Source organism: Vombatus ursinus, unplaced genomic scaffold (assembly GCF_900497805.2).
Source record: "Vombatus ursinus unplaced genomic scaffold, bare-nosed wombat genome assembly UNPS02014786.1, whole genome shotgun sequence".
NCBI lineage: Eukaryota > Metazoa > Chordata > Mammalia > Diprotodontia > Vombatidae > Vombatus > Vombatus ursinus.
Genome location: NW_020954564.1, coordinates 54,249,587 through 54,495,953, shown reverse-complemented (window position 1 = coordinate 54,495,953; position 246,367 = coordinate 54,249,587). Strand labels below are relative to the sequence as shown.

The 246,367-nt window shown below is 36.6% G+C and overlaps 3 protein-coding genes across 7 annotated transcripts; 1 reads left to right on the top strand and 2 right to left on the bottom strand.

Annotated features, from left to right (window-relative positions):
- Positions 1–12,281: 12,281 nt before the first annotated feature.
- Positions 12,282–173,172, bottom strand: LOC114046894 (centrosomal protein of 89 kDa-like). 3 transcript variants are annotated; one of them, XM_027867502.1, is made up of 19 exons: positions 172,995–173,172; positions 168,178–168,284; positions 163,582–163,743; positions 162,332–162,533; positions 155,365–155,467; positions 152,021–152,073; positions 150,680–150,734; positions 131,395–131,613; positions 128,209–128,351; positions 108,254–108,304; positions 107,964–108,047; positions 101,507–101,610; positions 87,231–87,346; positions 83,028–83,208; positions 75,621–75,788; positions 74,468–74,609; positions 65,318–65,407; positions 30,934–31,103; positions 12,282–12,706 (listed from the first exon to the last, which is right to left on the bottom strand). In XM_027867502.1, exons 1-19 carry the CDS (start codon positions 173,031–173,033, stop codon positions 12,385–12,387), a joined length of 2,511 nt encoding a protein of 836 aa, XP_027723303.1. In that variant the 5' UTR covers positions 173,034–173,172; the 3' UTR covers positions 12,282–12,384. The 3 variants fall into 3 exon arrangements, with proteins under 3 accessions (XP_027723303.1, XP_027723304.1, XP_027723305.1); XM_027867503.1 differs by having other exon boundaries at positions 152,021–152,046; XM_027867504.1 differs by lacking the exons at positions 12,282–12,706; positions 30,934–31,103 and adding an exon at positions 64,127–64,463.
- Positions 173,173–173,410: 238 nt separating this feature from the next.
- On the top strand, positions 173,411–182,922 carry LOC114047311 (Fanconi anemia core complex-associated protein 24-like). Of its 3 annotated transcripts, none has more exons than XM_027868081.1 (5): positions 173,411–173,547; positions 178,642–178,783; positions 178,974–179,023; positions 179,629–179,781; positions 182,165–182,922. In XM_027868081.1, the coding sequence occupies exons 2-5, from the start codon at positions 178,675–178,677 to the stop codon at positions 182,411–182,413; spliced, it is 561 nt and encodes a 186-aa protein (XP_027723882.1). In that variant the 5' UTR covers positions 173,411–173,547; positions 178,642–178,674; the 3' UTR covers positions 182,414–182,922. The 3 variants fall into 3 exon arrangements, with proteins under 3 accessions (XP_027723882.1, XP_027723880.1, XP_027723879.1); XM_027868079.1 differs by having other exon boundaries at positions 178,971–179,023; XM_027868078.1 differs by having other exon boundaries at positions 178,884–179,023.
- A 71-nt stretch (positions 182,923–182,993) lies between these two features.
- On the bottom strand, positions 182,994–244,971 carry LOC114047310 (rhophilin-2-like). The gene is made up of 15 exons (XM_027868077.1): positions 244,805–244,971; positions 219,610–219,725; positions 206,779–206,907; positions 202,467–202,542; positions 199,771–199,848; positions 199,023–199,147; positions 197,080–197,246; positions 192,269–192,456; positions 191,669–191,825; positions 190,524–190,643; positions 189,346–189,540; positions 187,282–187,358; positions 185,523–185,669; positions 185,044–185,199; positions 182,994–184,285 (listed from the first exon to the last, which is right to left on the bottom strand). The coding sequence occupies exons 1-15, from the start codon at positions 244,868–244,870 to the stop codon at positions 184,028–184,030; spliced, it is 2,055 nt and encodes a 684-aa protein (XP_027723878.1). The 5' UTR covers positions 244,871–244,971; the 3' UTR covers positions 182,994–184,027.
- Positions 244,972–246,367: the final 1,396 nt, after the last annotated feature.

Below are 246,367 nucleotides of genomic sequence, written 5' to 3'. Positions count from 1 at the left end.
AAAGATACGTTCAATGTAATAATATGGATTATTCTCATAAAAATCTTATACAGATGGGAAAGTACACGTGGAAGTTGGTAGCAATTGTTGCTACTCTCTTGGTCATCTTTTTGGGGTAGTAATCCAAGATTTTTTTCCATATCTTTTCCATATCCATATTTCCACCTTCATAGATCTTGAGAACTAACACCTCAATAGCTCATAATTGTGTCTCCTACTATATAGATTTCCTCTATCTTTGGTCTAGTTCAGATGTGTTTTCCAACAAAACTTGTGTTTGTTCTCTTCAGCATCATTTCTGTCTCCTTTATAACCATATGTAGAAGTGTGATATTAGAATCTATGTGTGGTGGTTCCACTGTTCTTGATGGTAAAAAGAGTTTTTCTAAAAAATGTTTATAGATTTCTTTTTAAAGAGCTTTCCAGTTTATTTTAAAAAGAATTTAATTTTCAAATTCCATGAAAAAAATTTTTATATTTGTTTTTAAAAATTTTGATTTTCAAATTCTTTCCCTCCCTCTTCACCCCTCTCATTGAGAAGGCAAGCACTTTAATATATAGGTTATACATGTATAGTCGTGTTGTGAAAGAAAACACAGAGCAAAAAAAAAAACCTAAGAAAAACAAAGTAAAAATAAAGTACACTTTGATCTGCATTCAGAGTTCATCAGATCTTTCTCTGGAGGTGGACAGCATTTTTCATCATAAATCCTTTGGACTTATCTTAGATCATTGTATAGAGTCATTCACAGTTGATCATTGTACAATAATTACTGTTAGTGTGTACACTGTTCTCCTGGTTTTGCTCACTTCACTATGTATTGGTTAATGTAAGTCTTTCTAGGTCTTTCTGAAAGCATCCTGCTCATCATTTCTTATAGCACAATAGTATTCCATCACAATTACCTACCACAACTTGTTCAGCCATTACCCACTTGATGAGCATCCCCTCAATTTCCAGTTCTTTGCCACCACAAAAAGAGCTGCTATAAATAATTTTTGTACATATAAGTCCTTTTCCTTTTTTTTTTTTTTAAAGAATCTCGTTGGGATATACACCTAGCAGTGGTATTGCTGGATCAAAATATAGTTACAGTTTTACAGCCCTTTGGATGTAGTTCCAAATTGCTCTTCAGAATAGTTGGATCAGTTTACAACTTCACCAACAGTGCATTAGTGTCCCAATTTTCCCACATCCCCTCTAACATTTGTCAATTTCTTTTTCTGTCACATTAGCCAATCTGATACATGTGAGATGATACCTCAGAGTTGTTTTAATTTGCATTTTTCTAATCAATGGTGATCTAGAGCATTTTTTCATATGGCTATAGCTTTGATTTCTTTGGAAACTATCTGTTTATATCCTTTGACCATTTATCACTTGGGGAATAACTCATATTCCTATAAATTTGACTCAGTTCTCTATATATTTGAAAAACGAGGCCTTTATCAGAGAAATTTACTGTGGATCCCTCCTCCCTCCAGTTTTCTGCTTTCTTTCTAATCTTGGTTGCATTATATATGCAAAACCTTTTATATGTAATCAAAAGTGTCCATTTTATATACTATAATGTTCTTTATCTCTTGCTTGGTCATAAACTCTTTTCTTATCCATAGATATGATAAGCAAATTATCCCATGCTCTACTAATTTGTTTATTGTATCTCTCTTTATATCTATATCACATAATCTACTCTGTGACCTGCTTCCATTTTATGGGCGAGTTCAACCCATTCACATGCACAGTTATGATTACTGTGTATTTCCCTGTATCCTGCCTTCTTCCCATTTATCCTTCTGTCTCTCCTTTCATCCTTTCTTTCCTCAAAAGCATTTTGCTTCTGACCACTGCCTCCAACTTACCCTTCCTTCTATCAGCCCCACCCCCACTCCTCTTATCACTTCACTTTGCATCAGTTTATGTAAGTCTTTCCAGGCTTTTCTGAAACCACTCTGCTTGTCATTTCTTATGGTACAATAGTATTCCAGCACAATTATCTACCACAACCTGCTTAGCCATTCCTCAATTGATGGGTATTCCCTAAATTTCCACTTCTTTGCCACCACAAAAAGAGATGCTATAAATATTTTTGAATATAGGTCCTTTTCTTTTTTCCTTCCTTTCTTTTTTTAAATCTCTTTGGGATATAGACCTAGTAGTGGAATTGCTGCATCAAGGCACATTAACATTTTTATAGCCCTTTGGACGTAATTCCCAATTGCTCTCCAGAAGAGTATTTTATCCCCTTCCTCTCCTGCTTCCCCATTGGGTAAGACAGATTTCTATATTCAACTAAGTGTGTATATTATTCCCTCTTTGAGCTAATTCTGATGAGAGTAATGCTCAAGCATTATCCACCACTCCCATGCCCCCATTTTCCTCTCCATCATAAAAGCTTTTTCATGCCTCTTTTATGTGAGATAATTTATCTCATTTTACCTCTCCCTTTCCCCTTCTCCTAGTGCATACCTCTTTCTGACCCTTGATTTTGATTTTTTGGATATCATCCCATCATAGTCAACTCATACCCATGTCCTCTGTCTGTGTATACTTTCTAACTGCCTAATAATGATAAAGTTCTTGGGAGTTACAATATCACCTTCCCATATAGGAATATAATCAGCTTGACCTTATTGAATCCTTTATGATTTCTCTTTCCTATTTATCTTTTTATGCTGCTCTTGAGTCTTGTATTTGAAAGCCAAATTTTCTATTCAGCTCTGGTCTTTTCATCAGGAATGCTTGAACATCCTCTATTTCATTAAATATACATTTTCCCCCTGAAGTATTATACCTTCTTTGTTGTAATCCTACTTCCTTTGCCCTTTGGAATATCATATTCTAAGCTCTTCTGACCCTTTAATGTAGAAGCTGCAAATCTTGTATTATCCTGACCATAACTGTATGATATTTTAATTGTTTCCTTCTGACTACTTGCAGTATTTTTTCCCTTGGCCCAGGAGTTCTGGAATTTGGCTATAATATTCCTGGGAGATTTTATTTTGGGATCTCTTTGAAGAGATGATCAGCAGATTCTTTCAATTTCTTTTTTTATCATCTGGTTCTAGGACATCAGGGCAGTTTTTCTCCATAATTTCTTGAAAGATGATGTCCAGGCTCTTTTTCTGATCATGGCTTTCATAGTCCAATAATTCTTAAATTGCTTCTCCTTGATCTATTTCTCAGGTCAGTTGTTTTTCCAATGAGATATTTCATATTTTCTTTTATTTTTTCATTCTTTTGATTTTGTTTGTTTCTTGATGTTTCATGGGGTCATTAGCTTCCACTTGCCCAATTCTATTTTTTAAAGAATTATTTTCTTCAGTGAGCTTTTGTACCTCCTTTTCCATTTGGCCAATTCTACTTTTGTTGTTGTTGAGGCTATGGAGCTTAAGTGACTTGCTCAGGGTCATACAGCTAGTGAGTATCAAATATCTGAGGCCAGATTTGAACTCAGGTCCTCGTGACCCCAGGGCCAGTCCTCTATCCACTGCCAGTCCTCTATCTAGCTGCTGCCTCCCAGTCCTCAATTCTATTTTTAAGGAGTTTTTTTCTTCAGTGAATTTTTGTACCTCTTCGCACATTTGGCCAATTTTGCTTTTTAATGAATTCTTCTCTCCACTGAATTTTTGTACTCTTTTTCTATTTGTCAATTCTGCTTTTTAAGGAGTTCTATTCTTCTGTGGACTTTTCTGTCTCTTTCACATTTGGCCTATTTTGTATTTTAAGGTGTTATTTTCTTCAGTATTTTTGTGTGTGTGTGTGCCTCCTCTACCAAGACATTGACTCTTTTTATTTCCTAGCATCATTCCCATTTATTTTCCCAATTTTTCCTCTATCTCACTTATTTGATTTTTAAAATCCCTTTTGAGCTCTTCCAGGAATTCTTTTGGGGGGGGGGCTGAGACCAATTCACATTTTTCTTTGAGGTTTTGCACGTAGCTATTTTGACATTGTTGTCTTCTTTTGAGTTTGTGTTTTGATCTTCCCTTTCACCATAGTAACTTTCTATGGTCAGGTTCTTTTTTTGTTTGCTCATTTTTGCAGCTTATTTTGACTTTTAACTTCGTTAAAGTTGGGCTCTGCTCCTGGGATGGAAGAGGCACAGTCCCAAGCTTCAGATTTTTTGTGCTGCTGTTTTCAGAGCTAGTTCTGGGGGGTCTGTTAAGTTTTCAGTTCTTCCCAGGTGGTATGATCTAAGGAGAGGTGTGGTCACTGCTCTCCTGGCCTATGCACTGGTCTGTGAATGGCCACAAGCACTCTTTTTCACCCTGGAACTGTGACCAGGGTCCCTATTCTTGCTAATGCTTCTTCTCACGTGGGATTGCAACCTGGATCCACATATGGACAATGCAGGAGAGTCATGCACCCAGTGCCAGCTACCTGTAATCTCTGGGCCAGTGGTCAGACCCCCTTACTGTCTGTGGGCTGAGAACTCTGGAAGCTGCTGCTGTCAACTTAGTTACCCCCAAGGCCTGCTGCTGGATTGCTTCGGTGCCACCTGTGCTGGATTGCTCTGCACTCTCACCCCAGTGAGACAGATCCTTCCTGTCCTCCTTCTAAGTTGTCTTGGGCTGGAAAATTGTTTCACTCTGTCCTTTTGTTGGTTCTGCTGCTTCAGAATTCATTTTGAGGCATGATTTTAATGTTGTTTGGAGAGGAATTTGGGAGAGCTCAAGCAAGTCCACACATTTGCCCTGCCATCTTGGCTCTGCCCCATAGATCTTCTCTGGCTTTTATCTGCTGTCCTTCTAGTTTCATCTATAAATGCCCACAAGAAGATCTTGCTTTCTTGAGCATCTTACTAAGCTTTCTTTAAGCTGATTTTATCCCTCCACTGCTTCTCTATCTCTATAAGGTTTTACAAATGGTTTTATATTCTAAATCATTATCTTTGGCATACTTCTTTTTGGCAAAAAAGCCAGGTGTTTGCTGATAAGGTCCTTTTTAGGCACTTTTGATCTCGTTATAGAAATTAATTTACACTTATTAAACTTCAGTATGAAACTATTATATTCCTTTCTCTGTTCATGTCATTTTTTGGCATCAGTAATTTATTTAAATAGATGAGATTAGAAGCAGGTTTATAATATTTTCTTACGTGACACTTTAAGTTACAAAGTGCAGTAGCCTCCAAAATCTCATTTGACCCACTGTGCAACTCAATGAGGACAGGAATTATCATCCTTATTTTGGAGATGATGAAACTGAGGTTAGTTTGAGGAAGAAACTTTACAAGATTGTAAAGCTAGTCAACTAAGGCCTTTAGCTACATCTTTTAAGCCTTTTTATTTTTAATGATGCCTTTTGTTTTTACATCACTTATTTATAAACATATCCTTTCCTTTCCCAGTGTGTCATCTTTTGCAGCAAAGACTTTTAAAGAGGAAAAAAAATAAGCGGTTCAGTAAAACCAAACAAAATATTGACTAGTTTGACAGTATATGCAATATTGCACATCCATAGTCCCCTACATCTATACTGAAGTAAGGGAAGATGTTTTTCTCAGATCTTCTCTGGGATCAATGTAAGTGATTAATTACATAGAATTCAGGTTTATTTTTATTCTTCCCATTTACATTGTTGTATAGTGTATACTGAGCATCTGGGTGGCACAGTGGATATAGCCTAGAGTCAGGAAGACTCATTTTCTTGAGTTCAAATCTGGCTTCAGACACTTACTAGTTGTGTGACCCTCCGCAAATCACTTAACTATGTTTGCCCAAGTTACTCATCTGTAAAAGTGAGCTGGAGAAAAAAATGGCAAACCACTTCAGTATCCTTGCCAAGAAAACGTCAAATGGGGTCATGAAGAGTCAGACACAACTGAAATGACCAAACAACAATAAACAGTGTATATTGTTTTCCCGTGAATCCATTTTCTCACTCCAAGTTCACTGCTTCTTCCACTATGCTTAAATGTTTCCAAACTTTCTTATTATCCTACGTGATATTTGGGTGTTTATAGGAAATTCTTCATTATCACCAGTAAATGAGTATACACAATGGCCTATTGTCCCAGCTAAAATCCTACCTTCTACATGAAGCCTTTCCCAATCTCTCCTAATTTTATTGTCTTCTTTCTGTTAATTATTTCCGATTTATCCTGTATATAGCTTGTGTATACTTGTTTGTTTTTGTTTCCCCCATTAGACTGTGAGCTAGAGAACAGAGATTGTCATTCGCCTTTCTTTGTATCTTTGTATTTGTAAGGTCTTAGCCCCGTGCCTGGCATATATTAGGGGCCTAATAAATGACTGTCTATTGTTACTCAGGGTGTAACTATGTGGGAATGGGAGATAATAGATTAAGAACCTTGCCTGAGGTCCTGGAGTTAATTAGTGGCAAAATTCTACCAGGGGTTTGTTTTTTTTGCCTTTTCATTTTATCTCTTAATTTTTATCCAAGTTAATTTTTTTCCTTTCAGAAAGATTATAGACTATGCTCATCTCAGACTATCTTTATTATCTTGAAGATTTCTTTCTGCTTAAGAATTCCCTTATCCTAAGGAGAAGCTACAAATGGAAGTCTACTAGTATTTATCTTCCTAATCTTATGTAGCCAAGCATTCAAAGTCACCCGGTTAAAGCACTGTAAGTAATCCCTAGACATAAATTGCATCTTTCGTTTTTTGTTTTTTTTTTGCTAGAAGTACTGGTCAAATGAAGCCTGTGTGAAGTAAGTAGAAAAGAAAAGTTGACTACCTTTGTCCCAAGCCCCTTCCTTGATCATACCACACAAGCTACTCTAAGCTTCTCTCGATCAGATATCAGTAAACTTTCAGACAGAGGAGTGTCTCCACTGAAGAGACCGCAAACTATCTTACTTAAGCTGATTTTATCCTTCCACTGCTTCTGTGTCCATTTTACAAATGGTTTTATATTCTAAATCATTGTTGCCTTTGTCTGGCATACTCCTTTTGGCAAAAAAGCCAGGTGTTTGCTAATAAGGTCCTTCTTAGGCAGGTATGGGGAGGTATAGGAGAAAGTTATTCTCTAATATCACTTCATTTCATAGCCACTTTTGCACCTTCATTCATTAATTCATCTCACATCTACTGACATACTCCCAGCATGGTCCTACGCTAGAGGCTGCTGCTAAGAGATGAAAAGTAATTCATGAAAAATTAAATGGAATTTGCATTGCCTTCAACATTCAAGGATTTGTAATGAAACCATGTTACCCTATTAAAAATAATCACAACACCACCACTCACCTGAGAAACAAGAGACATCATATCAATTTCCTTCTTCTAAAATGAAGGGATTGAACAGGTTGACCTTTAAAGACCCTCAGAGATCTATGTCCTCTACAATCTATTGTTACAGGTTACTTAATTCAGTTGTTTAAACAAAATAAAACAAAAAACCTTCTTCTTCAAGGTTCTGCCTCAGAATTGCCTACTGTTCTCACTGATTTCAAACAGTGGGTGTTTTATGATTTCCTTCCTTAGGGAAACCATTCTGCTAATGAAGTATTTCCCAACATTTTCCAGGAGATTATATGCTACCTTCCCCTCCAACCCTGTATCCAATAATACTCACCTTACTTAACCAATAAGACTCACCATTTCCAAGCACATAAGGTTCAAAGTTATATATCAAAGAATGGTATTATGATAAGTAAGGTACTACATATGGATTATCAATTTTCAAAATATTAGAATATTTGGAACATAGTAAAATACATCAGAACTTTACAGAAAGTAAATCCTTGAAGATTCAGAAGGCTCTTTTAGCATCTTAGGTGAAGTTGGAGATCATACTTATAAACATCAAATTATAACTATACTGCAAATATTCAGAAATGCCACTTAAAAGCGATAGTTAAGAGTGCTAGAAAGATAGATGTTTACTATGCATACAGACACAGATCATTTCCTTGCCTCTTTCCAGCACAACTATCACCAACCACATCCTTTAACAACCCTGGCAAAAACTGGCAAAATGAGGAAATATTGCAATATAGAAATGACAACTTAGAAACAGACCAAAGTATTCTAATTAGGTAGAGAAGTTGGGATGCGACATATTGCCTTCGGTGTCTAGGACATTGCAGTACCCTGGTTTTTCTCCTCCCATTGCCCTAAGTATATCTTTTATCTCCTCTTTGGTCTCTTCTTTCATTCAGTCCCTAATGATTGGCTCCTCTGCTTGTCCTTCTCTACTCTCTTTACTCTAATGAACCAATACTTTGGCATCGCCTCCATGATAACAACTCTTAAATACTATGTTAGTAACTGAGCTCCAGTTCCAAATTTTTAGCTAACTACAGGGAATCACTCAGGATGTCCCACTGTTGCTTCAAATTCAGTTGATCTCAAACCAGACTCAATTCAGTTTCATATTAAGTGCCTACTGTGTTCAAGGCACTGTGCTAGATTCTGGAGATACAAAGACAAAAATAGGATAGTCTCTACTCACAAGGAGTTTATATACATTAAGGAGGCAGCATAGAATAATGTGCACAGATTATCTGTGTATCTATCTAATACAAAGTAGAGCATGTAGCAGGTAAAGGAGAGATCAAAGTTCTAAGAATATCTGTGGAGGGAGAGACCATTGCTATCCATGGGCTGAAAGAGGGTATCCCACCCCACTCCTCACTCTGGCCAACCTCTCCCGACTTCCCTATTATTGTCAGTGGTGCTTCCATTTTCTCAGTTAACTATGTTTAGAAGATGAGATTCATCTTTCATACTTGCCATCTCTTATATCCAGTTACTAAGTTCCATCATCTCTTCCTTTGAAATGCTTTACATCCCTCCTTTCCTTTTTATTCTTTTTATTCTTACAATCCTAAACCAGGTGTCATCAATATATTTTCGCCACATACTTTGAGGTGGTTCTGTTGTCTCTGGGCAACTTCCCTTCAATGCATCCTACATACATCCACCAAGTGAATCTTTGTAAAACCATTATTTCATCATGTCATTCTCCATGCTAAAGAACTTCTAATAGTGCCTCATAGCTAACAGGGCAAATCTGGCCCTATACTATTGAAGAGGCAGCCATGATGCAAAGGAATGTATGATGGATTTGAAGTCAGAGGACTCTGGTACAAATCCTGACTCTGCCACGTATTTGGTGACCTTCGGCAAGAGATTTATCCTCTCTGAGCCTCAGTTTCTTCATCGAGGTGGTGTGGTGATTAGAGAGCTAGGTCTGAAGTTAGGAAGATCTGAGTTCAGAACCATATTAGCTGTGTGTCCTTGAGTAAGTCACTTCACCTCTGCCCCAGTTTTCTCAACTATAAAATAAGGACAATAACAGCACCTGCCATGAAGGGTTGTGAGTTTCAGATGAGACATCTGTAGAGCACTTAGCACATAGTAGGTGCTATATAAATGCTTACTTTGTTCTCTTCCCCTCCCCCTGCTGAGGTCCCTTTCAGTTCTAAATTAATGATCCCATTCAGCCTAACTTTCCACTACTTCACAATACAAACATCCTGCTCCCCAAGCAGGGCTCTTCCCATTTCAGTCTTTTCTGTCATTCAGTCTTTGCTCACACTATCTCCCTAACCTGGAATGTCCTTCCCTTCCTCCCTTATCCATCCCTCGGGCTCTATTGTGTTCTCTATGCATTTATTTTTAGATGACCAGACCTGTGACTTCATTAGTACAAAGGGCCCTCAGGGAAGTAGAAGATTTGTAGAATCTTGGACAATGCCTGGGCACAGAGAAACTGAGTGACTGGCCCAGGGTTACATGCAATCCAGATAACCCTGGCTTTGAGGTCAGCTCTCCATTCATTACTCCATACTACCCTCTACAAGTCTTAGGTGCTTAGTGTGTGCTGACATCCCACTTCCTCTGAGACCTTCTTCAATTGCTCCACCTTGCACTGATATGCCCCACCCCCTTTGACTATACTTGCTGCCTACCACCATTTCTCTAGCACAGTACACTGAACACAGTAGATGTTGTTGAATTAATGTCCAAACTAATAACACTAGTCTATACCTTCTCCAGTGGGGGAATTGGGAAGAGGGGAGCCCAGGTCAAGAGGGCCTATGGGGAACCTGCTGCTTCTACCTTCCTCAACTTTAAAATGAAAGAGTTGGACTAGATTGGGGTGGGGAACCTGCAGCCTCAAGGCCACACGTGGCCCTCTAGGTCCTCAAGTGTGGCCATTTGATTGAATCCAAACTTCACAGAACAAATTGGACTCAAAGGGCCACATCTGAGGACCTAGAGAGCCACATGTGGCCTCAAGGCCGCAGGCTCCCTATCCCTGGACTAGATGATGTCAAGGTCTGTTCCAACTCTAAATCCTATGATCACATGCTTTACTGGGCTTGCAAGATTAGAAGTAGAGAGAAATATCTACTCATTTTATCTTTCCATTTAATGTTTATGACACATAAATTTTCAAAACAGGCATATCCTAATGAAAGTAGTAAAAAAAGGTTTTCCAGTGCTTGACAACAAAACTCTGAATAATTATTTTAATTTACAAAATATCACAGAAAAAAGGTCCAAGTTATGAAGGAAATTTGCTATTAGCTCTTCTTGTGCAGATTTTTTGGGACACCATAGTAAAACTATACTACATATATTTCAAACTATATTGAAAGTAGATGTTAAACTTTCTAAACGTTACCATTTTATTTGTAATAACTATGACATTGAAGTTGGAGAGAAAGGAAAATTATTGTTCTTAAAATTGACCAAACTACAAAAACTTCCAAAACCAATCCAATAAGCATTTATTAAGAGTCTGATTTATGCACTATGTCCTTGGGATACAAAGACAAAATGAAAAACAGTCCCTGCCCTCAAGAAGTTTACATTCTACTTGGGGAATACAGCATGAAAACAGATAAAAAATATACATGATAATCTGAAGAGGAGGAGGAAGGCAGCACAAACAGTAGTACATGAGCTAAGTCATACAGGGAGCTAAAGATTCTAAGGGACGAAGATGAGGATGGAGTATATATATATATGTCACAGCCATGATGGACATGTACAAAAGCAGAGATACAGGACATGGAGGGCTGAGGGGGGTGAGGAGAATTTGGCTGCAACACAGACTGCATAATGTTACCAGTTATAGGAATTACCAAGGACTATTCAGACTGGTGAGAGGGGCTAAATACTAGTCATTATGTATCTTGTAAAATACAAAACTCATTTGTTTTTGACTTCTGAACAAGCTTAATAACGCCTGAAGCAAAAAGGAATTTTCTATAAATAAATAACAAGATCATAGGTCCATCAAAAGATCAAGATGTATTTTATGAGTGTGTGTGTGTGTGTGTGTGTGTGTGTGTGTGTGTGTGTGTGTGTGAATTACAAAGAGACCAATGCTGGCCATTTTCAATGTCTAATATGAGGCACTTAGGGAAAAAAAAAAACAAACCAACTTTTTGAAAGGCCTTGGTCCAGGATTTGTATCAGTGGAAGTAATTCCCACATACAGAAATCTTAATAACAACAAAGCATTGGTACTTTAAACACTGATATATGATCAGTGATATAGACATTAATATATAAGCATGTGGTCCAGAATTTAGCCTTAGGAAATACTGTCATCATTTTTTAGCCTTTAATTCTCAAATAACTTCTTTACAACATAATAAAAAAAAATGCCATTGCTCTCTGAGGCAGCCCAGAGAAAAGAGTTACTACCTGAACTTTGGGTTTCTACTGGCTTATGTATAGGTTCATGTACATACCAAATATTTTAACTCTAAATAGCCAGAATGCAGGACCATTTAAAAATAAATTTCTGCACATGTCTCTAGTGATACAGGCAAATGGTACATCATAAATGAAAAGAAAATACAATAAAACTGATCAAATATCTAATAAAATTTTGTAAATTTCCAAACTGTGCTTACATGGAACACAATTTGGTCATGAGAAATAAATCTTACTTCTCTTCTATAAATTTTACTATTTTACAATTTCAGGAAGCCGACAGTCAAAACCATCATTGCTAAAGCCCACCATCACCTATATTTGTGCATATTTCATTGAAACAGTTCATTAGATCAGAGGTAAAAGTTTACTTGACATAATTTACTTACCAAAACATGACAAGACCCTACTCCTTTCTTATTACACAATTCTTTTATAGTAGACTTTGATTTATTGCTGTTATATGATGGTGATTAGGACTCAAATTTCTCTAATTAGGTCACTTATTTACTTGAGAAATACAACTAGAATTAAATGGTGATTACTGGAGGGTAGTATATTTCATTTGATAAGAAGTATTATAAAGATTTTATAATACAATTTAAAAATAAAAACAAGTTTTAAAAAACTAAATTAGATTTCTTGGACAATTTATTCCACCCTTTAGATGAAGTAAAGAGTGTCATTGCCATGAGGAGAAAAATGTTGTACACAGGAGAATAATACACTTCCTTTTTCAATATAAATTGGCTTCCCTTTGGAGAAAAAATTCTGCTCTGGATGTGCTGTCTTTACTATCATTGGGTTCTGTCTGGCATAAGGTATGTAGAGCAGGCATTTCTGGTAGCTGGATACCTGAAGAAGACTTCACCTCACAATAGCTAAGAGCATATCCTTCAACCAAGTCTTCTTTGGACATCTGGTTTAAGCCTGAGTCATAGGCGCTGGCTTTCTTCCACGAGTGTGTCTTCTTGAGGGTGGTGTGCAGGAATTCTTTCATCCTTTGGTTTTCTTTGGCAGTAGATTCCCAAACCACTTCAAGTTCACCTTCTACCTCTCTACAAGAAACAAAAAACAGAAAGTAAAGTTTTAAATGGCCTCTTTCCCATATGGGTCCTTTGTGGAACAATCTGACAACAGAAACTTTTCTTTAGAAGCACTACTTTTTTTAAATAAATTTTTATTGATGTCTTGTGTTTTTTCTATCACCATAGTTTCCCCCAGTTTTCTTCTCTCCCCCCCAAAGCCATTCCATATAACAAATTGTATTTTTAAGACAAAAAAAGAAGAAATCAATATAACTAATCAAAATATTGAAAGTTTAAAAATATTTGTTCTCAGCATCACTTGTGGCCTTCCCTCCTCTGCAAAAGGCAGAGTTGGGAGGGTCTTCTTATATCTCTTCTTTTGACCCATGCTTGTTCTTTAAAACGCTGCAACATTCACTTTTGAGTGTGTGCACACACGCGTGTGTTTGTTCTTTCCATTTACATTACTGTACTCACTGTATATACTGTTTTCTTGGCTTAGTTTACTTCATTATATCAGTTTATATAGATCTTCTCATATTTCCCTGTATTAATCACATTTATCATTTCTTATAGCACAGTATATATGTATATATATACACACACACAAGTATGTTTTATATACAAACAAATATGTGTCTATGTTATGTGTGTGTATATATATGTATGTGCATATATATACACATACACACACACACACACATATATATATATGGAGAAAGTGAGAGAGAGAGAAAGAGAGAGAGAGAGCGAATATCTTAAAAACTGAGGAAATTAAGGGAATTTGAGGTGATTAGGACAGCAAGTGGTTAATTGTGGAAACTGAGTGAACCATACTAACTCCATCTTGTAACTCAATTCTGGAGCTAGCTCAGTTCCCTTTCTATTCAATTATAAGTCTAGGGGCAGCTAGGTGGTGCAGTGGATAGGGCACCGGCCCTGGATTCAGGAGGACCTGAGTTCAAATCTGGCCTCAGATATATAACACTTACTAGCTATGACTCTGGGCAAGTCACTTAACCCCATTGCCTAGCCAAAAACAAAACAAAACAAAACCAAAACAATCAATTATAAGTCTAGTACAACTTCTGTCCTGTGAGAAAATTTTATTTGATTGTGAAAAGTGAGAGAAAACTTTGTTGCCCTATTTGAACTTAGCTTCGCATGGCTGGGAAACCAGACCACCTCTTCCTATTGTTTAGACATCCTTAACCATGGATCTAGGTTATGCTAATCAGAAACCTGGTCAGAATCAAAGACTGATGCAAGGAATTTTCTCACAATTGTACATCTCAAGCAACCGTTATGTTTTATAAGAAAACTGGCACTGTACCGATCAGTTACTGTTTCCATGTTCCTTTGATTGCTTACAGATGCTTGAGGGGAACAGGACACCTCCTTTTCCAGTTTCAGGGAAATGTACCTGTTTACTCTCTCCCTCCCAACTTGGAAAGTCTCTAATCTTTTATCCAATTAGAAATCAAATTATGTTGTTTCCTTTGAACTAATTGGCCTTATTTGATTAATAATTTTTAATGCATAAAAGTCTGTCTGCCCCCTCTATTTGGCATCCAGCCCCAAGCTGAGGAAATGGTCCCACTTTGTTAGGCAATTGGCATGCATTGCTTAATAAATATTCTCAGAGGATCAAACTTTTGTTTCCTCATTCTACCTTTCACCCTCAATCAAACCCTATCCAAAAAAATCGGATACAAAGATTTTTTTTTTCCCACTTGACCACCTCTCTTCTTATCCTAGGTTAGGGGTAGGGTACCTGCGGCCTTGAGGCCACATGTGGCCTTCTAGGTCCTTGGGTGCAGCCTTTTGACTGAGTCTACATTTTACAGAACAAATCCTTTTATTAAGGGGATTTGTTTTATAAAATTTAGATTCAGTCAAAGGGCTGCATTTGAGAACCTAGAGGGCCACATGTGGCCTTGAGGCCACAGATTCCCCACCCCTGCACTGGAGCTTACAGAGTAGAGAGATGACATGATTGCACGTGTTTTAAGAAAACCACTTTAGTGGACAAAGGTCTGGAGTGGGGAGAGACTTGAGGCTGGCAGACCCACCAGGAGGTTTCTGCTACACTCAAAGTGAGAGGTGGTGAGGGCCTGCACCAGAGTGGTGATAGTGTCAGAGGAGAGAAGGAGGCATATTCAAGAGATGTTACAAAACTGAAACTAACAGGCCTTGGCAACAGCGCAGATATGGGGGGAGGGGGGTGAGAGACGGTAAGGATTCCACGATGACTCCTAGCTTGGAAGCTGGCATTCAAAGCCAGGTCCTCTGATTTCAAATGTAGGGAGTGCTCTTTTTGCTGTGCCACACTGATTCTTTGCTGTGAGCAACACACCAACAGTATAATGTGGAATACTAAAAAGGAGAAAACTGTAGCACCAGATTCTTTTTTCTTGCCATAGAAATTCCATTTTCTTCCAAGTCAGCTAGATCTCTTCTGACATAACTTTTTATAACTAGACCTGTGATTTCACTGGTCTCGGGAACTTTGAGTGATGACACTCCTCCCAATACAAAGGAGCAACTGTTGTTCAGCTCAAAGTCTCAGACAGTCTCCTGGGAGGCCGACCACAAGCACAGGAGACCCTTGGGTACCAAGGAGTTAAGGGAGCCACCCTGGATCAGAGAGCCAGTACTTGAACACAGGCCTTCTTGAGTCTGAGGCAGCTCTCTATCCATTATGTCCTACACTGCCTGTCATGGGATGCATATCCCAATGAAAATACTGCAAGTAGTTGCCTAAGAAGTTTAGGGAAATACAATTGTTCTTTGTTTCATTGCTGCTGGGGGAAAAAACATCAAATGGACTGTCAAGAATTTATCCACAAATTGATTTCTGAAAGCCTATGAGGTTCTTTCAAAGGCAAGTAACAAGGCCACCTTGATTTATTGATCCCACTTTATGTGGTGTTCAGAAAGTGCTCTAAAGAAATAGGATCTCAAGAATTCTCATAATAGCCTAGAGATTGGCAAGAGTTATCAGTCCTATATTGTAAACAGAGAAGCTATTTCAAAGATTATAACTCTGGCCCAAGACGAGCAAAAGACATCACTCCATACACCCACTGCACCAGACATCATTTCCCCACATATGCAACTGCTTTCTCTAACACCAACCTACTTACAATTTATCTTAGTTGAACTTTTTATACAAATGTGTTCAAAGTTAGAAGAAATAGAGTAAAACTGACCTGGCAAAAAGTTAGAATTAAGCTGTTTAAGCACATTACAGCTAGACATTCACTTTGGATCAATGTTTTGGCTCCAACTTAGTCATTCAAAATTAAAAACAAAAACAAAAAACCCCACCTCAAATACCTCATCCTCATATGCTACATAATTGGAAAACATTCTCAGCAAGGAATAAACTTTATTTCCACACATAGACTTTTCAGTCAGGGAGAAGGTTCATAGTTTGGGCAGTGTGTACCTCAATAGCTGATAGTGCTTTTGTCTCTGATATTCCTGTTTAAATTTGGGGATTAAATAAAACTTTAAGGTTGCTAAAATATGTGCAAAACATCTTAGAGTCATTTATATCCTGAAAAGAAAGTAAGTAGTGATAATTGCATGTGTTTGGGCATGAATTATGTAGTACAATATATCATGACCTAGAAAAATCACAAAGGGGAAAAGAAGTTATGATTCTCTAGACATAAATTTGACTTGAAAGAATAAACAAATCTTAGTTTTTACATTACAGCTAGATTAACAATTTAAATTAAGTGTTTTCAGTTAAAGAACTACTTCAACATCTGAAGAATGCAGGGACTGGCTCCCTGGACCTGGATTTAAGACCACCCAAGTTTAAAAACTTCCTCAGACCCTTACTAGTGTTATCCTGAGCAAGTCTTCCAGCTACTCTTAACCTCAGTTTCTTTATTTGTAAAATAGGGATAATAACAGCTCCCGACCTCAGAAGATTATTTTGAGGATCATACATGACATATGTATAAACTCCTTGGCAAACCTTGAAACACTATATAAATGTGAGCTATTATCATTATACCACTGAATTTTGTTTAAAGACTATGTACAAGAACATATTATATTTAAAATTAACCAGAGAATCACAGAATTTCAGACCGGAAACATCATCATCTTGAAAGCCCTGAGAAGGAAAGTGACTTGACTAAAGTATAGATGATGGAAGAATATATACATCTACAGAAAACAGAACATCTGGATTCCTGAGCTGGAACTGAAAGACAGTGTTTTAAGTTTCAAAACAAGGTGATACATACTTAACCATGATTTCCAAATGCAGGCCATCTGGGTTGTAAATGTTGGAAAATAATAGTATAGAATATATATGTTAGCTAAGGGCAGTGATTTTTTTTCTGTGGCCCTGTGATATACGGTTCTTCAAAATCTCAACTTTTCAAGGTCTTCCTTGTCACAATTTTAACTTACAAACCGGCTTTTCTATGGGTTAGCACAATTACATTTTGTTTTCATTTGTGTACCATATATTCTGAGTAGTTCGCTTGGAAAGGCATACAAACAGTAAACAGACCAGAAAAGGTCAAGGAAAATGCACATTTATAAATGAATAACATGGGCAAAGAAAAAACGTTGCTCCTTTTAAAAAGAATGCATAGAATTACTGCAATGGTTTTGTTAATATATGCAAACATTTTTTCAATAATCTATAGCTAATGAAGCATATATTCACATTATGAGGAATTATTACTGCCCTTCTATTCACTTTATGCTTTTGACAAAGTTGCTTTTAAAAAAAATGACTATGTTAAAAGCTTTTCAAATGTGCTCTTTCTTTTTCCTGGGAAAAGAGAACATTGGGTGCCTTCTCCTCAAAACTTCCCATCAAGTGACCAGACTTCTGCCTCTCTTTTTAGTTTTCAACATTCACTTCCACAAGATTTTGAGTTTTAAATTTTCTCCCCCTCCCTTTCCTATTCCCTCCCCAAGATGGCGTTCAATCTGATATAGGCTCTACTTATATGTTCATATTAAGCATATTTTCACATTAGTCATTTTGTAAAGAAGAATTAGAATGAATGGGAAGAACCACGAGAAAGAAGAAACAAAGCAAAAAAAAAGAAAGAGAGAGAGAGAGAGATCAAATAGTATGCTTCAATCTGCACTCAGACTCCATAGTTCTTTCTCTGGGTGTAGATAGCATTTTTCATCATGAGTCTTTTGTTGAGAAGAGTTAAGTCTATCTAAGTCAGTCATCACACATTGGGGCTGTTACTGTGTACGATGTTCTCCTGGTGCTGTTCTCTTCGCTCAGCATCAGTTCATACAAGTCTTTCCAGGTTTTTCTGAAGTCCACCTGCTCATCATCTCTTATAGCACAATAGTACTCCATTATATTCATATACCACAACTTGTTCAGCCATTCCCCAATTGATGGGCATCCCCTCAATTTCCAATTCTTCTGTCTCTCTTTTCTAATAAAGACTTAATTTGTACAGGAAGCAGGCTTGGCAGCAATTTTCAGCACTCTGTGGACTGACAGGGGCCCTTTGGTTTTCCTTCCCAAAGAACCTTAAAAAATATTTTGAATATATGGAATATTTTTTTAGGACAGTCAGAAAGAACAGTAGGATCTTCAAGGGAGCTCTGTTTCTGACTGTCAATTTAAAATATCTTTCTGAGTATATAGCCATAGCTCATTTCCAGCATTAATTCACAATATTTCATATACTAGACCTCCCACCCAAAATGACAGCTAGCTTTTTCCATATCTCATCCTACTCTGCTCCATCTCTCACCTGAACTGAGGCAAACCATCTCTCTTGCATTATATTCTCTATTTCCTTTTGTTCAAATCCTTCCCTGCCTTAAAAACACAGCTCAAGCTGTAATTCTTTCATGAAGTCTTTCCTGATACTACCAGTTAAAAGTGATATCTCTCTACAGACATCTTGCAGTCCCATGCCACTAAAGTCAATATATCTATTAAGCCTATATATACATATATGTATATGTGTGTGTGTATATATACCAGAGAGATCAGAGAGAAGAAAACGACCCATATATACACACATACATACATACATACATACATATATATTATAGCAGCTCTTTTTGTAATGGCAAAGAACTGGAAACTAAAGGAGAGCCCATCATTTTCAGAACAGTTGAACAAATTATGGTATATGAATGTAATAGAATACTGTTATGCCACAAGAAATTATGAAAGGGGTGTATTCAGAGAAAACTAGGAAGACTATATGAACTGATGCAGAGTAAAGTGAGAACAAGAAAAAGAAGAATTTATATAATGGCATCAACAGCGTAAAGACAGATGGCAACGAAAGACTTAATAATGCTAATCAATTCAATAACCAACCATGATAACAGAGGGTTGATGGTGGTCTCTACTATCTACCTCCTGACGAAAAGATACTGTATTCAAGATGTAGAATGAGACATACATTTGTGGACAGGGATAATGTGGGAATTTGTTTTTCCTGACCATGCCTATTCGTTACTAGTCATTTTTTCTAATGATCTTTACTCCTCTGTGAAGTGCTCTCCTGTCTTATAGCTTTAGGACTTTCTCTACCACGCAATAGAAACTTCTTCACCGTGGAGGCTCACTCTGGACTACTTCTCACACTGGAAGTATTCTCTGCCCTTGTGGCCTTTCCCACTGATTGGCTGGTTCCTCCCAGAACTTCCATTTTAAGTTGGAGGCCTAGGCCAACCAGGTATTCATTCTTCTCCAAGCTTTACTCCTGATTCATCTCCACAGGATTTTCTCTACCATGTCTCCTCGCTAGGTTCCTTCATTCCCCAATCTCACCACCCTTCCTTTCAGCTTCCTTTTCTGTGTCCCTTTTACGTGCTTTTTGAGAGCAGAGACTGAATTTATTTCTGCTTGTTTCTGTATTTCCAGAGCTTAACACACTGCATGAACACATAGTAAGCATCTAATGCTTGTTGACTTGTTAGTAGAGTTTTGTTTTTATTATCTTCTTTTAAATTTGGAGGGGAAGGGAGGGAGAAAGCATGTAGGAATGGGAGAGAGAGAAAATAAATTCTTGTTAACTGAAAAATAAAGTCAAACAGAAAAAAATAAAACAAAAAAAAGTGATGTCTCATACCTCAAATTTTTCCTAAAGCATTTGCTTTGGATTTTTATACCAATTACGTTCTATCTTCACTGTCATACTCATCTGTGCATATGTCATATCTCCTCTTTATTATAGAGCAAGGACCTGTAATATTACTTCATTATATCCCTATGATGTATCTTTGCACAGTGTAGTCACTTTAAAAAAAATACGTGATAGAATGATTAATGTTTGTTGAGGTAAATAGATGATTATAAAGGTGCAGAAAATATATATGAAAATCTAGGACTTTTCGCATTAAATCTGGAACGCAACAGAAATAGTGCAAGGGAGGCAGTGCATAATTGATAGAAAGCTGGCTTTGGAGTTAGGAAGACCCAAGGTTTAAGACTAGCTTCAACAAATATTAGTTGTATAACTGTGAGCAGGTGGCTTAGGTTCTCAGTGCCTCAGGCAGCTCTCAGACTACAAGAGGTAGAGCGGTTGTTGATCTTAGTTGGTGAAGGTAGTTTCCTCATTCAAAATCCCTGTACCAATGAAATTACAGGTCTAGTCCACAGGAAAAAAAAGAAATAAGTAGAGCAAAGTAAAATATCTGATAAATATTCATTATTTATAGTACAGTCACCAATATGGTGGGTGTTTTTAAAGTTCACTCCATAATAATAATGAAAAGCAGTTAAAAGATTGTAAAACCTTCTGGGGAGTAAGCACCCCCCATTTAAAGACCATCAGAACTTAGAAAATACAAATTAAAGGGTGAAGATTTCTATTATAAAAGGATACTTTGCTTTAAGAAAGGATTTTTTGTTCGTTTCCTTTAACTGGTGTACTTTCCTAGGGCATTAACAACACAATTTCAGTTAAATTCAGCAAACATTTATTAAGAATCTCCGAGTATTAGGCTAGGTGCTAGGCCTGTGTTAATATAATTAACATTTAAGGGGCAGCTAGGTGGTACGATGGATAGAGCACCGGCTCTGAAGTCAAGAGGACCTGAGTTCAAATCTGGCCTCAGACCAAACACTTGACACTTACTAGCTGTGTGATCTTGGGCAAGTCACTTAACCCCAACTGCCTAAAAAGAAAAAAAAATATTTAATACTTCACAAGATAGTGAATAACAAATAACACAAACTTAGCAGAAAGAATCCTTCCCTTCCTCCCTTACCTATTTAGCTATCGTACCTTTCAGGACCCTGAGTTGGGTGCCAGGGCAAAAAGATTAACAAGTCAGGGTTCCCAAGCCCTCATCTTCTCAAATTACAAAGAAAGGAGTGCCATGACAGGTAACTAAAGTGACCTGAGTGGAGACCTCACTAGAAGCGGCATTGTCCTGAGTGGAGGATGAGCTAAAGTTTAGGTGTTTACCACACTCAGAAATAATTTTGAGAGAACTGTCTGAGTGGGATTAAATGATTACAAACATTTTAAGCTAGAAGATATCCTCACATGTGTGCCTAGGTAATAATACTAAAATATTTTAAGAGCTATAATTTAGTCAGCACAGAATTCTCTATACCAGGAGTTCCTCTACCAATGACGGACAGATCTGGGCACTTCCACATTATTGTTAATGAAAGTAACTGTGGAAAAAAAAAAGCTAAAGATCAGTAATTCCATATCTAAACCACTGATAATGATAAGCTCTAATAAAAGATCATATGACAAGTGGAACTAAAAAGTTCAGAAGGACTTATCAAAGTGCAAATAAAATATGGCCTAGATGATTTTCTAACAACTGGTCTGTCAAAGGTCATGCTAGAGAAGCAGAATAGGAACATAAGCAAATAAATATTTAAACTCAAGAGGCTGGTATGTGAGGAGATTTTCCAACATGAAATGAAAACCTCTGGGAAAAACTGAAGCATATTAAGCAGTAAGAAAGGTGGTAGGGCAAAATAAGGCAGCCTAAAAATCATCATTAACTTATGATAGTACTTAAAAGTATGGCTGTAAAAATTAAACAGGAGACAGTTGTTTCATGCAAAACAAAAACACATATTTAGTTAGACTGATCAAATGGAAAAACCCAATGCTTTCAAAATTTTAAGCAATTATGCTGTTAAAATCTCTCAGGCAGAATAAAGAAGGTAGAAAAGGACACACTAGGGATCAAGCAACAAATCAAGCCTGTATTTGTGCAATGCACCATGTTAAAGAATGTATTCAATTCTCAAAGAAAGAAATGTCCCATGTAATTAGGGAACTCCTCTCTGGTCAGAAACTTTAAATATGGGTCAAAACATTTTAAAAGTAACTTTTATAAAGTACTAGTCCAAGTACTTCTTTGTCCAGGGAAAATCACCTGTTAGATAACTGCTAATTGAGCCTGGATTCATGGGGTAACTACCTAAGTTGCACAGTAGATAGTGTGCTAGACTTGGAATCAGGAAGGACAGAATTCAAAATTTGCTGCTCCATAAAATGAGGACTCAATGACCTCTAAGTTTCCTTTTGGGTCCAAATCTATGATATTATGATCTGCAGGTTAACATTAATTAGATACATGCTATAAGTTGTCAAATATAACAGGTGCTACAGTTTGATAATAATTAGCAGAAATTCTAATCTCTATTCTTACAGTCAACAGTCAGTCAACAAACATTATTAGGCACTTAACATTGTGTCAGGCGGGGTGCTGAGCATTAGGGATAAAAAACAACAACAAAAAACAAAACCCAAAAGCAAAAACCCAAAGACAAAAGCACAGTCCATACCATTAATGAATGATATTCTATTTAGAGAACAACATTCAACTGAGTCTTGAAGGAAGCCAGAAGGTCAGGGATAGGAGGGAGCACATTCGAGGTATGGGGGACAACTAATTCAAAGTCAAAGACTTGGGAGATGAATGTCCTTTGTGAAGAACTGCAAGACAGATAATGGTGCTGGACTGCAGAGTGCATGGAAGGGAGCAAAATATATGATGGGTGAAACAGATAGTGTTTTTCAGGTTGTGAAAAGTTTTAAATAAATGGCAAAAAGAGAATTTTGTATTTGATCCTGGAGGTAATAGTGAGTCACTGGAGTTTACTGACTAAGGGGGTAGCATGGTCAGATTTATACCTTGGGAAAATCCCTTAGGCAGCTGAGTGGAGGATGGACTGGAATGGGGAAAAAATGGAAGGTTTTAATAGGAAGATCTATTAAAATAGTCCAGGTATGTGAGGGGATGAGATCCTGGACCAGGGTAGGGGCTGTGTGAACACAGAGAAAGCAACATTCACAAGAAATATTGTTAAGGTAGAAATGATGAGACTTGGCAACAGATTATATATGTGTGATGACTTCAAGTGAGAGATCTAGGTTGACACTGAGGTCTGAGGAATCAGGAAGATGATACTGCCCTTGACAGGAATTTAGAGGGAATTTAGAAGAGGAGAGTTCAGAGGAAAAGATAATGAGCTCTCTTTAGGACATGTTGAGTTCGAGATGCCTCTGGGGCATCTGGTTTTAGATGTCTAAAAAGCAGTTGGTGACACAGAACTGGAGTTCTGGAGGAAGGTAAGGGTTGGATAGACAGATCTTTGAAAGAGATGTAATTGAATTCATAGGAACTGATGAGATATAATATAAGAGTAGAAGAGAAGAAGAGACAACCTTAAGGAATATCCATTTTTAGTAGGTATGACCGGAATATCCAACAAAGGAGAATGAGAGAATAGTCAGACAGGTAGGAGGAGAACCAGGAGAGAGCAGTGTCACAAAAACATAAAGAAGAGAGAGTAATCAGGAGAAGAAGGAAGTTGAAGTCAAAGGCTGAGAAGAGGTCAAGAAGGAAGAGAACTGAAAAAAAAAAAAAGGCCATCATTTACAGCACTGAAGAAGTCACGGGTGACTTTGGAGAGAAGAGTTTCAGTTGAATGAGGAGGTTAGGAGTCAGACTGCAAAAAGCAAAAGAAGCAAGTGAAGAAGAGAGGATGTAGAGGCCCCCATTGTAGACAGACTTCTCAAAGAGCTCAGTTGAGAAGGCAAAACAGAAGGTAAAGATATAGGATGATAGCTGGCAGGGATGGACAATGTGAGGGCTTCTGAAGGATGAGTGCCACGGGCTTGTTTACAGGCAGCAGGGAAAGAACAAACAGGGACAATGTGAAGGACCAAGAAACTGGGAATGATGGATAGAGAAACTGGAAGGAGGAGATGGTGGGGTGGTATCAAGGGGGCATAGAGAGGTATTTGCCTTGGCAGGGAGAAAGGCCACCTCTTCATGTGAGACAGGGATGCGGAAAATAGTGGAGGAAAACATTTGAATGCTGTGAGATGAGCAAGAAATAAAAAAGAGCCCTTAGTGAATGGTCTCAATCTTTTCAATGAAGTATTAAGCAAGGTCCTTGACTGAGGTAGGGGGAAGGGATGCCATGGGAGGTTTGAGGAGGGATGAAAGGGTCTGGAATAGCCCCTGTGGTAAGTGGGATAGGTAACTGATTAGAGAGGTGTAAAAGAAGTGTTTTGCTGCCATGGGGACCCAGCTGAGATTATGCAGCGTAAATTTGTAGTGGACTCGTAGTTTCTTTTTTTTTTTTTAGCTGTTATTTAGTATTTTATTTTTCCCCAGTTACATGTAAAAACAATTTTTAACATTGGTTTTTAAAACTTTGAGTTCCTAATTCTCTCCCTTCCTTCCATCCCCCCCATTGAGAATGTAAGCAATTTGTTATAGGTTACACATGTGTAGTCATGTAAAACATCCATAAGAGTCATGTTGTGAAAGAAAATATAGACCAAAAAAAATTAAAGAAAAACAAAGAAAGTATATTTCAATCTGGATTCGGATACCACTAGCTCTTTCTCTGGGGATGGACAGCTTTATTCATCATAAGTCCTTCAGAGTTATTTTGTATCATTGTATTGCTGAGAATAGCTAAATCATTCACAGTTGATAATCTTACAATAATGCTGTTACTTTGTACACAGTACATTTCACTTTGCATCAGCCCATGCGGTTTCATGACTTTCTCTAACTTCATTAGGCAACATGGGAATAGGAGCAAAGGTGGCAGATGATAGTAGTAATCCAAGGTTGGATTTTGGCCAGGTATGACCGAAGAAAGGACAATGGGACAAGTGATGAAAGTGCAGAGTTGAACTGTTACACCAAGGATTAAGACAGTCAAAGAAGGAGAGTGTGGTCAGTGTAGCAGTGAAGGCCTGGGAAATAACAGAGGATTAGAGGGATTTGAGGTTATAGGAAGGATGAAGAACAGAGTTGGGAGTTATAAGGTAGAGAGAAAGATTAAATAAAAGGAAAAGATTAAATGATTAAATATTTTTAGATAAGGAATCTGGAAGTGCCAATGGGGAGCAAGAAGTATTCCAACTTCCTCATCATGATCAGGAAGGAATATGAATGAAAGCGCAACCAGTATTGGAAAGGGAGTCAAGGGTGCAGGTTCATCAGAAGGGCACCAGATTTGTTAATACCAGAAGATGAAAGGAGGGAGAAAGGAAAAGATTTAGGATGAAATCAAGTTCATTAATTATGGACTGAACATTCTAAAGAGAATAGGGGAAGATGAGGGAAGATCTGCAGTGGAACATTTTGGGGATAGGGTTGAGATGGAGGGGAATGAGGGAGTGGGCACAACTGGGAATGGAGAATGGGGTTTTTACTTCAGCAGCCAGAGACTTAGATGTTTCACGGTCCTCCCTCAAGATCCAACCTTGTGGCTAGTGGTGATGTTGTTTCCTGTTAAGCCTCAGGAGGCCTGCTTCATGCCAGTGGAGGTTATGTGTCAGCCTTGATTCCAGAGTCTCCCTCACTCCACATATTTAATCAGTTGCCAAAACTTGCCATTTCTACCATAAGACATAGTTTAGACAGCATCTTCTATAAGAAACCTTTCCTGATCCACTCAACTGCTAGTGTCTTCCCTTCCAAACTACCTTGTATTTAACTACTTTGTATAGATTTGTCTATTGTAATATTTGTATATTAACTACTCTTGTGTATATATGGGCATAACTACTTTATGCATATATGTGTATGTATACTCTATTGAAACATTTGTATATATATTGTCTATTGTAATATTTGTATATTAACTACTCTGTAAATCTATATATTTAATCACTTTATATTTATGCTATGTATATTTATATACGTATTTGTTGTCTCCTCCCCATTAGAATGCAAACTCCTTGAAAGAGAGGATTGCATCCATAGGTGTTAGCACAGTGCCTAGCACAAGAGAAGGTATTTAATAAATACTGGGTGATTACGGTTAATTGGAGGGGGAATGTTTCTAAGAAGTAGGGATCGGGGAAGGTCTCTTGGAGGAGATGGCATTTGTAATGGGCTTTAAAGGATGGGTTATCATGGTAGAATAGATAGATACTATCTAAGGAGTCGATCCGTGTTCAGAATCTGCCTCTTAAGCCTACTGCTTCTCTGATTGAGGACAAATCCCTTAACTTCCATCTGTAAAAAGAGGAAGGTGAACTACATGGCCCCTAGTACCCTTCCAACTTTAGGAGTAATGATACATGCTTCTATAATGATGATGCCCCCATGGAGTGGATGGAGAGCTGAAGGAAAGAAAAAAAGCCTATCAAGATTAGTAACTTAGTCATTTTTACCTTCTCTGTCTAAGAAATATGTGGTTCATTCACTATAAATAGCTTTGAACTCAAAATATGTTTCAAAAACCATCAGAGCTTCCAAGCAGGATTTTAAAGTTTTATCATTGTACCTAAGAAGTAATAGTACCTAATCACAAATATTTTAAATAGTACCTTAAAGGATGTTAGTATTCTAAAAGTCACTGCTCTGACCCTATAGATAAAATTGTAATAGAGTCCCTTCTTGGAGCCTTAAGTTTTATACCTCTTTGATGTTCCAGCTGAGTAAGTCACTTCTCAAAAAAAAAAATTATTCTTTAATTAGTAACTGAAATCCAAGAGACTTAGTTTTAAAAACTCATATAATAACGGACAAAATTCTACATAACCTCTGCAAGTGTTAAAACAAAACAAAAACAATCCTACATGATTGGATCATGTCATCTGCTCAAAAGTTGCCTCACTGCCTAAAGGATAAAATACAGATTCCTTAGCTTGGCCTACATGGCCGTCTATGATGTGGCTTCAATTCACCTTCACAGCATCACTGCACAGCACTCCCTTAGCACGCTTTACCCTCTACCCAGAGGAGGCAACTTGATGTTCCATGACTCACCTCACCTTCTCCCTGCTTTTGCATTCACACAGATTCATCAACCTACTGTATACCTACTGAAGCCCTTCTCTTAATTTAAGACGCAGATTCGATGTTACTATTTCTACAACCCTATTTCTAGTCACCCTGGCGAAACCCTTCTCTTCTCAAATCTCCTGAGATTTTCTAACTTGGTTTACAGCTATCAGGACACACATCTCATTGTTCCATGAGATTATCAACTCCATAAAGGTAAAGGCTGTGTCATTTTTCATCTTTACACCCCCAGCATCTACCATGATACCCTGAACACAGAAAGCACTTAGTACATTCTAAAATGAAGTCATACATACTATGATGTAAGAAAATCCAAAACACTGGGGGAAAAGTCACCATTTACCAGGCATAAAGTTAATTTCCGATTTCTAAAAGGTTTCATCTAGCTAGTCGTCCCCCCTCCATGGTGTTAATCATTAAAATGTTTCATCAATCTAGCTGAAGGTCAAGTTCTTCCATGTATCAGAAGATGGCTTGCTGAACAACCAGACTTATCTCTAAATGATGCTGAGAGGAAGATAAAGAGAGAGGAGTTGAGGTGTATATGAAGGTGATAAGAGTTGAGGACTCTTTTGGAAAGATAGGACCAAGCATAAAAGTAAAGAATTCAAAGTTGGGACTAAACTGTGGCACTTGGTCACACAGATCTGAGAAAGGATATTAAAAAAAAACAGTCACATTGCTTTGTGGCTCTGGGCAAGACACTGTCTGTATGAATGTAAGTTTCAATTCTGGATTGGTAGAGGGAGTCTCTCAGAGAAGCTCTTTACACCAATAAAATCACAAGTCCAAACCAAAAAAAGTACGATGTCATTGGAAAATACTATCTCCTCACTCACTCTGGTTGGGTAAGTCAAATCCAAATGAATATGTTTGGAGGATTGTTAAGTAATTTTGTTTCTGTTTGTACAATTTTAATAACATATAATTATATATAATATAATAATATTTATATTTACATATTGTCTTAAAGCTTACAGTGTTTTCTTCACAAGGATTCTGTGAGGTATCTAAAAGTACTAATGTAATCAACCAGTCTGGAGCTTTCCTTAACTTCAGCTAGTAGATATACAATATTAAGTCACATTTGTTGAACGAACTACTTCCCTCTTTCCCATACTCTACTCTTTAATATAATTATATAATCATGACTTAAAATTTACAATAAATTAAACTCTAATTTAAATGTATTGTGATAAAATTTGAAGTGTTTAAAAAAGGCTTGTCCTTCATTTCTAACATTACTACCAAACCATGAGGTACATTATTTAAATCTGTTTTCTGCTGACAACACTTTTTTTCTGAGTTGCAAATCTACATAATTACAGTACTAACCCAAAACCAAGTTGATGGTTGCCAAGCCACACATGATTAGTAACTGTAACTTCTAACAATAACTTCTCTAACCTCTTTTTTCTTAACAGTGGGGACCAAAATAGAGACAGGAAAAATTTCATGAGGACAGACATTCACAGAGCTTACTAAATACAGGAGAGTCTTTTTTTTTTTAAACAATTTCTGGAAGGTGGATTATTAAAATAATTTTAGAGAAACTAGATTATTGATTGATCTGTTTTGGGAGACAACAATTAGAGCCAGAAAAATCTGCAGCTACTGAATTTTTTAAAAAGGCTTAGGAGATGAATATAAGTTCTATAACCTTGGGAACTGTACTTAATTTTCAAATTATCGTTGCATTATAAAGCTGTCTACCTAATCAATATTTAATGAATTACTTTAAGGAAAAAGGTTTTATGGTCACTTTTGTGCATTAGTCTAAATGGAAAAATCAAGAGATGTTAGAGACTTAGAATAAACCTCAAAGAACAGAAAATTAAACAGTCATGTAGGATGGAGAAATTGAAGCCAGTGAATTTTCTGTCATCTATATACACTATTTGATATTGCAATATAAACCAGCAATACTTCCAATTCAGGTATGGTCAGTTGCAATACTGGCATAGTGAAAAGGGCTGCTTAATGCAAGATGTGAGTAATACAAGATAACTGTCAGGTTCATTTTGACAAACTACACAACTTTCCCTAGACAGCCTTCATCTTTTATTTATTTAGTAGATAACTATTGCACCTGTAGCTTCAGCACCTCTTACTATTTCAAAAAGATAAAGATATAAATGACACTATCCATCAGAGAAGACAGGCATTATGGATGATATCAAAGCTGAAGTCTGTTGTACAAATAGCCCCAAATGGCTAGAAAAGCAACGAGAGCTCTCTGAAGGTGTCTATCAAGCAAAGAAGATTTAATGCAAAATAGATTACATGTTAAGATGTGTCCACAAAAGATAAGTCTAATAAATGAAAATTTTTGTCTTTCATTAGACATAAAACATAAGGATGTTTATTTTTTTAGGGCCACTTATTTCTACCTCTGACAATTTAAGAATCTCTGGCTGGTTAGTACTTCACTAAATGAGGTGAATTGGGGGGGGCGCAGGGATCTTAATTAATGTCTATGTGGGGCAGGCCAGAAAGTTCTTCTTTGACTCCATGGTCACAGAGCACATCCTAAGGCTCAGTCAGCTGCTGCATAAGTACACACAACTGCTGGTTTTAATGAGAACCAAGGAAGAGGCTATTCCTGAAGAGTGCTCTCTATTCTGAATTCCTGGAGTATTATGGATATGCTGCCCTGTACTGTGAGTTGTCTCTTTATGTGTATGTCCGATCTCCCCAACTAGACTGACTGTGATTCCTCTGAGGGCAGCCCAGAATGTCATAGTGAATGGTTCAAACAGTTGATGATGAAGAAAAGGAACACAGATATATGAGTAGAAATCTAATAACTCCACTCCTAGAAAGAGGACTCAAAGCACATGCCACTTTGATAGCAGGTTAAGGTCAACTGTCCTAGATGCTGCAGCTTATGACACTTCTAGGTTGCTTAATCATCAGATTCCCAATGAAATCACGCTATGAAGAGGAACAGGTAGATTATTAAATCAACTCAGAAGCTTCCATCCTGACACCATATAGTTGCTGCACAAAGATTTAAGTATAAGTTTTTTATTCAGTTAATTAAAAAATACTGCTTGATAAATTTCTAAAAATTTGAAAAGATTATGCTGATTGGGAAAGTACTGACTGTTTAGTCAGAGTCCAGAGTACTATGTATCCTATACAGGAGAGCAGCTATCACAGATGCAAATAGATTTGTTCTCTGCTGTTAAGTTCCCATAAATTTATAAATAATTATTTTCCAACAGGTAGTATGATTTACAAAATGACTGCTTAATTAACTCTCTCAGAGTTACTGTTTGGTGGCAAGAGAAATGTACCACTAAAGCTTAAACCAGAGGGAAGGTCTCTTCAAGGAACTATTTCTATTTACAGGGCATGTCCAGGATTAATTATCAAAACCTATCTAGGGCTGCTTCTGAACTGTTTTTGTTTTCCATTTATGCCTGGGTTTCTGACAATCTACATTAGTAGTTAATACAATACCTTGACAATGTCAATTTCTTAAACCAAAAATGGATCCAACTAACCCTGGTCAGCAAAACTTGTTAATCCAAATGCTTTTAGTTATCACTTGTCTGAAAATTCAGATGAAGTGACTACACCAGTTTTCAGGAGAGAGTTTATTACATTACTAGGATTTCCAGTGATCTCCTGACATACTATACCTTCCAAATGTGTGACCTGGATTCTTCTCCATATCAAATCACCTTTTTTCTCTATTTTGAAGCACTTTATCATATTTTAAAGAGCTGCTATTTCTAAGCCACTCCCTTAAAGGATTGTATTACCTTGGGAGATGGAGGAGGGAGGCCAGGGAAGAGGAAAGGGAGCAGAGGTTTTTTAGCGGACACAGCCCTAAGAAAGCATTGAAGCTGTCAGATGGGAGGCTCCTGGCAAGCAGGGGCTGCAGAAGCTGTGCCAATGCTGACCTTCCTCCCTGCCCCCAGGGCACGCTCAGTCAGCTCACCAGGAGGGACGGCTGGCTTTACCTTTTCTGTTGAAGCACTTCTTCCAGAGTCTCCTGCTTGTCTCTCAGCAGCTGCTGGAGGTGCCTCATCTCTCGCTGGTACTGATCACTCTTCTCAGCAAAGTCCTCCTCTTGCTTGGTCACTCTGTGATTGAAGTCTCCCAATTTCACAGCGACTTTCTTTTTATACACCTGGGGAAGTGAATGGCCATGGGGAGAGTGAGTTTGGTGGCATGGAGGATCACTCCCAAAGTAGACAGCTTCACGGTTTTCTTCAGTGATGGCTTTTTAACTATAGCTCATCCATGCCTGGTATCAAGACTCAATTAGGTAGGTTTGCATTTCTCTAATATTGATTAGAATGGCTTTTAGATAAGTTACTTGGAATATATATATTCTCCTCCCTAGAAGATAAACTTATTAGGAGTAATGTAACTAATAAAAGTTTCTTTTTTTTAAACAAAAAGATTTAACAGAACAAACACAAAAAGGAAATTTTCAGTTTAAAAGAGAAAGAAAAATACATGTGTGTACCTTTTATCCAACAGTCTAATCTGAATATAAACCTGACCCAGAAAGGAAGGGATGAAATGTGCTACATATTTATATCTATATGTAATGTAGCGATACATTTTACATTGTAATTAAACTATTACATTATATATTCTATCATTACATATATAAAAATATATGGAATCTCATTTTCATTCATTTTCATAACTAGCATGGGATAAATGATAAAACAGTAGATTTGACTTCAATTTCAAATAAACACTAGCAAGTTCTGTTGCATTTATATCAAGTCTATGAATTATTCTATTTCTAAAATGAAAAAAATCTCTTCTGGGCAAAAAAAAGCTATTTAAAATAGATCATAGGAAAACCTGTTATAAAAGGAGAATTTTTCATAATCTGTCCATATATTAATTTGACATGGTAAAGATGAATGATAGATAATATTATATGACTTACTTCAAAGCATGCTTTAATAAAATAAAAAGAATTTACTTTCTAGAAAACAAACGATGTAACTTCCTCTGTGCCATTTCTTAAAAAGAGGGCAAAAGAAGTGGCATATATTTTATTTTATAAACAAAATCTTAGAAAGTGAAGTCAAAAGTATATAAATCTGTCAAAATGTTTACTATTTAAATGTGTATTCCACTGATATCCTTTGTTGAAACTGAACTTTTACTAGACATGCTTTTATGATTCTTTAATCGCATTACTAAATGCCCATATAATCAGTTTTTAAAACTGGAAAGTGTACTCTTTTCAGAAGAATCTTCAAATACTTTGCCTCTATGAAATTCAACTGTGCAGTCTAAGCTTGTGTTACAGAGGGTGGGTGGGGAAATTCAATTTTAGCATTTTGAACAAATTTGTCAGTTTCCAATGCGATAAAACGTTTCCTATTATTCTTTCCAATGGAAGCAACTATATAGAAACAAGACATAAAGGAAAATAGTGGATTAAAAACCTGAATTTTGCAATGAAGCAGGAAGATACTCCAGGCAGTACATTTCACAGCAATTACTGTGAAGCTAAGGTGGTAAAATCACTCTGCCTTCAGTTAGGTCTAATAATTCTACCTGAGACATGCTGGGGAGCATGCTGCTATCTCTCCCGGCTGATGGCTCAATTAAATCATTTCATGCAAATCAAAAGCTCTCCCAGAAGGCTATTTTCCAGTTACATTTATAACTGGAGGTCTGCCTTTACACTTGGCTCCAAAAAATCAAGAAATGCATCTAAAATAATATCAGAATTCTATGATGACAACCTTCAGCTCTTGAAATTTAACTCCAAAGCTAGAGAAAGAAAGTTTGTAAAAATTCAGTAAAAATCATCAATTCCTCACTCTCTTAGACAATAACAAATTCTACTTCCTTAATATTTTAAAATATTATTTTTACCAAACAGCAGATTCAAATATATGGGTTGCTTTACTTGCATGCTACACATTCCATGTTTCACTGGGCTGAGGGTGAGGATGAAAGTGAGGGGGAGAGAAGAAATAGTGACAGAAAGAGAAGGTCACTTATTTTATTTTTGGCTACCAAGGTCAGCAGCAGCATACAGATACATTCAAATTATCCTTTGAAGACCTTAGGAAACATTTTGAGAACAGATCTACATCCTGATAGACAGAATGAATATTTTGTCTGAGGACTGGCCTAATTCAGTCAAGAGAAATTCATCACCAGGCTGACTTTTTTCAGCCACAGGAACTCTAGTAGAAGGCAAGTTCCCTCAGGGAAAAGGCTGTTTCCATTTTTGTCTTTGCATACTCACTGCCTAGCACACACTAGGCACTTAATAAATACTTAGTGACTTGAATTCAACTCTCAAAGGCCAAATTACAGAGAGGTTGAAATCTGCTTGAAGGAAAGAAGTATCCAAACTAACAAAACTACAGATCCCTGAAACAGGAAAGTTCTGTTGTGTACTTAATATAGTGTCACTTTCTTTTTGACATGCAGAGGTTTTTTTCTTTTTCTTAAATATTTACTAGATGTTAAAGTTTCTTGAAGATGTAGACCATATCTTCCTTATCTCTGTCGCTTCCTGACAGTCTAGTACCTGCAGCAAAGGAGCCTGATCTCATGGGTGCGGTTACTCCCTCCGGTGATGCCCATCAAAACCTATTCACAATCTTCTTAGCCTATTCAATTCTTATCCATGTCCCCCCATAAAACCACCAGAGTCGGTGGCTTTCCTAACACTTTCTTGATATTACGTAGATACCAATGGAGCAGGTAAACTCTTCATCAGTTATCCCTCATTCTCACTGTTAAAGCCCCTATCTTTTTTTTTAAAGCTCATACTAAAGTGAATTCTTCTTTGTTTTAGACTTTGTGCTAGATATCATCCCACAACAGTGATAAATATATTGAGTAAATGTCTTTCTGATTTATACCTTGTTTGATATTAATAATCAGAAGGTTGTCTAATCTTTCATGGAATCATTTATGATTTTGACAGATGCATAGGAGGTACCTTTTTAGAGGACAGTCTTTAAGATTTCTCATTCTCCTACTGTCAAGTCTTATCAATTTTACTTCTATAACATCTTTCATTTCCTTTTTTTCTTCTCTCCACCATGGCCACCACTTTAGTTCAGGCCCTCACTACCTCTCACCTAGGCTACTGCAATAGCCTTTTTTAAAAGCATTTAAATTTTTAAAATTTTTAGTTCAAAATTCTTTCCCTCTCTTCACCCCCTCCTCTACCCATTGAGAAGGTAAAAAATATGATACCCATTATACATATGAAGTCAAGCAAAATATATTTATACATTAGGCCTGCTGTAGGAAAAAAAAAGAAAGAAAATTAAAATCCTTTACTCTGCACTCAGAGTTCATCAGTTCTCTCTCTGGAAGTAGATAGCATTTTTCATCACGAGTCCTTTACAATGGTCATGGATAATTGTATTGATCAGGGTAGCTAAATTTTTCACAATTCATTGTCATAATCCCTTTACATCCATTCATGTCTTCCCACGTTTTTCTGAAACTATTCCCTTCATCATTTCTTACAGCACAATAGCATTCCATTGCAATCACATACCACAACTTGTTCAGCCATTCTCCAAATGAAGGGCATCTCCTCAGTTTTTCTTTGCCACCACCAAAAGAGCTGCTATAAATATTTTTGTATATATTGGTCCTTTTCCTTTTTTTTTGCTCTCCTTAGGTACAGACCTAGTAGCAGTATTGCTGGGTCAAAGTCTTATTATAACCTTTTGGGCATAGTTCCAAATTGTTCTCCAAAATGGTTGGACCAGTTCACAGCTCCACAAACAGTGCAATGGTATACCTATTTTCCCATATTGGGCATTTTGTCATTCTATCTATCATGTTAGTCAGTCTGATGAGCGTGAGGTGGTTCCTCAGAATAGTTTTAATTTATAATTTTCTAATTAGTGATTTAGAGCACTTTTTCATATGACTTGATAGCTTTGATTTCTTCCTGAAAATTGCCTGTTCTTATTCTGTGTTCATTTATCAATAGAAGAATGGTTCTTGATTTTATAAATTTGGCTTAGTTCCCTCTGTATTTGAGAAATGAGACTTTTCTCCAAGAAACTTGCTATAAAAATGTTTTCCCAGTTGCCTGCTTTCCTTTTAATTTTAGCTGCACTGGTTTTGCTACAACAGCCTTCTAATTTGGAGTCTGCTACCTTACTCCCCTTTGTGTTCTTTTTGGTCTAGTCAAACTGGTCTCCTTACTTTGCTCACACATAATATTATATATCATGTCTCTATGCATAGGTTGTCCCCCATGCTGGGAATGCACTTTCTCCTTACCTCTACTTTCTTAAAATCTCTTTTATCTTTCAAAAGGTTCAAATACCATCTTCTATATGAAGCCTTTCCTGATTCAGGATACCTTCCTCTCAATCAATCTAAGAACATGTATTTATTATTATCATGTGCTGGGCACTATTCTAATTGCTACAAAGACAAACATGAAAATCCCTGTCTTTAAGAAGATTACAGTGTAACAGAGGAAACAATATGCATGTATATGGGTATGTACAAAACATATATAAACAGATACAAGGTAACTTGGGACCTTGGGTACAAGGTCCTATCAGCTTGGGAGAGGAGAGAAGACCAGGAAAATCTTCATGCAAAAGGCAGGCTTGCAATGAGTCTTGAAAGAAACCAGGGCAGATATGAGAAGAAGAGAATCCTAGGCATGGGGGACAGTTAATGCAGAGGCAGGGAAATGGGAGATGGAGTGTCATGTATGAAGAACTTCAAGTCAGTCTGGCCGGACCACAGAGAGCAAGGTGGGGAGGAATACGTAAGGAGGCTGAAAAAGAAGGATGGGGACAGATTATGAAGAGCTGTAAATCCCAAACAGAAGAGGTTATATTTTAACAACAGTGAAAAGGCTGCCACTGGAGCTTCTTGATCAGGAGAGTCACATGGTCAGAACTATGCTTTAGGAAAATAACTTTTGAAGCCATATGGAAGATGGACTGGAATGGGCAGAAAGCCCAAAAAGAAGGTTACTGCTACTACAGACAGGTAGGTGATAAGAACCTGAACTAGGATGATGGCTATGTGAGTGGAGAGAAGTAGTACAGATGGAAATAAGATTTGGCAACTGATTGGATACATGAGGTGAGGGAGAGTACGGAGTTGCAGATGCTACCCAGATAATTAATCAGGGTGACTGGAAAGGATGGTGTTCTCCTTCACAGAAATAGAGAAGGTGCAAAGAGGGGTGGGTTTACAGGGGAAGATAATGAGTTGTGTTTAAAAGCTCTTTTGAGCCTTTAAAAAAAAAGGCTTTAATGATCTTTTCTTCCTTTTGGGGGGCATCACTATAAATAGTTTCACTCCCCACTTCCCCTCCAAAAAACCTTTCTTCTATAACAAATAAGTATAATCAAGCAAAGCAAATCCACACAGTGACCATGCCCAAAAATCTGTTTCATTCTGCAACCCTAGTCCATCACTTCAAGGTGGGGCTGGGGGGGAGGTTAGCATGGATCCACCTCAATCCTCTGGAGTTGTGGCTGGTTGTTACATTGGTCATTGTTTTTCTTTACTATTGTAGCCATGCTATCGCCATGCATATTGGTCTCCTGGTTCTGCTCATTTTACTCTGCATCAGTTCATATAGTCTTACCAGGTTTCTTTGAATTCTTCCCTTTTGTCATTTCTTACAAACAAAGGCAGAAGGACCCACGTAGCCAAAAATATTTATAGTTGCACTTTTTTGTTGTAATAAAGAACTAGAAACTAAGGAAGGCCCTATCAGTTGGGGAATAGTTGAGCTGGTTACAAAATATGAATATGATTATGTCTAATGTTTTTGCTATGTCAAAGAAGCACAGTTTAGTGAATTTGGGGGTAGAGTTCATATTGCTCCTATGGATGTCTTGGTAGGTGGACTTTCAAACACTTTATACATTCTATAGTTACTTTGAATAGAAATTTTCCTTTTATCTATCCTGCAGGGTTTTTTATGGTACTGAAAAGTTAATGATTTATGTGGGCTTATCTCCCGCTACCTTACTGATGTTATTAAATGTTTTAGCTTATTGGAGTGTAATCTTTAGGGTTCTTGAAGTAAACCATTATATTACTTAAAAGTGCAATGATTGTTTCCTTTTTCCTTATCCTTACGCTATCAATTTCTTTTTCTTCTCATTGCTATACCAACATTTCTAGTACTATATCAAAAAAAAAAAGTGGTGGCAATGGAATTCTTGCTTTATCCTGGATCTTAGTAAAAAGACCTCTAGCTTTTTGCACTACGGATAATGCTGGCTCTTAGTTTTAAATTTATATTATTTTTCATATTCCGGGAAGATCCATTTATTTCTATACTTTCTAGAAATGGGTGTTCCATTTAGTCAAAATCTTTTCCTGCTTCTACTGACACAATCATTCAATTTTTATTGGTTTGTTATTATTATGGTCTACTCTATGGTATAATATGGCCTATTATTCTTTTTTCATGTTCATAGTTTTCACAATACAGCATTGCTGGTATAAATCTAACATATTCATAGGGTTTAATCTTTTTAACATTAGCCTCTTTGCTAATATTTTATTTCATATTTTTATACTCTTGTTCATTAAGGACATTGGTCTACAGTCTTCTCTGATCTTTCTCTCCCTGGTCGGGGTATCAAGATCATATTTGTATCATAGAAAGAATTTGGCAGGATCTCTTCTTTTCCTATTTTTTCCTGAGAAGTATAATGTTGGAATTACCTGTTCTTTGAATATTTGACAGAATTCACTTGTAAATATGCCGCTCCCAAGTATGAATCATTTAAGACTCCACATGCCTCTGGAGTGTCTCTGGTCCACTGGTGGGTTTCTGGCTTGTTTACTCAAGCTAGTATTTTCTAGAAGAACCTCTTTTCCAGTACCTTCTGTGTCTTTTTTTGTGCAGTCCTGGGCTGGAAGAAAGTGACTTTTGATTTCTTGATCATTACTCAATCATAGTCTGGTATTCTTTTTTACAGTTATCCCTTCCACATCAGGGGTGTTAGGGGCAACACCCCCACGATGTGGAAACTCTACCTAAATTTTTTTGGCTCTCCCTTTGCTTTCATGTTCTTTTCACAAACTTTAACTTTTAAAAAGAAATTGGGTATATTTATGGTATATAAAAGATAAAACATGTTGATATTCTACAATACTATACATATATTTTACACACTTCTGAGTTTCTAAACTTTTTCGGTGTTGTCTGCTGGCCTTTGTGTGTCACCTGCAGCTTTTGCAAAACTCCCCCAAAATTCCCATTTACAGTAATTTCTTATGTCAACCTGTGATATATCAAAACCATGATGGAGAAAGTCACAATGTAAATGGGATAACTGTAGGCCTTTATTTGCCTCTGTAATCATTCATATAGCCAGCTCAACTAGAAGTACCCTTGTTTTACAGAAGAGGAAAATCAAGTTGAAAGAGTAGAAAGGGACCTATTCATAGTCATACAGTTGGCAGAGCTGAGACTTGAACACAGGTTCCTGTTTCCCAGTCTTTTCCCTACACCATTACCAAACCACTCAAGAATTTTTAAATTACTGATATTTTTTACATTCCCTACAAGGATGAACATGCAGTGAGAGGGCCAAAAGTGTTTATGCTGAGACATATAAGGGGGAAATGAAAAATTTGTGCTGCTTTAACAATGCAAGCCATACTCATGCCATGCTATATTCCACTGCAAGAATCCATTTAGGTTGTGTCTCAGGAAATAATGTTTTTTGAGGCCTTTCAAGGGTAGGCAGAATGTGGCCAGATCTCAATTCTTGGAGAGACTAAAACCTCCAGCTACTTATGAAATTCTCCTAAAGCACTCTCCTAAAGTCTGATTATGTCACCTTCTTGCTCAAGAAGCTACAGTGATTCTCTATTATCTGTAGGACAAAATATAGACTATTTTGTTTGACATTTTAAGCCCTTTACAACCTGGCCCCAACCTACCTTTCTAGTCTTGGGATCAAGCAATCAAAAATATTTATCAAGTAACTACTATGTTCCAGGCACTGAGTTAGGCACTAGAGCTACAAACACAAATTTCTCTGTTTCCTGAAATCTAAGTCAAACTAGGCTTCCTGCTGTTCCCCACATAAGAAACTCCATCTCATTTCCATTGACTCTGCACTGGTTGTCCATTAATGCCTGGAGTGTACTCCCTCCTGACCTATGCCTCTTAGGTTCCCTTGTTTCCTTTAAAATTTAGTACTAATATCACCTTTTTACATGAAGTCTCTCCTGATTCCCCAGTTCCTAGTTATCCCCACCTCACCAATTATCCTTTATTTTATTTTATATAAAATATTTTAATATACCCATATATATATACATCACCTCCCTTAATAGAAAGTAAGATCCTTGAAGTCAGGTTCTGTTTAATTTTTTGTCTTTGTATTTCCCAAACTCTGTATGCTGAGCAGGTGCTTAAAAATGAACATTCATTGATACAGATATTCCTCTCCATTAAGCTACCCAAATTTACTCCATTTTGGTATCAAGCAGCTGAGGGCTCAGTTTAGTTAACTGTGTATTTCAAAAGCTTTAAATCCAAATTAAGGATATTAATGGAAAAAAGAATGAAATCCAAATATAAGAACTTTTTAGCTGCTCATCATCAGTGAGTCACTGCCACTTCGTGTAGTGACTGAAGTCTCCTCTCCCTCCCACAACAGACACCAGAGAGAACAGGGAGCTGGCCTAGAAGTACAGGGAAAAGAACACTGGCTCTGTAGTCACAGGACCTGGTTTCAAAACTCACCTCGGATGTTCACTAGCTGTGTGATATTGGGCAAGTCCCTTAGCCTTCATGGACCTTAAGTTTCCTCAGTTGTTGAAATGAGGAAGTTGGATCAGATGTCCTCTAGGGTATTTTCCAGCTCTGAATCTATGGCCCTATGCCTAGACTCAATTATATCTTTAAGTGTCTTCCTAGTTTAGAATGCTATAAAAAAAGATATAGTTCAATCTAGTAGTCATATATTGAAAAGGAAATGAGGAGTCATTGTGGGTTGTCATATGTGCTACGGCTGCCAAAAAGCACAATAAAAGTTGGTCATTAACTTGATGAGTTTTTAAAAATAAAACAGCATCATCACCCTGTCATTGTATAAAATTCATGGTCACTTTGTATCTGATTCAGAAGCTGCAGGTGTGGCTACTGCAGAAAAACAAACATCAGAGAAATGGAGAAGAGCAACCAGGAAGATTCGGGAGATAAAAGAAACAAATATGAACACTAAAAATACTACTAGGGTCAGACTTCAAAGACAAAGACTGAGAGGGGGAAATGACCAGTGTCTCTAAAATTATCAAAGGCATAGATTAAAAAAAACACAGATTATGAGAGCTAGAAGGGCTCTTAGTGATCAAGTTTAATTCTGAGTTTTATAGAGAAACAAAGACAGGCTTAAGTAGCTGCATGATGTTGGAAAAGTCAGTGAGTAGCAGAATCAGACCAGGTACTCCTCAAACTCAGGTCTCTTAATTCCTAAACTACTTTCACTTCACTTCCTAAAATACTAGAACAAGGCCTTACTTTGAAGCTTAAAAGAAATCATTTCAGGGCAAATAAAAAATACTAATTTGTTCAAGTAAATTTACAGAATTCATCCGAAGAAGTGGTACAAACCGAGAGTATGAGTAAGTTCAAGAAAGATTTAGATAGTAAGTTATTATGAAAAAGCAGATGTTTTTGGTCCCTATCCCTACTCAAATCTTTAATTTGTTGTTGTTGTGTTTTTTTTGTTTTGTTTTGTTTTTTTGTTTTTGGCAATCAAGGTTAAGTGACTTGTCTGGGGTTGCATAGCTAGTAAGTATCTAAGGCTGGATTTGAACTCATGATCTCTTAATTCCAGGGCCAGCGCTTTAACCACTGTGCCATCTAGCTGCCTCTGATGTTGATATCATTAAGTCCACATGTTTCTCTCACAAAACACAGGATCACAGGATGACAGATCTAATTCTGGAAGGGACCTCAGAAGCTATCTAATCCAACCCATATTAATTGCTGTCAGTGTTCAGAGACATCATGGCATAGTGGACAGAACACTGGACTTTAATTCTGAAATACCTGAGTTCAAGAAACTTACTCTATCACTGTGGGTAAACCATCTAATCTCCTTCAGAGTCTGTTTTGGAGAGGTTTGAGAGGTCATGAGGATCAGAAAAAATAGATAAAAACAAACAAACAGATTTCCTCCATCTTGTTACTCACATGACCTGAAAGTCCACACCACCTTGCATTTAAATAATATATATTAAACATAACTTATGCTGTTTGAGATAGCCAGTGATCTTTCCTACTCAGAATCACAAAGTTTTGGCTCTTTATAATCAAAGTAAAGATAATAATTGAAGACAAAAGCCTGGATAACTAGGGTGAAAAAAATGTTGACCGTATTTCTAGAGTCTGTTAGCACAATCCCTTCATTCCAGGTCAGATAGTACCTAACACGATGGCTATCATTCCTATTTTTAAAAATATTTCTCATACAGAACTTTCTATAACCTATCTGGAAGTGGCTTGATTGTTGCTATGCCAAGTGGAATTTTTTTTGTTAAATCTGAACTCACTCATCTGTCTTGATTTGACTAGAATCATGCCCTGGGAGTTGCTTCAACAAAGTCCAGCCACCTTATTAAACAAAAGTTCAAAGCCTTTGCCTATTCTGGGATGAACATGTAACCTACTTGTAAATTAATGTGCAAAACACAGGAAACTATTATATTCCCATATATTGGAAATTGAAAGCAACAGTAATAAAAGCAATAACAAAAAGAAAGCAAAAAGAATTGTTAAGGATCTACAGTTTAAGCAATAATTTTTGGTACCCAACTCATTGAAAATATAAGTTATACAACTCAAATAATTTTTATGCTGAAGAAAATTTCCAGTATTTATTTATATATTATGATATATGTGTGTATATAATGTATAGAGACTTATGGATAGGTGAATAATTTATGAACAAAGAAGAGATAGAGAACATTATGAAATGTAAAATGTACAATTTTGATTACATTAAATTAAAAAGATTTTTTATAAATAAAATCAATGTAGCCAATATCAGAAGGAAAGCAGAAAACTGGGAAAAAACTTTTACAGAGAGGTCCTCAGATAAAGGTCTCAGCACTCAAATATATAAAGAATTTTGTCAAATCTATAAGAATACAAGTCATTCCCCAATTGATAAATGGTCAAAGGATATGAACAGGCAGTTTTCTGATGCAGAAATCGAAACAGTTTATACTCATATGAAAAAATGCTCTAAATCATTATTGATTAGAAAAATGCAAATTAGAACAACCTTGAGATATCATTTTATACCTATCAGATTAGCTAAAATGACAGAAGGGGAAAGTGACAAATGTTGTAGGGGATGTGGAAAAATTGAGATCTTCATTCATTGTTGGTGGATCTGTGAATTGATCCAACCATTTTGGAGAGTGATCTGGAATTACGCCCAAAGAGTTATTAAACTGTCTATGCCTTTGAACCAGCAATACCACTATTAAGTCTGTTTTCCAAGATGCTTAGGGAAAAAAAGAAATGAACCTATATGTTCTAAAATAGTCACAGCAGCTCTCTTTGTGGTGGTAAAGAATTGGAAATTTCAGGGATGCCCATCAATTGGGAAACAGATAAACTAACTGGTATATGTTTGTGATGGAATATTATTCTATAAGAAATGATGAGCTTGTTGATTTTAGAAAAACATGGAAAGACTTGCACAAGATAATGAAGAGCGAAATGAGCAGAACCAAGAGAACATTGTATTTAGTAAAAGCAATATTGTTTTAAGAACAACTTTGAACGATTAAGTCATTCTGACTATTATAAATACTCAAATTAACTGCAAAAGTCCAATGAAGGAAGATGCTGTTTGTATCCAGAAAAAGAACTGATACACACACACACACACATACACCCCTATATATATACACACACACACATACACATAGATACATAGATACATACATACATATACATGCATACATACATATACATACATATTTGTGTCTAATGGTAGCCATCTCTAGGGTGGGGGAAGGGAGAAGGAAAAAAAAGTTACACGAAAACTCTTAGATATTTAAAAGGAATAGCAAGTTGTACATAACAGATCTGCAGTTTCAGGTGCAACCTTTTTTTTTTTTCTATTTCACTTTGTTATGGAAATACTTGTTATATTTCTCAAGTTGAGAATAAAAAAATTTTTTAAGTATATAAGAAAACAAAAAACAATTAGAAAAAATATGTCATATAAGTATACATTATACATTTATAATTTATTTCAGTATATAAAAGTAAGTAAAATTCAAGAAACTGTTTAAAAATTAAGTAAACAATCTTTTACTGAAAGAAAATCAGTTCTTAATATAGGCGTGCCAGTTGTCTTTAAAAAGAAACAAGAGAAATGCTGCTTAAAAATATTTTTCCCAAACCTGCCCAGACTAGATGGATCTTGCAGAAAAGCATGTTGATTTTCCTTGCTGTAAATTTTTTTGTACCTGTACCCTTAACTACTCCCAATGACATCACCAAAGTAAGGTCTTCCTTATCATCTGCCTCAAGCATCCTGTCACAGTTTCCTACCTTCACACTTTCCTTGGCTCAATTTACCTTTCATAAAAGTGTTAGAACAATCATCCTTATGCATAAACCTGTCACTCTTCTACTCAAAACAAAACAAAAAACTTTAAGGGATCTTTAGTGTCTACTTAATGATAGCTAGCATTTGTACAGTGATTAACATTTGCAAAGTGCAATATTTTATCTCCACTGATTTTCACAACAACCCTGAGAGGTAGGTGCTATTATTATCCTCATTTGATAGTTGAGGAAACTGAGGCAGAGGTTAAGTGACTTGCCTAGGATCACAGAGCTATTAAGCGTCTGAGGCCAGGTCTGAACTCAGGTCTGACTGCAGGTCCAGCGCTCCATTTACTACACCACCTCGCTTTTCTCAGGCATTCAAGCCCTTTACCATCTGAAGCCCCTCTGCTTTTCCAAATCTTTATATAATATTCTCTGCAACATAGCCTATGCTTGAGCCAAATTAAAGTCCAACTCTATTCACAAAACACGACCTAAAGTTTCCCATCTCCACGCTTGTGTTCATGTTGTTCCCTGAAAATATACTTACAGTGACTGCTTGAATTCATCACCACACTTTAAATCCCCATTAAAACACCATCTCCTCTTTAATCTTCCCTGATCTCCCTAAGTTAATAACTCTTTTGTTCCTAGGGCTTTACATTATACTTTGTTTTGCAACTCTCTGATATATTTTTAAAGTAATTTTAGTTTGTGTATTCTAGTAAACTGTATATCAGTTTTCATTAGACTGTAAATTCCATGAGTGCCTATATTATCTAAACTCTTTATCTCCCCTAGTGCTTGACTCATATTTGTTGTTATTCAGTTGTTTCAGTTGTGTCCTTCTCTTTGTGACCCCATTTGGGTTTTCTTGGCAAAGATACTGTAATGGTATGCCATTTCCTTCTCCATTTTACCAGTGAGGAAACTGAGGCAAAAAAGGTTAAGGGACTTGCACAGGGTTACACAGTGAGTAAGTGTCTGAGGCCAAATTTGAACTCAGGGCTTCCTTACTCCAGGCCCGGTGCTCTATTCACTGTGCCACCTGGCTGCCTGGCTCATAACAGGACTTTTAACAAATACTTTTTTTAGTAAATGAATAAACATTAAGTTAGTGAACAGTTTATAAGATTTCTCTCCCAGCTTTAGAGTTTTGAAAAAGACTAGGCCAAGTAAGTTTGCTATAAATGACCACAGCTTTGGAAAACATCATTCTTTTCATATGAGGATAATAAATGTTCAAGTAGAATGAGAAGAAAGAGTGGTTTTGCAATTCTCTTTTCCTCCACAGGCAATTCCAGGGCCTCGTTGATTAAGAAGCCTATTCCTCATTCTTTTATTCAGTTCAATAAACATTACATATAGTATTACCTTCCAGGAAGTCCAGCTGAATGATACAATTTCCATCATTCACACAATGTCTCAAAAGTAGGAGACAGCAGAGCTCATTTAGTCCTATCTCTCTAAACTAAAGAAGGAATACTTCTTAAACAAGGGTTCTTAATCTGGAGCCTATGAACCCCTAAGGGGTAGGTAGAAACACTTCAGAGAGTCCATTAATGTGGATGAGAAAAAAATACACCTTTATTTTTGTGAATTTTAAATGAAATATAAAATTTCCTTCAATTATTTAAACATATTATTCTGAGGAGTCCAATCATAAACTTCAACAGATTGACAAAGGGTCTATGTCATTAAAAAGGTTAAGAATCACTGTTCTAGGAGCAGCTAGCAGTGGACACAGCAATGGCCCTGAGGTCAGGAGGACCCGAGTTCAAATCTGGCCTCAGACCAAACACTTGACACTTGACATCCTGGGTAAGTCACTTAACTCCAATTGCCTTTAAAAAAAAAAAAAAAGAATGACTGTTCTACAATACGCCCAACAAGAAGTCATCCAGACTTACTTTGGAAACCTCTGTCTAGTAAGGAGAAATCTACTGTTGTGTGTGGTACCATTTTTGTACAGCTCTAGTTGTTAGGAAATGTTTCCTCATGTCAAGCTAAAATGTGCTAAAACTTCCATCCATCTTTTCAGGTTCTGTCCCTTAAGGCCAAGCCAAAAAAGTATGGCTTCTCTGTGGCAGTCCATGACATGATTATATACCTACCCTTAACTTTCTCCAACAGCTTCAGTTCTTTCAACTGATCCTCATATGACATGGTCTTAAAGTCCTTTATCACCCAAGTCTCCCTTACTTTGGACATGCTCCATTTCTGAAAATCCTTCCTAAAATCTGGTATCCAGACTCTTTATGGATTAGAATACATTTATGAGCAGGAATCCGAAATTTTGAAATTGCAGTGTTTGCAGTAGTCCACCACTTGCACAGATAAAATGCCTTTGTGTTCTAACATGATTTTCCAGGATGGGAGAGTTTTACAAACTATTTCTAAGCCTCCATTTAGTGTATTACTTATTAAGCAGTCCCTTGGGGATCTACTGAAGTCTTGCAATGCTGTTCTCCCTCAAGGAAATGCTACCTAATCAGCCAGCAGTAATTGGCTTTTTAGGCCTCATTATAGATATCCACACACATGACTCATTTTTATAAGGATAAAAGGCTCAGACAGTAATAACCAACAAAAATACTTCATAAAGTATTAAATAAACACACAAGTTATTTACTTACGCAATGTGAACTGAGGTAATAAGGAAGTAATAACTTAGGAGGTAATAAAGATCGTCTTTATCGATGGTTTTCCAATAGCGATTGGATAACCTTTGGCTGAGGATGCTATGGGAGGAGAATTGCTACCTAGGTAAGGGGCTAGGCTAGATAATCTCTAAGGTCTCTTCCAATTCTAAATTTACATGATTTTTAGATTCCTTGGGTGTGAGGACTAGACTGTGTCTTATTTCATCTTTGTATCCTCACGGTAAAGTACAGTGCTCTATAATAAGAACAGGTAATACAGCAACAACACACATTTATATAACAACAACAACAACAGCAATAATAACAGCTAACACAGAGAAGGTTAACAAAGAACTTTCTTCACAATAATCCTATAAGGCAAGTACAGTAGGTATTATTACTCTTTTTTATAAAGGAAGAATCTGAAATTCTGAGAGGTCAAATGATCTCACAGCCAACAAGTTTATGAGAAATGATTTGAGCCCAGGTTTCCTAATTCTAAGACTAGCACTCTATCCACTAAGCAGCACTGCCTCTTCCATACAATATGCACAATAAATGAACTGAAAAAAATTTGAGTGACCATTTATTTTAGCATACTGAAGACTAATGGTGTAAAGTGCCTTAAAGCTTGCAAAACACTTTATTATAACCTCACATGAGCAGGTGAGCATCATGACAACTCTGTGAGGTAGTATTATTCCATGTAATTTTCTAATTATTGCATTTATATATAACATTTTTTAAACCTGAAAATAGCTGGCCAATGCAGTAAAAAGAACATCAAATTCAAGAACCTGGGCTCAAATCCTTGCTCTGCTATCTTTCTGGTGTTGGACAAGTCATTTAACCTGAGACTCGGTTTCTTCACTGTGTAAAATTAAAGTGTTGGATGACTTCCAGATTACCTTCCCAGCTCTGACTCTATCATTTTATGAAGCTATGCTTACAAGATCCTCTGCTTCCATTTTTATTGCTGCTCCATATCTCTACTAACCCTCCCAACTAAACAAAAGTGACCTGAACTTCGGAATCAGCACCAGAAAAGAAGCAATTCAATAGATAGGGAGATAAAGAAATTAAGCGTCATAAAAACAGCAGCCTGACCTCTGGCACAACAAAACTAATTTAATAGAGATTATGGGAAATTAACGGTGTGGAGCAAAGAGATGAAAATAGGGTACAAGTGCTATTATCCCTATTTTAGATTAAATGACTTGCCCAAGGTCACACAGGTAATAATTTGTAGAGGCAAGACTTGGATCCATATTCTTGGATGAAAAATCCATCATTTTTTTTACTAAGAATTTCCTCCACGAGGAAACTCAGGTTCTGAGAGACGTCTATGGTTCGGTATCTTGGTTTTCAGTACAGCTCTCTATCCACTATGGCAACCTGCCTCTATAAAAAATCTCCCTCTGGTCGTCACAGGACACTTCACACTGGAACATTAGCTACCTGACAAAACACCCTCCCTTAATACAGTGTTCTTCTAGCTGGAAATGAGAGGGGGTGTCAATAGAAATGTTAATCTCTACTCATAATAGTATACCATACACCTAGCTAGTTTTTGAATCAAAGATTTGTTCAAATTTGGGTAGGTTTTGTTTGCCAGCTTACAAACGAGCTAGCTAAATAGCTTATTTAATCTTCCTAGTCCCCAACATTATGTCTCCCACCCTTGTGTAGATGGTGGAGTAGCCAGAGGGCTGGGCTTGGAGTCAGGAAGTCTGAAGTGCAAATTTGGCTTCAGTTCCTCACTAGCTATATAACCCTGGGTAAGTCAATGAACTTTTGTTTGCCTCAGTTTCCTCAGTTATAAAATGAGGATAATAAAGCACTTATCACAAAGACTGGTTGTGGAGATCAAATGAGATAACATTTGCAAAGGGCTTAGCACTGTCCCTGGCATGCTTGTTTCCTTCCTTCCTTCACAGTGGATGGAGGACTGGACCCGCAAGTCAGGCAGACCTCAGTTTGAACTTGTCTCAGATAAGTAGTAGCAGGATAATCCTGGGCAAGTCATTTAGCCCCTTCTCAGCTTCAACTTCCTTATCTGTAACATGAGGGGGTGGGAAAGTTGTATTTAATGACTGCTAAGGCCCTTTCCAGCTCTAAATCTATTACCCTATCAGCATATAAGCTTATCACCATATAAGCCTTATTATAATTTAAGAGACTACATGACTTAGTTGTCCATTGAACTGATCATCCAACTAAAATCCAATACAGAAGTTTCTACTGAATTCACTAACTACTTTGAAATGATTAGCTAAAAATGACCAGGTGCTTATATGTTTTAATTTTTTTTTCAATTAACAAGCATTCATTTTCTCTCCCTTTCACTCCTCTCCTACCACTAGAAAAAAACAAAACTCTTTGTAACCCATATGTATAACATAACAAATTTCAACACTCAACAACTTATTGAGTTGAGCCAGGGGAAATCCTCTATTTTGATTAAGCAAAGATTGGTCCTCTCATAAAAAAACAAAAAACAAAAAACAAAAAAAAAACAGAACAAAACCAAAACTATTTGGTCCATTATTCTGACTGCCACAGAATACTTAAGTGTTTCTCTATTAGAAAAGGAGAGGCATCTAATTCCTTTATATAGGTATTGCAATTTCTCTTAAAAACCACTAATATCTAATATAAATCAGAGACCTTGCTTTCATTATCTATTTGTTGACTTGTCAGAACACGCTAAAAATTAAAAAACAAAACCAAAAACCTTCAGGATCTTTTTCTCTGTTATTAAATAAGTGCTACACTAAAGATCACCACACTAACCTTCATTGTACTTGTTTCGTTTACTCCCTAGATGTACTATTCTCCCAAAGCAGTAAATTAATTGCTAGCATAGCTTTTTTATTTCTGAAATGTCTCTGTTTTCCTCAAACAGTAACCACAATTTTTTTTAATAGCTCAACCCCATAAACAATTGAGAAAAATAACCAATTAGTTGTGAAGTCTAGAACATGCAATGTGCCCTTTTGTTATTTGTAAAAAAAACTTACAAATTAACTTTAAGAAGAGGGTACTAATATTGCCTACTGTATTTACAATACTATTAATTTTGTTGTTTTGTTCTCTCCATGATTTCTAAATCTTGAGGACCCTTGGCTAATATCAGTTGCTTTAATTAGCCAACTATAATGGTTTTGATAAATGTCCCTTGACTACCAGGACAAATCAGGTTTTCTTTGAAGGGTATTTTTTCAATTCATTTTATGCATCTATTAGTATAGGATATAACAATGTTTGATATTAAACAGTGTGAGCTCAAACTAGGGACAGAATTAATCTAAGTAAGGCAATTTTTTTTTCTAAGTAAACTGAAGGTTTAAATCAAACAGAGAGAACTAAAAGAAGCCAATGTAAAAAACTCCTTTACCATTCAGAAAGGGCCATCAAGGTATTTGTTCATAATAATGAAATGTTTCCAACCTAAAGATCCTTTTTATTCCTAAGATAACGGGAATCCAAGATTCAGTTATTAACATTTGGTAGTACTGAATTTGTTGAAATATATTAAATGTATCAAATTGGGGGGGGGGCATGTTTTCCCTCCTTTCCCCCAAAAGTGTTGGTGAAATAGTTTTTAAAGGCACAAAAAAAAACCCTGTAAACTACCATATTCATGAAAGAAAAAGCAATTTTCATAGTCCATAGGCTCTTAGCTATATTCCTTTATTTCTGTCTTTGTATCCCTAGCACCTAGCAGAGTGCTTAATAATTCTTAATAAATGCTTGATTGATTCAAGAAAAAGACATAAACCCCTTCATATTTTTGTATGCTGATCAAAAGGGGTAAGGAGGCTGGCATAAGCTTCTGTCTAGCTCTAATGTAGTCCACCAACATTTTGAAAACAGACTTATTCTGTATACTGGGTCAGCATTAATATAGTATAATAAATTATGTACTATTATTTCAATTATATATAAATTATAATAAATAATGTAGTATTAATAAATTATAATAGAGTATAAGTTATACAAATTTACCTCTAAGGACTCAAAAAATTGCTAATTATCAGAAAGAGGCCCATAGATTCTCAGAGGTGGAAGGCTCTACACTGCAGAGGCCATCCAGTGAGTCCCCTAGCTGAACATGAATCCGTTTCTAGCACATACCCAACAACTGGTCATCCTACCTTCGCTTGAAGACCTCAAGTAAAAGGGGATGCTACTTTTTGGATATGTTTTAATTGTTAGAAAGTTTTTCCTATGATTTCAGAAAAACTTGGACTTACATGAACTGATTCAAAGTGGAGTGAGCAGAACCATACATAGTAACAGCAATACTGTATGATGAACTGTGAACGACTTAGCTATTCTCAGCAACACAATAATTCAAGGTAATTCTAAAGGACTCATGATGAAAAATGTTATCCATCTCCATAGAAAGAACTGATAGAGTCTACAGATCAAAGCATACTATTTTTTACTTTATTTTTTTCATGGTTTTTCTTTTGGTCTGTTTTTTTTTTTACATGAATAATATGGAAATATGTTTTGTATGATGCACATGTATAACCTATATAAAATTGCTTACTGTCTCAGGGAGAGGGGAGAGAAGGCAGGGAGGAAGGGAAGGAAGGAGAAAACTTGGAACTCAAAATTTTAAAAAAATGTTAAGAACTGTTTTTACATGTAATTGGGGAAATAATAAAATATTATTTTAAAAAAAAAAAAAAGAAAGTTTTTCCTGACACCAACCTTAAATTTGCCTTTTGTGATTTCCACCCATTGTTCTGTCAAGTAACTGAAAATAGCTATCATGATCTCTCCTGTTTTTTGTAGGCTAAAGATTCCTAGTTCCTTCAATTAAATATCATCTAAAGAAGCATATCACTCCTCAATGCAATGTTAGATTAATCTGCGTGTTACAGAGGGAGCATGGTGGCATAGAGGAGAGAGACCTGCAATTAAGTAATAAATCAGATACTTACTAGTTAAATTTGACCATGGACAAGTCACTTAACATTTCAAAGCCTTTATTTCCTTGTTATTTTTCAGTCATGTCTGACTCTTCATGATCCCATTTGTGGTTTCCTTGGCAAAGATACTAGAATAGTTTTCCATTTCCTTCTCCAGCTCATTTTACAGATGAGGAAGCTGTAACAAACAGGGGCTAAGTGACTTGGCAAGGGTCACATAGCTAGTAAATGTCTGATGCCAGATTTGAACTCAGATCTTCCTGACTGCTAAGCCCAGCACTATTATTTATTGTGCCACCTAGCTACCCCTTATTTCCTTATGGGGACAGCTTACTGCCAAACACATAGCCCACAAGCTGCAGATGACCCACAAAGTGGGTCTCCAAAGTGCAGCCTGAACCAGATGAAAATGTAGTTCCTATCTGATTTTAATGTGCTGATGCATTAGAAAAAAATATATAAAAATATATGTGGTTTTCTTAGTCAGTATGCAAACTGCCAGCATCCTTATGTACAGTTTAGTGGCCCCCATTTCTATCTGAGTTTGACATCACTAGTGTAGTGGAAAGAGTGCTGGACTTGGAGACAGAAGACAAGAGTTCAAATCTTGACTCTATTGACACCACCTATGTAATCTTGAACAAATCACTTAACATCTCTGTAGAATGAAAGCATTGGTCTAGATGAACTCTAAAGGTCCGTTCCAGTTCTAAATATATAGTCCTATGATATCTTAAAAAATATTAAGTTGTTCAAGAAAACTTAAAATGCCTGTAAATGGGGGAAATACTTGTACTACCTACCTTATAGAATCCTTGGGAGAAGAATGCTTTGCAAACCTTACGGGCCATACAAAATATGAGATTAGGATGGTCATGATCATCATCACTGAGCCTTTACCAAATGGTAGCAATGAATTTTCCAATGGAACTATAAATACAAATAATGAGCTGAAGAGATATTCTCTGACATTTCTTTATCTGATAAATTTGTAAACCATCCTTCACTTTTTTGAAGCTTAAAAGAAATTCTAAGTTCAAGGCGGGACTACTCCAAAAGTTTCTGTATTAAAACTTTTACTAGAAAACAAAGGCTAACAATAAAGATAAACAACAACAGGCGTATAGCAAAAGATATACAGCACGGCTTCTAGCTGCTGAAATGTCATATGAAATAGGCAATATGAAGATAGAGTTGTATTTAGATGTACTTAATTATAAAACTATTTTTGATATTAGGGATGATTTCAATTTGTCTAGTTTCTTTAAAACCATAAAATATGCTACAAGTTTTTTGTTTTTATTTTTACATCAGCATACTATCTGAATTTTTAAATAATAGGGACACCATTTTTTCACATTGGCATTCATTCATTTATGAACTTCTGACTAAAAGTAAGACTTAGAAAAGGGCTTTGTAGTGCTATTGGTGAATGTCAGATATTATAATAAATGGTTTGTTCTCCCCTTTGTCTGACAACTCAAAATAATGATATGCTTTCCGTTTTAGTATCAGTACTGCTGCTATGATACTTTCTCTTCTTCTCCATCTAAACATCTCATTTTATAATCCTCTAAATACCAAGACTAAATCTAAGAAAAGTTAAATTTGCACATATCCAAAATAGTTTCTGTTCTACAAGGTCTTTTAGGGGTTTGGGATATCTTAATATTATTTGGCTTCTATTTTAACAGTGAATCTACAATAAGAATGAGTTGTCCTCAAACAGAAGAAAAACTGCCATATGAAGAACTGGAGTGCAAAATATGTTATCAGAAATTTAACGTTTACAGTCGTAAACCCAAAATCTTGGACTGCCTTCACAGAGTGTGTGCACGATGCCTGACCAAGATAGCTCACACAGGAGATGGAACTACCACGTGTATCAGCTGCCCCTTTTGCCGCTATGACACAGAGATGCAAGAGGAAAAAGTAGCAGGACTTCCTGATGACACAAACATTATGTCTAAACTTTTGCTCAAGGACAAAACAACATGGAACTCAGACAGCAGTGAAGCGGTCTTAACACCAAAGAACTTGGTATCTTCAAGTCCTTCCCATGGATTTTCCAACTGTTTAGTAATTACACTTATGGAAGTTCAGCCAAACTGGACAAGGACTCCCAGCCAAAACACTATCTCTGACGACTATGGCGGTCACAGTTTGGGCTCAGTATCTATAAGTTCTTATAGTCAAATTGATCAAGACCTTTTCTCTAAAATCTGTAATCATGTACCTAGAATACTAATGTGGCTATTGGGATTTTTCTACTTTGGATCCCTGCCTCTTGGGATCTACTTTTTGGTGATGCAAAAAGTAGCCCTGGGAATTGTATGTGTCAGTCTAGTTCCCTCAAGTCTCACTATATGTCTTATATATGTTTTTTGCCAATGTCTCTGTCAGGAAATCGGTGACTGTTCCTCAATAAGTTGACAGTTACTGTTTTAATATGTTGTACGTGTAAGCAAAACTTAAATACAATGAATGACATTTCATAATTAACGATCTCAGTGTAACTTTTTAAATTGAAAAACTAAAATAACTTATGAAATTCACAACTGAGTTAAGACATTATAAATTTATAAAAGTTACACAGTAAACTTTCTTGTGAACTTCTCTCTTATTAAGGTCTCCCCATCCTAATTGGAAAGTTCAATCCATGTCTGTTCTTTGCCATATTTTACCTAAGGAACTGAAAAATATCTTGAGAATTCAGCTTAACCTAGATTCTACTAAATGAGTGGTGGTCAATGTTACCTTTAAAAAGTACTGTACAATAAACCTTCACTAATTTACATTCCTGATGGAAGGTCAGTTTAAATGGGTAAAAAGTGTGGATTGTAGTATCATTTTTAAACAAGGTAGTTTGATCTGTTTGATCTAGGCTACTACAAGTTTGGCAAATAGAGATCCCAGAAAATCAATTGCTTATACATAAATGAAAGTTTTAAAAGTGCTTAAAAATCAGTATGTGTTCTTATGCAGCCTAGATATTTCTTCCTTCTCAAAACTTATTTTAACCTTATCGATATGTCAGTGAACTAGTATTTATTAAACACCTATTATGTTCCAGGTTCTGTGGTAAGCACTGGGGATACAAAGAAAGGCAAAAACACAGTCAATAAATGTTTATTAGGCCCCTACTATATGTCAGGCACTGTCCTAAGAACTAGTGATACAAAAAGATACAAAAGACAGTCTTTGCCCTCAGGGAGCTCAAAATCTAAAGGAGGACATAACAAATATGCACAAACAAGCTTATATATGGGGAAAAATAGGAAATAATTAAGATAGTGAAGGCGCTAAAGTTAAAAGGGGTTGGGAAAGGCTTCCTGTAAAAGATGGAATTTTAGTTGGGACTTAAAAGAAACCAGGGAAGCCAAGAGGCAGAGATGAGGAGAGAGCACTTTCTAGGTATGGGAGGCAAAGAAAACTGGCTGGAAACAAGAGGCCTGTCTTGTTCACGGAATAGCAGGGAAGCTGGACTGAAGAGTACAAGGCAACGAGTAAAGTGTAAAAAGACTGCAAAGTTACGAGGTGGCAATGTTATGAAAGGGCTTTGAACACCAAACAGATGATTTGTATTTGATCCTGGAGTTGATAAGGAGCCACTGGAGTTTGCTGAGTATCAGGGAGTATCAAGGAGCTCCTAGTCCAACGGGGAAGACAACATGCAAACAACTATGTGAAAATAAGATACATACAGGTTAAATTAAGGTAATCTCAAAGGGGAGACACTAAGATTAAGGAGAGCTGGGAAAGGCTTAATGAAGAAGCCTTGGTAAATCCTTTTTTCATAACTGCAGCAAAAGTTTAAAAACTTCAGCTTAGGCTCATTCTTAGTCTGAATTATCAAAAATTTCAAATCACGAGGTTTTTACTTTGAGTGACATAGGCTGCTTAACTAAATCCCTTCCCCAAAGGGGAGGATGGAGGAATTGGAGTAGGTACAAGTACACGGAAACAGAATGACTAATACCTCTCTAAGGGCAGCCCCAGACACCAAAAAAATTCAATCCATATCAGTGCTTATCCTTAAACTGCCTACTTGAGATGAGTGCGTTATGAGTCCTAGGCTTTCCTTAGATTTTTCCATTTGCAAACAGGCTTGGGCTCTTTTAATCTACCTCAGTATAAAAACAACAGATCCTACCCCTATTCCCTTCCCCATAAATCATATCATAAATCCCCATAAATGGCCTATGATCTGGATGCTACCTTTATAGCCTTGCTCCTATATTCAACCCTTCTCTCCTCTGACATTGCCACCACTTCAAGTTTGTCTATTGCAAGTCTCCTGGTGGGTCTGCCTGCCACAAGTCTCTCTTCACTCTAGTCCATCTTCGACTCAGTTGTCAAAGTGATCTTCCCAAAGTTCAAATCCAACTATGTTACCAGCTCCCCTACTCGACAATGCTAGTGCCACTGTCCCTATCACTTCTATCTAAAATAAAGTCTTTTGTTTGGCATTCAAAGCTCTTCATGCTCCCACCTCCACCCCCGAGTTTTCCAGTTTTCTAACACATTACACTTCCTGAGCTACTCTTCAATCCAGCAACACTGGTCACTTAGCTGTTCCTCAAACAAGACTCCACCTCCTGACTGTAACCATTTTCACTGGATGTGCCTCATGCCTGGAACGCTCATTTCCTCACCTCATCCTGGTTTCCTTCAAGTCCCTTCTAAAGTTCTACCTTCTATAGGAAGCCTTTTACAATCCTTCTCATTCTTAGTGCTTCCCCTGAGCTTATCAAGTTATCCTCTATATATCTCATCTGTACACAGTTTTTTACATGTTGTCTCTCCCATTAGATTGGGACCTCCGTGAGAGCAGGGACTGTCTTTTGCCTTTCTTTGTATCCCTAGTATATAATACGGTACCTGGCACATTTTTTGTTGAGTCACTTTAGTTGTGTCTGACTGTCTGTGACCTTATTTGGGGTTTTCTTGGCGGAGATACTGGAGTGCTTTGCCATTTACCTCCCCAGCTCATTTTTACCAATGAGGAAACTAAGGCAAACAGGGTTACGTGGCTTGCCCGGGTCATACAGCTAATAAGTATCTGAGGCCAGATTTGAACTCAGGTCTTCTGACTCCAGGCCTGGCGCTCTATCTACTGTGCCACCTAGCTGCCCACCTGGTACATAGTAGGTGCTTAATAAATGTTTACAAAACGGCTGAATAAAATGGCTTTCCTAGTGACTATCTTTACTTGTGCAGCTAAATTTCCCCGAACAGGACCAAACCCTGTAATCTGAGGGTGGCATGTAAGGCATGTATGGTTTTGTATCAATCTGTGTGAGTGGCTCTACTTGTGGTTTATATGCTAATAAATCCTGCAGGTGGCTAACAGATCGGTGTGACTGTGTTCCTTGAGATCCAGAGCCACACCAATGCAATATTAAAAATAAATGTAACAGGATTGCTATGTCAAATAGCATGACTCTTCTAAAAGGACTGAGTTTTTAGAAATGATCATGAGAACTGATGTTTCTATTTTAGAATGAAAATAAAATGCTTAATATACTTGTGTTAAAATATATATCAACCCTCTTATTATGATAATGCAAGGCAGACAATGTAAGAATAACAGCCCTTAGCCTCAATTTTTCCACATATCAACCATACAACTGGGAACTTAGAATACGGGATAGGATGGGAAGGGGAGGAGAAGAGGATAGCCATTAAGAATACAACAAACTCATAGATCAACCATCTGTAAATTATTGAAAGTGGTTAATCTTGCTGGAAGCATTTTTTCCAAGAAACGATAAGTTTATATTTGAATCAAAGAGTTTCTGAAAATGGAATCACAAGTACCATATTTTAAAAGAGAACTGCCATAAATTAGGCAGCCACATTCATACTGGGGATTCTCAAATGAAAAATAATATAACATAAGAATGAACAATTTCTGATAAAACGCTGGAGTATCTTTTAGAATAAAGACATACTTAAAAGCATATATCTTTTTTCATTTGAAAACACAAGGCTTAAAAACACAAAAGGAAGCTTTTTATAACATGGTGTATTATTTCATGGTTATCCCACAGGTAAAAATGTACCCTCTGTAACATAAATATAATAAAACTTTGATTATTCATAATGCCTGAAAGACAGTGAGATTAATTTAATTTTATAGTCAATTAGCCAGAAAAGCCCTTTAACTTCCAAACCTTGTTTTAAAAATATTTTCTAAAATATATTAGCATACTTTCTTGCTTTAGTAAGCAGAATATAATCAATGTAATGGGATCTTTCTTTGATTCAAGATCTTTCAGGGCCACAGAGTAATCATTCTAAATATTAGTTATAATCACAAAGCAGGGATAGATGGACATTTAAAAGTAGAATGCAAGATTACAACCCCTATCATTCTGGCCTGTGAAAGTGGAATGAAGTACCATTAGGGTTAATTAAATGCTGTTTCTTCACACTCTCACTAAAGGTCTGGGAAGGGGGCAGCAGTCATAACAAAACTAAATCTCTAATGTGAGCTTGTTTATATAACCGTTTGTCAATTTCTTCTAAAAGGTAAGAACAAAATAGATAAGAGTACTGGAGAATTTTTTTTTACGGTACATTAAAAAGATACTTTCTATAACAAAGTTTTCTGTAAAACTAATGTTATCCCCTTCCTGTACATACTACCCTTATATATATGTATGTATGTGTGTAGATATGTATGTATGTGTGTATGTATATATGGATAAAACCCTTTTGAACATTTTAGATACTGTTATTTTCTGGGGAAAAACAATCCCCCAGGATTTATTTCAGGATATGGGAAGAGAATCAGAACACAAAGAATCCTGCTAAACATTTAGGTCTAATACATACACATGAAGGTGTGCCAGCTGTCAAGGGTCAGCTATAAGTTCAAAAAAAATCAAAACTTAAAAATAAATGTCTTCTCAACAACACAATTTTACATGTGTTTAGTGTATGACTCACAATGTCTCTCTCCTCCCCAACTCCTGCCCTCCTACTAAGGGCTTCAACATATGGGACAGAGAGCTGGACCTGGAATCAGGAAGACCTGAGTTCAAACTGGTCTCAGACACTGATTTACAAGTTGTGTGACCCATGGTAAGTCATTTAGCCTCTGCCTGCTTCAGCATCCTCATCTGTAAAATGGTGGTAATAACACCACCTACTTCTCAAGGTTGTGGTATGGAGAAAATGAGATAATATTTGCAAAGTGCTTTAGCAAACCTTAAAGTACTACATAAATGCTAGCTATTGTTATTATTGTTAATATTTTGGATTTGTGATACCATAAATTTTTCATTTATTTATTTTAGACAATTGGGGTTAAGTGACTTGCCCAGGGTCACACAGCTAGTAAGTATCAAGTGTTTGGTCTGAGGTCACATTTGAACTCAGGTCCTCCTGACTTCAGGACCAGTGCTCTATCCACTGTGCCACCTAGCTACCTCTATGAATATTTTTAAAGCAAGTTCCAATATTTTATTTAGTTCAAATGAAAATCAATACACCTATAATCTAAGATGAAGAATTAGCAAATAAAATATATATGTATTTTTAGCAATAAGCTAGTATTAGTATTTAGCAATTAGCAAATAAAAATATATACATATATATATATATGTATCCCAATATATGTATTGTAGTTTTTCTACAAATCACAATAAGGCAGAAGTAGATAGAGGGCTAGCAATTCAGTTATGAAGGCCTGAGTTCATATCTTGCTTCTGACGCATAACGGGCTACCCTGATTGGCAAGTTACTTCATCTTTCCATGTCCTAAGTGATTCTCTAAGATGAATTATCATATGCATCCACAGAGGACATTTCTGACCTGGGAATTTCCCACACATAAGAACTTACAGGTACACACACACAGCCCTGAGCTTCCAGAAAAGCTAGCTGAACTCGAAATGATTCTAAATGACTAAAAATGACATATTCTCATGTGACCCTGGAATATGATAGAAATATAATAAAATATGTATTCTGGAATACTTTAGATGCCTTTCGTTTTCAGCACTAACTTTAGTTTTTGATATTTCACAAGTGAAGAAGAGCACATATTGACATGTTCCCTCACCCTTCCCTGTCTCGCTATTAACACCGCATTTAAGATCAAAGGCTGTCTAATTTCATTTTTTATTTTTTTAAATCTCTCATACTCGGCACAGAGGAAAATTAAATGCAGTGAGTAGTAAGAATCAAAATTTATTTGAATAATATCAAGATTAAAACTTTTCTCCTAGTTTTATTTTAAGCCTGGAATTCTATTTTCCTTACCTCCTATACTTCGTATTGAGCAGCTAGATGGCACAGTAGATAAAGTGCAGGCCTGGGGTCAGGAAGGCTCATCTTCCTAAGTTCAAATCTGGCCTCAAACATTTACTAGCTATGTGACCCTGAGCAAGTCACTTTACTGTTTGCCTGTTTCCTCACTTGTAAAATGAGCTGGAGAAGGAAACGGCAAACCACTCCAGTATCTGCCAAGAAAACCCCAAATGGGGTCACAAAGAGTGAGACAAGACTGACATAACTGAACAATAACAATACCACTTTATATATTTTAATATCTATTTGATAACAATTCACAATACCAGAGACTGCCTTTGCAAAATAAGAAAAAACATCATTTCTCCAATATTGTAAAAGCAATATTACTGTGTGAATCATTCAACAACACAGACTATTCTCTTCTCTCTCCTTTCTTGCGTATCACTAACACTGGTATATGTTAAGACAGAGGCAGCACATTCACTGTTCACTATAAACCATGAACTCAGAGTCTTCAAAGCAGACAACAGCCAGATTAACATGTAACGCGATACCTTTCTTTTTCCCACTTAGCCAGCTTGTAATCTCATCTTGAAATATTTAAGTCAAGACATTTGCCCTATTTTCATGTTTTTCCCATTTCTAGCAGTTTTTCCTATACTCTGTGGTGGTGGGAGGGGGTCATCATACAAATATTTGTATTTTTATTGACAAGTTATAAATGACTCACCATAAGCCTGAGAATTATTTTATTCATTTCATTAATTCAAAACATTGAAATAGTAGCATATAGTCCACTCATGTGATGGAGTTTAAATATAAAACAATGTAACAGGTTTAAAAAGTCATAGTAAAGGTTTGAGATCAGTCTATAAAACTCAAAATAGATTCTGCATTTAAGCATTATAAAATGCACAATTCCAAATAAAACATGTGACATATTCAGAAAAATGAAGAGAACAGCAATGTTAGAATGTATATTTTTTGGGGGGGGTAGGCCTAGGCAATGGGGTTAAGTGACTTGCCCAGGGTCACACAGCTCCTAAATGTTATGTGTCTGAGGCCGGATTTGAGCTCAGGTCCTCCTAAATCCAGGGCTGGTGCTCTATCCACTGTGCCACCTAGCTGTCCTATGTTAGAATGTTTACAGATAGATTTAAAGGTGACCAGGTTATTTTGAGACATTACAATAAGTATTTTCTTTCTTTCTTTCTTTCTTTCTTTCTTTTTTTTTGCTTAGGCGATTGGGGTTAACTGATTTGCCCAGGGTCACAAAGCTAGTGTTACGTGTCTGAGGCTGGATTTGAACTCAGGTCCTCCTGACTCCAAGGCCAGAGCTCTATTTTTTTTGTTTTGTTTAATTATAAACTTACATTTATTGAGTTTTTATGACTTCACAAATAGAAGGTGTGAAGACATGAATAGACAATGGTTTGCTTCTTTTTTATTTTAATTTTTTATTAATTTATTTTGATTTATCAATAATCATTTCCATATGCTTTTGAGTTTAAAATTTTTCTCCCCCTTCCGCCCTACCACCCTCCCCAAGACGGCGCACAATCTGATATAGGCTATACATTTACATTCATATTAAACATATTTTCACATTAGTGATATTGTAAGTAGAAATTAAAACCAATAGGAGGAACCATCAGAAAGAGGAAACAAAACTCAACAGAAGAGAAAAAAAAATAACAATTCGGCTTCCATAGTTCTTTGTTTGAGTGTGGACAGCATTTTCCATCACAAGGCCTCTGGAGATGTCTTAGATCCTTGTATTGCCAGGAAGGGTTAAGTTTATAAATATTAGTCATCACACAACGTGGCTGTTATTGTGAACAACGTTCTCTTGGTTCTGCTCACTTCACTCAGCATCAGACCATAGAAGTCTTTCCAGGTTTTTCTGAAGTTAGCCTGTTCATCATTTCTTATAGCACAACAGTATTCCATCACATTCATATACCACAACTTGCTCAGCCATTCCCCACTTGATGGGCATCCTCTCAAATTCCAATTCTTTGCCACCACAAAAAGAGCTGCTATGAATATTTTTGTACGTGTATATCCTTCTCCCATTTGTGTGATCTCTTTGGGATATAGCCCTAGAAGTGCTATTGCTGGGTCAGAGAGTAATGCACATTTTTATAGCCCTTTGGGCATGCTTCCAAATTGCTCTCCAAAATGGTTGGATCATTTCACAACTCCACCAGCAATGCATTAGTGTTCCAATTTCCCCACATCTTCTCCAACATTTATCATTTTCCTGTTTTGTCATGTTGGCCATTCTGATGGGTGTGATGTGGTACTGCCAGAGCTCTATTTACTGCACCACCCAGCTGCCCCCAAATCAGGATTTTCTAATAAATAAAATAGGGCAATTCTGCAACCTATGGCTTTAAAGAAAATTTAAGTGAGTAATATTTTGGCTATACTTTCCCTTTTTTTTTTAACCAAATACTGACTTTATCTTCGAGGATTTTTTTTTTAATTTGTTTTAAATTTGGATTTACCCTAAATCCATCCCAAGAGGTATATGTTAGATTACAAACTACATAAATCACAACTTTTTCAAAGGTATATGACATAATCTGTTAGGCATCACTCTAAGAGAACTGTCCACTGCATTTCAGGAAAATTCTTTTAGGGGTGACAATATGAGGCATGCATAGCTTTTAAACATTGCTTTTCAAGAACAATGCATTTGTAGAAAAGACCCAGATTCTAATAAGAGATTTTAAGTTTATTGAGGTTTGTTTTATCAGACAGAAAAGAGTTATGATGTTCACTAATGGGGACTCCTGCAGTCATCAGGAATTCTAAGTTTCAGGGATAATGACAACTACTACTCCTCAGGCAAATGGAATGGTCCAAAGAGTTGGTCATGTTACTTTCTCCCAGAGTACATAATTTAATTTATAAGACAAGGACATAGGTATGCCCCACCCCATCCCTTGGCCAAGATATCCAATGAAGGATGATAAAAATATTTTTCAGGAGTCTTTTGGATTTGATAAAGAGGGTTTTACACTGGAAAGGGAGGGAAGAGAAAACTTCCTTAATGGTTTCCAATTCAGATACCATAGGAGTAACAGGTAAAACACAGAAAGACTCATCAGTAATTCACAGAAGCCTGTCAAAGAGAGGCAGCAATAATGACCTCATATGTTTATAAACAAAAGCACGAAATATAGATAACAGACAAGATAAACTAGAGAATCTTAAGTCAAGAAAGCAAATTCACTTGCATGGATGATTGACATTTGGCAGGATGAGGTCTATGGCTGGAAATAAGGCTACATAAGTATATACTTTATTCTAAAGGGACAAAATTTTTTTAAAAATCAGTAGAGAGCTATGGGATATTAAGAAGTAATACTCTCATAAGGAAATATGAGAGTTAGGGTGAGGGAATCCTAACATAGAGAATTGGGATGAAAAATCAATGGAGAAATAAAAGTAAAAAGCAGTAAAGGGCAATTTAGGTAAAGCCACAGAAGCTTTGAAGTCAGGATTATGTTAAATAGATCACATGAAGTCAGTGCTCTCTCATCTCTGCCTTTGCTGACCAGCTGAAGGCAGGCACCTCTGATCACTTCTTGACCCAACTAATCAAAGAGCACATGGAAATTCAGCAGACAGCACTAGCTAGAAGCTGCACCACTGGGCACCACCACTCCCCTGATTTCTCAATTCTACCTGCAGCCAAATCCCCCTGCTCTGAGCAGCAGAGAAAGAGAGGCAGACAAACAGGCAGGCTACACCAGTTATAAGAAGCTCACCCACAGTGGGCTTTGCTTTTTTTTTTTTAAGCAGTTGGTGGTGTAGTGGATGGAGTGCTGAGCCTGTAATCCAGAAGACCTGAGCTCAAATTGGACCTCAGACATTTACTAGCTATATGATCTTTGGCCAGTGCTTTAACTTCTGTTTGCCTAGGTTTCTTCATCTATAAAATGGGGGTAATAATAGTACTTACTTTGCAGGGTTGTTGTGAGGATCATGAGATAATATTTATGAAAGTGCTTAGCACAGTTTTCTGCCCCATCTCATTTTCTTTGATGTTTATTCCAGTGTTTCAAGGGCACATTATGTTAAAAGGTTACTTCTCTTACAAGGAGACAAAGTGAAGGTTGTGAAATTAGTTCTAAAATGCATCAAGCAAAACCAAAACTCTGAGCTGTCTTCTTAATGCAGCAATATATTTGTCTTCAACAAATGTAAGTTACAACATCAACAAGATAACTATTAAAAAACAACTGGTTGGCTACATTTTTATAAGCCTTCAGTAAAAGGATGAATTTTTTTAGTATTTTAAATTGAAAATATATTCACTTGGAAAATAACATCAATTCTAAATATCTTTTACAGAATTATAATAAAACTTTTTTATATCAGGATCAAATTTTGAAATAAATTAACTACTAGAATTAAGCTTATAAAAGCTAACCATCAGGGCAGCTAGGTGGTGAAATGGATAGAGCTCTGGCATTGGAGTCAGAAGGACCTGAGTTCAAATCTGGTCTCAGAGGCTTGACACTTAACTAGCTCTGTGATCCTGGGCAAGTCACTTAACCCTGACTGCCTCACCAAAAAAAAAAAACAACAAAAAACAAAACAAAACAAAAATATGGCTACTGTATAGTCTTTTCCAGACTGTTCTGATGTGCCAAGAATTCACTGCCCACAAAATCCATACATAGTATCAGTTCCTGAAATAAATTTTCTTCATTTATACTATAGTAAATTTCATGTTGTTCAAAATAATTAATTTGGTATATACTGGAATAAACTTTTGGTTAACTAGTTTACACTAAGAAATATGTCAGTTTGAAGGTCCCTAAAAATGAACATGATTCTGGAGCATGTGCTCCAGAAACTCTTAACATTCCTACCTCGTACTGGTAAAGAACTGCTTGGAATTTAAATATAGTTTCCTACAGAAATCTAGAAAGTTGGTCTTGGATATGTAAGACAGCCTAGTACAGTGGAAAAAATACTGATGCTGAGACCCAAATTCTTGCGTTGGCTTTATTACCAAAAAACCTGTGTGACCTTTGGCAAACCCCTTCTTCCTCTTGTGCCTTCAATTTCTTCCTCTGAAAAATGAGGGAAGTGGATTAATCTCTAAGGCAGAGGTGGGGATTTATTAAGGGAATTTGTTCTGTGAAGTTTGGATTCAGTCAAAAGGCTACACTTGAGGACCTAAAGGGCCACATGTGGCCTCTAGGTCACAGGTTCCCCAACCTACTCCAAGGTCTCTTTCCAGTTCAAAATTCTATAAGCTAATTCTATTAGTTATTTCCATCTTGAGAGGGAAGAAAGTTGCTCCCTCAAGGAACAATTGGGTAAGGATGTTAGCTTTACCCGAGCAAAAGTATTTTTAACTAAATAAATCCAGAGCCAGAGATTTCGTTTTATTGTTGAGAAAATTAAAATACGATACTGCAAGCATTTTCTTACAGCATCAAGGGCATAGTAGTTTAAAGGTTTTGTATGTAAGTTACGAAAATTAGGAAAATGAGAACCTAAGTGACTCTGCTTTTACTTGGTGTGACTCTACCATGTACCACTCCATCAAAGCTATAACTAGCATTTCAGGGACGTGAGATGAATAAATACCACAAAAGATACCTAGTGTGAAAAACAGTCCTCAAATCAACTTTTTAAGACAAATTCAATTGAGGTAGAGGGAGAGACCATGAACATCAGCCTCATAGAAGTGAAACGGAGATAATGGAACATAAAACACTGTTAACAGGGGAAGACTAGGAGGGTTATCACTTGCAATGTAGTCAGTTGGATGAAGGGAAAGGAGTCTCAGTATGTAGTAATGTAGTAATTCTGTGAATGCATAATGTTCTTAAACACAAAGTCCACACTACACCCGAGAATAGCACCTCATCCCGTTTTTTAAAAGGAATATCTATGTTTCCCTAAATAGGATGCTTACCTTCACCTTCTCTTCTAATTTTCCTAAGCGAATATTCCCTTCTATTATTTTGTAGAGGACTCCCTGCTTTTCATTTTCTAGGCACTGAGCCTGTCGAAAAACAAGAAAAAAGAAAAGAGATTCTTAGAGTCTTCTGCAACTGGGTACAAGCATCACTGGTATGATGAATAATAAGTATAGTCCCATTCCACCATTTTTTAACATTCACATCATCTTCTCTTCTCAATGTTCAGATACATAGTACTGGCTGTAGCTAGGATATTGACAACACAAGCCAAGGGAAAATGGAGGAGTCTGCAACTAAGAAGCCAGATGTTTAAGCTTAAAGTTGTATAGATTTGTATGGTATTTCAATATTATTCAAGAATTAATTAAATAACTTCTAGAAGTACAAGTACATTAAGAATATCAAATGGAAAAAATCATTCAAGAAAATGTCACTAACTTTAAATGTTTCCTGTTATTAATTAGAGAAACGCAAATTAAAACAACTCTGACGTCCCACCTTATATCTATCAGATTGGCTAATATGACAAAATAAAAAAAGGAAAATGATAGATGTGGGAGGGGATATGGGAAAATTGGGACACTAATGCACTGTTGGTGTAGTTGTGAACTGATCTAACCATTCTGGAAAGCAATTTGGAATTACGTCCAAAGGCATAAAACTGTATAGCCTCTGATCCAGCAATACCACTGCTAGGTCCATATTCCAAAAACATCCACAAAAAGGGAAAAGAGCCTCTTTGTACAAAAATATTTATAGCAGCTCTTTTCGTGGTGGCTAAGAATTGGAAATTAAAGGGATGCCCATCAATTAAGGAATGGCCAAACAAGCTGTGGTACATGATCGTAATGGAATATTATCATACTATAAGAAATGACAAGCAGGATGATTTCAGAAAAACTTGTAAAGACTTATATGAACTGATGCAGAATGAAGTGAGCAGAACCAGAAGAAAGTTATACATAGTAACAACAATATTGTATGATGAAGAACTGTGAATGATTTAGCTATTCTCAGGAACACAATGATCCAAGACAATCCCAAAGGACTAATAATGAAGCATACTACCCACCTCCAGAGAAAGAACTGATACTATCTGAATACAGACTGAAGCATGCTATTTCCCTCTTTCTTTCTTTCATTGTTTTTCTTTTATTCAAGTCTTTTTGTACAAAATGACTAATATGGAAATGTTTTACATAACTGAAAATGTATAACCTATATCTGATTGCTTACTGTCTTGAGGGAGGGGAAGGGAGAGAAGGATAGAATTTGGAACTCAAAACTTAGAAAGAAAACTAAATGTTAAAAAATTGTTTTAATATGTAATTGGGGGGAAAATAAAAATTATTTTAAAAAAAGAAAAAAAGACAATAACATATTAACACTAAAAAAAATTTCCTGTTGCATAATAGTTTGTTTTATTATATTAAGTTGTCCTTGAGCTACAATGTCTTTCTTCCAAATGAAATAACAAAACTAATAAATATCTGAGGATATATATTTTAACTGAGTTAATATGATTAACACAAGACAAAAAGTAAATTACTATATTTTAAAATGTTTATTTTCTTTCAGCCTAAATTAAACACTTTGAATGTTTAAAAAGTTATAAATTCTTACAATATTCCATATAAAATAGATCAGCAATGACAATTCCACATTCCAAAGAAAGAAATTAATATAAAACAAAAATGATAAAATGTAAAGTGCTAAATTTAGTCAGAGGACCTGGGTTTAAGTCTCAGCTCTGCCCCATATTAGTTGTGTGATATTAGGCAAGTCATTTCATTTCTATGGGCCTGTTTCCCTAGCTGTGAAAGAAAGAGTTTAACTAGACAGTCTCTGAATGTTTTTTCCAGTTTTAAAACTATGATCCTATATCTCCATTATAGCTAAGGTCTCTTCCAGCTCTAACATTCTGGGAAGTCAGATGAACTAATAATGGAAGCAAGTATGTGCCAGACCTAGGATAAGAAATCAAATCCTTTCAATCTCTAGGTTGTTTCTTAATCTAAGTATTTACATTATTTTTCTTTAGTGGAGACTACAATTTCCTGAATCTTATACTTCAGAAGGATTAACACAATAACATGTGACATCTAGAAAATGTATCATATTCTCCCTTAAGGAAAAATAGGTAATATGTGTCCACAGAGAAGTAAAAATTTTTCAAATTTCATAATAACATATCAGGGTCCAACCTAACCCTGTTTTTTAATGAAAATTTCAACTTTCACTTCATACTTGTATGTTGCACATCCTATACCAGAGGTTTCAAACTCATAGCCCACAAAATTCCCAAATGCAGCCAGAACCAGACTAAAATTTAATTAGGAAATGTTTAACAAAAACTAAATAAATAAAAATTCAACATGGATAAATGTTAATTTGTGGTTTTCTAAGTCATTATGTGGCTTGCAGGGATCCATTTCTATTTGTTTGGTACCACTGGCCTACACCATTCTGTTCAGCAGCAAAAGGCTCCCTGGCCTGGCAGCTGCTGTTATCTAAAAGCAGCGACCACAGCATGGGACAGAGGGGAAAAAGGCAAGCTAGGTCAGAAGGGTCTGAGGGTGGAGAACACGCAGGTGACTGGAGAGGCAGCAGCAATCACTGACCTCAACATGTATGTGTGGGTTCTTTTCTTTTTTCTGAGAGATGAGTTTTTAGCTTTAAGAAAGGTCTGTTCATATAATTTTAAGGCTTTTAAAAAAGGAATAGAAAGTGAATTAAAAAGTAGTAGAAGCCTAATCCAATATAAGTGATAGGTGACAAATACAATCCACAATTTCAGTCCAAATATTAATAGGAGAAAATGTCATGGGGAGGTTACCTAAGGAATCCATTCTGACTATTTTCAGTAAGAAGGCCTCTGAGCTTATCCTACCACATTAATCTCTATGTTCCTATTGCATAGATGTATTATGCTTTTAATAAATACTTGCTCCTATTACTAAATTCTTGTGTTAGTTTGATGCCCTAGAGTGTCCAGGCCAAAAACTGGAGGACCCAAGGAATGCTCAGCCTGTTTAGTAATGTTATCCCAACAACAGGCTTAGAGTAGCCCCAAGCTTGTGGCTGGGGTCCCATGATCACCACTCACAGTGGCTTTCAGAAATACTCTATTGGCAACAGTACAGAATAATGTCATTCTAAGGACTATTAGGAGGACCAGTAGCTACTCTCTCTTTTTTTTATTTCTGGAGGCAATTTTAATTGGAGGTAATCACGGTTAAGTGACTTGCCCAGGGTCACACAGCTAGTAAGTGTCTGAGATCACATTTGAACTCAGGTCCTCCTGACTCTAGGGCCTGTTGCTCTATCCACTGTACCACCTAGCTGAATTTGCTTTAGCAGTAGAATGAAGCTTACACCTAAGCTTCCTAGGCTTATTTCAAGCTAAGCAGCCACCACCACTCATCATTTTTGTGATTTTTCTCCACCTTTTTTCAGCAGCATGTGCATAAGATCAAAGGCAACAGACCATAGGAGTGATACAACAATGAAGCTCAGCAGAGCAAGATCAGCATGTGATAAGAAGGCGAGAGACTCAAGAGAAGAGGACAGTGTACAGTTGAAGTGGTTCACCAAGTGGTCAAGATGGACAAAGAAGAGTGTAGCCAGTGCAGGGGTGATGGCCTAGGAAAGAGCTGAGGGGATGGTGGAACATGCAGGTCACGTAAGTCACGGTGTGCAGGATGAAGCTTTAGAGTTGCAACGCAGAGGGAGAGGTAGAAAGACAGTATGTGGTCACATATGGGAATTTCAGAGTTCATGAACATGGAAGTGGTGAGTGAAATTTGTGAGTGATAACAAGATCAAGGGTATGACCATCTTGGTGTAGGGCAGTCCGTTTTCCTGGATAGCTCCAATTTTTAGGAAATTTCCCCTTATACCAGGGCTTCTTAAACTTTTCCCACTCAAAACCCCTTTTGGCATTTAGGCAGCGTTGGTTGTGTTGTGTGGCCTGAGGGCATGTGTAGTACAAAGTGGGCATGCTTTGTGTTCAGGACCGAGGCTGCAGTGAGGTTGTGCAACACAGCACAGGCAAACACTGCCAGAAATACCTCGGATTCACACAGCGCCTGATTTTGAATTTTTGGTTGTTGAGCATTGAGAAACATTTTACTGTTGCCAAATTTTTGCAACCACATATGGGATCATGACCCACAGTTTAAGAAGCACTGCACTGGGCCTATATCAGGCTCTACAATTGCTACTCAGTGCTTTTAGTTCTGCCATGTAGGGGCAAGCATAACAAATGTAATCCCCCTTCTACCTGACAGTCCTTTAAATACTAGAAGTAGCTATGATGTCCCACACTAAAAGTCTTCCCTCTCCAAGCCAAAGCTTTCTAGGACTTTCAATTAATCCTCACAGGGCAGAATTTTTAGTTCCCTCACCATCTTAGTCACCTTCTCGACATATACTTGAACTTGTCAAAGTCCTTCCTAAAAGATGGTGTCTAGAACTGAACATGGTACTCAAACACAATCCAAGGCAGTGTAGAGGGGGTTGTCACTTCCCTTATTTTGGGCACTGTGCTGTCACTAATGCTACTACTTAAGACTGCTTTGGTTTTTTTGGCTGCCATATCACACTAACTTAGCTTACAGTCCACTAAAACACCCAAGTCTTTTACTGTTTTCTACTCATGCACTTCTAATCCTACACTGTTGCAACTAATCTTCTGAACCCAAGTATAGGAGTTAACACATCCTTATTAAATTGTACATGTTTTAATGTTTCAATTGTGAAAAGCACATTTTTATACCAATGAAAAAAGAGGCTAACTTATTCTGGATCTATTTTGGTAGGCCAACTAAAGTTTTTAAATTTATGTATTAATCAGTGATGGCAAGACAATAGTAGTATATATTTTCACATGATTTGACTAAGGGAAAACATACAACTTTATATAGGGTGGCCCAAAAGTCTCAGTGCAGTTTAAAGCTATTTAAGCTATTAAAAAACTGTACTAAGACTTTTGGGATACTCTGTATATCATAGGGTCAGTCAGAAGCACTAAGGATCTAAGTGTGCAGTAAGTCACAGTTGTTCCTCACTTCTATTTTCAATCCTTGACTTCATTCATTAGATCTCTAAAAGTCAAGAGATCATCCAAAGGAACATCATGAATTATACTGAGAATCCGATGAGCAAGCCTGATTATTATAAAACATTTATATTCAGCTACTGCAGTATAATCCATGCACCTGATACCTGTGGTGAGGTACAGACAATTTGTTCCAGTTGACTATGATGTTATAACCTCCCCCCCGACTCTGTTTTTAAGAGAATTCTGAAGTCAAGAAAGTCAATAAACATTTGTTTAAGCATCTCTTTATCAGGCCCAGCATGGAGCAAGATGAAACTTGCAGTTGGGGTGGGAAATGATCTAAGTTGGCTGAGTTACAGAACTGATTTCATTTTGTAGGTTGATAAGTTTCTGGAGATGATAAAGTTCGGGAGAGAAGCCAGGTGGGGAATGATGAGATAAATGCCCTGCATGCCCTCCTTAAATGGTGGAGGATCTGGAAGGAGCTTTCAGACATGAATCCATCACCCTCTCCAATCAGAGAGAGAGGGAGAGGTCCCAAGGGCAGGGTTGCTAACGAGGTATGAGTTTCACTGCTGATTTCATCTTGCAGAAGGACGAGTTTCTGAACTTGAACTTATGATGTCCAGGAGAGCAGCCAGGTGAGAAATGAAGTATGCAAATCTCATGCTAAATCCATACTAACTTGAAATAATGGTTTTCAAGAGAAAAGTTCTGTAGTTTTCTAGTTTTGGACTGAATGAAGAATGAACTTCTCTCTATCTGGCCTTTGCCAAAATATACTTTGGGTTTTTTTTGTTTTTTAGGCAATTGGGGTTAAGTGACTTGCCCGGGGTCACACAGCTAGTAAGTGTCAAGTGTTTGGTCTGAGGCCATATTTGAACTCAGGTACTCCTGACTTTAGGGCCGGTGCTCTATCCACTGCGCCACCTAGCTGCCCCTTATACTTTGTTTTGACATAGAAAAATTTGTAATATTTGATTGTGAATTTTTAAAATTTCCTTTTATGCATAACAATGTCTTTGAAAGCATATAACCAGCAAAATACTCAAAGGATACCGTGAAAGAGGACAAGCTGTTAAAGCCTCTACTACTAGTCTCTAATAGCAAACAAAGAATCCATATTACCTTTCAAGAGATGTTATTTAAAAATTGGCATGGTCTTTGTGACTGCTTGACATCCTTCTCTGTGTATAGTCATCTCCTTATAATTCTTACACTTTCATATATATCCTGTACTTATCACACTGTAAAGTGGATTGGAACAGCTCAAGTAGCCATACATGTAACAGAACAATCACTATTTCCCTTTTTCATCCTAAGATTGAAGATGCTTTGGCCCTATCAAATCCAATGATTAATTAGATCTTATGATCAATATCTTTTTCATAAGTCAGAAAAGAAAGTAACTCACAAAAGGTTTTAAAATGAAACACTGGTGTCTCTTGGAGTCACCGGCTTCCATTTGGTCAATTTTAATTTTTCAAGGCATTATTTTCTTAGTAAGGTTTTGTATCTCTTTCACAAAGCTGTTAATTCTCTTTTCATAACTTTCTTCCATACTTCTCATTTGGTTTTCAAAACAATTTTCAGCTCCCTCTTTAACTCTTCTAGGAATTTTTCTTAGGCTTGTTCTGCACTTTTCTTTGAAGTTTTAGAATTACTTTTTCTTTTTGCTTTTTGGTGAGGCAGTTGGTGTTAAGTGACTTGTCCAGGGTCACACAGCTACTAAGTGTTATGTGTCTGAGGCCAGATTTGAACTCAGGTCCTCCTGACTCCAGGGCCAGCGCTCTATCCACTGAGCCACCTAGCTGCCATACATGCCCCCTTTGAAGCTTTGCATGAAGATGTTTTCCAGTCCTTGCCTTTTTCTGTGTTTGTGTCTTGAGCTTCCCTGTCACCATGGTAGCTCTTTATGGTCAGGTTCCTTCTGTTTGTTTGCTTGCTCATTCTTCCAGCTTAGTCCTTGACTTTGGACTTTATGTTAATGTTGGACTCTTCTGGGAAGGGTGGGGGGAGATGTCTGGCCTGGGCTTATGTCCTTTTACATCCTTCCGTTCCTTTCACAGTTCAGGCCAGGGGGCCTGTAAGTTTTCAGTGCTTCCAAGACCATGTGATCTGAGGACAGGTCTGTTCACTGCCCTCCTGGTCTAAGCTCTGTAAGTTGGATCTGTTGGCTTGTATATCGTTGAATTTCAGTGATTGCTGCTTAACTCAGTCACAGTTAGTTTGTTAGGAGATTTTACAGATTCAGAGTGACTGAACAGCATGCTGGCCCTCCTATGGCCCTGGTCCCCTGCCCGAGTTATTCCACTACAGGGTTATGGGCTGGACTAAAGGTTAAGACTGGGTTGTTACTCTATTCCTGGGCTCAGAACTATATATGGAACTTGTTTCTTACTCAGTATTCAGCTAGGGCCCTGTTCTCTTGTGACACTCTTCTCTATGTGTGTTTCTATGACCTGGAACTGGGTAATGAGCTACAGAGCTGCCAGATAGCACTTGTTCCTGTTCCTAGTCCTTGTTCTTGGATCCCCCAGGATCTCTTTCTATTCCATGGCTTTCTGCCCTAGTGCTCTGTCTTGGCTCCCTTTCCCTCTCCAGGCTCTGAATGTTCCCTGTACCCATCGCTACTATGTGCACTCATGGCCAACTCCTACTCCAGTGTCCACAGACTTCTCTATCTTCCTAGGTTACCCTTGGCTGGAAAATGACTCACTGTGACTTTTTTTCTTGGCTTTTCCTATTAAAATTTGGTCTGATACACCTTCTAGATTATTGTGGAAGATGTATGCTCAAAGAGTTAAGGCAAAAATGTTTCCTCTGACCTGCCATCTTGACTTTGGCCCCTTAGTGTAATTTTTCAACAACTGAATTCTGCTGGAATGGTCTTCCAGAACCAAAGGCCACCTCCTCCCTGCAGCTAGTCATTATAACAGTGCTTGAGTAGAGACCTTTCCAAAAACTTCAGTGGCTCCCTAGTGCCTCTAGTATAAAATATAAACTCCTTGGGCATTTAAAGTCTCCCACACTAGATAAAGGTCCAATTTGTCCAGACAAACTGGCCCCCTGCAATCATGACCCAACATACTTTCCACATCCCACCTCCATCCCTTTCCAAATGCCTGGAATGCATGTCCTTCTCACCTCCACCTCGTGGAAGACATAGCTCCCTTCCTGGTGTAGCTCAAGGGTCATCTCCTAAGGTCCTTTCTGATCCTTCCCCAACACTTGTTAATGTCCTTTTCCTACAAAATCCTGGGTATTTATTTACTCTGTATATGGTAGCCAGGAATGTAAACACCTGAAGAGTAGAAGCCTCATAAATTCCAAAAGAGAATCTAGAATAGTTTAGAATAGTCTAAACTCATTGAACTAAATTTTTCACTTCTTCTCAGTACTCTCCTTGTCACTACCACCTTCTTCCAGCTGGAGATAAAAGTGGGTACTTTTACTAAATATTCAGTCTCACAATCCCGGTTACCAATACAAACCACAGTTGCTTCTTATTCAAAGAAATTCACAGTAACAGGGCTCTGAGTTGTCAGAACACAAGAAAATGCTAATGCTAAACTATTAATCTGATACCTACACATTTGAAAGTTATTTTGCATTTTATATTGTTCCCATTGTTAGACTAAGGAAAATATGACCAAACTGTTTTAGATACATGTTAAAAAAGATTACAACCGTAATTCTTATATGGCAGATTAGAATGAATAGTAATTCTCAGAAGTAGAACAAAATAGTTGTTTCTCTTCCAAAGTATGACTTAAGTCTTCTTCCAAGGTTTAATTTTTACTGTTTCCAATAAATACCTTTTATGATGAATACAGTTGATTTAAAAACAAAATCTAATTGGAAAACATGTCTGAAACAGAATATTTTGAAGCTTGTTATACTTTGAAATTCAAGTCAACAAAGACTTAAGTGAATATTACGTAAAGCACTCGAGACACTTGGAGGTATAAAGATTTTTTTAAAGCTTTAAATAATATTAATTTTGAATTAATATCCTTAAAAATCTTAAGCACGCACAATAAAAAGCGGTTTTACCTGAGGTAATCTTGAGGAAACTTACCAAATGTATCAGATTGTCACGTTCTTGAGCTATACCATTTGCCAAAATGACAAAATTTGTCAGATACTGGTGAGCTACCTCTTCTTTCTCCATTGCTTCTTCTACTTGTTGTTGAAGGAGGTCTATTTGCTTTTGAGATCCCCTACAAAAGTTCACCAGATAATTACATTTAAAAAAAAACTTACTAGTTTTGTGACAATGAAATAGCTATGTTATTAAGAACATCAAATGCCTCAGAAGTTAAATTATATTATTTTACAACCTGAAGCTTTCATTAAATTTAAAAGTAAAAGCTCATATGAGAATTTACTTTTAGACTAAACATATTAATTTATTGATACAAAATAATATCATCAACATACATAATAACTGAGCAATCAATGGAATAATGAAACCCTTTTTTTTTTCCTTTGGATTTCTGACTCATGTAGACCGAGAATGTTAGAACTAGGAGGAACTTTAGGAACATTTAATCCAATCTCTTCATTTTACCTAGGAAGAAACCTTAACATAGTAAGTTGGTAATAGAAGTGAGACTATAACCCAAGTCTCCTGCTTCCTAATGCTCTTTCCAGTATACCTCATACTAAAGATCCTATGCAAAATGAGCACAAAAGAAATATATGAATTATATTCATTCCATAAATGAAATATTGGAGAACATGAAGTAAAAATTACCTACACAAAAACCTCATGAGATGTGTCTTTTCTTCTTCAGTTTCCATAGGCAATTTGTTTGATATATACTAAAGTCTCTGTTTTCTAGCACCATTAGAGAATAAAGTACTCTAGTTTACCAAATAACTTTTGGTTAATACTATATCATGACTCAGATGGTACCTAGGGGCCTTATATATAAATCAAGGTCATCATCAGTATCAATTGTTATTGAACTGTTGACACTGAGAAATGCTGATTTCTGGGTGCTTTATCAGATAAACCAGCCTTTACTGTACTGTTATTGTGATATGAGAATTATTCTAATTAGCATTCTCTCTTTACATAGCACTTATTAACAAAACAAAGATAGGGGTACTAGAAGATAAAAAGGAAAAGACAAAGGCTATAAATCTCCAACATGGAGTTCAGGCATATTTTTGGATATTTTATTTAGTGTGGCGGAAAAACAAGTTAAAAAAGAAAATTGATAAACCTATTTAATTTCTGTGCCTTTTCCAATTCAGCTCCCAGGACTTTGTTTTCAGCTTCCAATTTACTTTTATTTAAAAGCAGGCTCTTGGTTTGTGCTTGCAGTTCTGTCATCTTTCCTATCAAGCTGTCAGTCTCTGCACTCCATTTCTCTTTTTCCTTCTGCAGCTGGCTGGGAGAAAAAAAGCAAGAAGTTATATTCAACATACTACTGTTAAGACAAGATCATTGTGAGATAATCGATCACCAATATAATCCTCCAGTCCCTGGCATGAGAACTCTGCAAGCCCTCTGTGAGAGGGTCACTCTCACGGAGGAGGACTGAAGTAGGCCTTGGTCACTGTGGAAGACAGGTACACTGCTGAGGTCTGGGAAGATGGGATAGGAGAAGTGGGCTAGGAAATGTGTTTCATTATATTATCTGCCCCACTTTTAGGGCCAAAGATGGAGAAGTTTGACATTTTTCTTGAGAGTCAAAGTATAATACTGATTTAAAATTATTATAAGTTAACATGAAAAACTGATATTAAATATATTTCTATTATAATAAAATTTGCTGTAAACAAGACCTAAAAAGCTTTAGTAGAGGCTTCAAGCAAATATGCATTTAGCAACTATATAGATAGTAACATCATATTTTGCTTATAACAAATACATTTACATGTAAAAATTAAGAGGCTTTTATCAAAACAAAAAGTAAATCTAACTACTAAGTCAAGAGGCATCACAATTGACTGTATAAAAGAGAACCTTCCAGAACACTATATTTGGTTGACTTCCAATCTAACTAGAGAGCAAGTGCCAGACTTGCAGCCACTTGGGTTCTAACTCTGACTTCTGTGCTTCCTATACCTTTCACAGAAATGCCAGGGAGGGTGGCCTCAGTCAACAAGCATTTATTAGGCATTAATTAAGCATATGCTATGTATCAGGTATTCATCTAAGTACTGGAGATAAAAAAAAGTCATAAAATGTTCCTATTCTCAAGGAGAAGGGGAAACAACATGAAAACAGCTATATGCAAACAAATACATACAGAACAAACAAGATAATCAACAGGGGAAAGGCACTAGTATTAATGGGGATCAGTAACAGCTTCTTGTAGAATGTAGGATTTTAGCCGGAATTTGAAGAAAATCAGAGACACCAGGAGTCATAGATGAGGAGCAAGAGAATTTCCACGCATGGAAGGCAGAAAGTGGAAAATACCTGGAGTCCAGGTGTCTTGTTCAAGGAACAGCAAGGAGACCAGTGTCACTGGTTGGAAGAGTACACATAGGGGAGTAAGGCAAAAGACTAGAAAGTGCCAGGTTATGAACGGCTTTAAAAGGCAAACAGGATTTAATAGGATCAAATATTAGAGATCTTCTCTGCTTGACTGAATGGGAAGTGAGAAGGTGAGAACTGCACTTTAGGAAGGTCAACTTGGCAGGTAAGTGGAAGATGGACTGGAATGGGGAGAGACCTGAGGGAGATCATCCAAAAGACTCTCAGAGTAATCTAGAAGTGAGGTAATGAGGGCCTTTACTAGGGTGGTGGCAATGTAAGGAGAAAGGAGGTAAAACATCTAAGAGATGTGATTCAAGTAGGAAATGTTAGAACTCTGCAATAGAATGGATGGGGATAGCGGTGGTAAAAGTGAGGAACTGAGGATGACAGCAAATTCTCAACAGTAATAAGGATGTTTGGAAGAGGGGAGGGTTGTTGTTGGGTTTCTATTTTCTTTTGAGGGGGATGGAAGACAATGAGTTCAGTTTTGGACATGTTGAATTGAAGATATCTGAGACATCCAGTCTGAGATGTCCTATGAACAGCTGGACATGTGAGACTGGAGGTCAGGAGAGAGGATAGGGCTAGACAAATAATCTTTCCTTCCCCTCCCCCCTTCCACCCCTACCTATCACTAAAACCTGGTTCCTCTCCTCCCCTAGCTTTCCTGGCCACTCCTTCCAGTTCTAACTGGTTGAACCTTCACTCATTCCCCTTGGCTGACTGGCAAGGTGGGGAAGTTGGAATATTTTTTGCTCCCTACTGCCACTTCCAGGGTTTCCGTTACCTCCATCACTCAATAACCTTACCTCCTTTGAGGTCTATGCTATTCATATTTGATGCCTAATCAAACCTAGCAGCTTTTGTCCTCAACTGACTCACTTCTCATGAGTTACTGCTCCACTCTTCCTCACCCGCACAAAAAGATGGCCATATGCCTGATCGTGTCATCATCTACAAATGCAACACCTCCATATTCAATTACCCTGAAATTTCCTTATCTGATCATAATCCATTGACTTTCATCTCTCCCTCTGCCTTCCCTTACTAAACTCTGGTCTTCATCCACACCATAACTTCCGAAACTTCAACCCTTCACTTCTCTCTCGGGACATCTCCCCTGTACGAGCCTCTCTCTCCTCTTTACCCCATCTTGACCCCTTGATGAGCCAGTTCAACACTATATGGTCCTCTTCTCTTGAGTCCTGGCCCTCTTATCATATCACTGATAGCACCCTGCCAAGCCACCTTTGGATGTTTCCCACCATCTGTCCTTTACTCCTATACACATGCTGCTAAATGTAGGGAAAGAAAATCATGGAACCATTCTGAAGCCACTACAAATTTGTTATGTAACCTCACCTGGGGCCTCAGTGGTGCTAGGCAACCCTACACCTCCTTTATCAACTCGCTATCTAATTCTCCACAGTGGCTCTTCCAAATGTTTTCATCCTTTCCCAAACCTCTCAGAGTTCCTCCTCTTCTCACCCTTTCAGCTGAGAACCATGGCTCATATTTTACAGAAAAAATTGAGGCCATTCACTGTGATTTCCTTCTTCTTCCCTTTTTGTCATCTCCTGTCACTCCAAGGCCTTTTGCCACTATCTCCAACTTTGCCTGTCTCACACAAAGAGTTAACCTACTGCATAACAACACTCATCCCTTCACCTGCACAATCAATCCCATTCCATCCTGTCTCCCCCAGCAGACTGACTCATCATCCTCACTCTATCATTCATCTTCAATCTCTTATTGCATACTAGATGCTCCCTCCTGCCTACAAACATGCCCATGTCTTTCCTATTGTCAAAAAATCCTCACTTGATCCTTCTATTCCCACTAACTATTGCCCTATATCTCTTCTGCATTTTGTGACTAAACTCTTTGAAAAAGTCATCTATGATTTGTGCCTCTATATTCTCTCCTCTCTCTTCTTTACCCTTCAAGATCCAGTTTCCAACCTTTTCAGTCCACTGAAATTGCTCTCTCCAGAGTTATCAATGATCTCTTAGTTGGCAAATTCCATTCTTTTTTTTTTTTTCAGTCAAAGACAAGGTTTATTAGAACATCCATCATATCGGGCAGACTCTTAAGGAGTCTGAACATGGGTAAGCAGTGGCTAGATTTTAAGAATCCGAGCAGTGGCTAGATTTTAGGAATCTGAGCCATGGCTAGATTTTAAGAATCTCAACCCCAATCTCCATTCTTCTTGACCTCTCTACCACCTTTGACACTGTTAAATTGACCTCTCTTCCTTAACACTCTCTTTTCTCTAGGTTTTTGGGAAACCACTCTCTCTTGGTTCTCCTTCTACCTATTTGACCACTCTTTCTTTCTCTCTCTCCTTTGCTGGATCCTCACCCAGGTCATGCCATCTAATTATACGTGGCTCACAGGTTCTACACTGGACCCTTTTCTCTTCTCTCTCCATACTACTTCACTTGGTAATCTCATCAACCCCCATAGATTTAATTAGCATCTGAATGCTGATAATTCTCAAATCTATCTATTCAGCTAACCTCTCTGCTAACCTCCCATCTTGCATTCCAACTGCCTTTCTGACATCTTGAACTAGATATCCATGAGACATCTTAAACTCAACATTTCCAAAGCTCAACTCATTTTTTTTTGCCCTAAACCCTCCCTCTGTCCTAATTTTTCTATTACTGTAGAAGGCAACATCATCTTGCCATTCCCTCAGGCTTACAACCTAGGAGTCATCTTCAGCCCCTCACTATCTCTCAGTCTCATGCTGGATATCACTCATATCCAATTTGTTGCCAAAGCTAGTCAATTTCACCTTTGCAACACCTCTCGAATATGCCCCCTTCTCTCTTCTGTTACTGTTACCATCATGGTGCAGGCCAGCCCTCAACATACCATGCCTGAAATAGTCTCCTGCTGGATCCTCCTGTACTCCAATACATCCTCCATTCAGACATCAAAGTGATTTTATTAAAGTGAAAGTCTGATCATGTCACACCCCCTACTCATTAAACTTTAATGGCTCCCTATCACCAACAGGATCAAATATAAAATCTTGTTTGGTGTTCAAAGCCCTTCAGAACCTACCCCCACACACACTCACACACTGTTCCAGTCTTCTTACACCTTACACTCTACCATGTACTCTTCCATTCAACGACACTTGTTTCCTACTAAAATCTCATTTTCTGTGGGATTTCCCAACTACTAACAAGCATTTCCTATCTACTAACTCTAGCACCTCCCCTCTTTTAATTATTTTCTATTCTTCCTAAATATAGCTTATTTGTGCAAATGTATTGTTTGTTGTCTCCCAGACTGTCTGTTGTCTCTATTTGTATCTCCAGTGCTTAGCACAGTACTTGGCACACAGCAGACACTTAATAAATGTTTTTCTGACTGACTAAAATCCCTGAGAATCATCTTCATAGAGATGATAAATGATTCCATGGGATCTGATGAGATCACCAAGTGAAACAAGGACAGAGAAAGAAGAGAAGAAAGACCAGGACAGAGTCTTGGGATATATCCACTGCTGGTGGGCAAGACCTGGATGTGAAGGAGATTGAGGAGTAATCAGACAGGTAAAGGAAAACTAGGAAAAAGCAGTTATCATGAAAACCAAGAGAGAAGAGGGTGATCAACAGTGTCTAAGGCTGCAGATAGAACAAGGAGGATGAGGATTGTGAAAAGGTCATTAAATCTGGCAATTAAGAGATCATTAGTAACTTTGGAAAGAGAAGTTTTGGCTAAATGTTGAGGTTAGAAGCTAGAGCACAGTAAGAGGAAAGGAAGTAGAGGAACTGATTTGTAGATGGTCTTCTCCATGAGTTTATTAAAGAAAAAGGAGGAGAAATATGGGATGATAGCTAGCAGGGATAGACAGGTCAAGTGAGGAATTTTTGAGGATGAGGGAAACATGGATATGCTTATAGGCAGTAGGGAAGCGGCCAAAAGACAGAAGAGATTGAATTGAGAAGACGGGGATGATAGAGGAGGTAATTTGCTAGAGAAGACAGAATGGAATGGGATCATAGAGGGGTTTGCTTGGCAAGAAAGGTCACATATTCATTGAGACAGTGGTGAAACAGAAGATAGTATCAATAAGCATCAGAGAAATGTGAGATGGGGAGGAGGGGAAAAAGAGGGAGCTCTTGGTCAATGTCCACAATTTTTTTCAATGAAATTTGAGAAAACATTCTTAGCTGAGAGGGTAGAGAGAAGAGAAACCATGAGAAGTTTGAGGAAATAAGGAAAGGTTTGAAAAAACTGTTGTGGTGCGTGGGATACTGAATCAGTTGAGGAGATATAAAAGGATTGCCTTGCCAAAGTGAGAGCCCCGTTGAGGTTTTATGAATATAGTGACCCCAGTCAGCACAGTTTTGTGATTTTTTTTCCACCTTCATTCATCAGCATGTGAGTAGGAAGGATAGAGGTGGATAGTGGGAGTACCTGAAGGTTGAAGCTTGGCGGGGCAAGATCTTCAATAGATTAAGGGAGCAAGGGAATCAAGAGACATGGGCGGAGTTCACCAAGGGGCCAAGATGGAAAAGGGAGGAGAGTGTAGCTAGTGCATAGGGGATAGCCTGGGAGAGAGCTGAAGGGTAGAGGAACTGGAGGTCATGATAAGGTCAAAGGGCAGGGTAAATGTATAGATATGGAGTTATCTGTATATCTGTACTTTTATGACAGGATGTGTCTGTTTTTAAAACCAGTATTCTTCTAGTGACACTATGTGGCTGCAAAACATGGAACAACAAAGTCCTAAGCATTACAGCTGCTGGTCCCCTAAACAGAATAAAGAGATACATGAGGGTCATAAGTAGCCTGCAACATATTAACAATGAAAAATTAAATATAAGTAGCATAGCAGATATTATCAAAGAAATATGTGACCAGAAATGTAGGTGGGCCATTGATGTAATGAAATTGAAGGCTAAGCAACTGACAGCCACTGGTATTGATGCAATGTCAGGAGATCTAGAGGAAAGTCCCTGGAATGTGTGCTAGACACTGGACAAGAGTCACACAGATAAGAAGGCACAGATGAGTTACAATCTATACTGTTGGAGGTGTCTGAATTGATGAGATCACAGATTATTGAGGTACTGCAGTATTTTTCATTCTTATAGATATGGTTAATTTGAGTTAGAAAACAATACAATGTCTGGATTTAAAACTCTTCTTTTATGCTCTTTATTACCAATTGCCAGAGTAAAGGCAGGAATACTTAAGGAAATGTTAAAAAATACTTAAAGATGCCTGAAATGCCCATACTCTTTGACCTAGAGATTCTTCTACTAGGCTTATACCCCAAAGAGGCCCATTGTTAAGAAGAAAGTCCCCATTTATACCAAAATATGTATAGCAACACTTTTTGTGAGAGCAAAGAATTGGAAACAAAGTAGATGTCTTCTGACTGAGGAATGGCTAAACAAATTATAGTATATGAATTAATGGAACATTATGTGCTAGGAGAAATGATAACTATGATAAATACAGAGAAGCATGGAAAGATCCACATGAGCTGATACAGAATGAAGTAAAGAGAATCAAGAAAACAACGTACACAATGATGACATCAATATAAGAAAAAATTTTTTAAAAAGTTAATGTTGCAAAATTACAAAGATTACGCACAGCTCAAAACAAGAAATGTAAGAAGACGGCTCTATCACCTCAATTTGCAGAGGTGTTCAGTCTTTTTTCAATCCTGTCTGTTTATGACCTCATTAGGGGTTTTCTTTGCAAAGATACTGGAGTGGTTTATCATTTTCTTCTCCAGCTCATTTTACAGATGAGGGAACTGAGAAAAACAGGTTTAAGTGACTTGCCCAGGGTCACACAGCCAGTAAGTGTCTAAGGTCTGATTTGAACTCATGAAGATGAATCTTTCTGACTTCTGGTATGTCTCTCTATCCACTGTACCACCTAGCTGCCCTTTTGCAGAGGTGGGAGGCCCAAAACATTTTCAGACATTTATATTGATCTGTTAATGCTGATTTTTTTCTCCCTCTTTTGCTTTATAAATTATCTGTTACATGGGATGATCTCTATCAAGGAGAGAGGAGGATCAAGCATACTGGGGGAAACTATGGTAATGTGAAAAAAAATGACATCAAGAAAAACTTATTTTAGAATATGTAAAGAGCCCTACCTTTTGAGTTCATTCACAATTATGTCATGGACTTTTATCTCTATTTGGCTATCCAATTGTATTTTCAGGTTTTGACATTTAGAGCGTAAAATGTCCACCTGCTCCTTCTTCTCAGCTAGTGCCTTTTCTTGGCTCTTTACTTTACTTTCCAGAAGCATTTGCTGTTTAATCAGTTTGGAAACTTTAAAAAAGAGAAAAAATGGATAAAATTTAATGTGTTAGATTTAATACAACAGAATTAGACCTTGGATTTTAGATCAGCTAGTAACACTGACTTGAGCAGTCTCACATGAAGTTGCTTTTTTGCACATTTACACATAACAGTCTTTGAAAATGTGCAAATTTATAATGAATGAGTATACTCTTCAAAACTGTTGTATCTACATTCTGTGAACAGTTAATAAATAAATACCCACTATACACTGGATATGTTACAAGTCAAGTAACAAGACACAGCACACATCTTCAAAGAACAGACATTCCAAAAAAAACTAAAGGAAGATGTAAAATTAACATAAACAAGCACAGATATGTATGTTTGTATGTATGCATGCATGCATGTATGAATGCCAGGCTCATCCCTCCCTAATCTCAGTCCCATTCTACCCTACCCTTCCACTGTACCTCTGGAACTCCTACTGTTCATAAACTGTCCTTCATATTAGACATATAGCCACCACCCCGTGGAAATTACTTTGTATAATTACTTTTGTATTTAATTTTCTACGTACATGTTGTCCCCTACCTCTCCACAAAAATGTAAGCTTCTTGAGGGCAGGGACTGGTTTTGTTGTTGTGGTGGTTTTTTGGGGGGGGGGGCGGTGTCTTTGTATCTCAGCACCTAGCATAGTGCTTGGCACACAGTGGGTGCTTAATAAATGCTTACCTGCTACTCAGTTTGAAGGAGAGCAAAAAAAAGCAAAATGCAAGTTGAACAGTTCTGCTTTCTCTTCATTATAATTATGCCATCCATCCTGAACCTGGTCTTTCTTTGACGTTACCCAGCCCAGCACAAAAAACTTTTTACTGTCCTCAGTATTTATTATAATCTTCAGTTCATTCTAGACATAGTATTTTTATATTCTTACTGACCCTACTACATGTTTTTATACATTTTCAATTGTCAGTCTTTGCTTCCATCTTCCATATAATATATATCTTTCAATAAGCATTTATTAAGCAACTACTACAAGGCACTGTGACAGGTACTAGTCATACAAAGACAAAATGAAAGAGTTCTGCCTTCAAAGAACCTAGTGGGGAGAATCACTTTTAAAAATTTTAAAAAGTTGAATCAACAATGAATGACTTAGCTATTCTCAGAAATACAATGATCCAAGACAATTCCAAAGAACTCATGGTGAAATGACTATGAGAAATAACCAATGGTGTCTGAATGTAGATCAAAGCATGTTCTCACTTTATTTTTTGTGTTTTTTTTCTTTTGGTGTGTTTCTTCTTTCACAACATGACTAATACGGACATAAGTTTTACATGATTGCACATAACTTATATCAAATTGTTTACCATCTTAGGGAAAGGGGAGGGGAAGGAGAGAGGGAGAAAATTTGGAACTAAAATATTTTTTCAATGAATTTTAAAATTTGTCTTTACATGTAATTGAAAAAATAAAATACTATAAAAAAATCTGAGTTGAATGATGAAAAATTGTCCATCCATGCTGATTCCTTTAGACAATACTCCATAACCCTAATTCTATTTCTTCCCCATGGGAATCATTTGTTTGTTCCTTCAGAATTTTGTTCTTGGGTGCACATGAATCCTATTAATCCAACATTCCCTTCAAATCTACTCTTTCAAAATTTAGTGTATGTACCAAATTATGCTCAACTTTCCTCTCCACATCTACCATAAAGACTATGATAATGTAGCCAATTCCTCCCAGAGTTCTGACCATTTATAATTTCCTCCTAATTTGGTATAATCAAGTTAGGAATAGTTCCTTTCATCATCACCTCCTGAAGAATGACATTATTCTCAAAGCTAGTCAATAATCTCTCAGGTGTAATACCTTTTAGGAGAAGAGCCACAGCAGATAGCTAAATGAAGATATCCCCTATCATTACAGACACAAAGATTTAAAACTGGAAAGGACTTTAGATATCTAATCTAAACTCTCCATTTTATAAATAAAGTAATTAAAGGAAAAGAGAATTTGAGTGACTTGCTCAAGATCATAACACTATTAAGTGTTGGGGCTGGAATTTGAACCCAGATCCTTGAATTCCAAATCCAGTACGCAGTTACCCTTGTTCAAAAACTTGGGTGCCGTTCTCAGCTCTTCACTCTCCCTCATCCCGTATATACAGTTGCCAAATCTTGTCACTTCCACTTCCACATCTCTTGTACACACTGCCTTTTCTCTCCACACATATTCAGGTGCTTATCAACTCTAGTCTAAATTACTGACATAGCTGGAGTGCTGCTCTCTCTGCCTCAAGTCTCTTTCCATTCTTCCCATAGCCACCAAAGTGACTTTCCTAAAGCACAGTCACCTCCCTAGTTAATAAACTCCAGTGGTTTCACTATTACCTCTAGGATCAAATAAAGTGTGTGAAATGTAAAGCTCTTCACAACTCAGCCCCATCCTACCTGTCCAGACCTACATTAATCCCCTTCATACACTCTACAATCCATACAGACTGGGTTCCTTACTGTTCCTCACACATGACACTCCACACCCTGTCTCTGTGCCTTTGCCTGAGAAGCCCTTGCTCCTCACGTCTGCCTCTCGGGATTCCTGATCTCCTTCAAACTCTGCTCAAAAGGTTACCTTGTATATACTTTTTATGTTTTGTACACACACACACACACACACTCTCTCTCTCTCTCTCACACACACACTCACTCTGTTTCCTCTGTTATAATGCATGTTCCTTAAGGGCAGGGACTAATTCATTCTGTCATTATATCCCTAGTGTGTCTGGCAAATAAGTAGAATACTTGCTGACTGAGTTAAATCCTAAGTCTCAGAGATGCCTATAAGTTCAAATTTATCTCCTAGTGTTAAGATGACTAGTTTGTTATAAGATTTCTAGTTAATTCATTCTCTGTTATCTATGAAAAGAGATTTAAGGCCATTACTTTATTACTGCCTCTTTTCTTAGGCACTGTCTCCTATGATTTACTAGTGGATTTTCTACCACTAGTCTATGTCACATCTGCTCCTCTCTGATATCTGGCCTTAGCAGATGTATGTGGTAAGTTTTCTCTCTATTTTCAAGTCTCCTTCAAGTTCCAGGTTGTCCTTAATTAGATCTATAGTCTCCAGGTAATTTTACTCTTCTTGCCCTTATTAAATTTAATTCAGCTATCATTTATTAAATGGGAAATACATGCAAGGTACTGTGCTAGGTGCTAGGAATAGAAAGACAAAAAATGAAATAGTCCCTGATCTCAAGAAGCTCACATTTTACAGGGGATCACGACATGCAGAGATTTAAAGGTATAACAAGGCCAGTTGAGGAGGGAGAAACCAACAATAACTGGGGAGATGAGGAAAGGTTTAGTGTAGAAGGTGGTCCATTAGCAGAACTCCATAAGAATTCCAAGAAATGAAAATAGGGACAAAGTACATTTCTGATATAAGTGACAGCCTGGAAATGGAAATGTAAAGCCAAGTTCAAAGACAAGCTAATAGGTCAATTTAGCTGGAATGTTGAGTGCATGTAGGATATGTGCCTTAAATACCAAGATAAAGAATTTATATTTTATAAAAAGGCAATAGGGAATCACTGAAGATTTTTAAGGGAGTAATATAATTAGACATGATTTGGGAAGATTACTTTGAAAGCTGTGTGAAAGATGGTTTTTTGGGAGGAGGAGGGAAAAAGATTAGAGGCAGGCAAATATACTCTTCCTACTCTAATTAGGTGCATTTCTCCCCTGGTCAAGAACCTATTACATAGCCTTGAACCTACTTCAGTTAGGAACCAGCAGAATCAGGCTCTTCAGCAACATTCTTACTTTATCATTCATTCTTATCATTTGCAACTCAAAGAGATAAGTGAGAAAGTTCCATGGTTACAAAAAGAATCAAGACTCTCCTTTAGTAGTAGTACCTTTCAAGTGCAGTCATGGGAATCTCAAAGTCCAGAGAAGGTACAATAGGGATCATGTACAACTCACAGAAATGTGGCAAGGTCACAATTACTCCAAGAAAACACTAGAAAAACCTTTCACCTTCTTGATTGTGCTGTTGGTTGTTCTCTTTGGCTTTGGCTTGCTGAATCTCAAGCTGCTGCATCAAAATTTTATTTTCTTCTAACACGAGCTGGGCCTGAGTTTGTAGCTGACGCCTGTAGACATTTACAAGAAAAATATCTTAATTCCATTGCTCAAAAAATATAAAGATAACCAAGGTCTAAGAAAGAGGTGTCAAACACTCCCAAATGAGGCCCAAACCAGATTAAAATGTAACTCAGATATATATAACAAAATAAAAATGCAATAAAACATAGCTAATATTATTTTAAAATTGAGTCAATATGCAGCCCACAGGGATCCTTATGAACAGATTAGTGACCCCCATTTCTTTTTGAGTTTGATACCACTGGTCTAAGAGATAGCACTGAATGTATTCTGAGTAATGACTAGACATTTCAAATATAATTATAGTTTTACTAATTACTATTAAACCTGGTTAATGTGAACTATAGTGGATAAAGACCTGTAGTAAACTAAGAACAGCAGAATATATTTAAAATTTTTTTCAGTTCCTATTTTAAAGAGCAGAAAAGACTCCTTTATAATTAATAATATATACTCACCTGAAAACTTTTCATTTTAAGTCTTTAAAAATAATTTTTTAAAAGTTAAACAGGCTCTGATAATCTTATTTGCAGTATTAAAACCATTTCTTCATAGTACAAAATGAAATTTTACCTCAGCCCAGGGTGAATAATCACAAATACAAATTAGTACAGGCAGAATTAAAGAGACTCTGCTATAATGACACATTTATATAGTGATTTAAGGTTTGCAAAGTGCTTCCTTCACCACAACCCTGTGAGAGATGTAGTGCATGTAAGTATTTTCTTCATTTCAGAAACTAAGGATTTAAGAGGTTCATAATATGTTGTGTGTATATAGCACTTTGGATTTCACAACATGCCTCCATATCTGTTATCTCATTTGATCTTCATAGCATTATTGTAAATGAAAGGTGTTGCTAGATTCATTTCATAGCTGAGGAAATTAAGGCAGAGAAAGGCCAAGAAATTTGCTTTAGGTCATACAATTATTGGAAAAGTAGAAGCTGGCCTTACGCTCCACTCTAATATTCCTTTTACCAAATGACTTATATAAGTCAGATAATTTACATTTATATATATAAATGTGTTTATATAATATATATTTATATTAATAATATAACAAATTTATTTATTAAATATATGTATATTTAAATGCATTAGAACTAAACATTTCAAGTCAGAACTTTGTTAAAATTGTATTTACTTTATGGAATAGATAAAATGGGGAAAGAGGTCACTTTCAAAAGTTCATGTACCCTAATGAAAATAAAGTAATATGAAGACAAACCTCTATCACCAAAACAAAATACATTTAATTGAATTTTCCTTGTTTGATTTTTTTCAGTGTATAAATACACTTACAAAACTGTAATAAGTGGAAATCCTTAGGAGGATATCAAACTTAAGAGAAAACAATGCCACCCTGGTATGCTGGACAAAACACTTGGCTGGGAGTCAATTTGTCTTCTTTCCCTCAGTGGCTTAAGAAAGTTATTCCTAAACATTCTCCCTCTTTCTTACACAAACACACACACACACACAAGTTGCCACAGATGTTATGATATATTATGATCCAAGATAGTAGGAGGATTAATAAGAATATAGCTGGAAAAGATCCCAAATTCTTCAAACAATATTACGGCAACTATGGTTCACAGTAAAATATCCTATGGGAGAATTTTTTGGTATAATTATGTAAATGTTAACAAGGTCCTGAAGTCATTCAGATTATTCTAAAACATCAGCTCTTTTGGGAATTTGATCAAATGCTGTAAAAAAAAACAGATAACCCTTGTTCCTTGTTACTTAACTACTTAAGTAGTTAGTTAACTACTTATTTAACTACTTAAGGAGCTAAGGCTACTTAACTAATAGTGTGGGACAAGAATTCCAAAGATATGGATTCAATGAACCCTGTACAAGAGGAGTGAAAACCTCAATACAAATATATCACATATGGCACATAAAACAATATGATTAACAAATTCTGCTGTTCATATCAATTCTGGGTCTTGATTTACTAAAAAGATTTAAGCATTTTCATAATAATACAATGTGTAACATAACTATCAAAGACAGAAAGGGCACAAATGAACATCAGTTTGGTTCTGTATATTGTCTTACAATCTTTATAATGCCATTTTCCCCTTTAATCAGAAAAAATAATTTAAAAATGCAAAATATATAATATATAACATACTATGTAAATATGTATATATTTATAAGTTTATAAATATAAAACTATAACAAATAAAATTTTCTTATCAAAGCTGAGGATCGTATCCCAAAGAGATAAAAGGAAAAGGACCATATGCACAAAAATATTCATAGCAGCTGTTTTTATGATAGCAAAGAATTGAAAACTGAGAGGATGCTCATCAATTGGGGAATGGCTAAAAAAGTCATTATATATAAATGTTATAGAATTCTATTGTACTGGAAGAAATGATGAAGGAGATGATTTTAGGAAAACCTGTACGAACTGATGCAAAGTTAAGAACCAAGAAAACAAACTACAGACTAACAGAAATATTTTTAAATATAAATTTTGAAAGACTTACTCAAATTAAAATAATGACCAACCATAATTACAAAGGATTCATGATGAAATATGATATCTTCCTCCAGAGAGAGAGCGCGAGCTGATGGATTCAGAGTTACAGACTAAAACATTTATCTTTTCTTTCTTTTTTTTTTCTTCCTTTTTGGAACATGGCTAATGCAGAACTCTGTTTTGCATGATTATATATATTTGTAATTGAATTTTTTTCCTTGCCTTCTTATTGGGTGGGGAAAGGAGTAGAGGTAGGAAGAGAATTTGGAACTGAAAATAAAAGAATAAAAAAGTAATTGTGCATTAAAAGTTTTAAAATTAAAAAATATTCAAGAAAATATTCTTTAGAATATGTAAGTTAAAAAGTTATTTCAAGTACCACATTGTGCCTTTTTAATTCATGCTTTTCTGGCTTTTTTCCCTCTTAAATCTTTTTCAAATTTATCAAGAATGGCTCATGTGAGCAATAAGATGGAAGAGTAGAATTTTCTCTGATCCCCACAACCTCTCCAATCTCTCCAAAAGAGGAATGATGTAACAAAGATAAAGCAATTTCAGCTGTCTCCACTTGTCAAGAACGCCCAGAACTCAAAAAAAAGGTTTTAAAAATGAACCCCATACCCATTAACGCTCACTAAACCTGAGCCCATTCAGCATCCCCTCTTCCATGACCCCTGCTATCATTAGTAAGGCTGCACCAGCAGACTGAAGGACATGACACAGACTTACAACAAAACCCATTCCCATACTTCAGTCCAATCTCCCAAGGTCTAGGATATGGAAATCTGCCTTGGCTATGACAGATAGATAGCCAATGCTTGGCTAGAGTCCCCTTTTTTTTTAAAATTCTCATTTTTGGGGTATTTATTTAGTATTTAATTTTTCCCCAGTTACATGTCAAAACAATTTTTAACATTTGTTTTTAAAACTTTGAGTTCCAAATTCTCTCCTCCCTCTCTTTCCACTTCACCCCCATTGAGAAAGCAAGTAATTCCATATAGGTTATATATGTGTAGTCATGCAAAACATATCCATAATACTCACATTGTGAAAGAAAACAGACAAAAAAAAATCTCAAGAAAAATAAAGAAAGTTAAAAAAAAACAAAACTATGCTTCAATCTGTATTCAGACACCATTAGTTCTTTCTCTGGGGATGGATAGTATTTTTCATCCTAAGTCCTTCAGAGTTGTCTTGGCTTGTTGTACTGTGAGAATAGCTAAGTTATTCATGGCTGATCATCTTACAATATTGCTGTTACTTTGTACCCAGTACATTTCACTTTGCATCAACCCATGCAATCTTTCCAGGTTTTTCTGAAAGCATCCTGTCATCATTTCTTAGAGTACAATAGTATTCCATCATAATTACATACCACAACTTGTTCAGCCATTCCCCAATTGATGGGCATCCCCTCAATTTCTAATTCTTTGCCCCCAGAAAAGAGCTGCTATAAATATTTTTGTACATATAGGTCCTTTTCCTTTTTGCTTTTTATCTCTTTTGGGATACAGTAGTGGTATTGCTAGGTCAAAGGGCATACACGGTTTTATAGCCCTTTGGGCATAGCTCCAAATTGCTCTACAGAATGGTTGTTGAATCAGTTCACAACTCTGACAACAGTACATTAATGTCCCTTTTTTCCCACATCTCCTCCAACATTTGTCATTTACCTTTTCTTTCCTATTAGTCAAACTAATAGGTATGAGACAATACCTCAGAATTGTTTTAATTTGCATTTCTTCAATCAATAGTGAGTTAGAATATTTTTTCATATACCTATAGATAGCTTTAACTACTTCATCTGAAAACTGATTCTCTCTTTTGATCATTTATCAATTGGGGAATGACTCTTATTTTTATAAATTTGACACAGTTCTCTATATGTTAGAGAAATGAGGCCTTTATCAGAGAAACTTGCTTCAGAAATTTTTTTGCACGGTTACTACTGCTACCTATATTTCCCTCCATCCTATTCCCCATACCCCTGTTTATTCTATTCTCTCACCTTTCACCCAATCCCTCTTCAAAAGTGTTTTGCTTCTGACTACCCTTGCCCCAATCTGTTCTCCCTTCTATCACCCCTTCCCCTTCTCTTATCCTCCTCCCCTTCTACTTTGCTGTAGGGTAAGATAGATTTCTATACCCCATTCCCTGTCTATCCTATTCCCTCTTTGAGCCAATTCTTTTTTTTTTTAATTAATTAATTTATTTTTAGTTTTCAACATTCATTTCCACAAGATCAAGTTCCAAATTTTCTCCCCATATTGTCCCTCCCCCCACCCCAAAATAGTGTGCATTCTGAATACCCTTTCCCCTAATCTGCCCTCCCTTCTATCTCTCCCCCTCTTCTTTGAGCCAATTCTGATGAGTAAGGTTCACTTATTCCCCCTCACTTCCACCCTCTTCCCCTCCACTGTGAAAGCTTTTTCTTGCCTCTTTTATGTGAGATAATTTAGCCCATTCTACCTCTTTCTTTCTCCTCCCAGTACATTCCTGTCTCACACCTTAATTTTATTTCTTAGATACCATCCCTTTATATTCAACTCACACCTGTGCCCTCTGTCTATATATACTCCTTCTAACTACTCTAATAATGAGAAAGGTATTATGAGTTATAAATATCATCTTACCATGTAGGAATGTAAACAGTTTAACCTTATTAAGTCCCTTATGATTTCCCTTTCCTGTTTACCTTTTTATGCTTCTTTTGAGTCTTGTATTTGAAAGTCAAATTTTCTATTCAGTTCTGGTCTTTTCATCAAGAATGCTTGAAAGTCCTCTATCTCATTGAATGTCCATTTTTCTCCCTGAAGGATTATACTCAGTTTAGCTGGGCAGGTAATTCTTCATTGTAATCCTAGCTCCTTTACCCTCTGAAATATCGTATTCCAAACCCTTTAATGTAAAAGGTGTTAAATCTTGTGTTACCTGACTGTGGTTCCACAATACTCGAATTGCTCATTTCTGACTGCTTGCAATATTTTCTCCTTGACTTGGGAGCTCTGGAATTTAGCTATAACATTCCTGACAGTTTTCATTTTGGGATCTCGTTTGGGAGGTAATCAGTGGATTCTTTCCATTTCTATTATACCCTCTGGTTTTAGAATATCAGGGCAGTTTTCCCTGATAATTTCTTGAAAGATGGTATCTAGGCTTTTTTTTTTTTTTTTTTTTTTGGATCATGGCTTTTAGGTAGTCCAATAATTTTTAAATTATCTCTCTTGGATCTATTTTCCAGATCAGCTGTTTTTCCAATGAGATATTTCACACTGTCTTCTACTTTTTCATTCTTTTGGCTTTGCTTTATTGCTTCTTGGTTTCTTACGAAGTCATTAGTTTCCATTTGCTCCATTCTAATTTTTAAGGAATTATCTTCCTCAATGAGCTTTTGGATCTCCTTTTTCATAAGGCCAATTCTGCTTTTTAAGGCATTCTTCTTCTCATTGGCTTTTTAAATCTCTTTAACCATTTAGCCTACTCTGTTTTTCTTCAGTTTTTTGTTTTTTGTGTCTCCTTCACCAAACTGTTGACTCTTTTCTCATGATTTTTTTGCATCACTCTCATTTCTCTTCCCAACTTTTTCTCTACCTCTTTTACTTGATTTTCAAAATCCTTTTTGAGCTCCTCCATGGGACCAATTCATATTTTTCCTGGAGGCTTTGGACGTAGGAGCTTTGACTTTGTTATCTTCTTCTGAGTGTGTGTTTTGATCTTCCTTGTCACCATAACAACTTTCTATAGTCAGGTTTTTTTTTTCATTGTGTGCTCATTTTCCCAGCCTATTACTTGACTTTTAACTATTTGTTAAAATAGGGCTCTGCTTCTAGGGCGGAGGACATACTGTCCCAAGCTTCAGGGGTTTTGTACAACTGTTTTCAGAGATACTTTTAGGAACCTGTATGTTTTCAGTTCTTCCAAGATGGTATGATCTAAGGAGAGATGTTTTCTACTCTCCTGGCCTGTGCTCTGGTCTGTGAGCAACCACAAACACTCTTTTCTGCCCTGGAATTGTGAGGGGGATTCCCTCTCCACTGCTGCCATAAGCTCTGTTATGCTAGTGCTCTTCTTCACCCTGGGACTGCTACCTAGGATTGGGACCTAGATCTGAGTGTGGGCAAAGCAATAGAGTCCTGCCTCAGTGTTAGCAAGCGACTCCTACAATCTTCTCCTGACCAGTTGTTTGACCCTCTTACTGTCTGTGGGCTGGTAGCTCCAGAAGCAGCCTCAGCTGCTGCCGCTTTCACATCACTACAGATTCAGTCACTCTCTAGGTCTGCTCCTGGCCTGCAGGGGTGTGATATGCTCGTACAGCCTGTGCTGGACTGCACTCCTCTCTTAGCCTGGTGCAACAGACCTCTCCTGTTGACCTTGTAAGTTGTCTTGGGATGGAAATTTGTTTCACTCCATCTTTTGATGGGTTCTGTTGCTCTAGAATTTGTCTGGAGCCATTTTTTAAAGGAGGATTTTGGAGGAGAGCTCAGGGGAATCCCTGCCTTTACTTTGCCATCTTGGCTCCACTCCTGGAGTCCTTTTGGAGCAAAAGGCTGCTGGGACCCACAACTCCAAAACTACCAGGGCAGCAAAGGTCCACAGTGCCAGTGCCAGTGCAAAGAACTAATGAACAATGAGAAACAAGACAGGGCACTAGGACAGAAAACTGTATGTGAGGGGAGCTATGCAGCATTCTACCAAACCTGAGGCAAAGAGCACTGCATCAAGCTAGGGCCAGTTCTGGCCACCCAAAAGTCACTTGGGGCAGAAACCTAGGCTGCTGAACCATGAATCACCTAGCATTAAAGAAGGCCAAGATGCTTTGAAATCCAGTTCTCAAGAAAACAACTATTAGAGAGGAGGGATTCAAAAAGTGAGAGCCAAGGGAAAATAAGAGAAAAGAAAAACTAAAATTACCAAACCTTCAGGAGGAAGAAAACTCAATAAATCAGTAAGAAAACACTAAAACAGAAAGCAAATATGACCTCCAGATCTAGTAAATGAGTTCAGGAATCTATGAATAAATACTACAAAACAAAGGAAAATGATCCAAAAATTGATAAGACAGAGGATTCTGTGGAATTTGAGGAGAATATGAAACCAAAACACGCTGTCCCTCAGTGGTTCAAAAGAGAAATAAGATTTAGGAGGGCAGAATTTATGTCCTGCACAACAAAAATAATGGACAGAGTAGTCAAACTGGAATCTACAAGAGCAAGCCTTGCCAGAGAAACAAAATGAGAACAATAGATTCAAAAGGTAAACACACAGAAGGAATGGACAAGCCAGAAAAAGGGAAGCAAAAAAACAATAAATTTAAAAGCTCACTATGCAAGCAAAACATATTAATCAGTAAGACAGAATGGACAGGAAAAAATCTAAGGATCACAAGTCTCTAAGAATGACACAATGGGCCAAAACAAAATCTTACCACCATAATGCATAAAGTACAAGCAAAGTATTGCCCAGAACTTCTGAACATAGAAAATACCAACTGAAAGTATTTACAGATCACCTCTAGAAAAATACACAAAGCTGCAAACTCAAAGACATATAGTGATTCAGTCTAAAAATTTAATTCAGAAACAAGTTCTATAAGTGATCAAGAGAACTCAAATACAAAGGAAAGGAAATTTGAATAACACAAAACTATTCTTTTTTTGTACTTTTTAAAAAATTTATTTTGATTTATCAACAATCACTTCCATAAGCTTTTGAGTTTTAAATTTTTCTCCCCCTCTCTCCCCAAGACAGCATGCAATCTGATATAGGCTATACATATATATCCCTATTAAACATATTTTCACATTAGTCATGTTGTAAGGAAGAATTAGAACCAATAGGAGGAACCACAAGAAAGAGGAAACAAAACAAAACAGAAGAAAAAAATAGAAAATAGTATGCTTCGATCTGTATTCAAACTCCATAGTACTTTCTTTGGATGTGGATAGCATTTTCCATCATGAGACCTTTGGAGATGTCTTAGATCCTTGCAATTGCTGAGAAGGAGTAAGTCTATCAAGGTTAGTCATCGCACAATGTGGGTGTTACTGCGTACAACTTTCTCCTGGTTCTGCTCACTTCACTTAGCATAAGTCCATACATGTCTTTCCAGGTCTTTCTGAAGTCTGCCTGTTCATCATTTCTTATAGCACAAAAGTATTCCATTACATTCATATACCACAACTTGATCAGCCATTCCCCAACTGATGGGCATTCTCTCAAGTTTCAATTCTTAGCCACCACGGACAGAGCTGCTATAAATATTTTTGTACATGTGAGTCCTTTTCCCATTTGTATGATCTCTTTAGGATACAGCCCTAGAAGTGCTATTGCTGGGTCAAAGGGTATGCCAATTTTTATAGCCCTTTGGGCATACAAAACTATTCTGTAACTACAAGAAAAAGGAAGACAGAGTAGAATAATGTATTCAAAAGAGTAATGGAGCTCTGGATGAGATATTCAATAATAATGAGGTATTTGAAATGTTTTTAGAAAGAAAACTAGAATTGAAGCAATTATTTTCTTCTCAAACATCCCAAACAACAGAAATTGAGGAGTGTATAAACACAGCTGGCAAGAATAGTAACAGCAAAAGGGGAACAACCAAGAGACCAGTAACGGACCTCTTTCTAACTGTACACAAGAAGCCAGCGGTGAAGGTAGAAATCTGGGAGAGATAACAGTGAAGAGACAGACAGGACACTATGGACAGAACCTGTCTGAACCCTGCCTACCAGAGAATCAGTTGTTGTTTTTTAACGGGATGATATTACAATATGGGAGGGTACATGAAAGAAGGGGAGTAGCACAGAGGGACAGAGAGGAGTAAGTTATGCACCAAGGTGAAATCAAGGGCTAGCAATGAGGGGAAGATGACATCTGCAGTCTCAGAAAGAGAAAAACTTACAGAGGAGTGGTTGAGGAGGAGATAAGAAGAATTAAAAAGTGAGGGGAAAGGAATGAGGTCTTACTTTTGGTGGTGGGAGAGGGTTCCATTAATGAATGATACAATGGGTCAGCAAAGGGAGATAGGGACCTTCCACTGTGAATGGCCTGAAGGATTTTGGTGCTTAAAAAGTCTATTTCTTTCATCAGGTGAGACTGGAATCCCTGGGGGCAAGTGGCACCTTGGGGAGTAGGTGAGTTTAGACTGAGGGAGGAGATTTTGAGGAAAATATGGACAAAAAAAGTAAACAGGGAAGGCTATAGATCTGCGAGAGCAGCATAATTAAGGATGTGGTGGGAGAAGGGCCCTATCATGGGACAGTATTCTCTCTGATATGTGGCAATAATTGGCATCGTTCTGGGAGTGAGGCACAATGGAAAAGGGAAATACATGGGACAAGCTCTACAAGGTAATGGCAGAAACTGCATAGAAAAAAATAGACACTTTGGAAGTTTTGATTACATGAGGAATGTGGAGAAACGAGAGAAACCATATAATTATAGGGGTCATGAATCAAAGAATGTGGGTCTAGAGCAGGCAGAAAGAGAAAATGGATAATGAAAAGAGTAAGAGAAATCCTTTTGCGGAAAGGGTGCCAAAAAAAGAAATTTAAAAAAATAAATGAAAAGAACTAGTTGAATGGGAAGAGAAGGAGGAATCTAATGCTAGAGTAGAAAAAAAGGGGTGGGGAAAGAATTACAAACCAGATAAAAGCAAGAGAGAAAACAAAACTAAAGAAAACAAAATAAGCAAAACCCCACAGGGAAAGGGTTAACAAATAAGAGAAAGCAATCAGGCGTGAAGGGGAAAAGATATAATGAGAATAGGATACCTTAAAACAAATATTAACATAATTGAAGGAAAATAATATTTTGTTTACAGCAGAAGAAAGAGAAAAAATAACTTCGAAAAAACCAAAATATTAGCGATGGACAAAGGAAAACATAAACCTAATTCTTATAATTTTAAATGGGAATGGATTAAATAAATCCAATAAAATGAAAAAGAGTGACAGATTGGATAAGAAAATAAAACCCTACAATCTGCTGCCTATAAGAAACACATTTAAAAAACAAATATAAACACAAAATAAAATTGAGGGGATGGGAATAAAATTTACTATGCATGAAGTGAAATCTAAGCATGAGTTGCAATCATGCTGAAAAAGCAAAAACAAACCTTTAAAAAATAAAAAGGGATATACAAAGAAAACTACATTAAGCTGAAAGGAGCCAGAGACAACACTATGAGCAATAAAACATACACTCCAAATGCTTTCCCATCAAAATTATAAAGGAAACATGATCTGGGCTTCAAGAAGACATAGACAGTAACAAAATGGTGACAGGAGACTTCAATATCCCTCTCCCAGTTTTGGATAAGTCTCACAGAAACAGAGACAAAAGAGAAAATATAGAACTGAACAAACTGTCAGAGAAACTAAATTTGAAAGACTTAAGGCATCATTTCTAAATAAGACAGCAAAAGAATATGCATATTCAGGGGTGGAGAACCTGTGGACTCGAGACCACACATCGCCCTCTACGTCCTCAAGTGAGGCCCTTTGACTGAATCCAAACTTCACAGAACAAATCTCCTTAATAAAAAATAAAAAGTCCTGTAAAACTTGGACTCAGTCCAAAGACCACACCCAAGGACCTAAAAAGCCATATATGTCCTGGAGGCCACAGGTTCCCCACCCCTGCATATTTCTCAAGTACCACATAAAACTTTTACCAAAAAATGACCATAAGTCAAAGAGATATTGCAAACAAATAAAAGGCAGAAATACTTAATACATATTTATAGACCAAAATATTTTTTAAAATTGTTTTGTTAACCACAAACAAAAGTTATAGACCCAAATGGAGATTCAATGATGAAATCCTAAATAAGGAGTGCGTCAAAGAACAATTCATTTAAAAAAAAACTACACAAAAGATAATGATGAAACAATATACCAAAATTTCTGTGATGCAGGTAAAGGAGTCCTCAAAGGGAAAATCATATCCTTAAAAACAAACATTAACAAAATAGAAAAAGAAACATTAATGAAATCAACATGTATTTTAAAAATTAGAGGGGAAATAGATAAATTAGAAATGAAAACCCCAGAAATATTAAATAAGACTAAAAGCTGGTTCTTCAAAATGACTAACCAAATTTATTGACTCTTAGCTAATCTGACTAAAAAGAAGGTAGGAGAAAATAAAATAAAATGGCAAATAAACCAAGTGAAATCACAGCAAAACCAGAGGAAATTAAAAGCAAAATGTAAACATATTATGCATGGTTATATACTAACAAAGCTGAGAATACAAAAGAAACAGAGAAATACCTTCAAAAATATAAAGTATTCAAACTATCAGAAGACCAGATAGAGATATAAATAATCCAATTTCAGTAAAGAAACAGATCTAGCTTTAAAAGAAGTACTAAAGAAAAAAACAAAACAAAACAACAACAACCTGGTCCTGATGGATTCACAGGAGAATTCTATCAAACTTTTAAAGAATAATTAGTACTTAAACTTCACAAATTATTCTCAAATGCTGAAAAAAAAAGAACCCAACCAGAATTTTTTTCTAATACTTACAACAGAGAAAGTTAAACACAGGGAAAAACTAAAGGCCAATATCATTAGTGAATACTGACTCAAAAATTATGAACAAAATTCTATCAAACAGAGAAGAGTCATTTATCCAAGAAATCATTCATTATCCAGTAGGATAGTTCAACATTAGAAAACAATCAACATGATCATATTAAAAACTAAAACATCCAAAACCACATTATCATTGTGATAGATTCAGAAAAGGAGTCTGACAAAGTACAATACTTTTTAAAGCTAAGAACTCCACAAAGTATAGGCATAGAGGGACTTTTAAAAAAACAATCATAAAGAGCACATATCTAAAACCAAAATCAAGTATCATATGCAATGGAGCTATACTACAATCTTTTCTAGTAAATACAGGAGTGCAGCAAGGATGCCCATTCTTCCCATTATTATTTGATATAGTTCTGGAAATGCTAGCAATAGCAATGAGACAAGAGAAAGAAATTAAAGGAATAAAGAAAAGTAAAGGGAGATAAAACTGTCCTATCAGTTGACAATATGATGGTTTACTTGGAAAATCATAGGGAATGAGTTAAGATAGTAACTGATACAACAGCTAAATCCTCAAAAATCAACAGCTTTTAAATATAATATATAATAACAATATATGCAATTTATAATAATGATATAATAATATTAATAACAATCAATGTAACAATAACAAAGCACAAGAAGCAGTAATAGAAATTCCATTCTAAAAAAGTACAAAATGTATAAAATATCTGGGAATCACTTTCACAAGGTACACAAAAGACACACACAAAAATAGATTAAATCACAAAGTGCTCCTTAAAAAATAAAGAACAGCCTAAATAGCTGGAGAAATATTTAGTGCTAATGGCTAGGCCATGTCAATATAATAAAAATGAAAATACTATCAAAATTAATTTACACTTTTAATGCAATACCAATCAAACCCCCAAAGGGATACTTTATAGAACTTGACAGAATAATAACAAAATTCATTTGGAAAAAAAAAAAAAGATCTAGACTATCAAGGGAAATGACAGAAGTAGGGATGAAGAAGGAAAAGCACTTCTAGACCTGAATGCATATTACAAAGCAGCGGTTATCAACACTATCTGGTACTGGTTAAAGAACAGAGAGATCAATGGAACAAACAAGACAAGAGAGACTCAAAAATAAAACGCAATAACCCAGTGTTTGATAAAAGTGAAAAACAAAAAGTTCTCAAAAAGAAGAACTGCAAAGTATTCACAACCACGAGAAAGAATCCTCCAAATTACTAATGAGAAATACAAATGAAAATAACCCTGCAAACTGGTAAATATGACAGAAAACTGGCAACAATCAATGTTGGAGGGTAGTGGAAGGATAGGCACACTAATAATACATTGTTGGTGGAGCTGTGAAATGGTACAATCATTTTTGAAAGCAACTTGGAACTATGCAAATAAAGTGACTAAACTGCCCATGGCTTTTGAACAAAAGACTCCATTGCTAAGATTATACATCAGGGAAGCCATTGATAAGAAAAAGCTCCCCACATACTCCAAAATATTTATAGCAGCACTTTTTGTGGTGGCAAAGAACTGGAAACAAGGTACATGCCCATCAATTGAGGAATAGCTAAAAAAAATGTAATATGTGAACATAATAAATATTATTGAGCTGTAAGAAATTATGAATGTGATGAATACACAGAATCATGGAAAGACTTAATATGAACTGATGCAAAGTGAAGTAAGCAGTGCCAAAAAAAATTATACAAAGTAACTACAACAATGTAAACAGAAACACAACACATCAAAAAAATAAAAATTAAATGTAACAAAATTATAAAGATCAAATGGGATTTGAATAAAAAGATATAAGAAGACACCCCAAACCTACTCCTTTATAGATGGGGGAGGTCCAGAGGTGTTACATACTGCACATCTTTTTGGACTTTTTCAATATATCAATCAGTTATGCTGGCTTTTTTTCCCTCCCTAAAAAATACTATTTGCTATATAGGATGGCTCTAGTAGAGGGACTTTATAGTGATGGAAAAAAGAGAAAATATCAACAAAAACTCATTTAAAAAAATAAAGTTACCAAGATACTAAAAAAAGTAACACTACTTGCCATTCCTTACTGGTGAGAGGACTACTTTTATTCAGTTCTTGGTGAAGCGTTTCATTCTCTTTTACCACCTCTTCTACTCGTATCTTGAACATTTTCATTTCTTCCTGAAATAAAATTAATGTAAATTTACTACAAAAACAGAAATGTACAGATAGTTATTGCCTTTACCCTAGAATTGTCACTTTGAATAAAATCAGTTAAATCTTGTCTATACTGACTGACACTCATGGAACCTGCCATAGCAAGGAATTCACAATAAAGAAATGTTTCGGTTTACTAGCACCTGGGGGTTTTGGTTACTGTAAGAACCTTAATATAGCGTCTCCCATGGCTAACAATGCTCCCAAAGCATTAAGTGAGACTGCAGTGCATTCATCTTAATTATATTTATATATATTTTTAAAAATTGATAAATACTTTGAGAACTCCCTCTTTTCCCCAATTCTATACTAAAAAAAAAAAAAAAAAAAAAAAAAACATAAATTCTTGTTATACTTTTCCAGAGCAGGGAGAGGAATTTTTATACTGGGAAACTCATTTAAGCCAGTGGTCTCTGAAGTAGGAGCCATATCTTGAAACCCAAGGAGTATGTAAACTATCTGGGAGCGTGAGAAGATGAAATGCATCCACTCTTACCCCTGAACTGTGTAGTCAACTATAGGCTTATCTCCAAAAGAGCTAGGTACAGCACCCTCTTAAGCACCTGCATCCTACCTCCTGTTAGCCTTTTGGGACTGAACAGGGGATGGGGCCCTCAAGGCAGCCTTAACCTATTTTGACCCAGCTACCAGCATAAGTTGTGGCAGGAAATATTCTATGTGCCAGGCACTGTGCTAAGCACTTTACAAATATTATCTCATTTGATCCTCACAACAACCCAGGGAGATAGGTGCTTGTATGATTACCACTTTACAGTTGAGGAAGGTGAAGCAAACCGAAGTTAAGTGACTTGCCCAGAGACGCACAGCTAGTAAGTGTCTGAATCCACATTTGAACTCTGGTCTTCCTGTCTCCAGGACCAGCACTGTACCACTTAGCTGTTTCTGAGTATAGCACCCCTAAAGTCTGCCCTGTTCTCTCATCCTGTCATAGCAGCAGGGCAGCAAGCACCTACAGGCTCTGCCCTCTGGAGCAGTGGTCCCAGAATAAGCTCTCCCCCTCACCAATAGTTTTTGTTTTCTCTGGGAAAAGGAAGTATCATAGGATAAGTAGGCAAACCCATCCCTCTTCTGAACTTCCCTCTTCCTGCTAAGTTTACCACCATTCTTCCAGTCACACAGTCACACATGCCTCTCTCTCATTCCACATTTTGGATCAGCTACCAACTCTTGTCATTTCTATCTGTACATTTCTCACCTCTCTCTCTTTCTTTTCACTCATCAATCCTTCTCTCTTCCACCTGAACTATTACAATATCCTCCTTGAGGCTTAGCAATTTTGTTAGTCTTTTCAAAGAACTAGCTTTCAGTTTTGGTTATCATTTCTATAATCTTTTGGATTTATCTATTTCTGTAAATTTCAGTATCTCCTCTTGTGTGTCTGCTTTGGGGTTATTTGCCGACTTTCTAATTTTTTACAATGCATATTCAATTCATCAGTCATCTTTTTTTATTTTGTTCAAATGCATATTTTTAGGGATATAATTTTTCCCCTAAAGGCTGGTTTAGCTGCATCCCGAAATTTCAGTTATTTCATCATTACCACTTTTTTTCACATAATTTTTCATTGTTTTTATAATGTTTTTGGCCCATTGTTTTAGGATTTCAATGTTAAGTCTCCATGTGACTATTTCTGCCTTTTTATATTTGTTTACAATACCTCTGTGCCCTAATACATGATCAGTTTTTATAAAAGTAGTGCTGAAAAAACAGGTATATTTTTCTTTAGTAGTCTCATTTAGAAGACACCATGAATCTTTTAGCTCTGATTTCTCCAGCAATTTGTTCAATTCTATATTTTCCTTTCTTTTATTTTTCTGTTAGATTTATCCAAAACCAAGAAAAGAATACTAAAATCTTCTATTATTATTGTATTAATGTCAAGGTTTTCTTGTAACTTGGTTCATTTTTCCTTGATAAATTTAGATGCTAAGGCAAGAGTATACATTTAATAATGAAATTGGTTTGTTGTCTGTGGTTCCTTTCAGCATAATTTCTTTACCTCCATGTTGAGAAATTTTGTTTTTGCTTTGTCTAATAGCATGATTGCAGGTCCTGCTTTTTTTTGGATTCATTTGATGCATAGTATTTTTTGTTACAGCCTCTTTATTTTACAAATGTCTTTACTTTTTAATATGTTTCTTGTTTTGTATTCTTTTTCCAATCTGTCACTTTCTTGTTTATTGGGTTGTTTAATCCATTCATATTTAAAGTTATGAGTCAGCTTTACATTTCCCTTCACTCGTCTCTAATATCTTTTTTCTGAACTGATTTAAAATTTTTTTTGGTTCTTCCTCTTTAAAGACAACACTTCCTTCACTTAGTTTTTCCAGTTTTTGCTTCATCTACTTTAAGGGAACCCTATTCCAACTTGCCTTTTTTAACCTCACCTAAGTCCACAACCTCCTACTTGTTATGAGTTTTAGAATTTTACTTATTAATTCCTTTTTCTTTCTTCTTTTTATCTAGCTAATTCTTCCCCTGTATTTTTTTCTCACTTAAATAGTTATATAATATTCCCATTTGACTTTTGTTACATTTTGGTTTCTTATTCCCTACATCTTTTTCTAAAAAAGAATTTCCCCTCATTTTCTTTGTCAATTCTTTCCCCTATCTATCTGTCTATCCTAAACTTTTATTCCTTGATTCATGGTCCTTAAACATACTTATTATTTCTTTAGTCTCTGTGTTTCTTGTGAAATTGAAACTTTTAAAGTACCTACTCTGAATTCCCTCTTCTAAATGATTTCTATGTTAATACCTTCTAGGTCTTGCCCCTACCTTATTTCTGTTGTGTCTCACTCCTAGAAGTATCAATTCCTGCAGAAGACAGAATACTGCCACATGGTAGGAATTCTCCTGTGACCCTGATCACGAACGAGGTCCATTTCTAACCAATGTCCTCTCCATAATAATTTTCTTTTCCATTTGCCACTAAATTGCTTCCTATGTCCTCCTGTCCTTCTAGATGTCACCTGCCCCTAGAAGCTCTGATTCTCCTTCTTAGGAGGTGAGATGCTGTCAATGGACACATAACACTCTCTCAGAAGTGATGATCTCTCTGACCACCAAGGACAGTGAGAGCGAGAGACAGAGACAAAGACAGTGCATTAATTAAGAGCCTGGTGTATCAGGCACTGCAGTAAGTGCAATAAGACCTTTATAAGGTTTTCTCCTGGTCGTTTACAGAATTTATTGTTTGTCATCGGAATTGTTAAATCTAACCACTATATAACTTGGAGCTTATAGCATAGGTTTTTTGTTCGTTTTTCTAGGGGTACTCTGTGGTTTCTTTCAGTTGGTATTGTTTTCTGTATTCAGAAGTTCTAAGTAGATTTCTTATATTATTTCTTGAATTACGGTTTGAAGTTTTTTAAAAATTGCTGTGTTCTTCTGGAAGACCTACAATCTTTAAATTGTCTCTATACATCCTATATTGAAAACCAACATGCTTTGCTGGTATAGATATCATATTTTTTTTAATATTATTGCTTTTTGCTTCTCTTCTTCCATGTCATGCTTCGCTTTTATATATTTGTACTCTCAATTAGTTGTCTCTTTAGCTTCAGTAGAAAGACTAGCCACTATGAATTCAAATTTTTATGTTCTGACAATTATTTCTGCTGTACAAGATATAAATTCTGCCTTCACAATTATTATTATTTCCTTCTTGAACCATTCAGGAATATCTTGCCATAATTCCAGGCTCTCGTGGGAATCTAGGGGGTTCCTTGCCTTATTAGATGTTAGTTTAATTTTATTTGTCTTGCAATATTTATTCAGAGATGTGTGGACTCATTTGATGACTTTCAAGGCCCTCTTCCCATCTGTTTTAAGATCTTCTCTGTTGGGGTACGTGCATGCGTGTGTGTGTGTGTGTGTGTGTGTGTGTGTGTGTATACACATACATATGTAAATGCTTGTGCTCAAGTTTTTTAACTGAGTTGTGTGTATGTGTGTATATATGTAAGTGTGTGTGTGTGTGTGTGTGTAAATGCTTGTGCTCAAGTTTTTTAACTGAGTTTTGTTCCTCCTGAGCTCTTTGATAATTTCAATCTCTTTCCTTAGATTCTTCTGTCACTCACTTTGTAATGACTCCTACTTTGATGACAGATTTCCCATGGCCAGACAGCAAAACTGTCTCAATCCCTTCCACATTTTCTAGATCTCTTCAGATGATTTTTGCTGGGCAGGAGCTTGGTTTGTTTTTTTCCTGCTACTTTGCCATCTTGGCTCTGCCTCCCACTAAATTACTATTTTTAGCAATAAATAACAATGACATCTGTGGTCTGAACAAATATTTTACCCCAAAAGTGAACAATAGTCTCTTTATTTGCAGACATGATTAGCTCAGCATGTGCTGAAGCTATGTGGATATTTTGTCACTGTCTTATGGAAGAATCTTCAAAAACTAAACTGCAAAAGGACCCACATGTACAAAAATATTTCTAGCAGCTCTTTCTGTGGTGGCAAAGAACTGGAAATTGAAGTGGTGCCCATCAATTGGGGAATGGCTGAACAAGTTGTGGTATATGAATGTAATGGAATACTATTGTGCTATAAGAAATGATGAGCAGGCAGACTTCAGAAAAACCTGGAAAGACTTATATAAACTGATGCTGAGTGAAATGAGCAGAACCAGGAGAACGTTGCACACAGTAACAGCCGCATTGTTCGATAACTGACTTTGACAGACTTAGCTCTTCTCAGCAATATGAGGATCTAAGACAACTCCAAAAGACTCATGATGGAAAATGCCATCTATATCCCAAAAAACAACCATGGAGTCTGAATGTAGATGGAACATACTATTTGTTCTCCTTTTCTTTTGTTGTTTTATTTCTTCTTTCTCATGGTTCCTCCCATTAGTTCTAATTCTTCTATACATCAAGACTAATATAAAAATATGCTTACTACGAATGTATAAGTAGAATCTGTATCAGATTACATGTCATCTTGGGGAAAGGGGAAGACAGGGAGGGGGAGAAAATTTAAAACTCAAAATCTTATGGAAGTGAATGCTGAAAACTAAAAATAAATATACTATTAAAAAAAAACTAAATTGCAATGTATGCCTTCGAATATCAAGGCACACATTGCAATTTAGTTTTTGTGTGCCTTGATATTACTAAGTATATTATTACTACGGTGAAAAGCATATCAAATACACTGGATGGTTTCTCAAAAGGAAAAAACTGATCTCACTCAATACTAAGACTCAACTGAGAAATATCACTTTTTATTTAAATCATTTAATTATTTGGATTAAGTACTTAATAAAATAAAAAAAGTAGGACCAAAGGCTCTCATTTAAAAAAAAAACACAAGGAAATTAAGACACTCTTGCCTTTCAAATCTTCAGACTAAACTTAGTATGAAGTATACTAAGTTCAAATTTCATTATTTGGATGGTATGAGGTGAGGCCCAGTTTGAGACCAGACAAGATGAGTCTTCAAGGTTCCATGAAACAAACATTTATTTCTCACTGAATCCTTCTAAGAGTAGAAATTAATTTAGACCTTAAATAAAAGGACTGAGAAGTTTTACACATATTCAAAAGGACTGAGAAGCCCTACCCACAGCTGCTCTGTTAGGGTCCCTCATAGTACTAGTGTGCTTCTGTGATTGGGAGTCATTCCTGTGAGGAGTGACACAGAAATCCACTGAAACTTAGCTCTCAAGGAACTATCATACACTTCAATTCCTGCCTTTCTTCAGGATCAGACCCACCCAAAATATGAAGTAGGTAAATTTTGTCTTAAATATCCTCTGAATCGTCTTTTTAAACCATTTTCTCTTCTAGTGAAAAACACCCCCTTTTTATTCCACTCGGGCACCTAGTGACATCATGCTCTCTGGTTACTTTTTGACAGAAAATCCTGTTCATAGAAAATAATCTATTCATAATAAATACATCCATTCATACTAAATTATCAATGACTCATAAAGTTTAATTTGGTACTTCATTTGGACATCTGTACATTTATGATAGGGCCCAAAATTAAGAGAATGAATGGTAGCATTTCAGGCATCAGAAGATAATGGAAGTTAATTTTATCAACAAAGGGATTCCCTGAGGTCCCTGAAATCATATCACATTGGCAGCTGCCTTCCCTAACTCACTACAAGTCAACAAAGCCCTCCCTGCTTAGCAGAGAAGACAAGAAAAACAAATCAAGGGCTCCAAATACAAAGACTGCTAAAAAGTTCAAAATTTGAAAATACCCACCTTCAAAATATCTCAAATTCAAAGTTCCTTTACTTCAAAATCCACCATCTTCTAAAATGTGCAACATACCTCAAGCATGACATTTAGATCATCCTTTTCTTTCATTCTATCTTCATAGGCTAAGAGTAATGGTGATAAATACTTTCTATCCAACTAAGGAAAAAGAAAATTAAAGGAAATAAATACTTTATTTACATCTTTACATCTTTACTTACCTTTCAGTAATGAAATGCTAGTAAGAAACTTCACTTTTATTTTGAAACTAGAAGTAAAGTTTAATAACTGCACAAGTTAATGACTGTGTATGTCTAGCCCAGGCAATACAAATATGAATATTAAAGATAGGTTTTTTCACTTACCAGCCAAGGTGGTGGAGGCCCCTTGAATGGAAGACCTTCAATTTCTATATTCTAAGTACAGAACAAAAATTGAAGAGAAAGTTAAAGAGATTTTTGTTAAAAATATAAATTATTAATAAATATTATTCAATATATCCAATATATAAATAATTTAATATATAAATATTATTAAAATAAATAAAAATAAAAATTAATTAATTCCAGGTTTTCTACTCTCTATCTATTATCAGGCATTAAAAATAAACAAACAAAAAAGCAAAACAAAACATGTGGCATTTAAGCCAAAGGATTCATTGAGAACTATTTTCAACAAACTACTGACATTAGACAAAATTACAACATAGGTGAACTAAGTCTTTAGCATTCTTCTTCTGCCTCCTAACCAGTACATTCAGTGATCTCATTTTATTGTAATCCAAAGCCTTTGCTCACAACTCATCCTCCCCAAACCTATTCTCTCCCAATGTACCCTACTCTCCAAAACTTTAATCTTGACTCTCCCCTAATTAAAATTCCTGTCCCTCACTGTAGCTGCATTAATAATAAAATTACAGTAATCAATACTAATTCAAGTTAGGTGGCAGGGTGGATAGATTACCAGGCCTAGAGTCAGGAAGACTCATCTTCCTGGTTTCAGATATTTATTAGCTGTGAAACCCTGGGTAAGTCACTTTACCCTGTTTGACTCAGTTCCTGATCTGTAAAATGAGCTAAGAAGGAAATGATAAACCACTCCAGTACTTTTGCCACGAAAACCCCAAATTGCTAGGTGGTGCAGTGGATACAGCTCCAGTCTTGGAGTCAGGAGGACCTGAGTTCAAATGTGACCTCAGACACTTGACACTTACTAGCTGTGTGACTCTGGGCAAGTCACTTCACCCCCACTGCCTAAGCAAAACAAACAAAAAAACCCAAAAGGGGTTAACAAAGAGTCTGAAACAACTATACAACAAATTCATACTAAATTGCTAACAGCTAATAGACTTAGTCTTTCAACAGAATCCCTGTATTTTATTCAGGGGGCTTATGAATCCCCTCATTCTATCTCTCCTTCTTATACCATGAGAACAAAATAATCAATCTAACACTCTCCTTTTGAAAGACTGCTTACCCCTAACCTATGATGACTACAAAGTCCAACTATGTGATACCTACCTAGTAATGAAATCTCTCACTAAAAAAAAAAAAAAAAAAAAAAGACTACTCATGGCTAATTAAATGTTTCATTAAAATATCCATGTATTAGTTCAGGGAACCTACACCCAGAGTTGAAAGAGAAATCAGGGGTCATCTAATGTCCTTCATCCTAGACAGATGAAGAATCAGGCCCAGTGACTTTCCCAAGGTCACTCACACATGTAATAATCGTCAGAAGCAGAATTTGAACCTAGGACTCCAGAGTCAGTACTCTTTCCACTGTACCAAAATACTTGATCTGTTAGAGAAGGAAAAGGAGAGCAAATCCAAGCCAACTCCTTAAGAACAAAAATATTATGCAAAAATCAAATATTTAGTATATCACAAGACAAAATTGAGGAAAAGTTTGTGATTAGGGAAAAACATTTATGGTGGGATGATTAGGGGACTCCTCATCAACTGAACCCCACGATGCACTTGGATAAAATTGTAGGGCATGAGAAGAGGAGCATTTCCCATGGAGCCAGATATCTGCTCTGGCTCAGCACTGAAAGATATAAATTCTGGAACGCAACTCTTGATAGGTCCCCTTGTGTATCTCTGTATGCCAATCCCCATCTCTGTATCTCAAGAAGTATCTCAAAGATGACTGATGACTAAGTCTGGAAGAGCCACTATCTGTGGGTTACAAGAAGAGCTGGGGAGAAAATGCTCCATCCCTTTGGGTTCAGCCTCATTTGGAGATCATCCAGTGCTTTTTCTCCCCTGCACTTGATTTGGTCATAGGGAACTTCTATGTCCATCACAACTCCTACTCCCCCAACCCACCCCAAATTAAATGGCAGCTACAAGCATATGGTAGCCAAGAACATGCATGTGCTGGCCAAGGCAAGCTTGAGTTCCTGGCTGTTTGCTTATTGTGGCTTTCTGTTTCCATTCCTGAGCAAAAGTCAGTAGATGATAACACTGAGAAAGTGATGTTTGTACCTTTGGCAAACCTCTGGTTTGTACCTACTTTTAACGACTGTCTGGGAGTTCTGGAGGCTGGTGGTGACTGTCAGACAAGAAGTGATTCCTGTTAACAGCATGTTTTTCAGAAGAGAAAATGAATACCAACAAGGCCATCTTGAAATCTGATGAATTAAAAAAGCTGACTAGGAGATTTGGACCTTGTGAGATGCTTCAACAGTGCATGCCACAGGTGAATATGAAAGATCCTAAATATCCCACAATAATCCCACAAAATTTGCCTCCCAAGAATGTAACAAGCACAATGGATTACTGTTTTGTGTTTTTATATTCATATCTGTTAACATATACTTATGAGTTTTTTTATGTCTTAAGCATTCTGTGGTAGAAAAAAATAAACCACTATACTTTTTTGTGGCGTATTTTGTTTGAGTACCTTTTATAAAAGTGATCCCTGTTATACCCTACTTTTGGGGATGGCCTCTTATGCCAAGTTTCAAAGATGTCTCAGAGTTCTACTCTAGAGATGAGGCAACGAGCCAGAAAGGAAAAGCCACAGAGAACACTGACCAGCCATGCTTTGGCGGGTCATCCAGCCCCCCAGAACTGAACCTAAGCAGGGTGAGTCCAGTCTTGGAAATCCTTGTGGAAGGAACACACCCTGGGTTACAGCCTACATCTATTTTATCAGTAAGAAATATCATCCACTAGATCTCTAAAATTTGTCCAATTACACACAATGCATGCAACAATAGTTCCAAAATTCCTGCTATTGTTTTACAACAGAGTTGGCTTTCCTGCCCTCTACCTTTTCCTATATAAAAGATCAATCTAAGATTACCTTCTCTTCTCTCTACCTCTACCTCATTTATTATTTTTTTCTTTTGCTCTGCCCATAGTCAAAGAACTAGTCCATGTTTTACTTTTTTCTTATTTTACTTATTTACTTATTTTTTTTTTGTTCTGGTATATTATTAAGTCCTTGTCATTGAATCGGGGATGATCCCCAAGGTTTCCATGACACTACTGTTTCTTGATTTTCCACCTGTCTGACCTCGTCTCAGTTTCCTTTGCTGGACTTTGATCCAGGCCTGCCCATTAACTGTGGGTATTCCCCAAGGCTCTGTCTTGAGCCCACTTTCTCTCTCTATACTATTTCAGTAGATGATCTTATCAGTTCCCATAGATTCAATTATCATTTCTATGCTGATAATTCTTAGGGCTACTTTTCCAGCCTAAACCTCCAGTCTCATATCTCTAAATAGTTATTCCACATCTCAAAATCGATATCCTATATACGTTTTAAACTCAACATGTCCAAAACTCAACTGTTATCTTTTACTCCAAAGCCTTCCTTCTTCCCATTTTTTAACTTTCCTACCACTATTAGTCTTTGAAATCATTCAGGCTTGTAACCTAGGTATGATCCTGAACTCCCCTTTCTCTTACTCCTTCTATAACATCCAATCTGTTGCTAAGTTGTGTCGATTCTACCTTTACAACATCTCTTCTATGGGACCCTTCTTTCGTCTGATATTGCCAACACCCTAGAACAGGCCCTTATCACTTCATACTTAGACTACAGCAATAACCTTTTGGCTGGTCTCTCCGCCTCAGTCTCTCACCATGCCAGTCTATCCTCCACTCAGTTGTCAAATTTATCTTCCTAAAGCCCAATACTGAGTATTTTACTCCCCCACTCAATAACCTCCAGTAAATCCCTATTACCTCCAGGATCAAATAGAAAATCCTCAGTTTGGCTTTTAACCCCTTAACAACCTGGTTGCCTCTTACCGTTTTTGTTTTCTTATATCTTTTTACCCCTTTCTCTCCCATGTACTCTTGTGATCCTGTAATGCTGGCCTCCTTGCTGTTCTTCAAACAAGACACTCTATCTCCCAAATCCAGGCTTTCCCCCCATGTCTGGAATACTCCCCTTCCTCATCTCTGTCTCCTGGATTCCCTGGTTTTCTTCAAGTCCAAACTAAAAATTGCTACCTTCTACAGGAAGCCATTTCCAATTCCCCTTAATACTAGTGTTTTCTATTATTTCTAATTTATCATCTTTATTTTGTGTTTTTATATAGTTGTTTGCATGTTGCGTCCCTCCATTTGACTGTCAGCTCCTTGAGAGAAGAGACTCTTACTTTGTATTCTGAGGGCTTAGTATATTGCCTAACACATAGTAGGCCCTTAATGTTTACTGACATGATTAATGTTTTTTGGAGCTGTCTTGAAGTTTCTTCAATCCCCAGGGTAATTTACATGGGACGATGGGAAATTTAAACAAACATCCAAGGCAGGACCAGCCAAGAAGCTCCTTAGTGAGGGCAAAAAACCAAGTCAGAGAAAATTCAAGGGAGGTCTACCTGGACTTCCTCATCCAAGGGTATTTTGACACCAGAGTTACATTACACCAAATGACACTTTCATTTTCTCCCCAACTTCAAACCCATTTGTGACTACTACATAGCAATCAAGACAAACTTTACTGTTGCCCTGATAGTCACTAAATCACAATTCCAAAAGAAGAGTTTTCAAATCATATCAACACTTCTATAATTCTGACCCCCCCCTAAGTTGAACCCTAATATCAAAAGACAACTGCATCACACACCCTCTATTGTTTGGTTGACCCTAGGTAATATTTATAATGAATTCCTATTTATGGATCTAGTATTTAGTTTTAAAGTTTGTATGGTTTGAAGGAATAATTTACATAAAGATAATTTTTTTTTCTTCTTAACAGCTCATAAAATCACCATTAGCACACTTCTGGAGTTTGATGACAAAGTGAGAATAAATTAATTTGGCATTTATTCCTGCTGGCATCCAGTGGATTTGTTGATATGTACAGTCTTTCTTTTGATCTCCAAAATTCTGGGAAATTTCCTTACATGATTTTCTAAAACATGATACTCTAGGACTATCCATATTTTTCAGGCAGTCAATGACTCTTACATTATCTTGCTAAGTGACTGCACATCTATAATCTATATAAAATTGCTTGCCTTCTCAAGGAAGGAGGAGGGGAACTAGTGAGGGAGAGAATTTTGAACTAAAATTTTTAAATGTTAAAAATTGTTTTTATATGTAATGAGAAAAAATATATAAAATTTTTAAAAAATTATCTTGCTAAAGTTATCCTCCAAATAAGCTGTGGTATGTTAGTAAATGTTTAACCAGTTCTCCACTCTCCCCTCACCCCCTGCCAAAAAAAACAAAAACAAAACATATCCACCATACTTTTAAGTTTAATCTACATTATTAATGTTTCCTCCATAACTTTTTTAAGTTTAGACAATCAACAAAACAATATATTGAGGCCTTGATTTGTAGTTTTGTTGATTTCCCAGTTATAAATGCTCACACTAACAATTTAACAATCAGCTCTCAGCTGGTTCAAGCTGGATGAAGCACACTGCTGATAATAAGTCAGATTTATATGGAACTTTAGAGTTTCCATAGTCAGTCAACATGCATTTAAGTGTTTACCATGTGCCAGGAACTGTATTAAGCATTAGGGATACAAAGAAAAGCAAAAACAGGATCCCTTTCCTCACGAAGCTCTGTGCTAGGTATAAGCATTGTTATTATCCCCATTTTACTAATGAGATATTAGTAAATTTAAGTAAATTAAGTAAATTTAAGCTCACCACTAATTATCAAAGGGATTTAAATCTAAGTCTTCCTGAATCAAAGTCGAACACTGTATCCATCATACCATGTTGCCTCTAATATCAAGTCTTCTCCCAGATGAGTTAATTTTTTATCATGTTTTCCCGATTAGTCTGTCAGACACTTCAGCTACTATTGCAGCTAGCAGAATAATTCAATTTCTCATTGATTCCACATATTTTATAATTCCACCAATCTCTCCATACTATTACATTTTGCTTTTTCCAGTTTTTACAAATAACAGCTCTTTATCAAATGGTAATCAATATTAATTTATCAAATATTAATTATTGAAATATCAAATATTTTAACACTACATTTAATTTATAGTGTGCTTAACAGCATTATATAAAATCTATACTGTCTTATATGCATGAATGTTTCTTGGAAAATAGACTTTATCTTGATATCAATAAATTGTGGGTGGGATGAATTCACCCGCTGTGTCTACACTCAACTGAATACTGTTTTGTCATAATAAGTAAAAAAAAATTTTGACTATCCAATACAGTGACCAGATTGGACACCACCACTTCTCTATCATGAATGAGGAGGTATGTTGCATGAAATCTGTTCTCCAGGACCTTCTCAGGTTTTTCAGATACTTAGAATTTGATTTCCTTTTAATATTTCCATTTATACTGTCAGAGTTGTATATATTTTTAGGGGGAATTTGCTTATTTCATTCTGCAAATTTTCTGTTTCTATGAATTCATTATAGTCATCATTTATTATAGTAATATTTTACTATATTTATATACCATATTTTACTACATTCGTATAGGTTTTTTTTTTTTGATTCAGTAAATTAAATTCAATAAATATTTATTAAGTGCCTGTTCTGTGCTAGGCACTATGCTAAGCACTGGGGATTAAAAAAAAAAAAGAAAAAGAAAGAGTCAGACAGTCTCCTTGAGGCAGACCCTCAAGGAGCTTACAATCTAATGGTGGAAGAATGCCACCAGGGGATACCTGGCATGGGAGCATGATATTCTGTGGAGTCCAAAACAAACAGAACTGCTCTGTTTCCAGCTCTTTGATACCATGGAGAGTGTTGCTATGGATATTTTGGTATCTACTGAACCTTTGTTGTTGTCTTTGACATACCTGAGCTACCAGTTCCCAGTAGTGAGAACATTGGATTAAAAGGCATGAACAGTTTATGGACAGTTTAGTCACTTTTCTTACATAATTCAAAACTAATATCCAGAAGGGTTGGATCAGTTCTCAGTTCCTCCATCTCCAACTGTTTTGTGTTGATTTTTTTTCAATATCAGTTGCTTTTTCATTTTTTTTAAACAGAATATTTATTACCTCATTTGCCATCCACATGGCAGGCAAGCTAGACTAGCTGTAGTAGTGAGGAAAAGCACTTCCCTATCTCAATCGTCACTTTCCCTCAGACCCTAATGAAAAAAGCCCAGGATCCTGAGCTCCAGTGTCTCCCAGACCACCAGTCCTGATTCCAGTCTTGTCCCCAAAGCCATTACTGAGGGGGAACAATCTGTGTGGAGAATCCTTGCCACCACCAACACCAACTGCTGACCAAATGCTATTCACAGAAGGTAGGCCCAAGACTCCTGGGAATATTGATGGCACTGTTTTCCAGATCACTGGCCCTACTTCTATCCCTACCCCCAAAATGATCAGAGAAGGAATCATCTGTGGAGACAGGACCAGACATCCCCATCAATCGCCAACCAACTACCACACCCAGGGCAGGCAAGCGAATGTAGCTGATGCAGCAAGACACTCTAAGGTGCCATCAGGAAGTAGTGTGTGCCAAGAGACTCAAAAGACACCATTACATTGTCCCTCAGATCACTGTCCCTGATCCCAACCAAGCCCTAGCAGCTATTATCCAGGGAATTAAGTCTTGTTGAAATGGGGCCTGGCAGCTACTTCTATAGATATTTCAGCCCCCTCCCTCCTCAGCAGTCACAGGTACTGGAGACTTAGAAAAGAAAGACAAAGATCTTGGCAATGTCAAATGGCACAACATCAAAAATGGATATGGTTTTAGCAATGGAAATTGCTAAAGTAAATAAAATAAGATGTCTTGCCATCTGGTTTGCAGCTGTACCTTAAGGACTATGGGACCTTTCACTCAACTAAAATCTCCTATGTGTGACTCCCCATATTAAAATGTGAAATCTTTAAGAGCACAGGCTATCTTCCTTCTACGTTTGTATCCTGAACACTTATCACAGTGCTTTGTACATAGTAAGTTCTTAATAAATACTTTTCCTTTCACTAGTTCATTCAATCTGGTGTGCCTTGTGAAGAGATCTAGGCTATTTCTGGATGCTTGCAATATTTTCTCCTTGACTTGGGAACTCTGGAATTTGGCTATAATATTCCTGGCAGTTTTCATTTTGGGATCTCTTTCAGGAGACAATCAATGGATTCTTTCAATTTCTATTTTACACTCTGGTCTAGAATATCAGAACAGTTTTCCTTGATAATTTCTTGAAAGATAATATCTAAGCTCTTTTTTTGACCATGGCCTTCAGGTAGTCCAAGAATTTTAAAATTATCTCTCCTGGATCTATTTTCCTGGTCAGTTATTTTTTCCAATGAGATATTTCACATTGTCTTCTTTTTCATTCTTTTGTTTTATTTTATTGTTTCTTGATTTCTCATAAAGTCATTAGTTTCCATTTGCTCCATTCTAATTTTTAAGGAATTATTTTCCTCAGTGAGCTTTTGGACCTCCTTTTCCATCTGGTCAATTCTGCTTTTTCAGGCATTCTTCTCCTCATTGGCTTTTTAAATCTCTTTTACCATTTAGCCTAGTCTGTTTTTCAAGGTGTTATTTTCTTCAGGTTTTTTTTTTTTGTGTGTCTCCTTCACCAAACTGTTGACTCTTTTCTCATGATTTTCTTGCATCACTCTCATTTCTCTTCCCAATTTTTTCTCTACCTCTTTTACTTGATTTTCAAAATCCTTTTTGAGCTCTTCCATGGCCTGAGACCAATTCATATTTTTCCTGGAGGCTCTGGACGTAGGAGCTTTGACTTTGTTATCTTCTTCTGAGTGTGTGTTTTGATCTTCCTTGTCACCATAATAACTTTCTACAGTCAGTTTTTTTTTTCATTGTGTGCTCATTTTCCCAGCCTATTACTTGACTTTTAACTATTTGTTAAAATAGGGCTCTGCTTCTAGGGCGGAGGACATACTATCCCAAGCTTCAGGGGTTTTGTACAACTGTTTTCAGAGATACTTCTAGGGATCTGTAAGTTTTCAGTTCTCCCAAGGTGGTATGATCTAAGGAGAGATGTTTTCTACTGTCCTGGCCTGTGCTCTGGTCTGTGAGCAACCACAAACACTTTTTCTGCCCTGAAATTGTGAGGGGGATTCCCTCTCCACTGCTGCCACAAGCTCTGTTATGCTAGTGCTCTTCCTCGCCCTGGGACTGCCTAGGATTGGGACCTAGATCTGAGTGTGGGCAAAGCAATAGAGTCCTGCCTCAGTGTTAGCAAGCGACTCCTATAATTTCCTTCTGTCCAGTTGTTTGACCCCCTTACTATCTATGGGCTGAGAGCTCCAGAAGCAGCTGCTGCTGCTGCTGATTCAGTCATTTCCAAGGCCTGATCCTGGTTTGCTGGGGCCAAGGCTGTGTCGGCACGGCCTGCACTTCACTCTCACCCAGGTGCGACAGACCTTTCCTGCTGACCTTCTAAGTTGTTTTTGGTGTCTGTGGGCTAAGAGGTCTGGAAATTACCACTGCTGCCAGTGATTCAGTTGCCCTGAAGCCTGTTCCTGGTTGGTTTGTGCTGGACTGCACTCTTCTCTCACCCTGGTGCAACAGACCTTTCCTGCCAAACTTTCAAGTTGTCTTAGCCTGGAAAGTTGTTTCACTCCATCTTTTTGTGAGTTCTGCTGCTCTATAATTTGTTTAGAGTCATTTAAAAAATTATTCGGAGGGGTTTGGGGGAGAGCTCAGAAGAGTCCCTGCCTTTACTCTGCCATCTTGGCTCTGCCTCTAGGTTATTTCTTAAGGCAATCATTGATATCAAGTCATTATTTTGTTTTCCTTTTTGGGTCTTCTCTTTGTATTTTTTTTTTTTGATCCAAAATAATTCTTGAGTTTTTTTAAAATTTCCTATTTTTTTTCTCTTCATCATTCCTTTTCCTTCTCTGAGAGTCTATTTGGTTATCACTTTTCTTCACCCTTATAAGGTTCCATATTTCTGACTATTCTTGCATTGGATATTAGTAAGCTGTTCCCCTTTTCAGTATCTCACCAGGTCTTCTGGTCTGTGCAAAGTCAACAGGAAAACTGGATCATAGTCATTATGATATATTTACCTAAGCTTGATAGAAGAGGGAAGAACTAAATTCATTCTTTCATTCAAAAAGCATTTATTAAACACCTATTATTTTCAGGCACTATGCCAGTCACTAGAGGTACAAAGCTAAAAATTATACAGACACTGCCCTAAAGGAATTACTACGGATAAGGGGGGCAGGGAGGACAACATGTTCACATATAAGTAAATATAAAATATATCAGGCAGTTTGGTGAAGGAGAGACATGTTAGGACAGGCTTCTTAAACTTGGAGTCCATAACCTTGTTTTTTAAAAAATATATTTTGCTATGTATTTTAATATAACTTGTTTCCTTTTTAATACTATGTGTTTTATTTTATGCATTTAAAACATTATTCTGAAAAGGGGTCAATAGGCTTCACCAGACTGCCAAAGGAGTGCATAACACAAAAGACATTAAGATCTCCTGTATTATGGAAAAGGCTCAGTTTGGGGACCAGAGGTTCTGGGCTACTAGGGAATATATTTTGAGGTACATATTCAAATCTGTCAAATCACTGACATTACTGATTTCTCACATCCATGTCTTGCAGAGGGAGCCAATAAAATCTTGTTTTCCTAATAGAATCCTGGGGTCTCCTGGACCTGACTCACCTCTTACCAATGCTCCTGGCCAGGGAATGTGGGACTCAGAAGTCAACCCACAAGTCCCTTGGGAAATGGAATTTATTCCTCCCAATTTCATCAATTCTTAGTTTCAAATAACTTTTCATTAGCTTCCACTTTGCTGGAGCCCTTAACTCAGCTATCATAATTAATAACTAAATCTAGCACATATATCTGCATATCAAGTGGTCCAGAAAAATAGTTCTGAGTTAACAAGGTAGGATCTTCTCTCTAATTCTACTCTTTGGTTTATTCCATAGGTTTCCCCACAAAAACATCAGAATTTAGCTCATCTTGTGCCTACCTGGGACTCTCCTTAGGAAATCAGAATTTGCTATTCTCTGTAAAAAAGGAAAAAAGACACTCAGCTAACACGCAAACAAACACTGTCTAATAAAATACATAAGACAGACAAGCTTTATTTCACCAGGAGAAAAAAATGCAAAAGACTCATACCCAAGCCTATAAATAAGCAAGATACTTCTCTTTCCTTTTTTCTTGAGCCTCCACTTTCCCAAATGGAATTATATAGTCTTCTATACATATTGCCATCCTGAGGTTGAGATTCCCGCACAAGGAGAAATCACTCAAGATTATTCAAGAACTTTTCCCCAGACCTGCACAGTTCACATAACTCAGGGAACCAATCAAGTATAAAGTTCAAGTGTGCTCCTTCACATTGTGGTTCTGTTCCTTATTGGTTCTCAGCTCTGGTTGCTGCTTGAGCCCAGCAACTCCTCACGGACCAAGATTACCTTTGACACTGTCTCAGTGCTACTCCACATCTGCCTTCCCACCAGCCCCATAGATGACAGCAGTGGAATGGTACTGGGTATAGAGTGAAGAAGTCCCTAGACACTGAGGGGGAGTTTTGAGGGTCAAGCAGGAGTCAGAGCTACGAAGCAGCAAGGGACAGAGTACAATGTAGAGGACTGTTTCCTTACTTTGGATCTGAGTCTTTTTTGGTGTACAGTCCCTATTATCACTGAATTTCTCTCTAGCAGTATTTTTTTCTCTGTGTTCTCCAATAATCCTTTTAAAGACCAAACCCTTAAGAGCAATGAGGTATCACCTAGGCAACCAAAACCTATCAGTTTCATCATAAAGATGGAATCAACCAAACAATACCAAAGACAAGACAAGTTCACATCTTGTTAAGGAGGCAGATTCAATGCCCTAATAAATTCATTATCCTAAGGCAACAAGGATTTTGCACCTTGTATACTATATTTGCACCTATCCTGGAGATAAACATATTTCTATTTGTGCTGCTATTAAGTTGATGCCTACAGGAAACATTAAAATTTGCCAAAAATTTAAAGAGTCACAGAATGAAAGTCAGAAGAGACCTAAGCAGCATTTAGCTCAGAACAAGAATCTTAAATACAACAATCCCAACAAGTTGTAATCCAGATTTCAGTGGAAGAAAGTACACAATATGAATCCACTCACTTAATGTATAAAAGTCTCAGTTACCTCACATGTAAAATAAGGATTGAACGAGATAGGCTTAAGATCCTTTTCAGCTCTAAATTTATGAACCTATGATCCTACTTTGGGGGAGCCCATTCCTCTTTTGGATAGCTCTAGATGTTATAAAGATTATCTTTATCAAACCTAAATCTGCCTTTGAACTTCCATTGTTTCTAGTTTTACCCTGTAAGACCAAGCAGAATAAGTCCCGTTCTTCTGCCTGAAAGTCCTTCAAATAGTCTTCTCTGTGCCAGGGAAAATATCTTTCAACTAATCATATTACTAGGTCTCTAATCCCCTCATCATCCTGGCTGCCTTCCTTTAGACCTGTGGTGTCAAATTCAACTAGAAACAAGAATCACTTAGAAAGATACATATTAACATTATCTATGTTCCATTTTATTTTTATTTATTTCCCAATTACATTTTAATCTGATTCAGCTGGTATGTTTGACACCTCTACTTAAGACACTCTCCAGTTTCTCATTATCTTTCCTAACTAGAGACCCCAAATGGGAAACAATATTCCATTTGTATCTGACCAAGGAAGAGTAGAACAGGACTGTTAATCTCCTTAATTTTGGATCCTGTGCTTAATGCTTATAAATAATTGAATACCTAATATTTCCAAAGTGGGCCATTAACTTGTTTCTGGCTTTCTATTTTGCCCTGATGATTTATACGGAGTTTATAGTTCACTAAAATTCTCAGATCTTTATTATACAAATTGCTATTTAGCCATAGCTGCCCAATCTTGTATTTATAAAGTTGATTTTTTGGGCCAAAGTACAGGAATTAAATATGAGATGTGAGATGTTTATCTCTATTCAATTTAATCTCACTAGAATCAGACTACTGTTCTACTCTATCAAAATCTTTTTGGATTATGTTTCTGTCATCCAACATTTAGGCAGCTATTCCTTCCAGATTTGTGACATAAGTAGGTGAGTTTGAACGCTTCCTGATTTGGAGATACTGGTCCAGGTGTCAGCAGTACAGAGGGGGCAGACCAGCCTACTTTGAAGATGTAAATTCCACCTTCAGGGTATGGAGTTTGAAGGGTAGCCCTAAGTTGGGGATATTAGTCCTGTGCCCAGGAGAAAAGAGACAGGAAGAGGAGGGGGTCCACTGTCAGTTGTCTGCCCTGTAAAACTCTTCTGTTATCATTGCCTTTCACACCCTTGGGTATTTCCAATTAAACATGCCAATAAAAGGACTTAGTGTTTTCATTACTGACTCATTTAATTATTCTATGAAGTCCCCTTTAGACTCAACAACAGACTTTTATATGATATGATCGCCTGTAGAAAAAAACAAACATTACTTTACCAATAGAAATGATGTCAAAAACCTAAAATGGTTAAGGCAAACATTAAATACTGTCCATTTATTTATGTACTTAATAAGATGTAGATTTGTTTGTTTGATTGGTTTTTTGCAAAGAGGAACCTGACAATGAACAAAACAAGAAAATCAGCAAGTACAGACAAAACATAAAGATATGTCTATTTACTGGCAGCTGCCACTGTACTCTTTTCAAATTCTGAATACAAATATTCAAGGTTCAATCACAAGCTAAACATACTGTATGTATTAAAATCTAAAAACAAAATACTTTCTAGTCAAGTCTTCTATATGAACAGTAAGGAAAAAATATTAGGTTACAATATATTTAAAAGTGCAGGCATTATCTCCTCAAAAGAGCTAGGACACAGGGGAAGCTAGGTGGGTCAGTGGATAGAGCACCAGCCCTAAAGTTAGGAGGAGCTGAGTTCAAATCTGGCCTCAGACCAAACACTTGATACTTACTAGCTGTGTGACCCTGGGCAAGTCACTTAACTCCAACTGCCCCCCCCCCCCAAAAAAGAGCTAGGACATGAGATTCACTTCTAAGAAAAATTATCAGGTGGGAAAATTCAGCTGTAAAAATGGCCTTGTGGTTTTCTGTTTAAAAAAAAAAAAAAGAAAACCTCAGTGGGGAAAAAAAGCACAATCATAGTTTACTGAACCTTAGAACAACAGAGAAGATGGACTGCTTGGAAGGGAAGGATAAATGCAAAGTAACAAAGCAAAAACTACCAGCAGGCTTGTTAATTCATGTTTTCTTGTATTAGGTGCACCAAACAGCTAAATTGTAAAGAATAAATCTTTATTAATTTAAGAAATTTTCTAACAAAAAGGGATGTCCCTTACTTAATGGAATTCTAGTGCTGATAATTATACTGTAAGTTCAGTCATATAAAATTGTTTAGTAATGTAAGTTTAGTCTATAATGAGTTTATTATTGAAACTACAACCTTCAATCTGAACATGAATCTCTATCAAATATTTCTATTAATTTCAGACTTATTTCAATATGTATGCATAATTAAAGAAAAATTTCTTTCTTCTTTTCTGCTACATATTTATTAAGTGAAAGTATTCCATACATAGTTTAACAAGGGAACCTGGTAATATTTCATTGATAATCAGGTAGCTGGAAAATTCTATTTTGCTTCATTGTAAAATTTTTCATGTTCCCAAAGTGAGGCTTATGGTTTAAGAAATTTTCAGTTGGACATGACCAGCAAGACGGCAGAATAGGGGCAACTAGGTGGCGCAGTGGATAGAGCACTAGCCCTGAAGTCAGGGGGACCTAAATTCAAATCTGGCCTCAGACCAAACACTTGACACGTACTAGCTGTGTGACCTTGGGCAAGTCACTTAACCCCGATTGCCTCACTAAAAAAAAAAAAAGATGGCAGAATAGCTGCTCACTACAAAATTCTCTAGTATAAAACTCCAAAGAAAATAATTATATGCCAGATGGAGTAAATTGTAACTGAATCAACAAGAAGAGAAAACCCCTTAAATAAGGGGAAAATCCCAACAACTGACACTAGAGAACTTTAATACTGAGAGCTTGCAATTGTAGGATTGTCATTCAGTCTACTCTAAGGATCCCTCACAGCAGGACCTTTGCCCAAACCTCCATCCTGTCCCTTCCCCCTTGAGGAGCAGCAGAAGCTGATTTTTCCTACACTTGAAAAAAAAAGGGGGGGGGGAAGGGGAGGATCAGAAAGGGCAAAAGATATGCTATGCATGGCTCTCAAAGCCATTAAGTTGGAGGGGGAAGACTGCTGTACCAAATGGAAGGATGATTGCTGCAGCCTCGCCTCTCCTCTCTTCACAAAGGATATCCAGGGCAGAGATCTGGGCCCAGCCCAGTCCCCAAAAAACAAAAACAGACTCTTAAGGAGGAGATAGAGAAAAAAAGAGGAGAAAAAGGCTAAGAGAACAAGATGGAAGGAAATTCACAGTTAGCTATCCTAACCATGAATAGGAATGGAATGAACTCACTCACAAAAAGAATAAGATCAAAGAATGGATTAGAAACCAGAATACGACAATGTGTTATTCATAAGAAAGATGCTTGAAACAAAAAGATAGACATAGAGTTAAAATAAGGGGCTGAAGCCAAATCTATTAAGCTTCAGTTGAAGTTAAAAAAAAAAAGGAAGGAGAAACAATCGTGACCTCACACAAAGCAAAAGCAAAACAAAACTTAATTAGAAGAGATAAAGAGGAAAACTACATTTTGGTAAAAAGAACCACAGACAATAGCAATTCTTAACATATATTCACAAATGACATAGAAAAGGCTACTGGGAAACAGTAAATGGGAATAGAGTGCTATACATGACACTTTCATAAAAATATGCACAGAAACCTCACAAACAAATGTAAAAAAGCAGAAATACTAAATGCAACTTTTTCTGACCAAAAAAATGCAAGAAAAATTATTCGATAAAAAGCCTTTGAAGCAAAGATTAAAAATTAATTGGAAACAAATAACTTAATCCTAAAAAATGGGTGGATCAAAGTACAAAAGATAGAAATATATAAATAACTTCATTAAAGATAATGACAACAATGAAACAACATACCAAAATTTCTGGGATGCAACCAAAGCAATATCAAGGGGAAAATTTTTATCTCTAAATACTTACTTCAAAAAAAAGAGAGAAAGAGCACATCAATATATTGGGTATGCAATTAAAAAAAAACCACTAGAAAATGAACAAGTTAAAAACACCAAATTAAACACCAAAACAGAAATACTGAAAATCAAAGGAGAGTTTAATAAAATTCAAGGTAAAAAAACTATTGAACTAATAAATAAAAGAAGTTTTTTTTTAAACGCATGTCACTGGCTAACTTTATTTTTTAAAAAAGAAGAAAAACAAATAGCCAGTCTGAAAAATATAAATGGTGATTCCACAACCAATGAAAGTGAAATAAAAACAATTATAAGGAGCTATTTCTCCCAACTATATGCCAATAAAATTGACAACATAAATGAAGTGGATTAACACTTGCAAAAATATCAGTTGCTCATATTTACAGAACAGGAAATACAATACTTAAATAACCCATTTTAGAAAAAGTAATGAAACAAGCCATAATGAATTACTGAAGAAAAAACCCCAGTTACAGATGTATTTACCAGCAAATTCTACCACATATTTAAATAATAATTAATTCTAATATTCCATGTACTGTTTGAAAAAATAATAAGGAATCCTATCAAATTCTTTCTATGACACAAATACGTTCTTGATACCTAAACCAGGGAGAGTCAGTAAAGAGAAAGAAGACTATAAACTAATCTCCCTGATGAATACTGATTAAAAAATTTTAAGTAAAATAATAGCAAGGAAATTACGGCAGTGTACCACAAAAATCATACACTATGACTAGGCTGCATCTATACAAGGAATTAAGGACTAGCTCAATATTGGGAAAAGTCAAAGTGTAATTGACCACATTAATAACAAAAACAACAAAAATCATATGATTATCTCAATAGATGGAGGAAAAGTGTTTGACAGAATACAACACCCATTGCTAATAAGGTGAAAAAATATAGAAAACATAGGAATAAATGAAATTTTCCTTAAAATGATATATAGCATCTATCTAAAACCAAAAACAGTCATTATCTATAAAAGAGAGCTATCTTAAAAAAAAAAAAAGGCTTCTATTAGAAGTATTTCAAATTAGATCAGGGGTAAAGCAAGGATGTCCATTATCACTTTTACTATTTAATATTGTACTAGAAATATTAGCTATAACAATAAAATAAGAAAAAGAAATTGAAGGAATAAGTACAGGTAAAAAGGAAACAAAACGATCATTTCTTGCAAATGATATAATTGAAAAACCCTACAGAGTCAACTTAAAAAAAAACAACTCATCAAAACAGTACAATCTGTACTCAGTACAATTGCAGGCCATAAAACAAACCGACACAAACCCACAAAAAAACTTTGGACAGTAGTGTCACGGTTGTCAAGGCTATTTGCTACTAAGCAATAAAATAAAGTTTTTTGCAAGGCAATCAAAGTTAAGTGACATGCTCAAGGTCACATAGCTAGTAAATGTTAAGTGTGTGAGGCCAAATTTAAACTCAGGTCCTCCTGCTTCCAGGGCCAGTGCTCTATCCATTGCACTACCTAGCTGCCCCCATTTTATCTTATATGATCCTCTATTCTTTTCTCTTTCCATAGATCTGAAAGGTAATTTCTTCTTTATCCTTCTGATTTATATCTAAGTCACATATCTATCTATTTGGAGCTTATCATGGTATGTGATATGTTAATTGTCTAACCTAATTTATGCCAGACTTCTTTTTAGTTTTCCCACTTGGTTCCCTCCCCACCAAATGGTGAGTCTTTACCACAATAGCAGGAATTTTTAAGGCTTAGAGAAGGAAAAAATAAACTAAATAATAAATAAATAAAACAAACTAAATAAAATCTAGAGCCAGTGCTCTATCCACTGCACAGACATACATATTTGTAACACTGCCAATGTGGAAACTTGTTTTCCTTGACTATGCATACTGTAACAAGGGTTTTGTTTTCATTTTCCTTTTTTTATTAAGGAAGAGAAGTGAGAGAGAAAAAATTAAATGCTTGTTAATTAAAAAAAACTTTAAATTAAAAAAATTATCTCTCTATTGGTGTCTTATCATTCCATGAGACTGGAAGTTTTATGATGAAAGGGATAGAGTCTTTACCAAATTTTGTCTCGTCCACAATATCCAACAAAGTGGTCTGCATACAGTAAGTGTTGAGTAGCTTGCTGACTATATTAGAGGAGGGCTAGGTAGTCAGAAAGGCTTCACAGTGGGACTTGAGCTGGACTGTAGAGGATCAGTGGAATGTGCACAAAGAAAAGAAAGGGTTGAGGTAAGATATTCCAGGCAGTGAGAGCATTGTGAACTAAAGTACAAGAAAAGAATGAAAAGGTACTATGGTGACTCTAAAGTCAGAGGATCTCTGCTTACCTCTTACCTCTGATGCTTACTTTCCGTGTAATCTTAGGCAAATCACTTAGCCTCCCCAAGCCTCAGTTTCCTCATCTAAAAAACAAAAGGCTTGACAAGATGACTACTGAGGTCCCATCCAGCTCTAGATTTAGAAAGTCTGTATGACCTTGGGTAAGTCACTTAGGATCTTGAGCCTCTGTTTCCCTATATGTAAAATGAAGGGGTTGGACTAGATGGTATTGGACTAGATGGTTCCTATAACAACATTACCTAGCCCTTAGTCACTGAATGGGTGTGACCTCAAACAAACTGAGATCTGGGGAAGACTTTAATTTAGAAAGGTCATGGTCTGGACTTCAGAAAAACCTGGAAAGACTTGCATGAACTGATGCTGAGTGAAGTGAGCAGAACCAAGAGAACACTGTACATAGCACAGCAACACTGCGCAATGACCGACTTTGTTAGACTTAGCTTTTCTGAGCAATGCAATGATCTAAGACAATTTCAAATGACTCATGATGGAAAATACTATCCACATCTAGAGAAAGAACTATGGTGTCTGAATACAGGTCGAAGGATACTATTTTCTCTCTTTTTTTGTTGTTTTTTTGTTTTTTCTTTCTCATTGTTTTTCCTTTTTGTTCTGATTCACAACATGACTAATGTGGAAATATGTTTAATATGATCATACATGCATAGCCTACTAAAAAAAAAAAGAAAAAAGAAAGGCCATGGTCACCCACTGCATCCTAGGCCATCACCAGTCAAGTTGACCTCTGTCCTGCCACTGGACTCCAATGACTCTAGAAGTGAGAGTGAGGATGATGACTTTGCCCAGCTTTGTCTTACTCAAATCCAATCACTTGCAAGTCAAAACATCATACTCATGACGTTACTGGTCCTCATCAAGAACAAAGGATAAACAACAATATAGTAACATTCTCAGACATCTCTATACCAGTAAAGTCACAGGTTCAGTTCCCACTCCTATCCTTTTTCAATTCCCCAATAATATTATATATTACTTTATAATGAGGAGTTACTATTCTGAAGAAATCATGCATGTGAGAATCATCATTTTAAAAATAAGGAAATTAGATTTTATAGTCCTAAATAAAACTAATTCTCTAACAAAAATGAAAAGATTAAATTTAATGTATTTTGGGAAATATCGTACTTATACAAAAGACTTCTAAACAAATTCTAATTCAACAACCACAGGCTTAAGGGAAGTAAGAGAAAGATAATTTTAATTTTAATTAAGTAATGTGTGTATTAATACTTGCCCTAGAATTAGTGATTTAAATGTTCTAGTAGGTATTCCTAGTAATTACTTGTCATCTTCTTGTATCAAAAAAAAAAATGAATAGTAAAAATTGCTTATGGTTCAAGTAGGAGTGATAAAAATATATATGGACTGGTATTTTTCTTAATAAAAAACATTACCTCTTCTTTGGATAATTGCCTGAATTTAGTTTGGTATCGACTTAGCTCTACATTCAAACGATAGACAATCATTTTCAAGTCATCATTTTCATCCACCAGCTCCTGGGCTTGTTGTCTTAGAGAAAGAAATTCAGCCACATTAACTATTTAAAAAAAAAAAAAGACATTATACATAAAGTATACAATGCTATAGGAAACAGGCTCAAATCAGTCCAAAATGTTCAAAACACCAAAATTCTCTTCTTTTCCTCATGCTATATAGAGCTAAATGAGGCAATGTCTGTGCATGTGAAAAGTCACAAAGTGTTTTAGCAAAGTTTTCTTAGAAAAAAAAAGTTATACCCCATTATGAACTAAACGATATTAAATACATATCAACTACCTCTACTTTTTACAATACAGTGATATTTCTTAAATGGAGTATTGAAAGCATAGGGAAAACATTTCTACACAGTTTCAAATTCAGAGGAAAAGAAAGCACTAGAGGAAAAGAAAGTACTACTATTTTGTCATCTGTGCAGTTAACATTAGGTTTTTAGATATCTATCTAAATATGAAAAACAAATTAACTATTTTGTAAAACATTAACAGGAATACTTGGCGAGCTACTCAACAAAAAGTTCTATAGGAAAATAAACTGCTATATAGAAAAGTACATTTTACAATGGCCTGCAAAGCACTAGTTCAGTTTTTCAGGTTTATAACTAATGGCTTTTTCATTTTTATCTAAAAGAACAGCTTTGAATCCAAATCAAATAAAATATACCAGTTTTTTTTTTTGAGCCTTAGTTTCCTTGTACATGCTGTACAAATAAAGTATATCTTCTCCTAAATCTCTGACACCTAAACATTTTAGTAGGATATATTTTTGTGAGATTCACTCTGACAATTCATTTTTCTATTTCACTTGGCTAAACACTTAAATTTTGTGCATCAATTGTTGCTGTTCACTCATTTTTCATTCATGGCCAACTCTTTGTGACTCCATTTGGGGTTTACTTGGCAAAGATACTGGAGTGGTTTGCCATTTTCTTCTCCAGCTCATTTTACAAGTGAGAACTGAGACAAACAGGGTTAAGTGACTTGCCCAGGGTCACGCAACTAGTAAATGTCTAAGGCTAGATTTGAACTCAGGAAGATGAGTCTTCCTAACTTTTAGCTTCCTGTTGTATCAATAGTCCTACAACTGTTTGAGAATTGCCACAATTGTTTATAATTCAAAGTATAACTCAATGATAGATTGTGCAACAGTAAAGTCCTCAAAAGAAAAACTCTCTTGGTTCAAATACTGAATGGTTTTAAAACCAGAAGACACTAGTTTCATTAACAATAAATTTTTAGATTAATGAATAGGCACCTTCCTCATTTAAATGTTTACTGTATCCTCAACGGATAACAGAAATTGTAAAGAAAGTTGTTCATTATTATTAAAAAAATTTATTAGGATGCTTAAGTTTCTGCCCTGCAGCTCACATTATATACCTTAGTTAAGCTTTGTAGACATAACACTATACTGCGGCCTGAGGCAGGGTGGGGTGGGAGTCAATCTTAATCATGTAGTGATCTTTGCCCATTCAGCAGTTATTTATAAAGCCCCTATTAAGATCAAAGCACCATGCTTGGCACTAGGTACAAAAGACAAAAAGAAAAATAATTGCTGCCCTCTAAGTAATTTACATTCTATTCATTCAATTAATGAACATTTAGTAAGCACCTACTAGTGCCAGGCACAGTGCTAAGTAATGAAAATACAAAAAGAGGCAAGATCCTATAGAGTTAAAACATATCATTTGCTTAAACAGATAAGTGCAACATCAGTTAAGGATGGAGAGAGCACAAAGGGCTTCCTGCAGAATGTAACACATGATTGGAGAATTAAAGAAAGCTAAGGAATCTAAGAGACAGAGGACAAGGGAGATGTACATGCCAGGTATGTAAGACAGCCTATACAAAGGCAAAAAGGTAGGAGATGGTAGGGTAAATCTGAAAAACAACAAAGTGGTCAGTCTGGCTGGAATGAAAAATTAATGAAGGGTCATAATATGAAATAATGACAGAAAGGTACACTGGTGTAAGGCTGTGGAGGGATTTAAATGCAAGCTGAGGAATTTATATTTTAAACTAACAGCAATAGAGAGCTAATGTAGATTCTTAAGCAAAGAAATGACCTAGTAAGATGTGTGCTTTACAAATATTATTTTGGCAGCTGTGGAAATAGTGTATTAGAAGGGGGAAAGAATGGAAGCAGGAACCAATAAGAACGTTACTGCAATAATTTAGGCCAGAGATGATGAAGACCAACAGCAGTGACCACTGAAATGAAGAAGACACAGATGAGAGGGATGTTAATGTTGTAGAATTGTCAAGACCTGGCAACTAAATGGATGGGGGGAGGAAGGGAAAAGATAGTAAATAAGAGTGAGTTTGCTAAGCTTAGTGGCTGGAAGGATGGTGGTTCCCTCAACTGAAAGAGGAAAATCTGAGAGAGTGAAGAATTTTGTGAAATGAGTTAATGGGATGATAAGTTCTGTTTTAGACACTTCAGTTTGAGATGCCTATGGGCCACCCAGGTAGAAAATTCCATTTAATTCAATCACTCATCATTCATTCAATATATAGTACGTTTATTAAATACATATCATATAGCAGTCTAGTAGAAATACAAAGATAAAAAAGTTAAATGCTGCAATTCTATTAAATTGTTTACTAGCAAGATCCTTTCAGTATTTCAGTAATTCAATACATAATTATGCAGCACTAAAGCAAATAGCCTTACACTGAGCTTTTAACAGGAGTTCTGGGACTTGTAATTAGGGAATAAGTATCTAAAAAGCAATGAAAAACTAGACCAAAAATACTACAAATTTTCAAAGAATCATAATAACTTATGCTAAGGTACTTCTAGTATGAAAGAGGTAAAAATTAACCCATAAAATAAAATTGAATAAGGTAAAGTATTCACATTTTAGCTCTTCAAGGGCAAGGATGATCATGTTTCTTTGGTATCCCTTCAGGGCCTAGTATAGCCATATTCCTATCATTCACAGAAAACTCCTGTTGAATGACTGAACTACAGAAGCAACAAAAATCTTGAATTTGTCTATGTAAAAAAAGATAATTGATATTTAAGGTTTTTTTGGTCCTTAAAAACAGCCCTTTGAAAATCTTCACACAGTTCTCCCATACCTTTCCTTTGAGGACTCTGTTCAGTCTCTTTCACACTTCCATTATCTTTTTCCATTTCCTTAAGTTTTGAATATAATTCCTTCATTTCCTGTTTAATTTCTTCAAGCTCATGGGCAAGGATCTCATTTGTAGTGGTTAGATTAAAATTTTGTTGTTTTAATTCATCAAAGTTATGTTTACTTAATTCCATCTGTTTTCGTTGTCTTCTTGTAGATACATCTATAAATTAGCAGGGAAAAAGTTTTAAAACATTAAATATTATTCACTGATACCTTTTTATGACAAAGAAGAGAAAATGTTTCTAATTACAATCAACACCATACCATCACCCTACTTAAAACAATTACAGTTTCTAAAATAATTAAGAAATTAGATTCTCAAATTAACAAAAGAATCCATATATATTTGGGAAAGGGAAAACAAAAGAACAGCAAGATCAGTAAAATAGAAGTAAAAAAGCTTTTTGCAACATTAACATCTCAATGTTATTTATTCCTTCACAATAAAATTTTAAAATTAGCAATGTCATTATAAAGTCCAATAAGCTGAGTTAGTTGATTGATTATAAGCTTTCTGGTTTCCCATCCTATAATGCATAAAACTCAATTTATTCCCTTCTGTCTTTAGGATAAAATACAAATTCCTCTGCTTGGAATTTAAAGTCCTTCCCAATCTGGCTGGAGTTCATGTTGCTAGAATACTTTCATATTACTACCCCCTTCATGTAATTAGCATTCAAGCCAAATGGGCCTATGTGAGGGACTGTCTGATGTTGGCAGCTGCCAGATGGGCGTTGTGGCAAAATTGGGGTAGAATCTGGGTATTTGGAAGTCAAGGCAGGGGCTGTGGTAGGCGGAGTTGTGGTGAACTGGGATGGGCTGGGTACGAAGAAGCCCTGAGGCAGTGGGCAGTGCTATGTGAGATAAGCTGGGTGCAAGGAAATAGCCGGAGCTTGTGCTCCTGAGGCAAGGGGTGGTGCCACGTGGGAGTGGGACGGCAGAGGACGAGTTCCCTTTGCTTAGCCCCCTCCCTATATGCAACGTCAACCCCAGACGCCTCCTTCCTGTGACCTTCCTGACTTCCTGGGTCCCTTTGTGTAGCACTGACCCCAGACGCCTCCTCCTGGTATCTACCTGACTTCCTAGGTCACGTACTCTATCTATGCACTAATCCCAGACGCCTCCTTCCTGTATCCGGTCCTAGCCTCCTCTGTCACCCCCTCTCCCTTGGTGCGCTAAACTCAAACAGCCCCTTCCGGTATCTGACCCTACAATCATTGGCTAATAGGCGGGCTGAGGAGGAGGGGCTTAGTAGGTTCTGAGGAACGGTCGTGGTCGGGAGCGCTCTCTTTGCTCCTGCTCTGTTGCTCTGGCCTTCCTGTGATGGCTTGCTGTGATGGCCTCTGAATAAAGCTCTGGTGTGGGCGCCTCCTGATGGCTCATCTCTGTGTGTTTATCCGGTTGAGGACCGAAGACTGGTGAGTGAGTATGACTCTGGCAGCCTGCTCCTTATAGAAGGAGTGTTCAGCACAGCCGGCATAAGGTCAGCGCGGCCGGTACAGGCCTATTTGCTATTCCCTATACGTGACAATCCCTCTCCTACATCCATCCTCCCTGCTTACAATAAACTTCCTCCTTACTTCAACCTGTTGGAATTTCTTGCTCCTTTCAAAGCCTGGTTCAACTGCCACTTGCTATCTAAGGCTATCCCTCATTCCCTGAGTTTATACTTTTATCCACTCACACACCCACCTACCCCCAAATTACTTCATGTTTACTTATCAGTGTATATGCTGTATTCTCCCAATAGAAGTAAAGGTCCTTGAATGCAGGAACTGCTTCATTTTTGCTTTTATATCCCCAGTGCCTTACACAGTCAATGCTTAATAAATACTTATTGAATAAAATGAAAATGAACACATAATCAATTAAACTGCAATCTACTGAAGAGCAAAAATAGTATTTTGCATGCCTTTTTCATTCCCCCGTGCAGCTTATCGCAGTCACACATACATAGGAGATGCTTAATACCTAATGAACTAAGCACAAAAGCAACAAAATATATTCTTGCAATAAAATTTAAGTAACAGATGGGACATTTCTGTGTTTTTCCTAACTCAAAGACTGCTTGTACTTAGAAGTTCCTATAAAAGCGATCAATCACTCCAAATAATTTATTCTCCTAATATAAATGACTCGCAAAATATTTGATCTGTCCCCATTACAACAGGTTGACTCTTTTAGCTTCAATTTTTAAAAGTTTGAGTTGTGACATGTTTTGCTTCAACAGGATCTGCATCCATCTGTTCTGGGCATATGATAAACCGTTTGATTTTGTGGTTCATTATTTTTCAGCCATAGTTGACTCTTCATGACCCCATTTGGGGTTTTCTTGGCAAAGATACTGGAGTTGTTTGCCATTTGCTTCTCCGGCTCATTTTACAGATGAGGAAACTGAGGCAAAAAGGGTTAAGTGACTTGCCCAGGGTCTCCTAGCTAGAAAATGTCTGAGGTCAGATTTGAACTCATAAGACAGGTCTTCCTGATTCTAAGACACAGTGCCACTGTGCCACCTAGCTGAACCCAACCATTTTGATACTTATGTGCTTATACATGTATAGACAAATTATTGTCATTAGAGAAAGAAGCATATTGTGGTCTAGGTCTGACTCAGGCCAGTCCAGTGGTTCAAGATGAGGACTGGAAAGAAATAAGTTACCTGCAGACCATCTGACATTTCACAAATAAGAAGCTTACTTAAAAGTGGCATAGAAAAGATATTCAGCAAGTATATGACAGTGGCTCAAGTTGACATAGACCTCCACTGAAACCAGTCTGAGAAGAAGCATGCATAGATTCATATAGCAGGGGGACATGAATAAGTTTGAGGCGCACTAAATCTTCATGAATGGTTTTTTTTAATGCTCTAGGCCAAAGGTTCCCAAAGTGGGTGATACAGCCCCTGGGGGTGCTAGAACAATACAGAGGGGTGGTAGTAGTTTGAAATTACACAAATTTCCAAAAAACAAAAAACATTAAAGGGTTAAAGAAAGTAGATTTCCAGGGGGGCACTGAATAATTTTTTTAAAGGGGGTGGTAGGCCAAACAAGTTTGGGAACCTCTGCAAGTCGAGGCAATTAGAAATTCACATTAACATCTCAAGTCACAGGCTCCCTTGAGCCAATCAAGGCTCAATGAAGGCATCCCCTTCTTGTAGGGAAAAAAACTAGCCAAGTGATGGGGGAAGGATCCTAGTAGATAATGATTCTAGGGCAGCTGGGTGGCACAGTAGATAGAGAACAGGCCCTGGAGTCAGAAGGACCTGAGTTCAAGTCTAGCCTCAGGCATGTAACACTCACTAGCTGTGTGACCCTGGGCAAGTCACTTAACCCCAACTGCCTCACCAAAAAATAAATAAATGAAATATATACATATATATAGGAACATATGAATTATTGATGAGGGATAGGGGTAGGAAATAAGGAAGGCAGTTAATAACACCAATGAAACTGAAGATAAAACTAAAAATATAATCATTATTAATGGGGCAGTTAGATGGCACAGTGGATAGTGATCCTATCACTAGGGAAGACCCCTTTTGCTCTGGTCCTTCACTTTCTGGTTTGTGGAGATAGCAGGCTGACTTATAACAAGATTAGTATGGCCACTACCACAATCTAAATCATAAGTGTTAAGGTACATGACATTCTTTTGGCCACTTTTTCTTTGAAAATAACATAGCACAATACTAACTTCATTTTGAGAGTTTAGTTTCTATGATGGATTAAGGACAACACTTCCACAGAATGAAAAAGAATGGAGAGGTGGAATCAAGATGGCGATGAAAGAGGGAACTTTTTTTTTTTGGCGAGGCAATCAGAGTTAAGTGACTTGCCCAGGGTCACACAGCTAGTAAGTGTCTAATGTCTGAGGTCACATTTGAACTCAGGTCCTTCTGACTCCAAGCCAGTGCTCTATCCACTGCGCCACCTAGCTGACCCTACCCTGAGGAGCATATCTCCTCCACAATGGCCTATAAAATGCATAAGACAGAATTCTGATCAGGAAAGCCAAGAAAAAATCAGTATGAGTCATTTTACAGAGAAGGCTGCAGACACCAGGCATAGAGGTTGGCCAGGAATACTCACACAGAGACAGTGGTGGGGAGCATACATAGGGAGGGAAAAGAGGCTAAGACAGAGTATCAGGGTAGGAAGGACTGGGGTAAAAATTTATAAGCGATCCCTGAACAAGCGTTGGGTGCAGGAATGAGTGCTATCTGGGAGCACTGTTGCCAATTACTAAGTTTTGGTTCACAGAAGAACCTGCAGAAGCCCTCTCTGAGTGAGCTAACAGTGACTGAGTCCAGCAGCAGTCCACTGATACTAAACCACCCACAAGCCAAAAGACCCAAACCTGGGTCAGGAACTTAGAGCTCAGACCAGGAAGGCAATGAACAGACTTCTCCCCAGATCACACCACTTTTAGGGGACTGAAAATTTGCAGACCTCCACGCTAAGCTAGGAAGGAAGCAAAGGACAGAAGCTCAGGCCAGATGGCTCCACTAAGAAAGAGCAAAGCCCAACACTAACATAAAGTCCAAAGTCAAGAAAGAGTCCAGAAGAACGAGCAAACAAAAAACCAAACCTCACGATAAAGTGCTACTAAGTAATAGGGAGGCTCAAGACACAAACACAGAAGAACAGAATGACTTGAAAACATTTATAAGCAAAGCCTCAAGGAAAAATACACATTGGACACTATACCAACATACAAACAAGAATTCCTAAAATAAAGTTTTCTTTTTTAATTAAAAAGCAAAAGAAAAAATTATTTTAAAAACAAAATGAAAGCAGTACAGAAAAGATGGTAAAAGAAGTAAGAGCTATGGAAGATATGAAAAGAGAATTAACAGCTTGGTAAAAGGTATAAAATCTTACTGAAGATCGTAATTCAGGAAGATTTCTGCGAAGATGGTAGAGTAGGTCAGAAAATTCTAAGCTCTCAAGATTCTCTTCCACGAGAGATGAAATAGCACCTCAAGGTGCACATAGAATGGTGAAAATATATAAATAAGAACAGTGGTCCTCCTGGACAATGGGAAAAGCTCTGAAAAAAAAATCCCAGGAAGAGGTTTGGTCCCTGGGAAGAGTAAACACCTCCTTAAACAACAAGCCACAAGCACAGGGGTTAGCTGTGTCGGAAGGCTGTACGGGAGTTGTACTCCAGCTATAGGAGTTTTTACTCCCCAGACGGTGAAGGGAGTTGGGCCTCTGAGCTGAGGAAGATCGAGGGAACCTCTGCTGACAAGGAACACTAGACCCAGCTGTGTTGCAGAGAGGCAGTCAGCTGGGGCAAGAAGGAACCAGAACACAACCAGTGAGTGCATAAGCAGTGGAGCAGGGATAACATTGGCAGTGTGTACTAACAGGAGGCTGGAGGTCTTGGTTTGGGCTCAAGATCAGAGGAGAGAACTGAAAAAGGATCTGAGGCCAGAGGCAACATCCCCCATGCCCCAAGACTAGAAGTGATTACAAAAACTAAACTATTACCAAAAAAAAAAAAAAAAAAAAAAAAAAAGCACAGGCAAAAGAGAAAGAATCCAACCATAGAGAGTTACTATGGGAATAGAGAAGACTGGGGTTTGTCTTCAGAAGAGGATACTGAAGTAAAGAAACCTTCTTCTACCCAAAAGAGTAATGTCACATGGTCACCTGCCCAAAAAGAATTCACAGAAGAACTTTAAAAAGACTTTAAAAATCAAATTAGAGAGATTGAGGAAAAACTAAAAAACAAACAAACAAAAACAATGTAAGAAAAACAAGAAGATTATGAAAAGAAAGTCAACCAATTAGAAAAGGAGATCCAGAATCTTAAAGAAGAAAATGACTCCTTGAAAATCAAAACTGGGCAAGGGGAAGTCAATGAAGTTATAAGAGATCAAGAAATAATAAAACAAAATATAAAGAATAAAAAAACAAGAGAATATGAAACATCTCATAAGAAAAAACAATTGATCTGGAGAAGAAAAAACATAAGAATAATCAGACTACCTGAAAGCTATGATCAAAAAAAGAATCTTGATACAATAATACAAAAAATAATTAAAGAAAATTGTCCTGAAGCATTAGAACTAGAAGAGAAAGTAGAAATAGAAAAAAAATACACCAATAACCACCTGAAAGAGATCCTACAAGGAAAACTCACAAGAAGTTTATAGTCAAATTCCAAAACCCCCAGCTCAAGGATAAAATATTAAGAACAACAAGAAAAAAACTATTTATGTATGGCAGTGCCACAATTAGAATCACACAAGACCTAGCAGTGGCAACATTAAAAGACTGCAGCAGGCCTTGGAACACTATATATTGAAGAACAAAAGAACCAGGCTTCTGGCCAAAAATATCATATCAGCAAAGCTATACATAATTCTGAATGAAAAAATAATGGACATTTAATCAACTGTCAGATTTTCAAGACTTTGTTAAAAAAAAAAACCTGAACTTAATAAAAAATTTGACATGCAAGAGAAACATAAAGTACATACCAAAGACCAATCGCAAGGGACTCAATAAGGACAGACTATTTACCTTTTATGCATGTAAAATGTAAAATGTATGTCTAAGATTGTTATTAATAATTGGGTAGCCCATAAGAAAGACTGGGGTAGTCTTCCTTGAACTGTTTCAAAGGGGGAAGAATATATGTACAAACTCAGTTGGGTACTGAAATGTACCTTACCCCACAGGTAAGTAGAAGGGGAAGGTGCTAAGAAAAAGGGAGGAGGTATAGTGATAAAAAGAGGGAGAACATATTAAGGGAGACAGTGGTCAGAAGAAAAACAGCCTTCTGAAGAGGGAAAGAATAAAAGAATAATGAGAAAGAGAAGGATAAACAGAAAAAAAAAAGGTGGAAGAAAATACACAGTAATTAACTGTGAATGCAAATAGGATGAACTCACCCATAAAATGAAAGCAGACAACAGAATGGATTAGAAACCAGAATCCAACAATATATTATTTATAAGAAACACACTTGATACAGAAATTCACACAAAGAGTTAAAATAAAGGATTGGAAAAGAATCTATTCTGCTTCAACTGAAGTAAAAAAAGGCAGGGATAGTCATAATGACCTCAAACAAAGCAAAAGCTGAATAGGCCTATATAAAAGAGACAAGCAGAGAAATTACATCTTGCCTTAAAAGGTGTCACAGTCAATGAAGTAATATCAATAATATACATACATATACATGTATATATGTATCTGTATATGTATGTATGTACGCATCAAATGGCATAGCAACCAAATTTCTTTCTTTATATTTTATTTTTCCCAATTACATGTAAAAACAATTTTAACATTCATTTTTAAAAATTTTGAGTTCCAAATTCTCTCCCTCCTGCCATTCCTCCCCTCTCCCCTCACTGAGAAGAAAAGTAATTTGATACAGGTTATACATGTGCAGTCATGCAAAACATATTTCCACATTAGTCATGTAGTGAAAGAAAACACAGATCACAGGAAAAAAAAGAAAAAGTAAAAGAAAAGTTTGCTTCAATCTGCATTCAGACTATCAGTTCTTTCCTTCTCTGGACTGAACTCATCATGAGTTCTTCAGAATTTCTTGGATCACTGTACTGCTAAGAATATCTAAGTCATTCACAGCTGATCAGTTCAAGCAAAGTCTTTCCAGGTTTTTCTGAAGGCATCCTGCTTGTCATTTCTTATAGCACAATAGTATTCCATCACAATAATATACCACAACTATTCCTCAATTGATGAGCATCCCCTCAATTTTTGATTCTTCGCCACCACAAAAAGAGCTGCTATAAATATTTTTGTATATGCAGGTTCTTCTTCTTCTTCTTCTTTTTTTGGTTAATCTCTTTGGTATACAGCCCTGGTAGTGATATTACTGGGTCAAAAGGTATGCTTGGTTTTACAGCCATTTAGGCATAGCTCCAAATTGCTCTCTAGAATAGTTGGATCAGTTTACAACTCCAACAACAGTACATTAATGTCACAATTTTCCCACATCCCCTCCAACATCTGTCACTTTCCCTTTCTGTGATATTAGCCAATCTAATAATTCTGAGATGATATATCAGTTTATTTAATTTGCATTTCTCCAATCATTAGTTATTTAGAGCATTTTTTTTCATATGGCTATAGGGAGCTTTTATGTCTTTGTCTAAAAACTACTTGATCATAACTTTTGGCCATTTATTAATTGAAGAATACAAGTGACTTGTAGTCTTATAAATTTGACTCAGTTCTCTATATATTTCTTTATATATTTGATAAATGAGGCCTTAAAATTTCCACAATTACTGTGTATTTCCCTGCATCCTAGTTTTTTCTCAAAATTTATCCTTCTCTCTCTTTCTCTCCTTTCACCTATCCCTTCTTAAAAGTGTGTTGCTTCCGACCATCACCTTCCCCAATCCACGCTCCCTTCTCATCAGCCCTCTTCTCTGATCCCCCTTCCCTTTCTACTTCCCTGTAGGGTAAGATAGATTTCTATACCCAACTGAGTGTATGTTATTTCCTCTTTGACCTAATTCCAATGAAAGTAAGGTTCAAACATTCTCTACCCTCTCTCGTCTTTCCCTCCATTGTAAAAGCTCTTTCATACCTGTTTTATGTGAGATAATTTACTCCATTTTACCTCTCCCTTTCCTGCTTTCCCAGGACATCCCTTTCTCACTAAATTTTATTTTATTTTTAGATGTCACTCCATCATAGTCAACTCACATCCATGCCCTCTGGCTATATATATTCCTTCTAACTGCCCTAATAATGAAAAAGCCAAGCCAATGTAATAAAAATAACAATTCTACCTAAGTTAATTTACTTATTCAGTGCCATACCAACCAAACTTCTAGTCAAGAATATCAAGGAAAATCAGAGTGGCTAATATGACAAAAAAGGAAAATGTTGGATGTTGGAGAGGATGTGGGAAAACTGGGACACTAATGCAATGTTGGTGGAGTTGTGAAATGATCCAACCATTCTGGAGAGCAATTTGGAAGTATGCCCAAAGGACTATAATACTATGCATATACCCTTTGATCCAGCAATACCACCGCTAGGTTTATATCCCAAAGACATCCACAAAAAGGGAAAAGGAACTATTTGTACAAAAATATTTATAGCAGCTCTTTTTGTGGTGGCTAAGAATTGGAAATCAAAGAAATGCCCATCAATTGGGGAATGGTTAAACAAGCTGTGGTACATGATTGTAATGGAATATTATTGTGCTATAAGAAATGACAAGCAGGATTGTTTCAGAAAAACCTTGGAAGACATATAGTGAGCAGAATCAGAACATTATATAGAATAACACAATATTGAAAGATTTAGCTATTCTGATCAAGACAACGAACCAAGACAATTCTAAAGGACTTGTGATGAAAAATGTACTCCCTAATTAATACTGATAGGAACATTTAAATAAAATACTAACAAAGATATTACATCTATAGATCACAAAGATCATAATACACTATGAACAGAATGAATTTATACCATGAATATTAATCAGGTTGGTTTAATATCAGGAAAACTATCAACATAATTGACCCATATAAATAACATAAAAAACAAAAAATCATATGATTATTTCAATAGATGTAGAAAAGACTTTTTTGAAAATGTCACCCATTCCTATTTTTTAAAATTAAAAACAAAACAAAACAAAACAGAGTAAATGGAACTTTCCTTAAAAGAAGTAGTATCTATCTAAAACCAACTAGAAGCCTTTCCAATAAGATCAGGGATGACGTAAGAATGGCTATTATCTCCATTACTATTTAATATTTTATTAGAAATGCTAGCAATAGCAATAAGACAAGAAAAAGAAATTGAAGACTAATTACAAAGAGGAAACAAAACTATCACTTTTTGCAGATTATATTATGGTTTACTTAGAAAATCTTAGAGGATCAACTAAAAAACTAATTGTTAAATAGTGAACTATCTCAGTCACGTTGCAGGCTACAAAATAAACCCATACAAATCTTCAGCATTTTTGCATATTACCAATAAAAATCCAGCAGGAAGACACTGAAAAATTCCACTTAAAAAACCTGTTGTTGTTTAGTTGTTTTCAGTCACGTCTGACTCTTTGTGACCCTATTTGGAGTTTTCTTGACAGATACTGGAATGGTTTGCCATTTCCTTCTCCAGCTCATTTTACAAATGAGGAAACAGAGGCAAACAGGATTAAGTGGCTTCCTCAGGGTCACACAGCTAATTAAGTGTCTGAGGTCACATTTGAACTCGGTAAGTAGAGTCTTCCTGACTCCAGGCCCAGTACTCTATTCACTGCACCCCGCAGGTGCCCTTAAAATAACTATACAAAGTATAAAATACTAAAGTATTTATTCTACCTTTCAAGGCACATAAATGAATTATTCAAACACAATTAAAAAACACTCTTCCCACAAATCCTAAATAAATGGAAAAATTGTAATTGCTATTGGTTAGGTTTCATTAATATGATAAAAATGACAATACTACCTAAATTAATTTAACTTATTCAGTGCCATACGAATCCAACTACTACGGGATTATTTTACAAAGCTTGAAAAAACATTAACAAAATTCACCTGGAGGAACAAAACATCAAGAATATCAAGGGAATCAATAAAAAAAATGGAAAGGAATGGGTCCTGGAAGCACTAAAAGGATTTGAGAAACTTTTATAGAAATGCCTATCAGCAATTTCAGACAGAGTACTCTGTCCCTGGGGAACCATAAAAAGGGTGTATCCCAATCCTTACAATCTTGTGAGCCTGCCATGTGAAGCCCTTCCCTATTCTTCCCCTTGGGCTTCCTGGGATTACAACTGAAAAGAAAAATAAGCACCTCAAGAAAATGTGAGGTGTGTACTTTAACCACCCTCTTAAAGTATCCAGCTGGAGTTAAGTTAACAACACAAAGGAACTGATATGGCTCACTGGGCAATTTTAAAGGAACAAAAAAAAAAAAAAAGGTAACAGGGAGGTGAGAGTACCACCATAATTTTTTTTTTAAACATGAGATAACTGAAAACAGTGAAATTTGAGACGCTGGCAGCTAATGGCCCTTACAAAAACTCAGATTTTTGAATATTGCCCTTAGTGATTATAAATCCTGATTTAATTTGGTTGAAGTGTTCTCCTACTAGGATAATTGTGGTAAATCAGAACTTAGTACAAAATACATTTGCTATTTGGCATTAAGGCAATATGCTGGGAAAATACATGGATCAGGAATACCTGAGTTCAAATCTAGTCTCAGAAAGGTATTAGCAAGATACCTCACTTCTGCTTATCCAGCTTCGTAATTTGTAAAGGGGATAATAACAGCACCCACCTCCCAGGGTTGTGGTGAGGATCAAATGACAGAAGAATTAATTAATGATGAATTATAATAATATAATTGAATATATAATATAATTAAATGTAATATATGATAAATAAGTACACTAAATACACAATTATATAATTAAATATATAATTAAAATAATTAATAATAAAATAATTAATAAGCACTTAGAACAGAAGCAGCATGGTAAACATGTTATACATAAATGTTAGTAAATATAAGTACTCTATACTGGTCTTGAATGCAATCAGTATAGAATGCCAAAAGAAGTCAAATGAATGATTCTCTATCTTATTCTCTTAAACAGTTCAACTTCAATAAGTCCCTTATGATTTCTCTTTCCTGTTTACCTTTTCATGCTTCTCTTGAGTGTGTATTTGAAAGTAAGTTTCTCTATTTAGCTCTGGCTTCTCAAGTATGCATTAAATTCCTCTATATCGTTGAATATCAAATTTTTTCCCCTCATTGATTACATTCAGTTTTGCTGGGAAGGTGATTCTTGGTTTTAATCCTAGCTCCTTTGACCTCTGGAATATCATATTCCAAGCCCTCCAATCTCTCAGTATAGAAGCTGCTAAATCTTGCGTTGTCCTGACTGTGTTTCCACAATACTTGCATTGTTTCTTTCTGGCTGCTTGCAATATTTTCTCCTTGACTTGGGAACTCTGGAATTTGGCTGTAATATTACTTTGAGTTTTCCTTCTGGGATCTCTTTCAGGAGGAGATTGGTGGATTCTTTCAATTTCTATTTTACCTTCTCGTTCTAGAATATCAGGGCAGTTTTCCTTGATAATTTCTTGAAAGATGATGTCTAGGCTCTTTTTTTGATCATGGCTTTCAGGTAGTCCAATAATTTTTAAGTTCTCTCTCCTGGATCTATTTTCCAGGTCAGTTGTTTTTCCAATGAGATATTTAACACTGTCTTCTATTTTTTCATTCTTTTGGTTTTGTTTTATAATTTCTTGATTTCTCATACAGTCATTAGCTTCCATTTGCTCCATTTTAATTTTTAAGGAATTATTTTCCTCAGTGAACTTTTGGACCTCCTTTTCCATTTGGCCAATTCTGCTTTTTAAAGAGTTCTTCTCCTCATTGGCTTTTTGGAACTCTTTTGCCATTTGCTGTAGTCTATTTTTTAAGGTGTCATTTTCTTCAGGATTTTTTTGAGTCTCCTTTAGCAACCTGTTGACTCATTTTTCATGATTTTCTTGCATCACTGTCATTTCTCTTCCCAATTTTTCCTCTACTTCTCTTACTTGATTTTAAAAATCCTTCTTGAGCTCTTTTATGGCCTAAGACCAATTCATATTTTTCTTGGGGCTTTGGATGTAGGAGCTTTGACTTTATTGTCTTCTCCTGGTTGTATGTTGTGATTCTCCTGGTTGTATGTTTTGATTTGCCTTGACACCAAAGTAAAATTCTACAGTCTGACTTTTTTTCCTTTGTTTACTTATCTTCCCAGTCAGTCACTTGACTTTTTAACTCTTTGTTAAGGTAGGCTCTGCTTCCAGTGTGGAGGGTGTACTGTCCCAAGCTTCAGGGGTTTTGTGCAGCTGTGTTCAGAGATTCTTCTAGGTACCTGTAAGTTTTCAGTTCTTCCAAGGTGGTATGTTCTAAGGAGAGGTGTTTACTCCTCTCTTGGTCTGTACTCTGGTCTGCGAGTGACCACAAGCACTTTTCTGCCCTGAAAATGAGGGGAGGGTTCCCTCTCCACTGCTACAGCTCTGCTACTCCAGTGCTCCTCCTCACCCCAGGACTGTCACCCAGGACTGGGACCCAGATCCAAGCATGGGCAAAGCAAAAGAATTCTGCCTCAGCTCTAGCAAAGAGATCCCTGCAATCTCCCTTTGATTAGCCACTCGATTCCCCCCACCATCTGTGGGCCAAGAGCTCAGTAAACAGCCACTACCACTGTGGCACCACCCTGGGGCTGCACTAGGGCCAGAGCTGGACTATGCTCCTCTCTCACCCAGGTCCAACAGACCTTTCCCACTGACCTTCTAAGTTGTCTTTGGTGTTTGTGGGTTGAGAAGTCTGGAAACCACCACAGCTCCCCTTAATTCAGTCTCCTGAGACCTACTCTGGGTTTGCTGGACCCCAATCTTTGCCTGTGTGACCCACACTGAACTGTGCTCCTCTCCTAGCCTGGTGCAACAGATCTTTCCAATCAACCATCCAGGTTGTCTTGGGCTGGAAATTTGTTTCACTCTGTCTTTTTGTTGGTTCTGCTGCTCTAGAATTTGTTTAGAGTCATTTTTTACAAGTATTTGGAGGGGTTTGGGGGAAAGTTCAAGCGAGTGCCTGCTTTAACTCTGCCATCTTGGCTCTGCCTTGAAAACTTAAATATTTAAAGGAATATATTTTGTTCTGAAATGGATAGATTATTTGGCTATCACTTATGAAATTATGCAAATGTAATAAATTTATATTTTTTAACCAGTTTATTAACAGTAGGCCTTAGATTGAAAGATTTCATTTTCCCTTAGGGGTTAATAAGCAATCTGGATATGTTAGTTCAAAAATTTACCGTAGTCTGCATTTTCTGGGATTTTGAATTCTCTGTATGTGTGAAACTCCACAATGTGATTATTCTTAATTTTAAAATGAAAGATAAATGAAATGTCCTTATATTTGTTCATTGTTAGCTGTTACTGAGGCATGAGAAAAAATAATAACCACCTAGTTCTAAGCTGTGATCAGTGAAATTTTGCTATTTCAGGTAAAATCTCTTGGGAGTGTAATTTGACATTGCTCTAAGTTTTTATTTCAGGTATAATTGCTGAATTGTCATGAAGCCAATAATCTACCACTCAAGGGGAATGCCAAGTGCTACTAAAACGAAGTGCAGTTTAAGAACTGGTACAGGTAGCTGTCTGTCCCTCAGAAAAACTGAGGTGACAACCTTGCATAGGCAATGGTGCCTCTTAACTCAGTTTCCCATTATGCTATTTCCTTTCTTAACAAGAAATTTTCCCACCTGGTTAATTCTCAGCCTAGCTATGACATCCTGTGAATAATGTGGAATTTTGCTATGGGATTGGCTATTAACTTTGACTCTTGCCTGGAATCAAAGAGAGGTAAGGGAGATTTCCCATTATAGCTTTGACACAGACCTGTGCCCTTGAGGGAACAGTCTTGATACTGTCATAAACATGTCCCTCCTTTTCCTTTTTATAGCAAATTTCTATAATCAGGGCAGGTAAACAATGGAAGTTTCATCACTGCAATACTAAATCTATTAATTAATAGATTAATATTAAAACATCTGAGTTAAAATAGGACACAAGTATGAAAGATCTTAACTATTTTTAATCTGTATTATGGTCAATTCCATATCCTATGCAACTAGGTAAATGCATTTGTAGGTTTGTCATCCCCTTGCTAACTGTTATATTCATGTATAAGATCAGGTCCTTAGAGTACCTCATTCCTTCAAGATGATATGAAGATTTTATATATCTATCTATCTATCTATATATATATCCTCAAAAAGGAGGACAAGACAAAGATGTCAAAGTTTTTTTTTAATTTAATGAAGTAGTAAACTTTGAGAAAGCAACAAGATTAGACTATTAGAAATCTAAGAAATAAGATACATGTATGTATGTATGTATGTATTCAATTGGCTTCTGAATGTGTCTAATGGGAAATACAAGCTTGAGTATGTTTTAGTAAGAAGTTCTCAAAATTGGATTAAGATTTTTATATGTAAAATTGTACTAATGATTGTAAATAATTTTCAATCATATCCTTTTTCTCCTATTTTAAAGTTTCTGTATGACAATATTAAGGTATGGGAGGGCTCATTTTCCAAGTCAGGCCCTTTTCCTTCAGCCTGTGGATGACATTGTCCACATTAGGTAGAGAGTTTGGGAAAAGATTGAAAAAGTAAGTGAAATTTTCTGAGCTTTCAGGTGAATTATGGGTTCCTAATTTGTTGTTTTTATAGCTTTCTTGTTAATAAGGTTAGATCCATAAGGTTTGAAAAAATTTTCACTACATGAACCAGTCACTAGAAAAGCAAATTTAGGAGACTGTACTAAATTGTACTGAGTCCTGTTACTGGTAGATCTCAGAAGAATTACCTAGGAATTTCTGCAAGTGACTTGGAACCAGAGAAACGGTTCTACTAGGAAGATCATCCTTCAGAGCTGCCCTGAGAATGTGGCCTATTCCAGAATGTCCAAGGAAAGATGTTTCCAGGAACCAGGCAACTACATGAGGCATCTGGGAATCGAGATGAAATGTGCTTATTAAGTGAACATTGGGAATGGGTTACCAAATTACAAGGAGATTTAATGTTATTTCATATTCATTATTGTATTTGAAAAAAATAAAGATAGAAAGCATGAACTGATTGTAATCCTCACTATTATGAGGACCACTCACATAAATGAAATCACATAAAGTACAGATGCTGAAAGTGACACTTAAGTGACAAATAGGATATGTTATTTCATTTTATTCTTAGAGTTTAAGTTATTTATAATTTTTTTTCTTTTGATCTAGACCTGTTATTTCATCTACATGGGAATGCCTTTGCCAATTTTGACCTGAAGCAGATTACTTCCATCATCTACTTTCCCATTCCTATTCATGTGCCATCAAATGCCACTAGAAGCAGACACAAAACCATACTAACTCCATTACAAAGTTGTGTTACCTAATCTCAACTGGGTCTTTGATGTAGCAAGACAATACTTTTACTTTTCTTCAACTGATTTTCTCTTATTCCACACATTTGTTCCAAACTTTCTCTTTTGCCCTCAAGCTTCCTTGCTGCTCAACAGTACACCTAGCCTCATACCTTACTAAGAAGAGTCCTTTCTCAGTAGCTCCCTCCTACTCTATTCTTCACAATCCCTTGAAATCATCCCCAATTCTCTCTTCCCTTACTCAAGTCACTAATGAAGAATGATTGTTATCTTCACAAAAGCCACTTTCTACTTGTTAATCTCATCCCCTTCCATCTTCCAGATTGCCCCTATAATCATTTTCTCTCCTCCCCACTCTAATTTTCAAACTCTCTCTACATGTTGTGTTATTCTCTATTGCCCACCCTCTCATTCCCTGTTGCCCTAAGCCCATGCTTAGGTTTTTTCTGATGTTAAAAAACCCTCACTTGGTCATACAATCACTGCAAGTGATCAGCCTTTATCTCTCCTCCCTTTCCAATTCCAAAAAAATGCTGTCTGTACTGTCTGCTGCCACAACCTCTCCTCTCACTAACTGCTTACAAAAACATCACTCAAGTGAAACTTCTCTTCCCTTAATTACCAATGATCATTTAATTGCTAAACCAACAGCTTTTTTTCACTCATCATTCTTTCAATTATTTTTTTCCAATCAGCAAAAATTCACCTTCTCTCCCTCCTCTTCCATGTCTCTCCCCAACTCAGAATGAAGGAAAACAAAACCCGTTTTACAAACATGTATACTCAAGCTAAAATATCTGCACTGGCCATGTCTAAAAATACACATATGTCTCATTCTAAAATTTGAGTCCTACCCCTCATTATCAGGAGGTGGGCAGCATGTTTAATAATTAGTCCTTTGGAATCATTGTTAGCCATCATGATGTTCAGAATTTATAATTTTCAAAGTTGTTTGTCTATACCATATTGCTATATGTTCCTCTGATTCTATTCACTTCACCCTGCATCAGTTCATACAGGCCTTCCCAGATTTCTCTGTTTTTGCTTGTCTTTTTGTTTGTTTGTTTTTGGTGAGGTAATCCAAGTTGAGTGACTTGCCCAGGGTCACACAGCTAGTAAGTGTCAACTGTCTGAAGCCAGATTTGAACTCAGGTTCTCCTGACTCCAAGGCTAGAGTCTATCCACTGTGCCCCAGGTTTCTCTGAAACCATCCCTTTCATCATTTCTTACAGCACAATGGTATTCCATCACATTTATATATATCATAATTAGTTTAGCTAATCTTAAATTAATGGAAATCCCCTTAAATTCCCATTTTTTGATACCTTATAAGGAGCTAATTTTATTATCCCTTAATTTAGGAGGAATAACTTAGTTATTAGTTTGTTTTGCTCAGTACTAAACCAGGGGTAGGGAACCTGTGGCCTTGAGGCCACACATGGCCTTCTAGGTCCTTGGATGTGGCCCTCTGACTGAATCCGAAATGTGCTATTATAAATATGTTGGTGTATATGGGGCCTTTCTTATCAATGATCAGCGAGGATATATGCCTAGCACCACAATATCTGGGTCAAAGTATATGGACATTTTAGTCACTTTATTTGCATAACTGCAAATTATCTTCCAAAATGGTTGCACTAATTCACAGCTCTACCAATATAACACTGTGCTTTTCTTTCCACAACCTTTTCAACACCGACTATTCTCATGTTTTGTCTCATTTGTCAATTTGCTGGCATCCCAGAATTCTGACATAGGATGCTGAAACAAACTTCTGGAACACAATTCATTTCAAAGTTGGGACCATATGTACATTTTTATGGGTTTTTTTAATCTACTTCCACGAATTGTAAATAAATTGTAGTTCATTTTTTAGAAAATAATTTACTATGTAGTTCTTTTCATTTAAGATTTTATGTTGGGGTTACCTATCCTATGTTTATTTGATTAGCTAATTCTTGGGGTGCCTCCAAACAGGATGACAGAAACATCTCAATTTTTTTAATGCAAGTACAGAATTTTTAAATGTTTTGAAATAATATTTTCAAGACTATGAAGCCAATACTTTTGTTCTCAAATACTAATAATTACTTCAGTACATCTGTGGTCTCATTAATTTGGATACTCCTTCTCAAGAATATAGATAACAATCCATCCATGTCTTCATCCATTGTGACTTTTGGCCATGTTCTCCCATAAATCCTCTATAGGGGCCCACATACAGTGTTAGGGCCTTTCCCTGTATCTCAACATTTTATAGCTTTCAATGCAGCACATTAATTATCCATCTGTTAATGTTAATTCATGCTCTTCCTACATAATTGGCCCACCTCATTTTCTAGTCATATAACAATCTGATAACAAATTTCATGTTGCTTTGGGTGTACAGTTTATCATCCTTAATATGCTGCTATTTATGCCCACCATCTTTCCATTAACATTTAGATGATTTGAACATTTGATTCTTTGGACAATGTAGTATCTCGGTACTCAAAGTTCTCCATACAGCATTACTAGAAAAATGTTAGTGTTTAAAAAAAATAGGATTTTGTTTCAAGGAGAAACCTAGGGTCATTGAAAATAATAAGCAATTTCCCAAAAGCAATATAACCTATTCAATTCTGGCCCCAGTTCATTTTCATCTGTAGGACTTGTCCAAGATACTAACCGACCAACTCTATGCACTCTCTACCCAACTACATGCATATCATGGTCTAGATAATAAGCATTCTTCATTCACTTGGCTTTTCCTGTATAACTGGTTAGGTCAAACCCTTTTGAGTAATTTTAGATCTTCTTTAGGAGGCTCTGCAAAATTATAGGTCTTAAGGTAATTAGTAAAGTATCAACTACAAAAAGGAGCCACTACACCATGAAATACTAGTCACATCACCTAAGTGAATAACTATTCACTGAAAGAACTGCACATAACCTCTGGTGTTATTTTTAAAGATGTCAATAAGCAGATGCTATTTTCAGATTTATGATATGACACAAAAATCTGGTACAAGGACCAAAAATTCCAGACTGAGTTCCAGAAAGTAATTCCCCACAAAGTGGCTCTAGATATTTATCCTGGACACCTGGAATTTGAACACACCCTACATGTAAACACTATCTTTCTTGACTATGATAGGAAGTTGTGGGTGCAGAAACATAAAATAATAAAAGAACATTTTACTTTAGGCTAATTGAGATTATTCTTATAGATTTTTAAGTGTAAGATGTGCAATCATATTAATACTCAAATGGCAATTACCTGGAGATGGTGGAGGTTTTTCAAAAATTACATTTTCAGCAGATAGTTTTTCATCCTGAGGGGAAAAGAGTAAACAATTATATATAAAATCTTAATTTCTTCCCTAAAAGACAAAGAAGTATAATCATCAAAACATAAGGTTCATTATTTACTACATATATTAGGACCCAACTTCTTTCACTGTTATTCTATTGCTAATAGTTAATGTTAGCTTTGAGAACTTTAATATGCCATATTTCTGATAAAAGAATCCCTGACCATAAAAAAGGATTTTCCTGTTACTAAAAAGGGAGTACAAGTCAAGTTTTCAGAGTTTTCTTCTCACTTCTGTGAGTCAGTCAAGTAGCTGTGTACTCAAACCAAAATGTGAGTGGTTCTTCAAGAAAAGAACTCTAAGACTCCAGAGGTTATATTTTTAAGCTAAATATTTCATCATTTGCTGTAAACTATAAAACAGAGATGCAAAATGTCATTTTTACAGAAGTACAATATTTCATGTGAATGCTCAAAAATTCAGCCACTAAGATCTTAATCAGATGTCTCTACATGTCATGCAGGTGACCCCAGGGTCTCAGAGGCTGTGGGCACAAGCTCTGGAAAGTGCTACCAAACCAGGAGGGCTTTAAACATGAGCTGGCCAAAGATTGCTATATAAAGACCAACAAAATTAAGTGCCAAGAAGCCCATTACCAAAAGGCTGGGCACCAGGTAATTAATATTTTTGTCCAAAATAATTCACCTTTAGCAAGTTATAGGAAGTTGAAATCTACATCAGTCATACCAATGAAATTGTCTCTCTTTTGAAATACTGAAGGAAGAAGCAACTCCAAAAATGGTGATGAAATGTTTTTTCAAAATGCTTGGAACAGAACGTAAAAGAGAAATTCTTGCCTCACTGCATTTAAAACAGGATCAACAACGAGCAAGTAGAAACTTTGGAATTTTAATAATATTTTTCATTAATAATGTTCTTTGGAATGGTATTATGCTCCTAGTTTTTCCTAAAAAGGTTTTATGACAAATAAACTCATTTAAAGATAACAGTAGCATGTGGTAAGTATTGCTGAGTAAATGATAGTTAGAAACACTTCCAGATTTGGAAATTACAATTATCATTAGAGCTATATATTTATCATATAGACTGAGTTAACCATTTCTAATCTCAAATATTTGTCCTCCATCATAAAAATTAAAGAAAACTGAATTTCTTAATGTTATGAAGGCAGTGAAATCAGACTCTCCAATATCAGTCATACATTTCTTCAAGCCATAAGAGGCATCTAATGGTTATGGTAGGAAGTTAACTAACAACTTTAAAAATGATTTATATAATAGTCTTACCTTTAAATTCTGAAGAGGATGTTTACCTTGTGATAAAGAAAATAAAACAGAACCTTTAAAAACAACAAATAAATAAATTTTACTGTCATAAAACAACACCAAATCATATATCCACAAAGGTAGTAACACTTCTTTAACATGTTTTTTTAACTGATGCTAATTCAGTAAAGGCTATAAGCAATGTGATAGAGAACTCTCAAAATGGGAATTCCTTCCACCAGTGCAAATGTTAACTCATCTATGACCTAGTGGATAGGTCCATTGAATTGCCTAAGGTACACAGACATTTAGTGATTTATGCAGGATCACAAAAGAGAGACATATTGTAAAAGACAATATATGAACAGAGGTCTTGACCCCAAGTCAAGCACCCTAACCACTGTTACACTGCCTCATTCATTTAAACTGATAACATAAGAAAAATATTGAAAATAAGTCGCAGAATCATAGAATCTTAGAGATAATATAGTTTAATCACCTCAATTTTATGAATGAGAAAAGCGAGTACCAGATAAAGGAAAGGACTTGTTCAAGGTCACTTACCCATTTAGTGGCTAACATGGGATGAGAGTCCTGTCAAATGCTCTCCGCACTGTCTTATGATGTCTCTTACCTCCAGTTAAAATTGGACTTATTTCATATTTTAGATTCAATAGTAACTGTACAAAGATCCTACAGACTTTCTTGTTTTTTAATTTAATATGGTTTTTTCTAACCCACTCTTTAAATCCATATTTGAGAAATTAATTACAAGTCAATTCTTCTATTTTTTCTAAATATTAACTTGAAACAATCATGATCTCAGCTTCACTTAGAAAATTCTTGGTTAACCCATCAATGAACTACAATCTTTAGGAGTTAATGTAAACTGTTGCTTCACATCCCTAAGGACTAGCACATGACTTGTCTTCATAGTGTTCCAAAAGAAACAATCTGAGACCTCAGGTAGTAACAACAATAATAATAGCTAGTGTTTATATGTGCTATTATTATCCTCATTTGACAGTTGAGAAAACTGAGTCAAAGAGAGGTTAAATGATTTGCCCAGGGTCACATAGCTAATATGTGTCTGAAACAGGATTTGAACTCAGGTCTTAACTCCAAGCCCAGCAGTCCATCCACTGAGTCACCTAGCTGCCTCAGTTGTTAGTCTTAGACTTTCAGAATTAAATGGAATTTTCAGAACTATCTAGTTTAACCCATTATGAAGGCAGAAATTCCCCTTCTATATAATCCCTAATATGTGGATTTGTTACAGATATATTTTTTCAATTCAATTGGTTTAAGTTTCAAAGAACCTTTTCTAAGGGTGTATTTCTAAAGGCAGGGCACTAAGCTTAGTGAATATAAAGAAAAAAGCAGTTCAATACCTACTATGAAAGACCTTACATTGTACCATGAATATGGCTAAGTAAAGTCAAAGAAATTTAAGGAAAGGGAGTGCACTACCACCTGGGTTCTGCATGGCATCAAGAAAGAGGTGTCATCTAAGATGAGCCTTTGAAGGAGGATAAGAATTCTGAGAAAGAGAGATGAGATGACAACAGAATGCATTCTAGGCATGGGAAATAACTTAAGTAAAGCATGGCACATGTTAGGAAGTAAAAGGCTAGAAACATAAGTTGGAGCCAGGTTATGGAAAGACTTAAATGTCAGGCTGAGATTGTCTTTTATCCTGGAAGTAATAAGGAGTCATTGAGGGTTTTTGAGCAGTGGTCAGACCTTGCCTTAAGAAGATAATTTTGACAGCTATGTGGATGTGAAGAGGGAGGAGCCTGGAAACACCTTTTAACAAATATGCACAATCAAATAAATTCCTGCCCCATTCTCCCTTAGCTATAATCCTTTATGCCAGTGATCATTTCCAGGTTGACCCTAACTGCTTACTGTATGGGGTTAATCTTATCTCTGAGGATTTTGTGGCACCTCTCTGATCACTACCATGGCTATGATTGATGTGATCTTGGGGCCTCATTTTTCCTTCTGTACCAGAAAAATAAGGGTATAGTGTATCTCACAATGCTTGGAAAGAACCTGTTTGACTGCGACTTGCCACTGTAATCAGAAGCTCTCTAAATTCAATGGGGGGTGGGAGGGAGAGAAGAGAGAGATTTAGTTAAAACTGTGAACTCCTCAAGGGCAGGGGCTATCTTTTGCCTTTCTTTGTATCACCAGCACTTAGCACAGCTCCTTACACACAGTAGGTGCTCAATAAATGCTTATTGACTGTCTAAAAACATGTTAAATTTGAATTATACAAAAAAAAAAAAAACCAAACCAACCACCAAGATATACATAATGGGGAAAACTGAATATAACAAAGCTTACAGTTTTAAATATAATTCCCTTTTTTGTGTTTCTTTGTGTATTTAAACATTTATCAACTTTAAGCTTTTAATCAAAAGATTTTTTTAAAGAAAGGTCATGTTGGGCTAACCTTATTTCCTTTTTTGATAGCGTTATTACTAAACTCATAGATCAGGGTTACACTGAAGTTATAAATCTAGAATTTAGTAAAGTATTTGATTGAGTCTCACATGCTATTCTTGTGAACAAGATGGACAGCTATTAGACAACAGTGAAATCAAACAAGATTCAGAACTAGTTGAATCACCAGACTCAAAGAATAGTAATGACTACTAGTTTGATGTCAATTTAGGAGGATATTCTGTTTGGCCCTGGGTTATTTAACATTTTTAATTAATGACTTGGATAAAGGCACTGATGGCATATTTATCAAATTTGCAGATGACACAAAGTTGGGAGGGATCGTTATCTAAACAGATGACAGAATATGAATCCAAAAACATTTAACAAGATGGAATGAAAGGCTGAATCTAATACAGTACAATTTAAAAGGGAAAAAGCTGAAATACTGCGTTTTGGTTAAAAAAAGTAAATGCACAAATACAAGATGGAGAGCAACACAGGTAGAAAGGAGTACAGGAGAAAATGCCCAGGGTTTCAGTAGACTCATTATAAGTCAATGGTGTTGTGTGGCAACTAGCAAAGCTAATGTCATCTTGGAAGCATTAAGAGAAAGAAGATGTCCAGAATGACAGAAGTGATAGTCCTATGATACTCCTGATTAAACCACATCTGAAATACTAGGCCCAGTCCTAGGCACCACATTATAGGAAAGACATTGAAAACATTACTTCAAAAATGCAACAGAATACAGAAACACACATTACTAAACATTTTGAAAATGTCTCCTTTGCTTTTAAATAGAGGTACTTAGGTGTACTAATATAACTAAAGTCAACATGAATAAAGATGTTATCCCCTCCAAGTACAGTAACATTTTTTAGACTGGAATTTTTTACATTAAAAAAAATTCTTACCTTTTACTTGCAATGATCCAACTTCCAAATTTGGGAATTCACCTTGTTCAGAAGCAGTTCCATCCTTTTCAGTATAAGCCCTAAAAACTAATGGATCTGTGTCCTAGATTTAAAATGATAGCAAACAGATATGACATGAGTCTTCTGTGCAAAATGTCATTCATTGTCATAACAGCAGCAAGGAAAATTGAAATATTAAGTATGTTGATAGGTCAATACCAAATTCAAAAGTTCAATAACTATTTAGTGAATACTAATTTTGTGACTACTTCTAGGCTAAGCATTGTTAGTAAAAAAAAAAAAGTATGATACAAGCTTACAAGTATACTGGAAAGATAAGAACTATATACATAAACTAAAAAATAAATAATATGTTATGCTTCATTATCTGTGACAGAACCTATCCCAGAGGTGTTTTTTTTTAAACTCTGACCAGAAAGCATATAGAAATTAAACACGCATGACAGATGAGATGAGAGGTCATAACCATAACTAACAACACATATCTTAAAAATGGTTTCTTTGATGCTCCATAAAAAAAGTTGAGAAATAACTTTATGGCTATACCTTTATTAAATGCCTAATCAAATTGTTAGAATTTGTTTCAAGTAAATTTAATATTGTATATTAAAATCTAGATTTATACAGAAACAAATTAGGAAATGTCCCTCCAGTGCCTCCTCTTCTATGTACCTAACTGCCCTGATTGCACTACAACATTACTTTATACTTCTCTTACTGTATTTTCAAATTCTACGTGGTATTACTGTCATTCATATACATGTTTTATTTCTCCTATTAGATTATAACCTCCAATTGTACTGGGATAATGGCTTGTTTCTGCAGTAACTCATAGTAACTATCTCATAGTAAATGGCTCATAGTAACTACCAGTAAACCTTCTACTAGGCATTGTAGGTTCTCAGTAAATATTTCTAAATAATTACTTGCTTTACAAAGGCTTGAACAGAATTACACTAAATATCAAATCCCACCAAGTACACTTAAAATGCAATTCACCTTATTAATATGAATTATATGAATCTTTTCAGGAACATATCTAAGATATAAAAGGAGAGGTTCTAAGTCACTTTCTTGACAAGTTCAAACATTCAGCCACAGTGGTTAAAATGTTATGGTCTTAATTAAACATTTCACTATGGTCCAATAATAAGAATAAAAAATTAGTAAATTAATTAGGATTTTATATGAAATTCTACTGTCCAGGCTAATTCTTTAAGTAATATTATTATCCTTAAATTGATTAGTACCCATAAGAAAATGAAAATGTGCTCACATTTCATGCCTTTTGCATTTCAGAGCAAGAAATACAGGCTCAGAAAATATTTTTCATGTGTTATAACTATCTGACATCTGAGGCATCCATGTGGCACAGTCGATACTGTTGCATCTGGACTGAGGAAGACCTGAGTTCAAATCTGGTCTCAGACACTTCATAGCTGAGTGATCCTGGACAAGCTGCTTATGTTATCTGAGCCTCAGTTTCCTCATCTGCAAAGTGAGGATAATAATAACACTTACTTATCCTGGGACTGTCACGAGAATAAAGTCAGATAATAACTGTAAAGTGCTTTTCAAACTTTAAAGTGCTATATATATACTAGCTATCATCATCATCATCATCATCATCAAGAATAGGGTCTTACTTCAGCTATGAAGACAATATGACTGTCCTTAAAAAAAGAAGTTTAAATGAACCTTGATTTTTAATTTGTTAATTATTTTTTTCTTACAGAACACAATAAACAGTTTTATGGCTGTCACATGACTAAATAGTTAAAACATTTATTTGTTTTTCTGATACTTCTTCTAGTCATAACCTTTATCCCCAACCTCTGACTAGAACTTCATTCCATTTTACCCACTGCCTCAAACTTAATGTCAAAAATTAATCCCTTCCTTCTCTAATTCCTACTGTATTTGCCTATGACTAGTTCCTGTTATCCTAGTTAAGAGATTTAAATACAGTACAGAAAGTTTCACTCTATAAAGTGTATGATCAAATCATTTATACAACTTTAAATAAAGGTTAAATAAGATATTTTTGGTCATTTTTATAAAAAGCATGCACCAGGGCTCCCTAAGAACAAAGTAATAGGTCAATACATGATAGCTGAATGATTGAAAGCATACGTTTACAAGAAGCTAATGAAAAGGCATTGAACATTATATAGTCAAGTTTCCCTCCCTATCCCTAATAGGCTCCTCAAAATATTTCTTTTCAGAAAATTAGATAGAAGTCCAAACTGTCAAAGTCAAGTCAAGATTTTCTGGTCAAGCTCAAGTTCCACTTTCAAATGATGACTAAACTAGGGAGAGGCAAGATGGCAGAACAAAGTCAGGGACTCACCGGAGCTCTCCCAAATTCCCCTCCAAAAACTGCTAAAAATAATTACTCGAAACAAATACTTAAGTGGCAGAAAACCTCCCCCCCAAAAAAGGATGAGGTGAAACAATTTTCAAGCTAAAGACAACTTAGAAAGTCAACCATAAAGTTCTGTCTCACTGAGGTGAGAATGGAGCACAGTCCAGGGCAGAATGCATTACTTCAGGCCACACCTCACAAAGCCAGTAGCAAGTCTTAGGAGGCATAGAAATAGGTAGCTACAGCTTCTGGAGCTCTCAGCCTACAGACCATAACGGGATCAAAAAACTAGTCAGAAGAAGATTACAGAAGGTTCTTTGCTAGCACTGGGTGTAGGACTCTGTTGCATTACCCGTAAGTGGCTGCATTCCCTAGCAGGAGCAGGGACCCTGATCACTATTTTAAGACAGATAAAGAATATTTGTGCTTGCTCACAGGCTGCAGCACATGTCAGGAAAGCAGTGACCACAGCTCCTGATATCAAACCACCATGAAAGAGCTGAAAATTTACAGACCCCCCCCAACCCAGAACTATTTCTGAAAACAGCAACACGAAAAAGCTGAACCTTGGGATGGTGCCCCCTCCACAATGGGAGCACAGCCTGAGTTAAAAGTCAAAAAATAGGCTGGGAAAATGAGCAAACAACAAAAAAAGAACCTGACCATGGAAAGTTGTTATGGTGACAGAGAAGAGCAAAACACAAACTCAGCAGAAAAAAAATGTCAAAACAGGTACATATAAAGCATTAAAGAAAAATGCAAATTGGTCTCAGGCCCATAAAGAATTTGTGGAAGAGCTGAAAAAGGATTTGAAAAATCAAATAAGACAGGTAGAGGAAAAATTGGGAGAAGAAATGAATGACACATGAAAATCATGAAAAAAAAATAAAGAGCTTGGCAAAGGAAGCACAAAAACAAAATAACAACTTAAAAAATAGGCCAAATGGTAAAAGAGTTACAAAAATCCAATGAGGAGAACGCCTTGAAAAGCAGAATTGATCAAATGAAAAAGATGGACAAAATTCACTGAAGAGAAGAACATCTTTAAAAGCAGAATTGACCACATGGAAAAAGAGGTATAGAAAATCACTGAAGAGAGGAACTCCTTAAAAAGCAAAACTGATCGAATGGAAAAGGAGGTACAAAAGTTCACTGAAGAAAATAATTCCTTAAAAATTAGAACTGGGCAAGTGGAAGTTAATGACTCCATGAGACATCAAGAAACAAACAAAATCAAAAGAATGAAAAAAAAATAGAAGATGACATGAAATCTCTCATTGGAAAAACAACTGACCTGGATGAAGAGATCCAGGCAAAATTATTTAAGAATTATTGGACTACCCAAAAGCCATGATCAAAAAAAGCCTAGACATCATATTTACAAAAATTACCAAGGAAAACTGCCCTGATATTCTAGAACCAGAGGGTAAATAGAAACTCAAGAATCCACTGATCACCTCCTGAAAGAGATCCCAAAATGAAAACTCCCAGGAATATCCAGAGCTCCCAGGTCAAGGAGAAAATATTGCAATCTGCCAGAAAGAAACAATTCAAATATCATGAAGCCACGGTAAGGATAACACAAGATTTAGCAGCTTCTACATTAAAGAATCAGAAGACTTGGAATAGAATATTCCAGAGGGCAAAGGAGCTAGGATTACAACAAATAACTTACCCAGCAAAACTGAGTATAATCCCTCAGAAGAAAACATGGACATTAAATGAAAACATCAAGCATCCCTGATGAAAAAAACCAGCACTGAACAGAAAATCTGACTTTCAAATACAAGACTCAAGAGAAGCATAAAAAGGTAAACAGGAAAGAGAAATTATAAGGGAATCAATAAGGTTCAACTGTTTACAATCTGACATAGGAAGATGATACTTATAACTCCCAAGAACCTTCTCATTATTAGGGCAGTTAGAAGGAGTATACATAGACAGAGGGCACAGGGGTGAGTTGAATATGATGGGATGATTATCTAAAAAATAAAATTAAGGGTTGAGAAAGAGGAAGGGAAAGGGAGAGTTAGAATGGGATAAATTATCTCACATAAAAGAGGCACAAAAGCTACCTACAGTTATATGAAAAAAATGCTCTAAATCACTGTTGATTAGATAAGTGTACATTAAAACAACTCTGAAGTATGACCTCACATCTATCAGATTGGTTAATATGACAGAAAATAAAAATGACAAATGTTAAGGGTATGTGAGAAAACTGGGACACTAATGAACTGTTGGTAGATACTAATGAACTGATCTAACTATTCTACAGAGCAACTTGAAACTAGGCCCAAAGGTCTATAAAAGTGTGCATACACTTTGACTCAGCAATACCACTCCTAGGTCTATATCTCAAAGAGATTTTTTAAAAACGAAAAGAAAAGAGAAAAGAGAAAAGGATCTGTATGTACAAAAATAGCTATACCAGTTCCTTTTATAGTGGCAAAGAAGTGGAAATTGAGGGGATGTTCATCAACTGGGGAATGGCTGAACAAGTTATGGTAGATAATTATGATGGAATAGTATTGTGCAATAAGAAATGATAAGCAGGATGTTCTCAGAAAAATTTGGTAAGACTTACATAACTGACAAAGTGAAATGAGCAGAACCAGGAGAACATTGTACACAGTAACAGCAATACTGTAAGATGATCAACAGCAAATGACTTAGCTATTCTCAGTAAAACAATTATCTAAGACAATTCTGAAGGACTTCTAATGAAAAATTCTATCCACCTCCAGAGAAAAAACTGATGGAATCTGAATGCAGATTTAAGCATGCTTTTTTTCACTTTCTTTACTTTTCTTGTTTTTTTTATCTTTGTGTTTTCTTTCACAAAATAGTTAATATAGAAATATTTTTTGCATGATTGTCCATGTATATCCTATATAAATAACTGCTTGCCTTCTCAATGAAGGGCTAGTAGAGGAAGGGAAGAAGAGAATTTGGAACTTAAAATTTTTAAAAACGAATGTTAAGAACTGTTTTTAAGTGTTATTGGAAAAAAGTACAGAATGTTTTTTTAAAAACTATACTTTAAAAAAAAGAAATGATGACTAAACATGATTGACACTCCTGATGTAGCCACATTTAACAACTGGGAAAAGCGTTGTTTTCAAATCAATAGAAAAGAAGCTAAATGCTAAAGCACAAGCACACACATAGTACACAGAGAATCAAAGTGAAAGATCAATTTCAAACTTTAATTTTCAACAACAAGAAACTACTGATTATAATCAACAAAAAGGAAGATGAGAACAAAATGTCCAGTTTCCATAAAAGAAATTAAACTCCCTGTTTACAGGCTCCTGAAAGCATAAGGCTTAATAAATTGAGATTCAGAAAAATACTAAAAGAGGACTTTAAAAATCACCAATACAAGAAATGATTGAAGCTTCAACTCCTAACATTTGACATAAGGGCAAATTTTTGATACACTATCTAAAGTTATGACTGAGAAGCATTGGTAATGTAACAGAAAATTAGATTTACATAACAAAGAATAGTTCAATATTATTAACTTTATGTGAAAAATACAAATTAAGAAGAAAAGATAGGGGTTAAAACAAACAAGCAGCATAGTGCAATACAAAGAATTCTGGATTTATAGTCACAGGAACTGGTTTGAATCTGAACTGTGCTACACACTGTTGGTGTAAAACAATCCATTCATTTAACCTCTCTGGGCCTCAGTTTCCTCTTGCCTTTCATCTCTAAGTCCCTCACAGAGGATCAAAAAAAGATAATATTTGTAAAGAACTTTGTAAATAACACAGTAAAGCACTGTGTATAACTATCAGTTTTTATTATGATAACGATCCTAATGTTTTTTAAACACCTACTACAGAACAGGGAATTCCTAATTACTAGGAATACAGTGCTGAAAAAGTTTACCCTTCTATCTTTGAAAGATTTAGGAGGCTAAAGAAGTAAAATATCAGTTAATTAATACTGATGGTCTTAGTTTTCAGAGCAATTACAAAAAACAGTTTGGAAAACACCCTAAATGCCTTACAAAAAGGAGACTGGCCAAGCAAACTGTGATATGTGAATACAACAGAACACTGTAATTACAAAAATGACAAATGTACTCTTTGACAATAACAAATAGTTGAAACGACTATGTCAATACAAGGAAATGCATACTTGAAATTCTGAAAAGCCTGAAGCAGAATTCAAAAGGTGATCTCTGCAATCATGTGTAAAAGTATTCTTTTGAATATGGTCCATGTGGGAAATCTGTTTTGCTCTACTGTACATGTTTATAATAGGGGCTTGGTTTCTCTTGCTTTCTCAAGTTGGTGGGGAATGGAAGTGGGAAGGAAAAGATCTTTGTTTGAAAATAAAATTTAATTAGAAAAAAATGTGAATGGATCATAAAGTTTAGAATAGTTTTTGAGCATTTAAAATTCATGGCTGGGTTTATGTCAATAATTTACACATAATTTTTAAAAAGAAGGCAACTCATGTTGAAAATAATTACCATCAATAACAAAACAGATTAGCAATTCTGAAAATAATTCACTGTAGAAATATTTTCAGGGTATAGAAATTTTTTAAGATGCAAAAAAATACCTTTTTACTTCTGTGTGGAACAGCATAAACAGCATCCTTAAAATTTTTTTCTTTTTTCTGAGTACTGAGCTCAACATGTTCACTGTAATTGTCAGACAGATATGTCTCAACATCTTCATCTTCATCCTCATCGTCACTATAGCCTGACATTTTAAAGGCTGGTAAAGAATATCTTTTTTCCTGCACTTCCGGCCACTCTGGTCTGTGAATGAAAACACAGTATTTTAAGAGTTAAAAAGAAACCATCTAATACTTATACTTCATCTGCTAAAATGCAAAACACCTTGTGGAAACAGTTTATACTACAAGCATCTAAGAACATTCATATCTGTAAGAAAGAAAAGTTCAAATCTTAATATGTTTTCATAAACTACATAAAAATAATTCTTCATGTATTTATTTTGAAACAGAATCTACAAAAATCTCAAATTTGGCTACCACCTATCATCAGCTGGAATTATTATAGCATAAGAAAACTTAGCCCAATAATACCAAGAAGGAAGAAAATTTTTAAGGAAAACTTACTAGGACTGATTGATGAGATTTCTCTAAATTTAAATCATAACAGACCATAAAAGATTGGGGTTTTTTTTCTTATGCCTTAAACAAGTAGTTCTCATGCTAAGCACAAAAATAATTTGGTTTTCAGTGAAATATTGAGGTCCATCTTAAGGAAAATTTTATCCTCAGTAGGTAAGACAATCAGATGACAAATCCTGTTGACTATCCTTCACAGTGGTCACAACTGTGCCCTTCTCTGTATTCACACTACTACCAACCTAGTTCAAGTACCCTCTCTCACCTTTCAACTAGACTATCACAATAGCTTCCTAACTAGTTTTTTTCCCTCCAGTCTTCCCCTCTTTGGTCAGGCACTGTGCTAAGCACTGGAGTTACAACTGAACCTTGCACCACACATACTGAATCCCCAAACCAGAATATAAACTTTTTGACATGTATCTGAAGCAACTAGCAAAGACCCTCATATGTAATTAGTGCATAAAAAATTTGAAAGCAAATTGAGCTAACATAAGAGCTCTACTTTGATCCAATACTTATTTAGCTATCTGGTGACACTCAATATTAGAAAGGAAAAAGGGCCACCCTCTTTTCAATCTGTTGTAATGAAAATTATAGTATTAATATTTTCCACAAAAAAAGCCTCTATCAAACTGTATCTTTAGGGTTAGCTGTTACAAGAAACAAAACAAAACAAAACAAAACAAAACATAACAGAAATATGATGCTACCCAGGTCTGAACTCAGTTACAGTCGCATAAGGCTCAATGACACCACCATCTCCTTCCAGGTATGTTGCATCACTTTCAGAACGTGATCGATGATTAGGCTGAGGAATAGCAAAAGTCCTTCCAGTTAATGTGGACACTAGGATGGCTGCAGCAAGGGCAGATCTAGATAAGATATAAATATAAAACAGTTAAACACTAACCCATGAAGGTAGATTCTGAAGGCATACATTGGTACCTCAACCAAGCAAAAAATGATGATTATAAAACATAGAAAGATAAGTTATATTTTATATATATATGTGTATATATATATCGCTTTTGCAATATTCATGCATTACTAATGGCAAAGATCAGTTGAAAATACATAAATATATATATATGATTAAAGGATTCATTAAAAATATATATAGCATTTTAAGTTTCTGACAAGACATACATTAGTCTAGAATTTTTTTTAAATTTTGGTACATATTACCTAAATCATTATTGTAGATAAGATCCTTTCATTTAGGTCCCACATATCTCTATTGAATCTTTTTATCTTGGACTATAAATATTATGAAGCTTCCAAGTGTTATAGCTAAATTACTAAATAATGAAAAGAAGAGATTAAAGAAACTTTTGGCAGGATTAGCAATGGTTATTATGACAGTTCTGCTCCATAATCTAAATCCTTAAAAAAAAAAATTGTCAAAAAAGATAACCTCAAAATATCAAAAGAAAATCATCATGAAAAAAGGAACAATAAAAGAAACTTTTTCTTTTCAAAAAAGGAAACTTGTATGCAATTTATAAAATTATGGAATAAAAGAAATCTAAAGAGGCATAAGAAGAAAAGAACAATGAATTAATATTAATGAAGCCACAAAAAATGAAGCTACACAAAAAGCAAAACATAAGAAATAAAGGAAGAAGTGGCAGCAGTAAGAGAAGAACTGACATATTTGTTGCTGTTATTTTTAAAGGGCAATAATATTAGATGATAATAAAATTCAACAACATAGATAACATAAATAAATATTTTAAATGACGAAGAGAATTGTCTTGCTGTACTTTCCTCCCTTTTTTGTAGAGGCAGATCGACCACGGGTGTGGAAAACTTAATATACTATCAGATACAGTTGATATGTTACTTAATGTTGCTTGTTAGTTAATTTTGCTTAACTGCTTTAATTTTGCATCTTTAGTACTAGAGATGACTCTCTAAGAAGGGTAGGTTTATTTGGAAATTAAGCTGATAGGAAAACAAAAAATACTGATTAAAGAATGCTTTTTAAAGAATTATCCTGCTAAAGGGGCAGCTAGGTGGTGCAGTGGATAGAATGCTGGCCCTGGAGTCAGGAGGACCTGAGTTCAAATCCAGCCTCAGACCAAATACTTGACATTTACTAGCTATGTGACCCTGGGCAAGTCACTTAACCCCAATTGCCTCAAAAAAAAAAAAAAAAAGGATCCTGCTGAAAGAAAAAATGGCAGAAGAAGCAAAGTAAGCTAAAAAAAAAATTCAGTTCAACTAGAGGAAAAATTGATAAACTTTAAAAACTTAGAAACTACCTGCTGAATATTTACACCTAGATATCCCACAAGCAACTAAATTCAACAAGTCCAAAACAGAACATTATCTTTTACTCCAAAACGCTCCTTCTTCACCACAATCTTTTTTTTTAGTGTTTTATTTTTCCCCAGTTACACATAAAAACAATTTTTAACACATTCATTTTTAAAATTTTGAGTGACAAATTTTCTCCCTCCCTTCCCACCCCCCTCATGAAGAAGGCAAGAAATATAATACATGTGTAATTTAACACATGTACATTAATACGTGTTATACATGGGCAGTCAGGCAAAACATATTTCTATATTAGTAATGTTATAAAAGAAAACATAAAAAAAAGTTTTAAAAAGTATGCTTCTATCTGTATTTAGACTCCATCAGTTCTTTCTCTGAGGATGGATAGCATTTTTCATCCTAAGTCCTTCAGAGTTGTCTCGGATCACTGTATTGCTGAGAATAGGTTCTATCATTCACAGTTGAATATCTTACAATATTGCTCTTACTGTGTATAATGTTCTCCCGGTTCTACTAATTTCACATTGCGTCAGCTATTGTAAATCTTTCCAGGTTTTTCTGAAAACAACCTGCTCATCATTTCTTATAGCATAATAATATTCCATCATAATTCTATACCACAACTTGTTCAGACATTCCCCAAGTGATGAGCATCCCCTCAGTTTCTACTTTTTTGCCACTACTGAAGAGCAGCTATAAATATTTTTGTACATATAAGTCCTTCTCCTTTTTTCTTTTTTATTTGTTTTTGTATATAGGCCTAGTAGTGGTATTGCTGGGTCAAAGGGTATGCATGGTTTTATAGCCCTTTCAATCTAGTTCCAAATTGCTCTACATAACAGCTGAATCAGTTCACAACTCCCTCAACACTTCATTAGGTGTCTCAATTTTCCCACATCCCCTCCAACATTTGTCATTTTCCTTTTCTGTCCTATTAGCCAATCTAAAAGGTATGAGATAATATCTCAGAATTGTTTTTCAGTTGCATTTCTCTAATCAATAGTGATTTAGAGCATTTTTTCAAATGGCTATAGACAGTTTGTTTTTTTTGAGACAATGGGGTTAAGTGACTTGCTCAGAGTCACACAACTTGTGAGCGTTATGTGTCTGAGAACTCAGGTCCTCCCGACTCCAAGGCCAGAGCTCTATCCACTATGCCACCTAGCTGCCTTGTATAGACAACTTTAATTATTTCATCTGAAAACTGACTGCTCACATCTTTTGACCATTTATCAATTGGGGAATGGCTCTTAATTTTATAAATTTGATTCAGTTCTCTATATATTTGAGAAATGAGTCCTTATCAGAGAAACTTGATTCAAAAAATTTTTTTATAGTTATGATTGCTAACTGTATTTCCCTCCATCTTATTTCCATTTACTCTATTCTCTCTCCTTTCACCCTGTCCATCCTCAAAAGTATTTTGCTTCTGACTTTTACCTCCCCCAATCTGCCCTCCCTACTATCAGCCCCATCCACCCCATTCTTTTATCCCCTTTCCCTCCTACTTTGCTATAGGTTAAGACAGATTTCTATACCCAACTGAGTGTGTATATTATTCCCTCTTTGAGCCATTCTGATAAGAGTAAGGTTCAAGCACTGCCTATCACCCCCTGTATGTGGTATGCAGAGTCCTACTCCACTGTAAAAGCTCTTTCTTGCCTCTTTTATGTGAGATAATTTACTCCATTCTCCTTTCCCTTTCTTCCAGTGCATTCTTCTTTCTCATCCCTTAATTTTATTTTTTGAGATATCATCATATTCAGCTCATACCTGTGCCCTCTGTCTAAATATACTCCTTCTAACTGCCCTAATAATGAGAAAATTCTTGAGTTATTAGCATCATCTTCCCATGTAGGAATGTAAGCAGTTTAACCTTATTAAGAAAGTCATGGGAAAAAGGCATTTCAGGCACAGGAATGAAAGGCACAAAGGTAAAAAAAGATGAGACATACACAGGAAAGTATAAATAGCCCTGTTTGACTGCAGTGTAGCATGGAAGGAGATAAGGCTGGAAAGATAAGGCAGCCAGATTGTGGAGAGCCCTGAATCCCGGGCTAAGTATTTGTTACTTTAATTCTAAATACAGAACCAATAAATTTGATTTCCTAAATAAATTTACCTACAAAGGAAAAAGAAAAAAAAATGCACTAAGCAACCAATATGTCTATTTCTGTTCATTTGGCAGTTTTATTCCTCAATATAAAATTAATAAACTATCATTCTTGTTCATCAATTTTCTCCTCAAGTCAACATTAAATTTATTTGATATTTTCAATGTGAAGAGCACTAGGGATGAAAATAACACAATCTTTGCCTTAAAGGATCTAATAATCTTCTAGGGGGAAAGAGACATATATCAGTAAGTCTAACCTGTGATTTCTTTGGTATAGGCACTCCCAGTGTCTCAAACTGTTTATAAAGTTGCTCAGAGAAGCAAGTGGGAGACTTTAAATGACTTGCCCATGGTCATATGACCAGTTCATGGCACAGGCAAGGTTCAAAAGGAATCAATCTTCCTAACTCCAAGCCTAGGACTCTAAATACCACACTGCACCAATTCTTAGTAAAAATTAGACACATACACACACACACAAAAAAATTTCTCCTTACTACCCTCCCCAGTGATGCTGGTCTCCCTGCTGTTCCTTGCACAAGATACTCCCAGCCAGGCATTTTCCCTGGTTGTCCCTCCCCACTTCTGTTTCTTAGCTTCCCTGGGTTTCTTCACATCTCAGCTAAAATACCAGCTTCTACAAGAAGGCTTTTCCAATTCCCTTTAATTCTGTTGCCTTCCCCCTGTTATCCCCAATTTAGCCTGTATATATTTTGTTTACACATAGTTGTTTGTATGTGGTCTCCCCCAAGAGATTACAAATTCCTTGAAAGCACAGATTGTTTTCTGCCTTTCTTTATAACTCCAGTGCTTAGGACAGTGCATGGCATACAGTAGGCACATAAAAAATATTTTTTACTTGATTAGTTTACACCATGCACAACAGAGTTAAAACAAAATTTAAATTTACCTAGGTCTTTCTGGAGAAGGATCTGGACTACGAGGTGGAGGTGTTCGAGGAACTGCTGGTTTGGGTGCTATGGTAGCTGCAGGGACAAGGCCATGAATTATGTGTTTCTAGACAAATAAAAAAATATCAAGTAGTCAGGGACTTTGAAGAACATAATTTCCTAATTCATAAAAGTTAGAAAAATAAACTTATATGGTGAAGATGCTAATTTAACCTTTGGTTTGCCATACATTCGGAGCCAAGAAAGAATTAAAAAATATATATATATCTGTACATAAATCAGCTACAGCGAATGCCTAACTGCAGACCAGCCTCAGTCACCCAACTCATGTCCTAGACATCTCTCCCAAATAACAATCAGTGTATGCTCAGGGAATGTATTTAAATATTAAGCTAAAGTTAGAGGGGGAGAAAAGGGAAAAGATGAGAAGGGGAAGAAGTGACTGTTTTTTTTGCTGGAGTCTCATACTACAACATCCCTCCTGGGATGGAACAAGTAGTGTGAAGAAATAGAAGAAAGCGGGGGCAGCCAGATGGTGCAGTGGATAAAGCTCCAGCCTTGGAGTCAGGAGGACCTGCGTTCAAATCCGGCCTCAGACACTTGACACTTACTAGCTGTGTGACCTTGGGCAAGTCATTTAACCCCAATCGCCTCACCAAAAATAAATAAATAAATAGAAACCCACCTTCTAATGGAAGGCTTTCCTAAAAAAAAGGGGGGGAGCAGCTAGGTGGCACAGTGGATAGAGTACCGGCTGAGTTCAAATCCTGCCTCAGACCAAACACTTGACACGTACTAGCTGTGTGACCTTGGGCAAGTCACTTAACCCTGACTGCCTCACTTAAAAAAAAGAGGAAGAAGAAAGCAATGGAATAGAAAAGACAAGAGTTTTCTTCAAGAAAATTAGAGATTTCAAGGGAACGTTTCGTGAAAAAATAGGCATGATAAAAGACAAAAATTGTAGGGACTTAACAGAAACAGAAGAAATTAAGAAGAGGTGGCAAGAATACACAAAAGAATTAAACAAGAAAGATCTTAACATCACCGGTAACCATGATGGTGTGGTCAATAAATAGAGACAGACATCCTGAAGAATGAAGTCAAGTGGGTTTTAGAAAGCATTGTTAACAATAAAGCAAGTGGAGGTAATGGAATTCCAGCTGAGCTATTTAAAATCGTAAAAGATGATGCCTTTGAAGTGTTCCACACAATATGCCAGTAAATTTGGAAAATTCAATAATGACCATTTTGATTGGAAAAGATCAGTTTACATCCCAATCCTAAAAAAGGGCAATGCAAAGAAATGTTCAAATGACCAAACAATTGCACTCATTTCACATGCCAGCATGGTTATACTTAAAATTCTGCAAGCCAAGCTTTGGCAATATGTGAACCGAGAATTACCAGAAGAGCAGTTTGGTTTTCAAAGAGGCAGAGGAACTAGAGACCAAATTGCCAACATTCACTGGATCATGGAGAAAGCAAGGGAGTTCCAGGAAAACATCTACTTCTGCTTCTTAGACTATCCTAAAGCCTTTGACTATGTGGATCACAACAAGATGTGTTAAGTCCTCAAAAAATGAGAGTACCAGATCATCTTACTTACCTCTTGAGGAACCTGTATGCAGTCCAAGAAGCAAAAGTCAGAATCGAACACAGAACAACTGATTGCTTTAAGATTGGACAAAGAATACAAAAAAGCTGTATACTGTCACCTTATTTATTTAACCTATATGCAGAGCACATTATATGAAATGCTAGGCTAGATTAATTAAAGGTTGGAATTAAGGTTGGCAGGAGAAATATCAACATTTTCAGACATGCAGAAAATACCACTGTGACGGCAGAAAGTGAAGATAAGAACGATACTCCCAAAAACTTTCTCATTATTAGGGCAGTTAGAAGGAGTATACATAGACAGAGGGCACAGGTATTAGTTGAATATGATGGGATGATTATCCAAAAAAAATAAAATTAACAGGTGAGAAAGAATACACTAGGAGAAGGTAAAAGGGACAGACAGAATGAGGTAAATTATCTGACATAAAGGAAGCCCAAAAGAGAGGGGAAGAAGGGGGAAAAGGGGAAGGTAGCACATGAACCTCACTCTCATTGGAACTGTTTCAAAGAGGGAATAACATACATACTCAGTTGGGTTTAGAAATCTATCCTACCCTAGAGGAAAGTAGGAGGGGAAGGGGATAAAAGAAGGGGATGGTAGAACTGAAAGTAGGGAGGATGGACTGGGAGAGGTTAAAGTCAGTAGCAAAACACTTTTAAGAATGGACAGGGAGAAAAAAAAAAAGAATGGACAGGGTGAAAGAAAGAGTAGGATAAACAAGGGAAAAACAGGATGGAGGGAAATACATAGTTGGTAATCAATACTGTGAAAAAAAAATTTTTACAGCAAGTTTGTCTGATAAAGACCTCATTTCTCAAATATATAGAAAAACGAGTCAAATTTATTAGAATACAAATAATTCTCCAGTTGATAAATGGTCAAAGGATATGAACAGGGAATTTTCGGAGAAAGAAATTAAAGCTATCTATAGTTATATGAAAAAAATGCTCTAAATCACTATAACAAAAATGAAAATTAAAAGTACTCAGAGGTACCACCCCATACCTATCAGACTGGCTAACATGACCAAACAAAAAAAAGGAAAATGACAAATGTTGGAAGAGAGGCGGCACATGTAGGATGAGACATTAACGCACTGTTGGTAGAGTTCTATACTATTCTGTAGAGTAATATGAAACTATGCCCAGAGGGCTATAAAACCATGTATATATACCCTTTGACCCAGTGATACCACTACTAGGTTTGTATCCCAAAGAGATAAAAAACAAAAAGGAAAAGGACTTATATGAACAAAAATATTCATAGCAGCTCTTTCAGTGGTGGCAAAGTAGAAATTGATGGGATGTCCATTAATAGGAGAATGGCTAAACAAGTTGTGGTAGATAATTATGATGGAATAGTATTGTGCAATAAGAAACGATGAGCAGGATGCTCTCAGAAAAACCTGCTAAGACTTAAATAACTGACATAGAGTGAAATGTGCAGAACCAGAAGAACACTGCACACAGTAACAGCAATACCATAAATGATCAACTGTGAATGACTTAGCTATTCTCAGCAATACAATGATCCAAGAAAATTTTGAAAGACTTATGATGAAAAATGCTATCCATCCCCAGAGAAAGAACTGATGGAGTTTGAATGCAGATTGAACCATACCTTTTATTAAACTTTATTTTTCTTAGTTTTTTTGTTCTGTGTCTTTTCACAACATGACTAACATGGAACTATGTTTTGTATGAGTGCATATGTATATATAACCTAAATCAAATTGGTTGACGTCTCAATGAGGGAAGAGGGGAGAGGCAGAGAGAAAGGGGGACAGGGAGAGTGGGACTGAGAGAATCAATCAGGAACTCAAAATTTTTAAAAACCAATGTTGAAAATTGTTTTTACCTGTAATTGGGGGAAAAATTTAAAAAAAAAAAAAGATTTTTGCTCCTTGGAAGGAAAGCTAGGACAAATCTGGACAGCATACTAAAAAGCAGAGACATTACCTTGCTGACAAAGGTCCGCATAGTCAAAGCTATGGTTTTTCCAGTAGCAATGTATGTCTGTGAGAGTTGGACTAAAAGGAAAGCTGAGCACTAAAGAACAGATCTTTCGAATTGTGGTGTTGGCAATGCCTTTTGAGAGTCCCTTGGACAGCAAGGAGATCAAGTCAGTCAACACTTAAAAAAATTAATTCAGGTTATTCACTGGAAGGTTAAATACTGAAGTTGAAGTTTAAATATTCTGGCCACATAATGAGAAGATGGGACTCAGTGGAAAAGACAGGATGTTGGGAAAGATTGAAAGCAAAAGGAAAAGGGGACGGCAGAGGATGAGATGGAGAGTCAGACAGAACAACAACAACTCACATTAGGCTCTGAATGTATGAATTAAGAGGAGAGGAGAAAGGAAAGAAAGGGAAAAGAAGAGAATGGAAAGGAGGAAGAGAAGGAGAAGAGAGATGGAAGATGGGAAAAGGAGTGGGAGAAAGGAAGGAGGAAGAGGAGGGAAGCCAGGGGTAAGAAAAGAAGGAAAAAGAGATGAGGAAGGGTGGAGAGGGGTTGGGAGGATTAGAAGGAAGAGGAAAAGTGGGAATAAGAAGGAAGAGAGTAAAAAAAATGGAGAGGAGGGGGAAGATAAGAAGGAAAGGAGGAATAAGAAGGGGAGGAGGAAGGTCGGATAAGAATGAATAACTGAGGGAGAGGCAAGAAAGAAGGGGCAGGGAAAGGAAGAACAAGAGGGGAAGAAGGAAAGCTAAGAAGGGAGAGAGGAGGAGAAGGATAAGAGACAAGGGAGGTTAAGAAGGAAGACATATAGGAGAGGATGAGAAAGTAGGGGAGGGAAAATAAGAAGGGGAAGGGAGGGGAGGAGAAGAGAAGGATAAGAGGGGAAGAAGAAGAGAAAATAGGGGAAGAAGCGAAGGAGGGGGAGGGGGGGATAAGAAGAGGATGGGAAGGGAGAAGGAAAGGGGAAATAAGAATGAGATAAAGAAGGAGAGAAGAGACAAGAGAGGATAAGAAGGGGAGGGAGGGAGCATGAAAAGAGAGAGGAAAAGGGGCAATAAGAAGGGGAGGGGAAGAATAAGGAGCAGAAGGAGGGAGGACTGTAAGGAGGAGGGGAGGATAGTGAGGAGGAGGGGGGAGAATGAGGAGGAGGGAAGGCGGCCGGAGCCCGAAGCTCCAAGTCCAATCCGGGCCTTTACTTCCTGACGCCCAGGGGCCCAACAAGTGAGTCTCTACTTACAAACTGGCTCCTACGGTCTCTCCTGAGCCCAAGAGGCATTTTCGTGGCCGGGGAGGAGGAGGGCTGCGCTACGGTTGTTAATGACCCCTCTCTCCCCCAAATCACCGTTTTCGCCCAGCCCAAAGACCTTAACCAGCAAGCTTTAGGACCAGTGCTAGCGGAGCTCCAGACGCTTCGCCTTCGCTACGGAGCCCGCACCAAGGGCTCTCGGCATTGGCTCCCGCTTTCCCGCTGACCAATCAACGGTGCGCTCACTGCCACGCCGCGGGCCCTTGGCAACCGGAGGGGCTCGTTCGAATGCGCTCGGCGCCCGCTGAGGCTGCGAAACCTCGTCGCTCGGCTTCCTATTGGCCAGTGCTGACGTCCGTCTTCCCTAGACTGGGCGTTCTGGAGGAAGGAAGGCGGGAGAAGTTGGACACGAAGGGCTCTCGCGTCTCTGGCTGCGGCTCCAGGGGTCGGGCGGAGGCGGCTGCGCAGGTGGTGAAACGCCAGACAGACCAGCGCCGGAGGGAGACTCCTTCCCTGAGCGAGTTATTGAGACTTTTTCACCAAGGTAAGGATCCCTGAGATCCCTCTGGTTCTAATTCCCCCCCCCACACACAAACACCGGGCGGGAGGAAAAGGAAACTGAGGGTCCCCGAAGGAGAGAAACTTGCCGGGACCCCAAGCCCTCAAGGCAGGGTTTTTTGCCTTTCATTGTATCCCTGGCTGTTAGCGGTGTCAGGCGTGTACTGGGGCGTGATAAATGCTTGTTGACTCACTGAGTCATGATAGCTTTCGGCTCTTTTCAATTATCTTATTTTTATTGATAGCTTTTTAAAAAGAGGAGAGAGAAAAGCAGTTCAAAATTATCCAACATTTCAACCTTGTCTGCAGGTGTAAGCAACATTACGCATCATGGCACCCCACTTTTGCAATGAAATGAGGGAAGCACATTTTTTCATCTTTTCTCCCGGGCCAGGCTTAGCCAGTGTAACCAGTGTCATTACACTGCATGCAAGTTTGGGTTGGTTTTTTTCCTTCCATTTATATTTTTGTAGTCATTGTGGATAATATTTTCCCGGTTCTGCATACTTTGCCTTGCATCTTCAAATATGGTTCAGTAATCCATTTCATTTATATACCATACTTTGGGTTAGCAGTTCCCCAGTGAATGGGCACGTACTTTGTTTCCATTTCTTTGCCACAGCAAAAAAAAAAAAAAAAATGCTATGAATATTTTGGTGTATCTAGTACCTCTCTGTCTTTGACCTTCTTGGGATATATGCCTAGCAGTTGGACCAAATCACAGTTCCATCAGTAGTGTTATCTGTATGCCTCTTTCTGGAGTTCCTCCACCTTGAGGTATTTTGTTTTGTCACCTTTGCAGTTTGCTGGGTGTGAGAAGAAACCTCAGTTATTTTGATTTGCATTTGTTATAGATCTGAGGGGGTCTTTCATATGCTTTTTATTTTTGCAGTTGTTCTTTTGAGAACTCTTTCTTCATACCCTTTAGCAATTTATGACAGCTGTTTCATATGGAAGAAGGATTGCTCTAATTCTTTTTGGTACCCAACCAATCATTTATTAAAATCAAGTATTTACTAAGTGCTGGTTGTTTGCCAAGCACCATACAGCAACAACTAGTGAAAGAAGACAGATATATTTGGTCCCCATATAAGAAAATTTTTTAGGTTAAGAATTAGTTGTCCAACAGTATAATGAACTGGCCCAATCTCTAAAAGCCTTCAGACAGAGGCTGGATAACTACTTGGGATGTTACAGGAAAGGATTCTAGCTTAGCCAAGTATTAAAATTGATAACCATTAAAGTTTTCAGACCTCGAGATTCTGGAACACTGTGGGCAAAGTTGATAAATCCTCATCAGAGCTTGGCCTAGGAGTCAGGATCTGGGTTCATTGCTGTGGTGCTGCCATTGACTCAGTTTGTGACCATATGCCAATTATTTAACCTATATGGCTCTTAGTTTTTTCATTTGTAAAATGAAAGAGTTAGACTAGATAGTCTCTAAGGATCCTTCAAAGTCAAAATGTCTTTTAAGAATCTATGAGGTGGGTAGCTAGGTGGCGCAGTGGATAGAGCACCAGCCCTGGAGTCAGGAGGACCTGAGTTCAAATGTGGCATCAGACACTAGCAGTGTGACTTTGGGCAAGTCACTTAACCCCAATTGCCTCAGCAAAAAAAAAAAAAAGAATATGAGGTAAGGTTTAAGAGACTGTGGAAGGGGTGCCTCTAAAGAGTCCAGACCCCATGGGAAAAGGGTCCTGGACACAGGAAGCATATAAATAAGTGGAGGAAGTGAAGGCAAAGTTAATGAAGACATCCTACTTTAAGGAGGTATAGTATAAGTAGAGCTCTGGAGAGATAAGGCTGGCTTGGGAAATGACAGTGTCCAGGAAGAGAAGATTCACTTGTGAAAGTATGGACTTTATTGGGGAATATGGGGTTTTGTTTTGAAAAATGTGACCATTCAGGGATAGCTTATACCTTTCTCTGGGGAGACGTTTTAGAAACACAAGAGTCTTTAAAATGTCATACATAAAGAAATCAGATTAAGAGGATCATTGTCCTACAAAGGGGCAAAAGAATAGATAGAAATACCAAACCAAACAGCTTAAACACAAAGTTTCAAAATAAGTCAGCATGTCAGTACAGTTTAACATGGTGAGACCAATGAAATTGGCAGAGAACCAATAAAGAACAAGGAAACTGCAAGATTCTTGATAGATGTCTTTAGTGGATGTGTCACTTTTAAATAAATTAAGCAGGAATTGGCAATGCTCCAAAAATCACAAGGTCAAATAAGAGCTTGAAAAAAGTAAACTATTATATGAGAAATTAAGCAAGAACTAAGGGCTACAAAGAAGTGGGGAGGAATTAATGAAGATGATGGCCAATGAAGAATTTTCTATTTTTTTTTTGTTTGTTTGTTTAAACTGGACCCGTGAGAATTCCCTCTACTGATGCAAACTGCTTTGCAGTTTTGTCTAAGAGTTACTTAGAGCACAAAGGAGTTAATGTCTTCACACAGCTAAGATGTTATAGAGGTAGGACTTGAATCCAGGTCTTCCTGACTCCAAAGCCAACTCTCTAGCCGTCATGCCAGGCTGTCTCTATGAATAACATAAGATAAAATAATAAGAATCCTCCAAAAAATCCACTAAAGTAGCAAACAGCAAATTTATTACAATGGAAAACAAATTGCATATGCCAACCAGCTAGAAACATAGGGGCTAGGAGAAAAATCACTGAACTCTAAACTTTCAAAAACCACAACTGTGTACGAAATAGAAACCAAAAGAATAATATACATTATTACTTCAACAGTAATAATGTAAACAGTAAAGACAACACCAAAAGTCAACCAGACTCAAAGCAGGGACAGTGAACAATGTTGTACCAAGGTTTTATAGTTAAAACACACCATTTTCTGGTAACAATTGATAAACTACAAAAGTAGAAATTGATATGTGCTACCTATCAAAATCACTCAATATTGGGTAATTTTAACCATCTTTGGGCAGTGTTCTTTGCACAGGAGGGCATGTAGGTGTTTAGAAAGTGTCTTTTTTTGTCAAAAAAAATCAATTAAGTTTTAATACTTTGAAAAATTAGAAGAGAATACCATAAAAGACTTAAAAATCAGTAAATCATGGAGTAAACATTTATTAAGCATCTAGTAGGTGCTAGACATTATGCTGAGCACTCTATAAATAGTATCTTTTTATATATCATAACACTTTCACAGCTATTTATAGATCAGTTCTTAACCAAACCAAAAAATAGTGGTAACTACAAAAGATAAAATAATTTTGATTACATAAAAATTTTAAAATTTTTCAAAAAGTTGTTACATCTAGGATAAGAAGAATAAGATGGGGGAGGGGGAAACACTTTCTATTAGATTTCTCCAAATAGGGTTTGATATCCTAGATATACAGACAACTAACAAATATGAGATGAAAAGCCAATCCCCAGTTGATAAATGGCTAAAGAATATGAATACTTCTCAAAGAATTGCAAATCATTAATTGCCATGTAAAAGAATGTTCTAAATCACTAATAAAGAAAAATGCAAATCAAAAAAAACCAGAGGTTTCACCTCACAGCTAGTAAATTGACAAAGAGTACAAAATGTGGCATTAGTGCTAGAGGGGTTGTAAAGACAGGCACCCGTGTATTGTTGGTGGAGCTGTACTACAACCTGGAAAGCAATTTGGAATTAGGCCCTAGCTGTCCTGGTTCAAGATGTCTGAAAGGCAGTTGGAGATATGAGATTGGAGATTAGCAGTGAGGTTAGGACTGGATAAATAGATTTGAGAATCATGGACATAGAGATGGTAATTGAATCCATGAGAGCTGATGAGATCACCAAGTGAAATAGTATAGAGGGAGAAAAGAGCCAGGACAGAGCCCTGAGGGACATCTACTGGTAGAGGGTGTGATCTGGAGGAAGATCCAATCAAAAGAGACTGAAAAGAGGTCCCATAGGTAGTAAGAGAATCCAGTAAACAATGACTGCTATAAAGTAATGACTAAAGTGTAAGTAAGTGGAAAGCATAGCCACCACAAAATAATAAAAAATGAATTCTTCAAAATGACAACAAAAACGTTTTTAACATTCATGTTTTTTTTAAATTTTGGGTTCCTAATTCTCTCCCTTCTTCCACTCACCCCTCATTAAAAAGGCAAGCAATTTGATATTGATTATATATGTGCAGTCATGCAAAATATATTTCTATATTAGCCGTGTTGCAAAAGAAAATAGACCAAAACCAAGAAGTTTAGTTTTAAGTAGGCCTCAATCTGCATTCAGACTTTATCAGTTCTTTCTCTGGAGGTGGGTAGCATTTTTCATCATAAGTCCTTCGGAATTGTATTGGGAAGAATAGCTAAGTCATTTACAGCTGATAATCATACAACATTACTGGTCCTTTGTATAAAGTTTTCCTGGTTCTGCTCACTTCACTTTGCATCAGTTCATGTTAAAGTCTTTCCAGGTTTTTCTTAAGTCCACCTGCTCATCATTTCTTATAGCACAATAGGATTCCATCACAATCATCTACCATAACTTGTTCAGCCATTCCCCAAGTGATGGGCATCACCTCAATTTTCACTTCTTTGCTACCACAAAAAGTTGCTATAAATAGTTTTGTTCATATAGGTCCTTTTCCTTTTTGATTTTTCTCTCTTAGGGATACAGAACTAGTGGTGGTATTGTTGTGTCAAAGGGTATGTGTGGTTTAGGCATAATTCTAGATTGTTCTCCAGAATGGTTGGGTCAGTTCACAATTCCACCAACACCGCATTAATGTCTCAGTTGTTCCATATCCATTCAAACAAATGACAATCTTGCTCTCAGAGGAGATAAGAGAAGACATGTCTCCCTATTCCTTTGCAGAGGTGGCAGGTCGATGGATAGGGAACATTGCATATATCATCAGTTTTTTTGGTTGTTTTTTATATTTTTTCTTTCTAAAAAAACATTGTTAAAAAGGATAGAGAAAGGGAGAGGAATACTAGGGGAAATTAGGTAATAGGAAAGCTAACTTCAGTAAAAATATACGTTTTTTATAAATTTTTACAGCTTTAAATGTGAAGCCAATGATTGGATTGCCAAATGAATACAATTTTGCGTTTCTTTTAGTAAACCAACACCATCACTATCAGAATATCATTGATGGAGAAAGAAGCCACATTTTCTAGTACAGGCCTTATACATGTTCCTTTTGGACATGTTGTTGGATGTGAGAAATGGCGAGGGTCTCATTTAGCCCAAGGAATGCAAGGTTAGTATGTAAACTTTTTTTTTTACTGCTTAGTACCCTTTTTCTTCCTGTGTACTTCAATTTATAATGATATAGAATTCATTCTCTTGTCTATTTTAAGGAAAGATTAAGCTCATCTTTGAGGAAGACCTGACATTAGTGGATTTTCACCTTTCTAATAGATTCTGTATTCTTTATATTACTGAAGCAGATCTGGTGGCAGGAAATGGCTATAAAAAAAGAATTGTTCGACTTAGAAATGTAAGTACTAAGCAAATGAAAAATGAGAATTGACTTGTTCTTACCCCTCTCAGAATTGGCTGTAAAATATCCATTCAAGAAACGTGGACCAAGTATGTTCTAGAAACAAATGTGGACTAAAAATATTCCTGCTGTTGAGGTATTTACAGTCTAGTAAGAGGGTGGACATCTATGCAAATATAATACAAGTTAGAATGTAAGTGTATAAAGTATCACCAAAATAACTGCCAAAAATTGAGAGGAATAAGTCTTTAAAGCCAAGGAGGATTGAAGCAGACGGACATTAGGGGTAATATATCCTAAGAGTAGAAAAATAAGCAAAGCATCAGCAGAGCCTCTTGAGATAGGAAAGTGATTATTTATTTGCAGAACTTGTTAATTTTAGATTCCCTATAATTGCTAAAAATTCCAAATATATATACTACTACATCATTCCTCTGCAATTCCAATTTAGTAATAAGATCTTTCTTAGACTTTTAAAGATATCTTAGGTATTAAGTATTAAATTAATTATTAAATTAGTATCTTTATTAAATTAAACATTAGATATTCATATCTAATGATAAAGATATCTTCATTATATCAGTTATTTTTCTTTATTGAAGGCCAGTAATCTTCACGGGATTGTAATAGTTGAAAAAACACAGATTAGTGAACAGTACTTTACAGCAGTGCAGAAATTTGTTGTCCTGGAACTTGGAATGGCATTGCTTCCGGTGTCCAGTCAAATGGAAGCATCCCAGCTTATTATCCAACTGGTAAGTACATAATCACACATTTCTAACTTTTTAAAAAAGAAATTATTTTAAGACCTGAAAGGTCCCTTCATTATAACATCCACCTTTACTTTGACCTAGTGAACAACATCAAAAATCTACTTAATACTATTTCATGAATTAGTAGAAAGCTCTGTTTGGGAAATCCGTGATCAGAATTTCCTTCAATAACCTGAACTTGACACATTTGCAACCTTAAATACAAGTGAATGATCAGCCTTACTGTATAATTTCCCTATTTTGAAATTTAGCTGTCAGTTAACGCTTTTTATATCTAAAAATATTTGGCTCTTTTGTCAATGAAATAACAGTTCTATATACTTACTGAGTAGACTATCAATTTTATAGCATGTATATTTGTCATATGAAATCTTTGATTATTAGACTATGCATTTATCCATATATATATATATATATACACACACATACATACACACACACACACATATATATATATGCACATTTCTGTCCTATAGAAGTTTGCAGTATTTTTCAAAAAAAATTTCTTTTTGCCATAATCTGATGCTGTCAAATAGGTTTGAACAACATATAAACCAGGGGGGACCAGAGTCCCCCATGTATCAACATCTCAGTCTCACTAGATCTGCTGTCTAAAGAGCTTCAGTTCCTCCTAGGAGGGGAAAGCTGTCCTCAGGTGACACTGAGTCACCATCTTGAACAAACCCAGCAGAAGTATGGTCTGCACTAGCAAAATAACTAAATTTGAGGGTCCTCAAGTTTTGTTTAACCAGGAAAATGAGTTTTCAGAGAAAGGCTGTAGGGTATCAAAGTAATTTAGAGGTTTTTATCACTCTTCTTTAATTTAATTCTGTCATGATAATTCCCAGACTCAGGTGTCATTATAGAGACAGGAGAGAACTCTCCTTTTATGATTAACTCTTGCATACCATGTTGGTTCAGAAATACTATGTGGAGCACTTTTTGTAAAGGGAGTTCAGATTCACCTTGACTAATATGAGACTAAATTTTACTTGAATGAGTGAATAGACTAGTCTTTTCAAACTAACATATTGATGGTTTTCACAATATAAAAAAGTTCTTATTAAAACAAAAGCATTTTTTCTTAAAGATTGCAATATTAAATTAGTTTCAACAAATATTTCCTAAGTACCTACTACATGCAAGTTAGTTTGCTAGACCCTGGTTATAGACAAATAAGATAAATGACATTCTGGGTCCTGAAGTGAAGCCCTTTGAATGTTTGGATTTGGTCAAAGGGCCACACTTAAGAACCTAGCAGGCCACTTGTGGCCTTGAGGCTGCAGGTTCCCCACCCCTGCCCTAGCCTGAAGGAGCTTACACTCTACTAGGAAAATATAACATATACACAGATAAGTATAATACAGGCTAGATATGTATCACAGGAAAGACCCAAAGTGCTTTAGGAAAATTTGAGGGGGGAATCAATCATTTCTTGTTTGGATATTTGGGGGGAGAGGGAGGAATGAACAGGGAAAGATGTGGTCCCTCAACCAGGCTTTAAAGGAAGAGAACTGTAAAGAGCCTCTCAATTCACAGAGGTGGACGTGTGTGTTGATTAGAAAGGCAGGTTAACACCAAATTGTGAAGGGCTTTAAGGGCCAGAATCAGGAGATGAAATTGTTTAACCTAGAGACAGCAAGAAACTGCTGAAGATTTCTGAATGATTTGGTTATACTTGTGACTTAAAATTTTTTTAACAGTGGAAAAAGGATTAGAAGTCAGAAGACTACAGGCTGGGAGACCAGTTAGAAGGATATCGTCACAGTCCAGGCAATAGGGGGCTTACCTAGGGTAGTAGCAGTGACATTAGAGAAAATGGAATGAATGCCGAGATATTATGGAGATAGAATCAAAAGAACTTAGCAACTGACTCTGAGGATTCAAGCCTAATTAATACAGAGGTTGGTGGAAAATTTAAAAAGGTTGGTCGGGGGAGAGGGGAAGGTGAGCAGTTCATTTCTGGACATGATGAGTTTGAAGTACCAGGGGAACATCTAAGAGATGTTCAACATATAATTAGAGATGTTCAAAGGAGAGAGAGGAACTAGATATAAAGAATTAGGAATCTGTGGTGTGGAGGTAACACTTAACTGTAGGAGCAGGTGAAATCACCAAGGGAGAGAGTGAGTAGAGGAGAGGGAGCCAAAAACAGCCTTGGGAAAAATCTGTATTTAAGAAAAACAAGTAAAAGAACCAGGAGAGAACAGTGTCAGAGAAACCAAGGAAACGAAGAGTGATCACAAGGCAGAGGTGAATCAAGGTGGATCCTGATGTCAAAGTAAAACTTTTATTAATCCTAAATTAAGAAAATTAAGTTTCTTTTGAGTAAAATGAGCTCAGATTCCTTTGTCTTCAATTTTAGGTCCATGAACAGACCAAAGAGCGAAATAGGAATCCTTTTCTTAGGAAGAAAAGCTGCCAGCTCTCTGAATCATCAGTACTTCAAACAGTACAGCAGATACCAGGAGTAGGAAAAGTGACAGCCCTACTTCTGTTGCAGGAGTTTGCAAGTATCCAAAAACTGTGTAATGCATCTATCCAAGAACTTGAGCAAGTAGTTGGACATATGCTAGCAGAAAAAATGCATACGTTCTTTACCCAGACAAGGTGACAGGACATAAATCTTAAAATAGGTTTTTATCCTCCAGCACCATCAAATCTAAGATTGTGCTTTTCTTTACCTATAGTGAAACCAAGGAATTTACTTTTTCATCGTGTATCGGTATTGAAAGGAAAGGTAAACTTAGAACCATAATCTCTATGCTCATGTTTTAATCAGCTGCCCCTTGGCCGTAGGTCTTAAACTAACAGACCAGACACTGCTGTTTTTGACCAGCTTTCTAATAATTTTTTTTTTGTGATTGAGATGATCAAAACTTGAATGGAACATATCTTTGTTTAAAGGAAATTCATAAATAATCATGTGGCCTTGACTGTAACATCAACCTTTTCAGACTTCCTCAGACATTTCAGATGGTTGCTAAAGTAAGAAGCAATAGTCAATTAAATGTTATATTATCGCAGATGTCTGAGGTATTACATGTAGTCTTCAGTTCTGGTAATAAATTGTAACTGGGGATTAAAGGACTACAACTTAAGTAAAGCTTTTGGTGCCTTAAAGTAACAAGTGTTCAGTCCATGTTAGACATCTAGATAAATCTTGAAGGGGGAAAAATGAAGAGAACAAAGGATAAATTAATAGTTATTTATTTAAATACATAAACTTCTACAAATGTAATGCTAAAGGCACTGTTTGGATACATTTTCACAATGCTCCCTTAGGACTTTAATGATTATGATGAAACTAAAACTTGGATACTCCTATTAACAGTATTAACAGTATGTTTAGCAATTTTTTCTGTATTATTCAGGTATATAGCAAAAAAAAAAAAAGTCTTACATAGAGCTTAAAACTTTCGTCATATTATATTTATTGCAAAGAAAAGTTGAAACAGGCTTTTTTTAGCCAGAGATTTATTCAAGGTGCATTTATGCACTTTCCTACTTTTAAACAAAATGGAAAATGTTTTGAGTATCAAACAGTATGATATCTACCCTGTAGATGGCATTTTCATCTAACACTATTGTGTTAGCAACATGAAATTTTTAAACAGTATGTAAAGTCAAAGCTGGTTCTAAATAGTCTCTGCTGTTAAAATATTAATTATGAAATTTGGCACTAAGTTGTATCTAGAACCTGCACTGTCCTAAAAGTGTGCAGATTTGTCATTCATTTTGTACAGCAATCAAAGTAAAACTTGTCATTGAATATGCAGAACTATTTTTGATAACAGTAATTCAAATCCACTACTGTAGTCTGGATACTAGCTGCCATGTTGTATAGCATTTGTTTGAATTAAAATTAAAGAATTTTTTTTTCAAACTCTAAATCTATTACATAGTGAATATTAGCAATATTAATTTAAAACTAATACAAGGACAAGTAATAAAATTAGTCATGAAGACTGTCCTTCATATTTTCAACACTTTTCTATATACAGGACTATATGCAATAAATAACTTGTAGCAATACACTGACACACTTCACACAGAAGACAGAACGTCTTCTGTAAATCCAGTTTCGACACTTTTGTTTAGGATACAAATGCCACATGCAAGTTTAAAATCTAAGAAAACAGGCTTTAAATATATTAATAAATTTCACATTATGGCACATATATTGAGAGCTACTGAACATTTAGAAATAGCTTCATTTGCTAAAATGTTAATACAGTGAACTTTCTGTATTAAGAAGACCAAAAGGAGAAGGAAGTTTCTTCTTGTTCTGGGGTCTTACCACCCCAACTGATGGGAGACAGAGAGTGCTAGCTGACTTCTGTCTGTTTTTGTTGGTTCCCCAACTCAAAAAAGACAGTTTTTTGGAGATTTTTTTGGTTTTGTCGATTTTATCATCTTCTATGGCTAAGCAGATCATGGAGTAAGTTTTCTGCATTCCCACGGAGTAGGTTGCACATTTATTATGCTGCATAAAACAGAAAAGGGAAAATGTCATCCGTGCGGAGTTATTACATGCTCAAAATAAGAGGTCAAACTTGTGAATCATTTCTTGAGTTTATAGCATTTTACAACAATTGTTTTGAAGTTGAGGCTTACTGAACTTACAGACTTACTGTGGTTTGATTCTAAAAATCACTAAGAGAATAACTAAGTATTAATATCTTCTTAGTAACCACTACTGAAGGATTGCATAGGATTAGAATATGAATCTTTTTTGTGTCTTCAACTCCTTAAGCAGTTCGGTGAAACCTATGAACACTTTCTAGGAGTAATATTTGTTCGTTTGTTTTTTTTCAAGTGCGTAAAATAAAATATATAGGATTACAAAGGACAACAATCATATTGAAATAGTTTGGTTTTTTTTAATTCATAGACCAGACCCCAGGTTAAGAACTCTTGCTCTAAAGAGAGCTAAATAAAGATTTTGAAAAACATTGAGCTACTATGAAAATTTTAAAAATTGCTCATCAACTCTTTTGGAAGAATATAAAACATTTTTCACCTCTTCTAAATTTTCAACTCCTTGCAAAATTCTCATTCCCTCTTCATACTTGAATTAATGACTGAAATAAGCTTTTTAAAAAGCCATCAACATAACAAAGGTTTGAAAACTGATTTGTAAGTTAGGTTTTATGTAAAATACCTACAGTTTTTTAGCTGAACAGAAGGTAGTAAATTCATTAAAGTAATGAGAATAGAGAGAAGCTAAGTGTCATTTCTTACCAGAGAAGATGTTAAATCCAAAAGACTGATGACCTTCATCTCAATATCTTCCTCACCTAAACTTTTCAGTTTTTGCATGATCTCACTCACTGTTAGCCACTTACAATCCATATCTTGAATAGAAACAATATAATCTCCTTCTTTAGCACCTGCCAGCTAGAAAAGTAATATACAAATGATCAATTTTAATTAAAATTAATCACCATCATAAAGTTTACAAATCTACAAAAATTCACCGTAGCACTTAAAGTACTTTTACCTTATTTAAACATAAACCATAAGTGTGTCCTTCAGAGTTGTTTCTCTTTCACAAATATTCTATCTTCCTACAGCCACATTTATTAATTTGTTTAGGTTGCACATATATATTATATATGTGTTAGCAGTTGTGTTTGTGTGTGTGTGTGTGTGTATGTGTATAAAAGCAGTTGAGTATTTCCCCTTGCTCTCAAATCTGCACCTGAGAATACAGTACTTACTGCAGCAGAGCAGTGTGGATCCAGAAAATGAACTTGTACTGGAGAACCTCCTCTCAAAGTGAACCCCAAATCTCCTTCTTCAATGGTAAATTGAATGGTTCGAGGAGCTGTCCATCTCTTATTTGCTGAAAATATAGATAAAGGGCCCTATGGGATACAAAAACATTTTTATCATTTGCATATTAAAACAGACATCTTAAAGTTATGTTTTAAACAACTTCAAGACCACCGTACCCCAGGGACCTGTGCTTGGATGTATGCTGACTCGGATAAAAGCATAGATGAAATGGTATATAGAGTTTGCAGATGAGATAAAGCTAAGAAGGATAATATCAGATGGCAACTGCTACTCTAAAAGTTCTTGACAGGCTAATATGTTGTACCAAATAAGAATTCTAATAGAAATGTAATTCCTACATTTGCAGTCAAAAAAATTCACTTCACAAGATGGGGGAGACGTGGCTGAACAGTAGTTTGTCTGAAAAGGACGTGGGAGTTTTGATGGACTGCTGGTTCCATATGAATCAACAGTGTGATATGACAGCCAAGAAAGCTATTTTGGTAGATCGAGCACTGGCCCTGGAGTCAGGAGGACCTGAGTTCAAATCCAGCCTCAGACCAGAGACTTGACACTAGCTGTGTGACCCCGGGCAAGTCACTTAACCACAATTGCCTTTAAAAAAAAAAAGCTATTTTGATCATAGGCTGAATTAATGAGCATAATATTTAGGAATAAGGAGGTGACAGTTCCATCGTCCTCCATACCAGTTGCTATATCTGATGGTATTCACTTCTGAAGGTCTCATTTTAGGGAGGACATTGACTAGGATCCAGGAGGGCAACCAAGATAGTGAAGGAACTTGATATCATACTATGCAAGGTTCAGCTGAAGGAACTAGAAATATTTGGCCTGAAAAGAAGACTTAGGGGCATATAAAAACCATCCTTCAAGTATTTGAAGAGCTCTCATGTGGAAAGGGAGCTGGGCTTATTCTTGGCTCCAGAGAGCAGCACACTAGGAACAGTGAGCAGAAGTTGCAAAGAGACAAATTTAGGGTTGATGCTGAAAAAATTTCCTAATGATTAGAGCTATCAAAAGGTGTGGGATATGCTGTCTTAGAGGGTAGTGGATTTTCTCTTTGAAAGTCTTCAACCAAAGGCTAGATGACCACTTGTACCCTGAGATTGTTTTTCGTGTTTGAGTTGGACTAAATGGCCACTGAGATCTCTCCACCTCTGAAATTTTGTAAAATAATTTCTATTCTTGAAATCTTCTAAGGAGGTAGACCAGAAGACTTCTGAAATTTCTTCCAGCTATAAATTTATGATGCTATAATAGATAATCTTTAGTGATTGTTTTTCCAGGAGTCAGAGAAATTGACTTCAAAAAGTGGAGGTTTTAATCTAAGGAGATCTTGGACATGTTCCCAAAAATAAGCACTAGGTTAAGGACTAAAACTAAAGTCCTTAGAGGTTCTGATCAACATTTCTGAATTCTGTGATAGTTGCCTTTAAAAGATAGAAAGAACTGCAGAACATAAATAACCAAAGTGCTTGAGATGGTTTCCTCAATCTCATACAACATAAGCTATGTTGTATGCCCTCAATCAAATGAAAGAACCTGTTCTAAAATAGTCATTCAAGGACATCTAGGACATGCGTAGCCACCACCCTCATCCCACCCCTCGTACTCTTCCCCAAAATTAAGGGTTGTCTACCCAAGGAGGTTATTATCACGTGACACTGTGGTGGATCATACCAGCCTCTGAAAGAAGTCTGTCACTACCACCTTGGAAAACTGTGGTGCTATCATCTCAGCTTCCTGCTCTGTTTTAGCTGTAAAAGAAAATTCAAAACATAAGATGACAATTGTCCATAGTCTTCTTGCCTGGCACCCTGCCCACTGAATGAAGGCTAACTGCATCTAGCTGTCCCTAGCCACCCCACTGGGCCACATCTGCCTCTACCTTCCCAACCTGCTGCCTCTACCTTCCCAACCTGATCTCCAGCTCTTACCCTGGGGATCAACTGAGCAGTGAAAATTCACTTCATCTACCCAGCTACCCAGTGTCTACCCCTTGCTCTGGGAACAGTAATCAAATTAATACTTAACATGGCTTCTGAAAATGATGCGTCCATCACTCCATCACCCTATGCCTCTGTTCACCATCCCTGAGACTTCTCCCTTCTCTGACCACCACTCCCTTGTATGTGTTGTTTCTTCCTATCAGAATGTAAGCTCTTTGAGAGAAGGGACTTCTCTTTTTTGTATCTGTATCCCCAGTGTTTAAGAGTGCCTAACACATAGGAGGTACTTAATAAATGCTTATTGACAGACTGATTGACTTCAACTGCATTCTGAGAGAAGTAACTTATGACTATCACCTTTTGAGGCCTAGCAAGTGAAAGGCATTTAACTACATCCCTTTAAGTATGTACTTCCGTTTGTTGTCCAATTGAAAGATTTTTGAAAATACTTCAAAAATATTTATTTAGTAAAATGCAAACGACTAGGCATTGAGTAGGATGAAAAGTAAAAACTCCAAAAAAACAGGCTGATGCTATCAAAGTATAAATATATAGAAATATAATTCAAGATTACTAGACAATCCTTTGACTTATTTCAAGTATTCAGGTTCATTCTGCAGTTAGAAGAGAACTTGCTAACCACTGTCTAAGAGTCTTAAAGAAGGGGCAGCTAGGTGGCACAGTGCATAGAGCTCCAGCTTTGGAGTCAGGAGGACCCAATTTCAAATCTAGCTTCTGACACTTGACATTTACCTAGCTGTGTGACCCTGGGCAAGTCACTTAACCCCAAATGCCTCACCAAAAAGCAAAAAAAAAAAGTCTTAAAGAAATAATGGCTCTACGTAGACTATGAATGAAATTATGTAATAACTACGCTTCTCCCTATTTGCATTTTAGCTCCCCACCTTCAGACATAGAAAAAGGGAATCCAAGGACATACTCTGTTCAAATCTATCATTTGCCTAAAGGACCCACCAGAATATTTGCCCTAGTAACATTTAGCTTTTGATCAGATGTAACATTATTTAAAGATCTTCCTCAATTTTCAGAGAAAAACTTCCCATAAGTCATCTCTTCCCTTATATCACAATTCAATCCTAATATTGTCATACAAAGAGTAGGAAGCATTAGAAGAACATGTTATATTTCTCACTCTAACCTTCAAGGCCCTCTAGTGGTCTAGGGGAGTGCTACATTTGGAGTTAGAAGGTCTGGATCCAAATCCCGCATTGCTACGCCTATGTACATCCAAGGACTTGGACACAATGACCTCTCAGGTCCCTTCCATCTCTAACTCTACCTTTTCAGCCTTCTGCACAGTTTCAAAATAATACACACATTTCTCCAGACAAAGCAGAATATTCCTGCTGCTCTCTAAACAGACCTCTACTCGTTTGTTCTCCCTGGGTTGCCTTTCCCCCCCATTCTCAAAGTAAGGAAATCCTATCCATATTTGGAAGCCTAACTCAAATCTCACCTCTATGAAGCCTTTCCTGGCCACCTCTTTCCACTAATTGTTTTTCCACTGCTAACTTCTATAGCCCTTTGTTCACATCTTTCTTACAGTACTGATAGTAGCATTTTGCACGATACTTATTTATGTGTAAGTCTTATCTCCCCTTCTACACTAGAAGCTTTTGGATAACAAGGACTATGTCTTGCTCATCTCTGCATTCCCACAGTGCCTGGCACAGAGGGAGTGCTATAGATACTGACTGACTGAATGCAAGCTGATTTTGTCCGTGATAGACACAGGCAGGATGGATATCCTGTGAACAATCATGTAAGGACTTACAGGTAATATCTGGAGCATCTATTAAATTCAGAAAATCATCATCTTGTTCATGTTGGGAGTATTTGAGATGAGACCTCTTGTGAGCAACAGACAAGATTTCCTGAAGAATCTCAATGTTCCTCAGCTTTTTGCACAGGCTGGCTGCCCTCACAGATTCTTCATGATCAGCAATGGCTTTACGTAAATGGGATTTTCCTGAAAACATAAATCATTATGAAAATTAACTAAAATTTAAAATTCAATAGTATTTAAAAAGCATTTAATGTTTCAGACTGATCAGCTTTATTAACAGCTAGAAAACTTCGAAAACTAATTCAACTGCTTTGCTTTACAGAGGAGAAAATTAAGTTACAGAGAAACTAAGTATATTGCCCAAGGTCATAGAATTCATTCAGTCTATTCCTGCTGCTCTCTGAATAGGCCTTAAATTTTCCTGACTCTGAACCTTTGCTTATGTTATTCAGTCTCCCTTGGATGCCTTTTCCCTCCCCCCATTCTCAAAAGTATGGAAATCTTACCCATCCTTATAAGGCTAACTCAAATCCCATCTCCACTAAGAAGCCTTCTCTGATCACTCCTGGTCAACAATTTCATTTCCACTTCTGACTGAGTATCCTGTTTTTACTTGCTTTATAGTACTTATCACATGCCATTTTGTGTTAGTTATTTATAAGTCTTATCTCGCCTTTTTCATTTCCAGGTCCTCCAATTCTAAATTTAGCAGAGCTGGAACTCAATCCCAGGTTGACCAATGGTTTTTGATGCATGGAGCGGCAAAAAAGAGCTGTTTTCTAGTAGAATCATTTGGTCTTACTGAAGACCTATTAAATGCATCTGCAAAAACCTCATTCTTGCTTATGAGATAACTAAATTGGCAATCAAATCTAGCTACAAAAACTATGAATGTTAGGAAGAGGTGTTTGTTAATTTTGAAACATTTGATCCAATCTCAGCCTAGATAATTTAAAAATAACTGTTGCAAAATTACATATTCAAAAATGCAACTTTCAAACTTGAATAACTACTACAAAGCAGAATGATTTACAGCCCACTATCCTTTAGGAACATTTTGGAGCATGGAGAAAGCACATGGATAGGCCAAACCCCAGGGAGGTAATTTTTATGAGCTTTTTGGGAGCAATACTTTCCCTATTTCCCATACAAACAATAGTATTTACCTAGTTGTTTCCGTTCATTTTTGTTCTTCAATGTTGCCAAAGGTGTAAATCCTTCAGGCATGTGATCATACAGCTGAGACAAGCACTTTTCCTGTTGGTCTTCATCATCTCCAGGATTCACTACAATGACAGGGATTTTGGCATAAGTTTGATTTGTAAACTGAATAAATCAGAATAGAAACTCTGAATATTCTCTTTAAACTCTGCATTATATAATTTCATCTTTGCTATGATGGAAGTGGCAGTTTTATAATGCTGCACTAAGTAACAGCCCTATATAATACTCCCCTCAAAGCCATGTATGCTGGCTTCTCTGCTTTTCCTCCTCATTTCCTGTCTTCAAATCTTATCTGTTCCTCAAAGCCCAGTTCAAATCCCACCTCTTCTATGAAGCTTTCCCTGATCACCCCAACACAAAGTAATCTCTCCCTTCAAGTCTAAACTAAAATAAACATAAGGGTGTTTTTTGTCTATATCACACATCTGATTCTCATCATATGCTACCTTGTGGTGTTATTTTAAATTTTAAGAGTATAGACTGTCTCCTCAACTAGATTGCAAGTCCATTTGGGGCCAGAACTCTATTTCATACTTCCTGTATGTCCTAAACACCTACCACAGGGCTTTGCAGAGTCGGCATTTGATAATTCAACAAACATTTATCAATCGCTTGCTATATATGCAAAGCACTATGTTGGGCACTAGAGATAAAAAGACAAAAGCAAAGAAATCCCCTTCCTAAATACAGACTGAGCTCCTACATTAGATTGTTAGATTCCCTTGGTAGCGAGGACTATCTTTTTTGCCTTTCTTTGTCCCTCCAATGCTTAGCACACAGTAGGCACTTATGCTTCTTGACTTGACATTAATACGAAAGAGAGTCTGGTAAAATATAGGTGGATGAATGGATGGTCAGATAGTTTATAAATTTCCATAGTACCTCACTGGGCTAAGCAAAAGAAACAAAATGCAGAGCTTCTTGATACTAATGCTGGCATTCCCATTGACTTTATATATCCCCAATAACATCATCTGTCAAACAGAAATAGTATTGACCTGCCTTAAGGTCATACTAAGTCATTTTGCAGAAGCATGAAAAAAAAGCATTTTTAGTTTAAGGAAATTTTTTTTTTCTTAACTCTTACATTGATGATCAATCAGAATGGTGGCAGCAAAGTAGTGAGCCAGAGCTCTATAATGGTCAGATTTCACTTTGACCAGGGTGGCCCAAGAGTACGGGATATTCTCTTTAACTGGCTCCTGACTCATAGCTGAGTGAAGTTGCTGGTAAACCTCCCCAACCTAAAACGAGAGAGAGGAAAAAGATCACTGGCACAAAACTGCTCCATGTTTCCTCTGCCAAGGACAAAAAGCTCTTTCTTTTACAAGCAATAATGCATACAGTCAGGTCATTCTAGAATTGGACAAACATTTTCAAGGTCATTTCCTATTGTTAACTTCAAAATTAAAAGAATAATCAGACAGGCAATTGTAATAATAGATTTATTGATGGTTTAAAAGCTCAGGTTGGTGTTACTGATCCATGTCATGCAATAAATTTGTACAGAGAGCAATAATGAGGTCCCTGGCTAGGAACAGAATAAAGAACACTCTTAATGAGCAAATTCTGGGGAAGACCTTCATTGGACTTGGGGTTTATATCTGCCAGAAATATGCAATGACCCACCAAAGGCATGGGAGTCAAGAAATAAAGCCAGCTCTAAAAATACAGCATCACTACTTACCTTGGCAGCTTCCTGGGCCATCTTCACTAAGGTAAAGAACTCATTTTGGATCCCAGGGAGACTAATTTTCTCAAAGATGATTTCTTGAGCTTGTGCTAACATCATTCTGACCAGAACATTTAGCATGGCAGGGCTCATGTCATAACTTGGTGTATGAGTAAATGTTTCCTTTAGGTAGTTTAAAACTCCTTAAATGTAACAAAAAAAAAAAAAAATCACATCAGTTGAAAGAAGAAATACCCCCAACTCTCCTACATTAGAAAGAGATTAAACACATATACATATGCACACATAAAATTGATCTCTATACTGGCTTCATGAAAAACTGCATTTCCCCTTAATGCTTACAAAGCCATAGAACTAGTATCTGTACTCATCACTGTCAATCAATCATTCTCTGGCAAAAGCTGCATGCTCAGTTTCATTAATAGTAGGTTCATAAGGAATGCTTGAGGCATCAAGGTTTGTGATATATCTAACTTTGTATCCCCAGTATCTAACACTAAGCCTTCCAAACAGTAGACATTTAACATTTGTTAAATTAATGATGTTCCCAAGTTTGTAATATTATTCATTCCGTCAACATTTAGCTTTTAAAGAATAAAGAAGCAAAAATAACAACCAACTTAGGAAAGACCCTTGGATTTGGAGAGTCATGTGAGGGCTTGGCACCCCACAAACTGACCTTGGAAGATGTGACAATAGGCACAGAATGAGGAGGCGCTTTTCTGGTTTCATTCATACGGAAAATTACAATGTATATTTCAGCTACTATATTTTCCCCTTCAAAAATTCACTATCAAAAATAAAACTGACAAATCAGGAGCTGAAACATAACCTCCAACATCATTCCCACCCAACTGGTTCATCTAGTTTCACCAGCATATAAACTGCACCATGTTCTGGGGAAGTGTTACAGAAGCTGGTTAGGAGCTACTATATACATTTTCTATTTGCATGAAGGTTGGCATGATATAGAGCAGAGGTTCTTAATGTGGAGTCTGTGAACTTTTTTTAAAAAATTGGTATCTATTTCAGTATACTTGGCTTCCTTTTTAATCCTATGCATTTTATGCATTTAAAAGCATTATTCTGAGAAGGGATCCCTAAGTTTCACCAGACTGTCAAAGTGGAGGGGGTCTATGACACAAAAGGGTTTAAGAACATCTAGTACAAAAGCTTACTTTAAATTCTGTATACCCTTTGACCCAGCAGTGTCACTACTTAAGTCTATATCCCAAAGAGATTTAAAAAAAGAAGAATACTCATATGTACAAAAATATTTATAGTAGTTCTTTTTGATGTGGCAAAGAATTGAAAACTGAGGGGTTGCCTATCAGCTGGGCAATGGCTGAACAAATTCTGGCATATAAATGAGTTGTTTCAGTCGTGTCCAACTCTTTGTGACCCTACTTGGGTTTTGGGGTTGTTGTTTTTTTGGGCAAAGATAGTGGAGTGGTTTAACATTTCCTTTTTTTTTTTTTTTTTTTTAATAAATGAGGAAAGTGAGGCAAACACGGTTAAGTGACTTGCCCAAGGTCATACAGCTAGTTACATGTCTGAGGCTGGATTTGAACTCAGGTCTTCCTGACTCCAGGTCCAGGGCCCTATCTACTGCACCACAAAATACTATTATGCTCTAAGATAAAATGAAGGAGATATTTCCAGAGAAACTGAGGAAGACTTGTATAAACTAGTACAGAGTGAAGTGAACAGTACTAGAAGAACAACTAATACAATAACATTGTAAAGACAATCAACTTCAAAAGACTTGAGAACTCTGATCAATGCAATGACCAAGCCCAGTTCCAGAAAAACAATGATGAATCATGCTATCCACCTCCTAACAGAGAGGTGATGAGCTCAGGATGCAGACCAAGACATTTTTTGGACATGGCTAATGTGGTCAATTAGTTTTGTTTGACTTATGAATATTTGTTACAGAAGTTTTGTTTTGTCTTTCTCAATGCAGGGGGGAAAGGGGTAGAAGGAAGAGAAGGTGGATTTTCATTCATTAAAAAATAATTGTTGTAATAAAACAAAAAGTAAAGTAAAATTAAATTTTTAAAAAATAAACCATGACATAGAAGACAGAATAGTAGACCTGGGAGTCAAGAGGGCCTGGGGTCAAACTCTGCTTCAAACACTAGCCATATAACCCTGTCACTTAATCTCTTTCAACCTCTGGGGACTCCTGAATTACGCCATCATGCCCCTACACTGGGTACCTGCCTCACCTCTACCCTGCCCCTGCCCTTCAGTTTCCTTTTGTGTGCTGTCTTTCCCCATTCAATTGTAAGTTCTTTGAGGGAAGGGTCTGTCTTTCTTTTTCATTTTTGTATCCCCAGCACTTAGCACAGTGCCTGGCACAAAACAGGTACTTAATAAATGTTTATTGACTGACCAACAGCAATACTTATAGTTTTTATCCCATAAGATAATTATGAGATCAAATGAGATAAGATATACAGTGTTTTCCAAATCTTAAAGTGGATGTTTTTGTTTTATTTACTTTTAAAATAAAACACGTTATTTATTTTTATTAGTTATTAGTTTTATTATGTCCACACCTATGATTTCATTGGTATAAGCAATTTCCTCTACCAAGACAGACTGGCAACTGTTCTGTAATATTTTTAGTAAATTGCCTAAAGCACCGAGACCTTAAGTGACATGCCCAGTATTACACAGTATGTTTTCAGGCAGAACTTGAACTCACGTCTTTCTGACTCTCAGGCCAGCTCTCTATCCACTATGCCATCCTGCCTTTCCAGACATTTTCCGTCTGTATGTCTGTTTTGATGAGTTTGTAAATATTGGTAAAAATAAAAAAAGATGTCATATAATTCTTACTAAGTTTCATCCCCTTATAATGTATCCCACAGAATTTTAGACCTCAAAGTACCATGAAACTCTCTTCTAATCTAATCCTTTCATTTTACAGTTGAGAAACCTATGGCTCATGGAGAGGAAATTACTTTCCCCAAGGTCACACAAGTTAATGGCAGCTCTGGGACTAGACCTGACACTTCCTGATGGCTGGAATAAATAGGTTTGCCTGGGTTTCCAGTGGAAAATCTTGTCTTTGGAGTTTTACCAACCATTTCACCAAACAGCTGCCAATAATGTTAATCTATAGAACTACATATTGTTGAATGTGAATCCTGAACCCACTCCTACAGGCTCAATTCCCACTGAAATAGGCTGCAGAGATTTATTATTCAATGGAGTCATGAGTGAGTCGGTGCCACAGGTGAACAGAAAAAATAAGAGTAGAAATACAAGTGGACAAAAGACTGTCATGAGAGTCAAGAAGCCCAACTCTGTCACGGGCTGGGTCATCTTACTCTTCTAGCCTTGAGCATCCCCATTCTCTAAGAGGAGGGGCATGGACTCGATGCAATCTGAGATCCCTTCAATCTCTAACTTTCTGTAGTTAAGCAAAGAATTATTCTACATCTAAATCCATAATGCTCTTGACTCAAGTATTACTGTAATGAGAAAAGTCAAGAAACAACTTATTCACATCTTTAAAAATTACAAAAAAAAAATCCTTTATATATTGGTTTCTGTGACTAGAGTAACTTATTCTATCTTTCAAAATAGTATTCTTTGACCCATACATACAAAAATATTTACAGTAGCACTTTTGGTTGTAACAAAAAAAACTGGAAACAAAGTTGGGAAATTCCCCCCCAGATTGGAGAATGGCTGTACAAATTATGACAAATGAACATCGTGGAATATTATTTTGCTGTAAGAAATGACAAAAGTGTCATATTAAGAGAAACCTGGGACGACTTGTATGAAACACTGCAGGGCAAACTGAGAAGAATAAGGAGAACAATTTATATAATGACTATAACTTTGTAAAAGAACATAACAGTCAATGAATTAAGGAGCAAGACTAATCTAATGGTCAATCACAACTGCAGAAGACTGATGACGTCACTCTCTTGACAGAGATGTGATGGACTAGAAGGTACAGAAAGAGACATACATTTTCAGATATAACAAGTGTATGGATTTGTTTGTAGATTTCATGAGACTTCTTATTTATTAGAGGTGAGGGAGGGTAGAAATAGTGATATGAAGAAAAGAGAAGAGATTCAGTGGATTATTGAAAAAAATAAAATAAACAGAGAGCCAAAGGAAGATCGTAAGGAGACACAAACAAGCAGGTCAGTGTTGGAACTACCACATTAAATTTGAAATTAAAAAAAAAAGGCAAAAGTTAGTGGAGATTCATAGCTGTGTATGCAGTCCTCTTTTTCTGATCTTTGTATAAGGAAATATTAACATTTCTTGTTTATCAAGTTCAGAATAATAAAGAGATAAACATTTAAATAAAAAAAAGTGTTCCTTCTACAAAGGAACAATGTGCAGTAAACCTACCCAAGTTCAGATTTGGGAAAAATTAATGATTAAGCTCCAGAATCCTGTACAAAAAAATCAGATGATGCCAACAGGCTTTGGACCACTAAACAATTCTCTTTTTGTACTTTCACAGAAAGTTGGTAATGAACCCACAGAAAGAGCCCTTACAGGTATGAAGGCTAGCTACTGGGGTCCCAGTAACTGGAAAGCCAAGCAAAGTTGGCAAAATCAAGGTTAAAAAAAAGTGTCAAAAACAAAATAATAGCAATCCTTTCTGAAGAACAAAGAGAGCAGGCATCAAAGGTAATGAGACAATTTCTCTTACTGAAATACACACACACACACACACACACACACACACACGCGCGCGCGCGCGCATGCTCCCATACCCCTTGCACCCTTACACGTAAGCAGTTTCCTCATACAACTCTCACCTGCAGCTCTCTGAAAGGCGTCCACAGCATGTTCAAGCCCTGTTTGTGTCTGCCGGTTACTTCGGGTTCCAATTTGTGTATAAACAGCACCAATATTAAATAGGATACTGGCTTTTTCCAGCAACAAATTCTGCTGGCCAACTGGAACACCAGTTAATGAATCATACCTATTTAAGAAAATTTTAAGGATAAAGAAAACTTCACTTTTGCTTCTGTTGAAAACATAATAATCCTTTACATAAACTGAAAGACAGATACCACAAGCTATTTGATTACAAACAAGGATAACAGACTTGTTCATATTTAATTAAGACCCTATCCAAAACTATTCTTGGTTTCAAAAATAACATGATTCTCTTAATTGAAATATATTTATCAATTTTCTTTATAGTTTTTCCTTCAAATAGAAAATATAAAGAGTTTAAGATTCCTGTTCTGAATGAAAAAAGGACAGAGAGCACCCCATTTGAGACTAAATAATAATACTGCCAACTTGTTTAGTCTTCTATGATAGAAGAGTTAAGACTTTTCTTAGAGGTACATTATAAAAACTCATCTCCTTTCCCAAAGGGAAATTTAGAATCAAGAGCCCCAATGTTTGGATTACTACAGGTAATGAGATATTAAAGTGAAATTCTTATTCTAACTCTTAGTTAAACAAAAATGCACCTTAATTCACAATCAACTTGGCCAGTCTCCCCAGGCATACCTGGAGAAAATTTACAATTTCACTGGAATGCTTTAAATAATCTTGCTCTTTTAAGAATGCACACTAAACAGGCAAAGATGACAAAAATGGGAATAGAAATAGTGGAAGGAAGGGGCTGAGGAAAGGACAGGCACACTAATACACTGTGGATGGAACTGTAACTCAGTCCAACCATTCCAGAAAAGGATTTGGAATTATACTAAAAAAGACACTAAAATTCCTATGCCCAGGGATCCCTTTAATAGGTATACATTCACCAAAATTTTTACAAGCAGCACTTTTTGTAGTTACCAAATAACTGGAAGTAAAGAAAATGTCCATTAATTGGGGCCTAAACAAACATATAATATATAATGTTATAGAATTTTATTGCCCTCTAAGAAATGATGAATATGAGAATTCAAAGCAGCATGAAAAGACTTATATGAAATGATAAAGAGTAAAGGGAAGCTGAACCAGAAACATGTTATACACAATTACAAAAACAGAAATGAAAAGAATAAAAAAAAAAAAGAAGAAACTGAATATTTTGTAATTATAGTGAAAGAACTTGGCCCTGGATAAGAGTTGAGAAAACATACCTTCTTCACCTTATTGCAGAGGCAGAGGAGTATGGGTGTAGAATACTAACTATATTATGAAACATAATTGATATGTTGATTGTTTTTGCTGACCTGCTTTTCTTTTCATCTTTCATTTAAAAATTTTATTATAAGAGGTAGTTCACAAGGGATATATAATAAAAAATTTTAAAGGTGACATAAAAACAAAAGATGTGAATAAAAATAAAATTTTTAAAAAGAATGTGTGCTAATACTTGCTAAAAATTGGCTATCCAAATTCACTATCTGGTCAAATCATCAGCACCTAATGTCCTAGGAATTGGAAAAGGCCTGTTCATTAAAACCACCTGCCAAGCCTAGCATAAGAATTCTTCCTTCCAGTGACACAATTTTCCCTATTTGTAATAGGAAGATTAAGACTATTCCAGTTCTATTTAACAACTAGCTTATGGTGTGCAAATAAGCAATGACTGTGAAATGCCTTAAGCTCCTTGGAATCTGCTGCATAAACATTCAATACTCTATCTCTCTTTAGCTATCTTATATAAGTTCAATAATTAAAAAAAAATTTGCTATAAAAAAATGACAAAAGCAATGTATCAAAATGAGAAGTAGTTGAGATAAGTAAGAATATGAAAATATTCATTTAAGTAGGAAGAAAACCAACCTACCATGTAAATAAAATTCCCATATGCCTAGTGGGTGGAAAAAATCTGTTTTCAACAAAGCCAAGCTGAATGAAGTATGTCATTAACAATTCAATACCAGCTTCATCTCGGCTAGGTGTGCGGCAAGCCTAAAGATATTTAGAAAAGAAATACTGAATAAAGGTAAACAACCTACTACTAGCATCAGCTAACAGATCTAACACATATAAAATCAATTCAAAGAACACTGTTCCTACAACTTCTCCACACCCACCCCTAAGTATGCCTCTAACAATTATTAGTGAGATATTTACCTTAACAAAAGTTGGTGGTTCCTGCAATTTGTTTTTCAGTATGGCATTGTAAAATGAAAACAACACACTTACAGATAAACAGAATACATGAGGGATATCAGCTAAGCCTGTGATATCATCGTTACAGTGAATTCTTGGGTAAGGAAACTCCCAACTGCAGGTTTGCACCTTTCTTTGCAACTTATAGTTATCTAGAATACTAGGGTTAAGTGACATGACTAGATTCATGAAGCCAGTATGTATCAGAAAGAAATCTAACACTTCCATTACCTAATAAATGAGATAATACGTATGCAATGCTTTGCAAATTCTAAAGCACTATGTTAATGCTACTTATTATGACTATTATTATTATTCTATCCACTATGCCATGCTTCTTCTCAGAGGCAATATTAAACCATACTATGAAGATGATATGCAAACCTAGTGACTATGTTGAATCCCAGATGAAAACTTACTTGTCTTAGATCCATAAGATCTGCAATTTCATCTTCATATAAGGAACTATCTTCACTGTAATGTTCCAAGATAAAATCCTTTAAAGAAAATGACAAACAGAAAACTTCAAAATGTTTGTACGAAAATGTTTATAGCAACTCATTTTGTGGTGGCAAAAAATTGGAAATTGAGGAGATGCCCATCAACTGGGGAATGGCTGAACAAGTTGTGGTATATGATTGTGATGGAATACTATTGTGGAATGATGAGGGGAATGGTCTTAGAAATACCTAGGAAGACTTGTATGAACTGATGCAAAGCACAGTGAACAGAATCAGGACAATGTTGTACACAATAACAACAATATTGTAATGATGATCAACTGTGAAAGACTTAGCTACTCTAATCAATTCAGTGATCCAAGACAATTCCAAAGGACTCATGATGAAAAATGCTATCCACATCCAGAAAAAGAATTGATGAATGATAAATGCAGAATGATGCATACTTTTTTCGCTTATTTATTTTTCTTTCTTTTTTTGCAACATGGTTAATATGGAAATATGCTTTGTGTGACTTCACATGTATAACTGATATCATATTTACCTTCCCAATGAATGTGTGAGGGGCTAGAGGGAAGGGAATTTAGACTTCAAAATGTTTAAAAATGAATGTTAAAATAAAGTATAATTAGAAAGAAGCTTCAGGAGATTTCTATTGACTCTTTAATAAAATACAAAATCTTCTGCTAGGCACTTAGGGTCTTGCAAAATTATCTGCAACCTATTTTTCCAGATTGATTATTCATTGTTTCCTTTTACACACACTATTCCAAATGAGATGACCTATTTGCTGTTCTCATATACAATATTCTGTCACTCATTTCCATCCCTTTGTTAAGGCTATCCCCCATTCCTGAAATGCACTTCTTCCTTACCTCTTAGAATCCTTCAAGGTTCAGTTCAAATGCCACCCCCTCCAAGAAGCCTTTCCTGATCTCCCCAATTGTCAATGTTCAGACCACCACTACCCTCCAAAATGGTTTTGTGTTTATTTTGTTCATTTCCTCTTTTGTATACATATTGTTTTCTCCCCAGCAGAATGTCAGCACTTTTTCATCTCTTTATCCCATAGGGCTTGGTACATGATAGTTACTTAATAAATGTTTGTTGAATTGGACTGAAGTTCTTATTTGTTAAATACAATTAATTTCGTTTTTATGATGTTATCTGGTATTCTAAGTGTCCAGTAACTTTCTTCTCAAAGAAATTATTCAAGAAACATTGGCCTGAGGCTTCTATAGAGTCTATAAACCTGTGGCCTGTTTGTTTCTTACTCATGAACCACTTTTTGCTGTCCACTATGGCCACATGTACACCGAGGTTACCAAGTATAAAAGTTTATAATGATATAATTTGGAAGTTTTTTTGCAGGATTTCCCTACCAACATCCCACCAAACAGATGCTGGTACATAAGCTAAGATTATCTTTATGGCAGGGCCTTTTTTCAAATGATTTTCACGAGCATTGCAATGGAAGAGACAAAGTATCTCAAGAAATAGTGTTTCTCTGAATATGCAGGTGGAAGCATACTATTTCGTCTCCTTTTCTTGGTTTGTTTTATTGCTTCATTTTCATGTTTCCTCCAGTTAGTTCTAATTCTTCTCTACATCATGACTAATGGTAAAATATGCTTAATATGAATGTATAACTAGAGCCTATATCAGACTGCACACCATCGTGGGGAGGGGAAAAGAGAGGGAGAGGGAAAAATTTAAAACTCAAAATCTTATGGAAGTAAATGTTGCAAACTAAAAATAAATTAATTAATTATAAAAAAAAATCTTCCCGGGGCAGCTAGGTGGTACAGTGGATACAGCACCAGCCCTGAAGTCAGGAGGACCTGAGTTCAAATCCAGCCTCAGACCAAACACTTGACACTTACTAGCTGTGTGACCCTGGACAAGATCTGGGTTCAAGTTCTACTTAACATTGTGGATATCTAACAAGTCACTTAATATCTCATTTCAATGCCCCAGAAAACTCTCTCAGACAATAAACAGCAGATGAGTTGTCAATCTGCTTGGTGTAGAGGGACTTTCCACACTTGGGACTTCTCCCACATTAATAAAATCACAAATCCAAACTTCACCTCGTCCTGTCCAGACCACCCCTCCAAGAACAGAAGAAATGAAAAAGCAAGAACAAAGAAATCTAAAAAGCAATAAGTAAATAAATAATGAAGAATTCCTAGTTTCTTGACATGAATGAATAGGAAACATTTTTTTTAAAGCATCCTAAGTTCAGTCTTTGGCCAAAAAGACTCTTTAAAACAACCCAAATTATCAGTTATGGTAGTGGTGAACCAGATGCCACAGCACATTCTTCTTACTCTGCTCAAATCCTTTTAAAATTGTAAAATACTTTGACCTACATCCTCTTTTTAGCCCAAAAGTTTATGGATATGGACCATGATAACCTCAGTAGTATGCCACCTGGACTTCTATAAGTTGATCTAAAGTAAGAACATGGTTAAAAGAGGAATGTGATAACATATAAGATTCTCAACTACACTTACATGGCAAAATAGGAGAGATTAGGATAACACAAAGTTAAATTTAATAATTTTTCAGTCAGTTATAACAAAGGTAGTACAATATGTTCAGACTTTCATGATTCTCATTTCTATTCACATCTCTCAAGTTTGGAGATTTACCTTAAGAAGGACTGACATGTCAACTTCTTTGGTTTCCTTTAGGCCAAGGGGAATCAGGGGAATTGTAAATGTCTCCCTGTAAGAAAACACAATAAAGTCACATGACTATGTGCAGCCAGGGCACTCTACCATCAAGATCCAATTATCAATACCAATACCTTACATGACGTGTTAAAAAGCACTTGCTGGAGTAATATGATTTTTTTAAAAATCTACCTTTTACAAATTCCCTAGGAATGTGCCCCAATTCCCCAGGATATACCCAAAACATTTCCCTATATTTCACAATTAAGCTATCACTCTCTTCTCTTTTTGCTTTTCACTTAATATACAGCATCCCCTCTAAAGATATTCCCCTGTTTATATCTGCAGATTGGGTCCCCCAGAAGGTGGCTACTACCCCAAGTTCCAATATACTCTATGAGTCACCGTTTTTTGGGGGGAGGGGGATAGGCAATGGGGTTAAGTGACTTGCCCACGGTCACACAGCTAGTGTTATGTGTCTGAGGCCAATTTGAACTCAGGAACTCCTGAATCCAGGGCCAGTGTTCTATCCACTGTGCCACCTAGCTGCCCCCTTGAGTCACTATTTTTAAAAACACAGGTCAAGAATCTCCTCTGGCCACAGTCCACAGTGCTCTCCTGCCTCCACCCTGTTAGCTGTCTCCAGAGCTAGCAAATTAGCTTTTCATAGACCTTTAGGCGCATAACCTAGAGTACTTTCACATTCTTGTACTACTGTCTGAATCCCTACAGCTTCATGGCCCTGACTTTGGAGAGTTAGGGAAGATGTTTTATATCTACCACTTTAATTTTGAATGAACTCTTCCCAGAGAATGAGTAGGTATATAGAGGAGAAAGAATGCCTCTTTTTTTTGGGGGGGGAGGTCATTGTGCTTTGATCTTTCCTATACCATCTCAGTAAATATGCTTTTGTAAATACTAATTAATGTTAACTGGTTAATTAATATTAGGGAAACATTAATTGGTTAAGTGATACTGGTAGGAGTATGCAGGATAGGGACTTGGTAGGCTACAATTAGGAGGACAGGCATCCAGAGGCTTACCCCTAGAAACTTGAGCATAGTAGCAGCCTCCTCTATGGGGACCCAACTTAGGGACCGGGCAACTCCAGAATAGGTATTGCATAGAGAATAAGCAAATACTGTCCCGATTTATAAAAAGGAAGACACAGTAGTCTGAAAAATTATAGGGCATTAAAGCACCATCTCCACATGTGGAACTGAGCTTGACTTAGATCCATGGCAAAATTCTAGAATATACTGCTAAAAGGATGGATTGCTGTTATTTAGAAAGGGAAACTATGATCACTCAAAGCTACATTTATCACAAACAAGTCACACAAAACTAACTTCATTTCCTTTTTGTAGTTCAGGGGAATGAAATAAACATGATAAACCTAAATTTCATTTACTTATTTGTGAATATGCTGTACTCCTCTAATGGATTTCTAATTTTTTTTTTTTGTTCAGGTAATTGGGGTTAAGTGACTTGCCCAGAGTCACAAGGCTAGTGAGTGTTATGTGTCTGAGGCCAGATTTGAATTCAGGTCCTCCTGACTCCAAAGCCAGTGCTCTATCCACTATGCTACCTAGCTGCCCCAGAATATAAGATTTCTGAGGGCAAAGACTCTCTCACTTTTGTATTTATTCCCCAGCACCTGGCAAACATAGCTTAATAAATGCTTGTTAACTGATTGTTTGAAAGCTTCCATAAAGACAAGATACCAGGGCTAGACATTGATAGTAGAAGTTAAATGGATTCAGAACTAGTTGAATGACTGGACCCAAAGAGTAATGATGAGTGTGAAGTCAACTCAGGAGGAATATCCCAGGAAATATTCCAGGTTTGGGACACTTGGCAAGGAGTTGGTGGCCAAGGAGAGGGATAAGGTTGTATACATCTCTCCTAATACCTACTTAGCACAGAGCTCTCTCATAGTAGGTGCTAAATAAACATTTTAAATTAATTAATAAATTAAAAAGCACAATACTAGGAATATTTCAGTACATATTCTGATGTTCTGAGTTCTAACCCTGCTTCTGCCACTAATTTATTCTATAACCTAAGGAGTCACAATTTCCCTACCTCTGTTTCCTCAGTAGTGGAATGAGGTTAATATATGACCTATTTCACAGGGATGTTATGAAAATGAAAATAGACAATGAGTGTGACCTTTGTAATCACTCTTTTCATTATTTTGCTTAGATATTTTGATGGATTCAATTGGGAGAATGCTGATGGTTTATATACGTTAAAACAAAATTTATCAATGTGTATTTTTTAAAATACGTAACAGGGATGAAAGCATTACTTTTGAAAAAGGTAACATTGTTGTACAAATGCAAGATACTATGATGAATCTACATATTCATCTTTCATCTTCCTGTTCATATCTTTAAATAAGACACATATAGAAACTATGCTCTCAACAATGAAAATAACCGTGGTCATTCTAAGAAAAATATAAGGCTAGGGGCAGCTAGGTGGCGCAGTGGATAGAGCACCAGCCCTGAAGTCAGGAGGACCTGAGTTCAAATCCGGCCTCAGACCAAACACTTGACACTTACTTGCTGTGTGACCTTGGGCAAGTCACTTAACCCCAACTGCCTTAAAAAAAAAAAGAAAGAAAAATATAAGGCTACATTCTTGCAAGTGTTTGAAAGAAGGTTGTCAAAGGAGACGATCTGGTTCTTAAGCATATTATCTTGCCAATAGGGAGGTTGGATTATATAAATTTATTTAGTTTTTGCTCAGGCTGTCTTCAGAACTACAGCGAAGAAGCTTCCAATGGAAGCAAGTACAGAGATATATCTCTCTTCATAAAAAGAGATGGAGAAAGATTTTTATTCACTCATGATTCAACTCCTGCTATTCTCTAAATTACTTCTATTTGTAGAATCATGATAGGGAAACTTTTCAACTGCCACTCAAAGGATTATAACTGAAAAAGCAAAAAAAGGTGACACAAATAAATAAGTAGAGTTCATATTTTTAACTTTATATAATTTTTCAAAAACTGGGTTTTTTTCTCCATGGATTTTCCCTGAAAAGACCACTAGTCTTATCCTTCAAGATTTATTCAAAACTTATTTTTCCTAAAAAAAAAAAAAATGGCTTAATTTACAGGGTAGTTCACATCTATAAAATGAGGTATTTGGGCTATATCTTTAAGGTCCTTAGCCACTCTAAATCTTATAATTCTATGGCCTCTAAGTGGAAGACTTCTTGCCACTGGAATTTTTCAGAAGGCAAAACTTGAGCATTCACCTTTTTCTCTACCCACCTACTTAGTATTATATTTATCTTATTTATTAAATACTTGTTCGGTAAATTACCAAATCATGCCACTTAAACAATGTTTTCAGTGAAATTCATGCATCTATTACCTTTTGTTCTGTTTATTTATGTTTGTTTTTAAAACTAGGTTTCCTCATCTTCCTTGAGCTAGAAATACAATGGCCACTTGTGGTCCTGACCCCACTACTAAGTCAGCATGAGACCTATGATTTGCTGTTTCCAACATGGACCAGTTGTCTTCTCAGGCAACCTGGTGATCCTCCCTCCGAGGCGCTCAAGCCACATTAATGCTGAACTGAATGTGGATACCCAATAGGCAAAGCCCACTGCTGCTCACAACTCCCAGACTCCACAGCCAAGAATAAGACCTCTAATAGGTAGGATTTTGCCTTCCCCCCAGGTATTCTTAACCTTTTAGCAGAATTTTCCAACATATTTTCATGAATTTTTTCTTTTGCATTCAATTGCTAGAAAGAGTTGGGGACTGTATATGGTTGAGAACAACAGTAATCATGTCCTTGTGTTTGAGAAACCAGTTCTCTGAATACAATCAGCCATCCTATTTCAACCTAAAAACTTCCTCCGCACACAGTTATGAAGAATAACCTCTTGTGCCTGAGTCATGGGAGCCAAACTCTTAACAACAGGATGAAGAGAGGTTTTCTGACACTAGACACTGGCACAAAGCCCTTCCTGTTAAGATGTGCAATATATGGGATCAGAACAAATGTCTTTTTGTTAAATACTTGATTCACTTTAGCACACACTCAACAGGTTCATCTTTATAATTCTGGCAACCTGTTCAAATCACATCTTCCGGCAATTTACAATTAACTTGTTTCTCAAAACTACATTCGTCAGGCTTTCTATCAACAATCTAAATATAACGTCTTTTCCTTTTATTGTACACTTTGTATACTCACATTTAGTGCAATAACATAGGAATTCAAACTCCAGTTTACTAGTTAGAAAGAGCAACACTTTCACTTACTCTGTGTTCTGGTAAACTTCCACTGAGATGTTAAGTCCTTCTAATTCCTCCTTTAAGATCTGCAGATCTGAATTTACATAACTAAGTTCCAAGAGAACCTGGTCTCGCACTTTGTTGTTTGTGGTTGCTCTGAAAGAAAAAAAAAAAGACAGGAGGATAGGAAAAAATGGAACTCAGTGAATTTCTGAAATTGCACTGGGAACAGACTCTACATTGTAGGGGAGCTTTGTTGAGTCCCTTAACTGGCATTCTCAGAATTTTAAAAATTTTTTAAATGAAATGGTAGAACTCTCAGGTTTCTCAAGCAATAAACTGCCAAGATGTACCTAGGGAAGTTATCCAATAAAGTGTCTTACAGGTTTGATCACAGTCAAATAAAAGAACAAATGAAACCAAAGAAGTATCATATTGTAGACCGAAAGATGACATATTTTAGAGATGTGACGGACAATTGCCATTATGAGAAGAGCCTAGAAACCAGCTACCAAATACTTTATCTGCTTGCCAAACAGAGCTATAGTGATCAAGGGCACACTAGTTTAAGATATAAACTAATGTGTAAAATCTTAGAGGGAAGGATTATAGAAGAAAATGAACAGTATTACCTCCTTAAAACAACTAAAAGGAGGGGCAGCTAGGTGGCACAGTGAATAGAGCACCAGCCCTGGATTCAGGAGGACCTGAATTCAAATCTGGCCTCAGACACATAACACTTACTAGCTGTGTGACTCCAGGCAAGTCACTTAACCCCAATTGCCTCACCAAAAAAAAAACAAAAAAACCAAAAACAAAAACTAAAAGGAGAAAAAAAAAGATTAAAGAAAATCTGATAACAGTCTCAACTAGGCAAAGTCATTCCAAAAGCATTTAAGAATGAAACAACAACAAAAAAAGATAGCAAAGAAAAATAGAAAAGAGATTCCTTTTTTAAAAAAAAATAACAAATTTGTTTCAGTATCAAAGAAAGTGGAGCTACTACATTTGGACTCTTAACGTCATAATTATTGATGTGCTATACACAGAAATTAAAGTGCCAGGAAGAAGAAAAAAATGGAAAGACATGCTAGACTGGACCATGTCTATACAAAGGTCTATGTTGAAGGTGATGCAATTTTGAGAACACTGAAGGATTTGATTGCCAGGTTATTTTAACTAAGAGAGGATACTGAAAGTTTAGAGAAAACATCTTAGACCTTTTTATTACTCCACCTACACCCCCACTAAAGACAACTAAAAGAAAATCACTAATTATTAATTCATGTACCTACTGTCCTCTCATTACCAAATTTTTATATGAAAAATTTATACAAAACATTCTTAGAGGTACGAGAAAGGAAAAGAGGCTTTTACAAATAATATTACACAATAAAACATATCTTTACAGTCATACATTTAACTAAAAGTTGTCGTAGAGAGTATAAGATCCTACTATGCTTACTGTTTGTTGGTAATAAAAATAATTTTATTCTGTATAACAAAATTCGCCCTTAAAGGCTCTCCCTGCCAACGAAGTACTTCATGTGAATATATCAAAATTCCTTGAAGATATAAGAACAAAGATGATTTTATTCAACAGTCCTCTGATTATTAATATCAAGTAAGGTATAAAAAAGCAGGAACCATGCTTGCCAAGGTATTTGCCACTGTCATGCAGGATGTCCAATACAGAGTACAAACAGAAGGATTCTCTATAAATGATGAGGTCTACCAGGCACTATCTGCCTTTGGCTATATTTGAACTGTGCTCTAGGTACCTGAGCTATCTTTAGGAAAAGATGAGAACTAATTTCCTTTAAGACCTTTCATAAAAAAGCAGTTCCTCTTGAGTATATATGTGATCTTTAGAGATCTAGAAATTCAATTACCTGATTTAAGAACCAAAAAGATAATTCAAGTTTCAAGAGTGCCAAATTAGCATTTCAAAAGTTCAGGAACTGTCTTATAATGGAAAATGCTATCCACATCCAAAGAAAGAATTATGGAGTTTGAATGCAGATCAAAGCATACTATTTGCTAATTTTTTTTTCTTCTGTTGTGTTTTGTTTCCTCTTTCTGATGGTTCCTCCTATTGGTTCTAATTCTTTCTTACAACATCACTAATGTGAAAATATGTTTAACAGAAATGTATATGTATAGTCTATATCAGATTGCAAGCCGTGTGGGGAGAGAGGTGGGGAGGGAGAGGGAGAAAAATTTAAAACTCAAAAGCTTATGGAAGTGATTGTTGATAAATCAAAATAAATTAATAAAAAAAAGTTCAGGGATCCCACTCATCACTAGGTAGCCTAACTAGGCCACTCTCTCTAGAATGGTCCCATATAAAGGACACAAATTCTATTTCTTGCAGAGTCTAATTTACTTGATCTATCACAAAAGATAGTACTATACATTGTAGAAAGTTAATGAAATTTTTTTCTAGTAATGTAATTTGTAAGAGAATTTGAGTGGTTTTTCAGAATTGTTTATTGTTTATTTGAAGTCCAGCATTCAAATGGTTTCACCTAGAAAGTACCACCACAGTTTGAGATCTTCCTTCATCTAATTATATTTAATCAACCCTCTTCACTGCACCACCACCCCCCTCCACCAAGAGACAAATGACACAGGAAATGAGATAACAATGTGTTAAACTAAGTGCAAAAATGTGTCTATGCCAAACTTTCTGAAGTGAGGGAAAAGTTTCCCTGGTTGAATTAGAAAGGAAGCTGGTCATTGGTTGGTCAGATTGGCCACACACTTGGTGGCCTTTGGAAACATCAGTCAGGAAACAGCTTTGTGGAGTGTGATCTCTGAACTTTGGGCAGGGGGTTGGAAGGAGAGAGAGAGGGAAATTTTCTCTCTAGCCCTGCAGCAGATGTATTCACATATAAGGAGACTATATTCATCCAATAGAGAGACACAGAAAGACATAGATGGTGGGAGCCGAAAACAGCTTCAAACAGAGTGACTTGTGGCTCTATGGTTTAAGAGAGAACTAGTTCTGGTGCCTGAGAGTCAAGATGTGGAGAGGTGCAATCCAAGGGTGAGCAGCAGAGTGATCCACCCAGCAGAAAGACCAGAGGGAGTGCCTACAGGGAGCAGTGTGCGGAAGCCACTTGTGTTCCCTACATGAGTGCCTCACGATCAATATCCTCTAAGTTTGTGCCCACTCTTCACCAGAACACTATTGGAGAGTGAATCCCAGATTTATGGAGAAGAATGATTTACAACTGCCATCTTTACTGTACCATTTTTGTATATGCCTTTGCTTTAAGCTAGTTGTATCTACTAGCTGCCTTTGCTTTAAGCTAGTTGTATCTACTAGCTGCCTTTGCTTTAAGCCAGTTGTATCTACTGACTGACTATATTTACCTTTAGGAAATATACTGGCAAGGGCTTGTGAACTATACAATAGTATTTAGTATACGATAGTACAGTATTGTGAGCTAATACTATAGTATTAGGAGCCACATAGTACTTTGAACATGAGAACTATCCTCCAGAGGCCCAATGTGCAAATCTATGAGTGTTAAGTTAGAGAGGTATCCCAAAAGGAAGCTACATAACTAGATAATTCAACTATGGGATTAGGACAGAATTCATCAACTTGATTTTCCAGACAGAAAGGTAAAGTAAACATTAGTCAGGTAAGACTCTGGGTAGAATTCTGCCTCTTGAATTTACTACCTTTGTGACCTTGGGCAAATCATTTCACCTTCCTGTGACCCAGTTTCCTCATCTATAAAATGATGGGGTAGAACAAGATGGCCCTTGAGGTTCATTTCAGCTCTAAATCTAAGACTCTATTAGTCCTGCTTAGGACACATACTAGCTGTGTGACCATAGACAAGTCACCTAATCATCTGAACCTCAGTCTACTTATCTTTAAAATGGGGACAATAGCTAAAGGAGCCATTTTACAGGGCCCTTGTGTCAGAGGAGATAATGTATGTAAAAGTGCTATGTGAACCTTTAAGCATCATATAAAATGTTGGCTATTATTACTGTGAGTTATAATTCATTTGGACCCCTATGCTATTCCAATCAGTATCAAGCAATCTGATATGATTCCATATGGGTAGTGATTATAAGTTCTGTATAATAGGTCCCAGAGCTGTGAGCTGAAGATTATAAGATCACTTGCGTAATCATAGGAAGCTAGCTAGAGGCCCTCCACCCTTGTTTTTCCTTGTCATGGTGACCAAGCCCAGTGTGTTGGAGGTGACTCAATTACATGGAAAGTCCTCTGATCTATTTTTGTATCTCGGGACCATTCTCTTTTGTCCAACATGAGCAGGTAACCATCTTATGACCATTTTATGACCACTTAGTAGAGATGTCCCATGCTTCACCCAATCTGTGACCCCACCCCCACTGATGTCATTTTTGGCCCTCAAGGGCAAGGTCTATCAACCAGTGGGATTCTGTATTTTACCATGCCTCTTTTGCATATTTGGGTATCAAACTCTACAAATACAAGGTCCTAGAAGAAGGGGGCATCTCAGATCATGAGGAAGATCTGAGGTCCACTTCATTGGAAGGAACCATGGACCCTTTAATAAAGTGCCACTGACTCAGCTCTGCCTCAGTTTCTCTTATTGCAAATTGGACAATTTTAATCCCCACATCATTATTATTCAAACAAAAATTAACAAGATGACAGTTATAAGCTTTGACTATGATGGCTGAAAGTTACTAGCTTTTGGATCAGTTTCTATATTTGCTGAGGATTCACTGCCAACAGGTATAGCTCTCTCCTGGGACTCTGATTTCACTTACTTGGCTCTGTCAAAGTAAGTTACTTATTGTCAGATGTGACTACATTTTTTGGCCCATTTCACTCAAGCAAATGTGCCTGTTGTTTTCAGCCTATTCTCTCTGTTGCAGATATGAATGAAGACAGCACTAGGCTTGCCTGATAGAAAAAGCAATTAGGCACTCATGAACAGCACTGGAAAGAAATGTCATCGCTCCTTTGGAACTGATGATCTGGAGTAACTGGGTCATTACTTTCAAGCTACTGCAGCTGTATAAATGCGGTCTACATATTTCTGTAGTGGGAAAGGCTTAGAATCAGAGCTGAAAGGGATCTTAGAATTATCTAGTCCAATTCCCTCATTCCCCAAATGAGGAAAAGTGATTTGCCTAAGATAACACATTAATTTGAAGCTCATTTGATAACACTAACTTGTTTAAAAATGCAGCTAGGTGGTGCAGTGGATAGAATGCAGGGCCAGGAGTCAGAGAGATTCATCTTCCTGAGTTGAAATCTGGCTGCAGCCACTTACTAGCTGTGTGACCCCGGGCAAGTCATTTAACCCTGTTTGCCTCAGTTTCCTCATCTGTAAAATGAGGTGGAAAAGGAAATGGCAAATGACTCCAGTATCTTTGCCAACAAAACCCCAGATGGGGTCACAAAGGGTTGGACACTACTGAAATGAATAAGGAATTGAATAAGGAATACAAGAATTCCCAAAATAAGCAACAGAACCTTGCCTGCCCACTCAGGTGGAAGAGTTGTGATCCTTGTCTCTACACCCACATGTTTATTTTTTCCCTCGTGCTACCAGAAGATACGTCCTGTACAGAGAAACCAGGGATCTTGTCCTAGCTTCTATCCTCATCACCCAACTGAAACTGCTCTTTCAACTGCCAGATCTGAGGGTTTTTTTGTAGTTATCCTCCTTCTTGACCCATTTGCTTCATTTGGCCACTGTTGACCACTCTCCTCCTGGATCTCTGAGATTTTGTGATACTCCTCTCTTGTGGTTCTCCTATCTGAATGACAACTCCTTCTCAGCCTCCTTTGATAGCTCATCATCCACATTATGACTCCTAATTGTGAGTGTTCCCCAAGGTTCTGTCATAGGCCCTCTTCTCTTTTCCCTCTAAACTCTTTTCTTGGTAACTTCATCACTTACTGTAAGTTTAATTATTATCACCAAACAGATGACTCTTTTTATCTATACCAATAAATATATGCGTATGCCTCCATATATATATATATACCTATATGCATAGGTACTATGTGCATACATATGTATATGCATGCATGCATACACACATATCCCTAGTCTCTCCCCCAGCTTCAGTTCCACATCACCAATTGCCTATTAAATATTTCAAACTGGATATCCTCTAGAATAGCTCAAACTCAACATGTCCAAAACACAACTTATTTGAAGATGAAGGGGTGATATTTGGAGAATAAAATTAAGGGGTGAGAGGATTATACTGGAAGAAGGAGAAAGGAAGAGGTAGAATGGGATAAATTATCTCACATGAAACAGACAAGAAAAGTCTTTTACAGTGGAGGGAAAATGGGAGAAGGTGAGAGGGAATAAGTGAATCTTACTCACATCGGATTTGGCTTAAGGAGGGAAAAATATACACATTCAATTCTTACCCTTCAGGAAAACAGGGGGGAAAGGGGACAAGAGAGCAGAGCAGATTGGGGGAGGGGGTAATCAGAAGCAAACACTTTTGAGGAGGGACAGGGTCAAAAGAGAGAACAGAATAAATGGGGGGGCAGGATAGGATAAAGGGAAGTATACTTAGTTTTTCACAACATGACTACTGTGGAAGTGTTTTGCATGACTACACACGTATAACCTGAATCGAGTTACTTGCCTTTTCAATGAGGGTGGGTGGGGAGGGAGGAAGGGAGAAAATTTGGAACCCAAAGTTTTAAAAACAAAAGTTTAAAAAAAAATTGTTTTCATATGCAACTGGGAAATAAGAAATACAGGAAATGGGTATAGAAATCTATCCTACCCTGCAGGAAAATATGAGGGGAAAGGGGATAAGAGAAGGGGAGGAGAGATAGAAGGGACGGCAGATTAGGGGAAGGAGTATACAGAATGTATGCCATCTTGGGGTCGGGGGAGGGATGAGATGGGGAGAAAATTTGGAGCTCAAAATCTTGTGGAAGTGAATGATGAAAACTAAAAAAAAAAGTGTTTAAAAAATAAATCAAATTAACCAAAAAAAAAACCAAACAAACCCACAACTCATTATCTTTCTCCGAAAAAACCCTCCCCTTCTCCAAACTTCCCTATTTCTGCAAAGGTACCACCATCCTTCCAGTGTCCCACATTCATAACTTCTTCATTATGATGTACTCCTCACCCTTCCTTACCCCTCTCATCTGGATGTGTGCTGCCAAATTTTGCCATTTCTACCTCCACATCTCTCTAATCTGGCCCTATTCTCTCCACTCCTTAGTTCTGGCCCTAATCACCTCTCTCCTTTGCAACAGCTTCCTAATTAGTCCCCAGATCTCAAGTCCCTCAATACTCCAGTCCATTGTATACATTCAACCAAAGTAATTTTCTTTAAGAGTAGATCTGACCATGTTACTCCCTTACTCAATAAAACTCCTGTGTCTTCTTATGCCTCTAAGATAAAATAAAAATAAAGTCCTCTGTATAGCTTTTAAGGCCCTTCATAAACTAGCCCCCCACCTATCTTTCCATCATCACTGGACATTATTTCCCCTCCAGAACCCAGCAACGCAGCTAACCTGTACTACATTCTGTCCCTCATGCCTGATACTCCATCTCCCATCCCCATGACTTTGTTCTGGCTGTCCCACATTTGGGGTTGCAGTCTTCTTCTTTTCTTCCACCTGATATAGAGCCTCTCAACTTTTTCCTTTAAGACACAGTTTGAGCACCATCTTTTCCATGAAGCCTTTCCTGTTCCCCCCTCCTCATCCTGCAACTGCTTGTGCCCGTCCTCCCAAACTCCACTGTATTTAACTACTTTGTATAAACTTCTATTTATTCACTTTATATTCACTTGCAAGTCATGGCATCACCTTCCTGATGTCATGGTCCTCTTGGAGAACAAAAGACAAACAACAAAACATTTAATTATGTCTATGCTATATAGATTTATATTCTCCCCCATTACCCCATAAGCTCCTTGAGAGTAGGAATTGTTTTATTCTTTGCTTTTGTATCTGCCTATCTAGCACAGTACTTGGCACATAGTAGGTGCTTAAGAAATTCTTGCTCTTTGAATTTCAACATCTGCTTAAGAAGCTCCCTTTATTTTAAAAGAAAATATTTTCCCTTTTATTTTTCACCCCAGCAGCACTGGTCTCCTGTGGCATGCCAGAGAACCTGAAGAGTCAGAGGTTTGGTCTGTGGTTGAAACTACCCTTTACCCTAAAGGCACCTGCTAGAGAATCCCTTTTAGGTGGCTTGTTAGCTTTACTATGCAGAGCAGTCAAGAAGCACTGAAATACCATAGTTGTTTTAACAATTTCTCAGTTATTCCATAGCTAAGAAAATGTAAGCTTCCCAGAGTTAGTTTAATAAGTACCTTTCAGGTTTCCTCTGAGAGCATTCTATGGAAAGTGGCACTTTGAACTTTTAGGTCATTGCTGAAAATAATTAACATACCTCCCCCCAAAAGGCAAATACAACTAGAGCGCCAACTTTACCATGCGGCTTTAGTTTTGCTTGAATGTTCACAATGGTTATTTACTTGGGGAGTTAATGGAATGGAACAGAACACCCTAAGGAAAATGACGACAAAATATTTGGAAATTCATTCATGTAAAAAAAAAGGGGGGGGGAGTTATTTCAAAATAGCCATTCCTCTGACTGTTTTTAATAGGTTAAGCCTAAGGAAACTTCAAACTCTTTCCAACAGGAATGCCCACTTCAGGAGGCCACTGCCATCAATGAAATTTACATGTCTTTGTGAGTTATAGATGAAATAAAATGCAAACCAAAAACTGAACACAACTGAATAAAAAGCATGATCACATATTAAGAGTGGAAGGAACCTTAGAAGTTCACCTAGTCTGACCCTCTCATTTTACAGTTGAGGAAACTGAAGCCCAGAAAGTCAAAAGAGTACTAAATGGCAGAGCCAAGATTTGAACCAAGATCCTCTGTCCCTCCTGTTGCTCTCTTCAACCCCTCTCCCTTTCATCACTGTCATCATCACCACCACCACCATCATCATCATAACTGACATTTGCATGATATTTTAAGTCTTGTAAAATATTTTACATATATATGATTTCATCTGGACCTCATAATAAGCTTCTGAGAAGGTCTGGGTATTATAAGCTATTTACAGATGAGAGTACAGTGTCAGAGGCAAGATTCTAATACAGGTGTAATGAACTACAAGTCCAACACTCTGACCATTAGGCGGCACTGCCTCCATCACAACTGGCTCCATATGAAAATCTGAATTTTAAACTCTGCAACTCTGGGTTCAAAGGTACTTTGACTATACTTGTTTGAACTAGGTTTTTTTTTTTTTTTTAGTTTCCTGGTAAATGCTCTGTTCACAATAATTACTGATTGACTTTCCTTTTCTAATCAAAGCGGTCATATACAGGAACTAGAGTATTAGATAAGTGGCCCAGCTGTCACATCGCTAGCTGCCAGAGTTGTTTTGGTTATGAGTACATATATGTAATCTTAAGAACCCCTATTACTTCTTTCAACTTCAGGGTTACCTACAACCCCTAATTAGGAGGCACTCCGCCTATCCAGAAATAGATCAGTTCCCTCTCATACATAGTATTATGGGTCAGCCCATCATCCACTCCTAAAACATAGGGATTTTCTGGAAAGCAGGAAATAACAAGATACTTTCTCCTACTGCCCCAAAGGAACAAGAGTGTGTACAGCAGTAAATACCATTTACTTTCCTGAAACAGGTGCTCAAAAGCAGGGCACAGTGTTCTGTAGAGGAACTCAAGGGAAATCTATTTTGACACAGGACCCACAGAAAGAAGGGCCTCAGTGGAAGGCTGCTAAGAGGACTGATTCACATTTGTAACTATGTAAAGGAGAAAACTCAGAGCACTTTACTTAAAAAGAAAAGGATTGGGGATGAGATTCAATGCTGTATTCTTTACTCTTAAATCAGAAGTTATACCTACCTGGGTTAAGAATAAATGCTCACACAAATTTCATACCTTTGCTTAATCCTCAGGTAATATTTCAATGCCTCATATGCACTGGACATTTATAGGCACTTTATAGAATATTTAAATGATAAAGCTATGATCTAATACCCCAAAGAAATAAAAAATAGAGGAAAAGGATCTATGTGTACAAAAATATTAATAGAAGTTCTTTCTGTGATTGCCAAAAGTTGGAAACTAAAGAGGAAAAGTCTGAACAAATTATAGTATCTGAATGTAACAGAATATCATTATGCCATAAGAAATTATGAAACACAATTTCAGATGAAACTAGGAAGACATTTATGGAATTTTAAGGAGTCCCCTGAACTTGTCTTTTTGAGTTGCCACATTTCCCAGAAACACTGGAAGCCAGGAGTCCCAAAGAAGGAAGATAAACTCCACTCATCTTGGAAAGTGTGGTGATTAACATGTGAATTTATTTTGCTTGATTATGTAAGATATATAGTAAGGGATTTCTTTTTCAGGTTGTTTTTTTTTTTTATTTTGCTCAATGAGGGATGGGGAATAGTCAGTCAGTCAACAAGCATTTATTAAATATTTTCTATGTGCTGGGCACAGTACTAAGAGCTAGGAATACAAATACAAACAGAAAGAAAGACCCAGTCCTGAATGAAGAGACAACACAAAAGGAAGCTGAAAAACTGGGAAAGGGACTGAGAAGATGAAGGCATTGTAGAAAAGTTCTGGAGTGAAGTCAGATTGTCAATAAACATCTATTAAGTACCTACTATGTGCCAGGCACTATGCTAAGTGCTAGAGATCCAAAGAAACGCAAAAGATAATCTCTACTCTCAAGGAGATCACAGTTTAACGGAGGAATATAACAGCCAAAAAACTAGGTAAAAGCAAGCTATATCAGGAATTGGAGGCACTAGAATTAAAGGGGATCAGGAAAGGCTTCCTGTAGAAGGCTGGATTTTAGCTGGGACTTAAAGGAAGGCAACAGGCATAAATGAGGAGAGAGAGTATTCCAGGCATAAGGGACAGCCAATGAAAACGCCCAGAGTCAGGAGATAGTGTCTTGTTTGAGGAATAACAAGGAAAGCTGGAAGGGGTGGGATTGGTGTAGGAGTATCAATGGAGATTTGCTTTTTTTTTCTTTTTCTTCTGTTTCACTTTGTTTCTTCTTTCTTGTGGTTCCTTCTATTGGTTCTAATTCTTTACAACATGACTAATGTGAAAATATGTTTAATAGGAATGTATATGTAGAGCCTATATCAGATTGCATGCTGTTTTGGGGACGGAGGGGGAGAAAATTTAAAACTCAAAAGCTTATGTAAGTGAATGTTGAAAACTGAAAATAAATTAATTAAAAAAATAAATTTTATATGTAACTATAAATGTTCATTGTTATTTCCCCTAATGGAGCGTAAGCTCCTTTGATTAGGGAATATCTTTGGTTTTGTACCGTACCTTCAGTACCTAGCACAGTGCCTGGAGTAAAGTGGGCACTTAAAAAAAAAAGACTAGAAAGAGAGAGGGCACATGAAGGACTTTGAATGCCAGAGGATTTTATATTTGATCCTGGATGTGATAGGAAGCCAGTGGAGTTTATTGCATATGGAAGGGTGATATGGTCAGACTTGCATTTTAGAAAACTCACTCTGGCAGCTGAGCAGAGGTTGGACTGGGAGGCAGAGACTTTATGACAAACTGACCAACTAGCAGGTTATGGTAGTAGTCTAGATTTGAGGTGACGAGGATCTGCAGCAAGGTGGTAAAGTGTCAGAAGACAGAAGGGGATAAATGCAATAGATGTTATGAAGACAAAATCAACAGATCTTGGCAACAGATTGGATATGGGTAGTGAGAGAGACTGAGGAGGGATAGGTTAATAAAAAAAAAATTTCCCACCTTACAAATATACATAAAACTATTAGATGTCAAAAGAGACAAAACAATGATTCCTGGTCTCAGAGTTTTTAATTCTAGAAAAGGCAATATTAAGGAATCTTCCCAAATGTCAAAAATGGAAAATAATCTATTTCTAAAGATCCTTCTAGTCTCATCATATTCCTGCAGTCATTGTTATGTGTTCACATCAGCTATTCCCTTTCTTTAGGCAAAATTTTAACTTTTAGGTTTAGAATCAAAAATTCACACAACAAATACAATAAAAAATATAGTACATTTATACAAGGGAGCCTCCAATAATTTGACCACAACTTACCTGAATCAAAATTTACACATAAGTTGTTAAGAGTTCCAGGGTAGGTTTTTCTTTCTTCTTTATTTCAATAGTTACATATCACTTTGCATTTAAAACCCTAAGTCAGATTTTGATTTTATGTAGGGAAAACGGTTTTTGTTGTTGTTGGTGTTGTTGTTGTTTTAACAGTTAAGAGTTATCCTATGGCACAGTGAAAATCATAATAGATCTAGAATCGAAGGATCTGGGTTCAAACCCCACGTCTGCCAGTTATTACCTGTTTAACTTTGCAACCTCTTTGTGCTCCTGTTTCCTCATTTGCAAAATGGGGAAATTAGACTAGCTTACCCCTGAAGTCCCTCCCCATTCTAAATGTATCCAAAATTCCACTTTAAAAAACAAACAAACCAGAAAGCATTGCCTCAAGAGGTAATTGCCTCAAAGCAAAGGCAGTTAGATGACCATTTGTTGAGGACTGTATATAGAAGAGGAGATTCTTGTTAAGGTCCTGGTTGGATTAAAGAGTTTCAAAGGTTCCTTATGATTCTGTGAGTTCAGAACACTAGCTCTGTCTATGTGGACTGGAGGTATTTAAAAGACACAGAGCATAAAGCAACTTACTAAATCCAAAACTTCCTGAGCATTGCTCAGGAATTCAGAAAAGCCATAAAGCTGACACAAAAGGTTCAAGGTAGAGAAGCCAATTCCATTTGCTTTAGAAGCAGAGATAGCAATAACATACCTTAATAGATTTTCAGCACCAGTTCTCATTCGAACAGCTTTCATGATCTGTTGGTTTAATGCAGCCCTTTGATTCTGATGTTTGCTTCGCCCTGTCTGAGCCAGGGGGTTACAACCCTAGAAATAATAAGAAATTGTTCATCAGAGGCCAACAGAACAAAAAAAAGGAAATAATATTTCATCTAATATTAAAATTTAAATTGTGAACTTTAAAAATACTAGGATGGAACAAACTATTTCATTCTAACTGAATGATGGAACTTTTTATCTCAAAACAAAATTAGTACCTACATATATCCAAAATTCTAGCATTCAACAGAGTAGTTATCAATTTGAGTTGCATTTCTTTTTAAATTATAATCTACTTGAGTAGTTTAAAAGAAAGGTTTAGGCTAAGCTAAGTATGGTGGGATGATTCTAAAAAATAAAACTGGGTAGGGATAGGTAAAAAGAAGCAATTATTTCATTCAAATCAGGCTTGAAAGGAAGACCTGATACAGAAGAAGCAAATGGGAGTTCAGGGCTTATAGGGCTGGACTTTTACTCTCATTGGAAATAGATTAAAGAGGGAACAATATGTACAATATGTACAAGAGTATAAAAATCTAGTCTTCTAGAAAGAAATTAGAGGGTGAGGGGATAGGATAAGGGAGGGACCTTTAGAAGGTTGTGTAGGTTAATAATTAGGAGGGAGGGGGAAGAGGATAAGGCGGGGACTCTTAGAGGGGTGGGTAGATTAAGGAATAGAAGGGCAAGGTAGTGAGTAGAAACAAATCAGATTCATGAGGAGGGATAGGGTAAATAAAGGAAGAAGGATAGTGATGTTTAATTGTAGCCTTCTCTAGGACAAAGTTTGGCAGGAGAGAGAAAAAATAAAATAAAATGTGCACAGCACAAAAGAAAATTTAGAAGGAAGCACAGAAAAAGCTGAGGTAGCTTTAAAACAACATACAGTATTTATTACAGATTTTTTTTAAAAGTAAACTGTTTGAATAGTAATTTATTGTCTTATATTGAATTCTATGTTCTGCTGTGCACATGGAAATGTTTTTTCTTTTCTCATTTTGTATTTAAGTTTAAAATGAATTTTTAAAATTTTTTAAAAGAAAAAATAAAATAAATTATCATCTAATTTGGTGGATTTTTTAAAAATTATGTTTTATTTTCAAGGAGGAGTTGGTAGGTAAAAGTAGCTAAAACCAGAATACATTCTTTATAGTTTGGTCATATCATTATGAATTCTGCTATTCTCTACATACTCTTAAATCCTTCCATAAACAGCCAATATGCTCTCAAATTTAGGAAAGTAAGAAATGGGCCAATCAATCAATACGTATTTATTAAACTACCACATGCCAACCACCCTACTAGGAGGTAGGGATACAAACTCAATAAATGAAACAATCCCTACTCAAGGAGTTTACATTTTAAAGAGCAGACAAGTACACATGTAAGTTTATACAGAATAAATACCTCCTTTGCCACTGAACCCTAAGGATGATGGGATCTTTCCATCTGACTCGGAGCTAAAACCTTCCATATGTATTATCTCTCACATTAGAGTATGACCTCTTTCAGAACAGGGACTATCTTACTTTCCTACTTGTATTCCCAGAATTAGCATAGTGCTTTGCACATAATAAGAACTTAATAAACTTTTTTCATTCATTCCATTCTAGACACATATATACATATGTATACGAATCATTTGCATAGACAGTACTGTTAAAACCATGCCGAGAGTATGTGAGGGAAAAGCGAAGAAGGCCTATTCTCTTGGGGGAATACTCACAGTTAGAAAGCATAATATGGATGATGAACCATCAAAGCAAAAACAGAAACAGTCATTGAGAAGATAGAGAACAAGGAAAGAATAATATCACAAAATCCCAGAGAATAGATTATCCAGGATAAGATAGTGGTCAATAGTGTTCAAATGAAGCAGACAGGTGACCTCAAGAACTGAGAAAAGACCATCAGATCTAACAACTAAGACCTCAGGTAACTTTAAACTTTGGCTTGGAAGCCAAATGGCAAAGGTTAAGGAGGGTGATGAATTGAAGACAATGAGGATAGACAATATTTGCAAAGAGTTTGGCAGAGAAAGGAATGAGAGATATAGGATAATATCTTGAGGGGATGGTTGGATCTAGTCAAGGTTTTTCAAGAATGGGGAATATTTGGGCATGTCTGAAAACAAGATGGAAAGAACCAGCAGGTAGAGAAAGGCTGAAGATTAGAAAGGGAAAAATCTGCTAGAAAAGATTATAGGAGATGGAGTCAAGGGCATATATAGAGGGATTGGTCTTGGCAATGTGAAGGGCCCCCTACCTCATTATAAGAGAGTAAGGAAAATGAGGAGAGAATGGAGGATGATGTCATGAAATTTTGAGATGAAGAGTAGAGAAGAGGAATTTCATGGCAAATGACCTAAAATTTCTAAGTGAACTAATAGTCAAGGTCCTCAGCTGAGGGGAGTGGGATACTTGAATAGAGAAACTTTGGAACAGCTTCTTTGGGGAGTGAGGTAGGGAATCAATCAGGGAAGAATAAAAACATTGCCTTGTTTACAGTGAGAGCTAGAATTTAGAGAATATGAATTTGTAGTGTTATCCAATCAACATGGTTGTATGACTTCCTTCACCTCTGTTGAACATCACATAATTAGGAACAGAAGTGGTAGAGATGGTGGATAAAATTCAGGGCTAGAGTTTAACAAAGGATGAGCAGCAGTACAACAAGGGAGTAAGGAATTCAAAGTAAATGACAGCATAGAGTTGAATGGTAAACCATAACAGGGTCAAGATTGGAAAAAGAGGAAAGTCAAGGTAATGGCCTGAGAAAAGTACCAATTGGGGAAGGGATTACAAACTAATGAGAATGAAGAATTGGTTTGGGAGGGGTGAGGCATGGGAAGAGAGAGAATGATCAGTTATAGTGAGAGATAGAGGATGTCAAAGCTTTTGATTAAGGAAGTGGATCATTTGTGGGTAATAGTAAAATCCAAGTTATGGATGGCTGCAGTTGAGAGGAATAGATCATGGGATTTCAGGAGACTGAAGAACTGGCCATCTTGGCAGCACTGACAAACTCAAGGACTGCTTTATTGGTGGCCTCTAAAATGATGTATTAGAGATAAGTCATATTGTCTCTTATACTAAGGTGTTTCTACATAAGAATTTACTCTACTTTGCCACCTCTGTATTCCCTCTCTCACTATTTACTTTGATATTATGCCTGTTCCAGCTTAAAACATCAAAATCTGACAATATCATTTTTTTTACTTTATTAAATTTATTTTTAATTAATTTATTTTTAGTTTTCAACATTCCCTTCCATAAGCTTTTCAGTTTTAAATTTTCTCTCCCTCCCTCCCTAAGACAGCGTGCAATCTGATATATGCTCTACATATACATTCCTATTAAACATAGTTTCACATTAGTCATGTTGTAAAGAAGAATTAGAAGCAATAGGAGGAACCACAAAAAAAAAAGAAACAAAACAGAAGAAAAAGAAAAAAAAAGCAAATAGTATGCCTTGATCTCCATTCAGACTCCATAGTTCTTTCTCAGGATGTGTACAGCATTCTACATCATGAAACGTTTGGAGATGTCTTAGATCCTTGCATTACTGAGAAGAGCCAAGTCTATCAAAGTTAGTAATTGTACAATGTGGCTATTAACGTATACAACGTTCTCCTGGTTCTGCTCACTTCACTCACCATCAGACCATACAAGTCTTTCAGGTTTTTCTGAAGTCCATTTGCTCAACATTTCTTACAGCACAATAGCATTCCATTACATTCATATACCACAACTTGTTCAGTCATTCCCCAATTGATGGGTATCCTCTCAATTTCCAATTCTTTGCCACCACAGAAAGAGCTGTTATAAATATTTTTGTACATGTGGGTCCTTTTCCCATTTTTATGATCTCTTTGGGATATAGACCTAGAAGTGCTATTGCTGGGTCAAAGGATATGCATGAGTTTATAGCCCTTTGGGCATAGTTCCAAATTGCTCTCCAAAATGGATCAGTTCACAACTCCACCTACAATGCATTAGCGTTCCAATTTTCCCACACCTTCTCCAATATTTATCATTTTCCTGTTTTGTCATGTTGGTCAATCTGATAGGTGTGCTAACACTATCTTTTAAACCATTAAATGATTTCTAATAAGAAATCCTGATATCTAATTTGGTCTCTTTTAAATAAAAGCTAAATGTAACTTAAAGGAAACAATAAAGACTGAACTCATCCTTTTCCTCCTATCTTCTGAAAAGTTACTAGGGAGATGTTACACTTTGCAACAAAATTACATGATTTATACTTTTTTTCTTACTGCTAATTTCAGGATGTACCTTCCTAAAGGTTCTACCACTTTCAGTAATGGATAGTAAACTCCTGGTTTTTTTATCACTTTGACTTGCCCACAATTTTCACATGAGGCTAATTAGCCTGAAGATGTGGAGTATAATTAAAACCCAAAGCACAGGAAAACTTAAGTTTAGCTTTTACTGGGGAATTTTACTTAGAATCATCTTGCTTCTCAGCACAAACACACTTTGATAAATCTGTGATTTCTTTGGTGTGAGGAAAAATCCCTTTTGAAGATCAGGGTCCATTCCTCCTACAACTTCTAACTCTGCAATTTTTGTCTTTGGTTTTCCCTAGGACTTCTATGAAGGACCTATATGACTGATGGCCTTTCTCCTGGCCCACTGGAACCTAGTACTGGCATACCATTCTACAGTATTAAGATGAAAACTTATATAAATGCATCTTGAACTCTTCTAGAGGAGAAGGAAGTATGATTCATGTGAAGTTCCCTAAATCCTCAAAGTTCAATTTATTTTTGCAAAAAGAGGATGTGGATCTGGACCTATTATCACAGGTGGTTTTGAGTCAGTCCCATGCATTTCCTCAATCCCACCCACACCTGAACATATACATATATATATATATATTTATATTCAGTGGAAAGAACACTACACAGAGTCAAAAGACCTGAGTTTTAATCTTTGCTCTGCCACCAACCTGTTTTATGTGCTGTGCTAAAACAAGTGACCTAGCTCCTCTGGACCTCAGCTTAAGCCATCAAAGAACATTTTTAATGCCTTTCTCAGCTCTAGTGTGGTAGGAGCCTATGAATCACCAATCTAGCCTTTTTATAAATTCAACAAACATTACTGAGCACCTGCTATGGGAAAGGCAGTGTACTTGTTGCTAGGGATATATAGATGAAAAACAACATAGCCTCTGTGTTCATGCAGCTCCTATTTACTATCCTGAGGACTCTATAACTATCTACTTAAGAAACAGGCTTAGCCTTTCTGTTGGACCTGACAACTCTTAATGTCCCATCTACCTCTAAAATCCTAAATGAAAATGGACACAGATGAGTATTTTTCAAAATAAATATGGGGGGGGTGGAAAGTTTCTCTCCTCCTAAAAACAAAGGCCCATCTTTTTAACAATAAAAGTGATAGGGCTCTGAGTCATGGAATACCATTCACCAAATAGTTAAAGTTGAGAAAAACCCAAAGGACAAGGATAGACATAAACAGACCATAACATATGATAAATTTTGAGGGTAATCCAAAGAGTACAGCTTTGTTGTGATTTGCACCACTAACAGGAATACCAACATAAATGGAATCACAAACCCGTCAAAAGGTTGAAGGTAAATTTTGGCCAAAAATGGTTTTAGTTCCATACCTCAAACCATTTACTATCACTGACCCAATCACATCAATGTTTGAAATATTTTTAAAAATAATTTCAAAACTGAGGAAAAGGGAAGATTATTTATTCCAATTGTGAAGAAACAAAAAATTATTATTATACAAATAAAACAAACCATTAGGGACAAAACAGTAATATTAGCTGATATTTGCAAAATGCTTTATGTACATGATCTTATTTGATCCTCAGAAGAGCCCCATGAGGTCAGGTGGATTTCATTACATAAAAATAAAGAACTTTTGAAGAGAAAACAAAACAAATAAACCCAATATCTACAATTTTAAAAAATAGATCAAGAGATTGGAAAACATAGTTCTAATAACATAGTTGATTAATATCTAACATCCAAAATCTATATGGAATTGATACAGAGTTTAAGAGTAATATCTGTTCTCCAGTGGAGGAATAGTCAAAGGCTACACACAATTTTTGAAAAAAGAAACATAAATTGTTATCATTTGAAAAACTGTTCTACTTCATAATTAAAGGAATGCAAATTTAAATCAATTTGAAGTACCATGCCCCCTCATACTCATTAAATTGACAAAAAAAAAATTTAATCTTGACGAAATCATGGCAAAATATGCAGTGTTATATTGTTAGTGGAAACATAATATTGGTAAAAAAAAAATTTTTTTGAAAAGCAGTCTAGCAATACACACAAGCTACAAAACTCACCATACCCTCTTTACCAGTAGGGTTCCCACTATTTGATAATAATGGGAATTATCTTTTTTTTTTTTAATTATTTATTTTTTGGCTAGGCAATGGGATTAAGTGACTTGCCCAGGGTCACATAACTAGTAAGTGTTACGTGTCTGAGGCCGGATTTGAACTCAGGTCCTCCTGACTTCAGGGCCAGTGCTCTATCCACTGCGCCACCTAGCTGCCCAGGGAATTACCTCTTTGACTTGGAGTTTTAGTCCTTCAATTTGTTCATATTTGCGGAAATTGCTAAATTTATGAAAAAAATGTAAAGTATTATTCTTTCATATATGAAGATCTCAGCAGGCCCATTGCTGGGGAAAATACTCAGCTGCCCCTGTCAGCACATCCAAGTCCCTGCATTCATGGAATTGTAGAATGTTAGAGTTAGAATAAACCTTAAGAGATCTTGAACATCCTTGTCTTTTATTCATCTATAGGTTTTAGATACACTTAAAGGGAGACATATCAAAACAAGAAGAATCAACAGGAGTTTGATGAACTGGCTCCCTTTGTTTTGCTTCTAACCAAGTTTTTATTGTACCCCAAATATAGGTTAATCTCTATTACAATTGATAAGAGATAGGTAAAGGGACTAAACCAGTGATTATATTGAAATAGAGAACTTCCAAATGAGGAAAGTCCCTCAACCAATTAGAGGAGTTGCCCAAATCACTGGGAAGTTAAGTAACTTTCCCAAGCTCATATATCCAATATGTGTCAAGAGGCAGAACTAGAATCCAGGTCTTTCTGGTTCTGGGATAGTTCTAACCACTGTACCATATAGTTGCTACAGAATCGTCCTCCCTAAAAAAAAAAAGACACAAACACCCCCTCCTCCCCCCACCGCCACCGCCACCACCACCACCACCAAATCCCAACCAATGGCCCATTTATTTGATGGACAAAAAAACAGAAGCCCCTTCACTGAAACAATTTAGGTACTCTCAGAATTTGTGGTAATCAGATTTCACATATAAACCATTTTACCTTATCCTTTTTGTTTGTTTTTACAAATAAAAATAAATCTGAATTCATGTTTAAAAAAACATTTAAATATGCTCAGTTTAATATAGATCTTATCAAATCTAATTCTGGTTTGCAGAAAATGGGAATCTTGTCTCATCAGGTGCCCCTAAAATGTTCTGACAAAATTCTATATTATCACCAACTGTAGGAGGTAGTTATTATTCAGGTTGTATAACTAGTTATTGACTTTGCCAGACATTTAAGAGGAGCAATACATTTACTTTATCCTTCCTATAGTTAGTTGAGCTACCTGCTGCTCCCAATGGCATCATTTGCCAACTTTGAGAAGTAAATCTAAAGAAGGAAATGGAGCTCAAGCCAAAACAAATGTGAGGTATAATCATGTGGTGCTTTGGAACTTGTCCAAATAACCCCCAGGAAACACACCACCACTTAGAACAGCTCATATTAACTTTCAGACAATTCTCCTCTGATTCATAGGGCAAATTCTTTTTCTGCCCTGGGGAATCCTCCCTTGCCTGCTTCACGTCTCATAGGGCCAGATATCTAGGATTGAGCTAAGCTGAAATGCAAGAAAATATTTGTCTTATAGGCCCTTCCCATGGGCCCCACTTTCCTTACTCTTGATTCATACAGGTGGAATTTTAAAGCAAAAGATAAGGCAATTGGGCGGTGACCACCATTACCATTCAGCCAAACTCCCAAGCTAATACTGCGACAAACAACAAACTTGCTTCTAAAGAGGTTCCTAACTCTTTCCCATCCTATCGTGTAGGACTCAAAATGTTCGTTTCTAGGGTTTAGATGTTAGAAGAAATGACAGTGCCTAAAATAAAAAAGCAAGACAGAAGTTTTGGTTAAATGGAGACAAATGGCCAGAGACACAAATAGATGCAGTACAAAACAAAATCAAATACCCCACCTTATTGTAAACCAGAAAAGAATTACTATATCTTGGCCCAAGGGAAAGATTTTATACTTTTTAATGGCCTTGAAATTAATTCAGGTTTCTGTGTTGGTTGATTGTGCTGAACTATTTTGTTGTTTTTGAGAAGGAGGCCTCATCAGACAGTGAGTTAAGGGCATAAATAGAAATGACTGTGATCTAAAAGCAAAAGACATTAAAAAATATATTAATTTAAGTTTTAACTTTAATTTATTCAGTTAAATTATAATCTAAAAACAAACCAAAAAATGGTGCACAACTCTTTACTACTAAGTGAGACAACTAATGAAGAGGAGAAGCTAAGCAGGACTTCTGGGTTGAAAGAGAATTCTTCTCTCCACAGTGTGAATCGAGCAGTAAATTCACAGCAAACAAGGCCTGAGGACAAGTACTAAACTTTGGTGCTGTTGCTAGACTGAAAGAAGGAACTCCTACTTTAGCTGGTAAGTAAGAAACAATGGAAACACAACTGAATTCATATGAACTAATAAATTAATTAATCAATTGATGGGGCAGCTAGGTGGTGCAGTGAACAGAGCACCAGGCCTGGAGTCGGGAGGACCTGAGTCCAAAATGACCACAGATAATTACAAGCTGTGTGACAATGAACAAGTCGCTTAACCCTGTTTGCCTCAGTTTCCTCATCTGTAAAATGAGTTGGAGAAGGAAATGGCAAACCACTCTAGGATCTTTTGCCAAGAAAACCCCAAGTGGAGTCATGAAGAGTTAGACACAACTAATTGATCAAAAAAAAAAATTAATGTCCTGAGAAAATGAAAAGGCAAAAGTAAGGGTTAAGAATTCTATACCTTGTACTTGTGGCTGTACTTTAGCATAGAATTTCTGAGTTGAAAGGAACCTCAGAGGTCATCTAGCCCAATCCATTACTGAGCAGTAATCTCCTCTATGATAGCATTCATTCAAGTAGTTATTAAATTAATATCTGCAGAGTAAGTTAAATAAATGCTCACAGAGCCTTCCAGACAAAGAAATAACTTTATTAAAGGTACTTGATAGAAACAACTCTGTATTCCCAATTAAAAAATATTTTCCTCCAAGATATTTATCATGATAAATATAAGGATCAAATTTTTAAGGTCACTTAAAAAAAACACATTATTCCAGGTGATTATTGTGTTTAATGGTGATATTTGGTATACGATTTTTTTTTTAACTAGGAACCTTCATGTAATGTAAAGAAAGAATGAGAGAGAGAGAGATAGTATGTGTAAGGAAATAAAAGTGGGAGAAAACGAAATTCCAGTAAAAAGGAAAGGCCCCAAATGAAAACTACCACCTAATGAGAAAAAAGAAAACACAACCTGAATGGAGCCAAAATGAACCTGGGAGAAGCATGAAGGCATAAATGTTAACAGGAGATAAAGCAGATCACAGATAACATGGTGGTCATTGCTCCCAAGAGGCCAGACAGTAACTATCTAATTCTACTAATGGAGATATGCTTGGATAAATTGTACATTTATGCGAGACAGGAAGTTATCTTTGAACCAGTGAAGTTTGTTATGTTCTTGCTTTTTCTTTAGCATATTCAGCATTATTATCTCAATCCTATCTCATATAGGCAGCTAGGAGAGGCAGTGATTAGAGTGCTGGCCCTGGAGTCAGAAAGATCGGAGTTCAAATTTGACTTCAGCTATTTACTGAGCGACCATGGGCAAGTCACTTAATCCCTGCCTTCCTTCATTTCTTCAAATGTAAAATGGAGATAATAACAACACTTAACTTCCTATGGTTGTTATAAGGATCAAATGAGATAATATTTGTAAAGTATTTAGCACAGTACCTGGCACTTAGTAGGTGCTATATGAATGCTCATGATTCCCTTCCTCCCTCTTCATCTGATATTTTTATCACTTGTTTTGGTTTTAATTATTTCATTAAAAAAAACAAAACCCTTGGGCAGCTAGGTGGTGAAGTGGATAGAGCTTCTGTTTTGGAGTCAGGAGGACCTGAGTTCAAATCTGCCCTCAGACACATAACACTCACTAGCTGTGACTCTGGGCAAGTCACTTAACCCCAAATTGCCTCACCAAAAAAAAAAAAAACCCAAACCTTTACAAGTTGCTACTGATAAGAGAAAAACAAGTAAAAACATCTCTGAGGTTTTACCTCACATCTAGAAAATTGGCAAAGATGATAATAGCTAACACTGAAGGTGTTCTGGAAAGATAAGCTAAGATACTGTGGGTGGAGCTGTAAATTGGTCCAGGCATTCTAGAAAACAATTTTAAATTAAGCTAAGAACTGACAAAAACATCCATACCGTTTGTCCTAGAGATTTCACTGTTGGGCATATACCCCAAGGAGATCAAAGATTGAATGGTGCCATATATGCCAAAATATTCATAATAGTACATTTTATAGTAGCAAAGAACTAGAAACAAAGTGGATGCCACTAGTTGGGGATTAGCTAAACAAATCGTGGTACATGGATATAATGGAATAATTACTGTAGTATAAGTATAAATATGAAAAATGTAGAGAAGCATAGAAGTATACGAACTGATGTAAAGTGAGATAAACAGAAATAGAAAATAATATGCACAATTACTCAACCATATAAATGGTAAGAAAAACAACAAAAGTGAATGCTATGAAACGTCAAACTTCAAATAAATGATAAGAAAATGCATCTCCCTCTCTTTATTGAGGAGGTAGGTACTATGAGTGTGAAATATTGCATGCATTATCAGACTCTGTTGATATGTAGGTTAGTTTTATAAGACTGCCTTTTAAATTTTTTCTCTTCCTTTTTAAAAAAAAAACAAGAGATGGCTCTCTGGATAGGGTTGGAAGAGATGTATTTGGAAATAAAAGAGATATAAAAACAAAAGCCATAAAAAAAAAACTTCAGGGGCAGCGAGGTGGTACAGTGGATAGAGCACCAGCCCTGGCTTCAAGAAGACCTGAGTTCAAATCTGGCCTCAGACACATAACACTCACTAGCTGTTTGACCCTTGGCAAGTCACCTAACCCTACTATCTATCCAAAAACAAACCGAAAAAAAAAATTCACAAACGTGTTAACTTTTAAGGCATATTATATTTTTCTAGGAGAACAATTCTACAATGACTAAAATAATGTAAATGAAAACAACACTAAAAAGGCATCAGATCTCAACTAAATGGAATGACCAATCTTGGTTCCTGATGCATCCTATGATGAAACACACATCCATCCTCTTTAATCAATCAATCAATAAACATTTATTAAGCACCTACTACTTGCCTGGGCACCACACTAAGTGCTGGATAAAGGGGTAATGAAGTACAGGTGCAGAATGATTAGTGCGCTGCAAAACATGACCCCTGTGTGATTTAGTTTTACTCAACTGTGTTTGTTATAAATAAAAGTTATAAAGGGTGGTAGTGGTGTACATTGGGAATTAGGATATAAAAAAAATAATAGTAATACATTTAAATAAACCAAAAACTTTAAAATTACAGAAGAATATGCCTTTTATTAATTCTTATGACAATTTTACCTTCTATGCCTTGGAATTACTCCATTTTATACTATAACGGGTAAATAGGATTTGATATACAAATTTTTACTTTATATATCTATTTTTGGAACAGAGTCAGGCAGAGAACAGTAGAAAGAGAAACATAGACAAATACCACCATGGAATAAAATCCTTATTTTAAGGCTATGGCATTTTAGAATAATGTTAACTACAAGATCAGTGGCAAGTTCACAGTAACAGGTACAAATGGGGCTTGGTCTGAGGCCATATTCAGCCCCTACCTCACTCCCTGGCAGACTTCTATTGTTGCTACATGGCATTAATACTCTCACAACTGTCAGAAATAGGAAACCATATCAAGAATCAGAAAAGTAATTTTTTCTACAATAGATCAGGCAAAAACACTTTCACAGGGTAGTCTGTAATTAGAGAGAGGCAAATGCTTTGAAAACTCAGAAGTGCTACATAAATTCAAATTGCTATTATTAATAAAAATAAGCACTTCTATAAATAAGGATGAGAAAAAAAAGTCATCCTAATCTCACCTAAGAAAACAAAGGAGTGAAGTACCAGAGAAAACAACCTATCAATATTATCAGGGCAGAGTATATGTACCCCCTGGTCAAGATTTGAAAATTGTGTAGTTCACTGAAGGTCTTGAGCTTTGATTGTAACAAGTCAATGCCTAAACATTGTGGAGAGCAGAAAGGTGTGGTACACAAAATGTAACTTTTAAAAAATATTAAAATCGAGAGGCAGCTAAGTGGCGCAGTGGATAGAGCACCAGCCCTGGAGTCAGGAGGATCTGAGTTCAAATTTCGCCTCAGACACATAACACTCACTAGCTGTGTGACCCTAGGCAAGTCACTTAACCCCAATTGCCTCACTAAAAAAAAAAATATATATATACATATATATATATTATAATTGTATCTCCTTGCATATTGCATGCTAGATGGTTGGCTGCCTACAATGACTACCTCAATAACATCTTCATCTTTGTAGGAGGGGTTGCTTATGGTTCTTTGATATGGTTCTACGGTAGTTGTTCTTTGAAAAGATAGCATGATACGATTGCACATATATAATCTATATTAAATTGCTTACTGTTCTCAGGAAGGGGGAAAGTAATAAGGGGCAGGAGAACATTTGCAACTCAGATTTTTTTTTAAATGAATGTTAAAAATTGTCTTTACATTTAATTGGGGAAAAAATAAAATATTAAAAAAAAGCATGATGATACAAATATGATCTTGGTAACTAAACCAGGAGAAGTCACAACTGAGAAAGCAAAGTATAGACCAACATCCCTAATGAATACTAATTCAAAGAGTTTAAGTAAATTATTAACAGAGAGGATATAGTAACACATAAAAAATATATACTATGACCAGGCAGAATTTATACCAGGTTTGAAAGGTTGGTTCAATATTAAGAAAACCATAAACATAATAGATAATTTTATAACAATAAAAATCATATGATTATGCCAATACATGCAGAAAATACTTTTGACAAGATGCAACAACCATTACTGTAAAGAAACATGATTTCAGATGAAGAAACTAAAGCTATCTAGAGTCATATGGAAATAATGCTCTATATCACTATTGATTAGAGAAATGCAAATTAAAACAACTCTGAGGTACCATCTCACACCTATAAGATTGGCTAATATGACAGAAAAGGAAAATGATGTTAAAGAAGACATGGGAAAATTAGAACACTAATGTATTATTGGTGGACTTGTGAACTAATCCAACTATTCTGGAGAACAATTTGGAACTATGACCAAAAGGCAATCAAACTGTGCATACCCTTTGATCTAGCAATACCACTAGTAAGTCTATATTCCAAAGATCACAAAAAATGGAAAAGGACCCACATGTACAAAAATATTCATAGCAACTCTTTTTTGTGGTGGCGAAAAATTGGAAATTGAGGGGATGCCCATCAGTGAGGGAATGGCTGAACAAATTGTGGTATATGGATGTAATGGAATACTATTGCGGTATAAAAAATGATAAACAGGCAGATTTCAGAAAAACCTGGAAAGACTTACATGAACTGATGCTGAGTGAAGTGAGCAGAACAAGAACATTATACACAGTAACAGCAACACTGTACAATGATCAACTATGACAGACTTAGCTCTTCTTAGCAATACAATGATTTAAGATAGTTCCAAAAGACTTGTGATAGAAAATGCTATCCACACCAGAGAAAGAACCATGGAGTCTGACGGCAGAAAGCATACTATTTTTACTTTTTTTGTTGTTTTTTTCTTTCTTGTGACTTTTCCCTTTTGTTCTGATTCTTCTTTCACAACATGAGTAATGTGGAAATGTGTTTAATATGTTTATACATGTATAACCTATATCAGATTGCTTGCCATCTTGGGGAGGGGGTGAGGAGGAAGGAAGGGAGAAAAAATTTGGAACTCAAAATCTTATAAAAGTGAATGCTAAAAACTATCTTTACATGTAATTGGAAAAAATAAAATTCTATTAAGTGAAAAAAATAAGATAAGAGAAAACAACCAAAAAAAAGAAACATGGGAATAAATGGACAATTGCTTACTTTGGCAAATAAAAGCTATCTAAAATCATGAGCCAGAATTAAATATAGTGCAGAAAAACTAGAGGCCTTTCCAATGAAATCAGGGATAAAACAAGGATGTTCATCATTACCACCACTGTTTGATACAGTTCTAGAAATGCCAGCTCTAAAAATAAAATTAAAAAAAAAAAGAAACAGAAAGAATGATCATAGGCAAAGAGGAAATAAAATTGCCATTTTGTTTTGCAAATGATGATAGTTTAAAGAATCCTTGAGAGTCAACTAAAAATTGAAATAATAATTCCAACAAAGTTAAATATAAAATAAATCATCAGCATTTCTGCCTTTTACCAATAAAACATAGTAGGAAGAGATAGACAAGTTTCATCAAAAATAACTACAGAATGTATAATATATTTGGGAATCTGCCTACCAAGACACAGTGGAACTCTATGAATACAACTATACTACCCTCTTTACAGAAATAAAGACAGAACTAAATTATAGAAATATTGAATGCTCTAGGATATGCTAAATCAATAGCATTAAAATGACAATAATTAATTTGCTTATTCAATACTATCTGTTGTTTTTGTTCAGTCCTGTCCAACTCTTCATAATCCCATTTGGGGCTTTTGCCATTTCCTTCTCCAGATCATTTTTTTTTTTTACAGATGCGGAAGCAAAGGCAAACAGGATTAAGTCACTTGCCCAGGGCCACAAGCTACTAATGTCTAGATTTTTAACTCAGGTCTTCCTGACTTCAGGCCTGACCTTCTATCCATTATACTACCTAGCTGCCCTACAATGCTATTCCAAATTACCAAAAATATTACTTTATAGAGCTAGAAAAAAATAGCTGAATTGATCTAGAAGAATAAAAGATCAAGTCTAAAAGGAAATAAAGAAAAAGAAAGCGGGAAGGAAAGTCTAGCAGTATCAGATTGCAAACTACACTACAAAGCAGTAATCATCAGATTGCTTTTTAAAAATCATGGGAACAGATCAGGTACACAACATACAGAAGCAAATAACCATAGTGACACAGTATTTAATAAACTTGAAGACCCCAGCGACTGGATTAATGACTCATTGTTTGACCAAAAAAAAAAAAAACTGCTGGGAAAACTGGAACACAGTCTGCCAGAAATTAGGTATAGATAAATTTCTTATACTGTACATCAAAATAAACTCCAAATATATACATGACAGATATAAAAAGTCATATAATAAATTTAGAGGAATAAAAAAGAAATTACCTTTCCTATCTATAGACAGGGGAAGAGTTCATGGGGGAAAAAAACTAAGAAATAGAGAGGATCACAGAATATGCAATGGATAATTTTGATTACATAAAATTCAAATGTTTTTGTACAGACAAAACCAACAGTTGAAATTAGAAGGGAAACAGTTAACTGGTAAAGATCTCATTTCCAAGATATATAAGAAAATCATAAAGTCAAGCAGGCATTTATTAAGCACTTACTATCTATCAGGCACTACACTAAATGCTGGGGATAGCCAGAAAGGCAAGGATGCCTGCCCTCCAGGAGCTCACATTCTAAAGAGGGAGACGAAAAAGTGAAGCACTATGTACATGTAAATTATACACAGTGTAAATAGGAGATAATCTTAAAGGGAAATGGGGGCATGGAGGAAAGACCTAGAAACGCCTCTTGTAGAAGGTGGGATTTGAGCTGAGTCTAAAGGATGCCAAGGAAGTAAGGAGGCAGAGGTGAGGAGAGAGAGCATTCCAGGAAAGAGGGACGGTCTCTGAAAAGGCATGTGCAGAGAGATGTAGTGCTTTGTGAAAGGAACAGCATGGAGGTCAAAGTCACTGTATCATTGAGTATATGGAGGGGAGCATGGTATAAGCAGACTAGAAAGGTAGGAAGGGGCCATGTTGAAAAGGGCTTTCACAGTCACATAGACTCTAAGGTACCACATCACACATATCAGATCGGCTAACATGACAACACAGGAAAATGATAAGTGTTGGAGAAGGTGTGGGAAAACTGGAACACTAATGCATTATTGGTGGAACTGTGAACTGATCCAACCATTCTGGAAAGCAATTTGGAACTATGCCCAAAGGGCTATAAAAACGTGCATACCCTTTAACCCAGCTATAGCACTTCTAGGGCGTATCTCAAAGAGATCATAAAAATGGGAAAAGGACCCACATATACAAAAATATTTACAGCAGCTCTTTCTGTGGTGTCAAAGAATTGGAAACTGAGGGGACACCCATCAATTGGGGAATAACTGAACAAGTTGAGGTATATGAATGTAATGGAATACTATTATAGTGCTATAAGAAATGATGAACAAATGGATTTCAGAAAAACTGGAAAGACTTGTATGGACTGATGCTGACAGAAGTGAGCAGAACCAGGAGAACATTGTACAGAGTAACAGCCACATTGTGCAATGACTAACTTTGATAGACTTAGCTCTTCTCAGCATTGCAAGGATCTAAGACATCTCCAAAAGTCTCATGATGGAAAATGCTATCCACATCTAGAGAAAGAACTATAGAGTCTGAATGCAGATTGAAGCATACTATTTGCTCTTTTTTTTCTTCTGTTTTGTTTTGTTTCTTCTGTCTTGTGGTTCCTCCTATTGGTTCTAATTCTTCTTTACAATATGACTAATGTGAAAATGTTTAATAGGAATGTATATGTAGAGTCTATATCAGATTGCATGCCATCTTGGGGAGGGAGGTGGGAAGGCAGGGGGAGAAAATTTAAAACTCAAAAGTTTATGGAAGTGAATATTGAAAACTAAAAATGAATTAATTATTTAAAAAAAATTTTTTAAGTCAAATAGAGGATTTTATATTTGATTGTGGAGGCTAACGGAGCTACTGGAGTTTATTGGTAGGGGGAAGGGAAAGTCACATGATGGTTAGCATTTTTTAGCAATAAAGTATTTTTAATTAATATATACATATATTAGATGTAATATTATTTCACACTTAACAGACTATAGCATAGTGTAAACATAACTTTTATATGCACTGGGAAACCAAAAAATTTGTGTCACTGGCGTTATGGCAATATTCAATTTATTGCAGTGGTCTAGAACTAAATTCATAATATCTCTACAGATATGCCTATATATAATATAATTATATATCTATATATGATAAATAGAAAATAATTAACATAGGGAAGGCACTAGAATTAAGAGGGATTGGGAAAGATTCCCTATAGAAGATAGGATTTTATCCAGGGAAGCCAGTACAGAGAGAGGAGGAAAGAGCATTCCAGGCATAGGAGATAGCCAGAGGAAATGCCCAGAGTCAAGAGATGGGAGTGTCTGGTTCATGGAACTGTAAGGCCAGTGTCACTGGATCAAAGACTACATAATAGGTATGAGGTATAAAAAGACTGGATGGATAGGGGAAGGACTAGGTTATAAAGGACTTTGAATGCCAAATAGAGGATTTTTGTATTTGATACTGGACATGATTGAGAGCTATTGGAGTTTCCTGAAATTTGGGGTGACATGGTCAGTCCTGCACTTGAGGAAAATCACTTTAGTGGTTGAATAGATGATGGACTGGGATGGGGAGAGACTCGTGGCAAGCACGCTATTGGAGAGTGAGGGGACGAGGGGCTGCTCACCAAGATGACGGCAGCATCAGAGGACAGAAGGGAGTGTATTCAAGAAATGTTGCAAAGGTGAAATCAACAGGCCTTGGGTACAGATTGGACATTGGACATAAGAGATAGTGAAGAGTCAAAGATGACACTTAGGTTGTAAGCTTTGGAGACTTTCTGATAAGAAAGCCTGGGAATAGTTCTGTTTAGTTGTGATGTGTTTTTTTTTTTATTTAAAAGAAAGGAAAGAGAAAAGAAAAGTAATACACCAGGGGAGAAAAAGTGAGAGGAAAGGTGAGAGAAATTATCTCCCATAATTTGGATACACAAGTAGAAGACTATACAAAAAAGCAGGAAGTAGGGAGAGCAACTCCTGAACCTCACTTTTATCGTAACTGGTCAAGAGAGAGAAGAATACACACACAGTTGGCTACAGAAATACATTTCACTCAGCAGCAAAACAGAAGGAATAAAGGAAAAGGAGAGGGAAGAATAAGAGGGAGGGTAGATTAAGGGAGAGATTAGTTCTAAGCAAAACAAATTCTAACCATAGAAAGAGGATTGGAAGAAAGGGTTTAAGAGGAAAGAAAGAAAAGTATAAAAACTTGTGTTTGGGCTTTGGGTAAAAGAAAGAAGTAGACTGGGAGCCAGAAGTAGATTGTATCAAACTTATGAGCATATTCCTGTTACACCACCCTCTTCAATGGGAAACTAATCAAATACGAAGACCAACCACTATCCCAGAGATCCTATGATGCTACCCACCTCCTCAAAGGGAGATAAAGGACTTAGGGTGCAAGTTGAGACTTTTTTTAATATGGCCAATGCAATGGTAAAGGTTTTATTTTTTCTTTCCTTTTCAGTACTACCAAGCCTGATGTATAGAAAAGAACTGTTGTACATCTGTAGCCAACTTTAATTATCTGTAATACTAAATGCTTCTTGAATTTAATCTAATTGTGATGATTATCTTTTGATGTTAGTTATTTCAGCCAACTGTTTAAACCTGTTTCCCATTCAGGGGTGGATTTGACTGAAATCAACTTGACTTAAAACAAGATATAAGTCACTGATCAGGAAGACTCATCTTGTTTCTATTTTAAAAAATACAGAAAATTTTGCTTTTTTTTGCTTGATACAACTTTAAAACTTTTTTTTCACAATTAAGAGATACAAGTTTCATTTTAAAATCATATATGGAGTACATTTACCCCTCTGGGTTGTTCCCCTAATTTGCACTCATATTTTTGGTTTGGGTCCCTAGAAAAGCAATTATGCTCAGGTCCTAGGGGTAACCCTGTGAGGTTGCACTACTAATGATACATCATGAGCCTCTACTGGTGTGCTTTCCCATTAACAGTCATGACAGAAGAGGAATGGGCTCTTAGCGAAGTCATTTACTAAGAAGTAAAATAAGAGCAGTTGCTACAAAAGTCTTCCCACAAACCTGGGGTATACTCTCCCATAAATATACACATTATCCATGGAAACAATGTGCATAAAACTAATGTACAATAACAGCGAGGCACTCATAAACAATACATATGTAGCAAAAGCAACTCACAACTCCTGGTTTTGTAGGGCTTACAAGTCTTTTCCCTATTTGTGCAGTCTTTTCAAGGTTTTCCCTTGGTTGTGGCAACTTTACTGAGAAGGTTGTTCAGCTAGGTTCTTAGGACTCCTTTTTTAAAACCATAGTTGGCTCTCTTCTCAGGTCCCAGAAATATCACTCCTTCGAGTGACTTTCTCCTTATATAACTGTCTCTATCCTAGTCTGTATGGACTGTGTGTCTCTACTCTCTGCTGCATACAGTGTCCATCTACTAGTCAAATAGCAACTATATAAAGCCATATGGTTTATAGGGGAAGGCAAGGAGATAAAATCCCCTCCCTCTGGTCTGCTCTCTGGTATGGGTACAGAAGTGTCCTCCACAACTGCCTCCAACAACTGATCCTTGAAATTTGTCCAGAGTCTAGCTATTTAAAAGCCCCAGGGGCATGGCTAATTTGTTCAATTACTTGGTTGGTTCCTTTTCAGACTGAATCACAGAGGTGTTTGCACCTCATAAAGGAATCAGGGTTTAGAGCATCCCTGGTCAGTTTAACATTTCATTAACACCTTGTGAATATATTCCTCACCTTCTATGACTACATCAACTGAGGTAGAAGGGAACTCCCTCTATTACACTAACATTTTAGAGTGATGATTCATCTTGCTATTTCACATAAATCCTTACCTTCTCCATAGGTAAAACAACTTCATTTTAAAAATTCCAACCTTGGTATCTTTTATGGTTTGCTACCTATCACAGGTTTTCCCTTTATCTATCTTAGATCAATGGAAATTACACTCAAACTTATTTCTCGAAAATGTTTTTTATGTTGCCTTTGTTCTTCTTTTCTTCCATTTATTTCTTTTTTTCTTCCATTTATTTCTACACTGCAAGCCCTCATCTAGATCTGCTCCATCCAGAATAATCCTTTTATTCATTTATTATCTTAAAACTTTGAACACAAAGTAAGAGCTTAAAGAATCTATACAGGCTCATAGAGAGAAAACACATAGTATAGTTGAGAGATCATTGGATCTGAAATGTAAAGGTCTGGTTTCTGCATCCCAGCTCTACTATTCTACCTGTACGACCTTGGATAAGTCACTTCCCCTCAGTGGACCTCAGGTACTCAATCTGTAAAATGAAGATATCAGTTTGGATGATCTCTAAGGTTCCTTCCATCTCTGAATCCAATGATCCTATAACATATCTCCATAAACCTTATACTATTTATAAACACATTTTTTTTCTAGAAGCTTAAATCCACATTTGAAAACTGAAACTAAGCATCTCTATGACATTTAAGGGGAATTTGAGATAAACTGGATGTTAGGTTCTTTTGAATCCCAATTACTCTGGAAAGAAAGCTCTAGGGACCCATAAGATTGGGCCCCTAATATCACCCCATAGCCTGTTGCAAGGGGACATACTTCTTTTGTGTCCTCCATGATACCCAGTACAGTATAGTACTTGCTGAAGTGAACTATGTCCTATTTGTAAAACCTTTTAAAAAAGATGAGTCACACTAGATGTTCTCTGAGGTCCCTTCGACCTCTAAATTTATGATCTTATGACCTATAGGCATAGAATGTCAGACTTGAAAGTTGCCTTAAAGAATTAAACTTTTTTCATGTCATAGATGTCACTGAGCCTCAGGAAGATAAAGTGATTTGTATCCAGTCACACACATTTAGTGGTAGAGTCAGAATGAGTATGTGGACCTCCTGACTCCCAGTCCAGTGTTCTTTCTATTGTGCCATGCTGCTCAGACTCTTTTATTTAGAATTTCAAGGAACCTTAGATATCATTTGGTCCAATTCTGGCATTTTTTTTCAGATGAGAAAAATGAGGAACAGAGAGACTGAGACTTACCCAAGATCATATAAGTTTTAAGTGCCAAAATGGGCTTCAGAACTTCTCATTCTCATCCTCCTAGCTTATTTTAGATTTACTTTGTATCTGAGACTCCGTGCTGTAGTGGATAGAGGGCCAGCCTTGAAATCAGAAAGACATGGATTCCAATCCCATTTCTGGCACATTCTGGATGTGTGACCCCATGGGCAAATCACTTAATCTCTCAGTGCTCTGGGCAAATCTCTAAGTTTCAGAGAAAGTGCCATACCACAATGGTAGAGGTAATTTCCTCAGCCAGGAGTTCCCTATACCAGTGAAATCAAAGTTCCAGTCCCTAAATTTATCCTTCATTTCTGAAAATAGTCCTCCCTTCTCCCCTGCCCAGGGAGCCATCCTTTGTAACAAAGTTGTTTGGTTTTTTTTTTAAAGAAAAAACAAAGAATTTCAATATATCAGTCATGTCTGACAGTATATGCAATTTTCCACATTCATAGTAACCACTTACAAGGGGGAGAGGGAGCTACTTAGGGCTTTAGAAATTACTTTGGCACCTTGGTGGAAGATGAATTGAAAAAAAAGGAGACACTGGAAGCAGAGAGATTAATGAATGTAGAAGCTACTAAAACCAAGTAGAAGTGGTAACGGGTCTGAATTAGGGTAGTTGTCCTGTGAGTGCAGAGAAAATTGATGTCAAGAAATGTTATGGAAGTAGAATTCACAGAAATTTGTTGTTCAGTCATTTTTCCATTGTGTCCAACTCTTTGTGACTCCACTTGCGGTTTTCTTGGCAAAAATACCGAAGTGGCTTGTCATTTCCTTCTCCAACTCATTTTACAAATGAGGAAACTGAGGCAAGCATGGTTAAGTGACTTGCCCAGAATCACACAGTTAGGAAGTGTCTGAGGCCAGATTTGAACTCACAAAGATAAGTCTTATTGACTCCAATCTGGCCCTAACCCCCGAGATGTAAAAGGGATAACTGTATAATAGAGTTAAAACTGAAAGGGGACCTCAAAGACCATCTAGTCCAACTCCCTTATTTTACACATGTAGACTATAAGGGCCAAGAAGGTTAATGTGAACCCAGTTCCTCTGACCCAAGTCAGTGTTCTTTTCACTCTATCATGCTGGTCCTCTGACACCAGATCACGTCACCTTTCTACCTTGCCTCTCAACTAGAAGAGAGCAGTGTCACAGAAATCAAAGAAGAGAGTATCTAGGAGAAGAGGGGTGTGGTGACTGCAGGGTGTCAAAAGCTTTTCAGAAGTCAGAGTATTGAAGACTGAAACTAGGTCATTGGATTTAGCCAGTTAAGTGGTAATTGACCTCTTGCCCATCTTTTCTGTTTTTTGTTTGTTTTTTTTTTGTTTTGCTTTTTGTTTAAGTCTATATCTGTGATTTCAAGTGTGTAGGGAACTTTTAGCATAGAAACTACCTCCACTGATACAGTATAGCAATTGAGCTACTACATGTAGACATACAGAACTGCCTGGGACAGTGAAAGTTATTCTCTTGCCCATGATCACACAAAGCTCACACATGTATGTGTATGCAGGTACATATACACATATAGGATTATGTAAATATATGTGTATATATGTACAAACACAGAGGAGGCAAGACTTGGAACCAGGTCTTTCTGTCTCCACAGCCAGTCTTCTCTCATTTTACTCTTCCTCTCTGAGATGTTACTTCACAGTTCAAAAAAAAAAAAAAAAGCTCAAAGATAGGGATCACAAAGGAGTAGGAAGAGGTTTGGATAATTAGACCCTGAATAGTTGAGAGCTGATTGTACACTGAGAAACAAAGTTTCACTTCCCTATTTCCAATTATATACTCTACCCAGAAAGCTATAAAAAATAATAATAACCACTCAACCAACCTAGTCATCACTGGCAAAGTTCCAGAAGAGGTATTTTTGGATTCACCTGAAAAGAGCTGAAGTAGTAGGATGTGTCATCATAATACCTTATCATTTCTACCCAACATCATTCAATCCCAGAACCATATTTTCTTGGAAGAATGATCAAAATAGAAAAGGTCCTCTAGAAGCAAATTTTGTTACTGTGTATCTTTTCTATTGTGGTATGGTCCCACCTACTTAAACTTGTTTGGATATTGCATCATCCAAATCTCTACTGCCTAATCATTATCTCGCGGCATAGGCAAGTCTTCTCCCTGCTCTCTAAATTGCCTGGAAGTACCATGCACCCTGCGGAAAGGTAATAAATACTAATGGTGTAGTTGGCAAAACTTTGTTTAGTTCAGAATTGACCCTTATATTTCTCGAGGAAATATGACCCATAGTCTTGGTTCACTCCACAGTCTCCTGCATGCTATATAATAACACTTAGTTCATAATTGCTAATGCAGAATTGCTGAAAGGCAAATGAAATTAGTATTCATATAAATTGTGGAAGTGGGAAAAAATTACTGCCTTTAACACCCACACTGAAACCTGACTGTCCTCTCCGAATCAGATTTGATACCTGGATTCAAAGTCTCCCTGAGCTCTTCCCTAATGTGGCACTTTCACAAAATCATAGAATGATACCATTTTAGAGCTAGAATGGTCCTTAGAAATCATCTAAGGTAGGCTCCTCATTCTGTAGTTAGAGAAATTGAAGCCTCTAAAGGTTAAATGACCAGCCATAAAATTACACAGTGGTTTTCCCTAACTTAAATCTGTCTTAAATCCATTGTACCAACTCTAACAGCATATCCCAAAGTGAGAAATACTGTAACAAATTGCTTTCCTAGGGTTTCATAAGTAAAAATAATAATAATGTCCAAATAAGTACAAAATTCATTAGCAATTTGGTATTTCACCACTAACTTTGGAAAAAGTAGCTATTTTATATCCTGTAGCATGATTTGAGGCCACTGTCCATTCTTTTCCCCTTTCTGCTCTTTACAAAGAAAACATTATCTGGTCAAAACAATTCTCAAATACTTACTAAGGAAAATGAAATTTTAATGCAAATGTCAAATGAAATTTTCATATTAATTTATCCTTTCTCAACTCATTTCTTCGGGGCTGAGGAAAAGTGTTCTGTTGTTTCCATCTGAACTTATATAACTTTTTGAAGAAACACCTGCTTAAACTGGTGATGTGGGAAATCACCAATGAGCTCCCAAGGTTAGAATGCTACAGGTAATTTGACCCATTAGAAGAGTTTCTCCCCTCTTTAAATCCTAAACCAACACTATTGTCCTGTCCTTAGCAACTAAAGGGTTTCTTCCCTCTTTAAATCCTAAACCACCACTATTGTCCTGTCCTTAGCCAACTCCTCAAATCTCAATGCTCTATCGAGTTGCCTTCAGAATCACCTCATTTCATCACTCTAACATCTACTCTCTGTTTAAGCAATCCCTTCGATGTGGGGTTTAAACTCCAAAAAAGTTCCTGCTGCAGCACATCCCTGCGACCTCATGGGATCCACACGTCTCCAATGAAGGCCAGGAAAAGAGTGGGAAGCAAAGGGAGGGAACTCCAGTTCAGACAGGCTAAATCTCCATCGTCCATTTCCTCGCACAGACCCGGGAGATTATAGGGCGCTGAGCAGCTTTGGGGGCCTGGAGGGAGGGGCGCCTAGGCTTTCCCTGAGACTGGTACACGCTGCACCTGCCCGGGACGTGGCACCACCAGAGCCCAAGTACGAGCCCAACTCACCTAAAGTCGTCACAATTCCCTCCACCCCATCCCCACCCCACACCTTCCTTCCCCAACCCCGAATCCTCGAACAGCCCACCTTTCGGAAATAGCATTCCCCCTCCTCCAAGGGTCGTCCGGCCGGGGGCGGCAAGGTGTCCGTCATGTCGGATCCTAGCCTGGGGAGGACTGAGGATGCTGGAGGCAGGAGTAGGGGGCTCTTCCGATCGGTCTAGCTGTTGCGCTGCGTCCCAGCAGAGTGCTGGACTGGCTGGCAGCCTGGGCTGGAGATTCGATCTCTGACCCCTCCCCCTACTGGCTGAGCTCACTGCTCCACCCTCCCTCCCTCCTTCCCTCCCGGCCTTCTCCTCCTCCTCCTCCACCTCCTCCTCCTCCTCCTGTTTGTGTCCCCCGGAGCCCTGGAAACCCATGAAGCAGGGGTGGTGCAGTTTCAAGAAAGTAGGCAAGCTGGCCTGAGGGAAGGGTTGCCTGGTGCTGGAAAGGCCTGTGGTCACCTCGGAAAGCCCGGGGCTCCTACCGAGCCTGAACTTAGCCTACGTGTTTGCTGGTGTTGGGGGCCTCCTTCCCTCAATCATATTGAGGCTTACTATAAGTGTTAGCCTCCGCTAGGCCAGCTGTGTTCCCTTCTAGCGCCTTTACGCAGCGCTTTTGAGAACCGTACTAAGCTACCTTGATCCTTAGAGCTGAGTCCTAAAACAGAAGAGGGAACTTTTGTCTTGAACCTAGCACCACCTGGAAACTTAGTACTGCTTATGCTTGGGGGAAAAAGCTAATTCGGTCCTTATTTCTGATCTCAGGGACCTGAGACATATCAACCCGAACTGTATCACGTAGGCAGGTGCAGTGGAAAGATACTTGGGCTGGGAGCCCAAGAACTTGTGTTCTACTTCTGGTTTTGTGAACTCAATGATCAAGTCAGTCTCTGAGCCTTAGTTGCTTCACTGTAAAATGAGAGTGACTAAGAGGGAATTGGACCATGTTTAAAGTCCCTTCCAAAGCTAATGTTCCATTTGTTCAGTTCTTATTCTCTTTCTATATATATGTGCGTATACATACATATATACATACACATATATACGTATACACACGTTATTCCATAAAAGAGGAGAGATCCAAGACTAAAGAATTGAGGTGGGTTAAGCGGGGAAAGCCTCCAGGAGGAAACTTTAATTACAGGGGAACAGCTAATCCTCGTGATAGTCCCATACAATGCCGACCCAGCAAGGCTAAAACGCCAAAAAGTTTGACAGCCAAAAGCAGGATTTTAGAAGTGGTCAATAAAAATATAATTCGGGGGAGGAGGGGGCCCTTCCAAAGTAGTTACTGTTCTGCATCAGCTGACTCCCCATAGGCTTTCCTCCCCCCCACAAAAAAAGGGTAAATCTGGCAGCCCACCAATCCCACCCTCAAATCGAGTTACTGCCAAGGAGATTGCTCCCCATGCCTCTGCCTAAATCATCCTTTTTCTTGAGCGAGGTTGTCCTAGGGCAGTCCGTCTGGGTATTAAGAGGGGGAAAAAAATCCTTAATTATCCAGAGACTAATGCCCAACCTAATTCTCCGGAGGACTCTCTGGAGGTCTCTCGGGGGAGTGGGGGAGGGGAATGAAGACCCTGCTACTCCTCCCTCTAGCCCAAACGCTC

Excerpts from the sequence above, each read along its gene's own strand:
- LOC114047311 (XM_027868078.1), top strand. The coding sequence starts at position 178,675 with ATGGAGAAAGAAGCCACATTTTCTAGTACAGGCCTTATACATGTTCCT. Across the intron at positions 178,784-178,883 it reads TTTAGCCCAAGGAATGCAAG|GAAAGATTAAGCTCATCTTT; the intron begins GTTAGTATGTAA and ends GTCTATTTTAAG. Across the intron at positions 179,024-179,628 it reads GAATTGTTCGACTTAGAAAT|GCCAGTAATCTTCACGGGAT; the intron begins GTAAGTACTAAG and ends TCTTTATTGAAG.
- LOC114046894 (XM_027867502.1), bottom strand. The coding sequence starts at position 173,033 with ATGCCTCTTGGGCTCAGGAGAGACCGTAGGAGCCAGTTT. Across the intron at positions 163,744-168,177 it reads CCTTCTCCAGAAAGACCTAG|ATCTGCCCTTGCTGCAGCCA; the intron begins GTAAATTTAAAT and ends TATCTTATCTAG. Across the intron at positions 83,209-87,230 it reads CCAACAGCACAATCAAGAAG|TTTCCAAACTGATTAAACAG; the intron begins GTGAAAGGTTTT and ends TCTTTTTTAAAG.
- LOC114047310 (XM_027868077.1), bottom strand. The coding sequence starts at position 244,870 with ATGACGGACACCTTGCCGCCCCCGGCCGGACGACCCTTGGAGGAGGGG. Across the intron at positions 206,908-219,609 it reads GGTGCTGAAAATCTATTAAG|AGCAACCACAAACAACAAAG; the intron begins GTATGTTATTGC and ends TTTTTCTTTCAG. Across the intron at positions 199,849-202,466 it reads ACATGTCAGTCCTTCTTAAG|GATTTTATCTTGGAACATTA; the intron begins GTAAATCTCCAA and ends TTTTCTTTAAAG.